Source organism: Mytilus galloprovincialis, chromosome 9 (genome assembly GCF_965363235.1).
Source record: "Mytilus galloprovincialis chromosome 9, xbMytGall1.hap1.1, whole genome shotgun sequence".
Taxonomy (NCBI): Eukaryota; Metazoa; Mollusca; class Bivalvia; order Mytilida; family Mytilidae; genus Mytilus; species Mytilus galloprovincialis.
In genome coordinates this window covers 55,669,857-55,958,214 of record NC_134846.1, presented here as the reverse complement: position 1 = coordinate 55,958,214, position 288,358 = coordinate 55,669,857, and the positions used below count along the sequence as shown (strand labels likewise).

At 32.0% G+C, this 288,358-nt stretch overlaps 6 protein-coding genes across 12 annotated transcripts; 4 read left to right on the top strand and 2 right to left on the bottom strand.

Annotated features, from left to right (window-relative positions):
* The first annotated feature begins 3,670 nt into the window (after nt 1-3,670).
* Nucleotides 3,671-16,433, top strand: LOC143045358 (ubiquitin-conjugating enzyme E2-17 kDa). 2 transcript variants are annotated; one of them, XM_076217815.1, is made up of 6 exons: nt 3,671-3,799; nt 7,740-7,803; nt 9,117-9,148; nt 9,738-9,815; nt 11,145-11,250; nt 15,781-16,433. In XM_076217815.1, the coding sequence occupies exons 1-6, from the start codon at nt 3,776-3,778 to the stop codon at nt 15,918-15,920; spliced, it is 444 nt and encodes a 147-aa protein (XP_076073930.1). In that variant the 5' UTR covers nt 3,671-3,775; the 3' UTR covers nt 15,921-16,433. The 2 variants fall into 2 exon arrangements, with proteins under 2 accessions (XP_076073930.1, XP_076073931.1); XM_076217816.1 differs by lacking the exon at nt 15,781-16,433 and adding an exon at nt 14,961-15,771.
* Nucleotides 16,434-38,719: 22,286 nt separating this feature from the next.
* LOC143045357 (uncharacterized) lies at nt 38,720-95,672 on the top strand. 3 transcript variants are annotated; one of them, XM_076217814.1, is made up of 20 exons: nt 38,720-38,780; nt 47,856-47,950; nt 69,613-70,987; nt 73,458-73,712; nt 75,851-76,111; nt 76,512-76,748; nt 77,145-77,393; nt 78,459-78,680; nt 79,749-80,060; nt 81,150-81,347; nt 81,717-81,883; nt 82,502-82,619; nt 84,696-84,857; nt 85,564-85,683; nt 86,446-86,732; nt 88,523-88,708; nt 89,138-89,318; nt 90,342-90,521; nt 90,948-91,112; nt 91,957-95,672. In XM_076217814.1, the coding sequence occupies exons 2-20, from the start codon at nt 47,870-47,872 to the stop codon at nt 92,160-92,162; spliced, it is 4,962 nt and encodes a 1,653-aa protein (XP_076073929.1). In that variant the 5' UTR covers nt 38,720-38,780; nt 47,856-47,869; the 3' UTR covers nt 92,163-95,672. The 3 variants fall into 3 exon arrangements, with proteins under 3 accessions (XP_076073929.1, XP_076073927.1, XP_076073928.1); XM_076217812.1 differs by having other exon boundaries at nt 79,746-80,060; XM_076217813.1 differs by lacking the exon at nt 38,720-38,780 and adding an exon at nt 38,811-38,968 and having other exon boundaries at nt 79,746-80,060.
* Nucleotides 95,673-105,455: 9,783 nt separating this feature from the next.
* On the bottom strand, nt 105,456-110,757 carry LOC143045356 (transcription factor MafK-like). Its single transcript, XM_076217811.1, has 2 exons — nt 110,554-110,757; nt 105,456-106,513 (listed from the first exon to the last, which is right to left on the bottom strand). Exons 1-2 carry the CDS (start codon nt 110,563-110,565, stop codon nt 106,043-106,045), a joined length of 483 nt encoding a protein of 160 aa, XP_076073926.1. The 5' UTR covers nt 110,566-110,757; the 3' UTR covers nt 105,456-106,042.
* Nucleotides 110,758-135,763: 25,006 nt separating this feature from the next.
* LOC143045355 (coiled-coil domain-containing protein 137-like) lies at nt 135,764-150,748 on the top strand. The gene is made up of 7 exons (XM_076217810.1): nt 135,764-135,922; nt 140,929-141,068; nt 144,567-144,724; nt 145,293-145,363; nt 146,346-146,428; nt 148,860-148,948; nt 150,532-150,748. The coding sequence occupies exons 1-7, from the start codon at nt 135,813-135,815 to the stop codon at nt 150,742-150,744; spliced, it is 864 nt and encodes a 287-aa protein (XP_076073925.1). The 5' UTR covers nt 135,764-135,812; the 3' UTR covers nt 150,745-150,748.
* Nucleotides 150,749-153,859: 3,111 nt separating this feature from the next.
* LOC143045354 (histone H1-like) lies at nt 153,860-155,663 on the bottom strand. The gene is made up of 2 exons (XM_076217809.1): nt 155,090-155,663; nt 153,860-154,095 (listed from the first exon to the last, which is right to left on the bottom strand). Exons 1-2 carry the CDS (start codon nt 155,612-155,614, stop codon nt 154,033-154,035), a joined length of 588 nt encoding a protein of 195 aa, XP_076073924.1. The 5' UTR covers nt 155,615-155,663; the 3' UTR covers nt 153,860-154,032.
* A 4,468-nt stretch (nt 155,664-160,131) lies between these two features.
* On the top strand, nt 160,132-287,846 carry LOC143045353 (uncharacterized). Of its 4 annotated transcripts, none has more exons than XR_012968936.1 (73): nt 160,132-161,016; nt 166,781-166,847; nt 167,733-167,814; nt 170,490-170,584; nt 172,773-172,874; nt 175,165-175,386; nt 189,734-189,864; nt 196,555-196,753; nt 212,699-212,847; nt 214,418-214,613; nt 216,133-216,308; nt 216,560-216,704; nt 217,129-217,296; nt 221,316-221,486; nt 221,897-222,082; nt 223,367-223,537; nt 225,170-225,295; nt 225,734-225,889; nt 226,705-226,896; nt 227,393-227,587; nt 228,061-228,234; nt 228,621-228,743; nt 229,821-230,047; nt 230,567-230,867; nt 231,230-233,113; nt 234,036-234,244; nt 234,920-235,349; nt 235,878-236,101; nt 237,124-237,159; nt 238,359-238,904; nt 239,304-239,571; nt 239,859-240,070; nt 240,346-240,610; nt 241,370-244,788; nt 245,104-245,290; nt 247,502-247,624; nt 248,013-248,188; nt 248,586-248,661; nt 249,907-250,152; nt 251,952-252,133; nt 252,485-252,719; nt 253,304-253,426; nt 255,507-255,668; nt 255,877-256,038; nt 256,624-256,722; nt 256,991-257,092; nt 257,281-257,407; nt 257,707-257,800; nt 258,699-258,819; nt 259,123-259,232; nt 259,689-259,803; nt 260,168-260,293; nt 260,539-260,666; nt 261,213-261,406; nt 261,908-262,032; nt 262,608-262,850; nt 263,482-263,641; nt 264,056-264,271; nt 264,620-264,903; nt 265,274-265,414; nt 272,177-272,272; nt 273,540-273,743; nt 274,224-274,476; nt 274,946-275,112; nt 275,553-275,714; nt 275,892-276,053; nt 276,384-276,545; nt 277,027-277,296; nt 278,528-278,611; nt 279,424-279,511; nt 279,966-280,251; nt 282,327-282,413; nt 283,566-283,615. XR_012968936.1 is itself a non-coding variant. In XM_076217805.1 (73 exons), exons 1-73 carry the CDS (start codon nt 160,933-160,935, stop codon nt 283,794-283,796), a joined length of 17,580 nt encoding a protein of 5,859 aa, XP_076073920.1. In that variant the 5' UTR covers nt 160,225-160,932; the 3' UTR covers nt 283,797-287,846. The 4 variants fall into 4 exon arrangements, 3 of the variants coding, with proteins under 3 accessions (XP_076073920.1, XP_076073923.1, XP_076073921.1); XM_076217805.1 differs by having other exon boundaries at nt 160,225-161,016; nt 279,966-280,191; nt 283,566-287,846; XM_076217808.1 differs by lacking the exon at nt 231,230-233,113 and having other exon boundaries at nt 160,225-161,016; nt 279,966-280,191; nt 283,566-287,846.
* The last annotated feature ends 512 nt before the right edge of the window (nt 287,847-288,358 follow it).

Sequence of the window (288,358 nt, the reverse complement as noted above, 5' to 3'; positions counted from 1 at the left end):
TTGCATGGTTGTGTCTTGCTCAGATACTATAAGCAATAGGTTAGCTATATTTAATTTATGGACATATTGTATGGTGTATATGATTTCTGTCAGGGTTTACCCTTTGACCTCATTTTATGGTTCATTGGTTAATGTTCGATATCTTTAATTATGTCTTCTTAGATACTATAAACAATAGGTATATAGGCTAAATGGTAAATGCGTGATACGGTGTCATCTGTTTATCTAGCAGGGTTCCTCTGACCGTAACCTCATATACGCCGATGATTGATACTGCATGGAAGTAAAACCGTTATATACTAGTCTTTCAATACAAATTCAATGACCCTCTTCAATCACGACAGGTAAAGCAGGCAAGACATTTCAGCGTGTCCACACTTGTTTAAACACATTTTGGATTAAGGTTTTTTTTTAGGAAGTTTTCAACACCATTTACATTCAAGCACGTTTCCCCCCTCCTATTTATAGTGCATACATCATCTTGCTTCGGATTCTAATTATGTTTGTACTTGAAGCCGCTCACACGTTGATTTCATAAGTAATTTCCGCATTACCAGGAAAATATAAAACATATATATTGATCAAGGTTAGACATGTTAGGTACATGTATAAAATGTAATCGAGATAGACTATGTGTGTTTTGATATAACGATAACCCGTGTTACTTTAACTACTAAAATTAATAGTGCACTTGTAATTTATCTTCTTATTTGTAAATTTATGTTATTTCCTCTGACACAGATAGAGAAAGGTCGGACACATCGTTCAATGACACCTCCTTAAACATGATTTTGCAATTTGAAAGATGAGCAAAGACTAGTCGGCTTGTAGTCAGAATACTAATGAAATTGTTTCCTACATGTATAAGGGTTTCATGTGTGACCAATATTTTTTGTTTTCCTTTAATATATATTTTTTACCACAAAATTCAAAAAGCAAACCAAAAAGACAAGTGCCTGTTCGTAACATTACGTCCTGCGGACTGTCACTTTGTGAAGCAGCATGTTTAAAATTCGACCAAGTGTGTTGATTTTAATTTAATACTAAGCAAGGTTCATATTCATATCACTTCAAGTTTCAACATTTTTTCTTCCGAAAAGATGTCTAATGTTTTCCACTGCCTTGGATGTTAAATGGTCATTTATCCATCATTAATTTAATTGAATAAAAAAAAAACGAATTGAAACCATCAACTTCCTTAAAGCATTGCACGATAAACTAAGAAACCAACAGTCAATGTCCTATAATAATTGGGGAATAGGATAAGAAAAATGATATATCTACTTGGTAACTGTGACGAATCCATAAACATTAACAGTTAAAAGAAAAGTGAAACCTTGTTTGAGTGTATTTTGCCGCATTTCATTTCTTTCAATAGTTTTCGTAAATCATTTACTTTGTTATGGTCAAATACAAGTAATTCCTTACATGTACCTGTCAGCATATTCTTTATCTTATATGAGTCGTGAGAAGATCATGAGGATGACTGAAGTGCGCGAAATATTCTATGTAGCGGTACCGTACGTGACAAATTTGTGCTCTGCAAGACCCCATCGGAGAGTTATTTCCTACATGTGTTCGTACGTGCCTGCCCTTCACCCTACCATGCGTCTTACTGTCGTTTTCACAGCTCTAGCCTTCCATCAGAGGGTTTCTAAATCCAGACGTTTATACTTTGTACAGTATTTCTATGATCCAATGAATCGAAAGTTTGAATTGTCAATCAGTGGGGTTTGGTGAGCGAAGAGGGCGTACAACCTGCTTTGTTCGTAAATTATAAAATTTTACGCATAAAATCGCCAAAATTATTTTCGACTCGCTCCGCTACGCAATCGGCCGACATGGTACATGTCATTTTTTTATGTTGTTTTTTTTAACTATGCCTCCCCCTTCTCAAACATCCTGATTGCACACAACCGCTTAAAGAAATATTGAGATGTGGTATGATTTCTAAGTTTGCTCTTATACAATGTTTATGTTTCAGAATGAAAAAGGCCGTCAGTGAATTAAGACTGACTTTTGCTTATCGTAAATCATGTACACTGAGATTTGCAATTTTTATACATTACATTAATAAGAGGTAAATGGAGATAGATGTTTCATTTTCATTCAGGAGGAAGCCCTTTTTATTAGAACAATTATATATCTCTCAGCGGAAAAGACTTTTCGAAGGTATAGTTCATGTAACGGGCATCATAGTACTGTAAAAATTACAAAAGAACACTTTTACGTGTTTCTACATCATACATATAGAACCTTTTTTTTCAGTAGCTGATGTTGCTATAAAACTGGTGACCGTTGGAACTGATTTTGTTAGAGTACCTTTATATTTATTCTAATCTCTTCATTTGTTAATAGAAAAGTTTGTATCATCGGTGTAGCTTGGTCCGGTTTCTTGAATATTGTTAATGAACCCTTTGCAAATAAATTCCAAGACTTAACATGCAACACAAAATATTAAATGCAACAAACACAATAATAAGTAAATAAATTATGTACACCTTCTAGAATGGTGTCTCTCTCTTGCCAAGGTCAACTCAGCGCAAAATTTGTAAACGTACTTCAATATTGCCAATATAAAACCCGCCGAAAATAATTAATACGTGTAAAGCGTTGATTATTGTACTAAAATTTACGACAACAGAGACAATTTTTATTTCACTGTTGGTACAGTTTTACTTTTTGGACAGGGTGTTCCTTTGAGCCTTTTTTTAAAGAACAAATTTTGTAATCATACCGGTAATTGCTAACAGCTTGGTAATTATAAGACTTGTTTTTAGCATGAAAGATCCAGATTGAATATTCTACTGATTTAATTTAAAAGAGTTTGGCAATTAGCCTTTACTTGCAAAAAATAAATACATCTTTCAATATATTTTTACAAAGGATCGAGGAATGATCTTTATCGTCGGTAACCCGATGTTTCAATATTTAATTAACCTCCTTGCTTACCTTTTCAAATGTCTATAACATTATATTATTGTGCGCTACATCTACAAGTCATAACATTCTCTAATGTTTAATCATTTTCAAATTTTCCGAGCTATCATTTCTCCAAAAAATAAAATTTGTTTTCTTTCTGGATAAGTTTTTATTATAAAAAAAACCCAGACGCACGTGTTTTTTTCTTCTTTCTGACTATATCTCATTAGTTGCGCTTGAATTAAAACAGTATCAAATAGACGCAAACAAAGAACCATCAAAGCTTTAAAAAGCCGAAAATTCAGAAAAGATGTGACAATTAAATGCGGCTATAAAGTTAAGACAATCTGTACTATGAACTGGGCGGGCTATTATACTCCCAGCTATGGAGTAGAAAAAGAAAACATCAGTGTTTCGATTTATCCAGCATTTCTTGAACAGCGAATAAACAGAAAATGAACGTACTAGTGATATTTTATTTTAACACAAAAGTCTATAAAAAAATATCTTTCCATTCAAGTTAGACTCTACTGTAGCAGCAAACCATTCAGTTTTAAAATATATCATTTGAAGCCTAACATTTTTTTCCAGTCACAATGAAATCAATTGAAACTAAAAAAATGTGTTAAGTATAATTGGTTTTACTGTGATTGTCGTTTAGGTTTACATCTGACATGCCTTTTCTGGTGCCTCTTTGGGGAGTTTTTTGAAATTATGTTATTTCATGTGTTCCATAGAATTGTTACTAACGAAGTGGACTGCGCATGTCTTTTCGTTAGTTCCGGATTTGTAAGGAAAGGAAGATCACTTGCTCCTCACTCAAACATTAATCATACACATATTAACACACAAAATGGCTTTAAAACGAATAAATAAGGTACGTATACACAATAATAAATAAACTAAATGTAGTTCTTTAGGAACTGAAACAAAATTTGAACAAATAATAGAAGTATTTTCTTCGAATATTGTCTGGTTTCCGCCATTTATTCAAGTTCACGAGCAAGGCAAGTTTTTCCTTCTTATTGTTAATCAAATGTAACATATTTTGTTTTTATTCAAAGGATTTAATAAGTATACATCTAAATGTATTTGTGTTAAGGTTTGTACAAAAAGGTCTGCGCAGTCAAAATGTTACAGTTATTAATAGTGAGCACCAGATAAACCAGGGGGACATAACCGGTAATTTGGAAGGTCCTGCAAGGTTTTGAAGTAAGGATTATTGGACCAAATTTATGTAGTTAGGATTCCGTATATTTAACTTACACATTTTTCTGGCAATTGGTATTCCTGACCTTTAGGAAGAAGTATTTACTGAAATTTTGATATAATTTCCAGGAGACATGTACAATGTAATCTGAAAGTAAGGAAGTGGATCATCAACAGGTTTCAATCATTTGTTTATAAATATTCTCCCATATTTGGTAGCATAAATGCAGAAACATGATATTAACTTACAATTAGAGGGTCTAGCATAACAATCATTGCAAAATGTACACTGTATAAAAACATAGCTTAAGTTTAATAAAGTATGAAGTGAAAATAAATGATTATATACACATGTAGCAGCACTATATTAAAATGATGGTGCCTTGATGTCACAACTTGTCGTCTGTTTTTTTTAAATATTCATTACTACATGTAGATGTTTTCTGTATAATTAATACATCTATAGTGTTGACACAATTTTAGCAAGAGTTGTTTCCCTTTTGTTATGTTGGTGGTCCTCATGCACACATTCCAGAGGCACCTCATGGGGGTGACAAGTTATCACACCAGTGTTCCAGCTAGCATGAAATGGAGGGGCGCCGCGCCCCGCCCCCGAAATGTTGCGCCCCTCTGCCTTTTTTCAGCCCCTCTGTGCCCTTTTGAAAAAAAGTTTAAAAAACAATCTTTTTTCCTCATATCGTCGCCATTTTGTTGACTTCTTTATACACACACTTCATTAAGACAACAGATTAAAATTGTTGACACTTGTTACCTGATTATAATCACCTATTTGATTAGAGTCAATTACTTAATCAGGTGAAATTTACGACCCTGTCTAATCCCCTTACCCTGAAGCACCAAACATCGAAGTTAAATGAATTGATTATTTAAACACCTGATGATGCAAAATATAATTTATAAAATAAATGTGAACGGTGTTCATTTTTATTGTATTTGTTATTTATTATGTCATTTAAAAAGAACCATTCCAATAGGTCAACACGCAAAATGCATGAAACATGATGTAACTTTGACCTCCGTAGCAGAGTTCAAAAAATTTATGGGTCACTGAATATTCACAATTCAGATCGTTTTTGTTTTGATGTTTTTATTTTTTAAACTGATCTTTCAAACTAGTTTTAATCCAGAAGAAAGTAAAAACATTGCTTGAGTGACTGTACATTAAGTTGAATATCTATATCCAAATTAAATTAATTAAAACTGTAATCCATGATCACAAATTGAATGCTTTGTTTACAATTGTTGAAAGCCATGTGCTTTTTGGCGGGAAAATTCGGGAAACCCCGTATTAACAGGAAACAGTTACATTTCATTGTTATTTATAGACAGTAGGAATTTCATTTTGGAAATCATTTTGATTACAACTGCTAAGATTTATTCATGAAAAATTATAATAATTTCTTGGGGTGAAACTGATAATACTTTTTTATTAAAATAAGTTACATCTAGGGGTATGGAAAGGGGGGCTGGTTTTTTTTGTTTTTTTTTCAATAATATTACAAATATATATAAAGTTTTTTTTTTGGGCCGATCAATGCATTTGAATGGGAGCATATGGCTGGACCCCCCCCCTTTAATCTGGGTTGGGAACCCCCCCTTTTTAAAATGGCTGGATCCGCCCCTGTATTTAATTCCTTTATTATTTCCATCATAATAAGAAACAAGCTACATGTATAAGGTATTTCAAACATATTTTTGGCTTTTATATAAGAACATTCAAGACTATTAATATGTATGTGCCTGCAGTAAAAACAAACCTGGTAAGGCCTAAAAAAATTCTACAGGGCCCTTGAAAAAACTTTTGGATCCAGGCTGGCATTCAGAGAAAATGTTAAGTATTGTTCCTGACTGTATTGCAGATTTATGTGAAGTTTTTAAACTGACATGCACAATTCATTTTACAAGTGTAATAAAAATAATTCTACAAAACAACGCAGCGCATCGCGTTGCAAATTCATCTTAGACCTACCATGCATCAAGAAATATGTCTTTATGTGGTAATATTAAGTATTTGATTTTTTTCAGTGAGAACGCGCTAAAGTGCCCTTTTTAAAAACGCGCCCCTCTATTTTCAAATCCTAGCTGGAACACTGCACACAATTACATTTTTGTTGCCAATATAACCGCATAATCATTAATGATTTTTTTGGACAAGATTATCAAATAATCAATAAACAGTCCTAGAATATCAAATAATAATGAAATATTTGGTCTGGTAATCAAATACAAGTAATCGCTATAAAAAGGCAAAGTAATCACATAATCAAAAAACATGAGGAGGCTCATTCCTTCATAAACACTTTTTATAATCAAAATACAGTATCCAGAGTTAAATTAGAATATTTGGTCAGGATGTACATGATGATTTGTGTAAAATTGATCCCTCTAACATGTTTAACCTGCCACATTATTCATGTATGTGCCTATCCCAAGTCAGGAGCCTGTAATCTGGTAATTCTGTGGTTGTCGTTTGTTTATGTGTTACATATTTGTTTTTCATTTATTTTTTATATAAGTAAGGCCGTTAGTTTTCTTGTTTGAATTGCTTTACATTTTCATATCGGGGCCTTTTATAGCTAACTATGCGGTATGGGCTTTGCTCATTGTTTATGGCTGTGCGGTGACCTATAGTTGTTAATGTCTGTGTCATTTTGGTCTCTTGTGGACAGTTGTCTCATTGGCAATCATACCACATCTATTTTATAAGTCAACACCAAGAGCATGCAACATAGGCAATGCTTTGTAGTGCACTAACACCATTTAGGTTTTAATGTATACCAATCAATGTTGCCTTACAATTAGTTGATATTAAAGTTAATGTCTTTGCTAATATTTAATGTCAGTCTTAGCAGTTACCAGATCAAGTAACTGCATTTCCAGTAGCCAGACTGACCCTAGTTTGTGCCCCCTGACCATAACTTTTTTATGACATTGGCAATTTTTTTTTTTAAATCTGGAATTTCTGCGTTTTCCGTCGTTTGATTTGCATTTTATTGTATTTAAAACGCTCTCAGGTGTGGAGGACCATTATCACCTTTAGAGCACAATGGCCAACACCAGTGGGAGTTCAGTACTTGCAATCAAAATTGCGAAATGTCAGTACTTGGAGGCTAAAAACCTACGGAAATGTTTGTCCACATTCCTTGTTTCTATACATTTGTATATTGCATATAAAACATAGTCATTGTAAAAGATCATAGTTCTTTTATTAACATTGATTCACTTATGACCACTAGGGCTTTTCTTATTGATGATCTGCACCTTTTAGGCCCTACCAGGTTAAATTTATTCAGAATGGTCCACTGCATCTTTAGTGAAAGTATGAGAAAAGTTTTAATTGTGAAATGTGATTTTTGTCATGACATCAGCCAAAAAATGGATAAAAAGTATGGGAAAATCATTTAAATTGGGGTACTTTCTAATAGCTGTATCAAAGAAAGAAATGCACCACCATAAAATTTGTTTCTTCATCAATTACTTACTTACAGTCATATACGTTTTGTAAACCCAAAAGCCAAGATAAGAAAAATAGTATACTATAATTCTTGATATTTCTAGCTCCCCTGACATTATTATTTCTTTTTCAGGAATTACAAGATTTAGGCAGAGACCCACCGGCACAATGCTCAGCAGGTCCAGTAGGGGATGATTGTAAGTATGGCTACATGTACATGTCACCAAGAGCCATTCAAAGGATCAAATTTATTGTATCAAACTAATGTACAAGTTAAGTCATATAATCTTCATGAAATGACTGGAAGGCACAATTTTATATGTTTTTGTAGTTAAAGGTTTTCATGTTGATAGACTTTACGGTACATGTAGATCATTTGATGTTGATACAATTTGTGGTCTAAATATATAATGTATTTATCTAACTTTAAAACTTCTATCAGTATCAGAGGTACATTTGTGTGTCGATTTGATAAAATGAAAACATAAAAACTTACCCAAGGGAAGTAAGATGTACATGGTTATGTTCTTTATGATTGAGACGTCTAAATACAAACATTCAGCCATTCATGAAAAAATAATTTTAACATGGGAAAAGTAGGAGTATGGTATAAAATTCAATCATATGACAAAGGAACATCTTGGAGCATGTATTGCTGCTCATCATATGAACGTCATTGTGGATTTTTTTTCCAATAGCTCTGGCTGAATTCTTTTGAATAATATGTTGATCAGGAAAAACTTAAATGGTATAATTCCTTTGTGACATGTCTATTAAGGCTAAAGGCTTGTTAGTCATCGATCATGTACATTTATATTGAAAGGAGTAGGTTCAGTAAGACCCCTTTTTGGCCCCAAAATATAACAGTTTTACAAAATTGTTAAAATGTAAACTTTTAGTTATTTATTGGACAGTAGAATGCTTCTGCTACATAAATATGGGCTGTTTTTGACAATACAATGCATATATATCCGGTACTAGCACCATTAAGTCATGCTAAATTACTGAAATCTTCACAATTCTAGCAGTTTAGTTAAATTTTAGACGGTTTTTCGTGTAAAACGAAAGTGGCCGCATTCGTGTTCATCCTTAATGTTGAAATGTAAGTTGTATTTGATGATAATGCATAACATATATAAAGGTTGAGGATGAACACGGATGCGGCCACTTCCATTTTTCCCAAAAACCTTCTGAAAAGTGACATTTTCCGGCATATTTGGTAGATTTTTCATATTTGAGACTGAATCGGATCGTTTTTAATGACTAAATCAGTTAAAATCTTTCCCATAACCTAATTAATTCAAATAAAATAGACACTTAAGTATTTAAAAAGTGGTCAAAATCTTTCGTCAGATGAACCTGAAATTTGAGGCCAAAATCGGTCCTTACCGGACCTACTCCTTTGTTAAAAAGAAAATTTGTTTGCAAAGGTAATTAATAATTATTGACATTGAATTATGCTTTTATTCTAATCTATGTTTCATAATGATTTTGATTAATTTATTTTCAGTATTTCATTGGCAAGCCACAATAATGGGTCCAGTAAGTATCTTTTGATATCAATTACTTACTTACACTTACATGAATTTTTGTTTAAAGAAAATTGCTCAAAATATATGGTAGCGAGTTGAATTGTAGGCTCCAACACATATCTCTCCCCCCCCCCCCCCCTTTCCCCACAAAAAAAAAAAGGTGTGATGAAAAAGCATTTTCTTTTGCAAATTCAAAAATCATCTGGATCTAGATATATCCTATCTATACATAGCTGGGTATGAACAAGTGTCACTGCACCTGCAAACATCAGTTAAAAGTTCAAACTCAAAAACAATCAGACAACAGCTTTAAAAACTTCATGATATAAGACTGATGGAAAAAAAAAACAAATAAAAAAATCCTTATCTATTGACCTATTTTTGGCAGGCAGGAAACAGTACACATCTTTTATTTTGCCCAATGGACCAACAAATGGTCTTGTCTACACTGTTATGAATTTGATTCTATTATATATACAAAAAATGTAGCTACAATCATGCTTTTTAAGAAACTGACAAATATATTGTTCAATTGAGGTTTATATTTAAAAATAACTTTAATGAATTGATGATACATGTTTTAATTTTGTATTTTTCAGCCTGACAGTCCGTACCAAGGAGGAGTATTTTTCCTTACAATACACTTCCCCACAGACTACCCATTCAAGCCTCCAAAGGTAAGAACAGACCACTTGTTTTTTCCCCTATTTTTGGTCAAGGTAATTTCGAATGAAGCTGAAGTCCAATCAGCTTGAAACTTAGTACACATTTTCTCTATGAAATGATCTTCCTAATGTTAATGCCAAATTATACTTGTTTCACGGTCCACTAAACACATAGTGCTATTGGGGCATCCATGTATTATGGACACATTCTTGTTTTCAACAATCACAATAATGAAATGTTTAAGTCTTGTCTGAAGGACTAAATATACTGTTTCTGTCATCAGTATTCCCTTGCTGTTGCGGAGGGGGCACTAAGTTTTACCCTATTCCGTCTGTATGTCCCAAAGTAGATTTTTAGTTTATAACTTTAGTTTGACTTAACCAATTGTTATGAAACTTATACACCACGCTCACTACCACAAAACACATAATTTCCAATTTGATATTTGGTGGTTTCACTTTTACTGTTCTAGAGTTGTACCTCTTTATAAATGGAAATTTGCTGAATCGTTTAGGTTCTCTAACTTAAGTTTTCCTCAACTAAATGGTAAGAAACATATACACAATTCTTATTATCATAAAACTCAGATCAAGTACAAATTTGGGTAGCGTCACTTTACAGTTTTTGAGTTTTATCCAATTACCTAAAACATTATATATATATACAAGCTGGGGCATCATCTTTGTCCCATGGACACATTCCCCATTGATGGTCCATTGATTTTGAAATTTTTACATATTTATTTGATATACAGTTGAGTTGGCACATCTCTTTTATATCGAGATTTTCTGTACCAACAAATTATGACACCTGTTTCTTGGAACTCACCAAATTGAAAACCCACTGGCCAGTTTCTATCTAAAATTTTGAACTTCTTATTCATATTCTTTTGTATGTAATAAACATTTTAAGAAGCTTCATTCTAAGTTTACTTATATATTTGATTAAAGCTATTCAGAAATTATCTGTGTTTTCCTTTTCTCTTTGACAGTTTTTGTGTATTACTTTTTTCAGTGGCTTCTCATTCAGTAGAAAAGAAATTTGTGCAGAGCCTTCAGGGCAAAGTTTGATCACAAGATCCTAATTATTACATCTGTGACATTCCATAAATAAAAAAAGCTATTGACTGATTATTGGAAGGATTTACTGTCTTTTGAGAGTCTTGGCCCTTTGGAATTGCTGCTTAAACAATTATATTATTCACATATATAAACTAAAAGCAGTCTCAAAATCACAGCAAATATCAAAATTAATGTTAGCAGTACATTTATTTGTTGTTCATTTGGGAAATCTTTTGATACTTGTATTTTAAATTGTTTTGTATATATTGTCCATTTCAGGTTTCATTCACAACTAAGATATATCACCCAAATATAAACAGTAATGGTAGCATATGTCTTGATATATTACGTTCACAATGGTCTCCCGCTTTAACCATATCTAAAGGTAATGTATCTTTCTCATCGTTAGGACTATTCCATTCAAATCAATAGGGACAGGTTAGAAGAAGATTTATCTTTTGGACATGGGTGTATGGGGCAATTAAGATTGTTTGTTCATTTACTAAATGACTTAAAGTATGTTGGTTGTTGGAGATTTTGACGTCTCCTTTGACATGTCCACATTCATTTTAATGGAAAAGCCCTTTCAGAAGACCAGCTTCTCCATTGAATATTCATTTTAGCACAGTAAAATTGAACACACCTGTGGCATTTAAATGTATGTACCATGGGTAAGGCATGTTATACAATACAATTTCCCAAAAGATATTAACACTGGAAGTGTATTTTTGTCAGAATTGACTTACAGGGAAATAATATCATTTTGGCAATGCATTTGGTTTATGCTGACTGAGCCCACATGATCCTTACTTAGCATATGTAAAGCTGAACTCTGAAAGAATTGTGTCCTTTATGACAGTATGAAAACAAAGATAAACATAAAGAAACAAAAGGCATGATCTTGAAGTTAATGAATCATCTTCAACAAGTTTCTATACCATGTACATGTATCTATCTTTTAATTGTCATGTGCACAAGTAAAGCAAAGATGTGAGTTAATTCTAGTTTTTTACTGAGGCTTTAAAAAGATTTTCCATTAACAACAAGTATTCTACAAGAAACATAATCATGAGTCCAGGTTCAACCATCATTCTTACAAAGTCAAAAAATAAACTACAAAAATATTTGAACATACACCTTATGACTTAAGCATGGAAGATATGTTCTTCTTTATCCCCACAGCATGTTTCAGTTGAACTAAGAATATTATTTGTTTGTTTTACCTAAATTTTACTGTTGTTTAGTGTTTGTATATCCTATAAGATGTGAATATTTTAACAGTGAAGTGATAAGATTAAATATGTATTTCTTTAATATTTGAGTTACTGTTGGGCATATGATACAGAAGATATCTCATAACAATATTTTCCTTGAAATTTCAACAAATATTCAATATTAAAATGCATTCTGTCTGAAGCTCGCCAAATATGCAAAGAAAAATAAACAACCAGTTTTAAGATGTCAATATACTTTTTGTTAATTAATGATGTCCATTTATCGCAACATTTTAATTGAAAAACTAATTATTTTTCTGGCACATCTACTGTATTGTATGTCCTTGTGCAAATTTTACTCTACTGCAAACACTGACAAACAACACTTGTGACTAAATATCTAGATAAGAATTATAATTGCACATTTAATACACATTGATTGTAATTTAAAACATATCAACTGATTGATTCCTATGCACCTCAGACCAGCTTTAGTATGTTTTGTATTACCTGTAATCCTTACAACTTTTTCTTATGCAAAGTTAACAAATTCATTTTGTTTAGCGTATTAAATTTGCTTAAAATTACAGAATGCAAAAATTGAATAAGAATGAACGGATTCATGGTAGGTTGTGTTCTTGTTATTATTTTGTAGGATCATAAAAATCATGTTCAATCATATGAGCCAGGTATGAAGGTGTCATCTTGTTGTCTGATATTCCTGGAATTTTATTAACAAAGTGGTAATAAAATGATTGGGATTATACTCCTGTCTGTTACCTGGGTACCCAACAGAAAAAGCCATTCTAGCAAGCGCTCATTCATATCATTATTTATAGATTCATTTGATGATTTTGTTAAACATGAAAGCGTCTGTGAGGTGTGAACTTAAGGTAACAAGATCAAAGAAAAAGGTGTGAGAAAACCTATTGTAGCCAGAAAGACGGCACAATTTAATGTATTTTATTTTTTGATACAAGCTGGCTTAAATTTGATATGTGCTAATATAGGCTTGCTTAAAGTTTATAAAATCTAATATATAGACTACAATACAGTGTTTTGCTTACAATAACAAATATAACTGCAAAATTATGCAATTTGCTTCAGTACGACTTTGAAATATCCACTTTCATGACTTTAGAAGCAAATGAAAACAAGTGAAATTTATAGGTTTGTGGTTGTCACTATGTGTATTGAAGTTCAGTATTGTGACTCTCAATGTGATTAATGAAATATATCTTGAATTATTAATTTGGCCAAAAATTAGATTACCTGTTACTGTTAATGTAAGATTTATTCAGGAGTTCAGGATACTCTGAGATTTTCCTATTCATATTGCATCATCCAGTCTGCATTTTGATTTAAATGAATCCTTAATATTTTAATTTTACAAGACATTGATATCTAGATATCCTAGGTTCAATTTTTTCCCCCCTTTTTTTAAGCTTTTTCACACAGGAAAAAGTACTTATGTAGGAAGTGATATAAAAATTAAGTTGGCATCAGAACAGAATTATTACTTTTTCTTGTGTGTTTCAGTCCTTCTGTCTATCTGTTCATTACTAACAGATCCCAACCCAGATGACCCACTTGTACCAGATATAGCTAGAATTTATAAAACTGATAAATCGAAGTATGCAGATACAGCTAAAGAATGGACAAGGAAATATGCTCAATGATTCTACAAACTGCACACATTTGATGGTGTACTGAACATGTTACAATATTGGACAAATATATTTGAATGTCTATTTACCGAAACAATGAGTAATTTTTGTGCTGAATTGTACAATTTTTTTATACGAGGAAAAATTAAAATACAAAACATTTTCCTTGATTCGGCATGATTCAACTTTTTTTACATGGACCATCATGCATCCTCATTTCAATACACCTTATTGCTATTTGGAAATCAGTCCCGATTGAACTTTTTTGATGTCATACAACACCCACTTTTCCATTGTGGTGTCAGATACTTGCTAATATGACATCAAAATTTTACGGAAACATTTGTGATGTACAGTAATAGCGGACAAATAGTGATAAGGTGTATTAATTTTTAGTTGCATTTCATTCAAGACTAACTTTTGTTTTTATCCAAGCCAAAAAAAATAATTTTTTTCAATGTTTTATGTTGACAAATCTGGTTTCTTTGATTTCAGGATTTTTCATGCAAATGTATGCAGCTGTAGTTACATAAAATAATTTCCAATTTCATCACCTTGTCCAGTTTTGCTGTCTTTATTCCGAGTAATCTGAAACCATAGCTTTTAATGAAATATTTTTCAGAATGCCCAGGGCTGCAAAACTTCTTTTTTCATGTCCTAATAGCGTTCATTTTTGCATCATTTTAGAATTAAGTTTGCATGGTTGTTGTGATCTGCAGAATTGAAAATCTATATGTTCCAAAAACAAGGCTTTTTACAGCCTTTAGATATAAACCTTCTCACATATATATATAGAGATTTAATGATGGTTATGCTGCAGTATTGTTTTCATATTTAAAACATTTCCTTCCGTTCATTTAAATGAGATCATTTATGACTTGTCTGCATGTTTTATTTTGATATGATGAATGGAAGGAACTGTTCTTACTACTGTGGATTCATTATTATTCTTTGAATTCCAAGTTTCATTGGTACAGATGAACCAGGAATTTAAATGTTCAATGACATACAAATTTCTATGAAGTTGTATCCAGACTTTGGCAAAACCACAATCCAGGAAAATTGGTACCCATGATAATAAATTAATCCATAGTATATTTAAATGTATAGCACCTATATGTCTTCAGAAAGCAGTTGTACAAACAAACCGTAACTATTTGATGTTACAACTGGAAATCTTTTCTGGATAACTTAAATTCTTCATATATTTTCAGTTCTTCTCTCTATATGTTCTCTACTTTGTGATCCAAACCCAGACGACCCATTAGTTCCAGACATAGCCAGATTGTTTAAGACCGATCGTAAAAAATACAGTGATACTGCAAAAGAGTGGACCAGGAAATTCGCTATGTGATTCAAAACTTTCCATGGATAATTAACTGACAGTTTTTTTTATACAATATTATGATATAAAATAGATTTGAAAATATATGAAGAATTTATTTGGGAAGTAAATGAAAATGCACAATGACTGATAAGTTAATATGCACTAACAAACTTTTGACCAGTCATTGATTGTTTTGTACAAGTACATATTTAAAGATGCTCCCTAATGAATTGAATTGTATGTACATATTTATTATATATTTATCATTTCTGAAATGCGAATTATAGCTTGTCGTCATCATTAAATATGTACTTCAGTTCATTTGCTCCCAATTTTTGTAGTAACAACTTAGCTTCTAAAAATATTATTGAACCGTTGGAAATTTTGGTTAAGAACGTAAAATGATGTGATAATTTATGCAAGTCTGTGGTTTGTCTAATAATAATACCTCACAAAGTGTGATATGTTTTTTTACAAAGAAAGTACTTCTCGGTAATGAAATAGTATTTTTAGAAGTGAAATTTCATATAAGTCTATATATGTTTCCCTTCGTTTTTTGCATGTCCAGTCAGTCATATGTGTACATGTACAGTAGTTGTTTCACATTTTACACAATTTATATATGTTGAAATTTTGTAATCTTTATTTTCATGCTATCATTATAATTGTTTAGTGGAAGTTAAGGATTATTTTGACTATTTTTTCAGTGCTTCTGTCCATATGCTCGCTCTTAAATGACCCAAACCCAGACGATCCTTTAGTACCAGATATTGCCAGAACGTATAAGACAGACAGACCCAAGTATAATGAAATAGCTAAAGAATGGACACAGAAATATGCTACGTAAAAATGCTAAATGATAAACATTGTTTTGTGGTACGATAAATGACAAAAGCGAATTTATTGAAAATCTTGTACAAGTGCTAGATACTAAAATAGTGCAGGAAGACTTTTTTCCATTTTTATTGACATGTTTTGTTTTTTAGTCCATTTGTAAGAAGTTCTTACAACAAATACAATATTGTAAATTTTACCCATTAGATATTGTCAACATTCAAACTGTTATTCTTTTTTCAGATTTTCGTACACATATTATTCTCTGCCAGACCTTTTTATTTTCTGTTGGTAAAGAGAGTTATTCTTTTTTCAGATTTTCGTACACAAATTATTCTCTGCCAGACCTTTTTATTTTCTGTTGGTAAAGAGAGTTAATGATTAAAAATAAAGCTTATAAAACTTGTGTTAAGTCTTTGGATACATACACATGATTTAGATGTTTTGTGAGGAGCTGTGGTTAATTTAGAATGTACATCATTGTTACCATTGCAAATGTTCAAGTTCATTATAAGTTTATTTAAATCAAGTTTTATAAATGCAAAACAATTATATGTTCTAGTAAATAATAAAATTTGAGTTTTTCCACCATCTTTAAAGTGTTCTTGAATTCTACATCAATTTCCTCTCATTCATAAGCTATTGCCTTTTTGACGTCAAGCAATAAAAAGAAATCAAACATGCTTATGGAATTGATTACAATTATTTTTGTCAGTTCACTAGAAAATAACATAGAAAATCTTAAGAACAAATTATTTTACTGTGCTGCTTATTCAATTTTTTATCCCCTGTAAAAGTAGATAACATTTAAATAAAAACATTAATGGGTACTGTATGCATAGGGTTAAAAAAAATATCTTCTTTTTTCTGTTAACTATGAAAAAATGTAATCAATAAATATCATACAGGTCTATATAGCTAGCTTTTACAATACCACAGAATTTAGGAACATATTTCATATTTAGGATGATCAAATTTATGTTGTTATTAAACTTGTTATATCTCTATATTTGTAAAATGTGTTGACAATTTATGTAAATCATACAAACTTTGCAGAAATAAAGCAAACAGAAAAATATATCTACATTTAGGATTTTCAAATTAGTACTTTTCTTTGAAAAATGTATGGTTAGTTTTGTATAATTTAAATCTGCTTAATAATTGATGCAATATTTCACCCTAAAGTTCTCCAGGTTTATGTAAAACTATGTACATTTCAGTGGTTGCAAACATTGTCACCAGTCATGTTTGAATAAATATCTTAATTCATATTTTGTCTTGATTACTTTAGTTTTACTATTCAAGATATCAACTAACAAAAAATAATTGTTTCTGTTCAGAGAAGGAATAGCTGACCAACAGAAATAACTTGGTAAATGGTTATTGTCATTTTTCTTAGCCTTGCTATGGGATATTCCCAATGTCTTCATATTTAAGTGTCAAAAATGTAGAGCAAATTATTGGAGAAGAAGATTAAAGGACACTTGGTTCCCTATTTATATGGAGTTCAAATTTTTCAGTTGGTTTGCCTATTGTTGTCTTGGTTTGTAACATAATATTCTCATTACTTAAGACAAAGCATATTTTTTTTTTAACATTTACCAAATTTTACAGGAATAGGAATTTACAATGTAGAAGTTGCCACCTGTAGGAATTTTGTTAAAGACAACAAATTCACATGTAAATTGCATGAAGGAAGCATACACACAACAGACATGTCATGAAACATAAAGAGTTTTCCAGGAGACTTTCCTAATCCAAAATGCATGTTTGCCATAATAATGGGATATCTAGATTAAGCACAAGGATATTGTTATGGTCTTGATCAGTTTTAAAATCCATTGGTTATGAATGATACAAATCAATATGAAGAAAAAAAGATGTTGGTTATATTTTAATGAATCAGCAACTCAACTACACTTAAAATCAAAATACTTTAATATATTTTCTTCAACAATACGCTCTTTAATTGCACTTTAGATTTGAAAAAAGTTGAAAATAAAAAAAACAACCAAAGATCTACCACTAATACAGCATATTCTAGAAACTAGTAACAACTTGAAAGGAGAGTTCAGTACTTTTATCTCACAGGGTCATGTGAGAAATTGCCATCATAATGATTCATTGTTTGTTGTCTATTATCTATAAACTTTTCTTTAAAGATAGAACCACTAATTTTGGCCTAGCAAGAAAAGTACATATTTTACACAGAAAAGTAAATATTTGGTTAATTTTAATATCAAATGAATTGGAATCACAAGAACTTGTTTTATATTAAAAGTTTATTTTGAATAACTTAAAAAATATGAATACTAGTAGGAGGGCATATTTTGCCATTTTATCAGATTAGAAGTGTCTGATTCTGCAGAACCTGACTTCCAGGAAACCAGTGGAATCTAGTATGCATTTAGAGGTATGTACAAATTATCAGCACTATCCAGGATAAGGTATAGCCAAAGACCATTACCGACAAAGTCGAAGGGGACTCTTAGTTTGCACTCTGTCCGTCTGGCAAATAAGTTTCAACATACTTTTTCTTTGTGGTTGACAATACTGATTTGATATTTGATGCAATGTGTTGTCATGACTGCTTACAGATCGGGTTCCAATTTTGTTTCCATTTGATCATTATTTGCAGAGTATTTGTCCTTTGTCCTTGAACTTAAAAAAAAAAAATCCCTCAAATAATCAGTTTTCCTCACTTTTTTTCGTCATGCTTGAAGATATTGAATTGATAATTGGAGCATAGCCTTATCAAGTCAAATTTTGTTCCTTTCTGATAATTTTGTGCAGACTTGTGGTCCTTGGAAAAAGATCAAGTTTGCATTTTGTTCCAGTACAATGAATTTTTAACTGGTATGGTACTGAATTACCAGACAATACTCAGTCACAGAATGCTTGTTTTGTTTCAACTTGAAAGCAATTGGGCCATTTCAAAAACAATGAGGATTTTTACTTTTTGTGGTATATTTTTATATTAGTTAAGTGTAGAATTATAACCTGCGCTGTGTTGATGTTGTGAAAGCATCGCGGTAAGCCACAGCGTTATGATGATATGCTTATAACACGTAACGTTGAGTTGAAATTACATGTTGTTAAGTTGACATTACACGATGTTAACTTGATATACTGGATAATGTTTAGACGTACTCTTCGATTGCTAGGATAACAAATGAAACGAAAAGTTGAACTTTATGATGTTGACTTATTAATAATAAATGTAAAGCTTAGATATCACAACGTTATATCATTATAATGTCATAAGTTTATCATAATGTATGTAGACTTTAAACTACACGATGTAAAGCTAAACTAGCATACTGTTATATTACTATAATGTCATGATAAGCTAACCATACAATATGCTCACTAGAAATAACACGACGTGCAGTTGAAAGTACGTGTTGTTGAGCTAGAATTGCACAATGTTATGTCATTATTATGTCATGATAAGCTAACCATACAATATGCTCACTAGAAATAACACGACATAAGTTGAAAGTACGTTTTTTTAGCTAGGATAGCTAGGATTGCACAATGATATATATCATTATTATGTCACGATAAGCTTACCATACAATATGCTCACTAGAAATTACGCGACATAAAGTTGAAATTACGTGTTGTTGAGGTAGCTAGGATTGCACAATGTAATATCATTATTATATCACGATAAGCTTACCATACAATATGCTCACTCGAAATTTCACGATGTGCAATTGAAAGTACGTGTTGTTGAGCTAGGATTGCACAATGTTATATCACTATTATAATGTCATGATAAGCTAACCATACAATATGCTCACTAGAAATTTCACGACGTAAAGTTGAAAGTACGTGTTGTTGAGGTAGAACAGTGGCGGATCCAGAAATTTTCATAAGTGGGGGCCCACTGACTGACCTAAGAGGGGGCCCGCTCCAGTCACGCTTCAATGATTCCCTATATAAGCAACCAAATTTTTTCCCAAAAAGGGGGGGGCCGGGCCCCCTGGGCCCCCCCTCTAAATCCGCCTCTGTAGAATTGCACAATGTAATATCATTATTATGTCACGATAAGCTAACCATACAATATGCTCACTAGTAATTACACGACAGTTGAAAGTACGTGTTGTTGAGCTAGGATTGCACAATGTTATATCACTATAATGTCCTGATAAGCTAACCATACAATATGCTCACTAGTAATTACACGACGTACAGTTGAAAGTACGTGGTGTGGAGCTAGGATTGCATAATGTTATTATCAAACATTATTTTGTCACGAAACGAAAACGAAGGTGGAAAAAAGGTCCACTGATGTAGGACCTGAGGTATCTTGCAAATAGTGCCTGCATATGCATAGTAATAATATGATCTGAAATGAGAATAAATTAAAAATACATTATTCTACTTTCTATTTAGTAATACACTGTTACAGTACGGTCCGTACATTATTTTAAAATTGTGAAAAGTTTCTAATTTTAGCATTTTGGAATTTAAAAAGGTTTGAATTTTGCAAGTTAATTTTTTAACAAATAATTGAAATTTTAAAATGATTAATACCGTTTTTAGATTTTATAGTTTAGATTTTTATCAATCTTTAAAAGTACCAAACTTAACGTGCAGTTTTGATTATTTCGCTTTTTTGAAAGTTTTTTTTTTTTATAGTTATTGATGAAGATATCAAAATTAAAAAGGGGCCGCAAAGAGGGGCACCTGTTAACTGCGGAACAAAACGAAACAAATTGAAATGAACAGTTACTGTTACTTAAAAGTTTATGTATAGAATGAGACCAAAGGCAGGCATTTGTACGCTTTTTAAAACTGCAACGAAAGTTTATTTACGTTTAAAAAAATCTCTATAAGCTTAGGGTTTCAGATCTATAACTCAGAACTATTCGCTCATCATTTAGGAAAAACAGTGAAAACTGGACAACTCTCATTAGGCCGAGTAGTATGGTATGGTTGAGTATGTATATATATTTTCAACTGAACTTTAACCAATAAAATTGCTCTATACATGTACTTGATTTCAATATTTTTTTGCTTTATGACTTTTACTATATATGCAATCATGTCGGCAAATGAAATCATCGAAATTCAAGTACATTTAGAACGATTAACTTTAATTAACTATTTTGGAGCCTACTAAACTGTTCGCTTTCAAATATTTGGCTTTGGACGTTCCTGAAAAGGTAGATCCAGAAAAAGCGCTTCGGTCTCGTGCAATTTTCAACATTTTGTTTTCAATTTTTATCGATTGCATATTGATAATATATTGCCTTTTATCATTGATTTCAGTTCAAAGTATTGATACGGAAGAAACTTTTAATTTATGGTGTCGCTAAGAACGTTGTGCTATCGGCGAATGTTGGAGGTTGTTGGTATCTGTTTTACACTGCTAGCCGCTTAGAGTAACTTAAAGATCAAATATTAGTAGCTTGCAGCCAGGAAAACAGATAGACACCCGGTTGGAAATTTTGTATTTGAACCAGCCTCGCGTTTCGTCTACAAAAAACGAACCATGCAGTCACGCTCGAAGCAAATAAAGTTAAAAAGACCAAATCAAATATAATTAAAAAGGCCAAATAAAGTAAACCTTACCATCCAACTCATCGTTCTGCTTTTAATTTAAAGCTCAATACATTCATATCATATAAACGTATACCATAAATATTTTTTAGCTTGCAAATCCATGTAATAGTTGCCGCTGTACATTATGCTCCCATCTATTAATTTGTAGGTGTCGGCATTTGGAAAATTGAAATTTTAAAAAGTTTATATTTAATCCCTTTCCACTTTGTGGATGCGGATGCGAGTGCTGCCTTGTAGCGGCATTGTCATGCTCTTTTTCGAGACCTACAAGGGTGTCTTTTACGTGCAAGAGATATGGCTCTCTCTTAACACGGGTCAGCCATTTATGGTCCCCTTCCGACGGACTGTCACTGTTTAGCCAAGAAAGGGAACCAGATTTATTTTTGCATTAAGTGATATTTCCGTGCTTGTAATTTGTGCATTTTTAAGTTATCGCTTAACAATCAAATTTCAGTTAAGAAAAAGAACATTGCAAAGTCTTGTCAAAATGAGGCCAAGTACTCTTCACGTTAAGAACACCTGCAGTGACTCGTTGCAAGGGAAGATTTCTGTCCCTATTCAATATATCCTCATTTTCTAGTGGCATATAAATATGCCGATCAGCATCATGAACAGACTATTACCTGTTCTACCTGTTGTATATCATGTTAATTTGTTATTATCTTGAACATGCATGTAATATTTGCCACTGGCAACCAACAATCAATAATTTAGAATAGGTCGTTTTACAAAAAAAACTAAGGTTTAAACTCCGGCCTTGGGCAAAATGGTACTGTTCTGTCTGAGAAAAGGCTCCGCGTTAACGTTGAAGACCATATTTTGACCTATAATGGTTTACATTTACAAATTGTGATTTGAATGGAGCAGTGGCGGATCCAGAGGGGGGGTTCCGGGGGTCCGCACCCCCCCCTTTATTTTGGCCGATCAATGCATTTGAATCGGGACATATGTTTGCACCCCCCCTGCACCCCCCTTTGCCCTGGGCTAGCACCCCCCCCCCTTTCGAAAATTCCTGCATCCGCCACTGTGGAGAGTTTTCTCATTGGCACTCATACCACATCTTCTTATATCTAATTAAATGGAATTTGATATTTCAACTTTCCTTTTGGTCAAACACTTCTTAAAATGTTTCGGTTCTTATATTTACTTGACTTTCAAGTATTCGAATATTTTCAGCGTTCAGAATGGCAAAATTCATCGTGCAGAGATCGTGGCACTGACTCTCTTTCAAGCCCCATTCTGACTGGACATAGATGCGTACTTGTACTTTGATTAAGGTTGATTGTGGTACAATAACTAAATAAAATGCTTCGCTGAGCGCAGCCTGATTCGACCACAGTGGTCGAACCCTGAACTGTTGGTGCAAGTTTCGACACATTATTTAAGCTTGATACAGTCTGAATTTGGTTTTTGATCAAACTTTGAACATAATATAGGTTTCTGACACATAATAAATGTGGTGAAAGATCTTTAAAATTTGAAATGGGTTGAAATATTTGTATTCATTTCCAATCGATTTTTTTTTTCTATTGCGCAATAATGTGCAATCGAAGATTTCTTTCTGGTCCAATATTGTGCTATTGCACAATAGTCTGAAAATGAAGATGTCTTGGCTGTGGCGGATCCAGGGGAGTCCTTTTTTGGACGATCAATGCATTTAAATGGGGACATATAGTTGGAACCCCCCTTTGTTCTGGGTTGGGAACCCCCCTTTTTAAAAATGGTTGGATCCGCCCCTGTAAATGCTATTGCGCAATTCGGTGCAATTGAATATTTCTTGCTAATGAGTAATACTATGCTATAGCGCAATACTACATATGCAATTCAGTGGCGGATCCAGAAATTTTCATAAGTGGGGGCCCACTGACTGACCTAAGAGGGGGCCCGCTCCAGTCACGCTTCAATGACTCCCTATATAAGCAACCAAATTTTTTCCCAAAAAGGGGGGGTCGGGCCCCCTGCCCTCCCCCACCCCTAAATCCGCCTCTGCATTTAATATTTCCTGCCATTGCACAATACTTTATTTAATAATTTACACATAATATCCGGTGTGTATCTCCTGATATATCAGTATTTTTTGCTTTAATATACAAATCCGAAATATGAATCAATAGAAAATTTAAAGAAAAAAAAATATGAAAAAAATACACCCTTCCCCATTTTTACGTTAAACGCAGGAGGAAATGGATGTTGAACAGATCTGAAACGGATAAATGCCATTGAAAATTTCGTGTCAGAAATGGCAATTATTGGTGTGTTAGATTTCTTGTGTGTCATGAATGCTTATTAATCATACATGATTTTAGAGTAAGAGCACGTGTTCACTATCAAGCATTCTTATTCAGGCAAGACACTACCCTTTGGCGGCATTTTGAAAAACAAACCAAACCCAGCTGAACGGAAACCGCCGCCTTTCATTTTTTTCGCATATCGTGTTCTTCCATTTTATCGGATATGCTTCCGTTTGGTGTACGTTGTATGCGGTACTCGTCCGTTGGATGTATGTTTGACATCCGTTCTGTCTTGTACGTTTCCGTTTCTCGTACGTTGCATATTATGTGTGTGTCCGTTGTGCCTTCGTTACGTGTCCGTTTTATTTTGTCAGTACATGAACGGACTCCCAACGGATAACAGTTTTGTCAACATAAAACTTTTTCCATCCGTTAGGCATCTTTTCGTGCTATCCGGTAAAGCGACCACTATTTAAGAAGTCGTAGAGCAAAAAACAAAATCAAATCAAATTTTAGGGAATTTTATTTAAATGTCTAAAGTGCAGAAGAAAATATAAACACAATTAACCTTGTATATATCTGTTTAACATACTGCGAGTTTTCACTGTTACTCCTATATGTTGGGCGCTGGGGAAACAAAATAGTCCTGAACTATTATTTTAAACGCTCAGCTTATATAAGAGATTTTTTTTAAAAAGTGATTCGGTTGAAATAAAAAAAAAAAAAATCATACATGTAAAACCTTAACACATTTCAGGATACTGTTATCTCATGTTAATGTCCAATTTAAAAAAAAAAAAAAAAAAACACTTCTTTAAATTATTTATTTGGCAATTGAAAATTATTTGATATATTTTGTGCGTTTTATTCCTAATTAAAAATGATCATAATCAAAGCCGTGCTTCTTGTTTTAACACGAATTATCCGCTTTTGAGAAATATCTATTTTGTTATCAAATTTTTTACTTATTTTATACATTAACTTTGAAGTAACCGTAGCTGTGCATTTCATTGTGTTTCGTTTCGTTCCGCTTTTAAATCGTTTCGCAGTTTATAGGTACACCTCTTTTCGCCCATTTTCTAATTTTGATATCTTCATCAAAAACTATAAAAAAAATCAAACTTTCAAAAAGAGTAACAATCAAAAACTGCACGTTAAGAGTACTTTTTAAAGTTTGATCAAGTATCTAAACTATCAAATCTAAAAACGATATTTAGAATTTTAATTATTTGGTGAAAATTTCAAAATTACAAAATTTTTAAACTTTTTAAATGATAATATTACATGAACCGTACTGTTACAGTGTAAAAAGAAAGTAGAATAATGTCATTCTCTTTTTAGTTCATATTATTACCACGCATATGCGGCACTATCTGCAAGATACATCAGGTCCTAAATCAGAGGACCTTTTTTTCCACCTTCGTGTCGTTTCATGTCAAAATAATGTTCGATAAGCCTATCGTGACATAATAATGATATAACATTGTGCAATCCTAGCTCAACAACACGTTCTTTCAACTGTACGTTGTGTAATTTCTAGTGAGCACATTGTATGGTTAGCTTATCATGACATAATAATGATATAACATTGTGCAATCCTAGCTCAACAACACGTTCTTTCAACTGTACGTCGTGTAATTTCTAGTGAGCACATTGTATGGTTAGCTTATCATGACATAATAATGATATAACATTGTGCAATCCTAGCTCAACAACACGTACTTTCAACTTAACGTCGTGTAATTTCTAGTGAGCATACTGTATGGTTAGCCTATCGTGACATAATAATGATATAACATTGTGCAATCCCAGCTCAACAACACGTACTTTCAACTGTACGTCGTGTAATTTCTAGTGAGCATATTGTATATTTAGTCTATCGTGACATAATAATGATATAACATTGTGCAATCCTAGCTCAACAACACGTTCTTTCAACTGTACGTCGTGTAATTTCTAGTGAGAATATTGTATGGTAAGCTTATCATGACATAATAATGATATAACATTGTGCAATCCTAGCTCAACAACAAGTACTTTCAACTGTACGTCGTGTAATTTCTAGTGAGAATATTGTATGGTAAGCTTATCATGACATAATAATGATATAACATTGTGCAATCCTAGCTCAACAACAAGTACTTTCAACTGTACGTCGTGTAATTTCTAGTGAGCATATTGTATGGTTAGCTTATCATGACATAATAATGATATAAAATTGTGCAATCCCAGCTCAACAACACGTACTTTCAACTTTACATCGTGTTGTTTCTAATGAGCATATTGTATGGTTAGCTTGTCGTGACATTATAGTAATATAACATTATGCTAGTTTAGCTTTAAATCGTGTATTTTAAAGTATACATACATTATGATAAACCTATCGTGACATTATAATGATATAACGTTGTGATATCTAAGCTTTAAATTCATCAATAATAAGTCAACATCATGAAGTTCAACTTTTCGTTTTATTCGATATCCTAGCAATCTGAGAGTACGTCTAAGCATTATCCAGTATCAAGTTGACATCGTGTAATGTCAACCTAACAGTATGTAGTTTCAACTCAACGTTACGTGTTATAAGCAGATCATCATAACGCCGTGGCTTACCACGATGCTTTCACAACATCAACACTTGAAGTTGCAAGTCAACACAACGCAGATTCAACTTAGCACTTCATTATTTAAAATTTTTCATTTTGATGATTTAATTCATCATCAGGCTGTATTAACTTTACATTGGAAGCTTCAGCATAACGTTATGTAAATCTCTAATATGTGACAGCTGAGGCTGTCCATATTATATGATTTAGCAGAAAAGATGGAAATTTTGGTTTTAAAATTTTTCTTTTTCTATTGACTTTCATTTGGAAAAGGTTTGAGCAATGTTTTTTTAACTGTTTTATTACCAAACTTGTTTATAAGTAGTATGGTTTCTGTTCAAATTTTTTGAGATGTATGTTATTAAAATTTAAGATTATTCAATGTGTCTGTTTCATTCTGCCTGAAACTTTGGAATTATAAAATTTAAAGTATCGGTAATAGGGTAAGACAAAAAAGAAATACAAAATATTGAGTTTGAAATTGGACCCCCCCCCCCCCCCCCATGTCACACTTTTGCCTCATTTTTTTTTAAATGGCCCAATTGGGACGTGCATATCCCTCATTGGATTGAAACAAAGCTTGTAAAAAGTGTCTTCTATATAGTCTGTGAATTTCATAAAGGTTGATCAAGCAATATGACCACACTGGCTAAAAATAGATAATAGTTTTTCAGCTTTAGGCTAATTTCTCAAAAAGTTTATGGTAGAAATAGTAAGAACGATCTATCTTAGTTGGTTTTGTCAATTTATCAGATGTCATAAGCAATATGTCATCATAATTGGTGTATGGAATGTTTGTTAGGCTTACATGTGTGTCTGATGGACTTCATTTGACTTTTAATTCGTTCAAAAACGAAAATCTCATAAAATCAAAATGATCAGTACAAGATTTATGTTCATGGACTGTTCGGAAATTCTATCAATCTGTGCATCGACTGTTTGAAATTTTATCAACTTTGGAGTTAGTGTGGCTGTCCCTTTATCGTCCGTTTCTCCCCCAACTTGAACAGATTTTATGGATGGGGAAATATAGTGGGCACCCCCACCCCTGTTTATCCTGACTTGTTAACCCCCTTTTGAAATGGCTGGATTCGCCCCTGAAATGGAGGTAAAGTCAATATACATGTAGGAGCAGTTTTCTCCCATGTTGAAACACTGACAACAAGGTAAATAATCATCTATAAGATTACTTAGCACTTCACAAACCATATGTGGAATAGGTATTGCTGTCATCTTTTTAAATTAAGTACGGTATGTATCATCAGAAAGTGCCCTTTTCTAGTTCATGCAGACACGAATCCTTTTTGCAATTCAATTTACAATGTGTAACTGCGTAAGTTATGTCCCACTTGCGATAATAGTGACTGAGGCATTATTTTTCTGGTATACATATGTCGTATATTTGTCTGTCCAAAATTTCGTTCGTCTGTCCTGAGACTACTAACACAGAGCTCTGTGAGCTCTGTGTTATAGTACCAGGTCTTTGTCGTATCAGAATGTAGATTTTTTTTGTCAAGGTAGCATGATAGGAAGCAAGTGTCGCATTAACTGGAAACTTATTCTTCCTGTTTATTGTTAGGGACCTTTTGTGATACTCGATGAGAAAAATGCAATAAACTGTTCACCCCAATTTCAAAGATTACTGAACGTGTAAATGTCGAGCAGGGAAAAACTCAATATTACTTGAAACTTGTTGTTTAGAACGGTAATTCACATCTGACCCTTCCCGTCCGTGAAGTCCTCCCTCATACACTCATGATACATTCGAGCATATGGGCACTTATCTTAAACTGTGTTCCGAAACATCAGTTTCGTTTATTTTTCGCCATTTACATGTCATATAAAATTAACCAAATTATATTAATTTGAATATCAAAATAAGAAGATGCGATATGATTGCCAGTGAGACAACTACCCACAAGAGACCAAATGACAAGTTAATAACTATAGGTCAACGTATGATCTTCAATAATGTAAGATACAAATACCGCATAGTCAGCCATAAAAGGCCTCGAAACAAATGTAAAACAATTCAAACGAGAAAACAAACAACCTGGTTTATGTACAAAACAATGAACGAAAATTTTAATATGATATGCAACAACAAACAACTCCTGAATTCAAGCTCCCGACTTGGGACAGGCACATACAGAATAGTGCAGACGCTTATGCCTCCACTGATTTGGGACAGTGATGTACCAGCACAACAATATGAACAAACTGTAAAAATAAGTTGAAAAGGGCCTAAATTATCCGATTTAGAGCAATACAAAGCAGAAAACAATTATGAAAAACACAGACATGACGTGACAGGATATACTAGTATACTACATCCCACATTAAAAAAGACACGGATCTAAGAGTACTTGCGTTTACTGGAGGATGTTTCAAAGTCAATAACAACTAGTAAAAAAATCATTTTTCTAATACTAAAATATCAATCATTTCACATCCAACAGCCAATGGATTTAGTAAAAATACGTCAATTAAAGTTGAAGAAAAAAATAGTTGATTGTAGCTAAATTTTTTCGATTGCATTTAAGGAACTAGTTAACAGCACAGCAAACATTAGCACAGTAGGTATAGTGTCCGGCTAGGATCGTGGTTTTTCGAGTGATTTGATCGGGCTTTTTCGAGTGTGACCACTTTTTTTTCGAGTGAATATGAACAAAAATGTAAACAAACAGACTTCATCTCTAACAAGGCGTGATATAAACGCCTGTGTTTAATATACAAAGTTATATTATGTATGATTGTATTTGATATAGAAAGATATTAATATATATATTTTGCTGTTTGTCACATTTTATAACTTTCAAGTACAGTACATATTCGAGATGTCAACAATATAATGTACGCATAAATAATTTGAATTGAGACGTACATACAGATATTTGTATTTCTGATGAGCTATTCATTTCGTTGTTTATTGTGCATAAAATCTAATTCAAATGTTTTTGTCAATTGGAATAAAAATCGAGCGGATTAATTATCTTTGGTTTTTTTTTTTTGTGTTTTTTTTTCATGTTTTTTTTTTTTGTTTGTTGGGGCGGGGATCAGGCCTCCATTAGTAGAAGTGTTTTCTTACATAGCATTTCTCTGATTCTTCTTTGCTGTCCAGTACTGAGGTTTCTTACTCTGTTTTTTTTTAATAAACAGCAATGGTCGCATGATACACATGTCCCGTTTTCAAAGTACATTTCTCTTATGTATGGTTGTGTCTTATTATCTATTTCTTGCATGAATAGAAATTTCTCGTATCATCACTACACAGAGTGTGATATGAAAATACGAAAATCTGCGTTAATTTGATCTGCTGGTGTCACACCACCAATTACTCCCTCCACTGTAGAACGTATGTAAAAGTAGCCTTACTCTGACACAAAATAGTGCTTTCGATATCCTTGTAAATGTTTACTTGTTTAGTTACTTAAACAAGGACCAACAAATTTTCAAAAATCAAACTTTTGGTGAAATAGAAATATATTTAGACCATTCCGAGCCAAAATTTACTTGTCTATGAGTTAGAATTAAAATTTGAGGATTATTGCGCTCCACGGTATACTAATTAAAGATTTCGAAAAAAAAAAACAACCAGGGATTATTTTTGGAGTACCTCTATTCGAAGGTCATTTTTTTTCTAAGAAGGATTTAGGGTATAGGCATGTAGAAATATGATACATGTACATATCAGGATATACCTGGTTTCTAGGAAGTTAAACTTTGTGTAAGATATTATGAAAGCTGATTGATGAAAACAGTGATGTCAACAAAGCATATGAAGACTTTGAATCTGATCTTCTAAATACTGTAAATAAACATATACCATTGAAACAACGAAAAAATGTACAAAGTCCTGCTCCATTTATGAATCAAGAGCTTAGGCAATCTATATTTAAGAAAAAGATGTTGTACAATAAATACAATAAGGTAAAATCTAAGAAAAACTGGGAAAAATACAGAGCCCAAAGAAATTTTGTAAACAAGATCAAGCGTAAATCAGTTAGAAATTATTTTATAGAGCGTTGTGTAGGGGGACCAAAAAGTAAAGACTTTTGGCCCACCATAAAACCTTTTTTAACCAACAAAGGTAGTTATTTTGAGAACAACATTATTTTATGTGACAATGATAACATTATAAATGATCAGTCAAAGGTTGCTAATATGTTTAATGATTTTTTTGTTAATGTAGCAAAAGATATTGGATCAGACTGTACTGTAGATCAGAACCACCCTAGTATAAAAGCTATATATAATAATTGTAGAACTGAAGGTAATTTAATTTTTGAATGTATAGAAGAGAAGTTTGTAGAAAAACAAATAAACAAACTTGTGTTATATACCTCTATTTGGTATTTCTGGTTACCGGAAATGTAGGACATAATTTAGCCTGTTTATTGTATTTTACGGGACTGTATACCTTTTTATGTTTGTCGGCGGCGAACAGTTAGTGTCGTCTGTCACCCATGTGTTTTGTTAGATGGCAGTTAAATAAAATTTGGAAAACGAAAAGCGTGACTTCAATCCCATAGTCCCCCCAGACAACAAAAAGGATTGAGGCCCACGACATGGTGGAGGACTTAAAAGGCTCTTATTAGCGTAAATATTGCTTTTATTTGTGATATAATTTTTGGTGAACATTATTTTTGCGAACACGTGGAAGTGGACAATTTTGTCAGCGACAAGTCAGCTACATATTTTGATTAGTATCTCATAATTATTTGGTGATAAAGTATCGCCAGTGCATGTCTCAACAACTCAGCAATCCGATATTATCCGTTTTCGTTTATTTAGGAAGGAAAAATGATGCATGCATAGACAGGGTGATAATAGTATCGCCAGTATTATAATATTGCATTCCAAATTAAATAAATGTGCAGTAAACAGTTTTGAATACGTGTGTAGACATATAATATTTTCGATGTTCAAATTAATACTTGTTTGGTGATATTTGTATCGCCAATGAGTTTCATGTAGTGCCTATTGTATCCATTCTATTAACATGAACACAAAGTTTTGTACCGGTAAATGGTGATTATGTCAGATGAAAATTCCGAGCCTTCTATAGAACACAACGAATATCAAAGCGATTCAGAAACGGACAGTAACATACAAAGTTTATCTTCTAGATCATTATTAAGTGACGGATTCCTTGAGGATAACGAAATTGTAGGACTAACAGAGTTTGATTTACAAAATGTAGGTGATGTTAATTCTCCAGACAACACTGCAAATTTTGAACCAGAAATAAATGTGTTATTAGCCGAGGCAAGTCCAATTACATCTACCCCACAACCGTTTAATGTAACAGAAATCCCCACAGAATCGGTTGATCTACCTATTAAGATTCAGACTACTTCAATAATGAGCAAATTAGTCAGGTGTCGTGAATTTTCAGGATACCCCCAAGATAATGCGAAAGGATTTTTCAGTGAATTTGAATCTTACGCACTTCTCCATGAATTGCCAGAAACAGACAAAAGACGCATTGCAGCATTTCATTTACATCTAAAGGGGCCTGCGTTAACTTGGTACAATTCTTTGAGTGACGAGTCTAAAAGTTCGTGGATAACAATTTGTGTTTTGTTCAAGGAAAAATATATAAATTTTAGTTGGCAAAGCGCAACAGTTATAATGGAAAGTGAAATTTTCCAAAACATGGTATTATCTCCGGGTCAGTCGTTAGAAGATTATTTCAGTCAGCTGTCGGAAAAAGCTCAAATATTAAGAAAGCATGACCACGAGTTAGTAGCAAAATTTATAAGTGGGTTGCCCGAAAAAATGTCGTTTTTTGTACGTGCTGGTCAACCAGTCGATGCACACCATGCCTTAACTTCTGCAAAAATGGCGGAAGCCTGTGGGTATAGACAACACGGAGACTCTATAAATGCTCTTAAACATGAAAATAAACATGCACCTCGGCAGTTGCCAGGAAAATCAAACAGTACTGATTCCAACCAGAGCGAGGTTATCCGTGATTTAAAAAATCAGGTTGCTATTCTTACCGACTTAGTTCAGGGTAAACGCAAGGAGCATGTTCAGAGTGAACCATCACGTTCTGATGTTCATGACATTAGGGATCAAATCGGACAGTTAAGCGGTCTGATAACTAGTATGGCAGTCAGGGAAGTACCCCACAAAGAACCACAAAGACCTGAAAATACAAGCACGAATAATGCAAATACGTCTCGTTTTGACTCAGCTGAATGTAGGAGATGCAAAGGTCTCGGTCATTTTCAAAGAGTTTGTAACTGGAACGGGTATGGTCAATTTCAACCGTCTGATCAATGCCAACTGTGTAATCAGAATGGCCACATTGCTCAATCTTGTACCAAACTGGAGTTTTATGCACAGGGAAACAGAACCAACCCGGGTGTGGGGCACAATCGTCCGGGTTAACTTCGTCTATTGGTGCCGATTTTGATAAAAATTCAACTAAAGATAAATTTTTGTACATAACTGTTTTATTTGGTGATCTACGAATAGCTGCATTAGTTGATACAGGGAGCTCTATCAATGTCATTTCTAAATCTTTGTATGATTCGATATCCGATCGTCATAAACTTTATTTTGAACAACTAAGTGAATCGGAAATTCGATTAGCCAACAACGATAAAATCAGAATTAACGGAATATCCAAACTTCAAGCCACAATTCATCAGAAAAATGAAATTATTGAAACATATATCATTCCCAAAACATCTCATCCTTTGATTCTCGGTACTGAATATTTACGAGAAAATAAAATTGTTTTAGATTTTAGTGATTTTAGTTGTAATCAGAAGACTGTGCCAGTTAAAACAGTTAAGAGGATAGAACTTGAACCGAATACAGAATACTTGACTTTTGGGAAGTTACCAAATTACGTTACAGTCGGATTGCAAGGGATATGCGTAAACAGCAAATTTTCAGTTAACCACAAGTTTTTAGTTGCCAAATCTTTAGTTGTCGTTCCTGTCAATCGCAAAGTTCCGATTAAATTATTGAATGCTAGTAATGTGAAAATAACGATTCCAAAAGGCAAAAATATTGCTGAATTTTCAACATTATCGAATGAGTACACCTATGTTGCAATGTCTGAAAAACCCGAGATACCCGAAGTGCAGAATATTCAGTTGGTTGCTAATGAAAATGGACTGCGGACCGATAATTCCGAACAGCAATGTGACATTACAGACAGTCCCGACAGGCAAGAAATTTTGACCAAGATTAAGACAGATTTTGATTTATCCGATCATTTAACACACGATCAAAAATCGGAATTAGCTGAATGTTTGTTGGATAATCTTCTTGATTTGTGACCTTTTTTTTTTGGTGATGATTGCATCGCTCAATTTATTTACACTCCGTTAAGCAATACCCATGGTTGGACTTTTGTTCTGCTGTTTTGGTGATGATTGCATCGCTAAACTAACATACCTTAGATCGCGAGATGTGAGCAGTTACAGTCATACCCTGATTTTCAGCTATGGACTATACAGAAGGACATAATCTTCTTGATTTGTGACGTTTTTTGTGATGATAGCATCGCTTTAATTGAATTGCACTAATGTACGTTTATTTACTGTTATTTTCGTATGATATTACGATTGATTGTTTTGATTTTTCTTAAAGATATGCATTTCTATCAAATGTTTCATTCAAAAGGTATATATATCATGAAGCTAGAAAAGGCATTAATTGAACTAGATGTGTTACATGCAACAGAATTGAAAAGTTTTTCAAATACTTGCGAAAGTTTTTCTCAGTTGAATATATAACGGTGTACAGAGTGTTAGTGTCTGCTGGAGTGAAAACCTGTATATTTTCTATAACATTGTTTATTGATGCTGAGAGTGTATGTATATATGTCTATCAAAATTATTTTCATGAAACTTCTGGCTACTTTATAAGTGTGTGTGTGATAGTGTTATACTAGATTGTGTTATTTAAAATATTTATTTTAAGAGTTTCTGGTCTCTGCTAGCAGCACTGTGATTAGAGCACAAATTGTAACCAATATATAGCAAACTTAAGAGTTGAGTCAACTGTATGAAAGTTATATTCATCTTATATAGGATATAGTATATATGCAAGTACAAACAAAACTGTGTCCATGTACGGAGTTAGTAATGCCAGAGTGAGAAAGGGTGTATACAAATTTGAAACGTTTTTTATTATTATTATTATTGTATTATGTCATATTGCTGTCTGCATTTCCAGTGACCAGACCAAAATTTTTCAAATTTTATATTTGGGCGGGGGATGTTATATACCTCTATTTGGTATTTCTGGTTACCGGAAATGTAGGACATAATTTAGCCTGTTTATTGTATTTTACGGGACTGTATACCTTTTTATGTTTGTCGGCGGCGAACAGTTAGTGTCGTCTGTCACCCATGTGTTTTGTTAGATGGCAGTTAAATAAAATTTGGAAAACGAAAAGCGTGACTTCAATCCCATAGTCCCCCCAGACAACAAAAAGGATTGAGGCCCACGACACTTGGTATTAATAAGGCTACAGGTAAAGACGGGTTATCCGTTAAAATACTGAAATTGGCAAAACCAGCAGTTGTGACACCAATAACAAAATTAATAAACAAATCTATTGAGCACTCTGTATTTCCAGACAAACTTAAAGAGGCTCAAGTGGTGCCACTTCACAAGAAGAATAGTCAACTGGAAGTTGGCAACTATAGGCCAGTCAGTATTTTACCTGTTGTATCAAAGTTTTTCGAGAGAGCCATCTTCAAGCAGCTAGTTGATTTTTTTCAAAATATATTTCACCCATATTTGTCTGCCTTTAGAGCAGGATACGGCTGCCAGACAGCACTTTTGAAAATCATTGAGGATTGGAAGAAGGCTATTGATGATAATCAATATATTGCTGCTGTGTTGATGGACCTCTCGAAAGCCTTTGATTGCCTTCCCCATGATTTGCTAATTTTAAAACTAAAGGCATATGGGTTATCGGAAACAGCTTTAAGCTTAATAGACAGCTATTTAAGTAAAAGAAAACAATGTGTAAAAGTTGGTATAGATATTAGTACCTGGAAAGATATATATAAAGGTGTGCCGCAAGGCTCTATATTAGGACCTGTACTTTTTAACATTTTCTTGAATGACATTTTTCATTTTGTTTCAAACAGTTCATTGTATAATTATGCAGATGACAATACTTTATCATATTCACACTCTGATATAGACACTGTGGTAAATATTTTAGAAAAAGAAAGCTTAGAGCTAATAAATTGGTTCAGTCTAAATCATATGAAGGCCAACCCTGACAAATTTCAGGCAATAGCCATAGGCAAGAAAACTGAAAATAAAAACATTTCATTTAATTTAGATGGTAATATTATACATTGTGAAAAAGAAGTAAAATTATTGGGTGTAACAATTGATTATCAACTTAAGTTTGATGCCCATATTTCCAATATTTGTAAAAAGGCATCAAGACAATTACATGTACTTAAACGTATTGGTAAAAATTTAACAAAATTAGGTAGACTTACTATATATTATTCATTTATAATGTCAAATTTTAATTATTGTCCTGTAATATGGCACTTCTGTGGTGAGTGTAACACCAGAAAAATAGAGAAAATACAGGAGCGTGCCCTTAGATTTATATATGAAGACTATTGTAGTACCTATGAACAACTATTAATTAAATCAAAATTACCAAGCTTAGAAATTAGAAGAATTAGAATGATAGCAATAGAGGTATATAAAATTATTAATAAACAATGTCCATTATATCTACATGAACTTATTGAAATTAAAAAATGTAATTACTCTTTTAGAAATAACAACATAGCAGATGTTCCCAGGGTAAGGACAACTACCCATGGGCTACACTCATTTAGATATGCAGGAGCCAAACTCTGGAACGAACTGCCAAATAAAATGAGGGACGAAATGCCATTGGGTCAGTTCAAAGGTTTGGTTGGTAATTGGGAGGGCAGTTCGTGTCAGTGTTCCTCCTGCAGATCTCAATGAGCTGTAGATCAGTTTATTTATTGATCATGTATACTCTGGCTTTTAAATTATTTGGCATAATTTTTTTTTTTATTTGTGTTCTTAATGCTTGGATTACTTTTAGTGCTTTATAATTGCTATTGCATGAATGTTAGTTTATCTGCATTTTATGTTTGCTTATATGCTTTAATTGTGCTAATTAATTGTTGTGCTTGATAACATTATTTATTTTGCATGTTTTATGTGTTTTATGTATTGTGCTTGTCTTATATGTATGTCGGATAAAAGCTCTACCGAGAGCTTATGTTGTATTGTTATATGTATAACCGACTTTAAATAAATCTTTTATGCTTTATGCTTTATGCTATGCAAGCTGCGAAAATCGCAAAAGTTGGTAGAACAGATAGAGAATTTTAATTGGTGGTCTGACACCTTATACATCATTATAAGACGACATTACGGCATTTTCACTGGATATTCGTTAGGTCATTGATGACATTCAAATGTTACGACGATGTACATTTCGTGTGTAACATGCTAGAACAATGATTCTCGGAATTTTTAGTTTAACGTAATGAGAGTGTTGGCCGTATAAAGACAACTAGGTTTAATAACTTGTGAGAATGGGATATCGCTTGATATCAACTCTCGCCATTTAATTCAAATAGTAATAATAAACTCGCCAAAAGAAATTGAATAACTCGAGTTGATAAAAAGCGATATCTATTCCCACTCGTTAATCGTTATGACACCTATAAATAATTTCTCAATGTCAAAAACTTAACTTTAACAAAAATCATCTCGTCTGAAACTACTTGACGAAATTCATTATAGATAGAGATAACTGTAAACAGCAAGAATGTTCAGTAAAATAAGATCTACAAACAAGTCACCATCACCAAAACAGCTAATTTTGCCATTAATTCTATTATTGTCTTTAATGTTAAAGAGTGTCCTTTGTTTGACATGCACTGCAGCAAATAGACTAAGGTGAGTGACACAGGCTCTTAAGAAACTCTATACTGTTAAAAAAATCCCACAACTCGGAAACGTAAAATCAATATTTTCTAAAAATTCGACAGGAATGATAACTATATAGACAATTCGCCGAAGTTCCATGTAAATTGGTTACAGCGTTTTTGAGTTTTGGTCCGACATGCTGACGATGGACGAATGGACAACGGGGTACCATAATACGTCCCGTATAAAAACTCCATGGTTCATCACGAAATTTTTATTTACCTTGACAACAAAAGTACCAAAGTGGAAAGGGATTAATATATTAGTTGCAATAACTTGTTTCCCAATCAACTATTTATAAACATGTGTAACCTAACAAAAGTACCATGAAATGAAGTTAAAAAGATTATGATTCTCATGCACTTTGTTCTAAATAACTTTTATAAAGGATCTAATAATTTCTAATTTAATACTGGAAAGTTGTGGTAGAACAATTTTCGAACAGAAAACTTGCATTAAATTCAAAAAGGTTAGTTTTGATCAATGTAGTATTATGTTTTTATGATTTATTGAGAATAAGTAATATTTTCATTCATTAAATTACCGGTATAAACTAGAAAAGTCATTTTTTTAAAGTCTAGAATACCTTTTTCTTATTCATATTTATATAAGAGTTGTCCCTCTTTGTCCAGTTTAGAAATACGATAAACTGAAAAAGAAAAAAAAAAGGGTCAAGACATAAAAAAATATGAGCCCGTGGGTTGAAACTCCCCTTTTTCGCAGATCAATGCTTTTGAATGTTAGAAACATGTTCTTTTTTATTAATTTTTTTTAGTATAATGTATCCTATATTTTCCCTTAAAGGCTTTCTAAAGATTTTGTCAAGGTTGAAAGAAGATTCATACAAGTAAAACAGGTCGATATTATTAAGAGGAGTGCAGTTATCAGTTATAGGAATTCCGAACACCTGACGATATACAATATTACAACTATATTTCAAGCTTGAAAATTAAAGCCTAAAGCTGTCCACATAGTTCTGTCCACAAACGGTTACTACATGATCACATAGAATTAAGGCTGGCTTTTCTAAGACTTTAACAGATATTTCCAAAGTCTAAAATAAATGACATCTGTGTTTTGATGAAGTTTAATGCTATACTGAATAAATGCGATTTTGAATGTAAGTTAGTGCACTTGTCAGGACCGTTGAAATTTCTTTTAATATTTGACCAAACTGTGGCCGGTACAGATAAATAATGTATGGACTTTTTAGTGGCTTAATTTTTAGTCCATATATCTTTTACTCAATTTTGTAGGAATAAACAATATAAGCCAAAAACACAAAGGTCTATGTTAGCAGTCATATTGACTATAAACAGTAACATAACGAAAAAGTAAAATCCATAAATGTTCACAATGCTATTAACTTTATTGCTCATCCAATGATGGAAAATCGATTCCGGATAAATATAGAACCAGTCCGGTGGCCATTTTAAATTTATAATTAGCACACAACTGCTTGTTGCAGCAACAAGGAGCCAGGTGAGAATTATTAATGATTTGATTTCTTTGTTGTGTTTACGAATGACAGCATATGTTGTTGACACTCTCAGGATTTCAGCCAGTTTTAAGTGATATGGACATATGTACAGTTGACCCAGGAAATTATTAAATCTGTTTAAATATTGACTGAGTCATAAAAATTATTGTGACTTCTGGACTAAATTCAGGTAAATTAAACAAAGATCTTTTAAGGTTATTCGTTTACATGCTAAGTATAAAAATCAGTTTATAATAAATGAAATTAATTAAAACATTTTAGTTATAGCAGGATGAGACTACCATAACCATTGATACCATGAAAACACAGACTTTCAAAATCAGGGAAATAAAACTAAATTATTTTCATACTATATATACACAGTGACTTTGTCTGTATCTATTGTGGTCTTTCCAATAAATATTGAATTGAATTAAATTGGATATAGGGACTGATAAATTATTCATATTGAAATTTCTAATGTCAAAACTCTGACTAGGGATAAGATATTATTATTCATCTCTGCTAATTAATATTATTATGGGTATAAATAATTTAATTTTTATAAATCCTATATATTTTTATAAAAGGTCATAAAGGTATTAGAACAATAATAAACTGAAATATCATTCTCTAAAGCATAACAATTCTTTTGAGAAGTATTATATTGAAGCTGAGACTACTATTACACAACTGAGACTACTATAACACATTGTGATATAGAAGTCTCCTATTGAAGTCATTATTACATATATTATGCATTGTACATTAGTGAAAAAGTTGTGGTTATACCAAAATCAAAGTTACATGATTTTGAGTTGTTGGCATGTGTTTTAAACTTTTGGTGATTGGAGCTTTTCACTGCCCCTGCATTGATTTTAAGTTCAGTAGAAACCTATGTAAACAGTTTGTATAAAGGCTGCTGCTTTAATAGATTTGTAAACCTCCCATTTAGCTTCATTTGAGCCTAGTGAAGTTATGATAGCTGTGGGATGCTTGTATCCATACAAGTTAGTTCAGCTAGAAGCCCATTATGAATATTTTGATGAGTCTATCTATACTGGAGACAATACCAATAAACATTGGATTCTTAGTCAGTTACTCCCAGTAGAAGACTATTTTAAATGTTCCCTTGGGTTTTTTTTCAATTTATAAAGACATCAAAGAACTGATTGGAAGTATTTTTTTAAATCCTTTTGTCATACCTTTTATTACTCAGAATTTTATTGTTTCAATAATATTGTAAATTTAACAGTGTGATTGAAACCAGCCCCCACTATCCAATTGCGTTTGTTCAAAGGCAAGTAAGTGGATAGTGGGGGTTGGTTTTAATCAGACTGAATGTATAAAGGCGTTGCAATAACTTAAAAATACAGTGTAACCTGTGTTATACGACACACAAGGGGACCAGAAAAAAATGTTGGATTAAGCAGGATGTCAGATTACTCAGGTTTTTCTGCTAGGATAGCCATATTTTGGGACCAGAAAAAATTGTCAGTTATAGTAGGATGTTGGAATACTCAGGTGTAGGATTAGACAGATTACATTGTATCATTAAACACCATCAGCACTCTTAACTATAACATGGCAGCCAGTCTTTATTGATGTATGAAGCCTGAGTAACTGCAGAGTACTATCAACAGTCAGTAGGAAACTGGCAATCATAGTAAATCAAAGTCCAATAATTCATTTTGCATTTTAAACTTATAACATAAATTGTTTGCAGCTTTCCTGAATTTGGTTTCGTTAATTTCGCATATTTGAAATTTGCCCAACAATAGCATTAATAAAGGCACATAATGATTTCTGAGTGAAAATACAGGATGCTTTTTCATTGATTTACCAGGATGCGACAATGACATGAAGACCTTAATGATTTTTGTTTAATTTTTTTATTTACCATTAAATTTCTAAGAATATAAATTTCAATTTTCCCAGTCATTTTCTAGTAGAAGTTCTTAAAAATTGCATGTACATAAACATTGAAACTCAGCTGACAAAAAGGAATTACATACAATGTACCAATGTCAACTATAACATACATAATAAGGAAGTATTTGAATCTGGAATAATTTTGGAATTCTGTAAAATTGATCAGAAATTATGATGAAAACTAACCCACCTAAATAGGGTTAGCCAGGTTAATTTTACTTTAACTATTTTTCAGCATTAGTTTCTCATTAATTTTCCAGAACTCAAAATTATACCAGATTCAAATAATTGCTAGTTAGATGTATAAGGGGTACATGTTTATGTATGAAACTCATTGTTATGCAAATTTAAAACTTCATTTGTTGATGACATATATATATACACAGATGGTTTCATTAATTTATCAGTTTAAGTACTTACACCTCATTTTCAGAACCTACTTGTATTCTTTGATACAATATTTTATGCCCTCACTGTACTGGAGGGTGCATTTAAAAGTGTACCATCAGTCTACATATGTCCCAAAAATTGGTTTCTGTTCTCTTACTTTGTTTCATTTGCCTCAACAAAATGTTATAAAACTTTTAAAAACACAATGCTAAATACCACAAAACAGAGTTCAACTTTGAAATTGGGTGATGTCTCTTTTATCATCTTAAGTTATGCCCCTTTATAAATGGAAACATTGCTAAATCTGTCATTTCTATTCTCTAACTTAATCTTAATTTAGAAGATAAAAACTATAGGTCACCATACAGCCTTCAACAATGAGCAAAACCCATACCACATATTATACTTTACAAGACCCCAAAATGATAAATGTGACAATCCAAGCAAGAAAACTAACAACCTGATTTATGTACAAACCAATGAAATACAAATATGACATACAGCAAAATACAGCAACAAACAACAGCCACTCAATAACAGTCTCCTGGCTTGGTACATGCACATACAGAATGTTGCAGGGTTTAACATGGCACTAATTGCTCCCCTTAACATGGGACAATAGTGTTACAGTGCAACATAAAGAACAAACTATATAAATAAATTGTAAAGGGCTTAACTAATCAAATAGATACAAAGCACAAAAAAACTACCATAAACATAAAAGACACAACATACAGATCTGAGAGTACTCAATGATACTGAAAGCTACTTACAAGCTGAGCTTACAATCCAATAACAAGTTATGATAGTGCCTTTATTCTCCTTGATGTACCTTTGGTTTTTCTTCTTCAATCAACATTTAAAGAATGGGTGATTTGAGTTGTAAAGGTAACTGCATTAACTTGACACATGTCTATGGAACAAGCCTTACAAGCGATGGAAAAATAAGAGAATTCCATGTTACACCTAAAAATAACAAGGAAAAAATGTGGGCAAAAGATGTATTCAGGGGCATATCCAATCATTATTGAAAGGGGGAGGAGGAAATCCCACCATGGAAGAAAAGGGGGTTGTTCAAACCATATTTCCCTATTCAAATGCATTGATCGTCCGAAGAAAAGGGGCATCCACCAGTGGTATTGATTAATTGTTGTTTGCTCAATGTCACTGGTTTTGAGAGTTTGATTATATGTTCTGGTTGTCCAAGATTTGATTTGAATGGTTATTTTTAATTCAGGTACGTTCCACTGGATGATAGGAAAAATAATTCGGTTGAAAAAAATTGAGTCTAGCTAGAATGTTGTGTAATTTTTCTTCCAAGACTCCACTGTAAGTGTATACTGAATTGCTTAATGTGGTAGTTTAAGGGTTTATTATGGCAAATCAGAATTTAGCTTTAGTTCTATAAAATGAATTAGGATTGTTTCCTGTTGATTTAATATTGAAGCCTAGAGACTAATTCCTTCACAACAGTATGCATTTGACAGTTGATGAAGAGTTCATTGATATTTCAACACTTTGAGAATGGCATGTAATTAACAATTGATTTTCTTCTAGTCTATACTATGATGTATTATCTTAATCTGTGTTAGATATGTTATAATCCAAATACACCATTAAAGATAAATTGATCAGTTTTTATTTTACCCTGCGGCTTTAGTTCAATACTTCATGATAAATCATAATTTGCATATTTTAAAAATGGTTGTGCATCAAGCTATCATGCATCTTTAAAATTCTTCTTCAAATTGTCTTAATTGAGATTCATGACTTCATTAAAAATTCAAACAAACGTCATTAGTATCTTTGACAAATCCATTAAAATAAATTTAACCAAACTGAAATGTTTCTTGAAAAACTTAATTACATTTTAGTTTTTAGCATGTTTAGGAGTACTTTGCATAGTTTAAGTTAATTAAGAATCCATTCAGATATTCAATTTGATAAACCTGATGGTCTAAGATTAAGATTCATTTATAAAGATTGCAAAGATAAATAGGTTTTTGCATGAACCCCCTGAGGGGTTCATGCTTATATATTGGCGAGTTTTGGATATGTCTATGGGCCACTCGATATCTCTCGGCCGGAAGTCAGAATAAAATTCTCGAAACGTCTCGAAAGTTTTCGGTCATCTATACAGGTCTTCACAGGTTGTTATCTACGTCTTTGATATGGTCCCTTGATGTCCCTTGACGACGCAATTATATTTGTTTTAAAACGACCACTGTACACTGTGTGTATCTGGGTCAATTATAACGTGGTATTGTCTGTTGTCTCGATAACATGTAAACAAATTATGTTTGAAGATTTAACCACGGGATACTGTGTATTTCATCATAGACTTACGGGATAGAACATTCTGTTTAAAATGTTAATTTTAGATCGGAAAACAGAAAGATAATATTCTTATCAAAAGAATTTAATTCAATCGGAATCAAAGAAATATATAAAAAATATATAATACTTTATTTATGTTTCTGAAGAAACTAACAATGATTGAAATCAGAATATTTTCAGAGTTTCAATTAAAAAATAAGTATTTTATATGACAAGATACTCTGCTTTGGTATTTTTAAATATTCATTTGTAAAGGAAACATAAAAATTAAATCCAAATAAATTCTTGCATCCTACAGAAAATGTTTATAAACAATAATCATTATATTTCTACATTAATTATTTCATACCATTTTAGTATTTAGCCGGGTTTTATGAGTAATTATTATTTATTTTTTTGTATTATAATATATCCATAAAACGGAAAGTAAAATAAATTTATTAAATACTTAAATTTTAAACGGTCGTGAACAAAAATACTTGTGTGTTTTCAATTCATAAAGCATGATTTTAAATCCTTACAGCTCACAACAACCGCAAAAATTATTTACAATAATCACAATAAAATTTAATTACAACCATAATGTTGATTATTTTACACTGTTTTAGTATGGATTTAGAAGTCTTTACTTATATTTTGTATAGTAATATATTCACATAGTGGAATGTTAGAATTTAAAAGTAGATTCATTCGATAAATAAAATGTCCATCCGTAAATACATGACGTTCGTGTTTATTGATATTATATATATTCAAAAGAATTTGGAAAAAAAAATTACTGACCGTAACGTTAGTTTATTATAAAATTTTAATTCAATTTTTGTTTGTTTGTTTTAATAGTTTAACCTTATAGCATCTACATATTTGTACTATGGTACGGTTTTGAAAATTGTATTCATTGTGTTGACCAACTATCCTACACGTCTTGATTCATTCACATTATAGATCACATTTCAAAAGCACACTATCGGTTTGCGTTCTCACAAATTCCGGATAAAATGTCAATGAATCCTGAGTCAAAACATTTAGTGTAGGCCGTTTGACATTCGAATTCAACTATTAGATTAAGATATGTGATGACACAAATGTGTATTCTTTTCCTGAGCTTTCTATTTACTATTTCGTGCGCTAAAATACTACTTGCATGCAATACTATTAAATTCACTCGTGAAAGCTTATTTTCGTTTTTGTTATCTAAATTCAGGACACGGCAGAAAGAGCTTTACATATGACTTTCAAGCACGATCATTACTAACGGTATTCTAACCTCGAGTTGTTTCTCTTTTCTTTCTTTTTTGAGTCACTGTTCTATTATAAACTTTGACCTTTTCGAAAAGCTAAGGATTGTCTACCCAAGGAATAGATTCCTTAACTTTGTAATGTATTTAGCCTTTACCTTTTTTCATTCGAGCGTCACTGATGCTTTTTTTGTAGACTTAACTCGTGTCTGGCGTACATCATTTTAATTCTGGTATCTTTTTATATCTACATACCTTTTTATATATTTTTTTTTAAAGTGTGCACAGGTTTATAAACTTCTGAATTAAGAAATTCTTCGGCAAAACTAAGTTTCCCTGTAGAATGTTTGAATTGATTTAAGTAAAATCAGGAAATCCTTAAAGTTTGAGATGTTTTATGAGACCAAAATAAGTCTCTTCATAAGAAATCCCAATCAATTGCATGCCACAGGTTTCACCGCATACAACATCTAACATGAGTAAAGACAGCTTCAAATACGAGTCGGATATGATAGATAAAATAAATGCATCCTGAATTCCAGATTATAAAGCAAACTGAGTGCATAAAATATTGCGATAGGTTTGTGCAATTTGCATACTGTGGATTCATTTATTTTCGTGGGTATCAATTTTCGTGGATAGAGAAAAAAAGACATTTCGTGGTATACGTAAATTCGTGGATCGCTGATAACAAAAAAAAAAAAAAAAAAATCAGATACGTAATTCGTGGATTTGTTTTTGATTTAGGAGATCATATAACCTCCTTGGTTTAATCAATAATAAAACAAACAAAAAAGAAGGAATTCATTGAAAAAGTTTTGAATTGTCAAAATCCTTGCTTGGTCATTTTAGGTTAAAGTGTTCATTGAAAACTTCTATTACAATAATGGACAGAGACAACTAATTATTTGTTTGTTTTACCATTTATAAATGCTTGTCGGAATTCTATAAGGCAATCAAAACTTTATGATTGAAAACTCATTTCCCTAATCACGATATAATAAACAGTCATATAAGTAAAAAGTGTGAAAATAAATGTTCCTGTCATAAACAATATTACCTACGGGCAATATCCCACTTAATCCTATTGATTTTCAATCACTAGTAAACCAAACTCTGACACGGTAATTAACAACTTATTTTCCATGAACAGTTTTAATCAATTTTAAAAAGTAAATTATCACTGATATTCGATACATTTATTATTGATTTAATTAAACTACTTGTATCTTCTTTCAATAAAAAACACGTGTTATGTTACAATGTTTATCGCTAGTCAACACTATACTAAAACTGCATAACATAACCGGAAATAAACATCCGACTCCATACACATTTATCGGGATCATTCTTCGTTGAATTCTTAAATTCGTGGTTCGCTGTGACCCACGAAACCCACGAAAATTGGTATACCACGAATAAAAATGAATCCACAGTAAGTCATCTGGTTAGTAGGATTGCCAAAGGGTTATAATCGAAAAAAAAAATATGTGCATTCCCAAGTGATAAATATAATAGTCGAGCTTTAAAATAGCTATTCAAATAGAAGCTGTAAATATATACTTTCTTTTCACAGTCAATTATTTCAATTCAAAAGCAAACACAAATTCAGCAACAATCTTTTGGTGACCCGGCAGTCAGCGGTCTTAGGTTCATGTATTGCTTTTCTTTTTTTAAAGAAAGCAACTTGTTTGGGTTTCATAGAATAGAGTTCGATGTTTGTCAAAACTCTGGAATTAGTGAACGTCATTTGTGCGTTTAGGGGCGGCGTCTCATCCATTCCAATGTTGAGCAAGTGGTTGGAAAACTATAATTCTATATTGTATAAATTATTCAGCAAATTGAATTCTCAAAATTGAAAATCAGCTCTGCTGTCATTAGGGTATTGTCATTAAGTACCTACAGAACAACCCTTATTTCTAGTTTATCCTGCACAATGACGATCACTAAAACGCTTGATGAAAGTTAATAGTGCAGGGATACAGGCGACCCCCTCTATCTGGTAAATGATGTCATAAAGACGCATATAATTGACCAGTTTTTTCCAGTGACGGATGAACTCGAAAGTGGTCTATTGCAGTATTTTGATTTAAGTGGCCACAGACCACAATTAATTTACTCCTTGATAGAAATACAAAGGATATGGGGTATCTATGCATAACATAAGATCAGTACATGCCTGGCAAAAAAATTACTGAAAAAGAAAAGAAACAGTGCTTTTATTGCTGTTCTTCGTCTCAAAGTCACAGTGAGGCTTTAACACAAAGTAAAAAAGTTTTAACCTCTCTTCAAGTTTAAGACAGGCCCTAGCATCTAGTTCTCTATATTCTCTATTTAAATCTTAATCAATGGAAGAACAAAAAATAATGTACCAACTGGCAATCAAAACCAAAAAGTTGAAGAATTTCAGACAACACAATTTACAGTCAACAAAACACACTTTTAGAAAGATTAAGCAACAAGAACCCCACCAAAAAACTTGGTAAATTCAGGTGCTCTTAATGGGTAAGCAGTTTCTGTTAGTGGAACCTGTCTTGTTACTCATTGCAAGTAAAAATTAAATGATTAGTTGCCTTATTGATAAGGAATGTTAACAATCAAGAAAAAAAGGATGACCAGTGGCACATATCACAGATATTTAATAATTGTTAACAAAATCATAATGGCTTCCACAACACTTTTGTAGAGATGACTTGAATTTTTCTGTTTTGAACCTTATTTTCAATATTTAGCTTCCTCATGTTCATGATTTATAAGCAGCAACCACTTATCAACTATTCCTCAACAAAATGTTTGTATTTGTATTGGCCATGCTTATGTCACAAAGTTGGACCAGGTCTTCAATTCACAAGGTACGAAGAAGAACTAGGGTTGTATTTTACAAAAAACTTGTAGATTCAGCGCAATTGTAAGATTTCAACTTACAATTAAACACATAAAGTTGTATATATCTTTTATGCCCAATTGCTATAAACAGGTATAAGGTCCTATATGTCAAACTGTTACTGTTATAAACAATTTTAACCATTATATAAATACTTGTATACATACAGATATTGTTAAATGTTTGCAGTTCTGCCATAGACATATAGATTATTACCGATTGTGAATTGATATGTAAGTGTACAAGAGGGAATTGTTATTCAGTATATTATGTAAATTGTTTTGTCTGTATTTCAGATGATACTGTTATCATGTCTGCAGCAAGATATATCATAGTGACTATTGTAGTGTTGTGTTGTCTGTCTGTTGTCCTCTCCAGGCCACATGAAAAGGTAAGATCTATACAAGATCTATAAACGTTGTTCATGTAACTCATTGATTTAACAAAGTCAAGTGCAGTAAATCCTATTTTTTATCCCCCAAAGGCAGCAGAGGGGGCATTAAGTGTTATTATGCCCCCACTGGCAGCTCTGAGGGGCCTTAAGTGCTACCCTCCCTTTGCGTGGGACATGGTAATTATCATGAGTAATGTCTGGCATCCGTTCTTATGTACTTCTTGCAGTTCTTGCCAGTTTTTTATGAAACTTAAATCACTGGTTATATAAGCAATGTCTTGGAAAAGTTGGAAAATCAGTGCTGATCAATTATTTTTAAAAGAGTTATGCCCCATTGGAAATATTAGTTATATGGAGATTGCAATGTTAGCACTCTGGTGTGCACAATTCTAGCCAGATTTATATGAAACTTATATCATAGGTTCATATTTGCAATGTCTTGAAAGAAGTTGAAAAGCTGTGCAGATCAATTATTTTTAAAAGAGTTATGGCCCTTATAACCATGAAGTTAATTATATGAAAAGTTGCATTGTTAGCAATTTCATGTTTACAATTCTTGCTATTATGTAACATGTCATAAGGGTGCATCTGTAAGAGTCTTATATTCAAGCTAAGTCCAAGTAGCTCATTTAGGTCACCAAGACCTTGAGTTAGGCAGTCATTACCATAGTTTATGATGTTTCCCTCAGCTTGATCAGTTTTAATTAAGATTTAGCAAGTATCAGCCAACTGATCAATTTTCATCTATAAATTATCTTTCATGTTGTCATTTTGAATACAAAATATTGGCAGATTGTAAATTATCAATAGCTGTCTAAGAATCTTTTCAAACCTTAAAGTGTGAAATTTCCAGATGAACATTTTTTTAGTTGGAGTTTTGCCATATAATCTGTTGCATATTGTTTTCCGACATTTTAAAATTCTTTTTCCATTTTGCTGTTACACAACAAAAATTAAAGAATAATTATACCACCACTCTTGGTGTGGGTTCTATATTGCAACCAACTTGTCAATTTGTTCATCTGCCAAATGTTTTGTTTTTACTTTTCGCAGGCTCTGCTGAACCAAATGACTTCATATTTGGTCAACAGCTTATCCATGATGTCTGGCCATGACTTTTAATTTGCAAGCACTTTAATGATCTGTCAACAAATTCGTCTTATTTTACTGTAATAGGAATTATAAGTATGACAACCGGTGCAACTTTTCGTTTTTGTTTCAATCAACTTTCAAATGATTCCAATACTAAACCAATTAATGAACTTAAAATTATTCAGTTATCCTAGGCTATCTTTATTTGCAGATATGAGTAAAAATGGCGAAAGGGGAAATGTATTTAAACTCTGGGCAATTTACAGCTGGACATTGTTCAATGTATTGACATCTTTCTATTGTTCAGGATGGTTTTGGTCATTTGGTTGCTGTACTCCTTATTGACATTTACCCCTCATTTCCTTTCATACATAAAAAAAATCACAAAATTTATGAACAAATATGTAGCTGGTTGCAGAAGAAGAAGAAGATATTTTATTTCTAATTATGGACCCCAAAGGGCATAAACATTACAACATCAATAATTTTCATAATACAATACAAACAATGATATAAAAAAAAGAAGAGATTAATGAGAACTATTTTAAAAGTTCTTACATATACCATATAGAATTTCATTATTCGTGTTTATTTACTGTGTTATTGCAATGGGACAGGTTGACTTGCAAATGCTTTAATACCTTGACAAAGAGGTACTGATTCTGAATTTTCTCAGCTATTCTTTGGTAAAGAAGATGTATAAAAAATACTGATATACTGTTCACAGCTAGTAATTTTAATCAGCAACTTTCATTCATCTTATCTGTTTCTGGTGGCTAGTGTTAAATAGGGATTGTATACTCTCTGATTATGGCTTTTGTTCTACTGGAATATGTCCCTACAAAAGGAAGACATATACTTATTACTAATAGCACTTTATGATAGATATAATTGTTAGTTTATCTTTATGGTTAGGAATAGGAAATTGATGCCTAAACCTGATTTATATAACATGGTGTTTATTAAGTTATTATACCAGGGTTTTTTCTATTGTCAAGTTTGAGCCACAGACTAATTTCACAATGAACAGTAGAGCAGTACTGGGATATTAATTTGAAGTGAACAATTTATGTATATATTACAGAGAGCAACTATTGATATAGGAAAACAATGGATGTTCAATACCTCAACATATGAGCTGCAGCGGATAAAAATAGGAAAAATATATATCAATACATCTGTTATCATATTTCTGGTTGAAAAAATCTCTTTGCAAAGTCTAGCTGTAATTGTTTGAAAATTGAACTATTATGAGAACCCTTCAAAACAGACCACAAAGGTAGTTCTTTTTATTGAATTGCATTGAAAATTTAAACTATGTTCTTCTTGAGATATTTTGGTCAAGGTAGTTTTTGATGAAGGTTAAGTCCAATCAACTTGGGTTTCAAAGAATAATCTTGAGCATTTGTTCAGTTCTCATACCTATCAGTTTAGATCATCTCTAGCAGAAGAGAATTAAATTAAATTTTCCATAAAAGTATAAAATTTAATCAATATATGCCTGTTGTAGTATTTATAAAGGATACCATAGTTTTATCTCTAAAAATATTGACCACAGAAAATTTGTTCTAATCAGCTGAGTTCATCCTGAAGTTAAGCTGTTAAAGAATAATGTATTACAAAATCGGAAGCTGGTGGAAATTTATTTCCTAGCTTTTTATGGTAACTACTTCCTGATGTAACATTGGTCATCATTTCAGATTCCAAAGTAAAGCATAAATGGTTTCCATTTACTTAGTTTATCTCCCGACTACAGTTATAGATATGACATTAATAGATCGCCAATACATTGAGACTTTAGTTTATCTCCCGACTACAGTTATAGATATGACATTAATAGATAGCCAATACATGGAGACTGTCTAGATCAGCTGTTAAACTGATGCAATTCTATACATGTGCAAGAATTGATTGTTCTGTAGTTGTTACATGTACATGCATAAAGATTTTAATGATTCTTTCAAATGGCAATGACTGCAGCAGTTAAGTTTTGGTAAGGATTAATAAAAAAAATAGAGATAGCGTATCTTTAGCACATATTTAGGTGTAAGCTTGTGTGTTCACTGCATTTCACATATATTAGATATACAGATCGAAGATACATCTAGGAAACTCGGATCAATTAGTCACATGTCTCATATTTCATGGTTCTTTGGCTTTGGTATATAGATGAGTCTATGGATGTATTTTCTGGTTAAGATTACAGTCTGCAAAACTACTAAATATAGTCTCCATAAAGTTTTACCACATGGTAATCCATACAAATCTTTAGATTGTTTAGTCATCTATTTGATGAAGAGATTTTTAAAGATGCTACAAAATACTGAGTTTTCGTTTATGAACGAAAAATTGTTTGAAATCTAGAAAGAAAAAAGTGTCTCAAAAAATACATTTGAAATACAATTTGTTAGCATACTTGTTATTTTGAGTCCTTATTTTCCCACAATTTAGGTAGATATAAAGTATGATTCATTTATAATCGATTGCTTGGCATTTATAATATAATAATAACATTCATTATTGTAATTGTTTGTTCAGCATTAATATCGGAAATGCCTCACCATATGAAAGAACTTCAGCATTCTGTAGAAGAAATATTACAGGGATTTGACATTTGGATTTTGAGTAATATTTACAGGTTGAACGTCCAACATAACATTACAACTGAACTTGTAAAAGAAATGAAATAAATTTAACTGTAGTAACGAGCATGATGAAATGTCAATTGTATTATCCAAAAATAATCAGGATTTTGAAAATATTCAATATATAGGCATTTCATTATATGGCATTCTGTGTAAATAATTCATCGTACATAACTTTAAGCATCAGCAGAATAAGAGCAAGACCAAAAAATTGTAATGATGAAGTTATTGACAGGTTGTCTTTAGTTAAAACAGTTCGATGAGAGAGAAAAAAGATAGCTAGTTAAAGTTGTTTAAGAATGGTATGGACCGCAATTCAGGGAATATGTTCAATGAATTTTGTACACATGAACAAATACTGTCAGAAAATTGCCCTGTATCTATATTCTATGTTCACATCTTAAGTTCTATTGTCACAGCCTATTTTGAAGTCTAGACAACTAAATCATTAATTTGCTACTGACAGCCTAAATTTAAGTCTAGACAACCAACTCACTAATTTGCTACTGACAGCCTATTTATGTCTAGACAACCAACTTGCAGATTGCTTTTGCTGATAGCCTAAATTGATGTCTAGACAACCAACTCATTCATGTATTGGTATTGACAGCCTACTTCTTCATGGATTGTTTTTGATAGGGTATAATATATTGAAATCTAGACAACCACCTCCTTCATGGATTGCTATTGGCAGCCTAAACTGAAGCCAGTAGACAGGCTACTCATTCATGAACTGCTATTGATAACATATGCTATATTGAAGTCTAGACATTGAACATCTTCTTGTTTGCTATTGTCATTCTATATTGAAGTCCAAACAACCAAATTACTAATGAATTACTGTCAGCTTATGTTCTAGTACTGGTACCCAAACAAAACATAAAATGCTGTTTACACAAGAAACACTTTTTACAACATATACTGAAGTCTAGACATCCATTGAACTCATTCGTGGATTGCTGTCAGCGTATATTAAGGTCCTGACACACAAACCCCTCATGAGATGCTGTTGTCATCATATTTTGAAGTCAAAGAGAGCCATCATACTCATCAAATACTATATACAGCTTTATTGAAGTCCAGACAGCCAATTCATTCATGAATTGCTGTCGGCTTATATTGAAGTCCTAACAACGAACTAACTCATGAATTGCTATTGACAGCCTATGCCTAAGTCCAGACAGCCAATGACATTTTAAACTCTCTTGTCTTAAATAGTAGAATTTTCCTTTGTTTGATGAATGTATTTTTAAAGGCTGCAATTTTTCACTTTCAGTTTACTGAGCATCTAAGCTTAAATCGGACAGATTTTTATTGATGGAAAACATTTGATTTATTTGGTCATTTAACTTCTTGACATGTTTGAGATTGAAGAAAGTATGTTGTATTAATTCCATTTTTAAATTAAATCTGATGCCTTTGTTTAGCTAAGTAAACATTATATTGATGTTTTTTAGTAGATCTTGAATCTATCTTTTAACTTAATTCATTTCTTTCTGCTTGAAACCTTAACAGGACTGAACATTGTGGTTCCTTGATGGAATAAATTAGCATATCTGACAGAATATCTTTTGTGTACTATTGATTGGTAAAAAAAGATGCTGTAATAAAAGAAGGAATATTCATGGAATATTGACATCCCTGTATGATATCTTTTTCTGATCTTAATTTCACTGGGAACCTTCAATCATCCTCTACAGCTAAATATTTCTGCCCCAGTCTCCATGAATTGTTGAATTGCTTTGAAAGACAATTGGTACTGTGGATTCATTATTATTCGTTGGATACCAATTTTCGTGGATTTCGTGGGTACCGGGAAACCACGAATTTAAATATTCAACGAATTGCAAATTTTCTAAAGGAATATATGCATACTTTGTCAAAACCACGAAATTAAATATCCACGAATATGCAAGTTCTCCTCAAACCACGAAAATTGGTACCCACGAAAATAAATGAATCCACAGTAATATTTAAGCTTCAATTAATTTAGGGCCTTGGTGGCCAAGTGGTCTGTGTAGTCCAACTGTTACTTTAACGCGCCTGTTAACACTGAGATTGTGAGTCTGAAATTTGCCCATGGCAGGTGTGTTAGACATTGAATCTTTATGACTATGATTGTAAGTTTTCCTTCTGATGGTAAGTGGTTCTCATTGGGCACTCAGCATTCTCCAAAAATAAGAAACTGACCACTATAAAAAAAAAGCCAATAGCACTAATAATGTGGTGTAAAACACCAATCAATCTATTGATTGAGGTTTATGACTAAGATTCTCAACTAGGTACGCCACAAAGAAAAGTCTCTGAAATTGTAATCTAATACAACTTCATTTAAATCTTGTGTTATTTAGGATTAATAGCAAAGTTAGTATAGCAATGATTGGAGTAGAAATAATTATAGAATGACTTCTTTTGGACTGTTACTTTATGAGTTTGCGTGTTAAAAATCCAGCTTTTGTTGAATTAATACAAATTTGTGTTTTCATTCATAACACATCGACATTCTCTTGTTCTGAATATAATTGAATGTCTGTGATGGACATCTTCTTCACTTCATCCTTTCATGATGAGAAAATCTTATAATCAGAATGTTATTGCATTTACAAGTGCACAGATTATTTGTATAATATTATAGAAACCATACCAACAGACTTTCCTTTTGGGCTTTATCACTTACTGTCAGCATCAGTGTTGATGAAGAAACCAAAGAGTGAACTGTTTTATATATATATATATATATTAGAAAACTGGTTATAGACATTTTTCATCATATAAAATGGTTTATGTTGCTTAGTCTTTAGTTTTCTAAGGTGTTTTGTATACTAAGGTCGGTCTGTTGGGCTTTTTTTTATCATATTGTTGTCACTTTATTTTAGACTTTTGAGTTCCTTTGGTATTTTCACCTCTCTTTTAAAAAGTTGACAGGATGGGATGGGAGGATTACATTCATTGCCTGCAGGAGGGAGATATTTTTTTATGAAGATGGTCTTATTTTTGGGGGTTTTGTATGTCAACATTTCCTTAGGACTAGATGTATTTCTTAGTATAGATGATCTAGTACTGAGACACTTTCTGAGTTACAAACTAGACAAACTCTGAAAGACAAATTTTGACTAATTCTCCAGTAAATGTGTTATACATTATTGATTAATGATTTTCTGTGAGAGCATTTTATTTGATCAAGTATTTTTTTGTTGATGAGGTCTGTCTCATTATATCTCCTATGATTTGTTTCAAATCAATCTATGATGAGAAGTCTGTTTGTTTTATTTTTTTTTACTTAGTAGGACAGTAGTGGATATAGAAAGATTTGTATAAAACTGGTCAGCAATTTACAGTCCATCTAAATGTCAATGTCCATGCACAAAACTAAGTTTTCTGTAACCATCATTTTCCATTTCATTGACTTTGGTCAAGTTTTACAACAAGTTCTTATTTAGTCATTATTCTAAATATGAACATGTATATAATTCATGTATGAATGCATTCCAGAAGGTAGGTTCAAATTAAAGCTAAAGTAAGTCACTGTGACCTACATTTACTGCATTGTTGAATTTGATTTTACTACAAGTTCATATATATTTTAATGACTGTACATATTAATAAAATGTAAGCTAGAGCGTGGATACAAACTGGTGTGAAGGTGTTCAGCTAGATTAAAGTGGGTCACTGTTACCTGCATTTTTTGTTTCATTGACTTTTGTTCAAATCATTTCACAGTCATTTTACAAAATATTATCATGCAAACTACTGGTACTGAATTTTCTGGTTTTCTGACATCAGTTGACATCCTTTGTTCATCTTTTAGTAATTCTAAGACAAGAATTGAAGCTAGTATTTAATAACAGTGGTTTAAGGCAAAATACAACTACAATATGAAACCAGATTTCATTATTAAAGTTGCCCTGTTTTATAATTTTATGTTATGCAGATATGGTCAACAGTTCAGTTTTATCATTAGTACTCCTCTAACCAATATTTCTAGGAAGAAATTATACAGGTTGCAGTGAAACTGCTTTTTATTCCGATCACATATGGCTTTATGGTAGAGATGGTAAAACACCTCAGTGTACTAGTAGAAATGAAATAATAGACATGTTATGTGGGCTGAAATGTCCTATTTCTGGAAAGTTTTTAATGCCATTTCAGTTGTGTGACATATCTGTTGGTATTGTTCCTGATGATTATCAGCGCCATTATTTTTGTTATTTCATTCTGATCCTGATGTAGTTTTCCTGCTTGTGATCTCTACATAGTTCACAAATAGCCATGATGGATTACAATGGCGTTGAAATGTCATCCATAATGGGGAAGGATAAGAATTCCTGTGTAATGGGAATTAAATTTTCCTTTGGAGGATACAAATTTTATGTAATAAAGAATTTTTGGTTCTTGCCTGTCAAAAATAAATCTTTGAGTATTTTGTCACCAACAATATATTAGATTACAACAGAAATCTGGGTACAGCAGAGCATTATAATTATTTCTAAACTTTGAAAGACTAATTAAAAGTGATTCTCAACTGTTCTTTTTGCTATTTATAATTGTTTTTCAAAAGAAAAAGCTGTTTTTGTAAGTTTCAATACTGTAGGGTTCATAACTTCATACGTAATGAAAGGCATCTCAGATACTTGTATTATTAGATATCACTTTTCTAACAGCTTTCATAATTGACAATATTTATTGATCTTATTCACTCTTTCACTTAGATTAAACAAAATTTGTATGGAAGTTGTTTATGAAGAGGCATTATCAGCCAATCGTTATCATCTGACCTTGTCCTTATTATTAGGTAGATTTAGCTTTCTGGATCAAGTGTTTTCATCAGTAACTATGGGTGACAGGATAACAGTATATGGTTTGTGGCTTTCTTCTAAAAAGTATGTCATATGTGGTTTCATCTTGAAAAGTATATCTTTGTGGTTTCATTTTGAAAAGTATGTCATATGTGGTTTCATCCTGAAAATTATAGCATATGTGGTTTCATCTTGAAATGTATAGCAAAAAAGTATGGTTTCATCCTGAAAAGTAATTCATATGTGGTTTCATTAAAAGTATAGCATATGTGGGTTCATCCTGAAAAGTATAGCATATGTGGTTTTTATCCTGAAAAGTATAGCATATGTGGTTTTTATCCTGAAAAGTATAGCATATGTGGTTCATCTTGAAAAGTATAACATATGTGGTTTTTAACCGGATTTTTGTGACAAAAATGTCGGTTATTGATTTGGGGATGTACGGCGGGCGGGCGGGCGGGCGGCAATCAAATGTTGTCCGTGCATTAACTCATGAACCGTTCAACCAAAGCTTTTAAAATTTTAATATGTTATTACTGACAACTATACAAAGGTCAAGTTCAATAATGGCGATTTTGACTTTTACCGTTCAGGAGTTATGGTTCTTGAAAGATTGAAAAATGGAGTTGTCCGTGCATTTACGCATGAACTGTTCTACCAAAGCTTCCCAAATTTTAATATGTTGTTACTAATGAAAGAATGGAGGTCAAGTTCAATAATGACGAATTTGACCTTTACCGTTCAGGAGTTATGGTTCTTGAAAGATTGAAAAATGGAGTTTCCAGTCGTGTCCGTGCATTTATGCATGAACTGTTCTACCAAAGCTTCCGAAATTTTAATATGCTGTTACTGATGACAAAATGGAGGTCAAGTTCAATAATGACGATTTTGACTTTTACCGTTCAGGAGTTATGGTTCTTGAAAGATTGAAAAATGGTTTTTCCTGTCGTGTCCGTGCATTTTCTCATGAACCATTCAACCAAAGCTTTTGAAATTTTAATATGTTGTTACTGATGACAAAATAGAGGTCAAGTTCAATAATGACGATTTTGACTTTTACCGTTCAGGAGTTATGGTTCTTGAAAGATCGTAAAATGGCGTTTCCATTCAGGTTGTTGCATTTACTCATGAACCATTCAATCTAAGCTTTTCAAATTTTAATATGTTGATACTGATGACAAAATGGAGGTCAAATTTGATATTGACGATTTTCACTTTCACCATTCATCAGTAATGGTTCTTGTGATATAGCCAGGACACAAATAAATGTTAATAAATCCGGTTTGCTGTCGTTGTGACAGCCTCTTGTTTCCTGTAATATGAAGGTGAAGTAGCTTTGAAATGTATATATTCTTTTGACATATATGGCATATAGAAATTAAACAAGCAACAATAAATTAATCTTATGGCATTCATATAATACAGCATCATTTTCATACTCTATTGGTTAAGAAAACATTCAGGATTTTGGCGTAGATTTTAGGTTGATAATACTCTCTTTGTTTGATGATATGCAAATCTTGATAGAAGTATATGTAAACTTAAGGAAGGAATTATTTGAATTGGGAATAATTTTCAATTCTGGAAAATTGATAATAAACTCACCCAAATAGATAGGGTGAGCTATGCAACATGATACAAATAATTCCTTGTTATTTCCGCATTTGACAAGGAACTCAAGTGGTTAATCCTATCTTTATGAACAGGATTGAAAATTATTTTCATTTCATTATTTGAATTTCATATGCATCTGATAGCTAGGTGTCAGTTTACTATTGCAATTATTCAAATTTTACAGACAAGCTACATTTTCTTTCATTCAAGGTTAAAATAGAATAGAAATCAGTAAATATTTACAAATTATAGAATCCTGAGATCTATGTAGAGAAGAGAGATGAACAATACTAAAGGGATATCTAAACTCGTGTAACATTTCAAAAATATTTTAGCAGCATTAAAATGAATCAAATAGTCCTTTTTTCATTGTTCTCTTAGATAATATGAGATATTAAAACTGACAGACTGTCAGATGTAGCATTAAAACAATGCTTTTACCAAGCTGTATAAAATCGCTGAAGTGAATAAATCATCTGAGAATTCCAAGCATTATCATGGTTAATATTTCATTTATTGTTCCATGTTTATTGATTAGGGAATCTCTGTGGAGATCTATGGAATATTAGAGGCTTTGTTTGCCTTGTAAGTTCATATAATTTATTTGTGCAACCATGTTAAAATATACAGTATCACCAAGGACAGATTTTGTAATCTTTCAAATGTAGCTTAGTACTAACAAGTGCCATGAATATCCAAGTTCCTTTTGAGTATTAAGAAATTTATGATGCAAACTGTAATGACATCAGTCCTTGTTATCTGGTAAACATACTTAATGAAAAGAATAAATTTTCTGCCCTCTGATTTAATTTTTCTTTTACACATAAAAATTAGTATCTGAATATATCTAAAACCTTTTGAATCAGATAACCTCAAATAATGACTCTGATGGAAAATGAAACTAACAATTGACCTATGTTTCACCTATACATTTCTTTATATGGACATTAAATATTATTCTGTTTTCACCAACCACTTACTAAATAGTTTTATCTTAAGCAAAAAACCAAAACATTTGTAAAAATCATAGCATTGATTGAAGTAGAAATAGTTCATTAGTCTGTCAGTATCATTTGTCTCTGATTTTATTCTCCAAATTGGTAGATGTTCACACTTTTCTGTAAGTAAATCAATCCCCTTGATACTTTTTTTTTATAAAATTTATTCTTTTTGAAAAGATCGACAACAAAGTAAGCTGTAATTAGACAATGAAATGATTTAAATTTTTTTTCAGATTTTTTTTTATCAGTTTCACCTTCAATAGTCTGATTGTTTCAAATAACAAAAATGCCATTAAAAATAAAAAAAAAAAGACACCTAGATAGTAGATCAATTGTGTAAGATCAGTATACAATATCTACCTTGGGAGATGATTGACAAAAGATAAGGTATATACTACTTTGTTATAATGATGAAACAAACATCAAAGCAATTATAAATCAAGTAGAGTGGGGCGCTCATTTTTGCCGGGGACACAATTTCGACGTTTTATGATTTTGAGGTGTAAAAACCTTTTAGAAAGGGGAAAATGGAAGAAAGATGCTGGTGAATTATATTATTATAACAAATATGATTATTTTTTAAACTTAGACAAAATTTCCGCACTAACCACAAAGGACCGTAAAACAGACAACAATTTTCGGCCAATTTCCTAAATAAAAAATTAATTTAAAGAAGTATTTCTTAGTAATTCTTTGACTGATTGGCCTAAATGATTTCAGTTCTTTACACCTTTGAAATGTCTACTATTCATATATAATGAAATTGATTCGATAAATATTGTTTAAAGCTGCTGTTATTTGGTTTTAAATAGAGGTGTAAAAACGGTGAATATGTGTCCCCCTTTGACAAAACATCAGGAAGTTTCAAATCACCTTTAATCTACATTTTCAGATGATTTTTTTTCAAAAAACACATTTTCAAGCTAAGAATATTTTCATTTTGATGTTATCTTCATACAGAAAATCAGTATAATTCAAAAACATAAAGACCTGAACACAAACTGCAGAAAACATGGAAAGTTGTGGCGTAAATGAGCACCCCACTCCAGGTGATGTGATGAACACATTTCAAGGTTGTTTTTTTAAACAAAACATGCTGTAACATGGACAGTCAACAAAACATGCTATAACAGATGCCATCAAAACATTTTGTAACATGAAAAGCAAACAAAACATTTTGTAACATGGGCAGTCAACAAAACATGCTGTAATATGGACAGTCAAAAACATGCTATAACATATGCCAACAAAACATTTTGTAACATGGACAGTCAACAAAACATGCTATAATATATGCCAACAAAACATTTTGTAACATGGACAGTCAAAAACATACTATAACATATGCCAACAAAACATTTGTAACATGGACAGTCAAAAACGTGCTATAACATATGCCAACAAACCCTTTTGTAACATGGACAATCAACAAAACATGCTATAATATATGCCAGGGAACGAAACATTTTGTAAAATGGACAGTAAAAAAACATGCTATAACATATGCCAACAAAACATTTTGTAACATGGACAGTCAACAAAACATGCTATAATATATGCCAACAAAACATTTTGTAACATGGACAGTCAACAAAACATTTTGTAACATGGACAGTCAACAAAACATGCTATAACATATGCCAACAAAACAATTTGTAACATGAACAGTCAACAAAACATTTTGTAACATATGCCAGCAAAACATTTTGTAACATATGCCAACAAAGCATTTTTTAACATGGACAGTCAACAAAACATGCTGTAAAATGTGTCAACAAAATATTTTGTAATCTGGACAGTCAACAAAACATGCTGCTTCATGAGTCAACTGATTTTTTGTAACATGGACAGTAAAAAACCATACTGCCACATGAGTCAACAAAAAACAAAAAAATTTGCAACATGGACAGCAAAACATGCTTTAACATGAGTCAGCAAAACATGCTTTAACACGAGTCAGCAAAACACAAGGGCATTGATAGGTGACAATGTAAAAGGAACATTTTAAAAATTATAACTTGATGGAGAGTTGTCTCATTGGCACTCATTCCACATCTGCTTATTTATTTGAAATTTGAGTTTAAAATTCATAGCTAATATTTTTAATTCTGCTGTTTCAAAAGGGAGAAAAGCCATTCCTATTTATCTTGTGTATTCTGTTATGGTTATTCCCAAAATTTGCATAAATTTATTGTAATTTGAACTTAACATACTCATGAGAGTACTAATTATGTTTTGGTATTCAGACAAGTGTACTTGAAATTTGTAATTCCTGAACTTGTGTTAGATTCAATTATCTGTTTGTGTTTGATTATGCATACCTAATTGTAGTTGTACACAATATTAAAACTTTATGATTATTGATTTTAATGTGAGAAAAAAATTGTTGACAGAGAAATTCTGACAATGATGAAGTGAATTTTGATTTCTCTGAAAATTGGTTGATAATATCGCACAGAAGAAGCAGCTGCTACTCAGTAATATGTATACATTCTACCACACCATAGTTCATTAAAATATTCATGTAGGCATTGTTTTTGTTTTCAATTTGGTTGCAATTTTTCGTGGATTGAGGAAAATTATATTTTTGTGGATATTTGATTTCATGGTTTTGCCAAACCTGTATACAAGTCATTTTATGGCCTTGTATAGCTTACTATGTGATATGAGTTTTGCTTGTGGTTGTGGTTGTTAACTTTTACGTCAATGATCTCTGGTTGACAGTTGTCATATTGGAATAATCTTTCCACATCTTTTTGTATTTTAATAAATATAAGTGTGCTTTGTTGAATCTTAAAATTTGGGGTTCAACTTTATGCATGCAATCTGCAAAATTGATATCCCATGAATAATAATGAATCCACAGTAATACTGATATGTTTATCTCTATATAATTTAATTTTGGATGTAACGCGTCTTCTGATTGGCTGACGTTATTTTGTTATGAGCCCATAGACATAATTCAGTCATGTGACCGTGACGTCATCAACGTTTTTTCATGGTTTTCTACGGTTTAAAATGAAATTTAGGATTAAATTATAAGAAATGACTGTAATATTTTTTCTGTCTATTCGAAATAACATAAAAAATGTGGTGCACACTGTTAAATAACCCGCTACGCGCGTTATTCAGTGTGCACCACATTTTTTATGTTATTTCTTCATAGACAGAAAAAATATTACAGTCATTCCTTAAATCAACTGAGTTTAAAATAATGTGGAAGTAACATAAAGAGACTATCAAAGGTCTGCAAACAGAATCGGCACCTATTTCTTTAAAGACGAAAACATCAAGAAAGATAGGACTAGTAAATACCAATACAAACGCTTCTGATCTATAAGTTCAAGGTCTTAGGGATTAAATAGCTCTTGTGATACATCAGGTTGATTTACATTTTATATGAAATTATACAATTGGATATTAAAGACGGTTAACAAAAAACAGTGTAATATAAAGAAGAGTCCATTATATTAAATTGTACTTGGGTTGTATTGTGTTACATTTTGATAAATGAAACATTAAATAGATTTATAAAATACATAAGTCAGATCAAATATAATCCCAATAGTATTAATAAAATGTCATCAGATAAAATCTCACCCTTTAAAACATCAGGATCGTCCACAAATTTGGTGTTATTATATAAACCAGTAGATATATTTACAGGGATGAAAAATTAGATTTATCACAGTATTGTTACAATAAGGTTTAAATGAAAAATAAATTCACAAATCATATTTTAAAGCTGTATTTTAAACCATAATTTAGAGAGAAACAGTGAAAACAAATACTTCTACCTTTCTGTTTCATAAGCAAATATACCGGTAGTCAATTTTGTATTATAAATTTTTTGAATTTTACCAACTTCTTGCAGTAGATTTCAGTGCAACTGAAACCACTCCCAAGTTAGAGTTGCTCAGTTCTTTCTATGTTGTGTTTTGTATACTGTTGCTAGTTATTTGGTCTTTTTCGTTGTTTGCAATGGTGTTGTTAGTTTATTTAGACTGTCTCTTTGCTATCTTTACTATATGTAGTATATTTAAGTTAGTATATATTATTGTTAAGGGGTCAGATGAAGCTCAATTTTTTCGCTGCATTGCGGTTCATTGGGGCCTTGGGATGTTTTCTGTTCTTGGGTCGAGTTGTGTTCTCTTTGACATATTCCCTCTTTCCATTCTCAGTTCTAGCTATTTTATTCTATCTAAAACATCAAAAAAAGTGAACCCATAAAACATAAGAAACAAAAGTCCTTCTTAAAATAGCAGATTTGGCAAACACTTAAGTCAGCTGTATACAGAGTTGGTTCATAAATAAACATTTTGTATAATCAGCTTGCTTCCGAACTGAAGTTGATCATAGATTTTTCCATTATTGTTTAGAAATTAATTATATTCCCACTACGACTTTGAAGAAAGTCTTGGTGAAATAAACAAATACAAAAGGCTGAAATTCTGGATTGTTGATAAGTATTGGATTTTTAGTAGAAAATGTAATTTACTTTTATTATGTGAAAAGAGTCTGAAAGTGTTTTATAATTATTCAATAACTGAAACCACTTTCGTCCAACAGGGGACCAATCATTACTGTAATTAACCTAAATTGAGTTCTCTGAGTAAGACGTTTACAGTGGTATTGTCAGTGTATAATAGATGTTAAAGGCATACTTAATAGAATTTACTATCTTACTTCCTTTCTTGTATAATGTATTTATAAACCCTCTCCATCATTTAAGTTTATGAAATGAGGAAATTGGGTAAAAGTCAACTACCTTGATGTAATTTTTATGTAGGTGTATGCTATTCTGTATTTTTAAAGATATGTCTGTTATGGTGTATTTAGTCTTCAGATAACTTCTCTTATATGTGCCACATCATTCTCTAAATGTTTGGCCACTTAGTATATACTAAAATTACTGATAAGACACATACCACCTATTCTTGACCCCCCATTCCTAAATTTTTTAATTTCAAACATTTTTAGGGGGCCAGACAAAATATTGTTATTTACATATTAGACCGTTCTGGTTACCGTAATAATTGATACACCATGCATATATCAAACCAGAGACTTCATATCGTATGCCTGTTATTTTAGAATTCACTAGGAGATGCCTGCCAAAAGAATTACAATTGGGAAAGTGTTGACACAAAAGAGTTTTTAAATTTCATAGGCAGTACATCCCCTATGCATGCACAAAAGCATATATAAGACATAGATCATTAACGGTCTTTGAATTTGGTTATTTTCTCAAAAATTGGTGATTTCTGTCGAAAAAAGATTGTTTCAAAGACTAATTAAGGAAGTGCTAAACACTACAATTATACGTCAAATCACAAATATTTCCTACTTTGTATGATTTTAGAGGAGTTGTGGCTCATTGAAATTGGTCTCTTCTAAAAACGAGGTTTTGTTATAACAGAGATAAATATAGCATGACACAAAATTTCAAAGAACATAGAAAGTTTAATAATATTTCTTTATCACTTAATAATTAGAAAAGGTCTTCTAAAATGCTCATCCTTTCAACATGGTTTTAAATTGGCTTACAATACTTAGTAAAATGTGTAAACAAAGCCTTGTTTAAATTCTGTTTTATTCTTAATTTCAATTCATCTGATAATAAAAGTAGTTAAGGTTATTTCTATCATGTCGAGCGCTGATTGATTCTGCATATTACATCATATTACATGAATCATAAGACTTTAACGCTAAGCTAATTAGTCTGAAATTCGGTATGGATATGTATCTCTATTGATCTTGTATGGTTCATCGTCCATTCTAGAGTTTTGCTGACGGAGAAATTTCTAATGATTCGATCCGTTGTACATTTAAATCAGAAAAGTATTAAAGAGATGAGTACTTGTTCGAGTTGTTACAGTTCTTGGTTTATTGTAGGGCTGCGTCTGCTATGAAATAAGACAGATAAATTTTATGATGCTTTAGGGAAGAAAATGTCTGCATGTGTATGACTGGAAATGAAAGTTTATGTAAATAAACAGGTTTTCAAAGGGATGACTGGTAAACGAAACAGATCTGCAGGGGACAAAAATGTATTAGTTTAAGCTGCAATTATTCTAAATTTTTAAATAAATTAGATAAATTTTTCTTAGTCTGATTTTGTTTTAGATTAATTGGAACTTGAATAAAATGAACAGACACACTTATTCTAGTACTCTTTATATTTACTGTAAATGTTTTATTCCATATATTGTGCAGCAAGCCTGAGTCACTGGTGCAATCCAATTTCAAAAGCAAATAGTGATAAAATCAAACCGATAATCACACATTCTTCATCATACAAATTACAACAATTTTTGCAGGAATAGTATTATGCAAGCCTTTAAAAAATTAAACTTAAAGTACATTTATACTTTTATTCAGTTTATCGCTATTTATGATATGGTTCTCTATATGTTTTTTTTGTGTAAAAAATTTCCATGTTATTTCGTATCTATGGTTAATGAAAATTAATCAAAGTTTCATAAATACATATTGATCTTCTGTAATGTCAGGTTCTTACTGTAAATAGACTGACGTCACTTTATGCATTTTGAATTCATCACCTTGCTTTACATGAGTCACTTTAGTTTTTACAGGGATAAATAATGCATGGGATAGTATTGATATCTTCCTACGAAAGTGAAATTAGAATGATGTTATGAACATTGGTCGATTATTTTTATAGTTTCTCTCATGTGGAATTGATATATATAACATGTTTGATGAATTGTATGTTGTTTCATATTTGTAGAAAATAATTTTTTAGTATTGGAATTTCCTGAAATGAAATTTTTTTCTCGCCTTTTCATAACAGAATATGAGAAATGGGGATAACTAGTTGATGGTGGCCATGATAACTAGTTGATGGTGGCCATGATAACTAGTTGATGGTGGCCATGATAACTAGTTGATGGTGGCCATGATAACTATTAATATGAAGCTTTATAATTTAGTAGGCAGAAGACCTGGATGCTAGAAATTGACAATGAGGGTCGGTTGAAAACAAAACTTTACGACAAAAGAGATGATTTCAGCTTTCCAATTGTGAACTTTCCATTTCTAAGTAGCAACATTCCAGCAGCACCTGCATACGGGGTATATATCTCCCAATTGATACGATATTCCCGTGCTTGCATTTCCTATCATGATTTTCTTGATAGAGGGTTGCTGCTCACAAGGAAGCTATTAAACCAAGAGTTCCAAATGGTGAAGTTGAAATCATCCCTTCATAAATTTTACGGACGCCATCACGAGTTGGTTGACCATTATGGAATAACCGTTTCACAAATGATATTGGTTATGTTCCTTACGTCGTAACTACAATCCCCTTCCCTTTCGTGAATGTGACCTACCGAATTAGACTATTTACCGGATTTGTTATCACATAAGCAACACGACGGGTGCCACATGTGGAGCAGGATCTGCTTACCCTTCTGGAGCACCTGAGATCACCCCTAGTTTTTTGGTGGGGTTCGTGTTGTTTATTCTTTAATTTTATATGTTGTGTCGTGTGTGCTGTTGATTGTTTGTCTTTTTCATTTTTAGCCATAGCGTTGTCAGTTTGTTTTAGATTTATGAGTTTGACTGTCCCTTTGGTATCTTTCGTCCCTCTTTTATACCTTGTCCATTGTCCTTGACCTCATTTTCATGGTTCAGTGACTGCTTAAAAAAAAAACCCAACTGATTATGAATAATAGGATATTATAATTGGTATGTGGGTTCCTTGCAAGGTCTATGTGTCTGTCAGACATAGTTCACCTGACCTCAACCTCATTTCATTGACCACTCATCATGATTAAGTGTCAAGGTAAAGTCTGCATCTCAAATACTGTAATCAATAGTTCAACTGTATATAATTTGGTGTATGGAATGATTGTCAAGTGTACATATCTGACTGGCAGGTCTAATATGACCTTGCCCTCATTGTCATGGTTCATTGATCAATTTTGATGTTTTCATGGTTAAATGTCTGTCTGGCAGAAAAATTAAATAACACTACCTCTCACCTTTCGAATTACTTTACAATAACAATATGCATAGAACTTTTTAGCAAAATTATCATAATAGAAATGGAGTGGAACTAATGATTTGAAGGATTATAAATATTTTTTATTCATCACCTTGCAATCTAATGACTTGACTGGTTTTCTACGGCAGTTTGTTAAATTTTTTGACCAGTTGAATAGTTTTTTTTGATTTATCAAATTTCTTCGGGGTCAGATTTTGAATGAACTGCATTAGGTGGAAAGCAACAGTTACAGTCAAATCACAATAAGATAAGACCAGTTCTTAGTTTATGTAAGTAATAATAGAGCTTTCTTACAAATTGACGAAAGGTATGTATGGTTGATGAATCATACATAAGACTTGTTTTAGGGATCCTTTATTTTTACATAATCACAGAATCGTCATTGAACTTCGATGGCATTTCACCCTTAATGTTAGCCTACTAAGGACCATTACCCTACATGCAACGACACTTATTAATTTTCATGCGATATAGATTTCGGGACGTACGATAGGTAAACATATAATACCACTAGGTGAAAGGAGATAACTCTACCGGAAAAATATACTAAATATAGGGAAGACAGAAGAAAAACACCCCTAAAAACAAAACAAAAAAGGCACCAACAATTGTCAAAACAAATACCGGTAACAATATTGCATTATATAACCAAAGAAAATACCAATGCAAATACATTGTCCACTTCTCTGAAAAAAAATAAGAAAAAATAGAAAAAAACAAATTCTTCCTTAATTCAATGTTTGCAACGCCCACAATAATAAAACGAAGAAAAATATGACCTTCATAATATGTCATATACAGGTGCGCATTTAATAACTTGTGAATCACCGCCTGTCCCTGGGTAATATTCATGATCACCTTGTGATGTGTCTATATACCAGAGTTTCTTTTATGGAACCGTTTTTATAGTGTATGATTGCTTTTTGGTACTTAACATTCATGAAATATTAGCCACTGAACGTCTATGCGTTTATCTCCAAAGCATGTTGTGTGTTTAAACATCATTATGAAATCCACAACCATAACCCCCTCCCACATTTGAAGTTAAATGCTTGTTCCCATAACTTGTTGTTTGGTTTTCTTCTCTTTTTTTAGTCATTAAATGCTTGTTTAACAGTGTGAACTTTGTTACGTTCATATTGAACTGAATTTGCAATTAAAGTATTAGTTACGCATTTGTTGCCTGAGATCACAAGATTCATATTACTTTCCATCATTTACCATAACATTAATTAAGAAAAAAACTTTATCACAAAAACTGTTTTTAGAAAAAATTGTAGCATCCTTGTTTTGCTCGATGATCCATGTAAAAAATTTGCTGAAACGGTACTCATAAAAAATAAAAATAAATGTAAACCTTGTCATTACACAATTAATGCACTACAATAATGAAATTAAAGTATTAATCGTGAAACTTGTGCTTGAACAATTCCCGCGAAAATGTATGTAATCGTGGTTTATGTAGGTTCGTACCTTTTGTCAATTTGTAAGAAAGCTCTAATAGGTCAGTTGGTTTGCCAGCAATCAATTTGGTTAGGTTCCTAATAAAATACCATAAAATTCATGCATTTTAACAATGTGTTGTTATTGAAGTTTTTGTCTGGGAACTGACAGCAGAATTTATAGATTTTAACTGCTAATGGTTTAAACTTTTAGATTTGCTTGGAAAACGGAAAGAAAATATTAAATTACTACAATACAAATATTAATGACCAAAAAATGGAAATTAAATTGTTGGCAATGCTATTGATCAAAACATAATTTGATAGTTTATATGTAAAATTAGTGGATGGTTTTACTCTTCAGAATTAAATCTAAGGATAATGAAACCATGCATTGTTCTCCGACAATTAGTCTGGGAAAACTTGGTCTGATTGTATTCCGATTTGAAACTCATTTGATTTGAATTTGGAGGAAAACATCTCATTTATCAACATTTTGATTTTCAGATACACTTGATTCTTTCATGAATTTGATTTTTTTCAAAAGACATACTTTACAAGTATATTTAACTCATTGTTTTCCCAAGATTTGTGCCTTACCATATTTTTGTTTAAATTTGGATTTTTTTTTTAATAATGAAAACTTAATGGGTATGATATCATGACAGTGCATCATTAACATACTAATCACATATTTGAACATACCTGTTTGTTATAATACATGCTGCACATTAGTATTAAAATATTTATTCATTCTTTCCTAATGGATTTATGCATGGTGCAGTACCTGTCTTTGCATTAAGTAAGAATCATCCTTCCCAATATTAATTCCCTTTAACTCTAGATAAAGCCCTATCCTTAAGAATTCATGACCATCAATCGTTTCTTTTGACCGTCCTCCACTCCTCTGATAAGTATCAAATCTTGAACTGTAAGTAGTGGCCTTGTGAAGCAAAGAGGTAGATATAATTAAGATTTCCAAAATTAGTCACAATTTGTTAAAGAAAAAGTTATCTTACACTATTTTTTTTTCTTTTCAGAAGCACAAACACAAACATAGATGGCAGACAGAAAGATCTTTAGTAGTGAATGATGATAGTAAAAAGGACATTGTAATCAATGATGAAATTCATCATCAGGAGCTTATATTACCAAAACAAATTAAGCAAACAGACAGTAGTCTCAATCTTGCATTTGATGTTTTAACACCTACTAGTATTAAAAAGGTGAAGAAACTAGTAAGTAAAAAAAGAATAAACAATCATGATGTTTTTCTTAATCAAGAAGCAATATCATTTGACTCAGAGAGTCAACCAAATGAAGTAGATAGTGGGAGCAAAGATAAACTCTGGCATAATTTGTATGAAATCAAGGAACCAGATAATAAAATAATAAGCCATGTTACAGATGGCAAGGAACCAGTTCCTGATGTCAAGGATAACAAAGAAACTGTGGGCCTACTAGAACCACATTCTGATCAAACTGGAAATACTGACAACAGTAAGGATATTGCAAATGTTGAAAAGGAAAGTTCAGATGATGTTTTTGAGGATACTGCTGAGGTAAATGTAGATGAAAGTAGTGAAGAGGAAGATGAAGATGGAATTGATGATGATTATGATAACTATCAAGATTATAATTACTTTGATAAAGAGGCCGATAAAGAGGAAATTGTTGAAAATCTTGAAAAGGAAAATGTGCCATTGGAAGGAAAAATAAAACAAGATGAAAAGGAAAATGATGAAATAATTACTAATACAGAATTAGAAAGTAAAAAGTCTTGGGAAGAATTGGTAATGGAAATTTATGGTGGAGTTTTACCTTACTCGGCTTCGATAGACAATATTAGAAAGCAAATTAATGAAAAGTCTTCAGATTCAGCACAAAATACTGGAAAGAAAAATAACAAGGAAATCAGAGAAAAGTTAAATGAAAATGACTTAGTTCTGCCTGGTTATACAGAAAAAGATATTAACATTGAGGACAAAAATGTTGGTAAAAAGTCTTCAGAAAATGAGAATTATATTGACTTAAGTTACAAGACAGAAAAACCTTTCCATCCAAATGTTGAGCAGGAAAAAGAACAAAATAATGGTGATTTGCAGGAAATAAAAACTACATCTAAACCTCAAAGGTTGCAAACATCAAAAAGAACATTAAAACCTGATGTAATCCCTGTGTCAAAAACAACATTAAAAGCTCAAACACCTTCAACAGGAAAACCTGATAAAGTGGAACCTCATTTCAATGAACCTGAAAAAGAAAGTGACTTGTCAGAAACACCCAGGTTAAATCCTGCCTTTAAAACAACAAATGTTGCAAAGACAAGTCCAAACCCACCGACAACCAAAGCTGTGTCTGTAACTGCAGCACCAATCAAAGGTGTAAAGGAATACATACAGTCTAAACCACTGCGTAAGTATTGTTATGTTTGGTCTCCATCAACCTTGACCTTCATTATTAAACTATGAGTATATTAACTGACCATAGAGAGATGGTTTTGTGCACCATGAACAGACTAATTGGATTAACAAGGTACATGTTTAGCAAATAGGTAAAAAGGGTAAAAGAGAAGCGAAAGATATTAAATGGACACCCATAAGTTGAAATAAAACTTACAACGCCATAGCAAAATAGAAAAAAAAACAAAACAAAAGACAAACAGCAGCATACAATACACAACATAGAAAACTAAAGACTGAACAACACAAACCAACCAATATCCAGGGGGCAATCTCAGGTATTCTGTTAGGGATAGTAAAAGCATTGTATTGGGTCTGTAAGTAGGTAAATCATTACAGGATTAGAATTTAGTGAGAATGTGACTATGATTTTGAGACTTTAATTATTATGGCATCTTCCAGTTCTTGTTTCATTCTTGTTGATATTTGCAGTGCAGCTAGCATTTCCACAATAACTTTTGTGTTTCTCATCTGTCTTGGCTTTTTTTCAAACCAAATTGATACAATCATATCATGCACCAGTGTGTATTTGAAGAGCATGTCAAACCCCGGAACCAACTCCCCCAGATCCACCAATGATATACCATTATTTAATATTTACTGTTAAGAAATCAAGATTTGTGTATTAGGTTACTAATTTGGATCCTTTTGGTTATAAAATTCTGACTGCTAGACTCATACTGAAAAGTTTATCGGTTGTTATGGCAATAAAATGTAAAATGAAGACGACAGAAATCCATTTGACCTTTAGCCTTATAGGAAATAGTGGACACATTGTATATTCTTTGATTTATTTGCATAATATTTATTTCCTCTTTCACAATGTCATTTACATGTCTGACCCATTCTTCTCCCAATCAGACATTGTGTAATACCGAGCATCATTAATACCAGATCACAGTTGTATTGCAAGGGAACAGATTCACTTTAAAAGTTATTTGATTCAGACAGGGAATCAGTACAAATCACATTAATGGTCAATAAAAATGCCACTGTTTAAAGCTTTCTTACTCATAGAATATATTTCTTAGTCTTCCAATGATTTCCCTTGATAATTATGTTTGTCTTGCTGTGATGTCATTGATTACCAAAACTACTGATCAATGCTGATGAGATAATCATTAAAATCGTTAAATAATCAGTGTGTGATGATTAAAATAATGACAGCAAAAACTTCGATAAAATTTGACCTCTGACATGTAGAAAAAACACAAGCTGACTAATCTTGTTTCTGGAAATTCTGATATAGAAATTCTAAGCTGAATAAATACAATGGATTACAACATCAGCGTAAAGCATAAACTTGAGTCATTGTACGGTGTATAGGGAGAATAATATTAAAACATCTATATATTGATTATCAATAGTATTTCAGATTTCAGAATTCTGATGTCAATTTTACCTGTCTCTATAAAAACTTGGTGGTAACAAAGCACTATATGTGGGTGTACTTGATATATGAGTTGGGGGGAAAAGCAGTAGATGTCAATGAGTCTGCAACCCAATAACAGAAAAAACACAGTATTTAATGTTAGGGGTGAACAAAACTGTCTTTTACCATGGACAAATGTCTATTTTTATATTTGTAAATGTCTAAAATCACTATAGTCTAGGAAAATTGTTAATAATTTTTTGCCCATCCAATAATCATGTGGATTCATTATAAGTCGTGGATTCATTATAAGTCATGGATTCATTATAAGTCGTTAATACAAATATAAATGAATCCTCAGGAATATTATGTAAGACATAAATCTAGGAAGTCTATATCCATGTATGTAGATCATTCAAAATGTCACAAAATACAAGAAATGTGAATCAGATATCAATTATTTATTTGTGGTGAAGATAAGACATTGTGAAGCTAGAACGGCAGATTTTCTAACATGATTATACCTCCAAAATGATCACTGTCCACCTAAGAAGGTTCGTCGTCCTTTTGGTCATTGTCTCATTGTCTGATATACTGCATCTACATTTTCATAACAATAGTATAATACTATAAAAAAGCAGTATTGCAGGGTGCAGAAAAGTAATGCTATTGAAATGCTAGGCAATGGGGACCCATGTCTGTCCTGTTTGTCTGTACATCCCCAAATTGATTTATGTTCTTTAACTCTATTTTGCCTCAACCAAATGTTTTTAAAACTTATACAAAATGCTTATTACTACAAAACACAAGTCTAGTTCTAAAATTTGGTGGCATCACTTTTGCTGTCATGAGTCATGCTCCTTTATAAACATAGAAATAGATGTATTTTTTCATTTCTGTTCTACAACTTTAGTTTGCCTCAACCTATTGTTATGAAACTTTGCAATAATTTTGACTAATTTATATTCAAAAAGACAGTTAAGTTTGAGGAAGTGAGGATTGTACCATTAATTCAGAGAATAATGACATTATTCTTCAAATTATTTTTCAGAACTGTGTATGGATGATGGAGGATGTTCACCAGGACGAATGTGCCACAGTGGTGTCTGTGTTTGTGGTGATGCCACATTGTGCCAAGGTCACCATCATAAAGTGGCAGTGTGTGGCTCTGATGGACAGTTATACCCTAGTCACTGTGAGTTACATCGTCAAGCCTGCCTTAAACAGACCCATATTAAAGTCAATCGTGATGGACAATGTGGACAGAACTTACAGGAACATTTCAAGATACAGCCTATTTATGAGGGTATGTAATCATTCTTGTATATATATATAAAAAATCAAAGGTTTTCCATTAATAACATCAAAACTTCAAAAGCACTATAAACCCTTTTACTTATGTTTGTGTGACAAATTAAATCTTGGAAATCATAAAAGTGAGAATGGAAATGGTAAATGTGTCAAAGAGACAACAACCTGATCAAAAAGCAGAAAACAGCCGAGGGCTATCAACGGGTCTTCAACACAGCAAGAAAATCCCACAGGACCTTTTATACCTTGCTGTGCAGCATGGATTTTCTTGTAGTTGAGGTTTTACAATGAACTTCAGTTGGAGACATTTACCCCAATAGGTTTCTGGTGGATAGTTGTCTTATTGACATTGATTCAACACCTTTTTATGCCCCATTTATGGGCATTATGTTTTCTGGTCTGTGCGTCCGTTCGTCCGTCCGTTCGTCCGTCCGTCCGTCTGTTCGTTCGTCCGTCTATCCCGCTTCAGGTTAAACTTTTTGGTTGAGGTAGTTTTTGATGAAGTTGAAGTCTAATCAACTTGAAACTTAGTACATATGTTCTGTATGATATGATCTTTCTAATTTTAATTCCAAATTAGAGATTTAACCCCATTTTCACGGTCCACTGAACATAGAAAATGATAGTGTGGATGGGGCATCCGTGTACTGGGGACACATTCTTGTTGTTTACTATTTTCGTTTAGATTTTCTGCATAACACATGACACCAATCTTATGAACCAAATTTAATAGAATATATCAAAGAAATGTTTCTAAAACAGCACTTTATATGATAGGACTTTTTTTTCCTCAACTCATTAATCTCATATCTATAGGAAGTTCATGTCATGTACACTGACTCCATATCTATAAGAATGTTGTGTCTTGTACACTTACTCCATATCCATATGTCATGTACATTAACTCTTTTTTTAAAAAAAAAACCATTTATATCTAGCATTAAAATTTAAGATATTTTGCCAACACTCCAATCCTTTGATTAAAGTTTATGTCATTGTATAGAACTATGTTTGGATAATTTTACTGGAACATGTCAGTTTTACTATACATATAGCATTTATCCATCATTATTGCATGACTATGGTCAATTATTTAAACAATTTGTTGCAAAAAACGCATGCATGCAACAATAGACTATGTAAACACCCACTATTATTATAATCTGATATAATTCCAGTACATTTACTGCAAAACTGATTCCTGTTTTTATATTGTTCTCTAAATGTCAATTATTCAAAGCAAATATTGGTAATGTTTATAATTTATACAATTAGTTAGAGTGCATTGTATTAGTCTCTAGGGTACATTGTTCTATGTTCATATGATGAGTTTCTCGCTGACATAACTGGACTTTTGTCTGAACACTTCATTCATCTAATTCATTTATTATTGTCTGATTCTATCGGTTTTTGTTTTGCTAATCACATTAAATAAGTAGGTCAGAAACGCAAGGACAATTTGTCAGATTACATAAGTTAAAGTGACAAATTGCATCTTTTACTGTAATAAGGAATTGGGTCTGCATCCTACAAAAATTGTATAATTAGAACTGTGCTGCATCCTTGAAATCTTATTTAGAAATTCCTTAAAAAGCAGACATATAAAAATACAGTTTCAATCACTTAAAAGTTGGCTGTATTGGTTATCTAGTCTTTTTTTTGTTATCTTGTATGACTTTCCTGAGTAAATTCCTGACAGCTGAGTAAATACAACCACATCCAATTATTGAAAAGTACATTGCATTCGATTCCTACATATATTTTAAAAGGGCAATGCCTTCAGCAGTCGCATTTAACATGCAAGAGTTTGAAATGATATGCACATAAAACATAAAAGTTTTCTAAAAATACATTATTTGGTGTAGTGCTTTAAAAATTTATTATTATATTTAAATAAAAATGTCAAGTACATTGCTACGCGGCATAGTTCATATAGCCAGGTATGCAACTTTTCTATACACTTTTTCTTAAACCACTTAATTTATGAAAGTTATTCTCACAGCTCTTAGATTGCTCTCTTATTTGCTCATCGGAAAAAGAAAAAGAAAATGCCATAAAAACATGTAACTCATAACATTAGAATAACAGCAAATCATCTTAAATAATATTTTCTATTGAATAATTAAATTTCAGGTACCCAGTGTGAATACACCGTGTTCAAGGGACAAGAAGGGATCCTATGGGGAGATATACTGATGCCTGTTTCTGTCAAGTCTCTCTTAGAATGCAGTGACCTATGTGACAAGAAATCACAAAATAGTGGTTGCTTTGCCTTCCAGTATTCTGCAGAGAAGAGTGGATTATGCTTCCTGTTTGAGAAACCAACTGACATCATAAGGCATCCAAACTCAGAAATGGATTTCTATGAACAAAGAAGGTGTCAACCCAATCCAGGTATTGTTTACTGCTGTTCAGGCTCATTATTGCACGAAAGAATATTGTTTAATAGAACAAGTGAAATGATATTACATGTATTTTGAAAGCAATTTTCCAAAACTTAAATAGATGTAAGAAGATATGGTATTAGTGCCAATGAGACAACTCTCAATCCAAATCACAATTTGTAAAATGTAAAACTATTCAAACAGGAAAACCAACAGTTTAATACTTAGTAACTGAAGGCAAACTGCTTTTTTGCTCAGTTGCAATCAATTTCAATGAGAGTAAACCTTTACAAAAAAAAACTGTTTTGAGAACCAAGACTTGCCATTCTGACCAATCTTAATAGCAATACTTTTGAACTTCTGACATTCAGATTGAAAAGAAATGTTTGATTTTACTTTGACTTTTACAGAATATGAATGTGATTATGAACCAGTTAACCTTGTAGCAGAGCATATCTATGCCATGTGTAATGTAAAAACTAGTGTGGTAAACTCTTATGAAGAATGTCGAGACTCCTGTCAGAACTGTACAGCCTTTACCTTCCGTAAAGATGAGAATATTTGTGATGTACACCGCAGTAAAGCTTGTATAGATATGATGAATGCCCTTGGTATTGTCCACTATATAAAGAGATGTAATGAAAAAGGTAAGATAAGACAGTTTTTAATTTCTTATAGTAAATTTTCCCATTTTGGACAGTGATGTTAATTTGGCTCTTTCTTACTGTGTGACTATATTTCCCAACTCTGCACAGAATTCAACATTGAGAAAAAAGCCAAAAATACTCGGACTTGAAAACATTCATGAGTCAATTCTATTGAAAATACTAATGAAAATACTTTTAAAAGTATCTAATTTATAACAAAACAATTTACTTCTAACAAAAATGACAGCCATGAACCAACAACATCCATTTCAAAGACAAGAAAATGTGTAACAGACAAAATGCATAATATTCCACTCATTATTTCTTGTTTTGCTCGGCATACAAATGTCAATTGACATGTTACACTGTTTTTTACAAATGTCTCACATTTTGCAGGTGATATATGCAATGTTTTAGAAGTGATCCCAGGAAAGTCACCCTTCATGTGTAGTAAAGCTACCAGTAGTGTATCCAGTCTGATAGAATGTCACGATGCTTGTGTCCACGGTCGCTGTGAAGCATTTCAATATCTTACCAAAGATGACCAGTCAACTGCTTGTGAAATCTTCTTTGACAAATCTTGTATAGAACTTCTTAACAAAAAGAAGGAAAACTATTATGTGAAGAGATGTACAAATCCTAAAGGTAATTTATTATTGGGAAAATACACACATACATACACAAGATATGTAAATTTTGATGTCATAGAAATCAATGAGATTGAGTTCACTGTATACACTACCCAAATGTTTAATTTGTGACGGACTGAATGGTTTAATGCTATATTAAAGTACCTATTAATAGATGATTGTATTCAGTCTTCAGGCATTAAAAGACAAGAAGACAGTTAAGCATGTTGAATATACAAGAGAGTTGTCTTTTTTACAAAATATTCATATTAAAACATCTTATGAGTTAGTCTTAGTGTTCAGTAATGCAATCAATTTGAAAAACTAAAAAAATTGCATGAAAGATATACATTAGATTAGCTTATGCTTCTTGTTAAAATTCAAAGTGAAAATAGCATTGAAAACATTAACAACACACCAAGCTAATCATCTAAGCAAGATTACCAGGGAAGCGGAAGATTGTTTAAGAGATAGCATTCGTTTTAATCCTCCCTCATTTCCATTGTATATCTCTTCCTGTTTATTGAGTCTCTTTCAAGGTCAAAATTTTATTCATGAAACAAAATTTTACCATTAACTCCCATCAGTAACTAAATGATAATGTATTTTAGTTGTAACTGCCAGTTGTTGAGTAGAATGTCATTATGTTTTTATATGATATCTAACACCAACAGTTTCTGTTTACATATCAGAAGTCAACCTATGGCATTATGCACATTGTTAGATATGCCAATTTAAGAATATTTTTTATGTTACTAAAAAATTGAATTATTCTTGAGGAAAGTAATCATTCCAAATGACAAGGTTAATATTCATTTTGATGAAAAGAAAGACAACCATTGAATGAAAGAATGAGTTGCTCAAAGGGATTTCTTCTTTAAAAATTCTTCAGAATAGATTTACTAAACAAATTATAGTAATAATAATATCAATATACCTTTTCACTATTTGACCATCATTACTGGACATCACAAAGCTTCCAGTAAAATGTTGTCAGACTTCATAACTTCAAGTAGCACTGATTTTGGGGTAAATTTACATAGATTTTTAAAAGTGAAGTTATATATATTTGTATTTTCAGATTGTGACTATCACCAGATCCAGTCAGCCCGAATGATGCCCTGCAGAGTAACGTTCAGTGACATGGATACTATGGAGAAATGTCGAGACATGTGTAATGTTGACAGTTGTTTTGGATTTAGATATAATTACGACAGTCTGAAGTGTGACCTGTACAGTGATCAGTCCTGTGTTTTGGGAAAAAATTTGAACTATGTCATTAAAAAATGTCATTCAAAGCAAGGTATGTAAAACATAACATAGAAAGTAAAGCTAAGGCTATCATCTTCCTTAAGGATGTACTTAGGTGAGGTTTTGGAATTTGTGTCAAATGTTCGGACTCCTTGGTGTTTTTCCATACAATACAATGTAAAATATTTTGCCCCATCACACCCATTTATTTTTTCATATAAAACTTAATAGCTTATGAAAGGTCATTTACCAAAATTTTAGAAGATTTTTGATTTTCTTTCTTTTGTTTTGAGACCCAAATAATACCAATGCAAATATAAGGTAAAAGTCCAAGTCATCCTTTTCCCGCCATATTTTAAATCTCAAATATCTCGAAAAGGAGGTCCATGACCTATCAATATTTTTAGCTTATTTTTATCCTTAATTGATGCTCTACCAGGTTATAGTATCAATTTTAATTTCTTAATTTCTTAATTTTTACCTAACATCACCTAAGTACATCCTTAAAGGAGGTTATTAAATAAAACGTTGTGATTGAAAAAAATGTGTACACCAAGAGACACTGTCTGTATTTTAAATTAAACAGCTGACTTAACCATCCTACATTGAAGTTACACTCATCCTGACTTAAAAATGGTAGTTCTTTCAATTCTGCATGCCTGGTAATTTGAGATATCTGTAGATAACTTTTGCTTAGAATGATAGCAAGTTACCTCCACCTAGTTGTTAATTTTTAGTGCATTTCAACCAAATTACACTTGAAATACCAGAACAGGAAAAGGAAATTACTGTTATTGCCCCATTATACATTTTGCACATAAATTGATTTGAACTTGAATTGGCTTTGGTTATCGTATCTTCACCACTTCCCGATTCTTTGGCAGACTGAAAATTTAAAAAAAAGTGAGTAAAAGGAAGAAAAACAAAGCCAATAAGAGAAAAAATAAAATAATACATAAAATGAATATCAGAAGTCATCAAAACTACTGTACGTTACAGACCAAATCAACCATAAACACCAAAATCCTACAATTTTAACACTTAAAACCATATAAGAAATTATTGCAAGTTATTCATATTTTGCAACATTTCATACAATAGGTATTTATATTTATAGCAGAGGCAAACCTGAAAATGGTTCCACAATTAAATGAGTTACCAATTCCCAAACCAGTTATTGTCAATAAGGAACAAGAAGGGAAGAAAGATAAAGCAGATTCAAATAAGAAAGTGCAACAAAAACCGAAGATTACAACCACACCCCTGCCATCTACTAAAGCACCATACAATGTTATGCCTAAATCATTGGACAATTTCAATGAAGACGATTTAGTGTGTTCACAAGAAGATTATGTACAGTTTAAATCAGACCTATTGAGATATCATTGTGTTAGATTCAGAGAGACTCATTGTGATGAAAATGTTATACCAAGTAAGTAGTTTAAGTCTGATCTACTGAGATACCATTGTGTTAGATTTAGAGAGACGCATTGTGATGAAAATGTTATACCAAGTAAGAAGTTTAAATCAGACCTATTGAGATATCATTGTGTTAGATTTAGAGAGACGCATTGTGATGAAAATGTTATACCAAGTAAGTAGTTTAAATCTGACCTACTGAGATACCATTGTGTTAGGTTCGGAGAGACACATTGTGATGAAAATGTTATACCAAGTAAGAAGTTTAAATCAGACCTATTGAGATACCATTGTGTTAGATTTGAAGAGACACATTGTGATGAAAATGTTATACCAAGTAAGTACAAAAAGACCTGTCTCATATTTTACAAAGAATGTTATTCACTGCTTTATTTCTTTAGTTTTATAAAGAAAAGTGAAAAAGGTCAACACTTATTCAGTAGAAACTACTTAAGAGATAACTGTATTGTATTTGAAGCTTTAAGGACGTCCATCAGTAGTTTTACTGTCGCAAATTTAGTTTACCTGGTGACGCGTAGCGGAGACAGTTAAACGGGTATTTGCGACAGTTAAACTACCGATGGACGTCCGCAAAGCTTCAAATACAATACAGTTATCTCTATTCTAATGCAAAACAAGTTCATAATTAAATTTCAATCATTATTTCAATGTATAATCTTCATTAAAGAAAATTCCGCGAAAAGATGTTATCTTCTTTGGTCCCCACACTAGGTGACGTCATAGGTATGCTTCTGGCATCAAACATAAACACCGGGCGTTTTCTGGCTTCTGTGCCGCTTCAGAATGTAATAAAATTTGATAAAAGAAGATTTTTAGGTGCAACATGTGAGTTTTTTGGCTTAATATTGTAGAAATTACATGTCAATACATTCAGCGATTCAAAATGTCGGCTTCCTTAGTTACAGAAAAGGAGATAGAGAATTTTACGCTAACTGTCATCCAATCAACCATTGATACAAAATAATTGCATTAGAATGTAGGGTTACTTTTATATCAGAACATATTTGAATTGAAGATGTGCATTTGTATAAACCATGCAAAAGCTATAAACAACTCACTTTTTCATGGCATATCTTTTCAGATAAAGGTTACATAGCATCATTGATGTTTAGTTACTATGACCGTGACATGAATGGTGACATCAGCAATGATGAATTATGGGAGATGCAGGTGGCAGAGAATTTAGAGCATATTTCTACTATCTGCACATTGCTAGATATACTCAAGTATGAGGCAAAAGACCAGAAACTTGATCATTTCAACTTCTTGAGTGCATTCAGTGAGTATTGTTATATGTAGAAGTGATTTTAATGTCCAATATAAAAAGAAGATGCTACATGTTTTCTGTTAAAATGCTGCACTCTCTCTATGCATGGGATATCTGTTCATGTGTTTGTCTAAATATTTTTGTCACTCTTTAATCAAGTACTAATGAAAAGAATGGCTTCATATTTGGCTAGCAATTTGATAGTGATGAATTGTAACACTAGAGCTATTTTGAGATCTGTCAGATCTACTTCCAGCTGTCCAATGCATTTTGTACTTTGAATTAAAAGTTGAGGTCTGCTTAGCACAACAAAGCATTCATTCTTGTTAAATTTAAAAATTGGGGAAACAAGCAAGTTTAACCATATTATTTTATGTTTAGCTGTAGCAGATGCTGTTATGGAGGAAGACTTAGAAATCATTCATGTTACATCAACAGCTGGTAATGGTCTAGAGATAAAGTGTGGTGTTCCTATGTTGGAGAACTCTGAAGTAGTATGGAGGAGAAACAACATTGACCTGAATACAATTAGTATTCCTGATATGGCTGTAAGTAATTTGATATGATTAGTCCATGATGGAGGGGCCAATATGGCATTTTTTCTGTTGGTGGACTGAGGAGCTGTATTGCAGAAGAACATTATTTCTGATAGTTATCCAGTCATGACTGAATAAAATTTTAGCTATGTTATACAAGGACTTTTAACATAAAATCTATGATTTTCATAGCTTTTTCAAGAATTACACAGTTCCATCTTGAATCAATTAATATCTGAGTTCACTGATACTCATTGGGAAATTAAAAAAAATGGTACAAACTTACACAAAAGAGAATACTCTGAATTGACTTGATATAATTTGTAATGTTATGCAATATGAATGAGAGATGAATATACATCAGTGTAGTGAGGCAACAACCCAACAACACTTAAAAAATAACACTATCAAGAATTCTATATCATCAACATGAACAATAGTCTATTCCATATGTGAGCCTAGGCTATAAACTTGATAGATACTTCAAGATGTCTGCAACCAATACCAAATTCTTGAAAGGACAGAAAAGCCCCTTAAAACAACTAAAGAATACCACTGACACAGTTCCAAACTTTTGACAGTGTTTTAAACTGGAACATAAATATACATCACTTATATATTTATCCACAGGTATTCTCTGATGGAACATTATACTTTGAAGATGTAGGTCTACACCATACTGGAAACTATACATGTTATGATAAAGTCAAACCAGGTGTAAAGGAGATACATGTATTAAATGTCAACTGTGAGTCAAAGATTTAGCATTCTTAAGGGCATACGATACAGTTACAGGGAAGGTAATGACGTTGCTAACGTAAAATGTTATTTTCGTGACGTTAAACTATGACATATCGGGAAAAGATGCATTTTTCGACTGATTTTTATCATTCAAACTGATTTAATTTGAAAACGAGTGCATGGACCCCTATTTTTTAAAACAGCAATTTGTTTCATTCTGCAAGGAGATTATGTGACCCAAATTTTATAAAACTGTAAATAGCGCAATTTTTTTAATTTTGATAAACATGCAGCAAAAAATGACGTTTCTTCCTTTATTCATGAACATTTGATAAATATAGAGTTATTTCGGAATAAAAATTACATAATTTTCAATGATACTTATAAAATACAGAAATTACCGATTATTTAACAAAAAACAATTTGTGTTTATCTTTTAAAGCAAAAAAGTTACGTCGTTCTTTCGAAAAAGAAAATACGGACACAAATCTGAATTGTGAGCAAATATACAGAATTTCGACCTCATTTTACTCAAAAAGTAGCACATGAAGGTATATTTTTTATGACATATTTGATTTAATCAGGTAAAAAATAGCCTATATGCAAATTTTCATCAACTTGTAAATACAGGTTCAAAACTGTATCGTATGCCCTTAAAGTATCATTTTGTGAAAGGTGAAAAAGCAACCTTGATGCCCTTTGTATAGAATAATTTATTTTGAAAGTTCAAACAAGTGTAATGTCAAGGACTTGTTCTAATGTGAACCTTGAGCTAAAATTTTATCACTTTTCATTTCCTGTAATTATCATATTGATGCTTCAATAGCTATTTGTTTATCATGTGAAAGGTGAAAAAGCCACCTTAATGCCCTTTTGTCTAGAATTAATTATTTTCAAAGTTCAAACAAGTGTAATGTACATGTCTTAATGTGAACCATGAGCTAAAATTTTATCACTTTTCATTTCCTGTAATTATCATATCAATGCTTCAATAGCTATTTGTTTATCATGTGAAAGGTGAAAAAGCCACCTTAATGCCCTTTTGTCTAGAATTAATTATTTTCAAAGTTCAAACAAGTGTAATGTACATGTCTTAATGTGAACCATGAGCTAAAATCTTATCATTTTTCATTTCCTGTAATTATCATATCAATGCTTCAATAGCTATTTGTTTATCATGTGAAAGGTGAAAAAGCCACTGTATTGCTCTTTATCAAGAATTGATAACATTTAAGGTTCCTACAAATGTAATGTCAGGATTTTTAGGCAAAAGGGGAAATGGTGCTATTACACTTAGCAAGGAGTATCTGTTAAAAGACATTTTTGGAGCTAAGGTCATATCTTTCACTTACATGATAAGAAATCATTGTTTTAAAACTTAGAACTACAAAAGGAGATACATAAAATGATTAAAAATACACATTTTAAACACACAAAACTGCCATGATATTTTTAACCTAAAAATTATGTGAAAACAACATAATTCATATCATTGGGTGAAAAAAACAGACTTGGAGGAAGCATTAAGTGTTACCCTTGTACATCCTTATGTACTTATGTCCTGAAATTGGTTTCCATTTTCTAACTGGTTTTCCTCAACCAAATGTTATGAAACTTATATACAATGCTTATTACCAAAAAAAAAACGTTTAATTTTGAATGTGGGTGATGTCGCTTTTACTGTTCTAGATTTGTTCTCCTTTTACAAATTTGAAAATTGCTGAACTTTTCGTTTCTGTTCTCTAACTTGAGTTTGCATCAAGTAAATGGTATGAAACTTTTACAAAGTGCTTATTACCACAAAACTGAGATCGAGGTTGAATTTGGCTGCTGTCACTTTTATTGTTCTTGAGTCGAAGTCCCTTTGTAATGTCATATGCAAGCAGGGACATCATGTGTGTCCCATGGACAAATTCTCCACTAATTTATTTTTTTAAAGGACAAATGATTATTTTAAAAAGATTTCGAAACAGATACTCCATTATTTTACCTATTCAGCGTACCAATAATAACTAGTCAAGTTTATTATAGTAGGGTAATGTACATGTTTAATACATATTACTATTCTGTATTTTGTTTTCAGTACATCCAATAGTGAGAGTGTCACCTGCAATGCAAACTTTGGAGATGAATTCCCTGGACCTTTTTATTGACTGTCATGCAGATGGCATTCCACAGCCCAGTATTGCCTGGCAAATCAACAATGAACAACTTCCTTATAAACCAAAACATTTCATTACTACACGTAAGTAATCAGCTTTATATATCACTGACTGTCACCAAATTGTACATATTAGTTTATATTTCCTATGTTTTATTTGTAATTTGGCATGTATATTTATCAGTGTTTTTAATTTCGTCCTTAATCCCATACAATGTATTTTATAAGATATATTGCTGTTTCTTGTTATAAATAAATTTTTAATACAGTAACAGTTTAAATTACTAATGTAGTAAGTTGATAAGCTCCTAAAATTCTAGCTTCAATTTCAAGTTAGAATTTATTGACCAATATCACAATAAATTATGGCTAATACGTAGTTATGTTCTATAATGACATTACAAATTGCACTTATTTTGATATTCTATGAAAATTCAATGAAATTGGAAAATTTGCATTAAGTATTTTAAAAAGGAAATATAGAGTCAATGTGTCAACAAAACATTATACCTATGTCACTTGAATATTTAGTTTGTCGAAACCTGTGCTCCATGTAACCTCCATGTATCCTAGTTCTGAATTTAGTTGAAATCCAGACAATTTGGTAAAATTTCACAAGATCTCCATTTTTGGTTTATTTTGATTGGGATGTAAAAAAAATCAATGCTTTAAAATACAATCAGGACCAAAATATGGACCATACAGAAATTACTCTTTTGGTCAATGTAGAAAATTGTTCAGAAAAAATGAGAATTTTTCATCATATATTATATGTTTTTTGTTGTTGCAGATAACAATGGCACTTTAATGATCCATAATTCTGACATAGTGAGAGATACAGGATCTTATAAATGTAAAGCTACTAATATAGTTGGAAATGCGGAAGCTGAGGCTAAAATTAATAAACCTGGTATGTTATTTTACATCATATTTTATTACATATTCATTCACCTTTCATGGTTTAAAATAAGAATATAGCCAGATACAATGGTCTGTGTAATTAACTATACATTCTTTTACTGTAATTTCAGAAATTATTGTGTGCATTTTTTATTGCAATTTTCAAAGAATTGACAAGAATGCGATTTTAATTATTGCAATTCCAGGAAAATCTGCATACAGATATCTGAACGAAAGTTCTTATTATAGTGAACTCATCAAATCGCATTATTCACATAAATAAATATCTAGAAATAATTTCTGAATTTATAGTATTTTTAAGAGTAAAAAAAATCATAGATTGTGGAAAAAATTGTGCATTCACTGATACTTTGGTTTGTGGTTTAACACAATAGGAAATCTTTCTTTTATTTGGGTATTTCAATAATTTGATATTAAATGGTTCATCTACTCCTAGGAAATCAATTATAGTATGTTGCATACTAAAATTAATGATTAATCTATTATATGTCTTTGTTCTATTGTATTTATTATTTATTATCTCCCTTTAATAGTTTCATTGTATCCCCTAGGTCAACCTAGTCTCTTTGTCCTTTTGTCTATTTGTCTATTCCCCTATCTGTCCAAAAAAAATACTTTCTGGATGGTAACTTAAGAATCCATCGCTTTATTTATTAGAATGATACTTTTTCAGATGGAAGAAATAGCAATTTTGTTGCATTTTGGAATATAAACAGAAGTTGCATATCTAATATCTATACATTTATTACAGGAACCCTGGAGACAAAGAGGTTGGAAGCATTCTATGCTTTCCATAAAAATGGTTACACAGCTTATGAACCTGATGGTTGTGAAACTGTACGCCATGTTAAGGGTGACTTTGGGAACTTAAAGTACATTCCTGAAGAGTTAGACAGAGCACCATCTATGTGTGGAATTGGACAAGATTGTGTATGGGGAGGAGCTGTCAATGTTCAGAATAAATATATCTACTCAAGCCAGCCAGAACACAACAGAGTTATTATTATAGATATTGCCAATACATATAATCCTGTACAGGTAAGCCAGCCAGAACACAACAGAGTTATCATTATAGATATTGCCAATACATATAATCCCGTACAGGTAAGCTAGCCACAACACAACAGAGTTATCATTATAGATATTGCCAATACATATAATCCCGTACAGGTAAGCCAGCCAGAACACAACAGAGTTATCATTATAGATATTGCCTATACATATAATCCCGTACAGGTAAGCCAGCCAGAACACAACAGAGTTATCATTATAGATATTGCCAATACATACAATCCCGTACAGGTAAGCCAGCCAGAACACAACAGAGTTATCATTATAGATATTGCCAATACATATAATCCCGTACAGGTAAGCCAGCCAGAACACAACAGAGTTATTATTATAGATATTGCCAATACATATAATCCCGTACAGGTAAGCCAGCCAGAACACAACAGAGTTATCATTATAGATATTACCAATACATATAATCCTGTACAGGTAAGCCAGCCAGAACACAACAGAGTTATCATTATAGATATTGACAATACATATAATCCTGTACAGGTAAGACATTTAGTGTAAAACAATGTTCCAGAATTTTTTTTCACAGAATTTGTCATTATAAGATGACTCAAAAGAAACCCAATCTTAACAAAAAAGCCAAAATTATTTCTGTAAAAATTTTGTTTGTCCTAAATCCATATCTATTGTTTAGGACAAATTGCTTCAGTTTTTGTCAAGATTGGCAAATACACCCATTTTTGGACCCTTGATGTAAAATCAAAGACACTATAAAGTATGAACATATATAATTTCGTACACATAGGAATAAAAGTCAATTACACATACTGTTTGCACTTGTAATTGATGTTATGAACTTATTGAATTTGGCGCATTGCAGTCAGTCACAGAAACACAAATACTATTTCATGTTACTCATAAAGATGTGGTATGTTTATCATCAGGTACCAAAAGATGATGATATATACAACTATATGTTTCCATACAACCTTCAGCAATGGGCAAAGCCATAAAGTATAATGATACATGGTAAGCCATGGCAAGATAACAAATTATTCAATTGTTCAAAAACTCACAAGGGTGGCCTGATTTATAACAAAATAATAAATAGATTAAAAATATGAAGTTCATTACAACCATTGAAAACAGGCTCATACAGAATGTGGCAGGGTTAAACATGTTTTTGGGTGCTTAATTCTCCTCAATCTTAGGGTAGTTGTGTGACAGCATAACATTTATAAAACAAACTGTAAAAGTCTGTTTGAATTAGTTTGACTCTTCAAATTATTACGAAACACAAAGGTTTATAAAGCCACTAAAGGCTTGATGCAAACTTTTTATGCCCCACCTACAATAGTAGAGGGGCAGTATGTTTTATGGTCTGTGGGTCTGTTCGTTCGTTCCTCTGTCTGTCCTGCTTCAGGTTAAAGTTTTTGGTCAAGGTAGTTTTTAATGAAATTGAAGTCCAATCAACTTGAAACTTAGTACACATGTGCCCTATGATATGATCTTTCTAATTTTAATGCCAAATTAGAGTTTTGACCCTAATTTCACAGTTCACTGAACATAGAAAATGATAGTGCAAATTTCAGGTTAACGTTTTTGGTCAAGGTAGTTTTTGATGAAGTTAAAGTCCAATCAACTTGAAACTTAGTATACATGCTCCCTGTGATATGATCTTTCTAATTTAAATGCCAAATTAGAGTTTTTTCCCAATTAAACGAAACATAGAAAATGATAGTGCAAGAGGGACATCCGTGTACTATGAACACATTCTTGTTAATAGTTGATTTCCTCTTTTGTAGATTGTTAAAACAGACAAGTATCCAGTCAAACTGTACTATGTAGCAGATTTAGATGAAGTATGGATTCTGTGTTGGAATGCTGACCATAACTCTGGCAGTAAAACTATTGTAGTTATAAGGGATGCCAGCAAGGATGTCAGACATCATATTGTACATACACAGCCTGTTGGATATAGGTTTGATTTGGTCAGTTTTATTTAATAAAACTAAGTTTGAAATATTGCAAAAAAATAATCAAAACAAATGGGGTGTTTATAACTGTATGTCCGATATTTTTATTGTGTTGGATTATTTTTCTCAGGGGAATGGAGAGTGGGGCAGAGGAATCCTGGACATATAAATTGACCAGGACATATTGCTTTTACATAATAAGCTCTACTTAACGGTTGTGAAAACAAATTTCATTGGCTGATGTTATAACTACCAAGACAAAAAAATAAAACTTAGTGTTGTGAGCTAAGCTTTGACACAGATTGGGAATTATAACATTGAGGATTTTTTTCCCTTTATGTTCAAAATTTGAGTTTATATTATGATAAATATTACCAATTATTCCAGTTTATATGTTAAGTATTGGTAGGCAGAAAATGAATATTTCTTTATGATTTTTTTCAGGTTGAGGATATATTTTTACCTCCACAGAATGACCTTGACCATAAGTTTAAACATGGATATGTAATACACAGTAAACAGAGAGGATTGTTTAAACTCGACCTTGACTCCATGAGATATACCAAAGCTGTGGACTTTGAAAAACAAGACTGCATTCCAAAATCTGTGGCATTTATCCCAATAGGTAACAAAGTTTTCTGATATTTAGTATGGATAAAAAATTAATTGACTTGTACAACTGAACTGATGAGATTATTAGATGAAAAGATTGTGAACTGTACATGGGTTGATTCTTACAAGGTTGTAATTTCTTGATTTATGAGCAAAACCTATTTGTAATGTCATATGCTGACTTGTTTCTATACTCTGATAAAATTAACAATAGTTATGAGCAAGGGCAATAATACTGAACATTAGTTACTAAAATATCACATTAACAAGAATGTGTCCATAGTACACGGATGCCCCACTCCCACTATCATTTTCTCTGTTCAGTGGACTGTGAAATTGGGGTCAAAACTTTAATTTGGAATTAAAATTAGAAAGATCATATCATAGGGAACATGTGTACTAAGTTTCAAGTTGATGTAACTTTAACTTCATCAAAAACTACCTTGACCAAAAGCTTGACCAAAAACTTTAACCTGAACTTTGCACTATCATTTTCTATGTTCAGTGAACCATGAAATTGGGGTAAAAACTATAATTTGGCATTAAAATTAGAAAGATCATATCATGGGGAACATGTGTATTAAGTTTCAAGTTGATTGGACTTCAGCTTCATCAAAAACTACCTTGACCAAAAACTTTAACCAGACGGACGAACGGGGGCACAGACGGACGGACGGACGGACGAACGGAGGCACAGACCAGAAAACATAATGCCCCTCTACTATCGTAGGTGGGGCATAAAAAGTATATTGCTTAAAAAACCTAATTTTGGACTACACATACTTTTGAATCCAAACCTAATCCTTAATAATACAGGGCTAAAATCTTATAAACAGTGCATTTCAAAGCATTTAATCTAAAAAAAAATATATGAAGATACAAAACATTGGTTAATAGTGCTATTAAAATGACAAAGCTTACACTGTATATCTTTAAAAAAGAGGCAAAAGTTTACTATTTCCCCCTAACTACAATAAAAAGTCTATACATCAGGCAGACAGTAGTTCCTTTATTACAGTATTATATCTCTTTCTAGGAGGCTATATTGTGGTAGAATGTCACCGACATGTTCAGATTATAATGGACTACATAACAGATTCTGTAGTATATGTATTACAAGTAAAGGGTACACCTTATGTATCACCTGACTCCAGGAACCTCATCTTCGTTCAGATGACAACAGGACATGTGACAGTGTACAGTGTCCAGGAAAATGGTATGTACCAGTGTTATGTTTGAAGAATCTTGATGATGACTTTTTACTTACATAATAGATTCCAAAGGTATTAATAACTTCAGGTCACCATACAGCAATGAGCAAAACCAATATTACTTAAAGGTCTCAAAAATTTTGGTTTTTATCACTGCCATTTATCAAAATAGTTCATTCGTTTCTTATTACTGCTAAGTATCTATCTTAGTGAGGAGAATAAAAATACCTCATTCTTAAACTGGCATTATTAATCCAATATTTAATCAGTTGTAATGTAAAACCCTTATTTAATTCACCTTAACTAATTTTATTTTTGAATTATATTTTATCATATTGTAAATATAATTTCAGTTAAGTATTTAAAAAATGTGGAGTGCTCCAATAAAATGGTATAAAGATTTACTGTTCATTCTATTATTTCTGTCTTAGGTACAATTAAGAAAAAGTTTGAGGTAACAACAGGTTCTGCAGTGAGTGATGTAACATTTTTCCCATCAGACATCAGGACAGGATATGACATGTTTCTGGCAGCAGTTGGTGAGGAATCCATCTATCCAGTTCGATTAGATAATGGACAAGTTACAAAAATAACAGGTATTATATCTGAAAGTTAAAAAGAACTCCACCATCATGTCGATATGAACATGCACTACATATTGGATTGATTTAAAGCACACATAATGCTTAAATGTATTTCAACCCGGGTTTGAATAAAATTAAAATCATACCACATTTAGTTAGTTTAAATTTAGTGTAAACAAAATTTTATTTAGTAACAGATAAATAAATACTTACATCAATACAAAACCTGGATTGAATTTGAATTTACCAAACAGAATGAAAGTACACTTGGGCATATTGAATTTTTTATGTTGATTGGAAATCATTCTCAAACCTAACATAGCTTCATCATATCTTAAATATAAAAAAGAAGATGTGGTATGATTGACAATGAGACAACTCTCAACAAGAGACAGAATGACACAGAAATTAACAACTATAGTTCAACATAATGCCTTCAACAATGGGCAAAGCCCATACTACATAGTCAGCTATAAAACGCCCTGAAATGACAAATGTAAAACAATTCAAATGAGAAAACTCACAGCCCAATTTAAGTACAAAACTTGAATGAAAAACAAATATGTAACACATCAACAAACGACAACCACTGAATTATAGGCTCCTAACTTGGGACACAGTTTCTTCATCCATTTTTGCAGTTTTGAGGACAAATTAATTTCATTGCAATTCTGATAGTTTACTGACCATTGCACTAGATAAGTTTCTCAATTTGTCTGTAAACTGTATTACCATGTCTCTTAACTCTTTGACTGGAATAGTATGCCTTATGTTTTATGCCATTATATTTATTTCCTTATCATGTTTTACTGAGACTGGAATATATTGTCTTAAACTTTTATTTTAATTCCTATAGGTAAAGATGAAGCCCGTACCAAACGAGTCTGGCCATGGTCAAGATCAGTTAGAACAATAGTTACTGGTGATATGTTCAGTCAGTATGTGGCAGCACCATCTAAATCTACAGTACTCCTGTTAAATGGACGTGACAAACGAATACATTGTAGTTACCCAGGCCTAGACAGTCCTGATCAGATCGTATATGTCAGTACGATTGTCTAATGATTGCTCCGACAACACTCAGATCAGATTCTAGTCATTAAACAAATTCAAAGAGAAGGACATGACCATGAAATGTGATGGTATCTTTTTAAAAAAGACATCACATTATGAAAGTACCAGGGATTACGTTTGGTTTTCTTTTTATCACTTTTAGTGTCCTGAAAGACTGTTTATTTGAAGAAAAAAAAAAGAAATATTGTTGTTAAGAGTGCTGAATCATTATTAAATGATTTTCATAATTTAATTATAATATTCACAATGTAATTTTTATTATTATAAGAATTTCTATTTACAAAATTATAGATTTTTGTGAATCACAGATTTTAATTGTAGAATTAATTATAGCAATTTATTGAGATTTTCTTAGTGATATTCAACTCTCTTTATATGATATTTAACTCGAGTAATATAATAACGGGTAAATAGAAACATAGTTTTCATATTATTTCTCGTCTCAAAATAAAAACATTCCATAAAGTGAGTTCCAACAAACATGTGAATCAGTGTTCACAAATCTGTGTGGCCTAATTTTCACATTTTAGTGACAAACACAGGACATTACTATTTATTCTGGATATATAAAGGTACACAGTTGTTGAAATAATACAACCATATCTTTGTTCTATTCCAAGACTTTCAGTTCCTAAGAAACAAATACTTATATTACGTTTAAACATATGACTTATGTAGATTCTTTTGAAAACTGGTAAAATAATATTTTTCCCATGATTTAATCTTTTTCTAAAACAAGATTAAATTATCAATTGTCCTTTTAGCATTATCATTTACAAAAGTTTATTTTTTTATATTTTGTTTTATTTTAACTTTTATAGTGCTTTTATTTATTTTTTGTTATTAATGTTTTCTACCATTTGTGTTTTACATTCCTCAGATTGAGTATTTTATGTCTCTTATCATTCCTAATTGATTGTTGATGTTTTTGACTACTTACAATATAGATTTTTTAATGATTTGGTATTTAGTAAATAGGTCACTGCTGTCATATTGCATACTTTTAAAATTCATATTTACCAAGAAAAGTACCAAAGGTAATTTCGTATGTCCATATTGAGATATTTTAATTCTTCTGTATGTCTGTATATATAAGTTCATTCCGGTAACAATTTTTTTTTATTTAACATTAACTACAAGCATGCTTAACTTTATATACTAAAGATGGGGAAATAATAGACAGGCAATAATACTTAAATGCAAGCAAACTAGAAGGCAATAGTTTTAAGTTAAAAAAAAAAAACAGTAATTATAAAAAAAAGTGGGCACAAATGAAGAAGTTTGCTGTAATTTAAAGTTTTGTGCCTTCATTTTTAAATTGTAACATAGTTATTTACTTTTCTGTTGTAATAATTTGATAGGTTGTACATGTATCATTTTTGCATATTGTTGACTTCAAGTACTAATTCTATTTTTTGAATTGTTCTTTTATAATTCAGATAATAATATTTTTCCATTTAGACTCCAAAATCCTGTCAGATGTTAATTTTACAAAGAATAGTAAATATTATTTTTGAATTACCTCCCTTTTAACATGCATAGATTAAATGATAAATATGATTAAAATTACTTTTAACTTAAAACATACAAATGGTTTAACTTTAAGTTACATTCAAAAGATTTCAGAGTTTCAAGTTGATCATACAATTTTTCTTGTGAGAAACTCTAGAAGGAATTTAAATTAATGTTGATCAATGTTTTTATACATGTACCAGCAATAAATTGCAAGAAATGAAATGAAATGGAACATCAACCAAACCAATCAAAATTCTAAATGGCATGCCCTCTATCAATTATATGTTCATTATTTTTTAAATTAGTATAATTATAAATAAGATCAATTTTTAAAACTTAATTAACTATTTCTATTTATTGAAATTCAAATAGTAATGTCATATTCAAATTTGTTCTCAGTTTAATGCTTGACAAGCTTAGTTGTCGTCAAAAATGCTTTAAAATGGACTATATAAAACCATGTATGAAGTGCGATTGTACTTAAAATCTTAACAGTTTTTAGAATGATTATATTGTTATAGATTTTGCTTTTTATCTCATAGTAATATGCAATTCTTGTTATATAACAGCTTTTTGTTGTTAATTCTCTGTGATGCTGTATCATAGTTCTAAACAATGTTGTTTTCTGCTGATTATGTGGTGTTGCTGGGATCAGTTAACTTTTTAGGAATAGGTAGTGTAAAAAATTAATGTTGTGTTTATTAAATCTGTGAATATATGAAAAAGGGGAAATTTATTTTTTACTGAGCTTTCATATAGTAAAAGTAGGGCAAGTCATTCATACTTTAACTAGTAACTAGTATATAGTTTTGTATGGGAGTAATAATTTCCACAAGCATTATGAACAAGTTTATGAAACAAATTGACATGACCTTTATACAATTTCTTGATTTTTTTTTAATTTTCTACATGAAAAAAAAAGTTTGGAAAGAAAAAATATATAAGGTAAAAAGAGTATATTGTAAAAGATTTAACTTCATTAAAATAATGCGGGAAAAAAACACAAACACAAAACTTGTTATATGTAAATGTGTTGATATATGAGTAAATGTCTATGAGACAGTGACCCAACAATACATGCAGACTAAAAAAGATGTGTAAAGGTTGATACATTTCTTTAAAGTAAATGCAACATCACATACTTCAGCAAATTTAAAGATAATTCAGGAATCTTCTACTTAATCATAAAAAGAATCAACTCAAATATTTTGTTTTTACCTAAAACTTAGCTTTTACCTAGAATTTTTACGATTTATAACTTACCTTCTATGAAAAAATTGTGTTTTGTGTTTGTAATCATATTATGTATTTGAATTGTTTATTAAAATCATGTGTAAAAAATCATCAAGTCGAACCACTCTAGTCAGTTACCATTACACTATTAGTTTATTAAATCCTTCATTTTATGTTGTTTAGAATGTATGTGAACCCATCTTCTTGCCAGTTCATTATGTACACGTAGGGTAATACTAATCAAATTCTTTTAATTTCAAAATTGAATGTGAACAATAACTGAAAAAGGTGTACAATTTTACTTTAAAAAAAACCTGCAGTACTGCTTTAATAAATGGTTCAACTAATTCTTTCCCCTTTGACCATTATCCTTCATAATTTATCAAAATTGTACATACTTTTAAAAGTTTTTAACCAAGACTAAAACATGTTATAGTAGTTTTGTTTCCAATTGAGTTGGTTACATAACAAAAGGAGATTATATATATAATGAATTATCTCCCTTTGACTACAAAAGACAAGATGAAACATGGTCAAAATATTCTTCATAAAAATAAGGGTTTTTTTTACCAGGAAGCGATGGAATTAAAACTATTTTTAATTTGTTTTGGCAATATTATATGTCAGCCATTCCTCATAATCATTCCCGCCGCTTGTGTAAACATTTGTGTATAACACAGTAATACAATGTGTGTTATGTTCAAACTTGTGTGTTATTATTTATAAAATAAATTGTGGTGTTTGTGCAAATCTTGTTTTGTTTTATATACAGATTAGACTAGAAATACATTTCTTCTGCAAAATCAGTGGCAAAAGTAAATATCAACATCTGTCTCTTCAAATAGTTACCCGTTTTTTAATGAACAGAATTTTTTTACAAAATGGATCAAAGACTCAAATGGCTGTCTTCGCAGAAGTTTACTTAAACAGTAGATGAATGATGGTTTAATGTTCAGTGCAATAAACAATATGCAGGACAAGAACATATATATACTGAGCTGGATTTTTAATGTTCTAGTTAACAAGGTAAAAGTCTGCATGAAAAAAATATCACTTAATCATGATACATGATATTGACTCACAAGCTCAGATTTGGCAATTCTTTTGATGTTCTCTTTCATACATTGAATAGAAAGCAGCTACCGGTTATACCAATTTTAAAGTCCTCAATTTGACCTGACCAGTGTTTTAAACCCATATCCTCTCACACTAGAGGCTGAGACAGTTTTAACAATGGAAAATTGTTTATAATGAGCATTTATGTACTTATATGGAGATATAAAATGTTAAAATCTTTGAAAAATTCCATAGTGGAAGGTGCAGAACCTCTATAGGTTGACAAGTTGTTGCAGTGTTCCAAATATTTGGGTGGAATCTATAGGAGTTGATCTATCCTATCTGGGAAGTTTTAAGGATCTTGGTTACCGAAATAACTCAGTCACTCCCCAAATTCATCTCCTACTTGCAATGTTATGAAACAATCATAGAAAGAAAAGTGAAATATATTGATTGAATTATTCAGGTCAGCGTCTTGGTTCAAATTGTAAGAGGAAAGTTGGTTACATAAAAACATGTCCCATGCCCAACCTCACCACACTATATGCAAGTTTTCAACATCAACCAACCAGGGAAAGAAATGGAATTGTAAAGGAAAAATGATAATATATTGTAAATTAACTAGCTAGTAATAAAGCAATTTAAAGAGGTTTAGTCAGTGGGCTCATTATACCTTATATCATTTTATACACCATAAATAAATAATTAGTCCCCTACAGACCAAGTCAAAGGGGACTTTAGGTTTGCACTATGTCTGTCTGTCTGGCAGATCAAGTTTGAATTTTGTTCAGGTCTGATGATTTGTGCCGAGTTATGGTCCATTGACTTAGAAAATTCAATCAAATAATCAGTTTTCCTAATTTGTTTTGGTCATACATAAAGATATTGATTTGACCTTGGTGTATAGTTTTATCATGAAAAGGTCATAATTTTATAATGACGTGAGATTGCTGTTAGCCAATCAAAATAACATATTAAAATGAAAAATACATCTAATGTAACAAGCAATACACCACTACCGGTTAAAAATTCATTGAACTGGAACAAAAAGTCCAAGGACCATAACTTTACACCAAATCATCAGACTGGAACAAAACTTGAACATGAACTATACCATTGTAATCGCAAATTAAGATCAATAGCCAAATATCTAGAAATTCATTAGTTTCAGTGTAGAATGTTGAGCTATTGTGGCTTTAGCTTTAGTTTTAGTGGAGTACGTTGAGCTCTAGTGGCTTTTACTTCAGTTTCAAGTTGAGCTCTTGTGGCTTTTGACTATATTTGAGTATAGTATGTTGAGCTCTTGTGGCTTTTGGTTTAGGTTCAGTGTAGTATGTTGATCTTGTGACTGTTGCTTTAGTTTCAGTTTCGTAAATTGAGCTCTTGTGGCTTTTGCTTTAGTTTCAGTTTTGTAAATTGAGCTCTTGTGGCTTTTGCTTTTGTTTCAGTTTAGTAAATTGAGCTCTTGTGGCTTTTGCTTTAGTTTCAGTTAAGTAAATTGAGCTCTTGTGGCTTTTTGTCGAGCCTGCAACTTTTGTTGCAGAAAGCTCGACATAGGGATAGTGATCCGGCGGCGGCTACGGCGGCGGCAACGGCGGCGGCTACGGCGGCGGCGTTAGCTCACTTCTTAAAAGCTTTATATTTTAGAAGTTGTTAGACCTGGATGCTTCATACTTTGTATATAGAAGCTTCATGTTACGAAGTTTCCGTCAGTCACATGTCCAATGTCCTTGACCTCATTTTCATGGTTCAGTGACCACTTGAAAAAAAAGTTCAAATTTTTTGTAATGTTGAATTCTCTCTTATTATAAGTAATAGGATAACTATATTTAATGTGTGCGTACCTTGCAAGGTCCTCATGCCCGTCAGACAGTTTTCACTTGACCTCGACCTCATTTCATGGATCAGTGAACAAGGTTAAGTTTTGGTGGTCAAGTCCATATCTCAGATACTATAAGCAATAGGGCTAGTATATTCGGTGTATGGAAGGACTGTAAGGTGTACATGTCCAACTGGCAGGTGTCATCTGACCTTGACCTCATTTTCATGGTTCAGTGGTTATAGTTATATTTTTGTGTTTTGGTCTGTTTTTCTCATACCATATGCAATAGGTCTACTATGTTTGTTGTATGGAATGATTGTTAAGTGTACATGTCTAGCGGGCAGATGTCATGTGACCTTGACCTCATTTTCATGGTTCAGTGGTCAAAGTTAAGTTTTTGAGTTTTGGTCTTTTTATCTAATGCTATATGCCATAGGTCAACTATATTTGGTGTATGGAAATATTTTATGATCTTTATGTCAGTCGAGCAGGTTTTAATTAACCGTGACCTCATTTTCACGGTTCATTGCACAGTGTTAAGTTTTTGTGTTTTGGTCTATTTTTCTTAAACTATAAGTAATGTGTCAACTATATATGTTGTATAGAAGCATTGTTAGCTGTACCTGTCTGCCTGGCATGGTTCATCTGACCTGGACCTCTTTTTCAAGGTTCATTGGTCTTTGTTTAGTTATCTTGGTTAATGTAAAGTTTATGTGACAGTTGTAATAAAGCTTAGATTTATACTTAAGACTATCAACATAATATCAATGATTAGTATAGAAGGCGAGACATTTCAGCGTGTGCACTCTTGTGCTTTAATTTCAGTGTAGTATGTTGAGCTCTTGTGGCAGCTTTTGTTTCTAGTGTAGTATGCTGTGATCTAGTGGCTTTTGCTTCAGTTTCTGTGTAGTATTTTAAGCTCTTATGGCTTTTGTATTAGTTTCAGTGAAATAAGTTGAGCTCTTGTGGCTTTAGCTTGAATTTGAGTGGAGTATGTTGAGCTCTTGTGGCTTTTACTTTAGTTTCAGTTTAGTGTGTTGAGCTCTTGTAGCTTTTGCTTTAGTGTCAGTTTAGTAAGTTGAGATCTTGTGGCTTTTGCTCTAGTTTCAGTGCAGTATGTTGAGCTCTTGTGGCTTTTGTTTTAGTTTCAGTGCAGTATATTGAGCTCTTGTGGCTTTTGTTTTAGTTTCAGTGCAGTATGTTAAGCTCTTGTGGCTTTTGTTTTGGTTTCAGTGCAGTATGTTGAGATCTTGTGGCTTTTGCTTTAGTTTCAGTTTAGTAAGTTGAGCTCTTGTGGCTTTTGCTTTAGTTTCAGTGCAGTATGTTGAGCTCTTGTGGCTTTTGTTTTAGTTTCAGTGCAGTATGTTGAGCTCTTGTGGCTTTTGTTTTAGTTTCAGTGCAGTATGTTGAGATCTTATGGCTTTTGCTTTAGTTTCAGTGCAGTATGTTGAGATCTTGTGGCTTTTACTTTAGTTTCAGTGCAGTATGTTGAGATCTTATGGCTTTTGCTTTAGTTTCAGTGCAGTATGTTGAGATCTTGTGGCTTTTGCTTTAGTTTCAGTGCAGTATGTTGAGCTCTTGTGGCTTTTGTTTTAGTTTCAGTGCAGTATGTTGAGCTCTTGTGGCTTTTGTTTTAGTTTCAGTGCAGTATGTTGAGCTCTTGTGGCTTTTGTTTTGGTTTCAGTGCAGTATGTTGAGATCTTATGGCTTTTGCTTTAGTTTCAGTGCAGTATGTTGAGATCTTGTGGCTTTTGTTTTAGTTTCAATGCAGTATGTTGAGCTCTTGTGGCTTTTGCTTTAGTTTCAATGCAGTATGTTGAGATCGTAAGGCTTTTGCTTTAGTTTCAATGCAGTATGTTGAGATCGTAAGGCTTTTGCTTTAGTTTCAGTGTACTGTGTAGTATGTCGAGTTCTTACGGTTCAAGTGTTAGTTTCAGTGTAGTATGTTCAGCTCTTTATATTTTCAATGATTGTTGTATTAACAGGTAAATGTTTCATATATATTCCTTTTCCTGCAAAACAGTGTTGTCATTTTAAATATCACATTTGTTAAGTTTTAGATTTAGAGAATTCACATACCAGTAACCAATGGTTAATGAGTTTGGGGATACAAAGGTTTAAGAAAGACCTTCCAGAATCTCATACAGTGTGGTGCCTATTCACTGGATATATTTCATTTTCAAGATGTGTATACAGATAATTGGGTTTTCCTTCTTCATTTTTGTGTACAAAACATAAAAAATATACCTTCTAAATTCTTTCTTTAAATAATTTACCCTGTCATCCATATAAACTGAACTAGATATATTCATATCTGGGTCTTTTAATCTGTTTTTGCCTACTATACAGTATGGGTGTTTCTCATTGTTGAAGGCCATACAGTGGCCTGTATTTTCTTAAATCCACTTCATTTGAACTTTAGTGGATAGTTGTTTCATTGTCAAGCTTACCACATCTTCTTATTTACATACTCTCAGTTTTATCAAAGGTAAGACAAAAACAGAACAATTTTATCCGTAATCCTAACCTCTTCCAAAATAGACATGGAAGTAGTGTCAAAGAGAATGTTCTGCTCCTTGTATTTAACACCTACATATTTGTACTCTATAAATTACTGCAACATTTACCTTAAGGCCAGTATACAACATAAAACAGTCTTTGAGAAATTTTGTTTTTATTAAATGCAATTTGACATACATATTCATTCAATAACTGAATTTCCTTGTAAAATACAAACAATGTGGTCGAAATTTCAAACATTTTGGCAAATAAAAAACAGTGTGTCAAATAGGTTATTTTAAATCAAATTTTGCACAAAATTTAGAAACAAACATTAATTTGTCTATTAATTCAACCTGTATTACATACATGTATTTACATGATTGTTTTTCCATTACTTGTAGCATCGGATTTTTTATATGAAACATACATTCATCAATCATTTTCAAATTATTTTGTAATTAAAACAAAGTACAAGAAAAAAAAAACATAAGTAAAACATACATGGAAATGTTACTTAATCACAGCACTCAGAAGATCAAAGAGATAGCACTACAATATCCAAATGATTCAATGCATAAATTTACATCAAGTTATATAGTATGACTGAACATTTGTACAATATATTTCAAAGAATAACCCATCTATAGCTTATTCCAACACAATGTAATCTTTTGCATTTCTTAAGTGAAATGAACCTTTTTATCATTCTGTTTCACAAAGTTTTGAAAGACAAGTTTCTTTAAGGAAATACTTTATAAACAAATATGTATGTAAATTAAATTCCCAACAAAAATAAAACAAACAAAATTTGCCTCAGTTGAACTTTAAATATGTCTAATAATCTTTTATAAACTTGTCTTTCAGAACTTGTAGGTAAATTTCAAGGCTTATAACATAAAATGAAAATAACATTACATCACTAAATTAAAATCCTTTAAATAGGATATTGTTGACCAAAAGCTTGAAATGACCTTGAAATATTACCCAGAATGCTTCATAATACCAAAGATAAGTATTGTTGACATTTTTATTAAAGGTCTTCAACACCCGTTTATTCTTTGAAATAATAAAATGGAAAGTACAATGAATTAAAGATTTAATATACAAAACAAAAGATTCATTAGCTGCCCCATGAACTCATATAACACTTACAATACATTCATAAATATAAATAATAAACAACAATATTGCATCCCGTCCATATAAACCTCAATCCCCTCTGCAAATTAAATGCAAAAAGAACTATCTCAACTGAACACAATCTTTCACATGACCACAATCTGTCACATGACCACAAGTTCAAACATCTAAGCAGTGATGCATCATGGTCTAACTTTAACTTAGTACATATTAACTCATTTTTTGTAAAAGCTACCATCTGGTGTACTTAAATTTTGTGGCCAATTAACACTTTAATTTGATAGCTACATCACTGCATAGTACATTCATTAAAAATAAGATCTGTAGCATTTACAACCACATCACATTGAAAAATTGCCATTCAAAATCAAATCAAAATTTATAAATGGACTTTGAATTTTCATCTTTGAGAAACATTTTAGCACTTTTATTTTGTAAAATTTAGGGCGGTACCCTTAATCTTTTCTAGTTGTCCTAGTTCTACTCATGTTTACATACATATTTCACATCTATACAAATCATACATGTTGTAAGTACATATCTTAGTATTGAGGTACTTGCTGGTCTTAATATTTTCAATTTGAGACTTTTAATTAAAATTTAGAAGCAGTATTTATAAATCTTAGAAATCATCTTTCTTATTTACTCTAGTGACATGTGCCTTTTTTACACATTTTTTTAATTAATACTTAAAAATTTCCTAAAATGCTGATCATGAATTTAAACATTGAAGAAGTATGTTTATTTTATTTTCCCTAATTATATATTAAATAAGTATGTATCTAATAAACTGATTGATTGCCTTGATGTCAAGTGTTGTACTTAAAAATGTTTTAATATGGCGACCACATGAAATTTATTACTGTACAAGTACATTTTGGGAACTACTTTTGAAATTCAAATGTCAAGAAAATCTTTATTTATTGTACTATCAAGGTTAATTTTTAATTTAACCACAAAAGGACAAGTTATGACAGACTATTTCCATAATGAACCCATATTTGAGACCGAATTTAAATCTTTAGAAAATATACATATACTTTATGAATTAAAACTGAAGGACTTGAAATAAGATAACTAGTTTTAAATCCACATGAAGAAAGTAGTAAGAAAAAATTTGCCAATTTGAACCCTTGATTGTTTGAAAAATTATACATTCATCATGTTCACTAAACTCCATCAACATAAAAGAGATTTTTTCAATCTGAAAATTTGTATTAAAGAATCTTTGATCTGCGGCTTATAAAACTTGTTTAGTCTGCATAAATATATAACACATTTCACAACACCAGGAAATGTGTTGGTAATCAAAAGGTAGGGTTTTATATACCTGTCTAGGTAAACAGGTCACTATTGATTTATTTACCTGTAATCTATTTCATATTGCTTGAATAAGTTACCTTAAATGAACTAGTTCAAAATACCAATATTAAGGTTTGATAAACAATAGTTTTTCTCTTGACCACATATTTTCACCAATTTTTCATTCACTCTTATAAAGTCCATACATACTTTTCACTTTTGTACCTAAAATCTAGTCTGAAATTTGTATCACAAAAAGATGGCCTGATCTATTCTGAAATTTATATAACCCAAAATTGACCAGATCCATTCTGAAATTTGTATGACCCAAAATCTGCTTTTGCTATTTTTAATATTTAATTATTTTTGTTTCTAAAGGGTCTTCTCTAGATTTATAAGCTTTTTAAAATAATTGCATATACATGAACTTTCACGCTGTAAAACCTCAAGAATGTGTTACTTTATACTTTTTTCATTAACTAAATATATCCTGCCACGACAATCCACGTTCTGGTAACAGGTTGTACAGTATGTTACTTAGACAATAGTTCTGGTAACAGGTTGTACAGTATGTTACTTAGACATAGTGAGATGTGGCAATACTGATCTATCATACTACAATTACTCCGAACTCGACCTTATAACTTTTTATCAATTGCAACAGAACATTTTAACTAGTCAGACTAAATTTATGTTTCTGGTCTAAAAAGAATATGTATTTTAACATTAAAATTAGTAATAAATCACAAAGTGCTGAATCCACACAATTCTTACATTGCACTATAAGCAATAAAATTTTTGCTGAGCGGACAAAAAATTTGTCAACAGGAAATTCTTGTGTGATAACAGGCTTCAGTGATTTTTCTTAAGTATATAGGTTGGGTATATTTTAACAATACTTGATAAAGCATGTTAAAGCAATTTAAAGGTAAAAATGTCATCGATAGTGGTATCCTAGTGTGAAGTAGTTTTAATAACCACAAACTATGATCCACCCAAAACACGTCATAAAATGAGATCATTTACTTATTTAAGCTCTGTTTTTTGTACTCCTTCAAATGTGATAAATTCAACTAATTAAAAACAAAAACGTTTGAAGGTTGAAAGTTCACACAAAATTTATTATTTAAATATACCTTTCTAAATTGACTTTGTACTTATTTTTTTAACATAAAACAATATCAATTAAGTTTTCAAACTTCATTATTTGTATGTACGATCCCATCTTATTGAAGTTTTGATTTGGAAAGATCTGAAAGGTGGTTAAAAGCACCTGTCTTTAGTTAGAACTTGCACAATCTGACAAACAATACAGAATTTCACACAGTAATACAATGTCTAAATATATATACAACTACTTTTTGGACGGCATTGTGATTTATATTGTACAAAAAATAAAGCTCAGAGTGGTGGTATTGACGTAATATTTGTTTGTTTACTACAATGACTATGTTACAAAAATAACAAAATCAGGAAGTCCATTTTCGTTTTCTTCTTCCTTGTTGGTCAGGATTTTCTAAATAAACGCTTACAATTGTCCTAAATTTAAACACGGTGTAACAATGTCTTGGCATGAAATTGTTTTTTAAATGACTGCACTTAAAAATTGATCATTATACATGCACAGTAAGCGGACTAAAAGTTTCGATTACAAAAATATATTTGTACTCTATACTCTCACAAAATGATCTTTCTTCAATGAGTTTTGAGGCAGCACACCTTATAAAAGTTTATCAAGTTCATATACACATTACATGGTCAATATCTTATACACTCCCATGAATATCAGGGAGATAGATTCTGATCGTTCATAAACCACATCTGATAACATTGTCATATATTCTATCAGACTGCTCTGGGTACCTTATACAATTTCAAAAATATTTCTTTAATTGAAATTAATTAAATTTAAAAATCAAATAACAAAACAAGGATAATTTGACATGGTACCCCAGAGCAATCACTGATAATTCAATACATCAACACATAAACTCAATCACATAATTGTTGGGTCATTGGAATGTCAACTTTCCCTCAATTTCTTATAACTCTTTCTTGCCGTCCAAACCTACTGCCTTTTAAAACTTTTTCAGTAACCACAAAAATTTGTAAGAAATGTAGGTTTGGCAAATAACAATTTTGTTTTTAACAATTATAAATTTGTAAGAAGTTTTCAGGTAAAACAGATTTTTACATGTACATACAAAGATATTTTCCCATAAGGCTTCTTTTAAAGAATTTGAACTGTGAGGAATGAAATAAAATGCCCAGGTATAAAAAAAAAACACTATTGCAAGGCAATTGCAACCAAGGAATGGAAGTTATATGGATAAGACTAATTAGAACTTCCGCACACATCATTATGAATGTTATCCAATTTCAGTCATAACAAATTTTGCGCAACTTCCTACTGATCTAAAGAAGTCATTTCAAAAATATGCTCAAAGGATAAAATAATTTTCTTTTGAACAGTTAGTCATACTTAAAATTTCTATCGCAAATGTGTGCATCTGTTCTAAAAATATCCCTATCTTCTTCCTTCATCAGTAACCTAGTTGCACCTATAACAAGTCACAACCTTTGAAACATCATCATAAATAAATAAAACATCGTCCATATGACCAGACATGTGCAAAATTGTGCAAACATTACTTGCCACTAATACTACAGCACCATAAAAATCAGTCAAAATACAGAAACTGATCATTAACCTTAATGTATTTACAGAAAATCTTGTAATAATGAAATTGAAAAAATCGTGAATAATTTTTTAAGTACCAGAGCATGATTTGTGTTTTAATATGCCAATGACGTATGTTTTGTTTGTTTTCCATTTCCTTGTCAATGAACTTTATTTCTTAATGCACTTATTATCTCCAGCGCTGCTGCATAATCAAAACTAAAAATAAATATTTGTTTACTCTAAAGCAAGTGGGAGTACAAATGTATCTAGGGCTTCATGTGACACACATTGCGTAATCACCTGATATTTTATAAATATTTGTCGAAAGTCAACTACATGTATCATGCAAAAGTTGAATGATCAGTTTCTTGTAAGACTTTGTCCAAGTTTATGTAACATCATTACATAACTCCGTTAGTCAATGACCCTTACAATTTACATACAATACAAAATTACAAAAAATCTGAACACATTTTAAACCTTGTAAGGCGAAATGAGCAACCAGCAATCTTCAATCTGGAAATTGTCAAGTTAGTGTCGATATCAACACTTGTAATAAATTAATGAAACAGAAATGTTATATACAGGTGAATGATAAGGAATGTTTAACTTGGGTTACCCAAGACTCGGTTCCGCCTTGACAATATGTGGGAAACCAGTAGAATACATGATGGGTGGTGATAAAACACGGATCCTATTCACCTCTGCAAATCTCTGTAAAGCATCATATTTGTTTTTGAGTGAATTTAACTCCAGTTTAACCACATCATTTTCGCGCTGTAAACGTTCAACCTCAGCTCTCAAACCATCTTTTTCTCCTTCAAGTATTTCCTTCTGCGTCATCCTCTTTTCTCTACAATTTGCAGCATACCCACGGTTTTTTAACGTTCTACGTCTCTGCTTCAACTTGATTATCTCATCTTTGTTCAAGCCTTTAAGCAACTTATTCAGCTCTTTGACCGTCATGGCTACCAGCTCATTATCTGAGATGGGTGCTGTAGGTGTACTGCTTCTACTAGGACGAGAAGGTGGGCTACAGGCAAGCAAAGCTGCAGCTGCATCTGACTTGCACTGCGACAAGAAAATCTGAAAATAATAAAACCTTTTAGATTGAACATACAAATATTCAGTTTTATCTAAGCCCTCTTACATGTATTTGAAGTGTCTTAGTGTGCCAATGATGTAAAATATCATTTAGATCTCTGTTTACTAACATTGTACAAAATGTACATGTAGGTGAACACAACCCATATAGAATTGAGAATTGAAATGGGAAATGTGTCAAAACGACAACAACCCAACCAAATAGCAGAAACAGGAGAAGGCAATATAGCTAGCTTCATTACAGTAATCCTAAACCAATCTTTACCCTTAATTATAATTCTAACCTCTGCTCCAACAATTACTAACCACTGCAATGTTATTGTATTGATGGATTGATTGTTTGCATTAATATCATTTCCACACAATTGGTTATATCAAGGGAGCTAAATCATATTGGTTGAGAAAGCCAGTGTGTCCTGGTCGTGTGAGAATCACAACCTTCTACAGGAAAACTTACAATCCTGGTTATTGGTTAATTAAGATTGAGGGAGCAGTGATTTAACTCATCTCATTGTTGATAGGGAATTTCAAGTGATCTAAATAGAAGAACTACTTTTACCATTCGGCAATCAAGGCCCAGACTCTAACATAACCCTGACCTTTAAATGAACTCAAACCTCAAAGTAACCCTGACCTTTAAATGAACTCAAACCTCATAGTCAGTTAGTAACCCTGACCCTTAATTGAACTCAAACCTCATAGTAACCCTGACCCTTAAATGAACTCAAACCTCATAGTAAGTTAGTAACCCTGACCCTTAAATGAACTCAAACCTCATAGTAACCCTGACCCTTAAATAAACTCATACCTCAAAGTACAGAGTTCCTTAAAAAACAAGTTGGTTCTTATAGTTTTCTTTGTGCTTGAGTTTAAACTAATAGCATACAATTTTGAAGTTACTTTGCCAAAGGTAATAGATATTTTAACACTGATGTTGCCCATTACAGTGAGCATTGACGGACAGCTCACCCTCATGTTTTCTGTTATAAAGAACTTAATATCAAAGTGACACTGTGACATCACATCAAACTGACTAAACCAAGAAAAACTCAACCATGCACTTGAAATCATATTTCATTTACTTTAATGTTTTATACTAGTACATTTGTACTGTTAACAGGTAAATTAGGAAATTTCTTTGGTAACATCACATTATCAGTGATTCTAAAGGTCTACTGAGTTTCACTGAATATTAAGTCCAGTAAATTTTGAGTAGTTCATAAGGGACCCATATCATGGCCTTCTAGCAACAATGAGACAACTGACTAAGTCAATATAAATCTAATATCTCTAAAGACCCCATTGTCACAAAGCAAAAGAGAGAACAAGCAAGTGCACCTGAACAGTAACAAACTACAGTAGGCAAATAACGATCAACTGTATTTAAAGAAAAGGAAAATTCAGATTCCAAACACAAATGTATTGTAGTCCCAGCTTATGTTTAATTTGTAGTCCAAGCCTATATTTGTAGTCCCAGCCTATATTTGGTTGGAAAACAAAGTGATGTACGTAAATGTGACGTAGATCCTTATTCATGTATAGATGGTCAATTATCACTATAGTATATGTCAGTAGTTCACACAGTATCTTTGTTACAGTTCTGTTAACTTTCCAGAGGTGTAAATAAGGTGTGATATACTATTCCTTTAATATCAATACCCCTTCGGTGGTGTAAATAAGATGAGGTAATACAATTTTTCTCAGAGTAGGTATAACTTAAAGATCATGAACTACAGGCACTTAAATGACGAAATTGTAAACAAGCAGGTTTTGAGTTGTATACACTAATCATAAATGCCAGTAGAACTGCAACATGTCATATTCCAAGAACCTGTATGATCTTTTTATGGAATGAATAAAAAAAGATTAGATTCTTTAAAAGCATTCCTTGTTACTTGATTGTTTGTTCACACATGAATTTTAATCAGTTCAGAAACTTACAATTAATTTCACACAAAACACCCAAAACTTCATGCTAATGTGATTTCATTACATGAAATCGTTATATCAATTGCAAAGTCATAATAGAGACAAAGATAAAGCAGTGTCTAATATCAGATTACAACTATAGTACATGTATTACAAACTTACATTTGTAGATAATTCTCAAATTTTCTCATCTTCTTGAAGTATGATTTAAGCATTTTTATTCCAGAGTTTATAAATGTGTAAACTAGGCCAATTCACACAAAAATATATTAAAAGTCAAAGTGAATCGGTACACAGTCACTATAAACATCATTAAACCCAAACAAAAAGGTTTGCAATTCTAATGAATCTTTAACTACGTAAAAATGCACAAAATACACAAAATGTATATTTGTTTTTTTATACACAAGTACTGCAGAAAGAAAATGTTTACAATTTAAGTGTTTTGAATGTTTTCAACAAGAATTCAAGCTACATTGTTAACAAAAATAACCCGCATAAAACTCACTACTGGAAGGGCTAGAGACGAATCATGGTAAAGGAGTCTTAATTAAGCAAATCATATAAAATATATGAAAAGATTTGACCAAAGTTATACATTAGAACTGACAAGACATAAACAATGGGAGATGAATGTCCTTGTTTTTTTATTCTTGAACAGCAGTCAATTTTCCATTGCCAGAACATGATGCAAATAATCTACCTATAATGTGATCACATGCCAAAACAACATCAGTGTCTATAAATAACCTGATCACATGGTAATGAATGAACAAGTAATCCTACATATCTCTTCTAAATTTTTCATTTCAGGTAGTACACAATACTGATTAAAATGGCTATCTTTTATATATCTTAAGTAATCTGATAAATAAATTTTAATAAGCACATGATCATGTACTATAACATGAAGTACTTTTGTACATTTTTTTTTCTCAGTATACTACAAAATGTAAAGTCAGTGTTATAAACACTTAAAATTGCTAGATCCTTTTTTTGTTATCTGTACAGTGTACTGAGAAAAAATGATTAAATAAAATCAATATATAGGTATTACTCACTCATCTTTTAGATGACTAATGAATTTTTTTTTTACTGATTCAGCTGAAACATTTATATTACAAATCAATATAAAGTTATCTTTTCTTTACCCTTTTTCAATTTCAATTATGAACGAAAAATGTTAAGTATTTTTACCCATATAAATGTACATTAACTTTCAGTTTAAATTTCACTATTTTTTTTTCTCATATATATATAACACTTTTTCTTTATAATACATTGTACAGGCATGACAAAGTACAGTAGTCATAACATTTGTAAAAGTCAAATATTTTAATATTAATTGTCTTCTAGTTATTCATCCTTTTTATAACTAACTGATTCTAAACAAACATGTAACCCAATCAACAAGGCTACTACTCCAGGATATTGCAAATGTACCTCTTTTTGCAATTTTGTACAAATGATGATAAATCATAGGTTTGACTTAAAACTTTAAACTTATGTGCCTTTTTTGTTAAAGAATACTAATGATTTTATAATTCTGAAAATCTGATGAATATCCAAATAAGACATAAAAGTGAAAGCTCATCATTTTATTATACACTTGTGACATTTAGGTCAAATTCCAGGTATTGCCCCAACAATGTTAACTGTTTTCTAATAATCATATTTGGCATGTAAATTGGTGGAATGGCATAATTTATTAATATACTCTCTTTAAAAGTTATGGATTCAATCTGTAAATAACAAAAATCTATGGACAGTGGTTATGTCATGAAATTTACAATTGCATAAGCTCAATACACAAAGACGATCTGCGCAATAATCAATGGGGACGAACATATCACGTGGTCTTCAACAACAAACAACTCAGCAGTTCTAAAATCTGTCAAATTTAACAATATAACCAAATATATGTATTCAAAAACTGATTCAATAACATTTTTACATCAAAATGTATTCTTTTACATGTAAAATTGATTCACAGAAAGCAAGAAACGTGTATTCCAGATGTAAACAAAACATAAACAAGGCCACGCCATAGTACAACTTTACACATCGTGGTTGAAATTATAAAACAATCTTACCTTTTTACTCATTCTCCTTTGTCTGTCAACACTAAACAGGTTAAATAATATGAAACTGTCCTTTTTGGAATAACTGGGTCACCTAATCCAACTATAAAATCTCCAAATTCTGTAAAATACGTTTATTTTGGTTTCTACGTATTATTTTGCGACTCGGCAATTCTCGGAGCGGTGCGTATTTTTGCGCCTCTCGGGAAGAATTCTGATTGGCTGTGTGAAATGTTCAAACTGATGACTCAGCACGAACTCAATCAACCTTCTACGTTTCTGATGATTCAGCAGTAAAAACCACAACAATAACACAATCCCATAGTGACTATGTAAACAGTGCTATGGAGAACCGTTTCTCCAGCAGCAGATTGTTTTGTTTTGGGACTTGTTGCGTACACTTAGGGATTTCTAAATATAAAAATTGACTTGTAGTTACTATTGGTCGTTATTTAAATGTATTATTTGAATATGATATATTATTGATTTATTGATCATTTTGTTTTGTCCTAGATAAAATAATTTTTAAACAACATTTGACTAGTCAAGGAAGAACAAAGGGTAGAGGAGTTCAACACCAAATGATTATGTAATATATGAATTTAATATGAACTTGCAGAGACATTTATTCTACAGTGTATAGATGTATGAATATGTGTCTCTGGCTCAGTAAAGTACAGTTCAGACTCGGAGTGTCCAATGCAAGTGTAAGTTAAGTCAGAGACATATCAGTTGCGGATCCAGGGGCCGGGTGGGGGGGGGGGGTGAGTTTGAACCCCCCTTTTTTTTTTACGAATATTGCATTTGAATGGGGACATATAGTTAGAACCATTTTTAAATCCTGGACCGTTAGAAATGGCTGGATCCAGCCATGTATTGTTGTTTTATGTCTCTGGTAAGTCAGAAACTTGTTCACAAAGGCTTCTGTGATATGTGATCCAATAGTCTTGTTTAGATCTAGATCAACCGGCGGCTTTCAGGACAATATTTAAAAATTTTAACGTTGATACTTCACTTTTAATTGAAATCATTGAATTTTCTAGTTCTGGGAGTATAGATATTTTAAGGGGAATACTTTTCTGTTTATTTTCAATTTAAATTTTGATTTAGAAATTTAAATGGTAGTGCACTAGCGTCAAAATAACATAGTTACTGACATCAATTGTTTACATATCAGCTCCTGAACCTTTGGATACCATTCTCATTATAATGTCAATTATTGATTTATTTCAGCACTTCTTTTATCTTAGTTATTTCCTGAGTTTACTATAACTAGTGTTCAGATATTCTCACGATTAAAAGTAGGGAAAAAAAATGATACATATATATATATATATATATGATATATATATATATATCAAATCAATTTAAATATTAGCATTCTAATAATGATAAGAAGCTGGAAAGTTTTTTCTCTAAGAAGCAAGAGATATAGCCAAATTCGTTACATGTACTAAGGCTGACCCCTTAGTTTTAAATCTTACCATCTGTAGGAAATATGCATATTCTGTTTAAATAAAACTTGATTTAGTTGTAAATGATAATAAAATGCGGACGTCTTGGAAAACATTTTGCACACAAAGCGGACGTCTAGGAAAACATTTTGCACACAAAGCGGACGTCAAAGAAAACACCTCGTAAAACTTATTATGTATAATAGTTTAAAATTATCTGTACAGTTATAAACAATCGCAAGTTAGTTGACTGTTACGCAATATCTCAGTGTTTCTGTGAAAATTGACACTGGCTATATACATGTTTCAATTGTCCGACGTAACTTACTAACAATTAGGTTTTCCTTTTCGGCGGATCGAATATGACCTATCGAATTCGGCTTATTACTGGTTTGTTCTTGCATGAGCAACTCAACGGGTGCCACATGTGGAGCAGGTCCAGCTTAACTTCTGTGAAAATGGAATCACTCTATTATTTTGGTTGGGTTCATGTTACTACGTCTTTAGTTTTCTATGTTGCGTTTTGTTATTACCATCACTTGTCGTCGTCATCTGTCGTCGTCCTCGTAGCCTTTTTGAAAGATAAATTTTATGTTCCTTTGAAACAACAGAACTAATTTCAACCATCTTGGTTACCTACAGTTCTGCATAACTTCAAAACTTACAAACGAACAATGCTATAAAGGTTTGTTATATATCATGTAAGTACCGAAATACTGACTACTGTGCTGATGGTAAGATTATAGTCCACCAGCAGAGGTATCGATCTTGTGCTGTAAAAATGAAAATAGTACGTTATTGTATATTGAATGCGTCTGAAGCCCTTTTTTTTTATTTAGCTTCATCGGGAACCGGATCAAAGCCGAATATTTGTGGGCCAAAGATGTATAACCCCGAGGGAATCACCAGCCCATAACTCAGCTGTAGGTGTCAGTGACATGAATATCCATTATACGGTCATTTTTATAAGTTTGCTGTTTCAACAGTATGAATTATTCGAAATACTAAGGAAGTCTCAGGCATAGATAACCATAGTCGTATATGGCACAACGTTTGGAATTTTTGGTCATCAGTACTCTCCAACTTTGTACTTGTTTGGCTTTTTAACTGTTTCGATCTGATCGTCACAGATGAGTCTTATGTAGACGAAAAAAACGTCTGGCGTATTAAATTATAAGCCTGGTACCTTTGATACCTATAATGACGAAAAGAACTTGAAAATAGCCAAATCTATCTTTGGTCAACTCTTGCCTCGGGGAGTTGAAATGTTAGTTATTTATCATGAATTCCAAAATTTATAAAATTTAAACGGACAATTTTAGAAAGATTTCGGTTATAAATCATTTCAATATACCTAAACTTGAACTGACTACTGAGCTGATGATACCTGCGGGACTGATCCCGATACACCAGCAGAGTTATCGACTCAGTGCTGTAAAAAAAACCGAGAAAAAACACGTTTAAATTTATGCGTCATCATGCAAACATATTTCACTATATTTTTTTAAGTCTTTTTAAAGTCGGGCACCTGTAATTCAGTGGTTGTCGTAAGTTGCCGTCTGTCACTTGTTTTTTTTTTTTACACCAATCAGTTTTGTTCTTTCATGAATTTATGTATCTGGGTTTGTTCATTGTTGAAACCCGAGCGGACCCTATAGTTACTCATATGAAACCCGAGCGAACCCTATAGTAACTTATATGAAACCCGAGCGGACCCTATAGTTACTTATTTGAAACCCGAGCGGACACTATAGTTACTTATTTGAAACCCGAGCGGACCCTATAGTTACTTATTTGAAACCCGAGCGGCCCCTATAGTCACTTATTTGAAACCCGAGCGGCCCCTATAGTTACTTATATGAAACCCTAGCGAACCCTATAGTTACTTATATGAAACCCGAGCGGACCCTATAGTTACTTATTTGAAACCCGAGCGGACCCTATAGTTACTTATTTGAAACCCGAGCGGACCCTACAGTTACTTATTTGAAACCCTAGCGGACCCTATATTTACTTATTTGAAACCCGAGCGGACCCTATAGTTACTTATTTGAAACCCGAGCGGACCCTATAGTTACTTATTTGAAACCCTAGCGGACCCTATAGTTAAGTTATTTTAAACCCTAGCGGACCCTATAGTTACTTATTTGAAACCCGAGCGGACCCTATAGTTACTTATTTGAAACCCTAGCGGACCCTATAGTTACTTATTTGAAACCCGAGCGGACCCTATAGTTACTTATTTGAAACCCGAGCGGACCCTATAGTTACTTATATGAAACCCTAGCGAACCCTATAGTTACTTATATGAAACCCGAGCGGACCCTATAGTTACTTATTTGAAACCCGAGCGGACCCTATAGTTACTTATTTGAAACCCGAGCGGACCCTATAGTTACTTATTTGAAACCCGAGCGGACCCTATAGTTACTTATATGAAACCCTAGCGAACCCTATAGTTACTTATATGAAACCCGAGCGGACCCTATAGTTACTTATTTGAAACCCGAGCGGACCCTATAGTTACTTATTTGAAACCCTAGCGGACCCTATAGTTAAGTTATTTGAAACCTTAGCGGACCCTATAGTTACTTACCAAGGTATTTGAAACCCGAGCGGACCCTATAGTTACTTATTTGAAACCAGAGCGGACCCTATAGTTACTTATTTGAAACCCGAGCGGACCCTATAGTTACTTATTTGAAACCCGAGCGGACCCTATAGCTACTTATTTGAAACCAGAGCGGACCCTATAGTTACTTATTTGAAACCAGAGCGGACCTTATAGTTACTTATTTGAAACCCGAGCGGACCCTATAGTTACTTATTTGAAACCAGAGCGGACCCTATAGTTACTTATATCCACGTCGTTTTGTCTCTGGTGGATAGTTGTCTTGTTGGCAAACATACTGAATATTCTTATTTTCTGTAGGGCTAGGATGAAATTTGAAAAAAAGGGCAGGACAGGAGTATGAAGTAAAAAAAGGCAAGATGGGCAACTTGGCCAAAAAAGGCAAGAAGACTATATATGTTAAAAAATGTCAAGATAAATAAAAAAAAAAGGCAAGACCGAATAGAGTAAAAAATAAAAAGGCAGGACAGAGATTACAACTAAAGGGTCACAAAGTTTACTTTTGTCACATGATACAAAATGATTAGGATTAGAACTAAATTTCAATTATTCTTAACTTTTTTGGATGCCAGCTTTTGTCCGGTATAGAAAAAGGACACAGACATAATGAGACAGCAACCCAATCCTGCATGCTGGACCTGTAGAACAGATCGATTGTAGTGTTTCTTTATAAAGTATGCGACAGAGGGTGAATGGTATCTAATTACGTTATATGGCCAAATAATTATGTTTCCAATTTTATAAGTCCGGAAGGCTTTCTTATATATTCTTATGGAGTGCACATTTCTCAGATTGTGTAGTGACGACTTGGATTTAAAAAAAAATAATGCTGACATATATTCTGCATGGATATAGATATCGTAAAGTGTTCAACACTTTTATTATTATTATCATAGAATTTATTAATGAAAGTAGGATCACACAATGTAATTATAAAATAAAAAATAAAAATTTACACCTGTTTTGTACGTCACGATTATTTACAGTACTTTACATCTACGTCAATTTTTCTCGAGTGTTTCTTTTTTTTGCTTAATAAACTAATGATAAAGGTTATAATTTTATAATATTGTAGCTCAATCATTGCTTTTGGTTTATATACGCAGAGACCTTCAATGCATGAGGTAAAAAAAAAATGTGCCAGCTGTATATGACGTAACCTTTTCAACTCTACCATGAAATGGAAAAAAAAATGATATCAGAATTTTATAAAAGTACATATTTTTTCATGTTTATAGACAATAACTGTATATATGGTATGTTGCATTCTGAAACTGCGACAATCTTTAAAACGGTTTGTTTATTAAATGATTGCTTTGCTTGTATACTTGTGTTTTGATATCTGTAAGGATTTGGATGGAGTTTACAGAACAGATACTAATCAGTAAAAAGTGAAGCATAAAAAGCCAAAAATATAAAGAATAGGGATAAAGAATAAAAGAAATGGGTTGGATGTTAAGAAAAGAGAATAAGGTTGAAAATAAATAAAGAAAAGAGAGAAAAAAATGTAGAATGTTAAAGCATAAAGGAATGAAGGAAGCCCATTACATATCATTATCTATTTTATCGTTATTATGAATGGAGGTTTAGTACATTTTAATCTAGATTAAAAGTGATGGAATCTCCAAAATAGAAGTGAAACTGTGCCATATGTTCGTGTGCCCTCCTCAAGAGATGTAGATTCTGTCCTATCCTGTTTGAGTTGAATCGACAGGAATGGTCTCCTGGTTGTTTTTGGTTTGGTAGAGTTATTGTTATCTCTGAGTTGAGAAGTGACACATATTCTGTCCTGTCGGTGTTGAATTGAAAGGAAATGCGTTCTGCCTGTTTTTGTTTTTTTCAACTCTAACAACCAAAAATCAAACGGGAACCAATTCTTATCAATTCAACATCGACAGGAAAGCATATGCCCCCCCCCCCCCACCTCAGTGATCAGTGATAAGGCCAACTAAAATTAATTAGTAGATTTTCATCCAAATTTTTGAAAAAAATGGGGCGGGTGGGAGGATTTTATTTTTTAAATTTTATTTCATATGAAACCTTCTTGTCACGTGTTATTGATATATGCAAGTGTAATAATAAGCTCATATCATGTAAATACATTCATAAGCTATTGTGTATAAGACAATAACAATTAAAACCAAGGAGTAACCAAAGACTCTTAAAAACAACAGTTACAAAAGACATTTACATCAACAATTACAAATAATAAGTAGGAAACAACACGAACTCCCCTAAAATCCAGGAGTGAAATCAGGTGCTCCGGAAGGGAAAGCATTTCCTGCACCGTATACGGCACTCGTCATGTTATTTCTTTGTTCAGTTCGGTAATGATGGAATGGCTGTTATGACTGAGGAAGAAAATCACTAAGATATGATTTCTGACACACATTTGTCATATTGGCCTATCAGCTCATGATGGCGACCATAAAATTGCTTGAGTGATGACCTTAATTTGATTGATTCAAAGCCCTGTCTAAGCAACTTTTGAGAAAGCAGTATTCCTCGTTCAACAAAATCAACGTACTTTGAGCTAGCTGTAGAGTAACGTATCAATTGAGACACATACTCCATATGCTGGTACTTCTTTTTCAAATTTGTAAATATATATCTCTGATTGGCAACCACTGTTCTACATGTAATTGCCGCTTTAGAAACCTATTTTTATAGTAAACAGCAGAAATGTGGAGAAATGCTCTCTTCAGTTGGACTACCTACATCAAATGTGTTTTGCTTTCTAAGCAATGTTTTGTTGTTCTAATAAAATGAAGCAAATGAATTGGTATGCAATATGAGTATGATAAGTACAGAATAAAATGAAAACTCAAACAATGTTGAAATAATAGAGTTGGTCTTTATTATTGCAAGATGCAAATATAATTACAATGTAGAACATAAAGTTGTTTAATGACTCTATCATGGGTATTGGGACAGAGGATTTTTGCTGTTTTTCTACAAAGAACGAAAGGCATGGCTAAATCTAAATCTAAGAGCTTGCTGTAAATTAATAAATTAAAAATGCGCATGTTTGTCGATTTTCTGAACTCAATATATGGTCACCAATTTAAAAAGTTGAACTGATCAGGCTTGGGTCAATTTTTTCATTCCAGTCAAATGTGTTCCGTGAATCTTATGCTTTTGGGTTTCATTCACAGTCCAAACATCTTGACACAAAGTCAGTGATAAATAAAATAAATCCAAGGTGTTTTACTCACAATTAATTGTGTCATTTGTGACATACGGCGATTTGCGTTCTTGGACACAGCGTATTACTCGTAAAACGAATATTTCACGCCCTTTCGTAATCAATCTATATTCTCGGTAAATGATGTTGTCATCATAGATCAGCAGAATATATCGACTTAATCATTCAGTAAGAATACTCTAAGAAATACGAAAACCGAAATTTGAAACAGGAAGTTTTACATGAAACGAAATTATCGACGGTTACCGGTAACGGAAATAAACAAAATCCGGAAATCGTAATTTTTTCAAAAATAAAAAAAATTGGGGCGGGAAGATTTCAGAGGGGCGGGCGGGGATGAAAATCTATCAATTAATTTTAATTGGCCTAATATTTACTCTACCAAAAAAAAAAAAAACAAAAAAAAAACAAAAAAAAAAACAAAAAAAAACAAAAAAAAAAAACAACAACCATGAGAACGTTCCTGTCAATTCAACACCAGTAGAACAGAATCTGTATCTCCTCCTACCTCTGAGATAATATTAAGTCTACAATACAATACACTAGAACGAATTTATACTACCCAGGAATTAACGGTAATGGTGTTCTGTCTGCATTTGGTTTGGTAGAGTTAATGTTATCTCCGTGTTGAGAATTATTACAGATTCTGTCCTGTTTGTGTTGAATTGACAGAAAATAAGGTCTGTCTGATTTTATTTTAGTGGAGTTAATGTTATCTCTGAGTTGGGAAGAGACACATTTTCTGTCCTCTCGGTAATGAATTGAAAGGAATGGTTTTCTGTCTGTTTTTTGCTTTGGTAGGGTTATCTCTGAGTTGAGAAGTGACAGTTTCTGTCCTGTTTGTGTCGAATTGACAGGCAGTGAGGTCGGTCTGATTTTGATTTGGTTGTGTCGAATTGACAGGCAGTGAGGTCGGTCTGATTTTGTCCTGTTTGTGTCGAATTGACAGGCAGTGAGGTCTGTCTGATTTTGTCCTGTTTGTGTCGAATTGACAGGCAGTGAGGTCGGTCTGATTTTGATTTGGTTGTTTTTCATCTCTGAGTTGAGAACAGTACAGATTATATCCTGTCTGTATTGGTTTGCAAGGATTATACCAAGCCTGTGTTTGGGTTAGTAGAAATTATGAAATCTATGATTTTGGGATGGTGAAATAAAAATCCTGTTCGTATGGAGTTGACTATAATTATGTCTTTTTTGTCTTTGGTGTAGTAGAACATGTTCGTTCTCGGGACATATTGTAGTAGAGATTCTACTACATCTGTGTTGAGTTGGACGGACTAATGTCTTTCCCCTGTTTTTATTTTTTTTTTAAGAATGAAAACCTACCAAACCATAATCAAACAGGACACATTTCCTGTCAATTCAAATACAACAGGACTGACCGTGTACTTCTTAACTCAGAGATAACAGCAACTCTACCAAATTAAAATCAGACAGGACATAAGTCCTGTGAATTCAACACCGACAAGACAGGACAAAATCTACATCTCATCTCAATTCAGAGTTAACATGAACCCTATCAAACCAATATCATGCAGACAGGACACCATTCCTGCAAACACCAAAACCAACAGGAAAGAATATGTGTCTCTTCTCAAACCGAAAACAACCAGGAGATCGTTCCTATTCGTTCAACACCAACAGAACAGAATATGTGTCTCTTCTTAACTCTGATTTAACATTAACTCTACCAAACCAAAAGCAACCAGGAAACCGTTCTTGTACATTCAACACCAACAATACAGAATATATGTGTCTTCTCAATTCTGAATTAACATAATCTCTACGAAATCAAAAGCAACCAGGAGACCGTTCCTGTCCATTCAACACCAACAGTACAGAATCTGTATATTGTTCTCACTCAGATTTAACATTAACTCTACCAAACCAAAATCAGACTGGAGACCATTAATATCATGTAAAAATCGACAGGACAGGACATAATCTACATCTTCCCTTTTCGAATTCATAGATATTAAACATCAACTCTACCAACCATAAACCGGACAGTAAACAACTCCTTTCAATTCAACACCGACAGGAAAGCATATGCATATTTTTCTCCCCATTTTAGTGGTAATATTAGCTCTACAAAATCAAAAACAACCACGAGAACGTTCCTGTCAATTCAACACAAACAGGACAGAATCTGTATCTCGTCCCATCTCCAAGATAATATTAAGTCTTCAATACTACAAACTAGAACGAATTTCTTCTACCCCAAGACAGAGAGAACACCAATTCAACTAAGCTTAAAACTGACAAGACATTATCCTGTCAATTCAACATAGGCTGGACAGAACTGTTTACACCTCTACAGAACTACAAATGAACAAGGTCAAGACTCCGTGTTGAAGATTGATTGATTGATTGTTGGTTGCTTTACGCCGCATGAGCACAAAAAGGCTATATATAAGACCGTACTTTGACCTATAATGGTTAACCTTTATAAATTGTGACTTGGATGGAGAGTTGTCTCATTGGCACTCATACCTCATACATCTTCTTATATCGATATAACACTATTTCTGTCAGCTCAACTTGGATGAAAACAAATCTCTATAATCCCAAACACAGAGAGAACAGAAATTCAACTAAGCCAAACACAAAATGAAACCATTCTTGTCAATTCCACAGACATCACAGATCTCTACCATCTCATACTCAGGGAAAATACTTACACATATACTAAAGTTACAAATATAATTTTTCCAGAAATAACTCAAAGAAATCATGTTTACTGTCGACTCAAGGCATCTTTAAAGACAGAATTTCGATCTTCAAAAAAAATTCAAAACATCAAAATGGAACTAACATAATCACAGCCACCTCAAACACAGACAGGAAATCGTAACTGTCAACTCAATATGACAGGAAATTATTTCTGTCACATCAATTCTATTACAGAATATCTACCATCCAACACTCAACAACTCTATCCAACCATCTAACACTCAACAACTCTATCCAACCATCTATTACTCAACAACTCTATCCAGCCATTCAACACTCAACAACTCTGCCCAACCCTTCAATATCAACAACACTACTCAACCATCCAACACTCTAAGACTCTACCAAACAATTCAACACTTAACAACTCTATCCAATCATTCAACAATCAACAACTCTATCAAACCATTTAACACTCTAAGACTCTACCCAATCATACAACACTCAACAACTCTAATCCAACCATTCAACACTCAACAACTCTACCTAATCATTCAAAAACACTACCCAACTATTCAACACTCTAAGACTCTACCAAACAATTCAACACTTAACAACTCTATCCAATCATCTCCAACCTTCAACAACTCTATCCAACAATTCAACACTTAACAACTCGATCCAACCATTTAACACTCTAAGACTCTATCCCACCATCCAACAATCAACAACTCAACCCAATCATACAACACTCAACAACTCTATCCAACCATTCAACACTCAACAAGTCTACCTAATCATTCAAAAGCACCATCCAACTATTCAACACTCTAAGACTCTACCAAACAATTTAACACTTAACAACTCTATCCAACCATCTCCAACCTTCAACAACTCTATCCAACCATTCAAAACTCAACAACTCTACCCAACGATATAACAATACCAAACTATTCAACACTCTTGAGACTCTACCCAACTCTACCAACCAACCAACACTCAACAACTCTATTACAACATCCAACACAAAACAGCTCTACCCAACCATTCAAAACTCAACAATTCTATCAAATCATACAACACTCAACAACTCTACCCAACCATTCAAAACTGAACAATTCTACCAAAACCATCAACACTCGAAGACTCTACTCGGCAAATCTACACTAAACAACTCTACCCAACCATTCAACACTCAACAACTCTATCCAACCATTCAAAACTCAACAATTCTACCCAACCATTCAAAATTCAACAATTCTACCCAACCATTCAACACTCAACAACTCTTCCAAACCATTCAACACTCAGCAACTCTACCTAACCATTCAAAACTCAACAATTCTATCCAACCATCCAACACTCAACAACTCGATCCAACCATTTAACACTCCAAGACTCTACCCAACCATCCAACACTCAACAACTTTACCCAACCATTTTAAATTCAACAACTCTACCCAACAATTCAACACTCAACAACTCTATCAAACCATCCAACACTTAACAACTCAATCCAACCATTTAACACTAAGACTCTATCCCACCATCCAACATTCAACAACAACTCAACCTAACCATTCAAAACTCAACAACTCTACCCAACCATCCAACACTCAACAACACTACCCAACTATTCAACACTCTAAGACTCTACTTAATAATTCAACACTTAACAACTCTATCCAACCCATTCAACAATCAACAACTCTTCCCAGCTATCTATCCTCTAACAACTCTATCCAGCTGTTTAACGCTCTAAGACTCTACCCAACCACCCAACACTCAACAACTCTACCCAACCATTCAACACTCAACATTTCTTCTCAACCATCCAACACTTAACAACTCTATCCAACCATTCAACACTCAACAACTCGATCCAACCATTCAACACTCAACAACTCGATCCAACCATTCAACACTCAACAACTCGATCCAACCATTTAACACTCTCACACTCTACCCAACCATCCAAAAACTCAACAACTCGATACAACCATTTCACACTCTAAGATTCTACCCAACCATCCAACACTCAACAACTCAATCCAGCCATTCAACACTCTAAGACACTACCCAACCATCCAACACTCAACAACTCTTCCCAACCATTCAACATTTAAGACTATACTCAACAATTCAACACTTAACAACTCTATTCAACCACTCAACAACTCTATTCAACCATTCAACACTAAACAACACAATCCAACCATTCAAAACTCAACAACTTTACCCAACCATTAAACACTCAACAACTCTATCCAACCATTCAAAACTCAACAACTTTACCCAACCATTAAACACTCAACAACTCTATCCAACCATTCAAAACTCAACAACTTTACCCAACCATTCAACAACTCTACCCAACCATTCAACACTCAACAAGTCTATCAAACCATTCAACACCTCTACCAAACCATTTAACACTCAACAACTCTATCCAACCGACCAACACTGAACAACACTACTTGAACACTCAACAACTCTATCCAACCATTCAACACTAAACAACTTTACCCAACCATTAAACACTCAACAACTCTATCCAACCATCCAACACTCAACAACTCTCTCCAACCATCCAAAACTCAACATTTCTACATGATCATCCAACACTTAAACACCTCTATCCAATCATTCAACACTCGACAACTCTACCCAATCATACAACACTCAACACTTATATCCAACCATTTAAATCTCAACAACACTACCCATCTGTTCAACACTCAACAACACTACCAAACTATTCAACACTCTATGACTACCCAACAATTCAACACTAAAGCAACTCTATCCAACCATGCAACCCTCAACAACTCTATCCAACCATCCAACAATCGACAACTCTATCCAACCATGCATTCAGAACTCAACAACTCTATCCGACCATTCAACACTTCAACTACTCTATCCAATACTCAACAACTCGATCCAACCATTTAACACTCTAAGACTCTACCCAACCATCCAACACTCAACAACTCTGTCTAACCATTCAAAACTCAACAACACTACCCAACTATTTAACACTCTAAGATTCTACCCAGCCATTCAACACTAAACATTTCTACCCAACCATCCAACACTAAACAACTCTAACCGACCATTCAACAACTCTACCAAACTATTCAAAACTCAACAATTCTACCCAACCATCCAACACTCAACAACACTTTCCAACTATTCAACACTCTAAGACTCTACCCAACAATTCAACACTTAACAACTCTATCCAACCATTAAACTCTCAACAATTGATCCAACCATTTATCACTCTAAGACTCTACCCAACCATTCAACACTCAACAACTCTACCCAACTATTCAACACTCAACAACTCTATCCAACCATTCAACACTTAACAACTCTATCCAACCATTCAACACATCTGCGAGTATGGTCTTGAGGAAACGATGATAGTCCGTCAGAAGGGGACGATAAATAGCTGACCCGTGTTAAGAGAGAGCCATATCTCTTGCACGTTAAAGACACCCTTGTAGATTTTGAAAAAGAGTAGGCTAATGCCGCTACAAGGCAGCACTCGCACCCACAAAGTGGAAAGGGATTGATATAAGTTGCAAAACTTGTTTCCCAATCCACTATAAATAAATATGTTTAAACTAAACCATTCAACACTCAACAACTCTATCCAACCATTCAACACTCAACAGCTCTACCCACCATTCAACAACTCTACCCAACCATTTACAGAGAAGACTTTATTACAGAGATCAAACGAAACACTGAGCTAGAGAACATCTTTGTAAGCCAAAATCACATAGGACACTATATCATACAATATAAAAAAGAAGATGTGGAATGATTGCCAATGAGACAACTCTCCACAAGAGACCAAAATGACACAGAAATTAACAACTATAGGTCACCGTATGGCCTTCATTAATGAGCAAAGCCCATACCGCATAGTCATCTATAAAGGCCCCTAAATGACTCTGTTACAAAGTGGACTCTGTCCCAAACCATAATATTTTATCTAATGAAGATTTTTAATTAGCACTACCATGACAAAATGACAACAAAATTTCCACCAAAAATCAGCATTACCACTGCTATCTCAAATAGAATGGTAATTTCTGCTACCAAATCAAAACCAACTCATTGCCAGTGAGGAAATCATGTCTAGCAGCTCCAGGGACTCAAGGGTTACAAGTTTTAAAGACATTATATATATTTTTTATATCTATTTCCAGTCTTTTTTAACCAAATTTATTAACAAGATTTGACAATGTCCATTGGCAGAACAAGGGGGTTACAGGGATTTGAACCACCTATTTTTGATAATCAATCCCTTTGGATGAGCACAAATGGCTGGATCTGCCCCTATTGTCAACTGTTGATTTAAGATTATAGAGTTGGAGTTAGCTGTGTTGCGCTTGCAATGCACAAATATGTTTACCCAACCTTAACATTTTTTTTCTGTTCTGAGCCAGGAGCCTGTAAACCAGTGGTTGTCATTGGCTATAAGTATTAGTTTTGCTCATTGCTGAAGGTTGCAGTTCTTATTGACACATCCTTGTCCTTTGGTCTTTGTTCACAGGACTGTTGTCCCATTGACAATCATACCATGTCTTGTTATCTATATATCCTCATATACATGTATTCTTTATTATTTCAAAATAAAACTGCATCATTGGTTTGGTTTCAATATACCAAAAAATTACTATATTCTTCAGTGTCATTTCAACCAGTTCAAAGAATAGGTAAAACTGTAGATAGTCTTTTGTGTCTGTTTAAAGGAGTTGACAAACCAATTCTTTCTTCTAAGAACTGTTGTACTAAATACTTTTACAAACTCTACAAGTTAATATAATTTGTAAGAACTTAAAATGCAAACAGATCTTTGAGAAATTAAAAAAATATTTTATTGATAAAATAACATCTTCACAAATTATATTTAAAAGCAATCACTGCATTTAAAACCTTGAGTATAACAATAACTGACTAGGTAGACAAATAAATAAGTAATATAAAACAACAGTATCACAGTGTTACTTAATACCGGTAATTATAGTGGCTCCTAAGTACTAAAAGCCTGAAACTCTCACCTGACAAGAATACTTTGGATTCATTATTATACGTTGGATACCAATTTTCGTGGATTTCGTGGGTACAGGTGAACCACAAAATTATATGTACAACGAATAATAAGTTTTCTATAGGCTTGTCTGCAGAATTTGGCCAAACCATGAAATCAGATATCCATAAACATGCAAGTTTTCCTCCATCCACGAAAATTGCTAAACCTGAATCCTCTATCCAATGACCCTCCATTATGCAGTTATTACCATATCAAATGATCTTAATTTCCTTGTTTATAAATTTAAAAATATTGGAAAAAAAAAACAGTTAAGAAAAATCTTCATAAATGGGCCAGAACTACAATAAATGTATTAAATTGATAGTTTCAGTAATGTGATTAATTTGTACATTTTCCATGAAGGTCACATTTTTGTTTCTCGACAATATCTCCCAAAATGTCAAAATTTCAAAAAATAAACATTTATCATCAGCAGATTTTAGAAAAGTTAACGAAGAGTGACGCCATATGACCAAGTGAGAAAAAAATAAAATTGATATTTTCGTCAAATTAACAAACTTTCTGTCTGATATGCACATTATGTAATGTCATTTATAATACAGAAAATTTAACTCTCATTTAAGGAATGTTTAAAAAAAAAATTATTTTAAAATAAAATAATTTACAACTAAAAGGTACATGTAAATGTATATTTACATTAAAATTTTACTTTTTGACTTTTTGCTAACATAATCAAGCAAAAGTCAAGTTTAAGAATAAGATTTCATACTAAAATTAAGGACAAAAACAATATGCTAGTCACTTTAAAAATGAAATATTGCATAAAATTTGTCAACTGTGCATTTAAAATAAACATAACTCTTAAATTCATTGCAAGAATGCAAATTAATGTCACTGTACTAAAGAGGTATTTGTATACATGTAATACTGAAGGTTTTTATACAAAAGGTGACGTGTAAATGTACTTGACAATTATTTTTTTAGTAAATACATGTGGTTGTACTTAGTAAGCACCTTTCAAAACTGGAATTCATGTTTTGTGCATCTTGCACTATACATGTATTTAGCACAATTTTTTGTTGTTCAAACAAACCATATGACAAAGAACAAGTTCATGAAAACTGACCATGATTTACTTATGCTGGCCAATCAGGTCAGGGGATCATCACCTAAGTCATGTAAATTAAAAATCAATTTAAAAGTTTAAAAAAACTAAGGATGTACAACACCTTTTTTTATATCAAGATTTTACTCACGCAAAAAATCAAGCAGCAAAGCAAAAATGTCTAATCTCACATCAAAAAATTAAGAGGTATGATTTTTTTTTTTACTTCATATATATCTCAAGCAGTTAGTGCAAAAGTGAAACTGAATAAGCCTTTTTTAAATGGTAATTTTATAAAAAAAATCTTCAAAATAATATTTAAATTTTTAATAGACCAATTAAACAGTAAAAATGTCAAGTTTACTTTAAAAGTTTTTTTTAAAAATAAATTTGTAATTAAATTCTTCTTAAAAGTGCATTCAAAAAATAAATTTGACATAGTACATGTACTTTAATATAATGAAAATTCAATATGCAATGGGAGATAACTCAAGCTAAAAATAAGTTAAAATTGTAATAGTTGTACATTGTGCAGTCTTGTAGAATGTGTAAAAAAACATTGAGACAAAGTTAATTATATAATATAGAACAACTAACTGTACAACTTAATGAGTAAAGAATAACGAGATAGCTCCAGCAAAATAAATTGGAAAAAAACTATTTGTAATTCTGAGGTAGTTATTAAAGCAAACCTAATTCCAGCTTTATGAAGGCTTTTAATGATTCATTTTCTATTGTGTCGATTTCTTTTAACGCTCTTTTCGATCCATCAGAATAGTATTGTTTCAATTCTTCTGCATACTGTATCCACACACAATTGGCACATCCACTCATACAGCAATCCACCGGAGGTTCTGGTGGTCTCCCCTTCCCTGGTATAACATCAGTGCTGCAGGTTTTATCACTGTTTACATTATCTCCTAATACAGTTTTTAAACTTGGTTCTATATCTTTATCATCATCACTTATTTTCTGGTTAGAACTTTTAGGTTGAGTATTGGGTTGAGAACTGCAATGTCTCACTGTTTTACATAACTTACATCCATTCCTTATATTATAGACTATATGGTTTATATCACAACATAAAAGTCTTTTTCTTAAAATCTGTGTTAAGACTAAATGGATGTTTTTTGACAAACTGTACATACTCATTTTTCAATCAACCTTCTTCTCATTGTGGGTGTCATACCAAAACAGGTGCACATGTAATGTTTTCTTTATCCCAATACAGGTATCTAAAATAAAATAATGAAATATAGTCAACATGGCCAAGAGATACATATGTATGAGTTTGAAAACATTATGCAAATAAATCTTTTTATAAATAGTATTTGAATATCTGAAAATTTAATGAGATTTTCTAAGAATTATTTCCTTTCAAAGTACTAAACCATAATTGTATACTAGAAGAAAGTATTTTAAAACCTTTCCTTTGTTCTCTGATTGATTATCCCTTTATTACTAGGCATGTATCCTTTACAAAATAACATTAATTAAAAAAAAAACCTAAGCAATAGTCTTTTCTTGTCATTGATTATAAAAAGTTATACTAACTTTATCTAATAACAAAATGGCAGCCAAAAATACATCAGATCGGTCTTTGTACATGTAACTGTTTCTTGTAAAAATTATATACCCATGGTCAATTATATAAAGATTTGAGACTTCAAGATGCCATTATTTCTCACCTGTAAGATTTTGATTTATCTTGAATTGTATTTGCTTATATAAAAATGTAGTATTGAAATCATGTCCTATATATTAAAATAAGAGCCGACATGGATTGATATTAGATTGAATGATTTGAAGGGGGAAAAAATCAATAAAATATGTCCTAATTAATGAAAAACAAAATTCATCATGAAATAAGTTTGAAAAGAAAATTAAACCAGCAGGAACGAAAAGAGAAGAAGTTACGCATCAGTTGTAAAATAATAGAAAACAAAGATGGACAAGTCCTTACTAGAAAGATTTAGAAATTTAACAAACTTATGAAGCAGTATGCTCTGTCACCATTGAAAGGACTTACATAACATTATTTAATATTTTCAGAGGATATTTGAAAATATACACAACAGTCAGATGTAGGACGGACCACAATAAAGTATGCCAAAAGTCACATGACCTTTAGACCAGGTGAGCTAACCAGGATTCATGACAACTCGCCCCTATGCCAAATAGCCCCATTAACTACAAACTTGCCACAGTCTGATTTACGAACTTGCCAGTTTTATGATTAAATTACTTCACAATCGCAGCTGGGTAAGCTGCAGAAGTCCGACCCTGAACAGTTGGGGAAAAATGAACACAATTATTCGTGCTTGAAACAGGTCTGAATTTGGATTGTAATTAAATTTACAACTGCAGAGGTCCAACCCTGAACAGTTGGGGTAAAATGGACACATGATATTCACACTTGACACAGAATAAATGTAGTTGTAATACACTATGCTATTGAATAATACCCCCCCCCCCCCCTTCCAAATTTTTTTTTTTTTTTTTTAATTTCTGAAATCTGAAATGACAATAATTGTCCCCCCCCCCCCCTATAATATTTTCACCTCTCCCCTTTCCCTTATTCCAAAAAAAAAATCTTTCACTCAAGATATGGTCAGTTTTTCAATTCGAATTTCTAATGGAGTTTGCAATCAAATGTTAACCAGATGCTCTGCAGGGTGCAGCTTTATACGACCGCAGAGGTCAATCCTGAAAGTTGGGGCAAGTATAGACACAACATTCAAGCATAACACAGCTCTGAATTTAGATTGTGATTAAATAGTTGACACAACATAGGTTTCTGACACAGAATGAATGTGGTCTAAGAACTTAAATTTAAAAACTTAAAAATTTTAAATTGGACATTTATTTACCTATTATGGTCCAATATCCAAAATCTAAATACATGGTTAGATTCAGCATATCAAAGAACCCCAAGAATTCAATTTTTGATGAAATCAAATAAAGTTCAATTTTGGACCCTTTAGACCTCAATGTGGACCAATTTGATAACTGGGCCCAAATATCAACCAGATGCTCCGCAGGGCGTAGCTTTATACGACCGCAGAGGTTGAACCCTGAACGGTTGGGGCAAGTATGGACACAACATTCAAGCTGGATTCAGCTCTAAATTTGGATTGTGATTAAATAGTTGACACAGCATAGGTTTCTGACACAGAATGAATGTGTTCTAATGAACTTAAATTTTTTGTTTTCTCTTAGAGCAATTCACTATGCTGTTGAATATTAATCCTCTCAAAACAAGAATGTGTCCTCAGTACACGAATGCCCCACTCGCACTATCATTTTCCATGTTCAGTGGACCGTGAAATTGGGGTAAAAACTCTAATTTGGCATTAAAATTAGAAAGATCATATCATAGGGGACATGTGTACTAAGTTTGAAGTCGATTGGACTTAAACTTCATCAAAAACTACCTTGACCAAAAACTTTAACCTGAAGCGGGACAGACGGACGGACGAACGAACGGACAGACGGACGGACGCACAGACCAGAAAACATAATGCCCCTCTACTATCGTAGGTGGGGCATAAAAATGTTTGAAGAAATTTTCTTTTTTATTTATGAAATTTCAAATGAGAAAAATTGAACCCAATTTTTTTAATCACATCCCCCTTTCCCTTATTCCAAAACTAATCTCAATTAAAATTTCTAATGGAGTTTGCAACAATAACTACTCATTTAAATACATCATAAAATATTAAGAGGTAAAAAAAACTGCTTGTTATCACTGAATGTTATTTATTATAATTTATCAGTTGGTAGTAAAAAGTGAATATACATTGTATATTGTATATAACAAAGATTTAAGTTGATTCTGGACAAAGAAAGATAACTCCAATTAAAAAAAAATCTTGCTATTGCACAATATTTTGCAATTAGATATTTCTTGCTTACTATTCTGGACAAAGAAAGATAACTCTAATTAAAAAAAAATTTGCTATTTCACAATATTGTGCAATTAGATATTTCTTGCCATTGCGCAATACTGTGCAATTGAAAAGACTTGCTATTGCACAATACTTAATATAATAATATTAGATCCTGATTTGGACCAACTTGAAAACTGGGCCCATAATAAAAAATCTAAGTACATTTTTGGATTCAGCATATCAAAGAACCCCAAGATTTCAATTTTTGTTGAAATCAGACTAAGTTTAATTTTGGACCCTTTGGACTTTAGTGTAGACCAATTTGAAAACAGGACCAAAAATGAAGAATCTACATACACAGTTAGATTTGGTATATCAAAGAACCCCATTTATTCAATTTTTGATGAAATCAAACAAAGTTTAATTTTGAACCCCGATTTGGACCAACTTGAAAACTGGGCCAATAATCAAGAATCTAAGTACATTTTTAGATTCAGCATATCAAAGAACCTAACTGATTCATTTTTTGTCAAAATCAAACTAAGTTTAATTTTGGACCCTTTGGACCTTAATGTAGACCAATTTGAAAACGGGACCAAAAGTTAAAAATCTACATACACAGTCATGACAGTTAGATTCGGCATATCAAAGAACCCCAATTATTCAATTTTGATGAAATCAAACAAAGTTTAATTTTGGACCCTTTGGGCCCCTTATTCTGTTGGGACCAAAACTCCCAAAATCAATACCAACCTTCCTTTTATGGTCATAAACCTTGTGTTTAAATTTCATAGATTTCTATTTACTTATACTAACGTTATGGTGCGAAAACCAAGAAAAATGCTTATTTGGGTCCCTTTTTGGCCCCTAATTCCTAAACTGTTGGGACCTAAACTCCCAAAATCAATACCAACCTTCCTTTTGTAGTCATTAACATTGTGTTTAAATTTCATTGATTTCTATTTACTTAAACTAAAGTTATTGTGCGAAAACCAAGAATAATGCTTATTTGGGCCCTTTTTTGGCCCCTAATTCCTAAACTGTTGAAACCTAAACTACCAAAATCAATCCCAACCGTTCTTTTTTGGTCATAAACCTTGTGTCAAAATTTCATAGATTTCTATTAACTTAAACTAAAGTTATAGTGCGAAAACCAAGAAAATGCTTATTTGGGCCCTTTTTGGCCCCTAATTCCTAAAATGTTGGGACCAAAACTCCCAAAATCAATACCAACCTTCCTTTTGTGGTCATAAACCTTGTGTTAAAATTTCATAGATTTCCATTCACTTTTACTAAAGTTAGAGTGCGAAAACTAAAAGTATTCGGACGCCGGACGACGACGACGATGACGACGACGACGACGACGACGACGACGACGCCAACGTGATAGCAATATACGACGAAAAATTTTTCAAATTTTGCGGTCGTATAAAAATCTAAATACATGGTTAGATTCAGAATATAAAGAACCCTATATATTCAATTTTTTGAAATCAAACAAAGTTAATTTTGGACCCCAATTTGGACCAACTTGAAAACTGGGCCCATAATCAAAAATCTAAGTACATGTTTAGATTCAGCATATCAAAGAACCCCAAGAATTAAATTTTTGTTGAAATCAAACAAAGGTTAATTTTGGACCCCGATTTGGACCAACTCGAAAACTGGGCCCATAATCAAAAATCTAAGTACATATTTAGATTCAGCATATCAAAGAACCCCAAGAATTCAATTTTTGTTGAAATTCAAACAAAAAGTTAAATTTTGGAACCAGATTTGGACCAACTTGAAAACTTGGCCTATAATAAAAAATCTAAGTACATGATTAGATTCAGCATATCAAAGAACCCCAAGAATTCAATTTTTGTTAAAATCAAACTAAGTTTAATTTTGGACCCTTTGGACCTTAATGTTGACCAATTTGAAAACGGGACCAAAAATTAAGAATCTACATAAACGGTTTGATTCAGCATATCAAAGAACCCCAATTATTCAATTTTTGATGAAATCAAACAAAGTTAATTTTGGACCCTTTTGGCCCCTAATTTCTAAACTGTTGAGACCAAAACTCCCAAAATCAATCCCAACCTTCCTTTTGTGTTGATAAACCTTGTGTTTAAATTTCATAGATTTCTATTTACTTATATTAAAGTTATTGTATGAAAACCAAGAAAAATGCTTATTTGGGCCCTTTTTTTGCCCGTAATTCCTAAACTGTTGGGACCAAAACTCCCAAAATCAATCCCAACCTTCCTTTTGTGGTCATAAACCTTGTGTTTAAATTTCATAGATTTCTATTAACTTATACTAATGTTATTGTGCGAAAACCAAGAAAAATGCTTATTTTGCCCCTAATTCCTAAACTGTTGAGACTAAAGTTAAAGTGGGAAAACCAATTTGTCTTCGGACGATGACGACGCCAATGTCATACCAATATACGACCGCAAAATGAAATGAAAAATTGGATTGAAAAAAAAATTGATAAAATTAGTTGACAGCTAATCACCTCAAGACAATCACCATTTCTTAATACATAATTTACAAGCAGTGTAAGGGAGGTAATCAAACATTGTTTATCATATTGATTTGAATTACTTCCCTCACACTGCTTTAAATTGTCTCAATTGTCCTTTAACCAGAAAAAAACAACCTTGTTTTTCCCCTTTTTTGCCCTTTATTTTGAAATGACTTTAGCCATAAACCCCCAAAGTCAATACTGACCATCCCTTTGTAGTATGGAAACTTGTGGTATAAATTCAGAGAGATTCGTACACTTTAACACAAGTTATTGTCTGGAAACATCAAAAAATGCTTATTTTGGACCCTTTTTTGGCCCCTAATTCCTAATCAGTTGGGACCATTTACCCCAAAATTAATCACAACCTTCCTTTAGTGGTTTATATAATCCTTGTGTCAAAATTTTATTGATTTCTATTAACAAATCAAATAAAGTTATTATCGCAAAACCATCCGTCTTCGGACAATGCTGACATATGACAACAACAACGTGATAGCAATATATATATGACGAACAATTTTTTAAATTTTTGCTGTTGTATAAAAAGTGGAGCAAGTTGGTGGAAAAGAGGGTGATTTGGTCTAGAACGATTTGGCAGTTGGGCGAGATGACTTGCATGACTTGCTTCCAGCTAAAACTATTAAAGAAACTGTGTTATACAACACATGTTTATAAACAATTTTAAATATTTTTTTAATCAGACTAGGGGATCAGCGGAATAACCTGTCAGATTTACCAGTTTTGCAATAACAAATTTCATTAGGATAATTCTAGTCACTAGAATCATGACTTATTAAAGGATCAGAAGATTAAGGTATAAAGGTATAAAACAGTGTAATTACTGTAAATTTTGTTTAATAAAAGTAAATAAGATCAGTTTATTATCTGCCTAACGTCAATCCTTCCCTGTACAGCAATCTGTCTCTATAATAAAACACTGTGAATTCATTTATTTTCGTGGTTACCAGTTTTTGTAGATTAGGGAATTAAACTTGCACATTCGTGGATATTTGATTTCATGGCCTTGTCTGCCTCATCAATGTTACGGCTCTGGGAACTGAGCTCTGGTAAATGAGACCAAATACAGATGTTCGTTCAGATACTTTAACATTCTAAATAAAATTTATATATGTATTGTATGATAAAGCCAAAACATAATTTAGGTTAATAAAATCCACAGTCAAAGAGTGCAGAGTTAATTTCAGATCATCTTGGTCTAATTCTTTGATAAGTATATTCTTATCACAAGTAAATCTAAAGTCTTCTACAAAATATATTCAGTAAGTTAAAAAAGAGTCTACAAAATCATCGCAATATAATTTCATTCAAATATATAATTTATTATACCGTTTTTGCACAGTAATATTGTTCATTTTGCGTCATCTAATATTCTTGTCAACAGAGATTATTTCAGCATCTCTATACCATTTATATTATATATATTTCTCTCATCATGCTGGTACCATTGACATCAAAATAATTATTTTATACTGCATTAATATAATCTGTAATTATTTTAGTGATAAACTGATTTAAATCAAAATATTTTACATGTTTTATATCTAACTAATACTTTATTCATATATTTGAAATCTTAATAAACATATTAAAACAAATTTTTGTCACATATACATCTTGTGAAAATTAAATATTCAAATATCGACCAAAGGCTACCTTTTTTACTGTCTACCTATAATATGATACATGTATATAATACACGTCATCGCTATTTTGCGCTGGTTTACCAGAGAATCTGTGCTCCTTGAACTATTGATTTCATACAACAACCACTTTTCTATTGTAGTAGCCAAATGTGGCGTCTGATATTTTGTACTATGAACATGATGAAGTCATCATTTTACGGGAACCTTTGAGATGTCCAGTATTGGCAGACAAATTGTTTTAAGGTGTATTTTTAAATTCATATACATTGTAACATCCAAAACACATAGGGTGCTGTTATAAAGGTACAATTAATATGATTTCTTAACATTGAACTATCTTTTTATTATCAAAATCATAATTATAAAGGTTTAAGCACAGGGCTTGGCTTGTTCATATATCAAGCCCCTGTTGTTTAAGTCTAAATTTAATACCATAAATGGACCATAAGATAACAATTCTGTTATCCCCCAAAAAAATCTGAAAAAAAATTGCTGAATAACTGAGAATAACCCGTAAACAAATCTTTGGTGAAGCTGAAATCAAGCAAAAAGATCTTTTGTGTTATTTTTTTTTTTGGTAATGGGGCAACGAACATTTTGAGTCCAATGACTTGCGCTCCAGTTTCGGTCATGTATATATTCATGGGATGTATTTATTCTCGTGTGTAAATAGAGGTGGTGGTTAATGTGTATAAACAATCAATATTAGTGCATTGGATTAACTGACAATATATATATATGATATTCACACTGAAAAGTGGGTCGTCTGATATAGGCGGAACAGTACAGACTAAAGTAAAGTAAAGTAAAGTAAAGTAAGGTAATAAATCTAAATTACATATGATTTCCTTTCATTTCAACTATTTAGGTTTGCTTAATGTTAGTATTCAATTATTAATTTGAAACGTGGTTATGATCACAGATATTATGAAATACATACGAATGACACTTCAATCAACTTCAAAATTTGTTTCAATGTTACCGGAACTGTTGAAAACGTCATCAATTTATGTGCAAGAGGAAACTTACAGGGGAGATAACAAAAAACAACAAACAAGCATGGGTAAAACTAATCATCAAAATGGTCCTATGACTAAACCACAGAAAAGTAAAAAGCACAGGAAGATTAAATTTGTAGACCCATTTTACAATGGTGAAAGAAAGCAAATGTTAGTTACTTTTTATTTTATTTCCTATCAATATCCACCATAAAGCCATAAACTGAAAGCTGATGACCAATATTTTTGTCCATAATCATGATAGTTTATGCAATACATATCACATATCATATGATAGGTATATTATACATGCACCTGTTTTATAAATATTAATTCAATGGGAAGGTCGACTAACAATGAACTATCTTACAGTATCCTATTAAACATTAAAGGTAGACATTCCTATACACCTTATCGCAATTTGTCCGCCACTACTGATCATCAAAAATGTTCCCGTAAAATTTTGACAACAATACAAAATATCTGACGCCACAATAAAAAAGTGATTGTTGTATGACATCAATAGTTCAAATGGGACAGATTCTGTGGTTAATTATATACACTTAGTTGGCCAGTGTCATTAAAAAACAAACAAGTATAATAGAGAGGAAAGGTAATAAATATTCAGGTGCGTAGCTAGGTTTAGCTCAATAAGCCCGGGCATACACATGAATTTTTGATAAAAAATATTTTAATCATAGTAATTTGAAAAGCACTGGATAAATGTTCATCAGCCTTCATAGTGATCTGATGGCGCGGCGTTAGCTACCTTATTAAAGTCCATATGTCACTTGTCCTTGACCTTATTTTCATGGTTCAGTGCACGTGACTACTTGAAAAAAAAGTTGAGATTTGCATACCTGTCAACCTCTGAAAATGAAAAGTCAGGTCATGACCTGCATTGAGAAAAAAAATCTCAGGTCATAACGCGTACGACATTTTGCAGGCTCAATTGAAGAACAAAAATATGTTTACATATAATTTATATAGTCAATATGTATATGAAACAGTTAGAACATGTATACAAGTTTATTTCAGACTATTGTTATATTCCATAGTAGTAGACTTGGCATTCTTTAAAAGAACTGCACTTTGTTTCAGTTCATAGCAATGCAAATGTGTATTCATTTCACAAGAAAGAAGAGCACACAGTGTATCCTTATTAAGATCAGCCCTAAACTCTGTAGCTATTTTCTTTACTAAAGAAAATGCCCTCTCACTGTCTGCATTGCTGTTTGGCAAAACCAGTAATGTTTTAGCAAGTTTTGACAAAACAAAAAATTTTGGCTTGTTAATAAAAATGTCATGCAACTTGGACATTTCTCCCCAAAATGTACCAATGTCAGTTTCAGGGGAAGTGCAAAGTGGAAGTTCATCTAATGGGGTCAACTGATAGTCACTGAACTCATCTTGTAGCTTTGTTGTCTCTTCATATCGTTACGTAGCTCAGGTAAACAACAGTCCTACATTTTGACTTTTGGTTACATTGAAAAAGACCGATAAAACCGAAGGTCGTATTACTTCTAAATACCGGAAACAATTCCGGTCAGAAATCCGGGTGAAACGGGTAATGTTAGAAATTCCCGGGACCCGCCGGGTAAAGAAAAACTCCCGGGTGAGAGGTGAAAATAACGGGTGTCACCCGCAAAAAACGGGTGAGTTGACAGGTATGGATTTGTTTTCTCTTATGAGTAATAGGATAACTATATTTGGTATATGCATACATCAGACAGTTTTCGCTTGACCTCTACCTCCTTTCATGAAACTGTGAACAAAGTTAAGTTTGATGGTCAAGTCCATATTTTAGATAATATAAGTTATAGGTCTAGTATATCTGGTGTATGGAAGGACTGTAAGGTGTACATGTTTAACTGGCAGGTGTCTTCTGACCTTGACACCATTTTCATGGTTCAGTCGTTACAGTTAAGTTTTTGTGTTTTGGTCTGTTTTTCTTATACTGTATGCAATAAGTCTACTATATTTGGTGGATGGAATGATTGTAAGGTGTACATGTCTAGTTGGTAGGTGTCATCTGACCTTGACCTAATTTTTATGGCTCAGAAATCAAAGTTTTAAGTTTTTGAGCTTTGATCTTTTTTTTTCTAATACTATATATTTGCAATAGGTCAATTATATTTGGTGCATGGTAATATTTTATGGTGTACATGTCAGTCTCACAGGTATAATTAGACCTTGATCTCATTTTCATGGTTCATTGCTCAGTGTTTTAACTTAAAAGTTTTTGTGTTTTTGTCTGGTTTTTTTTTTTAACTACAAGAAATAGAGCAACTATATTTGTTGTAAGAAGTATTGAAAGCTGTACATGTCTGCATAGTTCATCTGACCTTGACCTCATTTTCATGGTTCATTGGTCAATGTTTAGTTTTCTTGGTTAAGTCTGTTTCTTAGAAACTATAAGCAATTGGTCAACTATAATTAGTGTTTTGAATTATTGTAAGGTGTACATGTATTTCTTGTTTGATTTATATTACCTTGACTTCCTTTTCTTGGATCATGTTAAGTTTATTTGATATAATGTAGTTGTTGTAAAGCTTTATATTTAATAGGACTATAAACATAATAACAATGATTTACCATACATGTGATGGACTATGAAACTCAGATCAGGGGATTTGGAAATTTTGGATAGGAGATTAGGACTCAGATCAGGAGATTTTTAACGACATAAATTGTGTCGTAAATGTAACCGTATGATGTAGAAAGTGTGTTTTTTCTTCAAATTTCCATCAAATTGTTATATGCTTATATATGTAGTACCCTTATTGCCTTTCTATTTGAATGAAAATAAAATATTAAGAAGAATCTGTTTCTTTTTTTGTTTTGGTTTTGATAATTGAGTGTACGCTGTCATTATATTTATTTATCTTATCTGTATAGATTTGTATTTATATCTCCAACTCCTTCTCATTGGTAACTGCATGTATAGACAAATAAGAAAGAAATATGCTATACATGTATATTTGTAACATGATAAATTAATAAGAAAAATAACGAACACTATTAATAGTATTGCATGGTTTTGAAGCATTATGAAAGTCATATTTGTAGAAATGTTTAGCTATCTAAAGTCTTATATACTGACTTAAACAATTCTCAATCTCCAGGTTTTGTTAGAATTGAGGAATATTATTCAGTCTAAGAAAGTAAAATGTTCATATTGTGTATCCCAGTCACCAACTTGACAGACAGACTTACTACATAAACTTCAATTTAATCCTTGAAAAGAAGTCTAGATTGCTAAAATAACTTATAAATTTATTATTTTTCATTTGTCCCAAAACATTTAAATTCATTTAATAAGCATTCTTTTATGATTATTTGATTAAAATATTATTCATTTAGTCTTTTTACAATTTACATTTTTAAAACCAAAATAACTTAAAACAGGAAAAATCAAAGGTAACCAAATACACAAAGTTTTTATAACACAACGGCAGTTAGCCAGAGGTAAACATCGTTGATTACCAGTATGTTTGACACCCAAGCTGTCAAGTGAAGCCATATAATTATACTTCTTCTTTGATTTACAGGTAAAATTTAACACAGGTGTCAATTACACCTGTACGGTAGTAAGCAATTATCAAATATGGCAGCTGAAAATTTTCATTCATAAAATATTTCATACACGGGAGTTTTTTCTCCTAAACTGGAGGACGGGAGGAGACCCCTGAAAACGGGATTATTGTACTCCCGTCGGGAGGTTCACATGTATGATTTACCAGTAGTAAAGAAGGCTAGACAATTCAGCATGTGCACTCTTGTTTGAGTTATAACACACTTATAATGTAATATTATTTATTAACCAACGTTGAAAAGTCACAAATATTTGCTAAAATTACAATTTTACAGTGTCATTCAGTCATTGAGGTACCGTATTGTTCTTCAATTGCTTACCTTTTATGTGTTTGTAAGTGCAAAGAATTTCCAAAAATTTCCCTTAGAAATATGAAATAAGTGACAATTCAATCCGACATGTCAGAGGCAGACACAAATTTTGTGGTTGTATATTGGTATCACTTTGTCATCGTCATCATCTGCGTCATATGAAAACAGTTGAATTCCGGAAAATAACTTTAGTATAGGTAGATAGAAATCTATCACAAGGTTTGAAACCTCAAGAGGAAGGTTTGGATTGATTTTGGAGGTTATGACTCCAACTGTTAAGTAATAAGGGCCCAAAAAGGGGCCCACATAGGCATTTTTGTAGATTCCAGACAATAACTTGTATGTACCATAAGTGTATGGATCTTTCTGAAATTGTACCACAAGGTTCCATATCACAAAGGGAAGGCTGGGATTGAGTTTGGGGGTAATTGCCATAAATATTCAGGAATAAGGGGCCTCCAAGGGGCCAAAACAAGCATGTTTTTAGTTTCCAGCTAATAACTTTTGTTTATGTGTACAGATCTCTCTGAAATTGTAATGGAAGATACCATACCACAAAGGGAAGGCTGGGATTGAATTTTGGGGGTAATTGTTAAGGGCCAAAAAACAAGCATTTTTGCATGGTACCACACCACAACATGGGATTTTGGGTACAGTTGTGCAGCTGGGATTTCCAAAACACCCCCCATTCATACATTGAATAATTGTGAAATCCCAACCTATACATCTATTTCACAGCGAAATCATAACCCATTCATATATTTATGATGACAATTTTAGTGACAAAGAGTTTGGGAAATTCAATGAAGATCGTTGCACAACAAACTGAAAAATTATAACTCATTGATTATATCACAATTGGTCAGTTACTACCTATTGATATATTTCGTTGGTAAAATGCACCCTATTGATATATAAGACGTATCAAAATAGGGACCCATTCCAGCAGCACATATGTATAAACCATCATATGGGAAGTGACATCCCCCCGTGAGTACGAAATCTTCCATTGCACAGTATTGGGCAATAGCTCTACAAGGCATTTTATTACTTTTTACTTTACAAATTTATTGAAATTTATTAACTATTGACATTTAAGCCTTAATACATTGTACAATGTTTTAGAATGTAGAGAGTCCTGATAACAACTACAGTTATGTTTTAGAATGTACATGTACAGTCAGTGGACAAAAGTTTTAGTTAGTGGGAACTCACTTTTGTCCACTGACTGTATGTCTTAGATGCATGTTAATTTTTTATTTGCATTTCAGCCATCAAAAAACTCGTCAAGATGAGGCTCCAAAAAATGATGACACACAAGAAATTCCCCGAAAAGTGCAATATTTCATGGACAATAAAGAAAAGTTTAAACAAGGAAAAAAGCAAAAATTCAAGAAAAACAAAGCAAAAGGTATTGTTTTATTGTCTTTGATTATAACCATTAATGAATTGCTAAAAAATAAATCTACATCATTAATTATTGTGGTCAAATACATCACATATTCTCCAGTTAATGTATTTTTATATGCGTTCGTATAATGGTATGATGTCGGCATCGTCCAAAGACACATTTGGTGTCCAGACAATAACATTAATTTAATGAATCGATCTCTATGAAATTTACATGATGGTTCAATACCACTAAAGGAAGGTTGGGGATGATGGTTCCAACCGTTTTGGAATTAGGGACCCAAAAGGGGCAGAAAACAAGCATTTTTCTACTTTCAGGCTATTATCTGGTGTATACCCCGTAAGTATTTCAATTGCTTTGAAATTGTACCACAATGTTTTATACCACAGGTAGAAGGTTTAGATTTATTTTGGGGGTTATGGTCCCAATAGTTTAGGAATTAGGGACCAAAAAGGGGGCCCAAAATAAGCATTTTTGTAGTTTTCAAACAATAACTTGTGCTTAAGTGTATGAATCTCTCTGAAATTGTGCCAAAAGTTTCCATACTATGAAGGGATGGTTAGTATTGACTTTGGGGTGTTATGGCTCAAAATGTTTTGGAATTAGGGGCGAAAAAAGGGGAAAATTATGTTTTTCTGGTCAATGGACAATTAAGACAATTTAAAAGCAGTGTAAGGGAGGTAACTCAGAATATTTAACATACAATGTTAGGTATGTTCCGATTTACCTCCCTTACACTACTTGTAAATTATGTATAATAAAATGTCAAGTTTTGGACTAATTGCCAAAGAAAGAGGGGTGGTAGTAGTTTTCAATTTTTTTTTTCCAAATTTTTGAAAAGTTTGAAAAAGGAATCTTTAATTACACCATATTTCGCAATAGATTTGTAAGATCTTGACATTTGTTTTATGTCTCACACCCATATTATGTCAAAAATTTGATCACAATCCAAATTCAGAGCTGTATCAATCTTGAATGTTGGGTCAATACTTGCCCCAACTGTTCAGGATTTGACCTCTGCGGTCGTATAAAGCTGTGCCCTGTGGAGCACCTGGTTGAAAAATGGAAATGTAAGTTTTCTTCCAGGCAGATGAGGAACAAAAGACCAACTACTGAAAAAAAAACACTAATTGATTGAAACGTTGCTTTGATAAGCTAGGCTCCCAGTATTGAGATATTATTGAAACTGGTTCCCATGCTTGTCCAGAATAAATAAAAGAAGAAGCAGTCAGAACTTTTTTTTCGTCAAAATTATCTCCTTATTATGCCAGAACTGTAATTTTTATCATTATTAGAATGGAAGCCATTGTAGGGATGACAATCTCAGTTTAGCTCTTGAAAGCCTTAAAATATAAAAATAATAGAATGTGAATCAAGATGATGTACCAAATATGTTTGCTTTGTACATTTCAAGACCGAATAGTGAACTGAAACACATCAAAACAGAAAAAGGTGTTCTTCAATTTCTCTTTTGATTAAAATTGCTCATACAATGTAGATGCAAATTGTTGATTTAAACAGACCAATCTGTTTTATTTCTGTGGTTTTTTTTTCAGCAGAATTTATGCTTGTACACAATAAAGATCAAGTTATGTGTATTCGTATATACAACAAGCTACTGTTTTATGTTGATTTGTCTAATAATCGAAAAGTTTACAAATAATTCATTCTATACTTTAAGAAAAAACAGGTATATAAGGCACATAAAATCTTAAATTATGCACCTTCACTAAACTTAAAATTTGAATCAATAAAAAGGGATGCAAACAATTCAAATATACATATTTGGCCTTTTTACTCTTCTCTAATAAAGAGTTCCATTTCTTTGGTTTATTTCAACTTGGTATCTGCCTGGAAGGCTACACAATGTACATGTGTATCTACAAAAATCTACAAAAAGTATACAGCAACTCATCAACAATGAAAAATCAAAAGACATTTGGCGATCAGTGTTGTCTTCATCAATAGAAAAATCAAAAGACATTTGGCGATCAGTGTTGTCTTCAACAATAGAAAAAATCAAAAGACATTTGGCGATCATTGTTGTCTTCAACAATAGAAAAATCAAAAGACATTTGGCGATCAGTGTTGTCTTCAACAATAGAAAAATCAAAAGACATTTGGCGATCAGTGTTGTCTTCAACAATAGAAAAATCAAAAGACATTTGGCGATCAGTGTTATCTTCAACAATAGAAAAATCAAAAGACATTTGGCGATCAGTGTTGTCTTCAACAATAGAAAAATCAAAAGACATTTGGCGATCAGTGTTGTCTTCATCAATAGAAAAATCAAAAGACATTTGGCGATCAGTGTTGTCTTCAACAATAGAAAAAATCAAAAGACATTTGGCGATCAGTGTTGTCTTCAACAATAGAAAAATCAAAAGACATTTGGCGATCAGTGTTGTCTTCAACAATAGAAAAATCAAAAGACATTTGGCGATCAGTGTTGTCTTCAACAATAGAAAAATCAAAAGACATTTGGCGATCAGTGTTGTCTTCAACAATAGAAAAATCAAAAGACATTTGGCGATCAGTGTTGTCTTCAACAATAGAAAAATCAAAAGACATTTGGCGATCAGTGTTGTCTTCAACAATAGAAAAATCTAAAGACATTTGGCGATCAGTGTTGTCTTCAACAATAGAAAAATCAAAAGACATTTGGCGATCAGTGTTGTCTTCAACAATAGAAAAATCAAAAGACATTTGGCGATCAGTGTTATCTTCAACAATAGAAAAATCAAAAGACATTTGGCGATCAGTGTTGTCTTCAACAATAGAAAAAGCAAAAGACATTTGGCGATCAGTGTTGTCTTCAACAATAGAAAAATCTAAAGACATTTGGCGATCAGTGTTGTCTTCAACAATAGAAAAATCAAAAGACATTTGGCGATCAGTGTTGTCTTCAACAATAGAAAAAATCAAAAGACATTTGGCGATCAGTGTTGTCTTCAACAATAGAAAAAAATGTCAGCAGGCTATAAATTACTCAGTTATATTATTAAGATGAGTTTAAGTTTTACAGAAACTATCAATGATCTCTAATGAACATCAAATTAGAGAGTAAACAAACAAAACATTTAAGATTCATGTATAATCTTATTCAACAAGACAATCACTTAAAATTTTGAGTTGGAACAGGCACACAAATAATATAGCAAGGTTGAACTAGATTTTCATACTCAACTCTACCCATTTTGAATCTTCATCAATAGATAAAACTATTGTACATAGTAAAACATACAATTAAGACCAGTTCAGAAAAAGTAGATACGGTATTTTTTGCACACTTTGTAAATGATTTAGTAAAAAAATGCTTGCAGTCGCTGAAGTAAGTTCAAAGTTCTTAATCCTGATGTAGAAACGATTATTACACATTCCTATTAGGTGTTCTACGTTGAGTTAGTTTCAGAAGATGTGCTGTTAGACACAAATCATCTAATTCATTCACAACTGCTTATATAATTTGCAAATAATCTTCTTTTTTTTTTATTGTAGATACCTTTCAAAAGCTGGTCCCAGGACAGACAAGACCTCTTGATCCACCTCCAGTTTTTATTCAGAAGAAAAAAGAAAAGGAAAGAGATTTTCTGAATCGTGTTGATAATACCACACAAAAAGTTTTACTACAGTCTAAATTATCGGATCACTATGGGGTTAGTTTATGTTATGAATACATGTACATATATTTTAACAAAAAGTCTCAATTAAACATACATAAATATGATTTGATCAGTCTTTTGGTTGTTTCATTTCAGCTGTACTTTTACTTTTATATTTGTTTCAGTATAACTGTATGTATATGTAAATAGACATTGAAATTGATATATGATAACAAGATATGTATTTATTTTATATTAATAATTATTTATCAAAATTCTTAAATTGGATAGATTGTTAAGCATAATTAGAATTCTGTTTATACTATTGAAAAATACTATTTGTTGGGGAAAAAAATCATGACCTTGTTGATTGCCAAATTGATACAATAATAGACATGATACTTAAATTGAGACTAGGATTGACCTGATTTATACAGAACTGATTCACTTGCAGTTCTAGTCAAAAAATTTATAGATCTTTTAAAATATTCTACTATTGATTAAGATTTTTAACCAAGAAGAATAATATCATTCTCTAAAATTCAATCTTTTGGTTGAAGAGGTGCATTTAAAAGCCCCTTTTGAACATTGTATAATATTAATAGATTAATATTTTTTGCAGCTGAACATTGAAGACATAGATGAAGGAGATTTAACGAAGAAGAAAAAGTCAATGAGCAAAAGTAGAAAAGAGTAAATATTATCTGTTCAAATGATGATTGTTTGATATAATAATAAGGAGATGAGGTTTGACTCTCTATGAGACGACCATCTACTTAGGTTGTAAGCAATTATAAGCAACCGTTCAGCATTCAACAATGAAAAAACCCATATCGTATAGTCTGCTATAAAAGGCCCTGAAAGTCTTTATTGAACAATTGTTTCAACTTTTGAAAAGGACTGTTGAATATAAAAAATAAATGCTAGAACAGAGATGGTTAGCAGTCATATATATCACAATCATCAGCAATACTATCCATAAGTACAAATTGAATTTTCGGCTCTCCTTTAACACCATCTGCGAGTATGGTCTTTAGGAAATGATGATAGTCGGTCGGAAGGGGATGATAAACGGCTGATCCGTGTTAAGAGAGAGCCATATCTCTTGCAAGTAAAAGGCGCCCTTGTAGATTTCGAAAAAAAGCCTGCTAATGCCGCTACAAGGCAGCACTAGCACCTGCAAAGTGGAAAGAGATTAATATAAGTTGTAATAACTTGTTTCCCAATCCACTTTAAATAAATATGATTAAACTACTTACAAACTCAGAAAAAATATAAGCGTTTACAATGGTACATCTTCTCAAACTCAAGATTTCTGTTGGTTTTTTCTCTCAGATAAAACCAACTTTAGTAAACCGACTGTTTACAGTCATGCATATTTATAGTTCTCCAAATACATCAGTTTTTAAACACACATGTAACTCTATCTCCAGAAAATGTCTTATTAAGATGGGATTACAACCACTACATCCAATGTGATATGTTTCCACTTGAGGTACATGCTCAAGATATTGTGGAAACCTCAGACAGTTCTGAAATTTGAAAAACTAGTTAAATTGCTATAGAGATATCAATCTTATGGAAAGTGATATGTAATAATGAATCCATTTTATGCTGATGTTATTAAGCTGTTTAAATGATGGTTATTTATTAACTTATTTACATATGATTTCAGGAAACTAAAACACAAGAAAGAGAAAATGAAACATAAGAAACATGAAAGAGATATCGATAACAAAGAAACAGAATTTTTAAAAGGTTTTGTATAAGATCATATAAGGCTTGGTTTCATATTGTAATTTGTCTAAACAATTGGAGTTTAAGATTTGAATATTGAAATAATGAATGTGTCAAAGAGATTTTTATGGCATCATGTTGCCTTTTTTCATCAACACTCAGCATATGTTATCATATATTTTTGGGATACGATTGCTTTCAAGCAATCTGTAGACTTATGGGATTGGCTCAGGGTGTCATGCCCTCACGTCAATTGTTTTATTCTAAACATTAAGGAATATCTCGGATTCTTATCATTGTCTTGGTTTAACAAGTAAAAACAAACAAATGGATTGAACTTAAACAACTTTCCCATAATGTTCTTTTCATAATCTTCATGTTTCATATTTCCCTTGACTTATGTGCGTGTTTTTAACAACACGGATAATCAGAATTAACCAGTGTTTATATTTAGTGTTTTTATAAATTTAGAAACACGTCAGAGGGAATTCCCCAGTCGGGATAAAAATGCGAAAGTTCTCTGAATTCCGATAAATCTATTTCTGTAATATAAGAACTGAAGTGGGGTTTTTCTTATATGTCACTGTTATGAAACTGATATTTGATAATTCACTTCAATAAAAAAATAGAGAACCATCTAGGTCGTTTAATTAATGTACCTTCTTGCTTCAGGGTTTGTTTAGGTAATTATGCGCATGCGTATAGTTTTCTTGACTTCAAGGGGTATTAGATTGAATGGTTGCTCTGGATTCCCCACTCAATTGATTAATTTATAACTCATGGGATCCTTTCTATGTATGTCTCCTATTGAGGGTTATTGTTGTTGCATAATTTTAAATCATATGCATCATTTAAATTAAAATAAATGTATTCCAAATCGAAAAAGTAACTACAACACCCCTTCAAGCAAAATGGAGTCTTCCATATTATGGTTTAGTGTTGTCTCCCTTCCGGAAGTAACTTCCGTGAATTCTAATCAAAACAACACCTTCAGAAAAATAAACTTGTTCTGTCGATAAACGTCGTATTATATTAAAAACGATTGAAATTTAAACCGATGAATATGTAAGGAAAGAAGTCATGATCACTGACCCAAAGGAAATTAAATATTTAAAGAGCTAGAAATGGGGTTCCTCTTAGAATTAGCGTAGGAAAATAGTGATACATGTAAGATACGAAGTGAAATACCTTCTCTCACTCTGTGAGAGTCTGTGTCTCAGTGACCGCTGAGGAAAGTAAACTTAGAATTGATAGTACAAAACTAAAACACAATAGGCCTAAGTATATTGTTCACATACTTTTATCCGGGATTGGCTATATTGTAACTATTTAGATTACGTATATTTTACATGTGCAGTTGAATTAGTTTTGAAAATAATATCCAGCTACATGTATACATGTGTCAATGAAAACAATGGCAATCGTATCCCTCAGAGCAATCTGCTCTTTGATTAAAGTTATTCTGTGAAATGAATGGGCTAATTTAAGCTCAACTTGGGTACAATCACTCATAGAAAGTACAGCTTTATATCATTATTCTGGATACTAACATGGTTGTCATTACTGTATATATAATAAAAGTGTACACACATTTTGATCATTATACCCCCGCTTTCAAAAAGGCGGTGTATACTGTTTTACCTCTGTCTGTCCGTCATTCTCATGAATATTTTTCATCACATTTTTCTCAGGAACTACAATACAAGGATTTCTGAAATTTGGTTTCAAGGTTTATATAAGTCTGCTATACCGTGTGATGTGTCTTCAGATTCTTCACTCAACAACTTCCTGTTTACCGAACACTTGTATGATTTTTCACATGATAGCCAAGTTTAAAATTTTTGTCACAGTTTTCTCAGGAATTACAATACAAGGATTTCTGAAATTTGGTTTCAGGGTTTATATAAGTCAGCTGTACCGTGTGATGCATTTTCAGATTCATCACTCAACATTTTCCTGTTTACCAAACACTTGCATATTTTTACACTCTTAAAGTTATCCACTTGCAACGGGGGTATCATCAGTGAGCAGTAGCTAGCAGTTTCACTTGTTTTCTCTACATTAATTATATATACACCTACCAGAACCTATCAAGCCTGTATTTTCATTCACCATGTTACTTTTGATGCTTCTATCAATTTTTTTTTTACCAAAGTACTGTTACTTAAATATAGTTTTATTTATCTATATTTCAAATATCTTTTATCTGTGTTCTTTTCATAAAGCTTGAACGCCTCAAGTGTGGGAGGATATGGGTTTGCTTCACAGCCAGGGCAAACGAAAGACTTGATGATTTGTATTTGCTGCATTTAGGTTTAAGAACAAAGACTTGTTGGCCTTGAGTCAAAACATTGTGTAAGGCTAGCTGAGTAAAGTTAATTTTACATATAGAAGTTAACTATTGTTTTAAACCAGATATCTTTATATTCATTACAAACTTTCTATTTTGTAGATGACATACAATTTGGTGAAGTAGTTTCTGCACCCCCAATATTGACATCTAAACCAAGAAAGGCAGTAAGAGATGAACAGTTTTCTAAGGTAATGTGGATTGAATATGTTTGTAAACTTCCATGTTTCATGGATGAATGGTACATAACTTGTATATTTCCCATTAGAAATTGACTCTTCTTGAAAAAAATAATTCATCCAACATGTTAAAAGGGAGGTAATCCAATTTACATACAAATAATTTTTTTGGGGTGAAATCTATCCCATCACAATTTTCTCACTTATAAAAACATTGTGAAAATTTTAAAGTATTTTGATTTTGTTGCAAAGCAGGTGATGTATATCTTCCTCTGAACAGATTTTATTGATTTACAACACAAATTTTGATGGGGATTAAATATATAAACTGTGTATTAATCAATATGGACCAATAGCAATGGAATATGTATGTTAAGATAAATATTCAAGTCTCTTTTCCTTGCCAAAAAATTTATGTACATGTAATGATTTTTATGCCCCCGTCATAGCGGAGGGGGCATTAATTTTTACTTGTGTCCTTTTGTATGTACATCCCAAAATTGGGTACCCTTCACTTACTTTAGTTTGCCTCTACCAAATATTATGAAACTTTTCGACTATACTTTTTACCACAAAACACACATCATGTTTGAATTTTGGTAGCGTCACTTTTACCATTCTAGAGTTATGCTCTTTTCAAATGTAAAAATTGCTGAATTTTTTTTTTTATTCTCCAACTTTAGATTGCCTCAACCAAATGTAATAAAACTTATCAACAATGCTTATTACCATGAAAAAAACAGATCAAGTTTGCATGTTGGTGGCATCACTTTTACCATTCTAAAGTCATGCCCCTTAACAATAGGAAAAATTGCTAAAATATTTGTTTTTGGAAAGATTGGAACTTTAATAACAATGCCCCACCTCCTAAACTGTCAATCAAATTGACCACATTACTTATCAGCCTCAGTCTTACATATTATACAAAACTATCAACTATACATCCCAATACACAAATGTCTTGAAACAAACTCAAAGCATTAGGGTCTGGATGGTGTTTACAGTTTAAAGAATAATAAGCAAAAAGTGCAAAATGAAGGGCAGAAAAAAAATGCAGAGAGACAAATTGACAATAAAGTGAAGAAAAGAGAATAATTGTGTTCAATATTGTAAAGAATAGAGAATAATAAGCAAAATATATAAAGGTCATAAAAAAATGGTTTTAAAAATTAAAAATAAAGAAATGTAGAACCCCTACAGACCCTCATGTAATGCCCTTTTCATTTAACAGCTATTTTACATTCTTTTGTTCTGTTATTTATCAGATAATAAATTTACAAAGAAGGATTTTCTGCTGGATTCATATTTTATATTAGACATCTGCATAATTTCACATGTGTCTCCAAATGAGGCATGAAGTGAGAGTGATCTGTTTTCCCTCCAGTTTATCTGTAGGTTTGGTTAAAATCAACTAAATGTTTAAAATACAATAGAACTGATTGTTTTTTTACTTTGAAAATATTTTCATATGTTTTCTACATAAACTGCATGTATTGATTTTCTTAGTTTATGTTCCAATATAAAAACAGCTGACAATTAATTATTGAAATTTAATTCTCATGACGAATTGACATTTTATTTTATTATTCTTTCAGCCTGGAAAAAGATCACTGCTTCTAAAAGAAATCATTTTGGCAAATTCTGCTTCTAGTCCAAATAGTAGCTTACGCTCAAGTAAAAGAGAAATAGGACAAACTACAAAAAGGAAAAATCTTTCCATGGCTAAACAGCAAGTTATGGACGCTGAAAGACAGAAAGCTATTGATATGTATAGATTGATGAAAAATAAAACAGTAAAAGTCTCATAATTTATATATGTTATATTCTTGTTACTTCCAAATGTCCAAAACCATGTAAAGTATAATCAGACCTGAAACAAAAGAGTTGAAATTAATTGATAGGGTAGCCTCCCCTTTAGACATTTCTTATATTTTGGAAATGTTTTTCAAGCCATAGCATTTGCTGTTTTTAAAATTATTTTTAAACTATTTAATTGTTTGCTTAACTCATTTGTTGTCATTGATTGTTTAAAGAAAATATTGTTGCAGTAGAAAAGGTTGTCAATTACCGGTATCTAATCAATAGTAGAAGGGAGATAACTTTGCAAAAAACTACTGATTTAATTTATTGTACAATGAAGCTCTGTTGCGCAAGAAAATTTGGAAGACACTTTACTCTGTTCATATTTAAATTTATTTGAATTTGTTCATATTTAAATTTATTTGAATTTAACTCTGAGATTAAGACACTATGTAAAACTTAGTTATACGATCCATTTGCACTTTTGTTTAGAGAATCAATCTAACTGGTTGTTAGTTTTCTCGTTTGAATTGTTATTTCCCTTTAAACAGAAATGGTTTGATAATTAAATATTTCCAGTTATTTCCCTTTGAACAGAAATGGTTTGATAATTAAATATTTCCAGTTATTTCCCTTTGAACAGAAATGGTTTCATAATTAAATATTTCCAGTTATTTCCCTTTGAACAGAAATGGTTTGATAATTAAATATTTCCAGTTATTTCCCTTTGAACAGAAATGGTTTGATAATTGAATATTGCATCAAAAATTGAATTATTAGGGTTCTTTTATATGCTGATTCTAACAATGTACTTTACATTATTTTTTATATTGGACTATAATATGTATATAGATGCTGTATGTTATGAAGTTTCTGTCTCTCATATATTAATTGTCCTTGACCTCATTTTTATGGTTAAGCTACTACTTGAAAAAAGGATAAGATTTTTTTTGTAATGTTAATTTCTCTCTTTACATGAGTAATAGGATACTGTGGATTCATTGTAACCAATTTTCGTGGATTAAGGAAAGCATTGATATTTATTAATTTTGTGGTTTTGTCTTAGTCTGCATACAAGCCTTTAGAAAATTTGTAATTTGTTGAACATTTAATTTGGTGGTTCACCTGTACCCACGAAATTCACTAATATTGGTATCCAACAAAAAATATTGAGTCCACAGTAAGTATGTTATGTGTGTGCATACCTTTCAAGGTCTACCTGTCTGTCAAGAGATTTCATCTGACCCCTCTACCTCATTCCATGGATCAGTATACAAGATTTTTGGTAGTCATTATCTCAGATACTACAAGCAATAGGTCCATAATTGGTGTTTTGAAGGATTGTAAGGTGTACATGTCAAACTGGCAGATGTCATTTGATCAGGACTTTTTTCATGGTTCAGTGGTTCAAGTTATTGTGTTTTGGTCTTTTTGTTCTAATAAACAGATGTCAAATGGTCAACTTTATTTGGTGTATGTAACCCAGAGGCAGACACTCGTCTCAGAAAAGGTCTTTACAAAATTTCTTTTCAGAGACAAGTGCCTGTGGTACTATATTTGGTGAACTGAATGATTGTAAGGTGCATATATGTCTTGCAGGTATCATCAAACCCTGATCTCATTTTTATGGTTAAGTTTGTTTCTAAGATACTATAAGCAATAAGTCAATTAAGGTTTTCATGGCTTGTCAATTTTGTGAATCTTGTTTAATATAAAGAGCTTTTGGTGAAGCTTTATATTTAGAACTGAACATAAATTTAAGGTCAGTAAAACTAGACATTACATGTCCACTCTTATGTTGCAATAGACATTGTGGCAAGTTTCATGAAAATTGGTCTAGGCCAACTAATTTTTAGAGAACGGAAAACATTTCGAGACATGCAAACAGACGGACAAGGGTAATACTTTGCCCCCTCCATTTGAATAGAAATTGCAGGGTTTCTAGAGTCTCACCTATTGCTTTTAGATTGTATACACAAGTGTAATGTTGACTTACCAAACAATATCTTACTTCAGATACTATTTCTTGTTTTTGAAAATATTTCCTTCAAAGTTTCATAAAATTCCAATTCCACAGTGGTCAGACTTTGGTTGTCCTTTTGTTAACTGCATTCTTTATCTTGGATCCATGAAATGACCTTGAAGGGTACCCCACAGGTAGAGCTTTATTGTAATTTTGATTGAAATTAAATTTGTAATACATAATAAAGTTGAGCTAATATTCAGTCAATGAACCACGACTAAACCATCTTCATGTAAATGAGATGTGCCAATGCCAATTCAACTGCATACCAAATTTCATTGACTTATTTAAGTCTTTAAACAAACCTCAAGACTGACGTAATATATTTGCATACCAAATATCATTGACTTGACATTAGCAGTTCATCTTAAACTGATCTAATCTCAAATTAATACATGTAAGTTGAGCAGTTTTCAAGTCAATAGATCAGGACGGAGGGGACAGGGCCAAATATTCTCAATTGAAATGAGATGTGCTAATGCTTATACAACTGAATAACCATTGACATTGACCTACCACTTATGGTTCCCCTTGAACTGACCTACTCGCATACTAATACATGTTAACTAAGCAAACTTTTCGAATTCAATAGATCATTTCAAGGGGGCTGAGCCAAATAATCTCCATGGAAATGAGATATGCCAATGCTTATACAACTGCATACCAAATATTGTCCTACCACTAATGGTTCCTAATAAACTGACCGAATGAAAAACTAAATACATGTAATATAAGCTAAAGTTTCATGTCTATAGGACATGAATGAGGGGTCATGGCCAAGTAATCTCCATGAAATGAGATGTGCAATTGCTATACAACTTTATACCAAATATCATTGACTTGTAATTTGTGGTTCACCACAAACTAGATTTAAAAATCCTTAAACAATGAAAAGACTATTGCAAGTGCTTTTTCATATAAATTTATACTAGGGTTTATAACAGGTCATATAACCATAGGCTTTGTTGAAGCTGATTAGAGCAAATATTCCTTGCGAGTGAATTGGCTGATGATCTTCCAATGCATTAACACAAGATTTCAACACTGTTTATAAATTTTAGGCAGCTGTCTCAATAAAAGAGGCTGTAAACAAATTGATATTTAGTTTATACATTTTAATATTAAAATTGATATTTTTGTTTTAAAAAACGAATATGAAGCACATTTATCCATCAGCACATGTTAATCCATTCAGACAAATTAAAAATAGTTAATGTTAAAAATTCATAAAACATTCAACGCATTGCACCAAATTGGTTGTCCCAGGCTCTCACTATTTCTTGGCAGTTTTCTTTGAAGTCTTTGGTGTTTTAGGTGTCTTTGGGGTCTTTGGAACCTTCAAAGAAAAACAAGAACAATTTATTATAGGAAAATAAAATACATATTCTGGATGAAAACATGTTAATAACAAGATATTGATCCTGTTTTGTACTAGATCAAATTGCAGAGCCAAAATTTTAATGTGCTATTTAATAGGGCAACACAATCACTTCAGAGCCTTTTATAGCTTACTATGCGGTATGGGCTTTGCTCATTGTTAAAGGCCATATTGTGACCTATAGTTGTTAAGTTCGGTCTCATTTAGTTGTGCTTAATAAGTCCAATAAGGCTTCCTTTTTTAGTAATAAAAATTGATACAAAAACTTGAACTGGATGAGCAACTTTGTAAAAAAAAAAAAGCAGGATTACAATTTATGTCCAAGAAAAAATCAAAATAAAGTTTCCTGTTCAAAAATTGGAACTGTCAGTGGACATTCAGTTTTTTTATGCATCATTTCTGAGAAATCAATATTTGTATGATTGGTAAAATAAAATAATGTCAATTTCTATACAAATATTTTTTCCTATATTTAACCAATAGAAATTTCCTTATAAAATAAATCATTAATACAATTCATAATTGTTCCAAGAAAATGCTTTGTTTGTATTCAATGTTTTTTTTATTCAGTTTCCACTAGAAATATCTCAATTTTTTTCAAAAAAAATTCTGAAATTCATATGAAATCAGGAAATTTCTCAAAGGTGAAACACCCAGGACTAAACAGTGAACATTTTTGCAGTCATATTTTCTATGTTGCCATGGTTTATAAGAAAACAGACAAAACCACAGGTATTTGGGGCTCGTGTGGATAGTAAAAAAAGGTATTGCAATCAACTAGTAATGGATTGTTGAGACTTTTTATAGGTCTATACATTTTACAAAATTATTAAATATGGAAAAAAAACAGCGGGGCCCATAAAAAAGGGGGTCCATGCCCCAAATACCTGTGGACAAAACATCTCCGATTGCTTATTGGTTCAATTAGATATTTTCTTAAAGATCAACTTACTGCTTTGACTGGTTTAGCTGCTTTTGTCTTTTTCGTCTTTGCTGGTGATTTGGCCTTCTTTGGTTTAGCTTCCTTTTTTTCTTTGGTTGTCGTCTTTTTGGGCGATTTTGTTGTCTTCACTTTTTCTGTGGCCTTTTTCGTTGTGGTTTTCTTTTCTGTTGAAGTTTTAACTTTGGTGGTTTTCTTGACGGTTTCTTCCGTAGTTTTCTTCACCTTTTTAGTTTTCTCTTTGACCAGCTTGAATCTACTCATTAATACGGGCTTTTCTAATGTTGCTTTTGTTTGGACAATGATGCCTTTCTCTAAACCTTTGGTGAGTGCTTGACGAAGCCTGGGTTTTAACGAATTTGGATTAATGTCTTTGTATTTTTCACAAATATAGTTTTTGATAGCAGAAGCAGGTACACCCTTAGGTTCACTTATTGCTTCTAGAGCATCTTTTACCATTTCAATTGTTGGTGGATGGCTAGGTGGAGGTTTAGCCGCTTTCTTTGGTCCATTTTTGGCGGGAGAAGTAGATGCCATTTTTACGTCTTTCTCTTACTAATTTTCAGCACGTTATCACTGCTGGCAAATCGGGTAAACCTTTATATAAAACTAGTGCGGACGTCGTCGAAAGCGTGGATGGAACAAGTGTTCAAATGTCGATCCAATCAAAAACAACGTTACTTAAACATTTAGGTTAACCGTAAACTCTTCATTTTAAGAGGGTCTGGAAGGGGTTTGAAGAGTAGAGAATAATGAGTAAAAATAATTGAGAATAGAGAAAAATGTTCTTAATAATTAAGTGTATATATGTCTCTGGCAATACTCACGGAACATACCTTTTGCCTTGTAAAGGTTTAAAAGAGACAGATCACGACTTTTGCTAGACTTGCAATGTAAAATAAAGCACTAAAAACATCCACTTAATCGAGATATTTTAAAGTCCTATATAATGACTTTTCTGTAGTATAAGCTTGTAAAATCAAAGGCTATCAGAAAGATGGTGATTTTTTTTTTCATTAAAGATAATCATCCCATCATACATGTACATAATAATCTTTTTTTTTTCTCTCAGATGGACGAATAATTAGTTAGAAAACGGGAATATTACCATGACAAAAAATTCTGTCAACCCCTTTGAATCTGGTGAATTTCACCATTTCATCAAACTTCCCAGACCGTATAAAGTTAGCCCCAAAAGCATCTGTCCATAGGAACAATAGTGATCTGGAGAAAGGCAAGTAAATGTCCCCCTCCCTCTACTTCCAAACTGTTTTTAATCATTTTATTTGAATATTTTAGAAAATCTGTAATTCTTACTTTACTTCTAAATTTTAGGTCATGATTTGGATGTCCGTCTTTTTCGTAACGTGTGATTGAAGAGATTGCTTTAATCGGGATTTTCTATTATTAAAATTTATAATTTATCGGTCAGCAAAGTCATCATTTTTAGAGTTATTACAGTTTTTGTGACGTTTGTTATTACAGTTTTTACGTCTTTCTCTTACTAATTTTCAGCACGTTATCACAGCTGCAAATCGGGTAGTAAAGTATGATAAATATATAAAAATAGCCGTCTCTTGAAACACGCCAGATGTGCACAATTGCATTCTAGGCCTTTAACATGATAAAAAGATATATTTCCTATGTTTATTCAAGATTTTGGTTGTTGTTAGAAATTTTAAAAAAAATCAAGATGTATCCCAACCCATAACTCAACTACGATGTTCTGTCTTTGAAATCATTCAGATTAAAGACAACATGAAATTCACTTTGAAATGAAGCTCGAGTCATAGCTCCCTTTAAAACATTTAAAAGTTATATAAATAGCTGGTGTGGGGACAAAATGTAACTATTTTGCTTACTTGGTTCTTACTTCCAGCTACAGTAAACTTTTTTTTTGTATTTTGTAATGCTTATTTTCTGGCCAGTGTGCTTATCGTTTATGGTAACTAGTATTATGCTGTTCTTTTCTATAATTTAGCGGCTTGTTTGTATGGCATATATGTTTTATGCTTTGTTATGTATTTTCCTTTGTGTCTATATTCGTTCTTCTGTGCTGTATATGATTTTATGTTTTTGGTTATTAATGCAGGAACGTGTGTGTGTGTGTATATAGAAGAAGATATTGTATTACCATAATATGATAAAGAGCATGATACAATATTTAGACATTTAGGATCCGAAAAAAAATAATCAAGTATATATACAGAGAAAAGGAAAAAGCTGTTTTATATATAATAGGCTGATGTTTTATTTAGACGGTTGTATATGAGTTCATCAAAGCTCAAGTTACTTTTTGTTATGTCTATATATATGCCGACTTTAAATACTAACTTACTAATATGGTTGAAATCAATATAAAAAAGTGTAAATGATACAATAAAAGGGTATTCAACTTTTTTACCACTGACTATCTACTGTATTTATACTCACAAAGTGACATACTGTATGACACACTAAAAGTACTTTCTCTTGTGAACAACTGAGACGAATTAAGCTATGACAAAACTGTCATGGTGATTCAAATGATGTTGAATTTCAAGAATTCCATCTTATGACGCAATCTGCACATTTTTTTTTTATCGAGTCAATATATGTCAAATGCGTAGTTTTATGATTTTAGCAAGGCAAGAGTGTGGGGCGCAGCCAGCTACCCTCATCAGGAAGCATTTATTTTGCTGGTGAGATCGTATGTTTATGCCCTTGCAGTAGCGGATGGGGTTTAAAGTATTTCCCTTGTCTATCCCGTACTTCCTGTATGTCATGTCCGGCGCGTAAATCCCTTAAATTGTTGAATCCGTTCTCTCATTTAAGTTTACCTCAATCTAATGTTAACTTGTTCACAGTGCTTATTACCACAAATCAAACCCAAAATTGTGTGGCGTCAATTTACCGTATATAAGTTATGCCCCTTTAAAACATAAACAAAATGATTTATTTTTCGTTTACGTTCTCTTTCATTAGTTTGCCTCAACTAAATGATGTAAAAAACTTTTATACAATGCTCATTACCACAAAACACAGATGTCTCTTCTACCGTTTTTCAGTTATGCCCTTTTATAAATGGAAAAATGGCTAAATATATAGTTTGCCTCAACCAAATCTATGAAACTTATACACAATTTGTTTTAGATCACAAAACGGTCTTAACTAATTAAATCCTGCATTTGTGTGTGTAAGTTGACTCGTGCATATTTACAAGCGGGGGCATCTGTTGCCAATACACACATTCTCCATTTAGTTTTATTATTATTATTATTTTAAACAGAGAAACCTATCAAAATATAGCATCTGTTTCAATCTAAACTATAGGGAGACGTGGTATATGTTTCTCGGTATAAATACCAATGTGACATCTGTCCGATAGTCCAAAATGAATTGGATTTAAGCAACTGCAGCTCGCAGTACGGTCTTCATAAATTAGCCACACCCCTTACAAACAGTCAATGTTCGTTCTCCGTCCGTTCGTTCGTTCGTTCGTTCGTCCGTCAGTCCCGCTTCAGATTTTTTTTTTGTTCGTGGCAAATATTTCATGCATGTTCCGGACGATAGGACGACGATAGAATATGAATGTTCATTTTATTAATCTATCAGTGGAATTCAAACCAGAAAAAAAACTATTTCAATTTGGTATCTCGTCTTGAATATGTGTGAACTATTTGCCATTGGACACGAAGCAACAAACTACCAAATAGATAAATTTGTTATCCCAAGAGATCAAACACAAAGCTTAAAAAGAAAACCGTGAACGTCACTTTAATATGTTTAAAGAGCATGTAGTAAATTTTTAAAGAAAAAAGATACTAGAATACAGAATAATTGGTTGATTGATTGGTTATTGTCTGTTTAAACGTTCAGTGGCAAATATTTCGTACATTTCAAATCACAAACAAGTTAAACATTAGGTCAAATAAGTATAAAGATACAGCAAAGTCGACCGCTATGGAGAGGGGGAGCCAGACTGCCACTAGAAAAGAGGATAAACCGTTTGATAGGGTCAGAAATTTTGCTTAGAGGAACCATGATACTAGCAATTATTTAGCTATCTAAAAGTAATTGCAGATACTGCAGCATTCACCCAACACCATGCGGGCGTGCGTATTTGACATATATCGCCACACCGATGTACGCTCTGTGAAAAAGTAGTGTAGGGGGTGCAACTTAGACAGAAAAACTGGGAACAGTTATTTCTTATTCGCCGTAAATATTTTTTTTAAAGTGATTTATTTGCAAATAAAGCATGTTTCCCTAACAGGCAAATACAGCAATTTTACAAAAAAAACATTTGTCGATAAGTGTATCTAAAAAAAAAAAAATAACAAAAAGTACAAAAGACAACTCATTATCTTGCTTTCTTACTTTGGTTGTTGAGTATAGTTTTCATGATATTCTGTACAAGTGCGCTGTAGACTCATACCAAACAAGTAAAAGTTTTGAACGATAAATGATTTCGGATTCACAGATTTTATGTTTTGTGTTGAAACAAAATATTCACGTCTTTTGAATTTAAGATGCTTCTACATATTTTAGGAAACAATAGAAACAAACATTCAGATCATCTCATAAAAAATTGAAGAAATCATTTTATCAAAAGCTAGAAAGATGTTTTAGGAAAAGACTGTATTGTTAAACCACTGTCTAAAAAAAGAAAATTCAATTTGCATTTTAAACGCAAATGAGAAACAAACGACAAAGTTCACTCATATGTAGAATTCGTATATTGATTTTGTGACCTTCCTTTAAGTGCATGTGCACTTAGTTGTAAGATTTTCCCTTTTCTAATATTTTCACAAAAACAGAGCTTTATTACATATTCTCGGTTAGTTTTGAAATTAATGTTGTTTGCATGTTAATGCATTTTAAACACAACTTGTTTTTAGCACGTACATCAATGCTTTGGAAATGCCGCAATAAATGAAAAATATATGTTCAATTTCAAAGACGAAATTTTATATTCATTAATGTGCTGACAATAACAAATTTGGTACATTTCTCTTGCTTTGTCTCTGAGGAATGCAAATACCGTATAATTTAACTAATTTATTTGCAAATTGATAGGGTAAATGTGAACCACACCCAAGTATATCAATATGAACTTCAACAACGAAGTGTACTTAAGTTCATGTTATATTCTACACTATCACGCTGATAATTATTCTCGCAGGGACAATGGATGGATTTAAATGGTGTTGGCTTTAGTATTTTTATGGATATTGATACTTCTAAATACGAGAGACTGTCATTTAACAAACAAACACATGCATTATTTTACAGCAGTATATTACTTTAACTATGAATGAGTGCAGTGTTGATATTTCATTGGTTAGTCTTTGTTTGCGCCCAGTAAATATTCCTGAGGCTACTGGTTTAGGGGAACATTAATTTTGTGATCGTTTTAAAAATATTGTGATCTTATCTTATGTTATAAAGTGACTATAGTACTTTGAACAGAACACGTTATGTGATATAAACATACACAACAAATCTATTTATTGATTGAGCTATAATAGGAACCTGTATTTCCCCCGGCTATGTGTATTGGATCATATTTCTACTGATATGTCGCTTTACTATACATACATACATGCCGGCATGACGGAATACACTACAAAATGACAATGTGTATCTAGGATGCTGACCATGTCATTGATAATTACAAATAATGACATTCAGCCGGATTAAATCAAATCACGCTTTGTTTTGGGATTTTTAATACAGTCTAACCGAAACTGGATTTAATACAAATTAATATTGATTGCTAAATACTGATTTCAAAAAAGGATTCTGGAGACGTTTGGTTTCCGAGACGACCCGATGTCGCCCCGGGGTGGGGAACGACTTTTCTGTGCAGTCAGATGGTCGGGCTGATGTCCGTTTGGAAATTGATTTTTCTGATTTTATGGTCAATTGGATTTCTTATATTTACATCTTGTGTCAAGGTTGGTACTTAAATATGTAACACGTGCTTTTATGTCAGATTTAACCATTTTAATTACAATTTTATAACTATGAGATTATATAATTTTTGTAGTTTCGATTGCTATATGCTTTTGTTTATTTCCCCAGCTCTTTAACTGAATTTACCCCAAAAATCAAAAATATTTCGATATTATCAGCTAGCTTTCTACCCCCAAAAATTATACATCCTAGAATTAAGATCTTGTTGCTTTTCAGTAAATATAATTGGTGGGGGCAATCAGCTAAATATAAAGAGTATCACTGAAGTAAATATAGAATTGAAGACATGGATTACACACAAATTAAGCGTGTAATTTTAAGAGGTTATTGACCTTGGAGGCTGATGTATCCCCGATGTATCACGATATCAACCGTAGAGGTGCGTTTTCAACATCTGCAAATTAAACATTCTCGTTAAGTGTACAGTCTGAATATGAAAAAAAAAAATGAAATTTCCAGTTACTTTTTCTTCGTATGGCCACACAAAAAAAAAACCCAGTAGTATATATAATATTCACACAAAAATAAAGAGAGAGAGGGAGATGATTTTTGATATATACTTTCAAGCAAGCTAGGTTAAGGTTGTAAAAATTATTGAACCTAGGCAATATGACATTAACTTTTTACGCGGAGTCTATCATTTCAAGCTTATTCCTTGAGATCAAGTTCGTATACTAGTCCATGTATACACAAATAAAAGCATCACATCACTAGAGCACAGGTACTTGTTGAAAAAATGCATCTATTGTATATATAGATAAAAAAAAATCAGACAAGTGCCTGTGAGAGGTTAACAACGATAACTGAAAACAGACAAATACAAACGCACAATAAAACAACGGATATATATGCATTATATACTAGACTGAAAAATCAGTCCCCAAGTAGCATTATGAATTGCATTTTAAAACTGTAATGAATAAACAAAATATACGTAGAAAATTTAAAGAGGAAATAAAAATTAAGGCTATTACAACGAAGGAATATTACAGATGCAATATGTTGTTTCAGCCAGTGAGAAACAGATATATCGAAATTCAGAAGTAAATAAACCAAATATAAGAATTCGACGTTAAAATTAAAAGCAACGAAAACGGGCTTACGGACATAGAAAAAAAAAAGCAACGACCAGTCACCTACAACTTATTATAAAGCTTAATGGCTATGCGTATACTAGTTCGAATGTCCATCAAAATGTTGAGTCATATCAATTGCTCGGGAAAGTTAAGCACAAAACACGTTTTGTATCAATATTTAAATTTCAATTTCAAATCGTTTTCCTGGAAATGACGAATAACAGGGATTTATCTCAAATTTCTTATAATCCCACTTTTGCTGATTACACAAAACGATTTTCTAGGGCGGGATGTCATTGATTTTGTTTTTAAAATAATAATTCAAATAATTCCGATTATGCTGTAAACCTAGCATTATAAAGATAAAATAGTTAACTTCCTAAAAGTAAACAACATCTCATATTAAAAAAAAAAAATACGTGCACAGAATGAAACTCTCGTAATATGTCTAAGAGAATAGGATGCCCTTTTTTTTATCGTGACACTGCTATGTGCAGTTTAAGAGACCGAACTTACAAAGAAATATTTTTTTTTTGAAGTTTTATGTTTAATTAACAGAACTCACCATTTAAAGTAAGTTGGTTATCAAACTGTTATTTTGGTTTCAAGTTAAGATTTACGTTCTCCAAGTTATTGTTTGTGCATACTTTATGTGTTATACAAATAATGCGACGATCTGTAATGAGAAGATATTTTTTTTGCACATTCAAATATAACAAGCTTTTATAATATTTTTTTCAGTCCGATAAAAATATATTTTACTCTAAAAGAGGGACGGAAGATAACAAAGGGACAGTCAAACTCATAAATCTAAAACAAACTGACAACGCCATGGCTAAAAATGAAAAAGACAAACAAACAACAGCACACACGACACAACATAGAAAACTAAAGAATAAACAACACGAACCCCACCAAAAAACTAGGGGTGATAAGTACATGTACACAATTAACGGATTTCTTCGCCGTTATTCGAATGGTGCATGGCATGTAATGCAATGGAAGCAACAATCATAATATAGTTCTTGTAGTTTCGACAATTAATATAAAAACAGGCCACACGAGTTATTATCAATACCGGATTACTTATCAAACGGCCTGATTTCTATCTTCACATAATTTCACCAGGATTACACATGTGACAAAAAGGGGACAGTGGTGGATTCAGGAGTTTGGAAAGGAGGCGTAATTCGAGGAAACTGTAGCGGAACGAGACGATTTTGTCTCGACGTTTTTATGCTATGAAAAGGTTGGGTTTATTTTCAATGAAGACCCCCTCTTCCACCTCGAACCCCGAATCCACCAATGATTAAGTAAAAGCTCATGGAATTGTTCATAAATTCATAAATGCTAGTTTAACCACATCGTATTGCTGACGTTCACCTCCAAACCCTAGCTGTGCTCATGCTGCAATAGGCTCTGACACTACAAATAAAGTATATGGGTCTATTACCTTTTTTTGCCTCTTCTATCAATGGATTGCAATGATTGCAAGGTGTCTGGCAACAGTAATTGAATATTGAATTTACGATGGAGTGACATGATTGCGGAAAAAGGTGTCTGGATGTTATAATTGAATATTGAATTTAGGAACTTTTCCCAACACATGAGCTCCGTTATCCGTCGAAACTTTTCTTTTTAAAGATTTCTCATCTAAAATTATAAGTATAGAATTTATTTGGTAAAATCATCTGTATCGTATTTGCATGATTCAAATTATCAGAAACAAGGATCGGTAAAGAGAAACGAGGAGACAAAATATTCTATTTGAAGAATAAGACGTGAGAGATGTTTGACTGGAGAACTTGATGGTTATCTGAGGGTGTAACCAACTAGTTATGTACTTCAGGAAAAAACCAATTGATAAAGATACATTGTTCATATCTACAATATTTTCCTTTCTCTTAAGTGGTAAAACATACAAGACGTGCCGTTTAAAACGGATGGCTATTTACAAACTTCACTTTGAAAAAATGAAAATTTAATTTATAAACAAAAATAAATTGAAGTATAAAATTAGACTCTTCCAGTACAATTTCACAATGGATTACGGAGTAATAGGTTTATTGTTTTAAAAAAATTCTAGATTTTTTTTTATACATTTTTCATATGGCAAAACACTGAAATATAATGACACGTTGCAAAGTTTATTTGAAATCACTTGACCCCAGCCCACATAACAATAGGAATTACAATTTCCCAATGGTACCAAGGAACGAATTAAACGTTTCCCAACACAATCCGTCTTTTTATATTGACATCGTTAAGTCTTCAATCTGAAACAAAAAAACAAGTGCTGGAAACACCCTTGTGTGAAATCTGAACGTAGAATGTTTCCCATTTTCTGCTCGTCGGGTATTACCAATATATCTCTCTACAAAACTTTAAAAAACCCAACACAATACATGTATTTCATGTGATAAAAGGCACATGCAAAAAAGTGAGACTTTGGAAATAGAAGGAAAACAAGTGGAAGCGGGGATAACAATACAACAAAGGCTTGATTGGGAAATGGCAAGGCCGTAACTAGGCATCCTATTTTAGTGAGGCAAAATAATTGAGCCGAGCGAAGCGAGGCGAACATTTTTTTTGGAGAGTATGAAATGAATGGTGCAAAATCCTGCATTCTAGGCATTTTTAGAGAGTTTGATAATGTTTTGAATTTAGATACTTTTTATTTAAAATTTTCATATTTTAAGACTTTTTAACAACTTTATTTAAATCTATATGTAAGATAATCATCCAAATGTCATTGATTTGAGTCTGCTGCCAGAACATAGAACAAACATCGATTCAGTAGAGTTTGCCAAATTTTTCTATGGCCGGTTCAGTCAAATCGTTTCAGAAAGGTAGCACATTATCATCAACATAATGATCAATGTCTTCTTCCAATTCCTTCTCCATCAGCAATTCGGTAGCAGCATCGGTAGTAACAGTTTTTTTTTGGCAAAAGGGAATTAAGCTTTCCTGCATGTAAGCACCATCATACAGTCGCAGTTACAAAATATTAAACTCGCTTTTATGCTGACAAAAAGTAGACAAACTAGGGATAGAATGAGATAAGATACATGTATATGATTCTATCTATAGAGTTAGTATATATGATATGGGTACAGGGGAATTGGAATGGAGTTTTTGACGTTTACATTTAAGTCCGTAATTTCAAATTATTTCTGGAAATAGTTGGTGGTATTTTAGTTCCAGAATCTATAAATTTAGGGGTTAGTGGTTGGGGGTGTCCGATTCCGAAACCCCCAATATAAAGAAACAAAATTCCGTAGTCTCGAATAAATAAAGACAAAACTCTGTGTTAAAAGTTCTACCATTCCTCAATAATATCAAATTGGAATATGGGATATTCTTTCAATTTTTAAGGTTAAAGAAACATGGATAAAAACTAATCCATGCATGTTTCATATCATTTATATTTTATTTTCTGTAAAGAGAAAGATTAAAGTTCATGAAATGAATACGCAGACAGGACTGCACCCTTGCGATGCCCAGTACTTGATTTGTCAAAAGTTGGTGAAACGGAGAAATGAATACGCAGACGGGACTGCCCCCTTTCGAAGACCAGTACTTGATTTGGCAGTCTACTTATCTTTTTTGGATTGTTCTAATGAAGTTATATGCAATACTCAGACTCTGTTCACACAAAAAAACAAACTATTTTACTAGAATTATTCCTTCTTTACCTTCAGTGTCGCTTTTCCTTTTTCTGCAAGAGCCTGTTTTTAACTATAGAGATCCCTGATGATTATCGTTTCTATGTTAATATGATCGAGAAACATCACCCGTTGAGATGCTGAGTTATATCCAGGAAGAAAAGTTTAAAAGGAATGATGACAAGTTATAGAAATTAAGGTTGACACAGAACAACAAATGACTATTGTATAAAAAAAATAGTGTCGAAATTTTAGTGCCTCACTTGCCTCAATGGTAGTTACGGCCTTGAAATGTTCATCCTCGTGTCACATCATCCATATTGTTTGAAGTGAACTACACCACCATTGACCATTTTAATTTCCAAGCTGAGTATTCTGTTCAAATTCCACCCCTTATCACTTCTATTCTTCAACCAGAAACTTATTTACTGAAATAAACTTCTACCGTAAGATATAACGCAAAAAGAGACAAAACGGTTACCTATTCTCTATTATGGCCATCACGCGAAATATGTAGCTATTTAGTTTAGTCACAGTGGCGGATCCAGCCATTTTAAAATGTGAACTTTTTCAGAAAAGATGAGATTAATTTCTTTTATCCTGCTTTTAAGGCATTTGCATTTAAATAATGTCATGGAAAGGATGTCATGAAAGGCACAACTTTGAAAAAATCTAAGCCATTAAGATAACGAATTGAGTTCGAGATACACGGTAATTGGTTTGTGTTTTAGTTTTATTGTTTCCGGTTTTTTTTTTTCTTCGTATAACTTTATCAAGATCAGCAGAACTCGATAAGATCTGTAAGCTGTTGTAAAAAAGAAAAACAAAATTACATGTATATGATGTATAACATATGGAAATACTAGTTAATTCTTTCGAGTATTCATAGTCTGTGGTCAACAGAAGAGGGGATAACAGAAATTTAATATGAATTTCATTTGATTGTTTTTTTTTTAATTTCTCCAATGTGATGAATAAGCTAATGTTACTAAATCTTATTTCAGGCTCCAACATATGAATTTGACCTTCAGCTTTACCAGGTGGATGAAACTTTGTTAGAATGTCCAACAGGTGAGAAACAAAAACAAAAAAGAAAGGTCTCCATCAACTTGGGGGAAAAAAACACTTAAAAGAGGGGGTTTGAGGGGTCCTGATCCCAAATCCCAAATCCTAGGCTTAAAAACATGAAATCCTGAGGTCCTGAATTTATAGAAATTTAAATCCAGACATCCCGAAATTCGATAAAGAAGAATTCCTGCATCCAGGAAGGATGAATCCTGAAATCCCAAGCTTAAAAACACCCAATCATGACTTCCCGAAAACGGTCCTACCCCCCTCTTAAAATTTACCATTTGTGAATTTGATAATAATAATAAATTTCATTACTTATGAAATAATCTAAGTATTCTTTTTAAAATCAAACCAGATTATTTCAAGCATTCAAACTGGGATTATTATTGAGTTTTAAAACAATTAAATGTACATTTATCTCAAATGCTATCAAACTAATTAATTTCATTACTTGTGAAATAATTCCAGTATTCTTTTTAAAAGCAAACAAGATAATTTAAAAATTCAAACTGGGCTTGTTATTGAATTTTAATACAATTTAAAGTACATGTATCTCAAATGTAATTTTTCATCACTATCACAAATACTTCATACAGAAGGAAATCTGCAATAAATAAGTATTTCATCATTCAGTTCTAATATGAATTTGGTAATAAAATTAATTATCTGTATGTGATTGGAGTCTATGATAAACTGCCAAACTTTTGATTTTTAAGATTTCTTCATCTGAACACTTTTATAGCCATACTTTTTCCTCTTACTTTTACCATTTTCAAATCCATTTGTTTTATCCATTTTCATGTTTACAATTACACAGAACCGAGAAGTAAAAATATTATTTATAAGAAAAGGTTAGAAATTTCTGTAACTATATGATATTTGTAGGCTGGCTTAAATTCAGGAATCAGTGTTATTATATAGTTCAAGAAGAAGCTACATTTCAGCAGGCTGACATACTATGTAAAAGGTATACATTTATTTCTTTATTTTATTATCTACAGTTAGAATTTGAACATTGAATCTGAAGCCACATGTATGGAAAGTGCCATGCTCTTTCAGTTTTTGACTAAAAGATTCCTTACAACTCATTTATAGGCCTGTATGTGACCTGCTGCAATTCATCCTAAATTTGCATGAAATATTTGCCACTGAACAGGACATTAAGCAAACATCAATCTGTATTTCCCCCAAATCACTATATAGAAGTCAATCTGTTCACACTGAAAAGAGAAGTTCTTTTTGTATAATAACAGAAATAGTTGACAAAACTAGTGTTGTCATACAAAAAAATAACAACAGAAAATAAATAATCACAAAACTGTCATCCCTGGTTGTATTATGTATTGTTGATAAACTCAACTAAATAAAATATGTCCCTTCCTAACATTGAAAAAAAACATCAAATGAAAATTCTGAAAAATACAGTAAATTAAGTATATATATATATACTTTACTACCAAACTTCCTTGAATAATAAATAGGACAACCCTAATTATTATGAATACCCAAAATAGAATATAGGACAAAACATTAAATCAGTTGTGATGTTTGTGGTTCAGGTTTGTTCTATATTTGGCAGTTTAACTATATTTTGTATGTGAATTCATTGTAACAACTTTATGTCTGTCTGACATGTCAAGTGACCTTGATCATTTTTTAACACTACATATTTTTTGTCAAATATATTTCATCCTACATATTTTTATATAGCCTTGACCTTAAATTATGGTAGAATGCCAGTCATGTGTATCTTAAAAAAATTCTGTAGAGAGGTAAATGATAATTCTTAGAGGAATTTGAAATAAGTACATGTAGTGTTTTTGCATCTGACAAATATAAGAACTTGACCCAAGTGTCAAGTTCATTGCCTTTTTTAAATCATTCAAATATTAAAGTAGGGTAAGTATATATTAGTTTGTCAACTCTTGTGGTATATTTCCTATTTGTCACTTCTGTTAATCAAGAGCCACACAAACAGTTTTATAATCCCACCACAATTATTATGCTTGTACCTACTCAAAACATGAACAGCGGTGACTGTCATATCCTTCTGATATTGTTTAAATTGGGCTGTTGGTTTTCCCATTAGGTTATCTTACATTTTGTAATGTCTGGGCCCATTATACTATGGACTTTGGTCATCAATGAATGTAAAAAAGAAGATGTGGTATGATTCAGTGGCGAATCCAGAACTTTTCAAAAGGGGGCCGCTCCAGTCATGCTTTAGTGATTCCCTATATAATCAACCAAATTTTTCCTACGAAAAGGGGGGGGGGGGGCTAGGCCCGATAGGGCCCTCCTGAATCTGCCAATGGGATTGCCAATGAGACAACTCTCCACAAGATACCAATGGACACAGAAATTAAGAGCTATAGTTACAGTACGGGCTTCAACAATGAGCAAAGCCCATACTGCAAAGTCAGCTATAAAAGGCCCTGAAATTACATATGATAACCTGTATAGTTGCTTAAGTGTACATCATTTGGTCTCTGTTAAATAGTGTTAAAAATTCTCATTGGCAGTCAATTACATCTCTTTATTTTATAGCAGTGGATTTAAACAGAAAGGTTTTACTTAGGTTATAATCCTTCCACAACTTTTAGAATATCTCAATAAAAATGCATTTTATAACATGGTGTAATTTGTGCACAGTGTTTTGATGATTCTTTGAACCCAGATGTTCTTCAGCTTAGACATGATTCATGATTGGTAATATTCATGGATATCTTCACTGCAGTGTATTCATTGCACATTGATTTTTAAAGTGCTAGTACCATTTTAATTAAACAAGTTTTTATATAAAACTTCTTTAATCTAGAAAATTTCATTTTAAGTGTTTAATTTTGGCTTCATTGTTATTCTTGTAACATAGTGACTAAATTATCAAGGAGGTTCGAAAAATATCAATGAAAACAAGTGCATTTGTACCAGAAATAGTTGATTAACTAAATGCAGAGGTTGTTTATAGATTATACAACATTAAATTGATATTCAGATAGTATTTTATGATTGTTTTAGTTTTGTTCAATTTATTTAACATTACCGTAAAGTACATATCTAAGTGGGTAATTATTGAAAGAATGTACAAATTCAAATAATGCTACTACATTTACTTTTGTTCAAAATATAAATAAAAAGAGACAGTAACCCATCAATCCACAAAACACAAAAAATTCTAGAGGAATTACTTTGATATACTTTCTTTAACATTTAAAACTGGTCACTCTGTGCAATATATATCAGGATCTAGATGGTTGGTCAGTCTTAAAAAGTTAAGATAGTAGTTAAACTGAATTAAATACATTTTATAGGAATCCACCTTTCTTGTAAGGAACTGTTATTCGTTTATTGCCAAAGGTAAATTGTGCATATGAAATCATAAGAGTTACACAGTTTATTATCAAAATATTTTGAAACTGAATAGATAGTTGCTCTTCCCTTTCCTTGCAGGAACTTAAAGCTAACATGTGAATCAGTACCATTGAAGATGTATGCAATTTTGTGGCTGGTTTGAGAAGGGATTGGTGAAAATAGGGAGAAACTATTTATCTAATTGATTTGTATTAGTTTATGTAATAAAATCTGACACTTGTAATTTAAAAATTACACTTCACTGATTAACCAAATTAAATAATTTTGTAGATATGGAGGTCACTTGGTGAAGACAGATGGATACAATAGTAATCAAGGTATTGGGAAGCTGATTAGTAACCACAATATAAGTAATGTGTGGATTGGTAAGTTACCTACTACAGACCAGATCACAGTCCTTACTATTAAACCTGTCCCATACTTATAGGCCTGTAGCCAGGAACTTCCAATGGGGAGTTTGATACAATCATACTCAACTTTGACAGTTACAATTCAAACAGAACGTCAACTTTAACAGTGCTTATATGTTTTCAAGAGGAGGTTCATTCGAACCCCTCTATACCCCCCTGGCTATGGATGTGACATAGTGTTTTTTTTCTGACTATCTTCTATAGATTTCTTTTGTTGATTGAAATTCTGTTCAGCTTTTTAATAGGCTGAAGAAAAATAGATAATAATAATTTGGTGTTTCTTGTTCTATTATGCATCCATTTAATTTTGACATTTCTTCAACTCCTTTATAATAACTTGGCAAAATTGAACCAAACTGATGAGTAGGAGGCCTATTACAATGATTCCACATTTTGCTTAATTTATGGATGGTATACATAGTGGCATTAATTCCACATAGGCTTCCATTTAAATTATAGCAATTCACCTTTCATCTTCTCCTCTGAAACTTGGCCACTAAGGGGGGATTTTTCAATCCCGGGATCTGAACCTGTAAAAAGGGTTAACTTGGCTAGAGGTGGCCTGACATTAGGTATGGGAAAGACACAGGCTCTTATGGGCTTCTAGTTTTCACCTCCAACTAACTATACTTTTAATCTCTTTTTTGGGTAAATTTTATAATTATATGAGAATTAAGAGCTTCATAACTTCAGTACACCAGTTTTCTTATGCTAGTTCATAGTTATATATTATACAAGTAAACACTTTTTAATTAATTTCTTTTCTCCGTCACTAATTACTTAATTTGCATGTTAGATGTCACATCACCTTACTAACACGGATTTAAACATTTTCTTCACCTTTGGAGTTCTTGTATCAAACAACTAATTTATTCCAGTTTTTGTTTGTCTTACATATTCTACAAATGACTGTTATATTTAGATCAGATGATAGTAATTTTTAACGCTATAAGTATCATTATTGTGGTGAAGGCATTTAGTGACACTTGTATTCTTGGCAGTTGTAACAGTCCTAATGTAAGGCCATGCAAAAATTTAGACTTAGGTTTCATCTGGTGTTGGAAATTTTATCAAAAAGACACCTTCATATACTGTCAAATATCAACTTTGCCCTTTTTAAATAAAGGAACTTTCTGCAGTTTACTTATAAATCATTAATGGAAATAAACTTGACCAAATAATAAAACCAAATTAGTTCAATCCATGGATTGATATATTTGCAGTTCTTACTTTTATTTCCTAATAGATTTATATGTCAGGGTTACTATTGCTAAACTTTATCATTTCTACATTGGATGAAGTTTGTCAACACAAATTATCCTACAGTTTCTTTAGAATATAAAGAAACCTAACATTATTTTATTATTTCTCAATGGTAGCTGTGAATTTAAAATTTGTATAGAATGCTCTGTAAACCATTACAAATAAAGCAGCAGCAGTAAAAAATAAAACTCAATATGATTTAAAGTTTTGAAGCTCCCCTCCCACTCCTTTTGAAGATTTGAAAATTTTAAAATATGAATTCTTTTGTAACAATTGTACAGGAAGTATTACTTTGCAGATATTCATTACTTTTTGATAAAGACTCTTTCTGATATAACATTGCGGAAAACCTTGAAACAAATACTTTGTTTGGTTTGACAGAATTGTTATAGCAAATTATCAAATACCTTTCTTGTACTACCTATAGGAGTTAGGTCATGATATACAAGGTTTCTTGTTTGACTTAACCTTACGTATAGTCGAACATGAATATATTTGTAATTTTTTACATGTATATATTTGTTTTGACTGTAAAATTAAGTAGAAATCGTACACAATTTGTGTTAATGATTGACAGGGCCATGAAATAAATGGTAGAAAAGGTGACATTTGACAAGTAGAAAACTAATAGCAGACAAAGTAATTAACCTTGGATAAATAATTATTAATTAAATAACATGACTCATAGTATTTATTTACATTTTGGTCATTATTTGATTGTCGTGCACATTTTATGTTTAAAACGCAGAAATCAAAATACTTTTGAAACAATGCATTATGCATTCCACCTCTTTTATATGTATTTTAACCAGCTGTTCTAAGCTTTGATATGTTAACCAGTCATCTTTTGGTATATAACCAGTACATTTATTTTTTTTAGGTTTACAAAGAAAGAAATCTGGTAAATTTTGGTGGTCCGATGGGCAGCTAGCAGAGGCTGCAGATGGGTTCTGGACAACCCAGCTACCCATCAAATCTACTGGTTAGTATTTTCTATTAGAAGAATAGTTCTTGTATAGAAGTGATTCTAAGTATAACTGAATAGATTAAGAGTTAAAATTGCTAACTGTTATGACTAACAATTTGTAAATCTACATATAAAGAAAATAATGAAGAAGTCAAACTAATTATATTTGAGAATTGTAACATTGTTTTAATGACTCCCTGGATGCTATTACTTTAAAGGAATACTTAAATGTTATGTCACTATAAATTATCTGGCAATACATGTAACAAATTTTTTAAAGTCAGTTTGCTCTGATCCAAGTTAATCCTGTCTATCCCAAGCTCCTGGGCGAGGCAGTGTACATCCTGGCACACACCCTTCTTGTCTCTAACACCTGGGAATCTATAGACACGATTTGATAAGATATCCATTCTCTGACTAGCTTCGTGTAAATATAACTCTCAGGTGTCTTAGATTTCCCAGTCATGCACACTTCCCAATGCTTAATTCTTTACGTCTAAGAGTGGGTGTCTCCCTAAACATGCATGAAATATTTGCCACTGGATGTTAAGCAGTCAATCGATCAATCCACTCAGGGCACTCTCTAATAATAAGGTTTCATAGCAAACAATCTGCATAGAATGTTACATAAGATTTTAAATGCTTGCTATTAAAATTAGAAATGTTTAGACAAATGTTAGGTAAATATAACATCAGTTTGTCTAAATCATTTTGTGTTACTTTAACTATATCTACACTAAAACAGCTAAAAATTGACAAAAAACTAGCAGCAATCTAAATAGAATTTACCACTTGTCAGAAAAATTAGGTTTACACATGAATGATTTATGCTGCAAGTGATTTATTTCCCCATTGAAACAATGCTCCAGTCAGACTTATGTACATGCAAAACTCATAATATTTGTACATGTATTTTGAAAAAAATATTTGTATTAGATTTGATTTTCATGTCACAAACAAAATCTAAGTGATATAAATCATTCTTCCAAGGAAAACTTTTCTACTTTTTACGATCTTGAAACTTACTACAAGGCCTCGAACCGTGAGTAATATTATTACTTAACATGTCTAGCCTTGTGTTTGAATGAGAGGGTGTTACACTTCCTCTAAAACAGACCACAACTTAAATGGTTTGTATGAACTACATTAAAATATTTTCAAATATTTTCCTTTATTCAAAATTTAAAAACATTTTATATATCACCCCTCCCTGCATGATATGTTATATATCACCCCTCCCTTTTATTATTACATTGTACGATTTTCTTTTTTTCTTCCAGACACTTAGAAAGTGAGATTTTTCAATATCATATTAAGGTTACTCAATAAATATACTAGGTATCATAAAATGGCATTTAGGGAACAAGAACAAGACTTTTATTTCTGTTCTTCATCAGAATCATTGGTTGAATGTCTTCAACACTGAGAAAAACACTTGAAAACCTCAGAAAAACAATGATGGGCTAACATACCACAAATATGTTTGGATAACCACTTGCTTCTTGTCATTCAAGGCAATATGACATCCCATGTAAACCATACATAGGTGTAAAATAAAGAAATAAACAGAATTATATATATCCAAAGAATTTAAACATTGCTTATCACTTTGTACAGATGTTCTAACTTTTATAAGTGAATGTTCAGATATGGAAGGGTCAGTGTTTTTATATTATTTATCAAAATTGTAATGTACATGTATGACAATGTTATGTAATTGAAAGATGTTCAGGTAAAGAACTAGAGCACCACAAATTTAAATGTTCAACGAAGTACAAATTTTCTATAGGCAGACCTTTGTAAAACTACCAAATCAAATATCAACAAAAAATAGAAAGTCCCTCAACCCCTGAAAAATTGGTACCTAGGTAAATTGATGAATCCACAATATACCCTAATCTTTTTCAAAATATGCAAAAAGTGTTAGATTCTAAATGTCTCAGCTGGCCACTCTTTCTTAAAGATAGAAGTGGCTCTTTTGAGAAATGTAATACTTGCCACTGAACATTATGATAAGAAAGAAACAAAAACATAACGATTTAGCGACAAACATATGAATCAAAGCAAATAGGGGATGTATATGTGGATCTGGCAACTCCCAAACACATTAAACCAAAAGTCATCTCAATATTTCATTTTACTGAGTACAGTTTTTACAAGTACCAGTAACATGCATCATTTCCATTTGTTATATATCTAAAATTATCATTGAGTTTTTATATAAAACATCATTATGAATATTAATTTTTCATAGTTTCTCTATTTATCATTATAATTCTTAATAAATCCTTTTAATCTTCTTCAGAATATGATCTGTGTACTGTTATGACAACAACTTTATCTGACAATGGAGAATATCGTTGGACACTAAGTAATTGTGATATAGGTTATAGCTCTGTGTGTCAGACATCAGCGTGTGTTGCAGGACAATTCCGCTGTTCCGATGGAAGTGGATGTATCAGTAGGTCATGGATTTGTGATGGGATTCATCAGTGTTCAGATAAATCAGATGAGCTGATGTGTCCAGGTAATTAGTTCATCATCTATTGGTTTTGTATTCTCTAGGTCAACCTCTATATTGTCCATAACTGTAACATCTTGTAATATTTGCCACTGTACTTTGATAAAGCAATAATCTGTCAACCTACACATTCATGATATTGATCAGATGTCCTCAAATTCTGTTTATGGGTTTGCTGGTTAGAAGTTCTAGCTTAAAAGGTTTCTGTCAAAGCTCTTATGAATACAGGTAGACAAATTTAATTGACATTGCTTGTATTAGGGCCCCTTTTTTATAATTATTTCATGGGCTTTTTGACTTATTGGTCTAAGATTTATATTCAGAAAAATTGTCTCAAACATTATGACAACATTTGTATGCATTTTATAAAGTCATGTTTGATTGATTGCTGCTTGCTTAAAAACCAGTGGCAAATATTTCATTCATATTGAGGACTAATGAATGCAATGAGGCAAGCATAATGATAATATACTGTATAGCAGGTTATTTTTGTGGGTGTTAAATTTTGCATATTTCATTTAATAAGGTATACAAAATATTTTGGTGGTTATTATTTTGCCGGAATTAAAACTTTTATCAATATCTGTGCATGTGCACTTTTAAATTGGAGGAATTTGCTTTGGCGATTTTTATTCTATTCAAGAAAATAAGCGAAAATTTACACCCCTCAAAATTAACCCGCTTTACGGTAATATACCATGTTTAGTGAAATGATATATAGATCTCTTTTGGGGATGTTGATGAATAGTTAGATATAATAATTGGCCTGTATTTAGAGTATTATACAATTTTCAGGTCAAAGGTTAGATTACATGATAACAATTATTTCCGTGTGATTGTTTTTTACTTTTCAACAACTACATGTACTGCTTATCTTTCTACTGTTTTTATTTTATTTTAAGCCAAGTATCTCAATTAATGTACAATACTTTGACTTACATTTTTATAGGAAATTAGTTAAAATCATCACATTTTTCCACTATTCCTCAGACTAGAATCAAAAATAGACAAAGGTTATCAGGTGAACGTGTCTTGAACTTTTTCATTTTCATAGTTCAGTTGAAATATGAAATTCAAGATGACCACCATAGAACAAATATTACATTTTTTGAAAGTACATTCAAACTTTTGTGACTTCTTGGCCACAGGTTGAATCAGATTATAAGAATGAACTATGAATGATGTTATATAAGTTAAATTTATTGTTTTGGTACAGGTTGTTAATAAGAGATGGCCTAATATTTTGATTTTGTTTGCAATTGTCTTTTATCATTCCAGAGATTAAAGTCCGATGAATTAAAATTGACATAAGGAAACATATTATTATATTACCCTCTCTGTAGCTACCTTCCCTTTTAGCAGAGGAAATGATACCTTATATTCATATTAACCTTTGGATAAAGGTTAAATTTCGTTCTAATGACTGCCTTAAAATACCTCTGAACTTGTCATGGGACTTTTAGAAGGTTGTCCCCCTTGATTTTCCTTCTAATTTCTAGCTGACTTGCGAAACTGCCTTAAAAATATCTTGTTATTAAATTCTCAATTTAAAGATATAATTTCTTGGAGAGCTAGAATCTGTCAAACTACCAAGACTGTAGATATATTGGATTTTTATAAACATGCCCCTTTAAATCTATATAGGTTGAAATCTGTATTTTATCTGTATAACTTTAATGTGTAAAAAGTGATACCCTATAGAAAATTTTCACAGAATGAAATTATCCTATTTAGGGAAGGGTTATTTTAAATGTCTTTCCTAGTAACACACACAAGATTTTCCTAATTTGATATTGTTATCCTTATGTTACAAATCTTTAATCTTTATGACTTCCTCATTCTCATGAGAAAATTGATTTTCAATGTTAAATCGTGGTTAAAATTGAAAAACTGATTTTATAAGATCTGTATGCAATTTTTTTAAGATTAATGTTAATACAATGTATTTAAGGGGTTAAAATTGAATAACCAATTTTATTAGATCTGAATGCAATTTTTTTCACATTAATGTTAATATCAATAATCTGTAAATCTACATTGGTAAAAATAGGTTTACAGGTATGTAGGAAATATATAGTAAACGTGCGCTGCCGTGTGTTTATATGTTATGTATGTTATAAGTCTTTGGATGTAATAAAGTGGGTGTAACTGGTAAGGCCCAGTACATACTTGTAATCAACCATCTACACAAACGTTTTAGCAAAATAGACATTATTATGGCCCTTATACTAAATATGTTTAGAAAAAATAAGCTTGTCAGTCATAAACAAAAGGTCTTTATTTTAATGTCAGGTGTTTTGTTGTTAACTTTTTCTTCCCTTGTCACCATGTTAATACAATCTGTATATCTGAAATCTTTGATTGATATGGTACTGTTTTTTTTTTTGTAAAAATTAGGTAATTTGACTTTATTTTTTGCCTTTTTTGTTTTTACTCATTGTGATATAGAAACCAGGCAGATAAGACGTAAAATATAAACTAAAACAAAAATTAAAACAAGCAAAAAACCTGTAGTAATGAGTGATATTGACCTTTACTTCCTTGATGAGGTCATGATAGTATGACATTGGGTTACTAAATGTTATCATTTTTTTCTTTCGTTTTCTTGATTTGTCATGATCATAAAAATTGATAACTTTAAAACTTTAAATTCATATTTAATTTCAAGACTACTGGTAAATGAAATTATTGTAAATAAGTTGCCTCTTTCATAAAAATTTGTAAAATATATCAATTTACATTACATTTCAATTTTCATCAATTGATTTAATAGTAATACATTCATGAAAGTTATTATCTGTATTTGGAAGGCCAAAAAAAATATATCAATTTACATTTTAGAATTCAATTTTAAAGCATCATCATTTAATTTAATAGTAATACATTCATAAAAGGTATTATTTGTATTTGGAACGCAAAAAAATTGAGTCCAAATTATGCTAAATATATGTCATTAGGCGGTTTTAAATGAATTTTATATTTACCAGACTAATTCAAAATCACCATTACCTTACAAAACCTACAGAGGGGAAAATTGAAAAACAAGTATTATTTAAACAACTGAAATAGGTTATGAATCATAATTCGTTTTGATAATACCATTTTAGTGTCAAATAATGACTGCAAAACATTAAAAATTATCTCATATTTTTGTTAAAAAACCAAAAGTATGTTATTAAAACAACTATTTAATGTGTATTTTTTTTTAAATTATTGAAACAGTTAATCAAAAACAGGTATATAGGCTATGCATTTTCAAATTTTCTTTTTTTGTTAAACAACCAGAAGTATGTTATTAAGACAACTTTTTAATGTGTATTTTTTAAATTATTGAAACGTTTAATCAGAAACAGGTACATAGGCTTAGATAGGCTATGCATTTTCAAATGTTCTTTTCCTGTATATTTTGTATTTTGTACTTGATTTTGAAAACAGAGCTAAGTGTAAATTTAATGCCTGAGTCTTCAAACAGATTTTAAAAATCTATGAGCGCACCTGACATTTATAACATAGATTCCGCAGATGACTGTCTAATGAAAATCACAGATGAAACAAATCTATATTTTTTTTTATAACAATGTATTATGATGATTAAAAAGTCACTCAATTTCTCTTTTATCAACTTGTTCATCTTGATAAACAAGCTGTCATTATTTTATGAAGATAAACATAAGATAACAATTACTTTTAAGGTGTGAATAGCAAAAATTAGAGATTTGTTTCAACATAAAATTTGACATGGGCTATCAATAAAATCTGTTCTCAAAATTAGACATGGTAAAAAAAATGAATAGCAATTGAAGACATACTGATGTGATAATTATATAACCATTGAAGTAAGGAATAATAGAGACATTAAATTTATATAGACGTGAATTAAATGTACGTAAGCATTTTTGCTGCACTTTGTGTAATTCTAAACTGGGGTTTAAAAACATGTATGATTTATCAATTGGTGAAGTAATATTTTATAATTATTGTCCCTCATGAATAAGTGGTAGCATGTATTATGACCCACGTTTTCTTTTACGGCAAAAAAATATTACCCTTAGAAAAATTATTGTCACATTAGGTCGTATTTAAAATATTACCACCCATCTCCTCACTGACTACTGAAAATGATTTGAGATTCAAATTGAAATGTATTATGTAAGATGTCAGATTACAATACTATTTTATAAAAGCTCCATTATATCTTTATAGAATTTAAACTTCTGTTTAAAAAGAAATATAATAATACTTATTATGCAGAACCAAGCAGGTGTATTTCAATGCAAAAAGTACATATTTGAAAAGTTTATGACTCAGTGATTTTATCGAACCAACCAGGAACTCCAGTAAGCGGTGACACTCCGCCCTTGTTTTTTCAGTTAGATGACCCCGTGAAAGGCTGATTTATATAAGTTTTATACCGATCAATAGATACAACAATACATCATTTTCTCCATTTAAAAGCTCACACAATGGAGAAGAAGGCGTTGTCTGTCTTTGAGCAGGCTATAGAATTGTTAACTTGTACTATAAATTGGTTTATTAAGGTGGATCAACAGAAAAAATGCAAAAATTACCATAATTCACCAGAGATAGTTTTTATAATTGATTTAAACATTAATTTTACAGTTTTTTGCATCCCAGATTAAATCTTTTGGTCAAAGGTCATTCACCTATTTGAAAATACAATGCTAGTGTATGTATAAAAAAACCCATATCCACTCTTTTTTCCTTCAATTTAAAAAAAGATTCTTCACTTGGGAGGGAGTTTACAGTAAACTCGTGAAATATTTTCCACTGGACATTTAACAAACAACAACCAATCAAACAATAAATCAGATCCAAGACATTGAAATTTCTTAGGGTTAGACAAAAGAGTTGTGTCAGTGTATAGGATTAATATGATATCATTATACAAATGCATGTTTAACTCAAACATGATATATTGATCATACAAATGGAACTTGTAGATTTAATATTTTGTACTTCCTGACTTAATTGTTTATCAATTTAAACAGAGATTTGCACTAAATACCCTGATTGAATTTTAAAGATAAATTTAATCAAATTGCATCATCTAAAAATATAAAACTTCATAATAGGACTTTTCAAAACAAATTTAGGGCTGAAATTAGTTTAGCTTGATTATATAAGAAAGGATGTAATTTCAGAATATTAAGCTTACCTGGGGGTAAAAAGACTTTCATCAATGATGCCTTTATATTGTATATCAGTATACAATCTTTGAAGTTTTTACTTAATTAATAAGATACAGGACCTTTATTAGAAATTAACAGACTGATTGCTGAATTGAGCAAAAACAATATAATTTACAGTCACCATTTTCGGCTGCGTCTTTTGTGCAATTTTAGATTTAAGAAGCTTAACTGTTTTGGTATACTGCGGTAAAGTGTTGTGACCTCTTTGCTCACATGTCCATTTTCTTCAACCCTTCTTTCAGACATGATCATGTTTGTACATTTTATGAATGCATCAACAAATGGGACCTCACCATTGCAAATGTATTCTATAGAACAGTTATGTAGATAGTTTTCTGTTGTTTTTTTTCTAATTAAGAATGATAGGACCAATTTGAAGATGAATTTGATAGACAGATTCTTTGTGAGGTAAACTTATAGCCCCTCTCCTATAAGTCATACTCTTCATCAGAGGATTTAAGCCTTGCATTGACTGAACATCTCTTTCTCCTTAAGAACCCCCTACATGTTGAGGCTTGTTTGAAAAGCAGTATTTATTAAGCAAGGTTTCACATATATTTCGACTTTTCACTGTCTAATTCAGTTAAAACGTTTCTCAAACTGGTTTTAAATAAGGAGGTTTAATCTATTTCTCTCTCTGGGTTATTTATTTTTTTTTAGCAGGAACATTTCTTTGAGGGATTGAATGAGTTTTAAACAAATTTAGTGCTAGAGAAGCAGTAGGAGTTAATAGGTTGTGTTTCCATTATTGACCATAGGCATAGAGAAAATGTTATCCTTTTTTAGGGATCTTCTGAATCAGTGGATACCTAAGTTGCCTGGTAGGAGTTTTACAGTATACTGTTGAGGAATTATTATTCATTGGATACACATTTTCATGGGTTTTGTGTTACACAAATTTAACTGTTCAAAGAATGACAACTTTTATATAGGTTTGAAATTGTATGCAGACATTGGGACCAAGATATCAAACCAAGAAGATTGATACCCACGAAAATGTACTCTTTTAAAAATAAAGAGACATGACACCAGGCTGCAACTGGTTAATACATGTTCAGCTAGGCCTCTATATTCCTACACACACAAGTAGGAATACCGGATAGTGAAGACCACAAACCCAAATTTCTTCTCTGTTATGTATTATGTAAGAAACTTGTGGGTGTTTACTAAGGATGTATTTTACATCTAATTGTTTCCATTGAAGATTCATAGTTACTTATATTTCGTCAAATATTGCAGGAATTTACCGAAGTCAATTGTTGTTCCTATTCATTATGTCATTAGTAAAGTGTGAAGAAAGAATCTTTACAGATATTATTGTTGTCAAATAATTGTCATAGGCGGAACCCATCATGTAGACTTTATATGTAAATCACCTCCCGCTTAGACTGCATCGTGTAATTATTCGCTTGCTAGTGAACAAATTTTTTCCGATTTTAATGAGTCTTTTACACCTGAAAAATATGATACAAATATTTAATGCATACATGTTGTAATTATCAACAATACTTAAGATGTCTGGAATTACAGTCTTATGTAATCTTAACAATTGTTGTTATAGAATTGTCACACCTAATTATTCTACAGACTGTAGTTTTTTATTAGAATAAGATATTTTCTTTATCAAGTTATGCAGTTGAAATCTGGTGACAATTTTTTTCTTCTTTCAAAGTTATTCCACAAGATTCTATAATCACACCGAACAATCATGGTCATCAGAGGCGGATTTAGGGGGGGGGGGGGCCCCCTTTTTGGGAAAAAATTTGGTTGCTTATATAGGGAATCACTGAAGCGTGACTGGAGCGGGCCCCCTCTTAGGTCAGTCAGTGGGCCCCCACTTATGAAAATTTCTGGATCCGCCACTGGTCATTACATGTTAATGTTATGGTAGACCCAATGAAAGTGTTTCGGTTCAAGTTTATTTAGGACTGCATGTGAAAAATTAGTAATGCTTTTTAAGGTTCCCTGTATAATAGTATTACAGATATAAATGATACAAGTTTAGTTTGTTGCATAACTTAATTGTTACACACCATATTATTTTAGTGACATTCAAATATTAGAAACAAGAAAAAAAATTCAAGAAGAATATTCCAAGGCAAATTGACCACTTATTACTTATGTTATAATTGGCAAAATAATGAATAAGTTTATTTGAAATGAAAAAGTTAGATATCCAAAATGAGTATTTTTTTTCTGTAACAACCATTAATATGCAGGATGCAACCCATGACAGACAGATATGTGTTCACCTATGATCTGTTGCTAAATTAGTCATGTCTTTTACAAAAAAAGTATGAATGAAGGATGCTTAGTTTCCCTGTACTTAAATATTAGACTTGTCATCAAGTTGACCCCTATAAAAAAATAAACTTTCTTAAAGAAAAATCATGGGTCTAAATATAAATGAATGGAAGTTTTGAGAAAAAAAAGAAAATCACCAAAATTAGTTTATATCATGAATTTTTCAAAAATATGTTTAAAAGATATGGGTCACAGTTCTTTTTTCAAGCTAAAGGTTGTGCATTATTGTCAGATTTTAGTTACTGTTAGATTATGCATGAAAAAGACAATAATGTGGGGTATTATGAAAAAAGGAGATGGAATTATAAAAAAAAATCTGAGAAGATTATTCTTATATTGTGCTTTAAAAAATCAAAAGTAAATAAATTAGGGTCACAACACTTGTTTTCTTGCAACAAAGTTAAATATGTAATTTCACTGCAAAATTCCTGTTTTAAAGAAAGGTTATCTGAGTTATTCCCCATGGCAAAGTTAAAAAGAATTGAATGTATTCTTCAAATAAGAATAATAATAAGATAAAACAGATAATTTTCCTCATTTAGATGTAAAGTATAACAATAAACTGGACCCCTGTTGTGTTCACTTATCGCTACACTGACAACAGGTATGGCCTAAATCCCGTGGTCAGAATTCTGACCGCTGGATTTAATAATTCGACGAGACTAGTACATCATGGGCTATGTTTAGTTATTTATTATACTGATATCAAATCAAAGAAAAATTAGCACATTCATTACCCTACTGAGTTTTTAAGGAATCAAAAGATACCGGCTCAGTTTGTCAAAAACATGTTAACACGCTCGTTGGTCATTTATCTGTGCTACTACCATGGGGTTAATTAACAGATACTTGTTTATTTTGCGGCATCACAGTATTAACATTTGAGGTCAATTTCCTATCACTTTAATTGGACAATTTTATTAGCGAATCGTTGAATTTGTAAGACTCGTCCAATCAATGCCAATGTGACAATAGCTCCAACCCATTTCCTTCGGTGCGAAGCTATAGATAGAACGGCGGACCAGTTTAAGTATAACAAATGAGTTACATTCCTCTCTCAAAATTTGCATATTTTATTAAAGATTAAGACTGATTGTGATTTGCTCATTTACAATCCAAGGTGGCATAAGACACCCAATCTATCTTTAGGCATTTATTTTATGTAAAGATTATTGCTGACATTTTTTTTTATAATTCTTTTATTCGAATTAATGAATAGCTTTAATGAGTTAAATTGGCTTCAAATATACATTTTTTTTCATCTTCAATCATCATAAGAGTTATCTCCTATATTGTAATATTGTATAGTTAGATAATCAGGCCCATGTTTAATTGATATTGCTATAATTTACTTAAGTAACCACTAATAAAAAAAATCACCAAGAATAACACTTTTTTTTTCACACAGCAGACACTCATGAAGGCAAAATAATTATTTGGAAATGTGCACATAAAAATCTCCACTTTTCTTTTACAGGAATCTTGATTAAAGGAAAAATAGCAGTTTGGGAACTATCATGACTATAATATAGTCTTTAAAGATTTGTTTTACTTTTGCATGTCAAAAAGATAAATGTTTTTCTTTTGATAAAAGTGGAAAGAGCCATACAATTTGGGTCTATTCTGGTTCAACCACAAAAGATGGGCTATACATGTCGTCGCTGGGCTTCTAAAATGTCGTATATGACTTTTTTGGCTAAAAATACTTTTTGACACCAATGGTCTGGGAGGGAGAAAACCTTTGGTATTACAAAATACCATGCAGTTAGACCAATCAAAATGTATGAAATAAGACATATTACAAAATTGCCAATGTCAGTTGTTTGTAAAGTTTGCTTCCAAAATGTTGTATGAAAACTTGAAAATCGTTGTAGAATGGCTTTGGGAAAAAAAATAATTGTACACTTCTTTAGTTCTTGGATAATCCAGAAATGTCAAAGTTTTTATTTCACTCTATTTACTAAAATGTGCAAGTTCACATACGACATTTTGGAAGCATGCATTTTGCCAAAATTTTCAAAGCCTGTTTGTGAGATATTTTTTTCTTGAAAAATTTGTAATTTACAACATTTTAGAAGCCCAGCGACGATGTATTAATAAGACTTGTTATTTTCTAGAAGCCTTTTTCAGAAAATTGGGATAAAAAAAGGAATATATTTATAAAATTACAAAAAAAAAATTCGAAACTATTTATTTAGCATTATCAAATTAGAAAAAGGATAGTGATGCATTATAGTACAATGTGATAAGTTGACATAGTGTTGATCAGTTTATCATACTAGATTGTAAGTATCCGTCATAGTCTAACACCTTGTCTGGTCACTAGGTTACAGGTTTCACTGTAAACATTTCCTCATTCTGTAGATAGGTTCATGTTTACTCAGCACTCTAGTTGAACCATAAAAGATTCAGCCTATAACCAGATAACTGAGATTCAAACATCAGGGTTAACTTACCAGTTGTTGACTACAGTGCTGTGTTTTCTCTCTTGAACTTTAAAATGTATATAACACTAGGTGCTATAACACCAAAACATGGTACATCACATACCGTTTCATGTTGAAAAGGGTCAACAAAAATATTTCTGTAAATTTGACAGTTGTAGGAAATAAACCCAGCATTGCAATTCATGTTTAACAACCAAGAATGAATCAATATTTCTTTGTGTATGTCTAGTTTTCTGAAAACTAATATTTGTAAACACAAAACTGTAATAATTTAGATTAGAAGTGCACAGTCATAGACTTTTTAAATAAAATAATCTTTAATGAAAAAATATAAGTCTACGAAATGTTTATTATTGGACAAAATTCTTCCTTGAGATTACATTATATGTCTGTCCCATTATTAGATCCTATGGTATCCAATTGGATAGGTATAAAATATTGAACTGTATGGGGCCTATTTACTTCCTTCATCCTCAATCATACTTTTAACTGTTTTGGACTGTATAGTAAAACCATATAATAAGTTAAATTATAAGTCTACCCCCCACAAAATTTTTAACTCTTATGACAGAAGTTCCTATTTCTTGGAATATTAAAATGATTCTTGACATGAAAGGTTTATTTTTATAACAAGGATGTATCTTAATCGGAGATTAAATCTATAATTTGAAGGATCACTGTCTTGGTTATATCAACAATAGGTTAAAAACGTGTATGCTCATACATAATCTTACAATTTATTTTACTTTTTACAAATAAAAGTCTTTATATGTATATTTTCTAAAGTTCTGCCTGAGATATAAGACCAATCATAATAATTGTCAAATTAAAAACATTTTAAAAATCATAAAATTGTAGATTTTTGACATTTATAATGAAAAAAAAAACCCAAAATGTCAAAAATCCTTCCAGGAAATGTTATTAAGACAACATATGAAATATTAAAAAGCTGTTAAAATGTTATTAGGTGATATTTACAGGAAAACCATTTATATGAACTATTTAAAATGTTTTTAAAATGTTTTATGTTATATAGATGTACTTATATATGATTTTTTTTTAGAAGAACGACCCAAAGGACCAGCAAAACCTTAAATCATTATTATGCATCTTATGTTAGGCTTTGTAAACAGTTTATAGGGCAAGTGGGAACCATACTAAACAAGAATCATCCCAAGAATGTAAACTTTAAAAATTATATGTAATGTTCTTGCCAATCAACTCAAAATTACTATAACTTAAGTACATATTGGTTATAATCAATTAATTATATAACATCCTGTAAAAGGCCATTTATGAATAGAAGGAAATGTGGGGTAAACATCAAAGAGGCAGCAACCTATTAAACAACAAAAAACAATCTAGAGGATCAAAATTGGGAAAATGATACAATTATATTCCCCTTTATTTGTTATGGCAGTAACCCAAACCAGCATAATCATTGCTTCTGTCCTTACATAACCCAAACCAGCATTAATCATTGCTTCTGTCCTTATATAACCCAAACCAGCATTAATCATTGCCTCTACCCTAATTTATAAAAGAAAAACTTAATGAGAATAATGAAAAAAAGGATGTAAAGGGCCATTAACTACTAAACCTAAATGCAACAACAGTGGCGGATCCTGAACTCATCATAAAGGGGGAGGGGGACGCTGACTGATCTAAGGAAGGGGATATATAATCAACCAAATTTTCCAACAAAAGGGTGGGCCCCGGGTAGTCCAGTCAACCAACCAAGATGGCCGCCACGGCTAAAAATAGAACATAGGGGTAAAATGCAGTTTTTGGCTTATAACTCAAAAACCAAAGCATTTAGAGCAAATCTGACGTGGGGTAAAAATGTTTATCAGGTCAAGATCTATCTGCCCTGAAATTTTCAGATGAATCGGTCAATCGGTTGTTGGGTTGCTGCCCCTGAATTGGTAATTTTGAAGAAATTTTGCTGTTTTTGGTTATTATCTTGAATATTATTATAGATAGAGATAAACTGTAAACAGCAATAATGTTCAGCAAAGTAAGATCTACAAATAAGTCAACATGACCAAAATGGTCAGTTGACCCGTTTAGGAGTTATTGCCCTTTATAGTCAATTTTTAACCATTTTTCGTAAATTAAAGTAATCTTTTACAAAAATCTTCTCCTCTGAAACTACTTGGCCAAATTAATCCAAACTTGGCCACAATCATCTTTGGGGTATCTAGTTTAAAAAATGTGTGGCGTGACCTGGTCAACCAACCAAGATGGCCGCCACCGCTAAAAATAGAACATAGGGGTAAAATGCAGTTTTTGGCTTATAACTCAAAAACCAAAGCATTTTGAGGAAATCTGACAGGGGATAAAAATGTTTATCAGGTCAAGAACTATCTGCCCTGACATTTTCAGATGAATCGGTCAATCGGTTGTTGGGTTGCTGCCCCTGAATTGGTAATTTTGAAGAAATTTTGCTGTTTTTGGTTATTATCTTGAATATTATTATAGTTAGAGATAAACTGTAAACAGCAATAATGTTCAGCAAAGTAAGATCTACAAATAAGTCAACATGACCTAAATGGTCAATTGACCCCTTAAGGAGTTATTGCCCTTTATAGTCAATTTTTAACAATTTTCATTAATTTGGTAAATTTATGTAAATTTTTACCAAATATAGTTCTCTGTTACTAATGGGCAAAGTTCATGATAGATATAATTGTAAGAAGCAAAATCGTTCAGTAAAGTAAGAACTTCAAACACATCACCATCACCAAAATACAATTTTGTCATGAATCCATTTGTGTCCTTTGTTTAATATGCACATAGACCAAGGTGAGCGACACAGGCTCTTTAGAGCCTCTAGTTTTTCTGTATACCTTGAACATACATATACTACGAATAAAGAGTATTTTCTGTCTGATATCATTTTCAAGTTAACTATCCACGGCGGTCACAGAGTTTATTAGATAGAGATGGTCTGTATAATATATCAATGACCGCCGTGGATCGATTATTAAACTGAGAATTAAAAAGTAAAAACAAAATACACTTTATAGTAATGACTGAGAGGGGGGGAGGGGCAGGACCTTTTCAGGACGTCGGGATCAGGTGCTTTTAAGATCGGAATTTCGGGATGACAGGATATTTAATTCTTTTTAAATTCGGGACCTCGGGGTTTCATGTTTGTACATGTAAGCCCGGGATATCGGGATCAGGAACCCAACGACACCACCACCCCCCTTTATGAATGGTCATAATATACAGTTAAGCGCTAAAATTAATATTATTATTCATGTGTTATCAAAATTAATAGAGAACATTTTTTGGGGGGAAAAGGAGGAGCTGGGCTAGAAAAACAATTGTCCTGTCCCAAAGTACCTATGACTTTTGATACCTTTTCTGAAATTCTCCAGTTCCTTCATTGATTACAAAAAAAAAGATGTGGTATGATTGCCAATGAGACAGCTCTCCATAAGAGACCAAAATGACACCGAAATTAACAACTATAGGTCACCTTACGGCCTTCAACAATGAGCAAAGTCAATACCCATAGTCAGATATAAAAGGCCACGAAATGACAATGTAAAACAATTCAAATGAGAAAACTAACGGCCTTATGTGTGTACAAAAAACAAATATATAACACATAAACAAACGACAACCACAGAATTACAGGCTCCTGCCTTGAATGTTCATAATATACTAAATGTATGTTCATAATGAAAAAAATAGAAAACCAAAAATTGGGAATTTTGGAAATAGGAGGAGGGATACAAAAAACTTTTTCCTGTCCCCAAGTACCTATGACTTTTGATACTTTTCCTAAAATTCTCAAGTCATTAAATATTTTACAAAATTCTTCCTACAACACTTTACATACATGGTTGTACTTTCAACCACGCTCTGAATGCCCGCGATTTCGCGGGTGTGTTCTAGTAATGTTAATAGGAAGAGGTAATTATTGATAGTTATACAGTCTAATAACTAATGCACCTACTTACTGGTAAAGGGTTTTGTAGTACTAGTGTTACATAAAAGTACACATTTAAGAGTTATAGAATAGTTATAGAATATATTTTTTCCCATCTTATATTTACACTTTTTTCATTACTATCAGTGGTGTGAACTAGATCAGTAACAGTTTCAAAAGTAACTGCATAGCATATTTTATGTGAAATTATGTCCCCAACAGTGTATATAGTTTGACCCATTTTGTTATTTTGAAGGGAAAAAAATAGTTGTAGAGTCTTCGATGTGCTTTCAAATATTGCAAGATTTCCATGTTCTTGCACCTGAAAACAGATTGAAAGTGAGTTTAGTTGTAGACCTAATTTTTTAAGATCTATAGATGCAACATTTCAGGAAATTGTATTCGTAAGGATTTTACAATTTCTATAAAAGTTTTGATTTTATTTTCAGGTAGCTGTGGGGGTCACCTTCAGGGAATATTACAGACATTCCATTCACCTCATTATCCTCAAACATATCCTAAATATTCATCATGTATATGGAGGCTAGAAACTCCCGTAGGAACTAGAGTTCATTTAAAGGTGAGTAGATACTTGGCTAAAAAATTTTATTACATAGCCCTTTTAATGTAAAAAAATGTGTCCTCAAAAGTTTGAAATGAAACAATGATTTATAGCCATTATAAATGTCTTTCGAAAATGAGCTGCTGGATTTTCTTTGTTTGTAGAAACACTGACAGGTGGGTAACACTTTACACAAGTTTAAAATGTCCTACCATTTGAACATTATACTTTAAATTATATATATGGTATTTCCAGTGACTAGATATATCCACTTTCTGTAGCTGTATTAGTACATGTAGAATCCTATTTAGACTTTCATACACTTTACCAGATTAATTTTATAAGAAGTCTTTATATTTATTAGGAATATGTGTATCAAAATCAAATAAATTGTACCAATATTATTTCTTATTGACAAGTAAAGATACAGAATGTAATTTTGACCCAGTCACACTGTATTTTAGTAAACAAAATTACTGAAAACAAGTTTCCAGAGCTTTTGTGACACATAGAAGTACACTGACTACTTCAGAATAATCAAAACATACAAAAAAATCTTGATGTTTGCTTGAGGAGGCTTATAGTACTATACATAAGAAACCTCATGCAATTGCCTGTTTGATAGTGTGTGGCTCATCATAGTATTGTCATAATTAATGATCTGCAGGAATATTACAATATAAACATATCAAGAGCAACTTCATGTGCAACTTAGTCCTCAAAATTGTTTTAGGGAGAGATGGAATTGTTCTTACTTTAGTAAACATACTCAAGTTAATGAATATGATTATTGATTAAAATTGTTGGTTGTGTTTTAATCATAATTTACATTAGAATAATTCATTATTTTAAGGCAACATCTAAAGCTTATTTTTACACCCTATTTTACATCTTTAGAATTTTTTTCTCACTAGGTACATATATAAAATGTGTCAGTTTGAAACATATACATGTTATTTGGCATGGTAAGGTTCTATCAGTTCTTCATTTCCATCTTTCTATCTCTTTTGTTGGTTTATTGACATCAACTGAGCAGTCGATCAGCTGCTTTAGTTTAATTATAAAAATTATAGGTTCCTTTATCAAACTGATGATATTTTGTTTAGTCAGAAGTCCAGTACATGAGTATGGCTGCCAAAGATAAAACCTCTAAAAAGCTATGCAAACAGCTTCTTAGAACATTTACAAAAGTTTATTCTTATTGTGCAGTTATTATAAAATTATGCACCTACTTTTCCTATTGTGAGATTCTTATATTGTCCAGATCCACACTTGTGCGATTTTTTGGAAAATGACGCAGTCATTGTTCCATTACTGGCGACCTGAACTTCATTACATTTCTCTGCCTACCGCGCTTGGTTTCGTATTTACTATTTTCTATACAAACTGGAATTTGCTTGTGTTATCATTATGCATGAGAGGTCATTGTGTAGTAATCAGCCAGGAACCAGTTTACAAACTAACTGGTTTCTGCTTGTATTCCACTACACTCGAACAAAGTGTTGTAGTTTGACGGGAACCAGTTTAGAATTTGTAAACTACAAAACGTAATCGGTTATTGTTCATTCCGTTTTGGTGTTTCATACCGACTTTAATGGTTTAAATAAGCTTAAGACCCTTCAAACATTAATGTGATAGGTATATTAAAGACTGTTTTACAAAAGGATGGAACTGTTTTGCTTTCAAAGTCGTACTATAGTGATATCTGTTATGTACGGATTTCCACTTTCACCGGTTAATTTCTTCTTTTACACGTGCTTTTGAAACTTCCTGTTTAAACATCGCAAGTTTTAAAATTGTTTTTTGAGTGAATTTAACTTATTTTAACAATCATGAAGCGTTCCAGAATCATTTTCTAGCAGTTTTTTCTTCTCTTTGATGATGGAAAATAGGTTTTTCTCAAGAAAATACCGCAAACGATCGCAGAGGAATTGAAACGTACAAGTCAAGTCGGCACCTTGTTAAGTTGGCATCTAGTCAAATCGGCACCTATTTGACGTCAATTCGGCATCCATTGATATTTGTTATAATATTTTCTATTCAATTAATTAATAATTGTTACCAAGTACATAGTGAATATGTTGTTGTGTATAAAGGTAAACAACGAAGCCCTTACCCAAGCTGTTGTTTTAACAATTAGACAATTATTAAAATAAAATGGAAAACTAGGAGTCCCTTTCAATAAATCAAACTTATATGCCAAATAATAAGCAAATTTAAGGTGGTTTTTTTCAGTAAAGTTTAAAAAGCATTAAACAAACAATCCTGTGAAATGCTCAACTGGTTTAAATAATGCATAAACATATCCAATACCTCATGTATTAGTCCAAATAATTATGACGTCTGGCAAGGCTATTTTATTTTTTTTCTGTGATGTCTTCCTATGAAGTTCGTAGGAAGGCGTCCCAGAAAAAAATTAACATAGCCTTGCGGTCAAAGAAAGGTGTCCCAGAATAAAATTAAAAAAGCCTTGCCAGACGTAATAATTATTTTGACTACTCATATATATATCATTAAAAATGCACCAAAAAAGTCATTAAGTTGAGAAAAATAAATATATACAAAATGTACATGAACACCCAAAAATGTGAAAGTTAGTATTTAACTCTTTTTGCTTAAATACTGAAAAAAATTCTGGCAACCCCTTACTTATTTTTTACTCTTTTTGCTTAAAATACTGTTAAAATTTATATTTAACATGGGTGACGAATTGACTAAATCAGGTGTCGATTTAACCAGGTGCTGATTTGTCCAGGTGCCAATTTAACCAGGTGCCGGTTTGACTAGAATTCTTTGACAAATGTTTGAAATTACCTGAGTTTCATTAGACCTTTGATAACAGTAACAAAAAGATTATTTACTTAATATTTTGTGGGAGAATGGGGTTCAGACTATGTGGTATCAGGTCTGTTCGCGCCCAATACACTTTCGCACCCTACACGTTCGCACCTCGCAAGTTCGCACCCAAGGTCCGTTTGCACTCTACTCATTCGCGCCCAATTTTAATTCAAATTCAAGTTGAATAATTGGAAAATCATGATTGTTGTTTTAAATTGCTTTGGTGTAAATACTGAATGTATTTATAGCTTGGTATGAGTAAAACATTGAAGATTTTTAAGGAAAAACACAAAAGATAATTGTTTTTAACAGCTTGGTCCCTTTGATCTGAAACAACGAAACAATAAAATATAGGAACCAAAATATAGCAATCCACTATTATAACCAAAACATGATAAAATCTATTCAACACACAGAAAAAAACATAGTCAGAATCTCACTTCATTTTGAAAGAAGTCAATGAAACAAAGTTATAGCAATACACTAACAAAACATGATTAAGAGTTATTCAACACAAAATAAAACGTTGACAAATACCACTTTATTTAGAAAGGATTATTATAATTTTTAACAATACGCTATCTAAAACATGATTAAGATTTATTCAACACAAAAAAAAAATGCTGTCTCACTTTATTTTGAGACAATGACAACAATTATACTTATAAGAAAACACTTGCTTACAGAGTTATTAAACACAAAACCAATTAAGATTGGGTGCGAACATGTAGGGTGTGAAAGTGAAAGGGGCGAACATGAGTGGGCGCGAACGGACCCGGATTCAGACTATGTACCAGTGAGAAATATACAAGCCTTTCTACGGTATTTATTTGTACAATTCAGGTAGTCTTGACCTATTCATTTGTCTTAAAAAACAGCCAGTTGTCACCTTCACTTCACACACACACACATATACGAATATCAATTATATGCTTACGAGACATGTTGCATTGTTAAACTAATTACGGTATGTGAAAATCAAGACTTGCATAAAAACTATCCCAATATTAGAGACAGTGGCGTCATTTTTCTTCAGAGCTTTCAGCTCTTTGATTTTTTAACAATGTGAAATAAAAGATGGCCACCAAAGCAGAAAGTAAACCATATGATTTGTACCATGTAGATAATTTGATATTTTCCCTTGTAAACATATACATAGGGCAGATTTGTTATATGCAGAATTCAAGATCATGGTGCCAATTTGAAATTAAGCATATCTGCCAATGTGGAATATAGTGCTACATAGGACCTTTTTAGCTCACCTGGCCCGAAGGGCCAAGTGAGCTATTCCCATCACTTTGCGTCCGGCGTCCGTCGTCGTCGTCCGTCGTCGTCCGTCGTCGTTAACTTTTACAAAAATCTTCTCCTCTGAAACTACTGGGCCAAATTGAACCAAACTTGGCCACAATCATCATTGGGGTATCTAGTTTAAAAAATGTGTGGCGTGACCCGGTCAACCAACCAAGATGGCCGCCACGGCTAAAAATAGAACATAGGGGTAAAATGCAGTTTTTGGCTTATAACTCAAAAACCAAAGCATTTAGAGGAAATCTGACAGAGTTAAATATGTTTATCAGGTCAAGATCTATCTGCCCTGAAATTTTCAGATGAATCGGTCAACCCGTTGTTGGGTTGCTGCCTCTGAATTGGTCATTTTGAGGAAATTTTGCTGTTTTTGGTTATTATCTTGAATATTATTATAGATAGAGATAAACTGTAAACAGCAATAATGTTCGGCAAAGTTAGATTTACAAATAAGTCAACATGACCGAAATGGTCAGTTGACCCCTTTAGGAGTTATTGCCCTTTATAGTCAATTTTTAACCATTTTTCATAAATCTAAGTAATCTTTTACAAAAATCTTCTCCTCTGAAACTACTGGGCCAAATTAATCCAAACTTGGCCACAATCATCTTTAGGGTATCTAGTTTAAAAAATGTGTGGCGTGACCCGGTCAACCAACCAAGATGGCCGCCACGGCTAAAAATAGAACATAGGGGTAAAATGCAGTTTTTGGCTTATAACTCAAAAACCAAAGCATTTAGAGGAAATCTGATGGGGGTAAAAATGTTTATCAGGTCAAGATCTATCTGCCCTGAAATTTTCAGATGAATCGGTCAACCTGTTGTTGGGTTGCTGCCCCTGAATTGGTAATTTTGAGGAAATTTTGCCGTTTTTGGTTATTATCTTGAATATTATTATAGATAGAGATAAACTGTAAACAGCAATAATGTTCAGCAAAGTTAGATTTACAAATAAGTCAACATGACCGAAATGGTCAGTTGACCCCTTAAGGAGTTATTGCCCTTTATAGTCAATTTTTAACTATTTTTCATAAATCTAAGTAATCTTTTACAAAACTCTTCTCCTCTGAAACTAATGGGCCAAATTAATCCAAAGTTGGCCACAATCATCTTTGGGGTATCTAGTTTTAAAAATGTGTGGCGTGACCCGGTCAACCAACCAAGATGGCCGCCACGGCTAAAAATAGAACATAGGGGTAAAATGCAGTTTTTGGCTTATAACTCAAAAACCAAAACATTTAGAGGAAATCTGACGGAGTAAAAATGTTTATCAGGTCAAGATCTATCTGCCCTGAAATTTTCAGATGAATCGGTCAACCTGTTGTTGGATTGCTGCCCCTGAATTGGTCATTTTGAGGAAATTTTGCCGTTTTTGGTTATTATCTTGAATATTATTATAGATAGAGATAAACTGTAAACAGCAATAATGTTCATCAAAGTAAGATTTACAAATAAGTCAACATGACCGAAATGGTCAGTTGACCCCTTTAGGAGTTATTGCCCTTTATAGTCAATTTTTAACCATTTTTCGTAAATCTTAGTTATCTTTTACAAAAATCTTCTCCTCTGAAACTACTGGGCCAAATTATTTCAAACTTGGCCACAATCATCTTTGAGGTACTTTGTTTGAAAAATGTGTCCGATGACCTGGCCATCCAACCAAGATGGCCACCACGGCTAAAAATAGAACAGGGGTAAAATGTAGTTTTTTGCTTACAACTCTGAAACCAAATCATTTAGAGGAAATCTGACAAGGAGTTAAATTGTTAATCAAGTCAATATATATCTGCCCTGAAATATTCAAATGAATTGGACAACCGGTTGTTGGGTTGCTGCCCTCCAATTGGTAATTTTTTAAAGAAATTTTGCTGTTTTTGGTTATTATCTTGAATACTATTATAGATAGCGATAAACTGTAAACAGCGATAATGTTCATCAAAGTAAGATCTACAAATAAGTCCACATGACCTAAATGGTCAATTGACCCCTTAAGGAGTTATTGCCCTTTATAGTCAATTTTTAACAATTTTCATTAATTTGGTAAATTTATGTAAATTTTTACCAAATATTTTTCTCTGTTACTAATGGGCAAAGTTCATTATAGATATAATTGTAAGAAGCAAGAATGTTCAGTAAAGTAAGAACTTCAAACACATCACCATCACCAAAATACAATTTTGTCATGAATCCATTTGTGTCCTTTGTTTAATATGCACATAGACCAAGGTGAGCGACACAGGCTCTTTAGAGCCTCTAGTTTTTTCTGCATGTAAACAGCCTCTTAGAATTGTTTGTCAGTGATTACTGTTGTTTAAGGAAATAACCACTGTCAGAAACAAATTCATCTTTAAATTTTAATTATCTAGCAGCACAAAACATTAAACAACAGATATACATACAAATGCATTTTCACACTGTCTGTAACCATTATAGATCAATGACTTGGGAATAGCATTATGAGTTCATTGTTTTTAGAATGACACACATATTTCAGACAAATAGATTCAATTAGTACAGAATGTAGAATGATGAATTATATTAAATGGTATGCTTTATTTTATTTCAGTTTGAATCATTTGCAGTAGAAACATTGTATGATAAAGTCATAATTCATGATGGCAGCTCGGAGAAGGATCCGCTGGTCGGGACTTATTCTGGAACTGACAAACCAAGTGTGCCATATTCATCGTCCAATTTTTATCTAGTCATATTTCAATCAGACCAGGACAATCAAATGTCTGGATTTAATGCATCATTTTCTGCAGGTAGGTATCAAAAAAGATAATGGCATGAAAAGTTATTACAGTGAAACCTGTGTTGTTTGACAAACTAGGGGAGTAGAAGAAAAATGTTTGATTAAGCAGGTTAAGTCAGAATCCTCAGGTTTTTTCTGCAAGGATAGACATATTTTGGGACCAGTGAAATGTACTGGTTAAAGCATGTTGTTGGAACACTCAGGTGTCGGTGAGGCAGGTTACACTGTAGTTTGTTAACACCTTATATGGTTATATGCTTTCCTTCATATATTTTTCAGTCCTAAATACCATTTGATTAACATTTCATATCTATTATGCTATTTGTTTTCCTTATTTGTTTCAAGAAAATTGAAATGTTTTCTTTCACCTATATCTTAACCTGATCACAAGTGTGAACATATTTTACTGAAACAAGGAAATAATGTTAAAAACAATACCATTAAATACCTTTGTATGGGGTCTATATGGTCTTTGTTTGTCATTGTTATCTTTAACTGCTGTTTTAAATAGCACGATATTTGTTCTGACTCTCTATGCTGAATGTTGTTGATCATAACACATTATCCAGTACCAACTTTTTTATAGGTTTGCATGTTAAAATTATACAAATATCATTTACAGAATTGTTCTGCGTATGACAAAAACACCTTTGGCAGAGTAGCTGAAGTTGAAAGTATAGAAGTTTTATATTCTTTATCAGACTGAGTCTTGGGTTAGTGGGTGATGCACGCAAAACACCCTGTCTTAATCTGAGTTAAACTATTTCCTTGCATTTTTTCTCTTGTATGCTTTTTACATGAATTTAAGATATTATGACAGTTGTTTTCTTTTTGTTTCATTGGTTGGTTATGTTTCTCTCTATTTATGGAGTTTGGATCTTTTATTATACTTTCTTAAGCAATACAAAATAACTGTAGCCTGTTATTTGTATTCTTTTCTTATAACAAACTGTAGGGTTAAACTACCAAAATGTGTAGCATGCTGTTTAGTAACCCCATATACATGTACAACATACATCATTTACAGTCTTGTTAGAAATGAATAATGATGGGCTGTCCTCATTTCCAATGTTCTTTCTTGTGTTGCCCTTACTTTTTCTCAGCTGTATCTTTCCTTGTCATTTCCCAACTCTTCTGTTTTCAATCTTTTTCACTGTAATCTTCATTTCAAATTTGCTTGTTTTTTACGCTTTTTGCATTTTTTTTTCATTTTTGCACCATAAACTATTCTCCCTTTAATTACCTGTTTTTTCGTACATTTGTTAGGTCAAAGAACCATATCCATCTACCCTAAAGAGAGGGTCTCTTTGGGTCTAAGTGTGATGTGGGGTTGCCGAATTTTTGTCTGCTTCACACATGAAAGTCAAATTATTGTGCCGTGAAAAAGGGGAAATGAAGTCTAGCGGGACACAGGAAAATCTGACAAAACAGTAAGCCTGATCCATGATCCGAACCCCCCAATGAGACCCCCTAGAGAATATGAGAGGAGATAGTCTCTTAACAAGTTGATTTACTTTTCGGTTGATGTTTTATGAGTTTAGTGAAAGCTTTGAAAGATTCTAATATGACAAATGATCTAACTATATCAGGGTGTGACTGACTTCATGCAATCTGCTGTGTACCTGACAAAATAATTAACAACATTAGCGCTAGAATTCTCTTTATGTTATGTCAGAAAAATCAAAGGTAAAACTTTTGATTCCATAATAAATGAAAAATTAAATTGAAGATAAACAGCATGTGTGGTAAGATGCTATGCTGCAACTGCTGGGTTTATAATAAATATTGTATATTAAATCGTAATAATATGAAATGGATATCATCATATATAATTAAAAAAATATGAAACAAAGTGAAAACTGTTTTAAGGCTAAAAAACTAAAGTTTGAAATGAATAACTTTTGATATGACATTTAGTTTGTTGAAACAGTTTAATTAAGAATTAAAATGATTGCAAAGTTTTTTAATTAAAATTGATAATTGTGAGATTTCAAAATTCTGGTCTCTTTGATTTTAATGTAAAAGAAAGAAATAAGCTGGAGAGCGATGATAATTGATTGATTTGAATAATTATGTATTTGGTTTACACAACATTAAAAGGGCTTTAATGTGACAAGTACTGTTTTAATGAAAATCTTTATATTTATTCCATATAGCACTTCAAAAATAAAAGATTGGTGAACTGATTCTGTGTACTCTACTAGGAAATTATATTTGTTTTCTGGTTTCAATGTTTGTTGGGTTAATGTCATTGATATCTTAAGACCCTACATCTCCTTGATTTGTTTTGAGTGTGTCTCAGTTATGTAGATTTAATAGTATATGAATTCTCAATTAGAAAAAACCTGTAAAAATGCATTCTGAGTGCTGTTAGAGTTATTCAGTAACAGTCATTTTAAAATCAGGACTTAGAATTAAAAGTCATGCAGGACCTCACAAAGCATATTGACTTTAAACAATAATAAATAGTGAAGAAGATATGATCAAATTTAATTCCCATATAACTTAGTGTTAACACCCAAACAGAACAAAAACAGATTGCAAGTTGAACTTTGTTGTTGATACAATCTTACTAAGCATATACTATTATATATCTTGTCTTTCATCCACCTTCAAAATAAAATTATGAGTAGCTTTTCAAATTTACAGACTTCAAGATAAGGATTACATGACATTTTTCATGCTCTACTTTCAGTTTCGCCTTTGTCAGCTTTCATATTTGTATAACTGTTTGATTTATATACACGAAGACACAGAATATTTGACAAATGCCAAGGTTTTCCTCCATGGAGTAATGAATTGAATTGTACTATAGAAACTTTATATAATAAATTAATGCATTTCTTTAGATGCTATCGCAATTATTATCAAAGAAATAAAAGAAAACAGAAACAGATTAGGGAGGTGCAACATGCATATAGTCAAATAATAAAATATAACTGTCAATTTTTTGCATGGTTGAAAATGCGATATGATGTGTGAAATTCTATGCTGCTGCACATGGTGTTATTCTCAGGGCCACGAGGGGCCATGTTACACACTATCACCGAGTGCAGAGAGTAGGATGTTTGAGTAGGCAGGTAGAAAAATGTTAACCTTTAGTTAAATTGGTGATGTGCCATTAATTACATGATAATGGTAAAATCTTTAAAATGAAAAAAGTGTATCTAATCTGCAGGTATTGAAGGCAAACAAAATGAGGCTACACTGCTTGTTAAAGTTATATTTATACTGTATTGGAACGTATACAGAAGATGATTGGTACTGTGGTTCCTCTACCTGTATAATGGAAGCATGTTTTTAAAAAGCAAGACACCTTCTGGTTTTATTTGTGTCATTATGATTATGAATTGCTGTCAGATGTCCACCCAACATCTCTTTTTTTTCAATGATAAGAAACAAAGATTTTATGATAGGTTTTAAAACTTAAACATTTTTTCTGAGTTTTTTTGACAGTACAGTACAATACATTTTTGCATTACAGAACTGTGTTGACCAAATAAAGATTCTTCTGTACTCATTGTTCAGAGTTAAAAAAATCTGTCTTATTTGTAGCTTGATCAAAAGTATATCCAGTTGCTACTTGACCTTCACAAGGAAAATTTTCTTCCAAAGGACAATGGCCCCTGAATTTGACAAATTAAAAGCTTTTCTGCTTAGTATAAATTTTGATTTTTGATTTAATATGATTTAATATGATTGAGAGGGAGGAGGGGTTTTTATGAGGTGACAGATTCATGCTGATTATGACAGATGATAATAGCGTTATTCTCTTTTTGTGGTTTTTATACGCCCGTCAAAATTTTGACGGGACGTATTATGGTATACAAATGTCCGGTGTCCGTCCGTCTGTCCGTCTGTCCGTCCGTCCGTCCGTCTGTCCGGCGTAAACATGTCGCACCGTAACTTGAGAACGACTTATCCAAATCTCATGAAACTTAAAATAGTTGTTTCTTATGATGGTCAAATGATCTGTATACTTTTTGGTGAAAATAAGATTTAAACTTTTTGAGTTACGGCACTTTGTAACTAAAACAGGGGTGTGTTTTTTTTCACATGTCGCACCGTATCTCAAAAACGTTTCTTGATTATTGCTTAAAACTTTACACACTTCTTACTTATATTAATCTTAATATCTGTATACTTTTTGGTGATGATTCAAAATTTCATTTTTGAGTTTTTGAGTATTTTATAAAAAAGGGGGAGGGTTTTTTTACATGTCGCGCCGTATCTCAAAAACGATTTATGATTATTGCTTAAAACTTTACACACTTCTTTGTTATATTAATCTAAAGATCTGTATACTTTTTGGTGATGATTAAAAATTTCATTTTTGAGTTATTGAGTATTTTGTAAAAAAAGGGGGAGTTTTTTTTTACATGTCCTGCTGTATCTCAAAAACGATTTATGATTATTGCTGAAAACTTTACACACTTCTTTGTTATATTAATCTAAAGATCTGTATACTTTTTGGTGATGACTCAAAATTTTATTTTTGAGTTATTGAGTATTTTGTAAAAAAGGGGAGGTTTTTTTTTTACATGTCGCACCGTATCTCAAAAACAATTTATGATTATTGCTTGAAACTGTACACACTTCTTTGTTATACTAATTTAAAGATCTGTATACCTTTTGGTTTGATTCAAAATTTTATTTTAGTGATATTTGTAAAAAAAAACAGGGGGGGGGGGGGGTTTCACATGTCCCGCCGTGTCTCAAAAACAATAAATGGTTATTGCTTAAAACCTCCTCAGAAACTATTTATGATTATTGCATAAAACTTCCACACAAGACGTCGGGCGTATCATGCGCTCATGGCGCAGCTGTTTATTGTATGATGATGAAGACTGGATTGAAGCCAATAAATACGAAATATTTTTACGTAGCATTCTTCATGATGTCATTAAAGTAATATTTGGAACTTAAGATGCATGTAAATGTTAGATGTTTGACGTCAATATTGAACTTAGGAATTAAGAAAAAGGGTGGATACTGTGATCAGATATCAAAACAAACCAAAAATAGCATTCTCTGTTTTTTCAATGCCTTTGATTAAATTTTTATCTTCCTGATTGCTTCCTAGTACATGTTGATGTATTGGATTTACAAATTAAAGCTTTAAATCTCAAAATGTTGCAATGATTTTTTGTTTTTCGGTTATTAAATATTATTTAAACTGTGGTTTACCACAAATATTTTCTACGATTTTATTCAATACCAATCTTTTTCACCTTGAAGCAATGTTAAAAGTACATTAATGTGTTTGTATCTACTTCTGCAGAATTCAAAAAAGCTTCCTTGTTATTTAAAGCAATATTTTGCATTAAACATATTTTAATCATTTAAATTTTTAAATACATCAGTATAATTAATGTTTTTACACTTTTTGAGTAGATTTCTCTGTTTCTAGATCCATAAAAACTTTAATGTAAATAGTTGTGAATAATGGTTTCAAAAGTCTTTGACCTCATTAAGGGCGTTAACTGAAATACATGATTTAGGAACTGTATAACAGTACACTTAATTTTAGTGGCCTTAAAGATCTTCTTAAGATATCTACAAAATTTGCATTTATAATTTGGAGAAAATGGATATGTGGTTAATGTCTCATTATATAATTTGAAAATTACATTTGCAACAATTTTTGTTAGGTGTTTTAGGTAGCCAGCCTTTTATAAGGCAAAAATCTGACTCCTATCAGAAACTTGACTTAAAATGGTCTTTTAAATTAGTATTTTGAGTTTGAAACATGTAAAATTGTTTGAAAAAGGTACTTATGTTTTTTTTTTTTAAATATTAGTCTGTAACTAAAGGGATATATTCACTTGGTATACAAAAATCTATCATAAACATCTGAAATTTTGATATAATTTGAAAACAATTAGAAATCACCTATCCATTAATTTCAAATCTTTTAAAAGAGTGTAAGAATTTAGCTAAAAGAAAGCATGATTTTATGAGATTTTAGCACACATTTGATTTCATAAATATAAAGTATAGTTCTAGAATTTATAGATGTGTATAGGCGGATCCAGGGGGGCCTCCCCCTTTCGTGTGAAAAATTTGGTTGATTATATAGGGAATCACTGAAGCATGACTGGAGAGGCCCCCCCCCCCCCCTCTCTTATGAAAAGTTCTGGATCCGCCACTGATGTGTTTTTAATTCTACAAAATATATTGTAAACTAATATTGAATAGTAGCACAATTTAAAATATTTTTTTGCACATAATTGATTTTTCATAAATTGAAAGCAATAAGTCTAAAATACAGGTGCTTTTTCCTTTTTACAATAAAATACATTGTATGAAAAAAAAAAGTGAAATGCCAAGATCATGTATATAAGTAAATCAACATCTAAGAGAACTATAAAAAAAACATTAATTGCTTCGTTGTCATTTATGGATCATCAACAGATCATTAATATTTCTATAAGATCTTTTGATAAAAACATATAATGTGAAAGTATTTATAGCTGAAAGTGAAGATTGATTTTCTTATCTTTAAGAGATAATACCTTTATGAGCTCCTCCCAAAACTTTAACTATATCAGTGTGTCAGAACCTTGTTCATTGTAACCTTTGATAAGCACGTGGCTTGTTTTGACTAATACCAGACCCATGCTAAGTTTCATCAAAAACCCACCTAGCTATTTTTTAAAAATGAAAACTTTAATTGATTGAGGTGTTTTGGTTAATTAGGAAATTTTGAAGACTCCTATCATCTATCTTCTTGAGGAGTCATCTAGCTTGTTTATGGGTGTCTTCGTGGAAAGTTCTCATGAAACTTGAAGTGTTCTATCCTAGAAAGTATATTGATTTAAAGAAAGACAAGGATTATAGTTCAAAGTGTCAGCATTGTTTATTTTCATTGTTTTATATATGTAAACTGTATATTATGTATAATGGTTTAAGCCATTTGCCAAAATGGGCGTAAAGTGCTTTTCAATAAAGCTAAAGTTATAACCAGCTTGTTATAGGTCTGCTTTCCTCAAAAGTCCATCTGAGTTTTCTATCTTCCTGGACAGTCACCCAGCTTGTTAAAGGTCTGTTGAGTGTCTTCCTAAATTCTCTAGTTTTGGTATGTTTTGTCGATTGTTCTCAAGATATTTGTAGGCCTTTATGATGATCTTCCTGGACAGTCATCTAGCTTGTAAAAGGTCTGTCTTCCTGGTGAGTCCCAGAAAATATATGTATGTTAAATATATAGAGGCTACATAAGGTAGATAAATGAATAAGTAAAGGAATTATCCTTTGAAATGATCGATTCAACTTTTAAAATAAGCATATGCTTGGAGTATCTGCAAATTTAATTGATTTCATTTTATATGAGAGTGTAATGTCAGTACTCCTTGGATATTAATGATAAGAAATATCTCTGAATAAAAACATTTTTTCAAGTTCCGGTTTGAAAAAGATAACAAGTTGAAATTATGCAATAGAAGCAGAAACGATGCATTATACAAAACGTAACTTGCTTGAATTTATATAATATATCATAGAATTCCCCCTGTATCTAGAATATGTTTTATAAGACTTAAGAATCATGTTGACATTTCGGTGTTTAACGAAATCACTAATTACCACTCTTGTATTTACAGTAAGAACAGATGTTAACATGGGTGGAGTACCAATAGAGTTCATGGCTTTAATTTTCCTTGATTATTTTATCAACTGGAAAGTCTGCTTAGTAAAGAAGCCTATGATGTTTTTAATAACAAATAAAATCTCAATGAATATGGGAGTATGAATTTTACACTGAAGAGTTTCTCAGTAGTGCATTAAATTATAAAGTTTTTATCAATTTTTGTTTTGAAGACAAATTTAATTGCATTATTGTATTGGAATTAGATTTTTAGTAGATACTTCAAACTGTGAGATTTGAGGCAAACCCAAGATAACAATGATGTTAAGGATGTTCCTTCCTGAAACATTGACCTTGCATCCATTTGACCTTCAACACCTCTAAATACCATTCTGACATTTATTAATGAATATAATTATTATAAAAGAAATTAATAAGATAAAGGGAGATGTTATTAATGATGTTTAAGTTTGGACTCATAGATATCAATAATGATTAGAGAAAAATGTTGTTTTGTACAAATATTGTAACTCGGGTATAAATATGCAACCAATTAGTTTGTTACAGTACCGTTTACCATTCAGTTTTTAAAAACTATATTAGTAGAGTCAAGTTATTCTTGGTATTTTTTTTACTGTAAATGCATAAAAATAGATCAATGAAGGGAATGGAAATGGGAAATACGTCAAAGAGACAACAACCCGATCAAAGAGCAGAAAACAGCTCATGGCCACCACTGGGTATTCAACACAATGAGCAAACCTTTCTCCCAGAGGCAGGCATCAGCTGGCCCTTATACAAAAAGGACACCACTTTAAACTCTGAAACATATAATTTAAAAATTAAAAAACACAAACAGACATAATAAAAAACTTTTTAAAACAGCTAAGGAACCAGTTATAATGTCCCATCTCTAACATGATGATACTGTAATTTTTAACAAGGTATTTACCGTCATATTAATAACCCCATTAATATCATCTCATCAAGTAGGTGTTTTCGGTTATTTATTTTAGTTTAAATTGAAATATTATACAATATAAGGAGATGTGGTATGGATAGCAATGAGTCCTCTATCCCCCCAAAGATCATAGAACAAGGATATAAACAACTACAGTTCACTTTTGGTCTGACCCTCAACAATGAGCTGAATTATAAATTTTGTCTCATTAACCCATCTCCTTTTAATCATTTATATTCTTCTAATATTGTATGATTGTTACCTTTAAGTTCTCTCCACAGTAAAATATTTGTACACCTTGAATTAATACTAGATTATATGTTAAAATTGATACTTTTAAAAAAGCAGTGATTCCAACAAAATTAATATTATTTATACAAGAATTGTTTGGCAAAAAGTGACCTTGCAACTGCTTTGGCATGCTTTTTCAAACAAAAATGTTTTTTTTCTTTCATTTATCAATAGTCCTTTTTAAGTTGTAGGGATGATGAAGTCTGGGCATCATTGTCCTCTTACTGTCGTTGTTCAAAACTAATTAGTAATTACTAACTATGTTGTGACTTAGAATTTGTATGAATCATATTTTGTGACATATATGTCACTGTAATGATCAACTGATTAAATATTTAGTTAATTAACAAGCTGTTTAATGAATATAAAATGAGACAAACCCTTTACTTAAAACACTACTTTGAATATAAATGTATTATCTTAATTTGTCTTAAGTGCTTCTAAATTAGAAATGATTTCCATTTATCTGTTTAATTTGTTTATTCTACAGGTATAATTTGTCAAATAAATTTAACTTGCTTCCACCCAATGCTAAAATCTGTCAAGATAAGAAAGGTATAAATAGTGTAGGTAAATAAAACTACTGACTTTCGTTTGTTAAGTACAACTTTGATCAAATATTGTAAATATAAGTTTGTAAACTTCCTGAACCTTATAAAGGACACTTTACCCCATATCAAATTTGACGAAAAAATGCAATCATTAGTAAAGGAAATGGCACCAAAAATTTCAACTGTATCTTCATTGAAATGAGAAGCCCTATTTTTTTTCCTGCATGTGACATAATGCGAATCCGTTTACAAGCATCTTGCTCATTGCCTATATGCACTCTTCTTGCAGTTTTGAAATATAGAGTGGTCTAGACACCAGACATAGATTTGAAAGTTAGAAAAACATTTTTAAAGCAAGTTTTAGAACCTGACAATATCAAATGCATTACTTATAAAATGGAAAGAAATATTGTATTAATCAAATTAAATTGAATTAATTTCACATACATTTTCTGCAAAAATAGTAAAATATTGTACTGTGAGTGATAGTTTGTCCCTTTTGGTGACTGCTATGGCATACTGACTGGCAGACGGCAGAGATATGCTTATGTTATTAAAGATATTTCCACCCCGAAATGATCTCTCCTGCATCTGTTTTAAGAAAGGGAGTAGTCCTGTTTAGACTGTTATAAGAATACTGGTATCTACAGACAAACACAGACCTTGCAGTTTGTTAAAATGCCATAATTTTATCTATTTGAAAATAGTAATGTTTATTGAGTTATCATGGTAAAATTATACCTTTGGTTGATTGATACAAGATCAATTACTGCTCCACCCAAAAATTGCAGAGGTTCTCAAGAGGGGTTAAGTAAATAATCTCATAAGTATAATAGCGGAAAAGCTACTTTCGTAAAAAGAAATTGTGTAATGTTGAAAGAGAGATAAGGGATATCACCAAGAAAATTGAATTTTTAAAGTTGGAATTATTTTATAATAATAAAAATTTGTTTAAGCTGATGTACCCTTTGTTACCAACATAGTTGTTCTTGATTAGTATAACATAGCTCCACAGTAGGGGACTGTTTTGTATGGTACAAAATGTCCAATCAATTATAAACTATTGACATTATTGTGAATAAATTATTTTGTAATTATTCTGGCAGTTAAATGAATTAATTAATAAGTTATTATTCAGAAAGGTAAATATCAGGTAATATGGACAGACGTAGATAAATAAGAATTTGAGAGGGGAAGTCAAGTTACAAGTAGTTGTTGAAAGAAATATCTGATAAAAGTACATGCAACATATGCATGAAATGTGGACTGCCAATAAAATACAATATTTTGCTCTATGCAATGTATATTTCATAAGTTGTTTACATTGGGATTCTTTTTATGATACAAGAAGTCATAAAATTAAGAGGATTATAAATACCTCTGCTAGTCAGAAACTTAGTCAAATTCATATTTATAGTGGAAATTATATGAATGGCAAGTCACAATTGTCACGCATGCAGTCATAAGTATTCAAGTTGATGATGTTATTGTTTTCCTATAAACAATAGATATTTCTCAAAATAACCCAAAATACTTCAAAGAACAATAAACAACAGCAAACACCCATAAAATCATTATTTTAGTACCTCCCTTCCTCTATTCTTGTATTGAGGAAATTGTAATAAAAGAATAAAGAACAAGAATATTTATTATTCCAATTAAGGGCCCTTGATGGGCAACATGACATGTATACATGCAAACAATACATTGTAATTTTTAACAGAATTAATTTTTTTTTAAATTGAAATTAAATAAAACAAAACACATGGTAACATTTTTCATTGATGCTGGCAGAAACAAGGATAAGAAAGGAGAGATTCATGAAAAATTTATTAAAAAAGTTTTATTTTTTTATAATACTTCACTGCAAGAAAGGGGTTTAGTCACCTGTTGAGGTGAAAATGGTGACATGCAAACATAGGCACCACTAAGACAGGGGACTGCTATAAATGTCTATGATGACATGACCTAGTATACAGATATAAATGAGATTTCTCAGCTCTTTAATTGTGTAATTATTTGCTTGTCATATTACATGTATCATAAGACATTTAAAACTTATTAGTATAGTAGCCATGCTTATGTAAATTGTGGGCGTGTACCAAATTAAACTGTCAGAGATTGTTTACATTGTTTAGTGTCCTTGAATATTTTATTAGACCCAGACAATAAGGTGGAGTATTAAGTGAAACCAGAAGTTGACAAGCATTGCATTTCAGATAAATGGCGCTGTCACTATAGAGGTTCAAAAATTCTTATGAAGCTGTTTCCAATTCTTTATTTATTTTCTGTAATAATCTTTTTTCTTATAAAAAATTATTTGACCACAACTGGCAAAAGTTTTAGGACTACAGTAGAAGAAATAAAATTTTAAAAGAGAATTAGCCTTTTGATGTAGAAATACAGTTAAATGTTGAAAGACATGACGGAACATAAATTTTTTCTTGGTGATATCCCTTTCCTAAATATGAGTTGGGCAAAAACATTACTAAACTAACTGCACAAGAGCTTTTGGATTGAATCTGAACAGCGTTGCCAGTTTGTTGTTGCTCTTGTTTTAATGTTAAGATGCTGCTAATTTTTCATTCACTCTTGTAGATTAGAATTATTCATCATGAACACTACCAACAAAAAATGTCAATTTATTAGAGAATATGTAGTTGAAGAACTTTTTTCTGTAAATGATATAAGAAAGTTGTCTCCCCTCTTTTTACTTTATTAGGGAATTCCATACATATTGATAGTAACAAATATATCATTATCCCAATGCTGATTTGAAAGAATCTTTTTTCTCTAAAACTTGTAATACTACTTAAGTCTCAAGAAGATTTGTGTAATATTTGTCAAGACGGAGACCTTCATAGTTGGTCAAGGTCAATAGCAAGAAAGTTCATTCTCAGTAACAGTACATCTAGTATGAAATATAAGAAATAATATAATAGTACTATAGATGGGTGGATCAAATAAATAGTTCTGACATGGTACATAGTGATACAGAACCTTTGTACTGAAAGTTTTTATCATTTATTTTATGATACTTTATACTTTAAAGTAAATATATACTTTTTTCGTATCTTGAGTAAAATCTTAACATGGTTTGGTGCATATTTTAATGAAGCATTTTAAGGTAGTATATTGAAGGGTGGAGCTTGTTCATTAAAACATTTCAGTTGAAAGAAAGGGTTGTTGTGCATCTTAACATAAGTGCAAAAACAATATTTAAAAAAAATCTTTACAAATTTTCTAAATTAGACCACAAAGACTGCTGGAACAACAAGTCTAGACTTTTCCAATTGATTTAGAAAAGTACTTTTGGGGTAGTATGTAATTGATCTGGACTGATACAGTTGTAAGGGGTTTGTGTTGCTTAGTCTTTAGTTTTTTATGTTGTGTTTTGTGTACTATTGTTTGTGGGGTGGTCTTTTTCTTTTGTAGCCATGGTGTTGTCAGTTTGAATGTTCCTTTGGAATCTTTGATCTCTCTTTTGTAACTTTCACTTAGAGTATGAGAATATCATTGCATAGAAGCAGGATATATACCATGCCTGTCTTAGCAGTGAGGACAGATTGTGTTATGCCAATCTTTGTATCTGTACTATCATTTTTTGTCCATTTCTCTGTCTATTTGTTCTTCCTCAGGATTTGAGTTGGTCAAGAAGTTTGCATTGAAATCCAGAAAATAATATTTCATGAAAATATCCAGGTTTACAGAATAAAAAAAATCATAGGTCTGATCGATGTTATGACCATGACTTGACATCATGATTTAATAATCATTAATTACATTTCTGATAGATAATTTTGCATTTTTAATTTTGATAGAAGCATTTCTTAAACTGTATAATTTAAATTCATTTTTGTCCCATATTCAGCAATAATTAATGCGTAAAAAAATGAATATGTTGACATCATGATTCAACAATAATCATAATTACATTTCTGATAATAATTTGCATATTAAATTTTGAAGCGTTCCTTTATAAACTATAAGTTAAATTCACATTTTGTCCCATATTCAGCAATAATAAATGCGCAAAAAAAATATGAATTTAGAGTACATCAAGATAAAATATTTAAAGGATGTTGCGACATGGCTCTAATAGTTTAGTGATCATGGTTGAATAAATGTTTAGGTACAAATGTAGTTTAAAGTGAATCAAATGTTACTTTACCACAGATTAAATAAAGATATGAACTATCCATATCATAGATCCAAAGTAAAGGAATTTTATCCTTTTATCCTTATACAATTGGGTTCTATGACCTTGACATGTTATCCATCAACTTTTTTTTTCATTTAAGTAAATTAATATAGTAAATGAAGATGAATATTTTGCTTTAATTTTTGTTTTAATAACTTGATCTATTTTGAGAGAGAAAATGATAAAATTGTGTGTTTTATGTTTAAATTTTGTCCCAGAAGTCCAAGATGACTGCTAGTACTGGACCTTTTTATGCCTACAATAGATGGGGGTAGTTTTGTGTTCTAGTCTGTGCAGCCATCTGTCAGGCCTGTGTCATGATGAAGATTTTGGTTAAGTTAGCTTACCATGATGGTGTGGTCACATCTATTTTAAATTTAGTATGTATGTTTTTATGGCCCGCAACGAAGTTGTCGGTGCCATATAGTTTTACCCTTGTCCGTCATTCCGAAATTCCGTAAAACCATCATTTCGCAACAAACCATTATACAGAGTTTTTTTCTAAACTCATTCAGATATTGGGCTGATTTTTGGTATGTGAGTTAACCATGATAAGTTATAGGTCAAGCTCAAGTTTCGTTCCGCTCAGCTAATTTTCGCTGAAATCACGGGCTTTGGACTTTGATAAATTATTGAAAATCACAGTTATACAGACTTTTTTTCTAAACGCCTTCAGATATGGGGCTGATTTGTGGTATGTGAGTTAACTATGATGAGTTACAGATCAAGTCTAAGTTTCGTTTTGCTCTACTAATTTTTGCCTAAATTACGGGCTTTGGACTTTGAGAAATTGTTGAAAATCACAGTTGTACAGACTTTTTTTTTCTAAACGCTTTCAGATATTGGGCTGATTTTTGGTATGTGAGTTAACCATGATGAGTTACAGATCAAGTTTAAGTTTTGTTCTGCTCCTTTAATTTTTGCCGAAATTACAGGCTTTGGACTGAGAAATTGTTGATAATCACAGTTATACAGAGTTTTTTCTAAACGCCTTCAGATATTGGGCTGATTTTTGGAAATTACGGGCTTTGGACTTTGAGAAATTGTTGAAAATCACAGTTATACAGACTTTTTTTCTAAACACCTTCAGATATTGGTCTGATTTTTGGTATGTGTGTTAACCATGATGAGTTACAGGTTATACTTAAGTTTCGTTCGGCTCCGCTAATTTTCGCTGAAATTACGGGCTTTTGACTTCGATAAATTATTGATAATCACAGTTATACAGATTTTTTCTCTATTCCCCTCCAGATTTTGAGCAGAATTTTTGATATGTGAGACTACCATCATGTTTGTGTCCACATGTGTTTATATTGAAATTGCAGATTTTTCAACTTCTTGGGACGGGGCCATTCGTGTTGCTTTGACACATCTAGTTCTTAATGTAATCTCTTAGATTATATGTCAAATTATGGTTATGACCCAGAATACAAGGTTCACTGAATATAGAAATATTATAGCAGGAAACAGGTACATTTTCAGGTTAAAGTTTATGGTTATGGTAGTTTATCATGAAGTTGTGGTCATATAAACTTAGTACACTGATCATTATGAACTTACATGACTAATTGTGATCTTGACCCCCATCTCAAGGTTCACTGAACATGGACATGGGATAGTGTGAAGATGTTAGAAAATACATTTAAAAGTCTTCTTTGGAATCACTTTTAGGCTTCTAGCTAATAACACATCATTATGGTGTCAATAATTAAATGAAATTGGCTCCTCAACAGAATCCTTCGCAAATCTAGAGTTGATGTAAGTCCCACTTGTGACTCCTTTGAGGTTGTTACAGTGCTAAACATAGTGAGTGGTCAGCTAAACCAGTTCACATTACACATTTGATGTTTTTAAATGCATGAAATGTTAAATTTACTGATTGCTTAGTCCAGTGGAAAATATTTCATAGATGATCATGACGATAGAATACTTTGATTTGCTCCTCATTACAAATTATTAACCTCAGATACTGAAATTGCAAAGATAAAATTCTTTGACAACTTCATTTAATATAGCATAAAAAGTATTTGCAACTGATGTGATTTATTTCTTAAAAAGTCTTATTATAACCTAGGCTTTCTGAAGCGAGAGTTATATAAAGACTGGAGTCTACATCAGTCTGTTAGTTGCTCCTCACATTTGTATTTGCAATGTTTCTGTATTGCCTGATCAGAACTTTGATTTCACTGAGTCTGACTCACTTTATTTGCACCTCCTAACTCTTTTCTTCATATTCATGATTTTTAATGGTCTCCTTTAACAAATCCTAGACTTTATAAGGGGCTGGGTTTCATTTAATAAGCTGACTTTTAGTACCAGTACAATTTTTTGTAGTTCTTTTTTTAATATATTTTTGGTTTATATTTCAGTGCCGATGGACAAATGTGGAAGTGAAATGATTGCGTCTAGTATATCACAGTGGTTTGGATCTCCAAACTTTCCTAATTCCTATCCTAACAATATACTGTGTGAATGGATCATCAAGACAGACAACTCAGTGGACCTCATATCATTACAGGTATGTTAATTTCATTGGTGAAAATTTTGATGCATTAGTTAGAAATACAAAGAGTGCAATGAGACCAATGTGTTTATATCAGAGGATTTACAATCTATATAGGTTTGTATGTTTTTCAATTTTTAGATATGAATTTATGAATGTTTAACTCTGCAAAAAGGTTTGGCCTTTATACAGACTTCTAATTTGCTAAAATACTTTTAGATGCCAAGTTGCAGTTATAATTTCTTCTCTCAGAGTGGTCAACTTATGAAAAATGTCAAGTTTTAAGAAATGCCAATTTTATCAGATAAAATTTTTTCCTTCAAGAAAATTGTCAGATGAGTATAGCTTTTAACTTGTTTTTCGAATAACGACAATAAACTTATTATACTAAGGCAGATTTGGAGTATACCAGTAAGCCAACAATCCAACAAGAGTTTTACAACAACAAAAAAAGGCAACATGATGTTAACCAATTAATGGACAAATGCCTATATCATTTGATTTGGTATTACACCAAATTCCATGTAGGAAAAAAAACAGTGACAAATTGAATTCATATATACTAATGCACCTCCTAATTTATGACGTAAATGCTACTTTGATACACAATTAATCCATATAATTTTTTTCTCAATTAATTTTGCTCAAACAAATGCAGCATGTCAAAAATTATCAAATGTTTTATAAAGAGAAAAATGACTGAAAAAACACATATAAAAGTTTGCCATGGAACACACACCAGCACCAAGGACAAAAAGTACTGTAATACAAATGTAGAAAATCACTAACAGTTTTAGTCATGCTTGCAAGACAAAGAAATGCCAATCGAATCACAGTTTTAATTTGTAGTAAAAGACTGTATATTTTCTTCTAAATTACTAAGTACTTTTTTTTTTTTACACCTAATGGCAATTTTTTTCAGTCTCAGTATATTAAGGCTAACTTGAACTTGTATCAAGCTGTATAGGAGTATGCATGCATCGGCATGCGTATTGTTATGCGTTTACTTTTCTACATTGGCTAGAGGTATAGGGAAGGGTTGAGAACTCATAAACATGTTTAACCCCACTGCATTTTTGCGCCTGTTCCAAGTCAGGAGCCTCTGGCCTTTGTTAGTCATGTATTATTTTAGTTTCTTGTGTACAGTTTGGAAATTAGTATGACGTTCATTATAATGAACTAGCATATATTTGTTTAGGGGCCAGCTGAAGGACGCCTCCGGGTGCGGGAATTTTTAACTACAATGAAGACCTGTTGGTGACCTTCTGCTGTTGTTTTTTCTATGGTCGGGTTGTTGTCTCTTTGACACATTCTCCATTTCCATTCTCAATTTTATCCATTGCTCACTTACATTCTTTTTTACTGAGTACTGTATAATCAGAAATTATTGCATGGATTTATTATTGCGATTTTGTCATTTAAGGCTAGGATACAATGTATGTTTAAATTATTGGGATTATAACACTGTTTTATTTTCCGCAATAATAAAAACATCGCAATAATTTCTAAATTTATAGAACTTTATATAGTGGAAGTGTCATTTGAGAGCAACTCATTAGTTTTATAAATGTATTCTATTTTTCAGTTTCACAGTTTTTCCTTAGATACCTCAGATTTCATAGAGATCAGACAAGGGGAATTAATTGACTCGCCATTATATGGACGTTTTACCGGTGAAGATATACCTCCAGTATTTATTAGTACTAGTCACAGTTTTTTTATCAGGCTTTATACAGACTTCACCCATACTGGTACTGGCTTTAATGCAACATATAAAACAGGTTTGTATTTTTATATCTAAATACTCATACCAATGAGTTTCAATATGATTTGAAGGATGTTATCTCTAAATATGATTGAAAGAAGAAAAAACAAAAAGAACATATGCATGATTCATTGAAATTGGTTTACAGTATACATATTTCCAGTCACCCACCCACCAGAAAAAATGTTTTTTTATTAGCATATTTATACAAGTTCTATATGGATTTTATGGCAGGTCATGTAGTGATGAAAAGGCCATCTGATACATACAATGATTTTTCTGTTATGTAACTAAGCAAGTAGGTAAATACTAAATTGTAAGAGACAAGCTCAGTTAGCAAAAAAATTGAAAGGCCCTCAAAAATGACAGATTTAATGTAAATAGATGCACATTAAACAAATCAATAGCATGAACAGTCTGTGAATAACATATTTCAATGATTTTTCTTGTTTATACATTTTATATGCTATGCACTTTTCTTCAAAAGATTCAATATATCCACAGTTTTATACTATACTAAGGAATTGCTGCCTATGTCGTCTGTGTAATGAAAGAAATTCTTCATTGAAATTGAATATAGCCTTGCAATAGATAAGTTTCCCTCATTTGATGAATTGCATTATAAGGAGAATTTTAAACTTTGATGTACCAGAACCTGTATAAAAGAGAGAAAAAAAGAAAATAAACATTTCCAAATCTTTCAACAGCAAGACTTAATACGGGCATGATATACTCACAAATTCAATACCCATTAAAAAATCTTGACAATTTTAAATACCTACTCGTCGCTCACAAAAACTGCTGATTTCAATTAGATTTTACTATCAGATTTTATGAAACCTCACATGTTTTCTTGAGTGGCAGTAGTCAACAACCAGCTGTAGTTATCTTAGCTATAAAAAAAATGTGGTATGATTGCCAATGATTCAACTCTCCACAATAGACAAAATGACAGAAATTAACAGCTATAGGTTACCGTACAAACTTTAACAAGGAGCAAAGTCCATACTACATTGACTATATTAGCTAGATCATTTTGACTTTTCCTTCATATTAAGAGCCACTTTTTGTTCCAAGCATGTTACACTGTAGCTATTCACTCAGGTCTCTGTCGGCCCAAACACATCAATACTCAGAGAAAGTTTGATATACATATTTTATACTTCAAAGGAGGTTCAGTGTTGATAGCCTTTGCTTAAAATTCTGGGTTTTTGTTTTGGAGGAGGAGTCAGAAGGTTTATGAGATCTAATGCACTCTTCAGTATATTTTATTGATCCTTGTTATCCCATATTGATATTAGATAAGATAAGTGATCTTACTACCAGGCAATTTATAAGGATCTTGACTACCTACATGTGTATATAACTGTACCGTCAGGTCAAATAATGATTTTAAAGCAAAAAATAAGATCTTATTATTTTTTATAGAAAGATTATAACTATTGTTAAAGATTTCAAAGAGAAAAAAAATACAGCATTTGAGAATATTGGTATAATTTAATCGTATACTGAATTTCTAAATTTTCTTTTTACAGGTTGTAATAATACAATACTTCAAGGCTATGCCAGAATTATGTCCCCTGGATATGGGATAACCAAGTACCCAAACAGCATAAACTGTGATTGGACAATTGATGATCCTCTACAAAGAAATTTATCTTTGGTTTTTAATAATAATTTTGATACAGAGAAAGGATTTGATAATGTTACAGTAAGTGAATAAAAGAGCAACTGTGTACATGTTTCAGCCTGTTAAAATTTACAAAATATAAGTATACTATAGGGACAATGCTTTCAAAAACTTAGAAAGAAATATAAGACTTGCGACAATGCTTGCAAAAACATACAACAAAATATTCCCCAAAAAATAGCTAATTAGTTGCTTTCACAAAATATTTTACTATAAAAAAATAAAGGAAGTATCAAGTCATTCTTTGGTGTAATTAAATTTTTTTTTTTCAGGTTTATACAAACAATCATACCTCCTATACACATGCAGGGCAGGGTGCCCCACCAGCCATTACAACTCAGTCAGAGCATTTCCATGTAAACTTTAGTTCAGACAGTCAAGTTAATAGGAATGGATGGGCCATCACTGTGTCATTTGGTAGGTTTATATATATAGTTGTCTCCCTTTGAACATCTTTGGCAATAAAACATTTCCTGCAAATAGTGAAAAGAAAAACAGTCAAGAGTTAGAAGTTTAAAAGTTTGTTTGATTTAATATTTCATTCATTTTCAGGGCATGAACATTTGAAAAGGATTTTTAAAATTTAGTTTGAGACGGTAAAATGGTTGTTTTTTTATCCCTCATTTATCTTGCCCTCATTCAGTTCTATCAATGCTTAACTGATCCAAAAGGCTTTGTGAATTACTGATGTCTTCACAACTTTTCTTATTGTTGTCATCAAGTGAATGATGAAAGAGAAAAAAATCTATGTTCAAAAAGAATTATTTATATGGTAAAGAAAAAAATTCGATTTCCACTGTTATACTGACTACAGTAAAACCTATAATTTCTTATATTTCAGATTGTCCTAGATTAAATTTAAGTGATCATCTACAAACCAATTCATCAATTACAACATTTGGTACATATGTACTGTTTTACTGTGATAATGGTTACCAGTTAGCTGGTACCAGTGTGCTTATCTGTGATATTGGGGGAAGATGGTCAACATCTCCCCCTACTTGTAATGGTAAGTCAAGGTTCCTTTTAGTATATTACAAAAAAATGCTTAATAATTTACACCATCAAAACTTTGATTTTCTTCTGCATTATGGTTAACTGCTTTTATTATATAGATATGAGGACACATTTTACACTCTTTGATACACATTCTTTCACACTTTGTTTAATGTCAGACAAGATTTCAAATTTGTTTTTAATTTTTGTGCATGTAAATTACAAAAAGAAAGAGCTCTTGCCTTAAAATGTACCTGTTTCAATAATGAAAAATACTTCTGGATTCACATATTTGATTATTCAAATTATACCCCATGCAACCAGGGCCGTAACTACCAACGAGGCAGGGGAGGCAACTGCCTCCCCTGAATTTTCTACCCCAATTTTTTTTTTTTTTTTTTTTTGAAGTAATAAAATGAAATATTGACAATATGTACACGAAGAACTTGAATTTATATTATAAACAACACAAGTTTACAGTTTTAACAGTGTTATGATACGTGATATATCAGTCAATTTCCGGATTTTTGATCGATAGTGTTCCGTTTCGGTATTTTCAGGTTTTGTTGTTTTTTTCGTGTGGCACTCCGTTTGTTATTCAGTATTCGTACGAGTACACATATAAAACTTTGCTTTCGACAATTTGAATAAAACTTCACTATTCACATTTATGTAGGGGCTCAATGAAGCAGAGGAGGTTCCCTTTGTATTGTGAATCTTTTATGATATCGGAAATTCGTTAACAGCTGAATCAGCTTTTGGATAATTTTTTTAACGTCTCCGGATCGAGAACATTTTGATCAATGCCTCAGTTGTTAAACACTCCCATTCGTTGTAGCAGGGACTTTCTATACTAAGTATATACTAGTATAGGAAGTCCCTGGTTGTAGTTATATACATGTCTGTTCAGCTTTCAACAAAACTGAAATTCAAGGTCCTCGATAAAAAAGATATCTTGCGTTCTATCAGAGACATATATACACATGTGTATATATGTCTCTGGTTCTATGATCTTGCTTTCATTTATATGGGTTTTTTAACTTACCAGTTTGATTTCTAACAAAAATATCTGTAAATACAGATAATAATTGTTTGCATAAAAAATGCTTCCAGGTTCAAGGTGAGACTCATTGGGGTCTAAGCGTGATGCAGGATTGTCGATATTTTTTAAGCATGACCCGTGAAAGTCAAATTATTTTGCCGTGAAAACAGGAAATGAAGCCTAACGGGACACAGGAAATTACAAAAAGTGATACTTGCTTACCTACATAGTGTAAGAGGGATACTGGAATCTGACAAAACAGTAAGCGGTATCCGGGATCAGAACCCCCCCTCCCTTTCCCCCCAAATGAGACCCCTTCAAGCAATACTGATGTTAAAATCTTAAAGTAAGGAAATCGAAGAAAAACGGGTCATTTTTATCCATTTTACGGAGAGAGAAAAAAATCAGCGGGGGCTGCGCCCCGACCCCCTCTCTATGGGCCTCAATCGGCGGCCCCAAACCCCTGCCTCTCCTGAATTCGAACCCTAGTTACGGCCCTAGCAACAAAGTTGTGGAGGGTATAATGTTTTTGACCTGTCTGTCCGTCCATCCATTTGTCAGTACTGTTCTTGTCATCACAACTCCTCTGAAACCACACAACAGAATTTCAAGAAACCTTTTAGATAATAAGGACATACTATGCATATCAACAGGAAATTACAATACAGTTTTTATACGACCACAAAAATTGAAAAAATTTTTGGTCGTATATTGGTTTGACGTTGTCGTCGTCGTTGTCCGAAGACATTTGGTTTTCCCACTATAACTTTAGTAAAAGTAAATAGAAGTATATGAAATTTAAACACAAGGTTTATGACCATAAAAGGAAGGTTGGGATTGATTTTGGGAGTTTTGATCCCAACAGTTTAGGACTTAGGGACCAAAATGGGCCCAAATAAGCATTTTTCTTGGTTTTCGCACATTACTTTAGTATAAGTAAATAGAAATCTATGAAATTTACAATAAGGTTTATGACCATGAAAGGAAGGTTGGGATTGATTTTTGGAGTTTTGGTCCCAACAGTTTAGGAATAAGGGGCCAAAAAAAGGTCCCAAATAAGCATTTTTTTTGGTTTTTGCACAATAACTTTAGTATAAGTAAATAGAAATCTATCAAATTTTAACACAAGGTTTATGACCACAAAAGGAAGGTTGGGATTGATATTGGAAGTTTTGGTCCCAACAGTTTAGGAATTAGGGGCCAAAAAAGGGTCCAAAATTAAACTTTTTTTTTGTTTGATTTCATAAAAAAATTAATTATTGGAGTTCTTTGATATGCCAAGTCTAACCATGTATTTAGATTCTTAATTTTTGGTCCTGTTTTAAATTGGTCTACATTAAAGTCCAAAGGGTCTAAAATTAAAACTAAGTTTGATTTTAACAAAAATTGTATTCTTGGGGTTCTTTGATATACTGAATCTAAACATGTACTTAGATTTTTGATTATGGGCCCAGTTTTCAAGTTGGTCCACTCGGGGTCCAAAATTAAACTTTGTTTGATTTCAACAAAAATTGAATTTATTGGGTTCTTCAATATGCTGAATTTAACCATGTATTTAGATTTTAGATATTGGACCATAATAGGTAAATGTTCAATTTAAAGTTTTTAAGTTTTAAAGTTTAAGTTCTTAGACCACATTCTTTCTTTGTCAGAAACCTATGTTGTGTCAACTATTTAATCACAATCCAAATTCAGAGCTGTATCAAGCTTAAATGTTGTGTCCATACTTGCCCTAACTGTTCAGGGTTCGACCGCTGCGGTCGTATAAAGCTGTGCCCTGCGGAGCATCTGGTTTTTCTAGGAGTTACGCCCCTTTGAACTAATTTGCCTCAATATATACTACTGCAACAGTTTTTCATTGCAACTCCTCTGAAACCACTCAACAGAATTTCATGTAACCTTTTTATACGCCCGTCGTCGTCCACACTTCGGACAAAAACTCAAAAACACTTTCACCAATTTCCATGAAACTTAAGTGAATTGTTTATATCTATTGACGTAAGCTCCCTTTCGTTTTTTTTTAATTTCAGATTTTAAGTTTTGGATTTATGGGGCTTTATTCATAAAAAAGGGGGGATTTTCAACACTTCGGACAATAACTCAAAAAGGCTTTCACCAATGTCCATGAAACTTTGGTGAATTGTTTATATCTATTGATGTAAGCTCCCTTTCAATTTTTATAAATTTCAGATTTTAAGTTTTGGATTTATGGGGCTTTATTCATAAAAAAAGGGGGATTTTCAACACTTCGGACAATAACTCAAAAAGGCTTTCACCAATGTCCATGAAACTTTGGTGAATTGTTTATATCTATTGATGTAAGCTCCCTTTCAATTTTTATAAATTTCAGATTTTAAGTTTTGGATTTATGGGGCTTTATTCATAAAAAAAAAGGGGGATTTTCAACACTTCGGACAATAACTCAAAAAGGCTTTCACCAATGTCCATGAAACTTTGGTGAATTGTTTATATCTGTTGATGTAAGCTCCCTTTTAATTTTTATAAATTTCAGATTTTACTTTTCCGTGTTATGAATTTTTATGCTTAAAAAACGGGGGGATTTTCCAATTTTGGGACAATAACTAACACTTTCACAAAATTTTATGCAACTTTGATAAATTGTTTATATCTATTGACATAAGCTCCCTTTCCATTTTTATAAATTTTAGATTTTACGTTTTCTTAAGTAATGAATTTTTATACTTAAAAAAAGGGGGATTTTAAGAAACTTTGGTGAATATATTAATGTAACATCCATTTTGATTTGTATATATATTTCTAGTTGATCATATAAATTCATTTAAAGCATAAAAGACAAGTTAAAAGAGCAACGGGCGTATCATGTGCAAAAGCGCAGCCCTTTATTAGATAATAAGGACATACTATGTAGATGTGCTTATCGACAAAAAATTATTTTATTTGTCCAGTGACAATATGGGGGCGTGGTGTATGTGAGCATGGTTCTTTATTTTATTCTAATTTATTTTCAGTAATTAATTGTGGATCACCTTCCATACCAGTTAATACCAAGCTGGTTAGTGTGAGTTCCACATCTTACCTTGGAACAGCTGTATATAAATGTAATTCAGGGTATAAAATGTCTACCAATGATACAAGTATCTGTCAAAGTAATAGACAATGGTCAACGCTTTATTGTTCAGGTATGTTATTACTAATACCAGAACTACCATGGCTTTAATCAAATTTTAAGATTTAAGTCTAATTTTCTGACAAAATCAAACAAACCAGAATACTTACCTTCATTTATTCAAATAAGGTTGCCTTTTTTCAAGTGTGTTTATTGCTTTAGTGTCATGAACCAATATGCCATTCTCTTTCTTTTCCAATTGCATAGTCCTGATGGGTCAAATACTTCCATGATCAATTTGCACTGGAAGGACACTTTAATTTTTTTTTATATGCTTTATTACTCTTGAGATGACCTAAGATCTAATATTACAGCATAATTATATCCAATCTAAATGTAGCATTCATTTTAAAATTTGCACAGCAAAATGAACAGCTCAAATAACATGCTAGTAACAGACATACTATGTATTTTGTTTTTTAGAAATCAGTTGTCCTAAGCTAGATATGACAGAGAAATTAATGTTAAAATTCACAACATCAGAATCTCACTATGTGTATGGAGATATTGTTATCTATGACTGTGATAGTAACTACAGACTTATAGGAGCTTCTATGGTTTACTGTACAGAAAATGGAACTTGGTCCAAACCTACACCATCTTGTAAACGTAAGTATTTAAGGTTATGACTAGATTTGAGCTATAGACTTCTGAAAGCTATAGAGGTTCTTTGCTCTAAAAAGAAGCTTGATCTACATATGAGCTGAGTCCAATAGAAATCTTCCTAGTGCAAGTGCTTGTATATATGTACATCTAAAAGACTTGTATATATGTACATCTAAAAGACTTGTATATATGTACATCTAAAAGACTTGTATATATGTACATCTAAAAGACTTGTATATATGTACATCTAAAAGACTTGTATATATGTACATCTAAAAGACTTGTATATATGTACATCTAAAATACTTGTATATATGTACATCTAAAAGACTTGACCTAGTGCAAGTGCTTGTATATATGTACATCTAAAAGACTTGTATATATGTACATCTAAAAGACTTGTATATATGTACATCTAAAAGACTTGTATATATGTACATCTAAAAGACTTGTATATATGTACATCTAAAAGAATTTGAGTGCATTTGGAACATTCAAATATGAAATAAAGATAAATCTTGGTCTGTTTTGTAGGGTTCTTATGACAATTCAATTTTTAAACAGTCACAGACTTTCCAATCTGATTTTTTCAACACAAAATAAGTGAAGACGTATTGATATTCATTTGCATACAGTTTATTTCTATCTTAAGTTCACATATTACAATCTGTAAACCTAAGTTCATAACCTACAAATATGACACAGGGTATGTCAATGTCTGATAGTTTTGGTCTGTTTCCTTTGACTTTCTTTTATCTGTATACTTTCACATCATGAAAACTATCAATTAAATGTGAAGATTTTCTTTAGTTTATGTTTTCTGGTCTGTGGCTTTGCTCGTTTGTACGTTCGTGTCCTTTCGTCTGTGCGTCCGTTCAGGTTCAAGTTTTTGGTCAAGGTAGTTTTTGATGATGCTGAAGTCCAACCAACTTGAAACTTTGTACACTTTTTGCTTATGATCTTTCTAATTTTAAAGCCAAATTAGACTTTTGACCCAAATTTCACAGTCCACTGAACATAGAAAATGAAAGTGGGCGTTTCAGGTTAAAGGTTTTGGTCAAGGGAGTTTTTGATGAAATTGAAGTCCAATCAACTTGAAACTTAGTACATATGTTCCCTATAGTATAATCTTTCTAATTTTAATGCCAAATTAGATTATTACCCAATTTCACAGTCCATGGAACATTGAAAAGGATAGTGCGAGTGGGGCATCCATGTTCTTTGGACACATTCTTGTTGATAAAAATATTAATATTGTAAACAGCATTATACTTGTTCTATTTTCAGCACCTGTTTGTCCTCCAGTTTATATAAGGAATGGTTACACAAATGCTACAAATATTGTGATAGGAGGGGACATTTTACAAGTGACCTGTAACAATGGATATTCACTCACAGGCAACCCAATGGTGTTCTGTGATCTCAATGGTGTATATACAGCATTACCATACTGCAGTGGTAAACATTCATTAAATCTTTAGAACTTTTGCATTCTAATTTTATAATTCTAGTATATGCTATGAATGATCTAAATGACTGAAGTAATGAAAGCGGGTTATAATTTTAGCTATAGTAATTCTCAGCATTTTTATGCCCCATTTATGGGCATTATGTTTTCTGGTCTGTGCGTCCGTTCGTCCGTCTGTTCGTTCGTCCGTTCGTCCGTCTGTCCCGCTTCAGGTTAAAGTTTTTGGTCAAGGTAGTTTTTGATGAAGTTGAAGTCCAATCAACTTGAAACTTAGTACACATGTTCCTTATGATATGATCTTTCTAATTTAAATGCCAAATTAGAGTTTTGACCCCAATTTTACGGTTCACTGATAGAAAATGATAGTGCAAATTTCAGGTTAAAGTTTTTGGCTTCAGGTTAAAGTTTTTGGTCAAGGTAGTTTTTGATGAAGTTGAAGTCCAATCAACTTGAAACTTAGTATACATGTGCCCTATGATATGATCTTTCTAATTTAAATGCCAAATTAGAGTTTTGACCCCAATTTTACGGTTCACTGAACATAGAAAATGATAGTGCAAATTTCAGGTTAAAGTTTTTGGCTTCAGGTTAAAGTTTTTGGTCAAGGTAGTTTTTGATGAAGTTGAAGTCCAATCAACTTGAAACTTAGTATACATGTGCCCTATGATATGATCTTTCTAATTTAAATGCCAAATTAGAGTTTTGACCCCAATTTTACGGTTCACTGAACATAGAAAATGATAGTGCAAATTTCAGGTTAAAGTTTTTGGTCAAGGTAGTTTTTGATGAAGTTGAAGTCCAATCAACTTGAAACTTAGTATACATGTGCCCTATGATATGATCTTTCTAATTTAAATGCCAAATTAGAGTTTTGACCCCAATTTTACGGTTCACTGAACATAGAAAATGATAGTGCAAATTTCAGGTTAAAGTTTTTGGCTTCAGGTTAAAGTTTTTGGTCAAGGTAGTTTTTGATGAAGTTGAAGTCCAATCAACTTGAAACTTAGTATACATGTGCCCTATGATATGATCTTTCTAATTTAAATGCCAAATTAGAGTTTTGACCCCAATTTTACGGTTCACTGAACATAGAAAATGATAGTGCAAATTTCAGGTTAAAGTTTTTGGTCAAGGTAGTTTTTGATAAAGTAGAAGTCCAATCAACTTGAAACTTAGTATACATGTTCCCTTTGATAAGATCATTCTAATTTTAATGCCAAATTAGAGAATTTATTCCAATTTCACAGTCCTTTAAACATAGAAAATGATAGTGTGAGTGGGGCATCCGTGTACTGTGGACACATTCTTGTTTATATTAGACTTAACTGCAGTTTTCTTTTTACTATGGCATTCATTTGTTTGGTCTTTTAAATTGCATTCAAACATTTCATAACACAAGTTTTCATTTGAAAAATTTAATATGTTAAGTATTGTGTGAGTGTTACTTTACATATCAATGATAAAAATCTTAATTACTATTATTTTTTTATAAAAAAAACTTTCAAAGTCCAGGTAAAAAATGTCACCAAAACTTACAAAAACTAGTTCATATTAGTAGGAATTTAAAACAAGCAATGTAGGAATTGCATGAAATTAATAATTGTTTTATAACTTAATTGTAGATATAAATGAATGTGAAACAGGAAATGTGTGTGGTGGTCACACTTGTCAGAATACACCTGGATCCTATAGATGTGTGTGTAATCGTGGATATCAGAACCCACCAAACAGTTACACCGTGTGCAAAGGTATGTATTCCACAGAAACGTTTTTACAACTGAAATAATAAAAAAAAAGGTATAATAGGTCAAGCTGATAAGTTTAGTCAGAAAAAGATATGGTTGTCATTGTGGTTTGTGTACATAAAAAACAGAAAATGTACATTGTAAATGAGATTCTACTTTTGTGTACACTTATCTAAATGTGGTAATTAACTCCCATTCTTCTTTCTATAATTTCTTTTCATATCAGTTAATCAGCATCTGTTTAAATGTTCCCATGCAAACCAGTTCACTGATTCATGTGAGATATTACTAATCAAAGAATATTGTATTTTGTAGTAATATTTCTATTTGGTAATTACCGGTAAACATTTGGTTAAAATTTTACATGGAAAAACATTATTGTACAGTAAAATTGAAAATGAAAACACAAACTTGAATAATGATTTTCTCCCTTTATTTCAGATACAGATGAATGTAGTTCATTTCCATGCACAGGTATATGTGAAAACTTAAATGGTAAATACAGGTGTAACTGTAACCCACCACAGGAACTGTACACAGAAAATATAATCAGGATTGTTAAAAGAAAAGTACTCAGACCAAATAGTACTTGTATAGGTTAGTACAAAAAAATGAACATAGAAAAATATTTAAAAATATATGAAAAAAAGAAAAAAAAGCAACCATTACATGCAAAGTTATGTATTCATAAAAGTAAAGTAAAAAAATTATCTTCAAATTTTTGTCACCAGTGGTTAAATAATTTTTCAATATTTTTTCCTGTAATCTTCAACTTTGTGTCTAGCTTATACTTTTATTCAAGAGCAAAAAAGGCATGAAATTAACTGTTATTTTTTTGGCAAAAGGATTGGAATATATAATTTCATGTTTTTCATCTTTCTCCAAATATAAGTCATGATTGATTGATTGATTGATTAATTGATTGATTGATTGATCGATCGATTGATTGATTAATTAATTAATTGATTGATTGATTGATTGATTGATTGATTGATTGATTGATTGGTGTATTAAGGCCACTTTCAACACTATTGTGCTATTTCATGGTAGTCAGTTTTTACTGCTGGAGGTGCCCAGAGAGAACTACCAACTTTCAGTAGGAAAACTGACAATCCTTGTCAATTAAGATTGTGGTCTAGTGCACCTACCTTGTGTGGGATTGAACTTACAACCTCAGTGTTGACATGCTATTTAGACTACTGAGTCGCTGATGCCCCTATAAGTCATAAAGTACTATATTTATGATTGTATGTTGTGAAAGCTCATTTAATAATTGACTGCATTAAAATCAGGGGGAGAAATAAATGTAAGATTATTAGAGTATTTTTTATTTGCCTTTATTGTTCCATTTCATTTACAAAAAAGAATTGCCTCATTAGATAACCTTATTAAAATTTGATACTCCATTCCAGCTGTTTGTCCAAGCTTTAATGTCAGTAATGGTGGAGTTATTGTAGCTGATACTGTTCCCCTGTCTTCTGGTAACTACATAGCCCCTACAACAGTTAAGATACACTGTCCTCGGGGAACAGTTCCAGACGGATCAGTTGTTGTAGAATGTCAACTGGATGGAACATGGAACAATACTGTGACAAAGTGTATAAGTAAGTAATTTGATAGACATGTGATAAATTACTTTATGTAAATGATTAAAATATTTGTATTGGATCATTTAGATACATATGCAGTCAAACCTGTATTTAGCAGTCACTCTTGTTTAAAGCATCAAAAGTGTCTGCTCAAGAGAGGTTAGACCCCTTGAAAATATTGATTATATTGAAAATTGCATATGAAAAAGTTATTCCCCTTGGAAATATTAGTTGTAATAGAAATTACATTGCATTTGCTCTGAAGCCTTCATTTCTCTAAGATTATGATAAAAAGTTTTAAAACAAAAAAATAAATGGCTGTACAGTGACCTATAGTTGTTAATTTCTGTGTCATTTTGGTCTCTTGTGGAGAGTTTTCTTATTGACAATCATACCACATCTTCTTTTTTTATATTTATTCAGTTATTGGCCTTGTACCTCAAAAATATTTGCAATTCTACAGACATAATAAATTGGAAATTTTATGAGTAAATTGATTTTATATTTTCAGATCATGAATGTGAACGGTTGCTTGCCCCTGATAACGGTGGACTTTTTTATTTAAATGGGACCAGGGGCTATAACTCTGTCGTACAGTATTTATGTAAAGAAGGATATGAATTATCTGGAGTTCAGTACAGATTTTGTCAGCCTGTTAATGATACAAAACAGTTTGAATGGACTGGAATAGAACCTGTGTGCAAAGGTAACAATGTCTTGCCCAATAGAAATGAGTATTCTGAATTCATTGTCTTGATTACTGTATACCAACTGAAGTATTGTGGGTACTTTATTTCACATTAAGCCCTTTCTGTCCAATTTCAAGTCAAATTAATTTTGTGATTTTCAAAATTAATTGAAAAAGTTAAATAAGTTACGATCTAAGTTTTACATATTCACTACGATTTATATTCACGTTATTTTTCTACCCGCAAAAGTGGCAAAAATAAATCGCTCTTGAAAAATAGGTTGGTCTACAATATACAGGTCAGTTTAAGTGTTCCCAAAGTTGATAACAGTGATGACTGTAAAACTTTTTGTCATGGAGCATGTACATTTAAAATTGTTGCATAGTATGTAACAAGTCACCTAAAATAAAAGTAATCAAAAGTAAAAGAAAAACTTGTTATATGCTTCATTACACAGAAAAATAATAATATAATACAATATTTTCTTCAGAACTCAAGTGCCCAGCATTGCCAGATCCAGCTAATGGTCAAGCAATGTATGGCTCAACAACTGTTGGTTCAATATTACAGTATTCTTGTAACTGTGGGTATCATCTGATTGGGTCAAAAGTCAGGAAATGTCAGCCTGGTGGATTATGGGATGGAAGAAATGCAATTTGTGCTCGTAAGATTATTTTGATAATTATAAAATAAATACTCATACAGAATATGGTATTATTTTTTTAAAACAGAAAAACTGACAATTTGAAGAACTATAAGAAGTCAAATTTCAAGGCATTATATAATTTCTGTATCTTCTTTGACATTTTAATGATTTTTCTATTGTTTGTACAAATACGATGTTATTTCTATTACTATTATATTGTGATTGAAGGTTTTTCAAAATGTCTAGACAGTAAGATGTGGTTTGTATGGTTAATGGAACTGTTAATTTAAAATTAAGCTTTATAAATGTGACTGGAAAGTGATTCCTGTACATATTAAGTATTGAAATATAATATTATTATACATGTGATATTGTTTTTTGCAAGAATAATTTTATGTTAACAGCATCAACTGTATGCCAGTCTCCAGTGAGCTCTGGTTCAGTAGTTATGTCCAATGTATCACCATTCTATACAGTGGGGACAGAAGTTAGTTTCCAGTGCAAGAAACCTGGATATGAAATAGCTGGTATGTGAAATCTCATATTCTCAGTTCTAAGGTGGCTCGCGGGTCTAAATAATTTTTTTTATTTAATATAGGATTTCTCTATATTTTTCTATAAATGAACTTTATCTTATACTTTATAGAAAAATGAAATAAAAAAAAATGGGGTCACCATTCATTTACACTCACAATCTGCCTTCCAAAGAAGCATACATTATTTGTTAATGTTCTTTTTTTCTGTTGAACTAATAGGAGAAATAGCGGTAATATTGAAATAAAAAAAGAACTAAATTACTGAAATCGCTTAAATTTTACAATTATTTAGTTTATGCTTATTCAAAAACAATAAAAAATATAGGTCACCGATGAGTTAAAAAAGATATTTCAATTTTAATGCCAAAAAATGGCATTTTTTGCACCAAAGGGAGATAATTTGGAGCTTTTCAATGATATCTACATTTTAAAAGTCACCTGGGGCCAACATGAATTGATTTTTTGGAATGATTTTTGTACCATATGATAAAGTAACAACTACTTAAGGTAAAAAATAAAATTTGTAATGAAAAATTAATGTTTAATTTTTTTCTGAAAATCTTATACCCTTAAGGAAAAAAAAATCTGTTTGACCATTCTAGGTCATCCTGATTATAGTTCATTATGATTATATATCTGATGTGTACAAGTTCTGAATGAGTGAAGAGTCAATTAATTAAATCCTGTAATGATAATCATAACTTTTGTAAGCATGTGATATGTACTGCAGTATGCATGGAAAAAGTATCAATATGTAAAAAATAATTCATTATAATTAATCAGTCAATCAACCAAAATGCAATTAATCCAACTGAACTGCATTTCAGAATTAAATACTTAATTTTATGACTATATAGGGGTATAAAAGCATTGATGTAAAACTTGGTGTATGACGCATGGAAACACATTATCAAAATATTATTACAAGGACCATAAGAGCTTATGTTCCCTGTCTTTAATTGATCATTCTGAAGCTTGCTTGGATTCTTTACTATAAACTACAAAAAATGGCATACATTATCAAAGAGTTGTACCTATGTTTTATCAATATTTAATCCTATTTTTCAGATACAACACCGATAAAATGTGTCCTAGAAAGGCCAACAGAGAACAAACGACCTCAGTATAACCTGATGTTTGAGATGAAGTTTCTGACACCTGGTAACTTTATCAAGTCATGTGACAGTCACTATGTTAATGAAACTGTTGAACTGTTCAAAGATTTAGTGGAACAGACTTGTAAAGATCCATACAGACCATTAACAACGATTAAAACACTTGTTACTAGTGGTGATGTAAGTACAATGATTAGTTATAGGTTTGGGGATTATCTCCCCTGGCAAAGTTATTGTCATTTCTTCTTTTAACTGAATTTTAGTCTTTTTTTTTTAATTTAAGTGTGATGGTATGGTAAGGGTCTTATTTGGTCCCAAATATCAAGAAATGATGGAGCCATGATCATTATAGAAAATGAAAGTTTTAGGTCCTTTTCAAAATTTATGTAAACTTATTCATTAATGAATACAATGATACGATAATTGGTACTTAAAAAAAAATCTGTCATATTTGAAATGTTTACCAAAACTAAATGTCCAGTTGCTAGTTGCTGCAATTGACAGCTAAACTTTATTGACATTCTATCAGAGGGTTAATTAAAAACTAATGGTTTTAAGATTGTTTAATAATGTTTAATGATACCTGCATATAATTTCATGCATGGTTTAAACATGTGTTGCAGTATGATTACCCCATAAGTGGTCAAATTTAAAACTATTGAATTGGGCTTAATCAAGTTTCTCTTCAATCTTTTATAGATTCTACAAATAGATCTGACCATACAACTATCAGAACCAAGGGAAGGGTCCTTTGATTTGGTGTGTAACTGTAGCACTGCTTTAACAGAGATTGTCAGTTCAGGTCTCATACAGAACAACATCAACAATGTTACATTCAATGGTTCAGAAGATACCACATGTCCTACTGTCAGACTGAGAGCTGCAGACAGAGATAATATCACCAGTACCAGTAATTGGTCATGTGATGAAGGTTATGACCTTGTACATCACAGTGAAATCTGTGTCAAAGACCCTGAACCTACCTGTGTTAAATCTACAGGTAATATCATAGTGATGATTTAGTTATATGTAATATTATATCATTAGGAATCTAATTCTGCATCTAGATTTACTGCTCTAAGCATCATGAAGATATGCATGTTATTTAAGCTTGTTTTATTCTCATATTTAGCTCTGTAGAGATTTATTCAGATAAAAGCATATGCATACTACTTTTATTCTGCATGTAAAAAGTATACTTTTAATAAACTTGATTCTTAATCATTTTCTATACTTATATAAAACCAAACGTAGGCTTTGAAAGTTAGTTCTTTTAATTATTGATTCTTTTAGATGATCAGCTTTTCTTACTATTACTAATTGCATGACTTACTTCTGCATGGCTGACTTGTATATTTGCAGACTGTCCAAATGTTTATGTTCCACCAACTACAACAGCAAGTACAACCAGAATAACGCCTACATTTTCACCTGTAACAACAACACAGTGGAATTTTCCTATCTCTCCTGTCAACCAAACTACTAACGAACTTCAAAGGTCAACTGCAATTAGTACAGCAAGGTCACCCTTGGAAACTTTCACAATGACACAAACTGCTGAGATCACTACAGTATCGGAAACTGATGGAAAAAGGGAGACAACTAAATTAACATCAGTGGTACAAGATACAACGCATAGGACACCAACTGTTCCGGGTGTATCCAAAGTAACATCTACAGAACCGTCTGTCGTAGATAAAACAGAAGTGACAACTGCCATAATTAGGACAACACAAATGACACCAACAGTTCCCGTTGTTTCGGAAATACCATCTACAGAACCATCCATCTTAAATAAAACAGAATTGACAACTGCCAATATAAGAACAATACAGAAAACAGCAACACCCAAAGTAACTACTGAACAGCAAACATCCTATCATCATATCACTGATCGGAATACAACAGATTACTCTTCTCAGTTATACAGTACAGAGAAACCTATTGAGAATACTGGACATTCATTACCCTCCACAGAGCCTTCTGATTCAGTTACAACTCAAAAGTCGGCCACAGAGCCTTTTGAGTTAGAAACAACAAAAATGTCAATAACAGAGCCTTCTAAGTCCGTAACAACACAAGAGTCAATCACAGAGCCATCCAAGTCAGTAACAACTCTAAAGTCAGCCACAGAGCCTTCGGAGTCAAGAACAACACAAAAGTCAGCCACAGAGCCTTCGGAGTCAAGAACAACACAAAAGTCAGCCACAGAGCCTTCGGAGTCAAGAACAACACAAAAGTCAGCCACAGAGCCTTCGGAGTCAAGAACAACACAAAAGTCAGCCACAGAGCCTTCGGAGTCAAGAACAACACAAAAGTCAGCCACAGAGCCTTCGGAGTCAACTTCAACACAAAAGTCAGTCACAGAATTGTTTACTGAAAATATGACTACTGTTGTAAATGACACAGAAAAATTTCAAACTTTATCACATACAACATATAATAATTCTGAATTTACAACACAACGATACAATGAAACTGCCCCAACAAACCATCAGCCTCAACCAACACCAACAATACCTCAGAGGTACACAACTGAAACACCAGACAATGCAACCATTAATGAAATAACCGCCAGAGCAACAGATGATAAAATGACAACTGCATATAACTATATCACCAAGAGAGAGGATATTGGCACCACCTCTGCTGGAAGGAAAATATTTACAGATGACGCTATAAATACAACACAAGTTCCAACTCAAACACAAGATAATATAACAAGAAGAGAAATCCAGACACCAACTCAAATACAAGATAACACCACTGAACAAGTTCCTGTTACACAGACCGAACTACAAGATAACACAACAGTACCAGCTCCTGTCACACAAACCCAACTACAAGATAACACAACCAGTGATTCACAGCTAACAACCCAACCATCTATAACTACGGAAAACAAGACGGAGAATGTAATGACAACAGAAAAAACAACACAATCAATGACAGAAACTGAAATTACTACACAGGCAGAAACTACTACCATGTCTCAAAATGAAACTGAATTACAAGTGTCACAGGCAGTCACTGAAATGGTAACTAATGCAAAAACTACAGCAAACCAACAACCAACTTCAGTCAAAACTACAGCTGACCAAGAACCAACTACAGTCAAAACTACAACTGACCAACAACCAATTACAGTAAAAACTACAGCTACCCAACCAAATACAGTGAAAACAACAGCTGATCCTGAGATCACAACACAGGTTCTGACTACCCCTGGTATAACAATTCCTACAAGTGAGTAGTTTAGTTAGATCAACAACATTCCCTGTTCAAATTTTTTACTTTTTATTAAGGGGGTCTCATAGGGGGGTTCTGATCACAGATCACGCTTATTGTTTTGTCAGATTCCTGTATCCTGCTTACACTATGTACGTAAGAAATTCTCATTTTTTTGTAATTTTCTGTGTCCTGTAAGACTTCATTTCCTGTTTTCACTGCACAATAATTTGGACTTTCACATGTCACGCTTACAAAAAAATCGACCTCAATGAGAACCACTATTGACATAATTTCTGCAACACAATTGTTGTAATATTTAAAATGTTATCTTATTCTAATCTTAATTCAAATTATTATCTGTCATTTCTGGAATTCCCCTTATTCTTTTACAACAAAGTAATGTACTTAAGTACATCTGCAAATTTGAAGCATGTGTTTGTTTGTTAGTTAGCAGGCACAACTATAAAAATGCATGTTTTTATGACACTAAACTGTGCATGCCTAATCTGTGTTTACAATCAAAGTTGTAGATGTATAAACCAATTTTCTTATATATTACATATATATGACATACATATTTTTTTGTCGGTTTGTTGGCTCATTGAGATAATATCATATTTTGCCAAAATCACTGAGGCTTCCTGTAAAATTTATATTTTAAAAGAGAGAATTACATTTAAAAAAATCTACAAATCATCTTAATGAAGAAATACAAATGTAATAAATGTACAAAAATGTAGAAAATATCAATGCAAGTTATGTGATAATCTTTCTTTTATTAAAACTTTGTGTATATGTATACAGATCTGAAGTTTGGAATCTTTACCAATATAATAAACTGTAAAATCTTGAGTATCATAGAAAAATATGGACAGACCAATGTTTTCTTTGGTGAAATTTAAAAATGTAACGGTTGTTTTAATGGTTTAAATTTCAGCTACTGCTCCAAAGTATGTAATAGAGATGACAGCTGTTCTGATCCCAGCAAATCTAAGTCAGCTATGTAAAGAAAATATCAACACAGCCATTTCAGACATACTCAGTTCCACAGCGGGTGTTAGTAGTTCTCTACAAAACACAAAGACGTGTTCCAAATATAACATCAAAGTTTTCATTGAAACAGCTATAAACATGACAATATCGACTGTAAGTATTGGATTCAAAATTTAGGTTGCATTCCTGATAGCAAAATTGTACTCAACTATGCAATTGAACACATCAAATTTATTAGATGGTAAACAGGGGCAGATCCAGCCGTTTAAAAGGGGAAATGGTCCCAACCCAGGATAAAGGGGGCCCCAACTAAATGTCCCCATTCAAATGCATTGATAGTCCAACAAAAAGTAGGGGTTCCCACCCTTGAATCTCCTGGATCCACCACTGGTAAATTGTGACAGTACAAAACACTGTGATACAATAGATTTGTATACATTACCTTCAATTATCATCAATTCTGGCATTGGAGTACTATCAGTATGCATGTATGCACTCAAAATGGAGAATAATATTTGAAAAAAAGGCTAGACCCTAAGTTATTAATCTATTTTTTTTTACAAGAATGGACATTTATTTCCAGGATAAACAGCTTACCGGGTATATTGACAATGTGACCAAATAATTTCAAAAATCAAATGAGATCAGAATTATACTTTGACTCAAAGCTTATAAGTTTTTAAATACTCCTTTCTTTCTTTCAAATATGTTGTGAGATTTTATCTGGTTGATTGTTTATACATTTTACAATCAGAGATATCATGAATTTATATTTTGTTTGTATGTCATTTGAAGAAGTAACAAATCTGTTCTTTCATTTTATAAAAGGTAAAAGTAACAAAGAAGTACAGTTTGGTTGGACAAACACAGGCCATTCTGACACCATGTGGACAGGATATTGATGACAAGCTATTATTAGAACTAAGAGAAAGTCTGAGTAATCTCCCCTCACAGACTATATGTCTGCAGTCATTACAGGAGACAAGCATCACTGCCAGTCTATGGAAGTGTAGTGATGGCTTTGTCATGGATAGTTCGGGAGAACTTTGTCATATTGTTACTCTGACAACAGACTCTGTTACAATAGAGACAACTACTGCTGTAGTGTCTGCCACAACTGTTCCAACAAAAGAGGTTACACCAGAAGTCACGACAGCTGTAATAACTGTGCCATCAACAACAATCAGTTCTACAACTACCACACCAACCACCACCACTACGATGAAATCAACCACTCAAGGAACCACACTCCCCCCTAGTAAGCAAAATATTGTTATCTAAAAGGGCTTTGCCTTTTCACAATGCCAATGGGCTGAATACTTTTTCAAGTTACAATTTGAATTATTTTCTTCAAACTGATAAACTGATTTGAATGTTCAGTATAAAGATACTTCAGTGTATTGAAAACATTCTTACCATTCATGACATTCTTTTTCTTTTAAGGCATTACTATGATTTTAAGATTTGACATTAGAGGTCAGAGACCATAAAATTCGTTATTACGCTATTTGGTTCCCAAGTTAAATAGATGGTTTTATGTCCATATTTTTCTGATTTCTACAGTTTCTTTGAAATCATTTTTTCGATTGTCCAGCAAAAATGTTTGTTGGATGAGAGAAAACCGATTACGGAAGTAGAAAGAGTTCAAATCATGCACATATCTTTCATTAAACAGTTATAATCTTCAATTACCTTAAAGTAAAATAGTATTGTAATTTTATCAGTTTTTAACCACTACAAAATGTTACACTGTGATGGATTAAAACATTTTCTTTCCTTTTTTCAGCTTCTGCAGCATTTTACCTGATACAGGTAGAAGCAGTATTTACAGGTACTAACTTAACATGGGATGGATGTATTACTGCTACAAGAACACAGATTGAAGAAAAAGTGGAGAGCATTAGTACGAGTATCATAAAAGGTTTAACCAAGGACTGGAAGCAGTGTACTAAACAGTCAGATATCGTCCTGTTATCTCAGACAGGAAAAATATCTGTCACTCCAGATAGAGTAAGTTAGCCAATCTGTTTTATTTTTATCCACAATAGAGCCGTAGTTTCAATGCACTTCACATTCTTCCTTATTGTGGTCTTGTAAAGATTGTTTTTGATATCTAATTCTGATGTAATATCCTAACTTTTACCCATCTTAAAGTAATTTAGGATTCAATTTAAATACATTCTTTTGTATCCATTTAAAAAAAAATGTTCTTTTATAACAATTTTCTTGCAATTGGTTAATTTCTTTTAAAAAGAATGTTCTTGTTAAACTATTTTCTTGCAACAGGTCAGTTTCTTATTGTAGTGTTCAATTTCATATCATTAACTTCCTGTGTCAACATGAATACATTTTCAAGCATAGCTCTGAATTTATTTGTTTCATCATGCACTATTTGCTTATATTCGGGTTGATTTTAGAATCTGTTACTGGTGCTAGACAATTGCATAATGCTTTAAATCTTGGTGACTGCAAATTGCGTCATTGTATAAAAATCATGCTTGCATTTCAATGTTGCCATAATTGTGGTATATGTTATAGTGGTTCATCAATAAACAGATTTTGGGGATGCTAAAGATTTCAAACTTGTAAGCTTGATTTTAAAGTCATCTTTCAAATTTCAGACTTCATGTGTAAGGATTTTTCTTTAGTCTTTGCTTTCCACCCATATGGTGGCTGAATATATTACTGCTTCAGTTTCAGTCAAATATGTTATAATTGAATATATCCAGATCTGAAACGACTTTTAATACTTCAATTTCTTACCTAAATATGTATTATATTACCTGGTATGAGCTTGTGGAAGGGTCATTTTTGTTTTTATTTATAAAAAAGGTGTTGCATGGAAGAATCCATTTTGTTTTTCTATGAAAAGCAGGTAGATGCATGATGGTTATTTTGAGACTTCAGTATAATATTAAAAAAAAATCATGGAGATGAATTTAAGTCTAGCAAAATTTAAAAGATGCTAGACAGAGCTGTACAGTTTTTAATGACATTTTAAAAACTATTATATGAGAAATGTTTGTTTCCAGCTAAAACTGAAAATTCAGTATCCCTCGGTACATAGGGTAAGTCAAATGGCATGAATATAAAGTATGCCTCAGCAAATTAAGGATTATTATATGTAATTTGTGTCATTTCAGTTTTATGAATGCAAATTTATAAATGTTGACAAATTTATAAGATTTTTTGTAGATTTATAGCTTTTCCAAGTTATTTTTATAGTACATGTATTATCCCATCAAAGTTGCTATAGAAAACACACACCATATAATGAATGAATTGCACAAGTTGACCCTTTGTTCTGTCTTGTTATTTAATATGCATGATGTCATGTTATTGAGCTTGTGTCAAATAATGTTTTAATAGTTTTTGATTTGATAAATAGATTTTTTATTTATTTTTATTGCCAAAAACACCTTAACAAACCTTTTAAAATGTATTTTGCATTTATATATTTAATGTTTTTTAATATAATATTCAATATTTATTGTACCATTTTAAAATTAAGAATCTTTGTCTCAAAGCAAAGGCAAATAAACAAGCGATGGAATAATTTGAATACATTGTATTAAATTTAAATTATTGAAAAGAACACATTGCAGTACAGTCTGTATTCAAATGAAAAATGAATTTATGTTAATTTTATATTAGATGCTCAATGATCTATGTTCTTTTATGCCTAGACAATTGGGATACACATGTTATATTTTATTTTTTATTCATTTATTTGAACTGTTATCATTACACCTCCAGGCAAAATGAATAGCCCTCTGTGAACATAGAAAATGATAGTGCAAGTGGGGCATTCATGTACTACGGACACATTCTTGTTTACAGTTGAAATGTTAAATGCTTGAAAAAATCTTAAAAAATTTATTCATATGAATCAAATTTTTTTTAGGTACCTGAATTTTGTGTCATTCAGCTTGAGCTTAAAAGAACTACTTATTAAGTTACTCCACTGAAATAAGATTTTTTTTTTAAGTGTATAATAATTGATTTTAGTTTAGGGCACTCCAAATTAAATACTTGCTCTTTGTACTAAAAGAGCAAGAAATATTTGATTACACCAAGAAAGTGTAATTTTCTGTGAATTGTGGGATGAGCAATGACATTTTAAAATGAACTTGTTGATTTTATAAAAATGCAGCAATTATTCAGAAATTCTTCAGGGAATGGCAGAAATTATTTTATAGGGTCTCCAAACTTATGGAGTAAATTAATAGAAAGAACTATGAAATAATTATTTCTTTTTTTGTTACAGCTTGAACTGACAGCACCATTTGCCATCCAGAGTCCAAGTGTAGCTACAAACATTGTTACAGATTGTGCCAGCAATGGTGTTCAAGGTCATATCAATGCCAAATTCCGTGGACTGTTGCAAGAAATAAATCCAGGAGTCTGTTTTGTCACACTTCAAACTTTTGAGATTCCATTCTCTGATTGGTCTTGTAATGACAATTACGAGTATGATCCGACCTCAGAGATTTGTCGATTAATTCAGACTACAAAAAGTCCAACTACGACACCTTCATCTTCTAATACATTAATGGCCAGTGACATCAAATATTTTATTCCTCATGGTACACTATCATTGTCAATACAGTTTATACATCTATCCATCCAGAATGAAGGTTTTTGTTTGACAGAGTATAGAAACAGATTAGTTTCACTAATGCAGAGTCAGACATCATTGTTTAACAATGGAAATATGGTTGATGTAAAGAAATATTGTGCAGACATTTATATCAGCTTATATGGAACAGACAGTATGGCCGAGGATGTGGTATTGTCAGTGTCACCTGGTATGGTAAGTATATAATGATACAATTAATTAAGATTTTTGTTTAAATAAAATTTTAGATAAAATAGAGAATGGAAAGGGGGAATGTGTCATAGAGACAACACAACCCAACCAAAGAGTAAATGTTGACATAAATGCATGGATTTTTATTGAGAAAAAAAAAGTTTTTTTGAATATCAAATGTTAATGATCAAGGATGTGTTGCACAACTAATTTATTCATATGCTGCTATGCCCTAAGTGATGGCTTTTATTAGTATCTTCTTAGGTGATCTTGTATTCCTATATACTAAAAGTGCTTTTTCTTTAAATTAAGGAAATGAGCAATTAGTTGAAAAAATTTGTATTTAACATAGTATTGAAAACTTTTTTCTTGATGTTAAAAATGTTTTTTTTATCTTTTCAGGTGAATGGGGAGGTTGCTGTTAAATTTTTTGCCACTTCAAGTAGCTTTACCAGTAATGCAAGTTATAATTCATGCATTAGTTGGATAGCCTCCAAACTTATGAATGTCAGCAGTCATGCACTGATTGGTCAATCCACTCTTCCATCATCTAATGCTACCCTGTGTAGTAATGTGACATTGAATAATATTTCCATTACTAATGTGGCTTTTGACTGTACTACAGGATACCAGAAGGCCTTATATAATTCATATTTCCTATGTCTTAGAGGTAAGATCTACAACAGAAAGTCAGTATGTTTGAATGATTTTATTGTTTAATTCACTGGATTCCTTGCAATACAGTGTAGTTAGCAGATAATGATGAAGCAAAATTGAAACAAGTAACTTTGCTTATGGTACTTGATAAAAAAAAATCCTATTTTCAATCAAATTGCAAGACTTCCTGGATAATTTGAACACTATAAAAAATGATGAAGCTTTCTATTTCTTACGAAAAAGCCATCATGAATACATCAAAATCTACGATACTTAATAGAATTTTTTTTTTAATCATAGATGATCGTACAAAGTACATAGCACCTTTACTATTGTCATACCAATGGCACCAACTAAGTAGTAAAGCGTGTATAAACAGTTTGATGACCAGACTTTCAGCAGAGTCTATTCCATTTGTACAACAGTATGCTAAGCAGCCATCTTGTCCTTCAGACATTGTACTACAGCAGAATGGTACTGTTACATCGTCCTTCACTAGTAATTATTCACATGTAAGTTTATCAGTATATGGATACACATAATTAAAAGAAGAGATTTTATGGTAATAAGATTAAAATTTAGTTTCAGTATCTATAACCACTTCGTTAACTAGTTATCTTGTTGACCTGATTTCTATTGGAATATAAAAATACAGGTTAAAAAATGTTGTATGATTGTCAAAGATACAACTTTCCACTGGAGAAAATGACGTAGAAGTTAGCAACTAGAGGTGTAGTGTACTGTCTTCAAAATCTATGCTGATGCAACCAATCCATTTTCATTTCAGGGTAATATTACTATAGCTTATGAACTGAGCAGCCAGACTGAAACTGCAGGATCAATTTCAACTTTTTCATCTTGTGCAGTTACAATTCTTCCAGAAGCAAGGACATACTTTGAACAGAAATCGGCTGAAATATTTAGCTCAGAGAAGGTTATTGAGTCTTGTGGATTGAAACAGCCAGTAGTGACCATGCCTGTTGTTAGTGGTCATTACATATGTCCTAATGAGAAAACATGGGACCAGATCAAAAATCAATGTATTAATGCAGGTAAAAATAATGTTTACACAGTAATGTAGCTCTTAGTGTTTGTTTGTTTGTTTGTTTTAGTAGGACTTCAAGTTGTGAAGTATTGAATCCAAAGTTGAGACAAAAGCGAAATAGATTTTAAAAAAGATTTGCGTCTCACTTTCAGCATTTTTGCACTGTTAACCTAATAAAGGTATCATTGGTAAATTCAAAGAAATGTATATATATATACATACTGTAATATGATGGTCTGGATGTGTCATTGATTGCAGTGGTGTCCTATTTTAAACACAGATATTTTTTTACATGAATTGTAGTTGACCTATCCTTATAATATTTTAACATTGTAATGTTTCTAGGAACAACAATAAATCTCAACTCTGTTTCTAGATGTGTTTTAATATACCTTAGGTTAACGTCTACGTAATTAACATGTTGATTTTTAAAGCTGCACTGGGTGAACCCTTTATTGTATTGTTTTAAATGTCTTTTGCACTGTTTGTTTTCAATTGTAAACTCCTCAATCTAATATTTAAAAATATGTTTTATATTATCTTTATGTGATTGAAGCATGATTCAGAGCTTAAACCAGCTAAGCATGATAATATGTATATTTTATTTAACTAGTTCTTTTTTTTCATTTTCAATGCATGAAATTTTCTTTATTCTCAGTAACTGTCTTTTTCCTGTTATCCCACTCACTCCATTATACCCTCATTTTCAGCGTTTTATATTAATAACAACTTTAATGTATATTACCTTAGAATATTTTTGTTTCAGAAAATGATACAGAAATAATAAATGGAACCTTAACTTCAGTATCTTCATTTTCTGTCTTGCAAACACAACAATTTGAAACAACTTCTGATCAGTCTGTAACAAGTCACATTGCAACATATGTAGAAACACCAACCACTACTGAAACATCTGTGACAACACTTGAAACATTTGTAACAACACCAACCCCTTCTGAAACATCCATAACAATACAAACCATAACTGATACATCTGTATCAACACCAATCACACCTGAACCAACAACAACTGACACACCTGAACCAACAATAACTGAAAAACCTGAACCAACAAAAACAACAACTAAAACATCTGAATCGCCTGTAGCAATGGTAACAACTGAAACATTGGTCACAACACCAACCACAACTGAAACATATGTTAGAACACCAACCACAATTGAAATGTTTGTAACATCACCAACCACAACTGAGATATCTGAAGAAACACCAATCACAACTGAAACACATCTAACAATACCAACTACAACTGAAACACTTGTAACATCACCAACCCCAATATCAACATCTGTAATAAAACCAACAACAACAGAAACTTCTGTTGCAACTCCAACCACAACTGAGATATCTGTTACAACACCAAGCAAAACTAAAACTTCTGTTACAACACCAATCACAACTAAAACATCTGTAACAACACCAACCACAGCTAAAATTTCTGTTACAACACCAACTACAACTGAGATATCTGTAGAAACACCAACCCCAACTGAAACACATGTAGCAACACCAACTACAACTGAAACATCTGTATCAACACCAATCTCAACTGAAACATCCACACCAACACCAATCTCAACTGAAACTTCCAAACCAACACCAATCTCAACTAAAACATCTCTATCAACACCAATCTCAACTAAAACATCTCTATCAACACCAATCTCAACTGAAACATCCACACCAACACCAATCTCAACTGAAACATCCACACCAACACCAATCTCAACTGAAACATCCACACAAACACCAATCTCAACTAAAACATTCACACCAAAACCAATCTCAACTAAAACATCCACACCAACACCTATCTCAACTGAAACATCTGTAACAACACCTACCACGACTGAAATATCCATTACAACACCAACCACAAAAGTAGACATAACAGACACATCTGCATCTTCTCCAAATGTAAATACAGCAGCATATGTGACAGCACTGGTCATTTCAGAAATATCTAAGACCACAGATACTGTCTTATCAACATCAGCCACAACAGAGATCTCTGTAACATCATCAGCTAAAGATGATAAAGCTACATCAAATCCAATCACAACAAATCCAACTAGTACAATATTGCAAACTACGACATCTGTTGATGCTAGAACTACAGACCATGTTGACATTTCAACCATTGAACATGATCAGACAATAACTACAGACCATGTTGAGACTTCAACAATGGCACATGATGAGGAAACATCAGAGGATCATGTTGACACTTCAACAATAGCATTTGATGAAACAACAACTATAAAACATGTTGACAATTTAACCATAGGAATTGAGGATGCAACAACTACAGTACAAGTTGACACTTCAACCATTGTACATGTTGATGCTACAATAATGACACAAGTTGACACTTCAACCATAGCACAAGAAAAGTCAACAGCTTCAGAACCGATTGTCACTAATACCATATCCCTATTTGATACAACAACTACAGAACATTATGACACATCAACAGTAGCACTATATGAACAAGTTGGCACTTCAACCATAGCTCAAGATGAGGCAACATCTACAGAACAAGTTGGCACATCACTCATAGCTCAAGATGAGGTAACAACTTTAGAACTGGTTGGGACTTCATCCATAGCACACAATAAGACAACAACTACAGAACATGATGACACTTCAACAATAGCACAAGATGAGTCAACAACTTTAGAAAAGGTTACAACCATATCACAATATAATACAAAAACTATAGAACATGTTGGCACATCAACAGTAGAACAACATGATGCAACAACTACAAAACGTATCTACACTTCCACCATAACACATGATGAGGCAACAAACACAGAATTCATTGACACTTCAACAATTGTACAAGATGAGGAAACAACCGCAAAATATATTGGCATGTCAACAACATCACATGATGATGCAACAACTAAGAAACCAGTTGACACTACAATAACGCCACATGATGAGGCAACTACTGTGGAACATGTTGACACTTCAACTATAGTACAGGATGTGACTACAACAATAGATCCTATTGACACTTCAACAGTAGTACATGATGCAACAACTAAAAAACATATTGACACTACAACAATATCACATGTTGATGTAACAACTACAGAACATGTTGGGACTTATACAAAAGTGCAAGATGAAGCAATAACTAAAGAACATGTTGAAACTTCAGCAATAGCACGAGATGATACAGCAACTACAGAAATTGTTCCCACTTCAACAATAGGACAATATGATGCACCAACTACAGAACATGTCAACACTTCAACAATAGGACATGATAATGCAACATCCACAGAGCATGCTGACACTTCAACAATAACACAAGATGCAACAACCACAGAGCATGCTGACACTTCAACAATAACACAAGATGCAACAACCACAGAACATGCTGACACTTCAACAATAACACAAGATGCAACAACCACAGAGCATGCTGACACTTCAACAATAACACAAGATGCAACAACCACAGAACATGCTGACACTTCAACAATAACACAAGATGCAACAACCACAGAGCATGCTGACACTTCAACAATAACACAAGATGCAACAACCACAGAGCATGCTGACACTTCAACAATAACACAAGATGCAACAACCACAGAGCATGCTGACACTTCAACAATAACACAAGATGCAACATCCACAGAGCATGCTGACACTTCAACAATAACACAAGATGCAACAACCACAGAGCATGTTGACACTTCAACAATAACACAAGATGCAACATCCACAGAGCATGCTGACACTTCAACAATAACACAAGATGCAACAACTACAGATCATGTTAACACTTCAACAATAGTACAAGATGATTCAACAACTAAAAAACGTGTTGACACTTCAACAATAGCACAAGATGATGCAACAACAGAACAAGTTGACACAACACCAACAAAACAAAATGATACAACTGCATTGCAAACAACTGTAGCATCACCTTCATCACATATAAGTACATCAACATTGTCAACACAAGAAACTACAGCCTCACTTTCAACTCAAATAACTACAACCTCACTTTCAACACAAATAACTACAGCTTCACTTTCAACGCAAATAACAACAGAACAGACTGATCCTCCCATATGTTATGAATGCAACCAGAAAAAGAATGATGAGAGTTGTAATGAGAACACAAAGCAATGTCAACAGGTTATTTTCTATTCTTTTTATCAAAACTTATATAATTTTAGAATATCTGATCAAGAAATGAAATATTTTGTAATTGTTCATTTAACTGAAATAAACTTAAAGATAAATAAAAAATTTCAATATTATAGATTTATTTTGGATATTGTAAAAGTTTTTTTATATATAAAATATGCTAATGATTTGTAGATTTTAGCATCATTTTTAATTTAATTTACAAAATAAATAGTTAATATTTGTGAGAGAAATTTTACTTTGATATTTTAACCTTCAATTAGATAAACATTATACATATACAAGTATTAAACTTATATTTAGGGAGAATCATGTCAAACTCTGGTTGTGTATTTGAAGAAGAAAGCTATGATAACAAAGAAGTGTGCCAATTTGTGTGAAGCTAGTCTGGTTGACATTGCATGCGACCCTACTGATTATGATAGCACATGTATTTATTGTTGTGCTGACAATCTGTGCAATGAGGAAACGTCTTTCCTTGAATGGCAAGGTATTGCCTCACAGAAATATATTCAGCTTTATAGAGTTAATCCCAAAAAAATCTAACATTGCCTAACAAATTTAAACTCTGCAATTCATGTAGTTTTTATATTAATGTCTATTAATTCACTTTATCATATACTTGTAGAAAAAAATGGTATTATTGTACCCCATGATAAAACTCATTTGTACATATATTTATTCATTCAATTTGAAGAATTGTAATCCATTTTCTTAGTCGTGTAATATGACTTCTGTTATCAACTGCTTCCGGTTTATATCAACTGCTTCTGGTTATTATCACATGCTTTGCTGTATACCTCATTGGTACGTTTTCTCGGGAAATCATAACAAAGTTGGACAAAAAGGAAATATTAGGAACCAGAAAAATTATTGTTAAGAAATGCAAAACAAATACTACAACAAAAAAAGCATTTTTTCAAAGTTTTAACAATAGTTTTTGTCTGCGTGTCTTCTGTTGAAGTATATGATAAAAAGAACATAACATGTCATTTTCATATCAGATCCCTTTATCAGCCCATGGTCAAAATCATCCCATAGCATGTAGGCTCTTGGGCTGATATCATGACCTAGGGCTGATAAAGGGTCTGATATGAAAAAAGGCCATATTATAATCTATATATATGAATATTTTTATAGTTTGTTACATTTATGTATTTTAATCTGATGACATTGTCCAGATTTCACTTTTGTTTAGTCCTTAACTTTTGACTTTTGTCTTTGTGTCTTCATATTTAGGATAAGATTTTATACTTAAAATTTCACTTCCATCATATTTTTATACCTAAACAGGTATACTGTTTTACCTCTGTCTGGCCTTCCGTCAGTCAGTCCGTCCGTCCCATGAATATTTTTCGTCGCATTTTTCTCAGGAACTACAATATAAGGATTTCTGAAATTTGGTTTCAGGGTTTATATAAGTCTGCTACACCGTTTGATGCCTTTTCAGATTCATCACTCGACAACTTCCTGTTTACCGAACACTTGTATTATTTTACACATGATAACCAAGTTGAAAATTTTCGTCACATTTTTCTCAGGAACTACAATACAAGGATTTCTGAAATTTTGTTTCAAGGTTTATATAAGTATGCTATACCGTGTGATGCGTTTTCAGATTCATCACTCAACAACTTCCTGTTTACCGAACACTTGTATTATTTTACACATGATAACCAAGTTGAAAATTTCCGTCACATTTTTCTCAGGAACTACAATACAAGGATTTCTGAAATTTGGTTTCAGGATTTATGCAAGTCAGCTATACCGTGTGATGCGTTTTCAGATTCATCACTCGACAACTTCCTGTTTACCGAACACTTGTATTATTTTACACATGATAACCAAGTTGCAATTGCTGGTAAATTGATCCTGTCACTGTGCTCAGTTTTTGAAAGCTTTAAATCATTGATAATTTTGACATTGCTCTGTGAAAACCTTATAATTTATTCTAATACAATTTTATATTCTTAATACCATTATGTGTGGCATAAATGTCAGTCCTTTTTTTCAGTCATTATTGAAGATAATTTACTAGTAATAGTAAAAATGTGCCTTGTCACACTTTTTTCTTTACACAGATGTATGAGAGATAGGTTCAAGAAATAACCTCTGAAAAAGTCTTTCTTTATTTCAGATGACTAAATATATTCTAAAAATATTTATAATTGCAAACACTCAGACCTTATGACAAAATATATATGATTTTAAAAAAGAATGCACATTATTTACGACTTCCTTGAAAAATGTGTTTTATTTAATTCAGTGGGGAATGCCTAAATAATTAATACTAACATGTAGATATTGTTATCTATTTATTATTACAAATAAGTTACTAGGGTCTGTTTACTTACTTTTCATTCAAACTTCATTGTCATGGGAAAAAATATTTTGTTTGGATATGATATTGAAAAATATATATTCTTATTAGATGTAATATAGTGCAGATTCTATTTGTTATTGTCTTTTACTGTAATTTTATAAGTAATTAAATGAAATACTTTTCTAAATTAATGTGTTACTTTATTAAGTTATTTTTATAATTAGAAATGCTGATGGTGAGGACAAATTAAAAAGATAATCATTATCCTTAATTTAAAAAGAAAATAATAGTTCAGCTTTTTTTTTTTAAATTGAAAAGGGATGTTTGCAAGGAATGTATCTTGTTTTAGTAAATTAATGTTATTTTTTTTTTTGGCAGATGGAAGAAAGAAGAGAAAGAAAAGATCAGCTTTACTTACTGAAATGAATAGAGACAAGAGATCAGTGGAAGTACTTACAACAACAACAGCATTCTGGAATTCATCTGTCCCTAATTGTAATGGTAAATAATCTCTTATTACACTGTTTTTTAACACTACTTCTACAACAGTTGTCTTACTTTTGACTCTGTCACTTGATTCTATGTGATATGGTAATGACTTATAATTTTTATTATAAGGGTTGAGGGTTGATACTGGTGTGATATTGAAAAAGCCATATCATATACACTTTATTATTTACCTCAAGTAAATGTTTTTATGTGACATGACATTATAAAAATTAGGGGGTTGAAAAAGCTGCTGCAACAGTGACTGATCCATTATGTGACTTCATATAGTTTAAAGGTGTGATTTTAAAAGCCTTTGCAACCATGAATAATATATCATCTCAGATGGCTGATACAGCACAATTGCAGTTGAAAATATTACACATATAACACATCTTTGCAGATATAAAGGCACCAGTATTCCAGAACTGTCCAACAAAAGATATTATAGTCCACAAAGAACCATGGGGACCAGTATTTGTGAACATAAGTCAACCAACAGCAGTAGATAACTCTGGTATCAGTCCAAAGATAACAGTAACACCTGAGGATTTTAGACAGCCCTATCTGTTTAGAGAGGTAAAATTTCAAAACAAACAATATTAACTTTGAACCATCTTTATGCATGTCATAATTTTTGTTGTCATAAGATATGTTTTAAAATAAAGTACTAAGTTGAGCAAATTATCTTTTCACTGAAATGAGAATAACTTGAAATAAACTACAGCGTAAACAGTGGAAGTGTTGGTCAATGCTTTTGCAATTGGTCAATTATATTGTGAATTCTACATGACACTGTAGGTGTTGGATACAAAATTGCTGAAACCTAGAGCAATGTTGATTTCTTAAAAATGTAATTTGCATAAAACAGTTCACGGTATTGATGACAAATATTTTATTTTTTGAATTTCACAAGCTCTATTGTATTTACTAAACTAGCAGATTTATTTATGCTTATATAAATTTAACATTTTAGAACACCACAGTAACATTCACTGCTGAAGATGGGTCAGGAAACTCTAAACAGTGTGAAATCTATGTTATATTGATAGGTAAGGCTTATAAGTTATTCTCCTTTATACAATTTAAAGTTACTATAGTCGCCGTCAGCTGAAATTCTTAGCGGTTATCGGTAAAAATAATCTGAACTATCAATCGCGTTCACTCGAGATATAGTTTTTCACATTCCATTCATAAATCGCAAAAAGAAAAACCACTACTGACCTACCTTTTAAGTGATCACACTGTAATAATCCTGACCTTCACATTTTCCAGAATATTTTCCATTGTAATTCCGCCATCTTCGTTTCTTTGAGGATCATTTGTTTACATATGACATTCGTCACTGTACGCAGTTTCCTGAAATGTTCCTTTCATTGATGTGATAAGGTTTCCCGCGCTTTATGCAAATTTTATGAAATTGAACTCCACGGAAACACTTCCGGTAAAAACAATGGCTGATTCCACCATTCAAAATCGTCTATGAAAAAGTGAAGGTCAGGATTATTACAGTGTGATCACTTAAAAGGTAGGTCAGTAGTGGTTTTTCTTTTTGCGATTTATGAATGGAATGTGAAAAACTATATCTCGAGTGAACGTGATTGATAGTTTAGATTATTTTTACCGATAACCGCTACGAATTTCAGCTGACGGCGACTATACATGTATTGCCATTTTGGTGCAGGATTGTTTTCAAGTACTGGTATTTTATTTGCAGTCTGAAACATTGAGATTTTTATTATTGGCTAATTTTTGGTATACGGTAGGATAGTTTTCAAATACTGCTAACCTTATTTCCAAGACTGAGAAACATTGGAATTGTATCCAGCAAGTACATTTTTTCTCAGTTCATGAAAATTGGTATCCACAAAAATATAGGAATCCACAGTAGTATACTGTAAACCAACTAATTTTCGCGAGCGATTTATTTCCGCAACATTCACGAGTACAAAAATAACGTGAATATAAAGAGTCGTGAATATGTACCTTTGGATCTTTACCTATTTAACTACATCATCATGATCAAGCAAATTTGAAAATCACGAAATTAAATCGCCACGAAACGTGTTTGTAAGGAGTAAACGCAAAATAAAGTATCCGCGAAAATAAGTTGGTTTACAGTATACATTATGAATAAATGTTCATCAATCTTTTAATTTTGTTATATTAGCCACTGGATAAGACAACCATGTAAACATATTTCTTCTTTGTCAAATGATTTTAAATACTCAATGTCAAATACTACTCCCATTAATAGCTTTAATATTGCATTCAGTAGTACTATTTATTTGTTTTAGACATACATCCTCTCACAATCAGATGTCCTGTAGATGTGGTCTATGTCCCATATGCTACTAGCAGTGATGTTGTCAATATAACATACAACAGTATAGGTGTTGTGGCCTCTAGAAGTGCCACACATATAACATACCAGCCACCATTCGGTACTAGTATCAAGATAAAGGAACATGTAAAGGTCAAAGCTACAGCACATGGTTCCAATGGCAACACTGTATCATGCAACTTTACTTACGAAGCTACCAGTAAGTTGTTTTTATTAGCATTCTTAGAATATCAAAACATGAAGTTGATTTTATTATTGGTGAGAAAGTTTATTTTCAGGTTCTTAATTTTTATTGAAAAAATGGGATTGATTTTTGGGATTATGGTCCTAACAGTTTAGGAATTAGGGGCCAAAAAGTGGCCCAAATAAGCATTTTTCTAGTTTCCAGACAATATTACTTGTGAAACTCGAACTCAGTGTTGACAAGCTTAGATGATACAGTTATTGAACTACAAATAACACATGGCTAAGAAGCCACCTAGTAGGTGGAGTATGTTCAGCAGGTAAAATATAAAATATAAGAAGAATATATGTACCAAAATATTGCAACATGATAGCTTATATGTTCTACTTCAAATATTTGTTATGCCCCACCTACGATAGTAGAGGGGCATTATGTTTTCTGGTCTGTGCGTCCGTCTGTCTGTTCGTCCGTCCGTCTGTTCGTTCGTCCGTCCGTCTGTCCCGCTTCAGGTTAAAGTTTTTGGTCAAGGTAGTTTTTGATGAAGTTTAAGTCCAATCGACTTCAAACTTAGTATACATGTGCCCTATGATATGATCTTTCTAATTTAAATGCCAAATTAGAGTTTTGACCCCAATTTTACGGTTCACTGAACATAGAAAATGATAGTGCAAATTTCAGGTTAAAGTTTTTGGCTTCAGGTTAAAGTTTTTGGTCAAGGTAGTTTTTGATGAAGTTGAAGTCCAATCAACTTGAAACTTAGTATACATGTGCCCTATGATATGATCTTTCTAATTTAAATGCCAAATTAGAGTTTTGACCCCAATTTTACGGTTCACTGAACATAGAAAATGATAGTGCAAATTTCAGGTTAAAGTTTTTGGCTTCAGGTTAAAGTTTTTGGTCAAGGTAGTTTTTGATGAAGTTGAAGTCCAATCAACTTGAAACTTAGTATACATGTGCCCTATGATATGATCTTTCTAATTTAAATGCCAAATTAGAGTTTTGACCCCAATTTTACGGTTCACTGAACATAGAAAATGATAGTGCAAATTTCAGGTTAAAGTTTTTGGCTTCAGGTTAAAGTTTTTGGTCAAGGTAGTTTTTGATGAAGTTGAAGTCCAATCAACTTGAAACTTAGTATACATGTGCCCTATGATATGATCTTTCTAATTTAAATGCCAAATTAGAGTTTTGACCCCAATTTTACGGTTCACTGAACATAGAAAATGATAGTGCAAATTTCAGGTTAAAGTTTTTGGCTTCAGGTTAAAGTTTTTGGTCAAGGTAGTTTTTGATGAAGTTGAAGTCCAATCAACTTGAAACTTAGTATACATGTGCCCTATGATATGATCTTTCTAATTTAAATGCCAAATTAGAGTTTTGACCCCAATTTTACGGTTCACTGAACATAGAAAATGATAGTGCAAATTTCAGGTTAAAGTTTTTGGTCAAGGTAGTTTTTGATGAAGTTGAAGTCCAATCAACTTGAAACTTAGTATACATGTGCCCTATGATATGATCTTTCTAATTTAAATGCCAAATTAGAGTTTTGACCCCAATTTTACGGTTCACTGAACATAGAAAATGATAGTGCAAATTTCAGGTTAAAGTTTTTGGTCAAGGTAGTTTTTGATAAAGTAGAAGTCCAATCAACTTGAAACTTAGTATACATGTTCCCTTTGATAAGATCATTCTAATTTTAATGCCAAATTAGAGAATTTATTCCAATTTCACAGTCCTTTAAACATAGAAAATGATAGTGCGAGTGGGGCATCCGTGTACTGTGGACACATTCTTGTTTTTATCTAATTTAGGGGATGACCAGATTCCATTGTACAAAATTACAGTAGTATACAGTGCCACCAATAAGCAGGATACAAATCCAGGTGATTGTCCGATGAAGTATGGAACAGAGCTTATACATAAAATACAGAATTTATCAGTGGCAGAATGTAATGACAGTTTTATGCTTATGCCAAGTTTTACAGTTCATCAGGTAATAAATGTATGATTGAAAAATAGCGCAATATTTTACAGCAAATTTTGTTATTGATCTGTAACTAAGTTTTGTTTGGGATATAGATTTTATAGAACTATAAGTATGGAATAAACTGTACAGGAAAATGAAGGCACTCTGTATTTTTTTTAAACTTATTTCAGTGTAGATATATAGTATTGGTGATGAAAGTAAAGGTGATTTACCTAAACAGCCTCATTTGTCAGCTGTCAGGTTTGATTTTTGGTTTAACAAAAATATTTTTTTATTCTTATACATCTTTTATACAGAGCTTGAAAGTTTATTGCTTGGGCACACCCTAAAACATGATTTTTTAATACTTCATTTCAGGACAAAATAGTTGTGGATATATCTGTCATGTTTATGAATTTTAAGACATTGAATTTTGATTCTATGAAACACTGTGGTAATTTAAATGCACAAAAGATGATAGATGCTGGGAATCTCACATTGGCTCCCTCTGGTTGTGAACAGTTAAAACTTATATTCATTGAAGAGGAGACAACTCAGGACTACCTTTGTGAAAGTAATTTCACTGTCCTGAATAGAACCAGTAAATATTGCAGTATGTATTCTTATTGACTCTTTTTTATGCCCATTAATAGGCATTATGTTTTCTGGTCTGTGGGTCCGTCTGTTCATTCATTTGTCCTTTCTTCCGTCCGTTCCTCCGTCTGTCCGGCTTCAGGTTAAAGTTTTTGGTCAAGGTAGTTTCTGATGAAGTTGAAGTCCAATAAACTTGAAACTTAGTACACATGTTCCTTATGATCTTTCTAATTTAATGCCAAATTAGAGATTTTACCTCATTTTCACAGTGCACTGAACATAGAAAATGATAATGTGGATGGAGCATCCGTGTACTTAGGACACATTCTTGTTTAAAGTGATATCTTGTCTTTATTCAATGGTTCTTAAAATTCAAGTATGCAATGAATAATAGGCATCAGCTAAATATTTAAGTTGATGTTCACTTCTTCTGGTCAATCAATCAAATTGAATAATGCTTTAATACTTGTGGGTCTATCCTAGTCACCTACTGAAAAGAATTATTTTAAACAGTTTAATAAATCATATGAGTATTGCTTTATTATACACCATACAATGCTTCACATTAATTACAATGTTATATATTTGTAATTTTCATTATAGCATATTGCCATAAAGGTACCTTCAGTAATCAGACAAGTGGACAGTGTGAGGTTTGTCCAGTAAAACAGGACACCATACCTACAGAATGTATGCCTTGTACAGAAGATAGTTCAGTTTGTTTAGGTATTATATTTCTCATTGTCAGTTTTACACTCATTGTGATTCATTAAAGATAATTCTTTGAAAGAACTTTTGAATGATGTTCATGTAGCCACCACAATATAAATATTTTGACCTTTCATTTAGAGAAAACATATATTCTTAACTCATCCATGCTAATGAATACATTTCAGATTGTTTTAATGGGCCCTCAATGAAGTTGTCGGTGCCATATAGTTTTACCCTTGTCTGAAATTCCGTAATTCCGTCATTCCGCAACAAACCATTATACAGAGTTTTTTTCTAAACTCCTTCAGATATTGGGCTGATTATTGGTATGTGAGTTAACAATGATGAGTTACAGATCAAGTTTAAGTTTCGTACCATTCCGCTATTTTTTGCTGAAATTACAGGCTTTGGACTTTGATAAATTGTTGGAAATCACAGTTATACAAACTTTTTTTCTAAATGCCTTCCATTATTGGACTGATTTTTGGTATGTGAGATAACAATGATCAGTTACAGATCAAGTTTAAGTTTCGTACCATTCCGCTATTTTTTACTCCAATAACGGGCTTTGGACTGATAAATTGTTGAAAATCACAGTTATACAGACTTTTTTTCTAAACGCCTTTAGATATTAAACTGATTTTTGGTATGTGAGTTAACCATTATGAGTTACAGATCAAGTTTAAGTTTTGTACCGCTCAGCTAATTTTTGCCGAATTTACAGGCTTTGGACTTTGACAAATTGTTGAAAATCACAGTTATACGGACTTTTTTCTAAATGCCTTCAGATATTAATCTGATTTTTAGTATGTGAGTTAATCATGATGAGTTACAGATCAAGTTTAAGTTTCGTTCTGCTCCGCTAATTTTTGCCTAAATAACGGGCTTTGGACTGATAAATTGTTGAAAATAATAGTTATACAGACTTTTTTTTCTATACACCTCCTGTTTTTATACGCCCGTCGTCTTTTAGACGGGACGTATTATGGTATACCGTTGTCCGTCCGTCCGTCTGTCCGTCCGTCTGTCGTCCACACTTCGGACAATAACTCAAAAACACTTTCACCAATTTCCATGAAACTTAAGTGAATTGTTTATATCTATTGACATAAGCTCCCTTTCGTTTTTTTTTAATTTCAGATTTTAAGTTTTGGATTTATGGGGCTTTATTCATAAAAAAGGGGGGATTTTCAACACTTCGGACAATAACTCAAAAAGGCTTTCACCAATGTCCATGAAACTTTGGTGAATTGTTTATATCTATTGATGTAAGCTCCCTTTCAATTTTTATAAATTTCAGATTTTAAGTTTTGGATTTATGGGGCTTTATTCATAAAAAAAGGGGGATTTTCAACACTTCGGACAATAACTCAAAAAGGCTTTCACCAATGTCAATGAAACTTTGGTGAATTGTTTATATCTATTGATGTAAGCTCCCTTTCAATTTTTATAAATTTCAGATTTTAAGTTTTGGATTTATGGGGCTTTATTCATAAAAAAAAGGGGGATTTTCAACACTTCGGACAATAACTCAAAAAGGCTTTCACCAATGTCCATGAAACTTTGGTGAATTGTTTATATTTATTGATGTAAGCTCCCTTTCAATTTTTATAAATTTCAGATTTTACATTTCCGTGTTATGAATTTTTATGCTTAAAAAAGGGGGGATTTTCCAATTTTGGGACAATAACTAACACTTTCACAAAATTTTATGCTACTTTGATAAATTGTTTATATCTATTGACATAAGCTCGGTTTCCATTTTTATAAATTTTAGATTTTATGTTCTCTTAAGTAATGAATTTTTATACTTAAAAAAGGGGGATTTTATGAAACTTTGGTGAATATATTAATGTAACATCCCTTTTGATTTGTATATATATTTCTAGTTGATCATATAAATTCATTTAAAGCATAAAAGACAAGTTAAAAGAGCAACGGGCGTATCATGCGCTAAAGCGCAGCCCTTTATTTTCCTTTGTTTTCTAGTTGATTTTGTCTGTACTGAAGAATTTTAAAATTTGAAAGGAAAAAAATCTTGAAAATATTAAAGTAAGTTAAACAATGATTTTAATTTTGTATTTATTTCTTTCAGATCGTTGTAAACCAGGAGAATATTCCCCAACTGGATTACAGCCCTGTACCAAATGTTCTGTTGGTACCTACACAGATACTCACAATTCTACTATATGCCAGTCTTGTCCACCAGGGAATTCAACTTTAAGTACAGGGAAAAACAGTCTACAAGGTTGTATTGGTAAGTCTTACAGTAATCAAGGCACAACTCTCCATTACATATTGTATTATGGCTTTTTCTTTCGTGTGATTTGCGGGTATGCTCAAGTTGTACATGAACAGTAATATTTTGAGTAAGCCAACACAGTTTTTAATATGTTTTTTTACATTTTGAAATATATGATGCTTTACAATTATGTGAAATTTTCAGAATTGTATAATATTTACAGATGAATGTCCTATTGGGAGCTACAGTCATACAGGTCTTATCCCATGTCAGCCATGTCCACAGTTGTTTTATTCTGATAAAACAAGGTCCCAATCATGTACAGAATGTCCACCTGGTCAAGTAACAGTTTCAACTGGAAGTTCAGCAGCTAATCAGTGTTATGGTAACTTACTTTATTTATATTGAAGAAGTATATTGAATAGAAGGAGATTTGGAGTATGTGTGTAAATGAGACAGCAATGATTATTTTGGGGCCGTGACCCAACTTGATTTAGGTGAAATAATATTTTAGCATTGAATAAAATAAGCTCATCATCTATTAAAATAGGCAAGTACACTTCTAGATCAGACACAAAGCTAAGAAAATCTATTATATTTTCTTTGTAACTTACAAGGTATTACTGTAGTAATCACATATAGTTATTGTAAAAGCATGATATTGGTATTATTTAATACTGGAGGCTTAATTTTTATGTCCAACTTTGAAGGTAAGGCATTATATATTCTTGTCTGTCAGACTGTTAGTTCATTTTCTCTGTTCAGTCATCTCATATAAGAATGCCATCAAGTCAAAAGTTAGATTACCATGAAGTCATGGTCACATCAAATTGAAACTTAGTACACATGTTCATTATTACATAAAAATAAGAGGATATGATATGAGCATTGTGTCCTATGGACACATATTTTTATTATTTCATATTATTGAAATTTTCACTATGTTATTTACCTTTTCTTCATATTACAGATCCTAAAGTATGTTCTAATGATATTTGTAATAATGGTACCTGCGAGCCAAAGGATAGTGGAAGACATTTTGTTTGTGAATGTTTCCAGGGATTTATTGGTCAGTATTTTTAAAAGTAAAAATTGGACAGGGGAAAACTTTTTACAAAATCATCCTTATGTTTCTTCAAGGACCACAAGTTTCTAGTCTAGATTAGGGTCAAATTTCATTTGAATAGAGCTAAAGGTTGTGACTATAAGAGGCCTTCAGTGCCAAAATCTATAGAAATCTGATGTTCTATCTATTGTAAAGAAGACAAGATTGTACCATATATATTTTCAATGCTTGTCTTATATTTTATGAATTACTATCAAACTATATTTTTCAGGTGCAATATGTGATGTTAATGTACAAGAGTGTGACAGTAATCCATGTGTTAATGGTGACTGTGTAGATGAAATAAACAGTTATACCTGTACATGTTATCAAGGTAAATGCAGATACAAATTCAAAATATACTGTGTTGCTACTCAAGACTGCGTAAATACTGTTATTTAATGTTTAAAAATAATGAGAGAAAAACATGTTATCCTTCTTTTTACTTTCAAATTTAAAATATTCATCAGATCCTATGTTGTTTATTTTCTAACAAAAGCTGAAAATTTTTATGTTTTATAGGTTTTACAGGACAAAATTGTGAAACCAGTATCAATGACTGCTCCCTGAATACCTGCAGCAATGGTACATGCATTGATAGTTTGAATTCCTCTTCCTGTCTCTGTTATGATGGATTTACTGGTGATAGGTATGTATAAATAAAAAGGCATTGAATACCTCTAGTACTATTTTTATCTCTGCAGAGATGGATTTACAGATAATAAGTAAAAACTAAGAAGCAAAGTTATGTTATTACCTTATTTGTCTCTGCCAAAACAATTGCACAGGTGATCTTTGAATTGCATAGATTACTTATCTCTGGGGGCTTCAAACATGGTTAATACATTGTATTTTGGTTGTTGTAAGAACATAATATTTGAAATATAATAATTATCATTCTACTCTATTGTAATGTAAAGATTTATAAATGAAATCATTTTGTTGCAGTTCTTGTGTAGAGAAGACTGAATGTGATCCAAATACTTGTGAACATGATGGTCTCTGTATAGATTTGATAGACGACTTCATCTGTAACTGTTCTGTAAGTGTTTACTCTTGTTTGAGGTGATACATTTCTGTCAAGATCTTTTAAACAGAATGTGGATGGAGATTTCTCTAGACACAAGTCTGTATTTTTTTTATTTAAGCTATACCAATGCTAGAAACTGTAATATTGACCCAATGCAAAACTTAACATGTATTATTCAGACAGGTAATAGTTAAATTTCTACAAGGCTTAATTTTTTTTGGACATTTTAGACCTCTGTATTGTGTATGCTAGATGTAAAACCTTACCCTAAGACACCCTTTCCAGAATACCATTTAACTCAACTTTTGGTTTAAAGTTCACCTAATTTCCTAAAGTTGATACAGTATATCTTAATTTTGAAACCACATCAGCTAACTTATGTCTGAAAGTATGAAACATAATTGGAGCAACATCAAACGACTGATTGGATATCCAGGTCATATATTTATGGTTCCTACTTTATGAAGATAACATATGTTGCTGCTTGTACATGTAATATGTATAGATTACAACATGCCCTTTTCCATATTGGCCCTGGTATCATCCTCGGACTCCCATATCGGCCTCGAGGCTTTAGCTGAGGGCCGATATGAGTTGAGGGATGATACCAGGGCCAATATGGAAAAGACATGTTATAATCTATTTATCACATATTAAAGTTCTGCAGAAAAGAGGAAAACAAATCCAATTATAACAATTTATTGAAACATAACAGGTAAAAATCTTAAACGGTTGATCACAAAAGTGTTGTTAAGGATGCAATGACGTCACATCATTTAGAATCAAGGCACAATAACCAATAACCTCTTTTTTTTCCCCAGGCAATTTTGAGGTTATTACATATGCAAAACCTGACGTATTGGTGACAAATATGTGATAAAACTATTTATTATTGTTGTATTCCTTTTAGGGTACAGGTTATGTTGGTAAGAATTGCAGTATGTTACCAGAGAGATGTTATAATGGATCCTGTTTAAATGATGGAGTATGTCATCCACATGTCAGTGGGTATAGCTGTTCTTGTGCTCAAGGTAAATAGTGTGGTGTGCTAGAATATAATACAAACAGTGTATGGAAATATTTGGGTTTATTATTTAAGTTACATATTTTTTGGATTATTTTTAAGAGGGCAAAGATGAAATCTTAACTACTTTATTTATATGTCTATTGTATGGATGCAAGTACTGTATAAATTAATATTTGAAATTGATACTCAAGTTTACACATAAAAAAAATAACTGCTCTGTTTTGTTGAATTAGAATGAGCAATTTAAATAAGAGATCTTTTCACTGGTATAACCTAATTGATAATGAATTTACATTTTATATCACAGGGTATACAGGAGAATACTGTCAGATCAACATTGATGAATGTCAAGGCCACTACTGTAGAAACCATGCTGTCTGTGTCGATGGGGTCAACTCTTATACTTGTCTTTGCCAGGTAGGTTACTATTTACTTTTCTTTGCCACTGCCATAGCAGAGGGGGCGCTTATGTTTACCCTTGTCCGTTTGTATGTTCTTCGATATGTCCCAAACTTTAGTTTGCTTCAGATAAATTTTATGACACTTATACACAATGCTTATCACAAAATACACAGATCAAGTTTGAATTTGGGTGCCCAGAAAGAACCACAGACTTCCAGTGGGAAAACTAACTATCCTAGTCAATAAAGATTAAAGTCAAACACACCTGCCATATGCTGGGTTCAAACTTACAATCTCCATGTATATAGGTTAGAGATACAGTAGACGAACTTCTTAGACCACTCTGCCACTGAGGTCTTTTAAATGAAAGTACCGGTACTGATATTGCTTGCCAGAGGTGAAGCATATGTTATAGAGACAATTGTTACAGTTACCACATATTAACAAACCACACTTTCTTTTTATTTACAGCCCGGTTACAATGGATCTCACTGTAATTACAACACTATGTGTGATACCAGTCCTTGTGTGAATGGAGGAGCATGTCAGACTACACTTACTGGTTTTATGTGTAACTGTTTACTAGGTAAGATTTAGTTTGTGTAATTACAGCACTATGTGTGATACTAGTCCTTGTGTGAATGGAGCATCCTGTCAGACTACACTGATCTAACTGTTTACTAGGTAAGGTTTAGTTTGTGGAATTACATCTAATTGATTGGTCGAGTATTGAAGGACTTAATCTGACTCCATGCATACTGGATAAATCTGGACTTCATATGTATTGTCCATTGATGACACTTGATATGTTCATATTTAACTACCTGGCTATCAGATATCAGAAAAATGCATATTAAAAAAGGAATTACTATATTACATGCAATACCTATAACTATATGCAGAATTTTTTTATTTTTTTTTTTTAACTCAGAATTTGATTTTGTTTACAGGTTACTCTGGTGTATTGTGTGAAGTAAACATAGACGAATGTAAACAGAATAATTGTAATCCAGATACATCTCAGTGTGTAGACCAGATAAATAGTTACACCTGTAATTGTCTACCTGGATGGACAGGTAATAATTTAAACTCACATTTTGAAATATTTTATATGAATTAGACAGTTTTTTTTTCATGTTGCAAAAATTAAAATCGCATTATAGCGTAAAAAGAATAAATGGCAATAATAAATGCACTCAATAATTACTGAATTTAGAGTATTTAGTAGTGATGTTAATTACATATGGATTTACATATCTGAAGGTTTTTATAAGCCAGCATATATGTCCTTTCAAGTAATAAATTATGTGTGATATTTTAGGTGAATTCTGTGATGAGCCTACAAATGAATGTCTATCAAGTCCATGTGCTCATAGTAGTCAATGTTTTGATCATGAAAACCAGTTCTCCTGTTCCTGTGTTGATGGATATACTGGTCACAACTGTTCAGTAAGTGTTCCATTTTCAATTTCAGTATACCAATAACTTGACATAGTTTTAGAAAAAAACAAAATATACAATAGAAAAAAGCTATCTATTCGGGAGTTGTTATTTCATTTATTTTGCAAGTGAGAATAATTATTTCTACATAGTTAACTATGTGATTATTTAAAAACCAGGATGTGATTTAAAAATTTATTCAAATTTTACTTCTAAACTGGGGGTTTTCTTGACAAAATGGTTACTGTGGATACATTATTTTTTGGTAGGATACCAATTTTTGTTGATTTCGGTGATAACTGGGAACCGTTAAGTTCAATGTTCAACTATAGGCTTTTATGCAGACTTCACAAAACTACGAAATCTAGTATACATGAAAATATAATTGTTCCTCAATCCATGAAAATTGCTACCATAGAAAAAATAAATGAATCCACAGATGAATCTGTTGGTATTGAATTTGAAGAAATGCTTGTGGAATGATAATGATGTCCAAAATTCTAGGTGTTCATCAGTATCAGCTATATGTAATAACTATGAAACTTTTCTTTTTAGACCCAGGTTATTGAGTGTGATTCACATCCCTGTTACAATGACGGCCAGTGTTTAGACCAAGTAAATGGCTATAGGTGTACATGTAAGGGGAGTTTTACTGGAAGTCAGTGTGAGAAACATGTTGACCTGTGTGTTGGATCTCCTTGTTTACACAATGGTACATGTCAAGAACTGGTGGACACCTTTTTATGCAAGTAAGTATATTTAAAATGTGTTATGTTTTCCTAGATTTGACAATTTAAAATTTTATGCACCTTTCTGATTTTATGATTTTCATGTCAACTATTTCATACATTTATGACTTTTTTATGAATAAAAGGGGAGACAATACCAATTTGGGAATTAAAAAAACACAAGTTGAAGAAAGAGAAACAGACTCATGGCATAAAAAGAAGATTTAATACAAACAGTACACAAAACACTACTAACAGAAGGCAAAAATTGTGAAGAGACTGTTCACTCGGGCGTATCCAGCCATTTTTAAAAGGGGGCTCCCAACCATATGTCCTCATTCAAATTCAATAGTTTCAACAAAAGGGGGTTCCAACCCTTGGAACCCTCCCCCTGGATCTGCCACTGACACAAACCCCACCAAAAAAAAAGTGTGATCTGACAGCATGGTCAAAAGTTTATGAACTTGATCTTGTTAACTTTTATCTATTTTTAACTTGACCAATGATTATGATTTGTTACAGATGTGAAGTTGGATGGACGGGCAGTAGATGTGAATCATTGATAGATAACTGTGTTAGCTTACCATGTTACAACAATGCCGTCTGCATCAACGGTATCAACCAATACACTTGTGTTTGCAAACCAGGTCAGTTGAATTACAATTTTAATTTGAAAGTGAGGCTGGCAGGGCAATAATCTTTAAGTAATGTTTGAATTGTGCTGATGCTTGATAATTTTATGTTGAGTTATTTCTTCTTTGTAGAAAGGACAAATATGTGACTTATTTTCATTATTTAGTGACCAGAATCATAACAGTCGGGATAATTGTTAGCAATTGATATAAAGGGTGTAAAGGACAACCCTGACAAAGGTTTATTTTGTGTGCCCAAGTTGACCAACCAATATAGTAAATTAGAAATTAATATATACTTGAGAAAAATATTGATGTTGTTTTGTTTTTCTTTTTAAATATAATTGACGATTGACAGCAAACCACAAACACACAATAAAATGAACAAAAATTGAATAAGACATCTAGAGATAACATTGGAGGGTTGTGTTTTATAAAACATTTACATTGTATATACTACTTTTCAGATTATTGCAGCATTGCATATAAGAACATTAAAACATGTGCTGATGTTATGGCATTATCTAAAATGTATCCTTAAAACAAATGAATTTTAAAGTTTACTGATTATAATTTTAACATAATTTCAGGTTATACTGGAAGTCACTGTCAGATGGACATTGATGAATGTTTTAATACAGATCCATGTCTTCATGAAGGAGTTTGTACAAATCTGATTGGTGGATATTATTGCACATGCTCAGATGGGTATACTGGAACAGATTGTGCTGACCTTGATATTCCATGTCCTTCATGTCAAAATGGGGCTATTGAATGTTTTAATGGAGAATGTGTATGCCTGCCAGGCTTTATTGGTCCTGATTGTGGTAAAGGTAAAAATAACTATAGATCATTTGTTTGTGAACTGTGTTTCAAGGGAGATAACTTATTATTAGATACCTTTGTTTTAAGGGAGCTAATTCATTATAAAAGTCCCTTTGGTAAAATGATTGTTCAGATAATCTGACTTTTTTGTTTTCATTAAAGGGGTATTGCTGTTAAAGCTTTCATCCATAGTACAATTAACACACAGTGATCAGTCTAAGTAATTTGAATCCTCAATTAGGGGAAAGAAGCATATATCTTATTTCAAAGTTTACCTCTGTATTGCAATTCCAACGGAATCATCAGTAAAATATTTAGGAATGTAAATCAGTTTTATCCAAGAATATCTATGACTATCCTCTTTATACTTCTGTAAATAAATGAATTTTAAAATCATTTTATTTTTCATGAAATTTTCAATTGTGGGAAAGAAGTTCTGATGTCTTCTTGTAAGATTTCATGAAAATCTTGACACAGGAAAAATTCAAAATATACAATTTTAGATAAGAGAAAACTTTTGTTCACGTGCTGAAAGAATACCTAACTAAAAGTAAATTTTTCAAAGTAAGAAGAGTTTGTAATAAATGTGTTTTTTTTTTGTTTTACTCAATCTTATGCATTTCTTATTCTATATTTCAGAGGTAAACCCTGACTTTGATTTGTATTTCCATGGTAACAGTAGGATAGATACAGGTGTTAAAAGAATAAAGAATAGAAACCAGTTTAGTGTGTGTCTGTGGTACAAGGCTTTTGGTCTGGTGTCATCTATGCCTGTTCTAACTCTAGTGGCTGTAAATGGGTAAATTATTTTCTAAGTTAGAAAATAAACAAGTTTTTAATGTGAAAATTCAACTTATCCATAACAACACATTAATGTAACTTTTGAATAATGCAGATTTTGTTAACCCCTCAGTTTTGTTGGGATAAATATGAATAATAAAGATATTTGATATTAAAAAAAAGAGAGACTGAAGCTCAGTGGCGAAATAAAGTTTGATTTTCTCAATCTTTTTCAGTTCTTTCATATGTTATCTTCTTTTTTGGAAAATAATGATGTCTCTTCTTGTTGAGTTATGCTTTTTTATTGTCAATAAATATCTTAACATATTTTTAAAAAAACATGATAAATATTATATAGTTAAAGCCATAGGATCTAAGATTTTGTTTGACAATGATGTTATCAACATGTTCTCAGAGGTTTATTTGTTTTCAGTAACAGGGAAGATGATGTTTTAAGTATATACAGTGACTGTATACACCTGTCGTACTTCAGACAGACAGAGTTCAACATATCAGTGACACCACGGTCATGGAATCATTTATGTGTAACTTGGGATAGCCATGACAGTGGACACTGGTCAGTTTATATCAATGGTTGGATACAGGTAGAGGGCAATGAATTTGGTAATGGTCAAGAACTTCCTAAAAGGTAAATAACCACTTTACATGTATAATAAATTCCGTTGGAACTTTAAACCTTTAAATATTTTATCACAGTAGACAATTGAATAAGGATGGTTTATTTATTCTCATCTAAAATTGTATGGACCATTGGAATGAGAGAGAGAAATCAAAATAATACAGATCTCATAATTTTCACACTAATAAGAATTTGTATTTTTTGGAGCGTTTGCATTATTTGTTTACATCATTTCCTGAAATGTATTCTTACATACCGGTAGGCATCAAATCAATTATTAGTTAATGGGTATTATGATCTAAATTTATAGAAATTTTAACATATTTTGTACTAACTTAAACAATTCTAAATTTTCAGACAAAAACTTGTATTTGGACAAGCAACAGAAGATTCTAACAGTACATTTCATGGTATGATTAGTCAGGTGAATTTGTATGATACTGTACTGAATGAGTCTGAGATAACAAAGGGAGGTAAAAACTGCTCTATCAGTATGCCAGTAGGGTCAGTATTTAGGTGGCAAGAATTTACCAGCTATATCAGCACAGAAACTGCAGGTGTGAATGTGATCGAACCATCTCTATGTGGCAGTGACGAATGTCCCTTAAGTTATGAAGGAGAATGGTGTAACACAACTGAAGGTAATTATAATGTTATGTTGTGTTTTGCCTTGATATGGTAAATCTTTCTGTTCGTGCTTGGTATGGGCTCTTTGCTGATTTCAAATTTAAAAGAAGTTTAAAGTTTTATTAGTTTATCAGTGCAGAGTACAAAAAAAACAACATTCACCTATGCATAAGTCATTGCTTTCAAGATGTATTTAAAGGATCCAACAACTATTTTCACAACAAATCTTACGAGTAAAACCTCTTGAAAGTCAAGAATATTCAGTATAACTTACAATTAAAAATAGACTTTTGTGAAAAGAGCCTGATGTAGTGTAATTAGAAATTTTATTGTGTAAATGAGTAGAACAAAGAAGACTTAATACTTATGTACTTTCTTTTAAAGATACAGAGGCACCAACAGTTATATACTGTCCAGAATATGTACAAGTTGTTACTGCTAACAGACTTAATATTGTGAATTGGACAGTGCCTCAGTTTACAGATAATGTAGGGATCATCAATGTAGTACAGACACATAGATCAGGTATGTATTGAATCATCAGTTTACAGATAATGTAGGGATCATCAATGTAGTACAGACACACAGATCAGGTATGTATTGAATCAGTTTACAGATAATGTAGGGATCATCAATGTAGTACAGACACACAGATCAGGTATGTATTGAATCATCAGTTTACAGATAATGTAGGGATCATCAATGTAGTACAGACACACAGATCAGGTATGTATTGAATCAGTTTACAGATAATGTAGGGATCATCAATGTAGTACAGACACACAGATCAGGTATGTATTGAATCAGTTTACAGATAATGTAGGGATCATCAATGTAGTACAGACACACAGATCAGGTATGTATTGAATCATCAGTTTACAGATAATGTAGGGATCATCAATGTAGTACAGACACACAGATCAGGTATGTATTGAATCAGTTTACAGATAATGTAGGGATCATCAATGTAGTACAGACACACAGATCAGGTATGTATTGAATCATCAGTTTACAGATAATATAGGGATCATCAATGTAGTACAGACACACAGATCAGGTATGTATTGAATCATCAGTTTACAGATAATGTAGGGATCATCAATGTAGTACAGACACACAGATCAGGTATGTATTGAATCATCAGTTTACAGATAATGTAGGGATCATCAATGTAGTACAGACACACAGATCAGGTATGTATTGAATCAGTTTACAGATAATGTAGGGATCATCAATGTAGTACAGACACACAGATCAGGTATGTATTGAATCATCAGTTTACAGATAATGTAGGGATCATCAATGTAGTACAGACACACAGATCAGGTATGTATTGAATCATCAGTTTACAGATAATGTAGGGATCATCAATGTAGTACAGACACACAGATCAGGTATGTATTGAATCATCAGTTTACAGATAATGTAGGGATCATCAATGTAGTACAGACACACAGATCAGGTATGTATTGAATCATCAGTTTACAGATAATGTAGGGATCATCAATGTAGTACAGACACACAGATCAGGTTTGTATTGAATCATCAGTTTACAGATAATGTAGGGATCATCAATGTAGTACAGACACACAGATCAGGTATGTATTGAATCAGTTTACAGATAATGTAGGGATCATCAATGTAGTACAGACACACAGATCAGGTATGTATTGAATCATCAGTTTACAGATAATGTAGGGATCATCAATGTAGTACAGACACACAGATCAGGTATGTATTGAATCATCAGTTTACAGATAATGTAGGGATCATCAATGTAGTACAGACACACAGATCAGGTATGTATTGAATCAGTTTACAGATAATGTAGGGATCATCAATGTAGTACAGACACACAGATCAGGTATGTATTGAATCAGTTTACAGATAATGTAGGGATCATCAATGTAGTACAGACACACAGATCAGGTATGTATTGAATCAGTTTACAGATAATATAGGGATCATCAATGTAGTACAGACACACAGATCAGGTATGTATTGAATCATCAGTTTACAGATAATGTAGGGATTATCAATGTAGTACAGACACACAGATCAGGTATGTATTGAATCATCAGTTTACAGATAATGTAGGGATCATCAATGTAGTACAGACACACAGATCAGGTATGTATTGAATCATCAGTTTACAGATAATGTAGGGATCATCAATGTAGTACAGACACACAGATCAGGTATGTATTGAATCATCAGTTTACAGATAATGTAGGGATCATCAATGTAGTACAGACACACAGATCAGGTATGTATTGAATCAGTTTACAGATAATGTAGGGATCATCAATGTAGTACAGACACACAGATCAGGTATGTATTGAATCATCAGTTTACAGATAATGTAGGGATCATCAATGTAGTACAGACACACAGATCAGGTATGTATTGAATCATCAGTTTACAGATAATGTAGGGATCATCAATGTAGTACAGACACACAGATCAGGTATGTATTGAATCATCAGTTTACAGATAATGTAGGGATCATCAATGTAGTACAGACACACAGATCAGGTATGTATTGAATCATCAGTTTACAGATAATGTAGGGATCATCAATGTAGTACAGACACACAGATCAGGTATGTATCGAATCAGTTTACAGATAATGTAGGGATCATCAATGTAGTACAGACACACAGATCAGGTATGTATTGAATCATCAGTTTACAGATAATGTAGGGATCATCAATGTAGTACAGACACACAGATCAGGTATGTATTGAATCAGTTTACAGATAATGTAGGGATCATCAATGTAGTACAGACACACAGATCAGGTATGTATTGAATCAGTTTACAGATAATGTAGGGATCATCAATGTAGTACAGACACACAGATCAGGTATGTATTGAATCAGTTTACAGATAATATAGGGATCATCAATGTAGTACAGACACACAGATCAGGTATGTATTGAATCATCAGTTTACAGATAATGTAGGGATTATCAATGTAGTACAGACACACAGATCAGGTATGTATCGAATCATCAGTTTACAGATAATGTAGGGATCATCAATGTAGTACAGACACACAGATCAGGTATGTATTGAATCATCAGTTTACAGATAATGTAGGGATCATCAATGTAGTACAGACACACAGATCAGGTATGTATTGAATCAGTTTACAGATAATGTAGGGATCATCAATGTAGTACAGACACACAGATCAGGTATGTATTGAATCATCAGTTTACAGATAATGTAGGGATCATCAATGTAGTACAGACACACAGATCAGGTTTGTATTGAATCATCAGTTTACAGATAATATAGGGATCATCAATGTAGTACAGACACACAGATCAGGTATGTATTGAATCAGTTTACAGATAATGTAGGGATCATCAATGTAGTACAGACACACAGATCAGGTATGTATTGAATCAGTTTACAGATAATGTAGGGATCATCAATGTAGTACAGACACACAGATCAGGTATGTATTGAATCATCAGTTTACAGATAATGTAGGGATCATCAATGTAGTACAGACACACAGATCAGGTATGTATTGAATCATCAGTTTACAGATAATGTAGGGATCATCAATGTAGTACAGACACACAGATCAGGTATGTATTGAATCATCAGTTTACAGATAATGTAGGGATCATCAATGTAGTACAGACACACAGATCAGGTATGTATTGAATCATCAGTTTACAGATAATGTAGGGATCATCAATGTAGTACAGACACACAGATCAGGTATGTATTGAATCATCAGTTTACAGATAATGTAGGGATCATCAATGTAGTACAGACACACAGATCAGGTATGTATCGAATCAGTTTACAGATAATGTAGGGATCATCAATGTAGTACAGACACACAGATCAGGTATGTATTGAATCATCAGTTTACAGATAATGTAGGGATCATCAATGTAGTACAGACACACAGATCAGGTATGTATTGAATCAGTTTACAGATAATGTAGGGATCATCAATGTAGTACAGACACACAGATCAGGTATGTATTGAATCAGTTTACAGATAATGTAGGGATCATCAGTGTAGTACAGACACACAGATCAGGTATGTATTGAATCATCAGTTTACAGATAATGTAGGGATCATCAATGTAGTACAGACACATAGATCAGGTATGTATTGAATCATCAGTTTACAGATAATGTAGGGATTATCAATGTAGTACAGACACACAGATCAGGTATGTATTGAATCATCAGTTTACAGATAATGTAGGGATCATCAATGTAGTACAGACACACAGATCAGGTATGTATTGAATCAGTTTACAGATAATGTAGGGATCATCAATGTAGTACAGACACACAGATCAGGTATGTATTGAATCATCAGTTTACAGATAATATAGGGATCATCAATGTAGTACAGACACACAGATCAGGTATGTATTGAATCAGTTTACAGATAATGTAGGGATCATCAATGTAGTACAGACACACAGATCAGGTATGTATTGAATCAGTTTACAGATAATGTAGGGATCATCAATGTAGTACAGACACACAGATCAGGTATGTATTGAATCATCAGTTTACAGATAATGTAGGGATCATCAATGTAGTACAGACACACAGATCAGGTATGTATTGAATCAGTTTACAGATAATGCAGGGATCATTAATGTAGTACAGACACACAGATCAGGTATGTATTGAATCAGTTTACAGATAATGTAGGGATCATCAATGTAGTACAGACACACAGATCAGGTATGTATTGAATCATCAGTTTACAGATAATGTAGGGATCATCAATGTAGTACAGACACACAGATCAGGTATGTATTGAATCATCAGTTTACAGATAATGTAGGGATCATCAATGTAGTACAGACACACAGATCAGGTATGTATTGAATCATCAGTTTACAGATAATATAGGGATCATCAATGTAGTACAGACACACAGATCAGGTATGTATTGAATCATCAGTTTACAGATAATGTAGGGATCATCAATGTAGTACAGACACACAGATCAGGTATGTATTGAATCATCAGTTTACAGATAATGTAGGGATCATCAATGTAGTACAGACACACAGATCAGGTATGTATTGAATCAGTTTACAGATAATGTAGGGATCATCAATGTAGTACAGACACACAGATCAGGTATGTATTGAATCAGTTTACAGATAATGTAGGGATCATCAATGTAGTACAGACACACAGATCAGGTATGTATTGAATCATCAGTTTACAGATAATGTAGGGATCATCAATGTAGTACAGACACACAGATCAGGTATGTATTGAATCAGTTTACAGATAATGTAGGGATCATCAATGTAGTACAGACACACAGATCAGGTATGTATTGAATCATCAGTTTACAGATAATGTAGGGATCATCAATGTAGTACAGACACACAGATCAGGTATGTATTGAATCAGTTTACAGATAATGTAGGGATCATCAATGTAGTACAGACACACAGATCAGGTATGTATTGAATCAGTTTACAGATAATGTAGGGATCATCAATGTAGTACAGACACACAGATCAGGTATGTATTGAATCATCAGTTTACAGATAATGTAGGGATCATCAATGTAGTACAGACACACAGATCAGGTATGTATTGAATCATCAGTTTACAGATAATGTAGGGATCATCAATGTAGTACAGACACACAGATCAGGTATGTATTGAATCAGTTTACAGATAATGTAGGGATCATCAATGTAGTACAGACACACAGATCAGGTATGTATTGAATCATCAGTTTACAGATAATGTAGGGATCATCAATGTAGTACAGACACACAGATCAGGTATGTATTGAATCAGTTTACAGATAATGTAGGGATCATCAATGTAGTACAGACACACAGATCAGGTATGTATTGAATCAGTTTACAGATAATGTAGGGATCATCAATGTAGTACAGACACACAGATCAGGTATGTATTGAATCATCAGTTTACAGATAATATAGGGATCATCAATGTAGTACAGACACACAGATCAGGTATGTATTGAATCATCAGTTTACAGATAATGTAGGGATCATCAATGTAGTACAGACACACAGATCAGGTATGTATTGAATCATCAGTTTACAGATAATGTAGGGATCATCAATGTAGTACAGACACACAGATCAGGTATGTATTGAATCAGTTTACAGATAATGTAGGGATCATCAATGTAGTACAGACACACAGATCAGGTATGTATTGAATCAGTTTACAGATAATATAGGGATCATCAATGTAGTACAGACACACAGATCAGGTATGTATTGAATCATCAGTTTACAGATAATGTAGGGATCATCAATGTAGTACAGACACACAGATCAGGTATGTATTGAATCAGTTTACAGATAATGTAGGGATCATCAATGTAGTACAGACACACAGATCAGGTATGTATTGAATCAGTTTACAGATAATGTAGGGATCATCAATGTAGTACAGACACACAGATCAGGTATGTATTGAATCATCAGTTTACAGATAATGTAGGGATCATCAATGTAGTACAGACACACAGATCAGGTATGTATTGAATCATCAGTTTACAGATAATGTAGGGATCATCAATGTAGTACAGACACACAGATCAGGTATGTATTGAATCAGAATTAGTAATATATTTTTTGAAGTTTTGGGATCAATTGGCTACAAGTTCAGGATTAGAGTAGGTAAAACTTTTTTTGAGACATTGCAGTAAATCAATATGAAGTTCCAACCCTGGATAAACACATTACTACCCTCCGCTCACTTTGAAAACAGTTTTTGAGGGCTGTATATTGGAATCACTTGGTCCACTCCTTAACCTATTGGTCCGTTCATCTGTTTGTCTGTCAGTCTTTGTGCCTTGTTAGTACATATAAATGGCTGGATGGATATAAATGAGTCTTAAAAAATTTGTAGAACACTACCTGATGATGTGCATAAGGGAATATATTTCTGGTCCAACATGTTAAAGGGAGATCATTATATTTACTTACTTCAATATTTCAATATGTGGTAATAGTTCTTGTAAGCCAATGGGTATCTTAATGTGAGATAACAAACTTTTCAATTTTTTGTTAGCTGTAAAATTGGGAATTGATTCATGCATTTATTAATGCTCAATACAATAAGTTCACTTAAATGCCATTAAAAACATTGAATGGCCTCAAATTTAGTAGATACAAGGTACATTAAGCGAAGAAAAATTGTTATTGTTGGTATAAAATTCATTTCAATTACTTCACTTACTTCATATATTATGTATGCATAAAAACTTGCCTTAAAATGTTGTAGGTCAAGTGTTTGCCTATGGAGAATATGATGTAATGTATATTGCCTATGACACAGAGAATAACACAGCTATCTGTAGTTTTACAGTGTATGTTATACGTAAGTATCTTTACTATTCTGTAGTTTGATATTTTTTTTTGATAAGAGTTAAAGTGATACTGCTTTTTAAAATTTTCTTTTAATCGCAAATGGAGGTGCAAGAAATAATAAATATACTCTAAACCTTAAAATACAATACTTGTAATGATAATAAAATTGAGAAAGGAAATGGTGAATATGTCAAAGCGACAACTACCCGACCATAGAGCAAACAACAGCCGAAGGCAACCAATGGGTCTTCAATGTAGCGAGAATTCCCGCACCCGTAGGTGTCCTTCAGCTGGCCCCTAAAATATGCATAATAGTACAGTGATAATGGACGTCATACTAAACTCCGAATTATACACAAGAAACTAAAATTTAAAATCATACAAGACTAACAAAGGCCAAAGGCTCCTGACTTGGGACAGGCGCAAAATTGCGGCGGGGTTAAACATGTTTATGAGATCTCAACCCTCCCCCTATACCTCTAGCCAATGTAGAAAAGTAAAATAATAACAATACGCACATTAAAATTCAGTTCAAGAGAAGTCCGAGTCTGATGTCAAAAGATGTAACAAAAGAAAATAAATAAAATGACAATAATACATAAATAACAACAGACTACTAGCAGTTAACTGACATGCCAGCTCCAGACCTCAATTAAACTGAGTGAAAGATTATGTCTTCATCATATGAATATCAGGTACAATCCCTCCCGTTAGGGGTTTAGTATCATACTATCATAAAATATATGAGAAGAACATAACCCGTGTCATGCCAACAACACGGATAAGCCTACTTGAAATTTCCTGATTTCCAAATGATTTGTATGTCTTTTTTATGTCTCTGCTGCAGTGGAGGGGGCATGAAGTGTTACCTCTGTCCATACCTCCCAAAATTAGTTTCCTTTCTTTTCCAATTTGTCTCAACCAAATGTTATAAAACTTTTACACAATGCTTAATACCTCTAATCACAGATCAATTTTAAATTTGGGTGGTGTCACTTTTACAACTCTGTATTTCTGTCTCTTTATAAATATATATGCAAGGGGATGCAGCATCTTTCCCCATTTATTTTAAATAAGATTAATTCAAGGTCAAAGTTAAAAGAATAATTGATTGGTTGCTGTTTGCTTAATGTCAAGTGACATAAAGTAAATATAATATAAAAGCAATTATTTATTTAATAAGATGTGTATTTTTATGAGAAAAGCAGTCCAAAGAAAAATAAAGAAGTCAGAATAACATTTGAAGCATTTTTTATATTGTTTATATTTATTTTCAGCATTTAATTGTTCCTTACCAGCACCACCATCTAATGTGATCCTGACATGCTCTACCTGGTCAGAGGGTTTACAATGTTCTGTCAAATGTCAAGATCCCAGAATTCAGAGCTTTGTAGAGGAAGTTCCATCATTTTATAAATGTGGCCGTGAAGGATTCTGGGACCCACCCAGAGGGAGAGAATTTAACTTCCCTAGTTGCGCTGGTAAGTGTCTACTAGTATATTAGAAACTGATAGGCGTTTATATGTTTCTTGACGCCATGGAAATAGCTTGACACAGTTACTTTTATATCTTGGTGCTTTGATGCTATTGAGCATTAATATGTTGTTCAAATTCACATATTTTGTGTGAAATCATCGAAAAAAGTAAAAGAGAAAGAAACCTGGCCAAGTATGCACTTATTTTATGCCACAAAGAGTCATATGTAATTGATAAAACATCATATTAAACCAAATTACCATAGGAGAAATAGATTTTAACTCTTTGAGAATTAAATGTCACCTGGTATTAATTCTTGTAATTTGAATAATAACCATAATCGCATCACAGTCTTGTTTATTATTATATTGAAACTGAAATCAAGCCATATCCAACTCAAATGCATTAAAAAAGTCTGTAAGTATATGAGACTGTATATCTATTTAAAACCTTGTTTAATGACACCTCATTCAATAATTTTGTAGAATCTTCGTCCCCTGATGGAACAATAAAAGGAGAGTTAGTATATCTAGGACCTCCCTGCACACTCAGTTCTAAACAGATACTTAATGAGAGCTTTGTTAAAAATATGAACAATTGGAACATGGAATTTGGACTGTGTCCTGAGATTGGATGTAATTTTTCCAACATAACTATATTATGTGTGTCATCAGGAAAAAGACGGAGAAGATCAACTAAATCAACATATAATGTTACATTTGACATTCCAGTTAATGGGTAAGGGATTATAATTATTTGATCTTTAAGAAACATTGGAAGAAGGCCTTTGTAATATTTTTATTACAATTGTTTTGCATCATGAGATTTTAATATATAAAAAAAATTATATAACAAATACCTTACATATATTTTTAGACATGTAGACAAACGTGAATTGAAAAGCTTTACTTCATTCTAAGAAAAACTGTGATATTTCTAATGTAAAAAGAAGTGTAATGTGTATTTTCTATATGAGTTAAGGTCAAATTAGATTGACTTTGGAAGCTTAGCAATAGCTACATTGAAGTGAATGTTCAATTTAAAAAAAAATAATTAAATGATAAATTAAAGAATTTGTGGAAGTATGATGAACAAGTTATGCTTTTGAAGATTTGTTTTCCTCTTATTTTGCAAGTTAATTTTTATTGATATACTACCTATTCTAGACTGATCTTAGTTTACTCGATTTTTTCCTCTCTCGTAACAGGAGCTTGATGAGTGATGGAGTAAATGCTTTGCCATTGACCCAGTTAGAGACCATGATTAAGAATGAGGAATTCAACACAGATGATTTCTCCTGTGATGCTGAGAAACTGGTGGTTAAACCATACATCAAATGTCAGACTGGACAGATACTAGTAGACACAATCTGTGGTAAATATCAGAACTAGTCTTGTTTAAGGAGTCAAGCCCTTTCCAGCTGTTTTAAGCAATTTGAATTTATATTCTGCTTTTACACCACAATCTCTGATTAGTAAAGGATGGAATGCTCAGACATGTTTAACCTAACCACATTCTTCATGTGTATCCCATGTCATGAGCCTTTAATTCAATGGTTGCTGTCTGTTCTATTCCTTATTTTGATACAGAGATGAAAATATTAGACAGAAAATAATTTCTGATCCTTTTTTGTGGTAGTATTTTACCTTGTTTTGATCAAACCCTCATAACTTGAAGATGTGTTTGACATGTTATGTTTCTAAAATGTGTATTATAGTTTCTCTTAAAATTTCATACATTTTACACTGAAGTTATATTAGATGTGTAAGTTCAAAGTATGTTGTAGAAAGTCTTTTTTTTCTTTTCAATTGTAGTGAATTGTATTAGAGGAACATATTATGATAACACCAATGAATTATGTGGAGTATGTCCTATAGGACAGTATACAGACCAAGAACGGCAAACAACATGCAAATCATGTGCCCTAGGTTACACAACAGAGAGTTCAGGGACAACCAGTTCAACACTTTGTTATAGTAAGTTTTCTTATTATATGTAAGTCACATGTCAGTCATGTGATGTAGGGTATTGAAAAAAAGTTCATCCATGGATGCAAAAAATTTCAAATTTCTTCTCTGAATATAAAATTTATTTGAAGTTCAAGGATGAAGTAGAAAGAGTTTTGTAAAAATTGGACTCATTTTCATTTACAGAAACTTGTAACATTGGAAATTATTATGACAAGAGACTCTTAGACTGTAAACCCTGTGAGAGAGGCTACTACCAAGATGAGACAGGAAAGACAACTTGTAAATCATGTGGAAATGGGCAGACAACTGAGAATACAGGATCTACTTCAGTGACTTACTGTCAGAGTAAGAATATTTATTGTTTGTTTTTTTACAAAGTAGACAACAATTGCATAAGTCTGTATTTTATTTCTAGTAAAGTGTAAACATTTTTTCTAATGTAAAGGATTGTATTCATTGTTTGTTCAACAAAATTAGAATGAACCTTTGCCATTAGTTGGAAACTTTTGTTTAGCATGTTATCAGAAAATCACAACCTTTTATAAATGCAGCTCTTTGGTATACTTTTAAAGATGATAATCATAACACAATTGGATTGACTTGTATGACTTATGTACATCCACCCTGTACCATATTCCTTACTAATTTATAACATAGTTTTTTCTAACTTTCCAGATTCCTGTAGAGCCGGTACAGAGTTATCAGTGTCAGGTACATGTGAACTTTGTGCTCAAGGTACATATAAATCAGATGACAGTCAGGACACTTGTCAGCCTTGTCCTTATGGTTTTAGTACACAGAATAAAGGTGCTACGTCAGTTCAACAATGTTCAGTTGGTAAGTTTCTTGATGAATTTCTTTATCTGAAAATAAGGAAACATTTATGATCTTGAATTATGTAAAACCCATACTACTTTTCTTTCACAATTGCTATGCAAGTGGAATATGCAGATTCCTTGCCATATAATTTCAAAAATATTTGGATGAGCTTATATCTGTATACATTTTCAAATCTGAAGAAATGTTTATGCCATTTCAGGGGGAAAATATTAAATATTTGATCAGTTGTTACTTCCTATTTTATTTATTAGGTGTTTTATGACATGAAGCAGTGAAACACATTGTTTTACTATGTATTCATTTTAATTTAAAGATATTTTGGTGGTTTAATAATGTCCTAAATAATCATATATATAATGTGTACACTTGTTAGCATTTTATTACATTTATTAATCTTAAGATTTTTTGCTTTTTCTTTTTTATCTCAATTTTTCTCCAGTTTTACTGTCAATGATAAATTTTGCTATATTTTTCACAGTTTCCTGTCCACCAGATTATAAATATGACAGTGCAACAGACAAATGTGTAGTTTGTCCTCCCGGATACCACCAACCTTATCAAGGTCAAAGCTCATGTATACCCTGTACTAAATTTGATAGCGGTATAACGAAATGTTCAACTGGTGAGATAGATGAATGTGCCATACATCAGGATAATTGTGACGATAATGCTGAGTGTAAGGATACAACAGACTCGTTTGAATGTCAATGTAAATTTGGCTTCAAAGGAAATGGAACAACATGTATTGGTGAGTTTTGTTATTTTATTTATTAACGCTATTTTACAAACTTTTCTTTTTGATCTTGCTGACTGATAATTTCCTTTCTCTATGGAGTTGAGTAATATGAAAATTTATCGCTAGAAACTAAGGGAGCATGTGCTCATTGTCAGTGAAATTAACAACGTCGTCATAGGTAAAATAGCTATAAACAGATTATCATTGGTCATCTCAACTCAATTGCTTTTCTCAGTTTGGCCATACTGGCTCAAGTGAGGAAATATATCTTGTTGAGATAACCAACAATAATCTATAATTATTCTCTTAACTAAGTTCTAAGATTTAGTTTCTAATGTTAATTTGAATTCTTATACAAAAGTTGTCCCAAGTCAGGAGCCTGATATTCAGTGATTGATGTTGTTTCATGTCTGTCATATTTGTGTTTTTTTTTTCATATGTTGTTTTGTTAAAGATTAGGTTGTGAGTTTTATTGTATGAATGTAAGAATGCAATTCGAATTCTTTGAATTGCATTTAAAAAAGAAAAATGATGTGTTAACTTTGTGACATAGATCTATAAATGTATGGAGTTCAGATAAAAAATGCCAATGAAGGAATGGTTTTCACATTAAGCGAGATTTATCTAGTTCTGTCCAAAGATTTGCTTAGAGTTGATATGTTATTGCTGTGAATATTTCTGTATTGATTTGCCAAAATCTTTCACTTCATTTCCCAGAGACAGAGATGTATTCTTATTGTATTTTATTGTTTGGGTTGTATGAAGTCCAATAACGGTTTATAGATGATGTTGAAGGGGTATTTAAAAAAAAGAAAACCCATGAGGTTCTCCCATGGTAGGTATGGCTTATGGTCTGGTGACGTAGAGCTAAGGACAGGCATGCAAGGATAAGTTGGTACTTCCTAAGTGTAAACAAATCCTCCTACAGTTTTCCACTCCGAAAACTTGACTTTTTTTTCTGTAAAATTTATGAAAGTAGTTACCATTTTTGTGTCATCAATCCTATAGTTTTCAACTGAGATTTTACAGAAAGATTGAACATACACAGAGGTTGTGCAGCTGCTATTACGGAACTATTAGATGAATATAAATTTTTATGGCATTTTTTTAGGAGGGGAGGGCGAGGGGATAATTTGTGTCAGAAAATTTCAGGTTCCAGAAAACTTCAAGAAGAACATGTAAGAAAGTTTATGCATGAAATATGTATTGAAAACCTGGAGTAATATAATCATGTTATTTTCAGATAAATGTATAGGAGCATGTTATGGATACATTGCTTGTATCATTGACAACAGTGGTGAACCTCAGTGTAAACAAGATACCTCAGGTATTAAAATAGTCTTATTCAGCATTTGACCTTTACTGGTTTACTTTTATAAATTGTTACTTGGATGGAGAGTTATTTCATTGGCATTCATACACATCTTCCTATATCTATTATGTATAAAAAAAAGTTACCTCAGATAGGCAGTGTTATTTCAGTGTTAAAAGATACTCCGAGCTGATAGTCTTACCTAAAGTGTTGACAGCAATGTATTATGTTGCTAAATACCAGTAAATGGTAAAACAATACCTTGAAATATTCAGATAACGTAACACTCCCAATAAATCCTGTTTTTCATACATATCCAGCTCTTCAAAATATGTCTAATGATTAAAATACAATTGTTAAAAGGAGAAAAAAATTATTTGCAAGAAGTTCTGTGAGTCATGATCCATAAGGTTTTAATAGGATGGCAAAGAAAATGAACCAAAAAGTAAGGATATCACAGAAATTCCTTAACATCATATCTCATTTATTGTTATCTTTAGTACAAAATATTATATAATTGTTATATAATTTAGTAAATTTGTAACTATGGCAATACTAAACATCACAAAATTATGTAAGATAAAAAAGATGGGTTTGCTTAATGAAATTAAGTACATTGACAGCTTCCAAAATTTGAATACAAACCTAAGCTCATAAATATTACTTATCTTTTAGTGCACGCAGTGTAAAATAGATTAAAATTAAATGAACAATTAAGTAATTGAGAACAAAACAGATAACTTTACTTTCTTGGCAATTGAATGTAAATATAATATAATTTATGTTTTTAAAGAAGTGCAAATTATGTTGGGATGTTTATATTTTAGATACATTCCCATTGATAGCTGTGGCAGGCGGAGGAGCATCGTTTGTATTGATAATAATCCTGATGATTGTAGTTGGTGTCTGTAGAAGGTAAGTCATATTGAAAGTTGGAGGTGGGAGGGGGCATCATAGTTTGATATTAGTCCTATTGGTGTCGGAAGTTTTGTAGTATTGAGGAGTGGAGCTGACAGACAGGGTATATTGGTATCAGTTTCAGCTGTAGGTTCTATGCTGCCAAAGTGTAAGTAGTGTTGCTTAGGGTATAGCCAAGGTGGAATTGACGGAATACGCAGTGGTTAGATCTGGCTTAGAAAAATACATTTTGCCTGTTAAAGTTGGGTTCTGGACAGAATGACCTTTAATTTATTAAATTGATGTTTGAGAAAATATTTTTTAGATGTGGATAAATTTTTAAAAGTTCTGCCCATCTCAATAACTTTAAACATTATAGCAGAATTTGTTCATAAAATGTGAAATTTTTAGAATTTAAGCCTTTATAAATTTTTGAAATTCCTGAAATATTAATAACTTTTTGCTTTTGCAGAAGGTCTAACCAAAAGAAAAGAAAAGAAACACCCCATAACTACCAACATATGGACAGAGTTCACCGTGAATTGGAGGTGGTTACTTATCCAAGAGGTTTACCAAGAACAGTACAATTCAGAAATAATCCTGCTTATTCGGACTCAGATCTCTCTGATCCAACAGCATACCATAGCGGACAAGCATCAGCCCCAATATGGGCGAGACCAGTCTTCCCTGACCATGAGGTAGATTTCTCAGACCTCTGAGGACTGCATGCTTACTTATAACACCAGCATGGGGAGGAGGTGTGTTTCTGCTAGAAAAAAAAACTGCATGCTACAATCTCTTCAGTTTATTTTTTTTTTTTGGAATGTTAAAATTATGCGAAATTTTATTGATCAGCTATTGCTTAGTTTACTGGTAATGGAATGTGCTAGTGTCTAGCTTGTTTTGTTATACCCTTTTCTTGTTTTTTTTTTTTTTAAATTGGATGAGAAAGGTTGTTATTTTTTTTAGTTTGAAAAATCAAAAAAAAAAGGATTATCAATGAAACGGTATAAAATTCCTGAGGTCAAATGGAGATAAACATTGCAATTCTTTTCTTAAACACAGAACAGTGCCAAAAAAAGTGGCTGAACACAACACTTTAGTGTAGAAGCCTTGTCTAGTTTTAGTTGCTAGAAAGATTCAATGATATTAAGCTACAAAATCAGTAGACTTCTTGAAACAATTATTAAACTTAGCATCATTCATAAGTACCATCTATTTTGACTTTTTGACAAGTTAAGCTAGAAATCCCTGTAAAAATATTCTTTTCAGAGAAATAAATTTATATGCAAAGAAAACACCACTAGCTTGACAGTATATTTTGAAGGTCAAGTAGTTGAAGGCAAACATTTCAAACTGTTTTTTAGAACTATAAATGTAAGAATGTCCAATCACAAGACATGCAATTTGCTTGAAACCACTTCTTCATTGTTTTATAGTTGCAAGAGGTTATTTTTAAGTCTCAAATATAATTTTAAGGGGGAAATTGGAGAGATGAATCAATCAGGAGGGAAATAAAATTGTACTAAAATAAAGTAATGTTTATTTATGACTGCTCTAATAGAGTAGTAGTAAGGACTGGTATTGGTTTTCAAGGAAATTGATATTAATTTAATTCTTAACAACTGTTCATGTAGTGTATGCCTTTTTATTTTTACAGTTAGGGTTTTTTTTTACTGTGAGACATCTGTCTACATATTAATGTTCTATTTCTTTGTCATTTGGTCTCTGTTAGAGAGTTTTCTCCTTGGCAATCATACCACATCTTTTTTATATACACTAACATATTATAGTTAGAGTAATAGAGGTAGTATTGATATAAATATACAATAATATAGCTAAGATGTGATAATTTTATATCATGACTCATGTAATGTAATTATTAGCAATGTACAACCTATTTAGTATTATATAAGTTCTTACTTGCAAATCTGTTTAGTCTAGTCAAATTATATTTCATTGCTTTTCTATAACCATTCTGTCATTTATAGAGCTTTGGGTATGGTAAGGACTCTCCATTTATAAGACTATATTTTGACATTATGTATGCCATACTATGGGGGGAGATTGTTGTGTACATTTCATTCATAATTGTTTAACTAGATTATTGGATTTAAAGTATGTCATTCAAATCTTTAGGTAAGGCTATGTGTTATTAAATTATGAAAGAAATTAAGTGAAATGAAAACATATGAGACAGTCTTTTTTAAGGATATAGATGTTCATATGCTTAAATCAAAATTATTTTTTAAAGGCCAAGTGAGCTTGTCATTTTGTATCAGTTGTCCTCCATTAACTGTAACACATATCTTCTGTTTTTAAACTAATGGGTTAAACTTAGTGAACTTGACCATAATAAAATTGAGAATGGAAATGGGGAATGTGTAAAAGAGACAACAACCCTTCAATCTTCATTTGAGTATCCAGTTTAACTTCAAGAAACCCATGCAAGTTTTGTCTGTTGTCTGGAGCACTACTATCAAAAAAGAAAACCTGACAGGGAAACCAATTTCATTTGTTGAGATCTACCTATTGTCAATTCCCCTCAAAGCTGTCTTGAGCACTTTTTAATTGAGTTATTGCCCTTAAAGACATTTTTTTAAGAATTTTTGGGTTTTTGCCTATTATCAAGAAAAATAAAACAGACAGAGAGTAACCTATAGCCAGAATGATCAGTAAGATAAGATATACAAAGAACTTAACATTGCAGAAATCTTTGATGATTTTAAGCATTAATTTATATATGGTACAACAATGTAAAACAATTTATACATGTATAATACATTTATTCAGTCATTTATAGAACTGTTTAGAAGCCTTAATTTCTTTACAGGACTTATCCAAGTATAGTGAAACATCATTGAAAAGACCACTTAGACTAAGAATAACCCAGGAGATGAAAAATGATCAACAATTTGAGGTGAGAGATAGGCTATAAGAAATCCTTCTAAAAAAAATATTTATTTCTATATATCAAATACATTTCTGGAAATAAATCATGTAACAAAGCTTAAAAGTATTCTGAAGAATACATTGAATTGTTAAAACTGGATATTCAACTTGCTAGTTCACAAGGTAACAGTCCACTGGAAGACATGTTACCCTACCTGGACGCATTATTCTGACTCTGAGCTGACAAGTCTTTGCTCTTACTCCTTATTGATTATGCCAAGTGCTTTACAGAGAAGCATCAGAGCCAAGTGCTTTACAGAGAAGCATCAGAGCCAAGTGCTTTACAGAGAAGCATTAGAGCCAAGTGCTTTACAGAGAAGCATCAGAGCCAAGTGCTTTACAGAGAAGCATTAGAGCCAAGTGCTTTACAGAGAAGCATCAGAGCCAAGTGCTTTACAGAGAAGCATCAGAGCCAAGTGCTTTACAGAGAAGCATCAGAGCCAAGTGCTTTACAGAGAAGCATCAGAGCCAAGTGCTTTACAGAGAAGCATCAGAGCCAAGTGCTTTACAGAGAAGCATCAGAGCCAAGTGCTTTACAGAGAAGCATCAGAGCCAAGTGCTTTAGAGAGAAGCATTAGAGCCAAGTGCTTTACAGAGAAGCATCAGAGCCAAGTGTTTTACAGAGAAGCATCAGAGCCAAGTGCTTTAGAGAGAAGCATTAGAGCCAAGTGCTTTACAGAGAAGCATCAGAGCCAAGTGCTTTACAGAGAAGCATCAGAGCCAAGTGCTTTTTAAAGCATATTAAAACTGACAAGGATTCAGACCCATAATTACCCACAATGGTAGCAAACATGCTACCTCAAGACCATGGAAGAGGTTCATCAGAAAAGGAAATGTTATAGAAAATAATATTGATAGCAATTTAATGTATACATTCCCTGTAGAATATTAACGAAAAAGTTTAAATGAACCCTACAAGACATTTCTGTTAGTTATTTCCCTTCAACAAATTAAATATGTGCAACTGCAGTGAAAATTTGAACATTGTTCTTAAATTTTATTTGGTATAATCATGGTTTAAAAAGAAGTTAACTGTTAAAAAAAAAGCAAACCTTAATATAACTCTTTAACCATCCTGTGTCAAAATTGTTGTTGTAAATTATGTTTTTTTTTTTTGCAGATTGAAAGTAATAAGAGTTGGCATGATTCATCACCTGGGTCTAGTCTGAGTCAATACCGAGATGATACACACCACTCCTCCCCTAACTCAAGTATAAGTAAATATAGAGTGGACTCTAATCCTAAGGACTCCTCTCCAAGCTCAAGTATCAGCCAGTACAAGGAGGACTCACTTCATAAGAATGATAGTCCTATATCTAACAAGAGTGACTTCTCAGATTCTTTTTTCTGAATATGGACACAAGAATAACAACTTCATAAATAATCCAGTTGATGAGTCAGCCAATTGTTAGCTGATTTGAAACACAAGATGTGTTCTCTGAGTAATTTATTACTAGACAAGAAATGGAAAACATTCTTCCTGTAAGGAACAGATGGTTCCAAAATGACAATATAAGAAACTCCAAATTAAACCAAGAAGAAACAGTTTTCATTAGAAAATCAAATGAAACAGTATTAAGAGACTTGTGAAATATAAAAGGAAGATTACTTTTATTAGAAAATAAGCTGATAATGAAATGTTGAACAAAAATCACACCACATAAGCTGTTAGATAAAAACTGTTTCATAAAACCTATGGCCTCAGTCAAATATTTATTTTGAAATTAAACTGAAAAAATGTGATTTTGCTTGCCAATTAATCCACAAATGCAATTTCAAAATATGAAGAAAAGAGAGATTGTGAAAATGTTGGTTTCCAACAAACATACATGACTCAACAGAGCTACTGTACATGTTTAAAACACCAATGTTATTCCTAGATGCAGAATGATTTAAATATTTTAACAGCTAGAAAAACAATTATTTGATGACGATGATTACCTGTTATCTTGATGAGTGATATATATTAACATATGTCAGATATCTGCATATATATATATATGTTAAAATGAAGTTGATATAGCTGAAAAAAAAACATGGATATAATATATGAAAAATAAATGTTCAGTATTTATAAATTCTGTTCACATTGCCAAGTCTTTCCACAATGTATGTGCCTTGTGACACTATAGGATGTGTGTATGGTAGGTGATCAGTGTATTATACATGTTATGCCTTGACAGCAAATAGACAAAGTGTTCTTAATTTAATGACAAGCCAGTATTGAGAGAGAAAGATTCAGGAAAAGACAAACTTTCAGATTCTTCCTGAAATCTGACCATTCAATGCAAATCTGATGATATTGTAACTTTGTAATTATTTATTGTAACATTGTAATTGTTTATTATAACATTGTAATTGTTTATATATCATTGTAATTATTTATTGTCACATTGTAATTGTTTATTAGTTTTGTTTATTTATCAATCAAACACATGAAGACCATTGTGTGTTCAGTCATCATATCATATAATGTGAAAGATTTCATTGTTTGTTTTATATATATATATATATGTTTTACCATTTTTCATTCATAATTTGTCTATCTGAGTTGAAATGCAGTGTTTACTGACCAACATCATGCATGAACAGAATACATTACTTTATGATAATTGAATTGTAACTCTTGTGACCGGAAATGCACCACTCGCCCCATCCAGGCATCCAAGATGAACCTCCATCATGTCCAATTGACATCAATAGCATACTACATCTGCAATAACATACCTCCTAAAATGACAATCTTAAATTGTACCCAGTGAAATAAATATATTGGATGAAAGTTTAATTGATAAGTGATATAATGATCCTTCATTAGAAAGTAAGTGGTACATTCCATACTTGTATCATAACATACTTTTTACATAGTTTTCATCATGGTTTAGTTTTTACCAATATTTTTCTTGAATTTCATTAAGCACTGCATTGAGTTTGTCAAAATTTCATTATGGAATTCGTTTGTACCCCAAAAAGAGGAAGTTTACTAGCTACTTTTTTTTCTGATTTATTTTTCTTCTCAAATATCTGATGTTAATTTTTCCAAAAAGCTGCATTATCTGAAGTATTAGGACAAGCATGAGACTGTAGTACATATCTAGATAAAATTGAATGGTATATTTTTATTGATCTTTCCGTTGCAAGTTCTTATTGTTTTTTCTAGAATTTTCACTAGATTTGGTCAAAGACCTACACTTGAATATTGTATATTTACGAGATGTACTTCATTATTTGTTTGTTAACCCATTGCTGGTAAGGTGCCTATACTTATTTATAAATAATTATTTGCCATATATATATATATATGATTAAATATTGCTCATTGTTATCGTATTTAATTGAAATTAATGTATTATCGTAAAGATACAGTATTTAACAAAACCATTTTTACAGCAAACTTTACTGTCATTATATGGTATGCATGTGTTTTCGTCAAGAACAAATCTTTAGCACAAATGAAAGGCTTGTATTAGTAATTGATTGTAAGACAATCTGTTTCAAAATAACAAGCCATTAGACCTTTATTGTGTTTTACCAGTTTTGATGTTCACTACAGCAATTGTTTTTTCGCTTTTGATATACACATGTTCAGTATTTCTCGATTGACACATTACTGATGTATTATCCTACGCTCAGCATATGATTCTTCATTTTATTTATAAACCACAAATTTATGTATACATAGTACAGAATTATTTTGATAAAAATGAAAGAATAAGTGAACATTTTTAAACGATTTTAAGATAGCCAAAATTGTGATAGGATAAGTTTTAAAAATATGAAAATTTAATTTTGAAAGAAAAACTGTTTTTCAGATTAAAAAAAAATAATGATATTCCCCAGTTTGAAATACCCTTTTAGAAATTTTTAAATATTTCATTAAATATTTTTTTGTAAATAGTTGAGAGGAAATATTTTAGTGTCTTGTGAATTGTGTCACAATACAGTTTTTAAACTGCCATATTTATTTGAGGAGGCTAAATATAATCATATATTTGTTTTTGCATTTATTTATTTATCAAAGTGCAATTTTCCCTTAAGAATCAAAACTAAATGTTATTTTGTTAAGTTTACTTCGTATGTGTTATTTTTTTGCTATAAAGAAAAAATTGTTAATTTATCATGATGTATCTTGCTTCAAGATTTTGCTTTTTCTGCTTTTTAAAATTGAAAGCTTCATTTTAGCACTTGCTTTTTAGCATGTCAGGTGATTTTCAGTACAGTATTACAAACAATTTAGTCACTATATCATTACATAAGAAAGAAAGTTTTTATAAAAAATTGTCTATTGTGGGTTTTTTTTTTAAACATCAATGAAGTTGTTGTAGAAAAGATCTTTTGAGCTAATTATTGCGCTACAATATCAAAATGGTATTAAAGAATAAATGTTCCAGCTTCATGATTTTCTGATAAAATTTTGTTGTCTTAATTTTATTATCAAGTTATCCTTATAGAACCACTGAAGATGTTGTTAATCTGCCTTAATCTTTTCTTCTATATGTATTTTGAATCATAATGAACATGTCTTTTATCATTGTTTATGGAACAGCATATTGTGGGAAGCATATTTATAAACTCTCTTCTTTGATATGTATTTTGAATCATAATGAACATGTCTTTAATCATTGTTTCTGGAACAGCATATTGTTGGAAGCATATTTATAAACTCTCTTCTTTGATATGTATTTTGAATCATAATGAACATGTCTTTAATCATTGTTTATGAAACAGCATATTGTTGGAAGCCTATTTATAAGATGTCACATGATCATGTATTAGTATCTGTCTCATAGCTAATGTAAGATTTCATTCCACATCATGTTATATTGCATATGTGCCATATTTAGTGTAGTCTTTTAGAAACAAATTGTAAAAAGTACATTTTCAAACTGGATTTATATAGGGGCTAGCCATGCTAGCTGAGGACCACCTACAGGTGCAGGATTTTCTTGCTGCCTTGAAGACCCATCGATGACCTTCCACTGTTGTCTGCTCTTTGGTCAGGTTGTTGTCTCTTTGACATATTCCCCATGTCCATTCTCAATCTTATGGATATATCCATAATATCTCATTTTTATACAAAAGTAAAATTTTAGCAGGGGAATCCTTTGTCAAACAAATGCATTAAATGGACTATAATAGTGGTTAGTAATATGTTGTTTGCCCTAATGCAAAAGTGGTCAATAAGTCATTATAATACACAAACAGTATGGAGTTATAAATGATTAAACACAGTTATTGCAACCAAATATCTGACAAGTTAAAAAAAGTTTTGCAATGTTCAGTATGAAAATGTATATTTTATCAATTTGTTTCTGAATGTTTTAAACAGCATTGTTTTGTGAGCATTAAATATTTGATAAAAGTTTGTAAATATCAATAAAATAAAGATTGTTTTAAAGTTTGTATGTGTTGTGAACCATAAAGTTTGTATGTGTTGGGAACCATAAAGTTTGTATGTGTTGGGAACCATAAAGTTTGTATGTGTTGTGAACCATAAAGTTTGTATGTGTTGGGAACCATAAAGTTTGTATGTGTTGTGAACCATAAAGTTTGTATGTGTTGTGAACCATAAAGTTTGTATGTGTTGGGAACCATAAAGTTTGTATGTGTTGGGAACCATAAAGTTTGTTTGTGTTGTGAACCATAAAGTTTGTATGTGTTGGGAACCATAAAGTTTGTATGTGTTGGGAACCATAAAGTTTGTATGTGTTGGGAACCATAAGGTTTGTATGTGTTGTGAACCATAAAGTTTGTATGTGTTGGGAACCATAAAATTTGTATGTGTTGGGAACCATAAAGTTTGTATGTGTTGGGAACCATAAAGTTTGTATGTGTTGGGAACCATTAAGTTTGTATGTGTTGGGAACCATTAAGTTTGTATGTGTTGTGAACCATAAAGTTTGTATGTGTTGG

Coding starts and splice junctions, on each gene's coding strand:
- LOC143045354 (XM_076217809.1), bottom strand. CDS start 155,614: ATGGCATCTACTTCTCCCGCCAAAAATGGACCAAAGAAAGCGGCTAAA. Junction 154,096..155,089: donor CAGCTAAACCAGTCAAAGCA/GTAAGTTGATCT, acceptor TTTTCTTTGAAG/GTTCCAAAGACCCCAAAGAC.
- LOC143045353 (XM_076217805.1), top strand. CDS start 160,933: ATGGTCGGGCTGATGTCCGTTTGGAAATTGATTTTTCTGATTTTATGG. Junction 230,048..230,566: donor CACTTGTTACTAGTGGTGAT/GTAAGTACAATG, acceptor AATCTTTTATAG/ATTCTACAAATAGATCTGAC. Junction 244,789..245,103: donor ACACAAAGCAATGTCAACAG/GTTATTTTCTAT, acceptor ACTTATATTTAG/GGAGAATCATGTCAAACTCT.
- LOC143045358 (XM_076217815.1), top strand. CDS start 3,776: ATGGCTTTAAAACGAATAAATAAG. Junction 7,804..9,116: donor AGGTCCAGTAGGGGATGATT/GTAAGTATGGCT, acceptor ATTTATTTTCAG/TATTTCATTGGCAAGCCACA. Junction 9,149..9,737: donor AAGCCACAATAATGGGTCCA/GTAAGTATCTTT, acceptor TGTATTTTTCAG/CCTGACAGTCCGTACCAAGG.
- LOC143045355 (XM_076217810.1), top strand. CDS start 135,813: ATGGGTAAAACTAATCATCAAAATGGTCCTATGACTAAACCACAGAAA. Junction 144,725..145,292: donor AATTATCGGATCACTATGGG/GTTAGTTTATGT, acceptor TATTTTTTGCAG/CTGAACATTGAAGACATAGA. Junction 148,949..150,531: donor GAGATGAACAGTTTTCTAAG/GTAATGTGGATT, acceptor TTATTCTTTCAG/CCTGGAAAAAGATCACTGCT.
- LOC143045357 (XM_076217812.1), top strand. CDS start 47,870: ATGTCTGCAGCAAGATATATCATAGTGACTATTGTAGTGTTGTGTTGT. Junction 73,713..75,850: donor GATACAGCCTATTTATGAGG/GTATGTAATCAT, acceptor ATTAAATTTCAG/GTACCCAGTGTGAATACACC. Junction 89,319..90,341: donor TGTGGCATTTATCCCAATAG/GTAACAAAGTTT, acceptor ATCTCTTTCTAG/GAGGCTATATTGTGGTAGAA.